General features: G+C 46.1%; 1 protein-coding gene across 2 annotated transcripts; it reads right to left on the bottom strand.

Annotated features, from left to right (window-relative positions):
• Nucleotides 1-46,757: 46,757 nt before the first annotated feature.
• MAP3K14 (mitogen-activated protein kinase kinase kinase 14) lies at nt 46,758-250,972 on the bottom strand. Of its 2 annotated transcripts, none has more exons than XM_069634217.1 (16): nt 250,841-250,972; nt 148,636-148,906; nt 147,230-147,302; nt 138,545-138,758; nt 137,503-138,117; nt 120,233-120,370; nt 117,276-117,405; nt 113,836-113,967; nt 86,585-86,689; nt 84,944-85,107; nt 84,269-84,419; nt 81,215-81,592; nt 80,029-80,135; nt 52,217-52,361; nt 50,868-50,968; nt 46,758-50,115 (listed from the first exon to the last, which is right to left on the bottom strand). In XM_069634217.1, exons 2-16 carry the CDS (start codon nt 148,880-148,882, stop codon nt 49,954-49,956), a joined length of 2,862 nt encoding a protein of 953 aa, XP_069490318.1. In that variant the 5' UTR covers nt 148,883-148,906; nt 250,841-250,972; the 3' UTR covers nt 46,758-49,953. The 2 variants fall into 2 exon arrangements, with proteins under 2 accessions (XP_069490318.1, XP_069490319.1); XM_069634218.1 differs by having other exon boundaries at nt 250,851-250,972.
• Nucleotides 250,973-277,912: the final 26,940 nt, after the last annotated feature.

Genomic DNA, 277,912 nt, shown 5'->3' with positions numbered 1-277,912 from the left:
CCATTCAAAGTCTCTCGTTTCTGAGGGCCTGATGCAACACGATACACATCAAAAGTTCCTTTCTCCTCCAGATTCTCATGTAAAACTTCTTGGGTGATTTTTGAAGGATGGCACCACGTTTGCTGGTGATTCTCCCCACCTTGATTATTGAAGCAGGAGGGCCCTGGGTTCTCCGACACACAATGCAGGATGTTTCAGCCTGGTTTCCTGGTCTTACGCTTTCTCTCAAGGTTTCGGGAAAGTAACAGTTCCTCGTCAAAAAGATCAAGGGAATTGCCGTCCTTGCGTTCTCCTTCGGTATTGCCTGCTCAGCTGTCATCTCGAACTGCTGTTTCCTCGTGTGCTTTGCCTCGCTCAGAGTGTGCTCTCGTGTTCCGCCTTTCATCCACGGAGGAAAGTGTAATGGAAGTCAGGTGTGAGTGATTGTCAATAATTGCCTGACCTCGCCTGACTATAGTATCGGGACATGTCAGGTACACAGCACGGGTGTTAGTCTGTTTTCCCTTAGAGCAGGCTGTCAGTGGGAAAGTGTTTGTGATGTAAAGGGGAGAGGGTAGAGTTCCTAAATATCCTACCAGGTAGGATGGTGGGGTAAAGGTGTTACAGGGAAGCGGATACTGCATCTCACCATCCGATGTCCCACTCCCACTCCCACTCCCCAAAGACCCCTCACCCAGGTGATCCTCCTTCACTGGTCCACCCCCAGGAACTGGATCCAAAAGCGATGGCCGTGCCCTGGCCACCTGGATGACAGATCCCCAGGGACTAGTGGACGGGACATCTTTTGGTTTCTCACACTTCCTGCTGAATAACATACAGCAATAGAGGGGGCCCACAGAAAGTCTGAGCGTGTCCAGTCCTAGCAGTAACTGATGACCCCGAAGAGGAACCCTAGGTGGAAGTGAAAATAGGACCAAGAGAGTTCTCGTTTCTCATGGATACAGGAGCAACCAAATCCTGCATCAGGCATCTAACAAAGTGATGGATACGCTGGGCTTTTCTGGGGCGGTGTTCATGGTTCCAGTAACAAAAGATTTACCATTAACCATAGGGACACAACACCTCGTAGCTCCCTTACTGTACTCCAAAGCCACACCCATAAATATCTTGGGGAGAGGCCTGCTCAGCAAATTGAATGCAACCATATCATTCACTGAGAAAGGGAGGATGAGCTCCATGCCCAGGATTTATTATGCCTGGGTAGCAGCTCTTCTCTTGGCAGCACACGCGCAAAGCACCTAGTGAGCACAGCCACTACACCACAGCATGTTCCTGTATGGAGTCGAAGTTCTGCTAGGATGGTTCCTGGAAATACAGGGGCAGGTGTTCCGACTGGCTTCGGAATTCCTATTCAGACCACAGTGTCAGTCAGAAGGCTGACTTACAGGGGAAAACAATGGTGTTTCAGCTGGAAGAAGCAGTTATGCGCAAAGATATGGTGATACAGTGTGGAACAGAAGATGACAACATGGAGTGCATTAACACCACCTTGACAATTACAGGAGTATCAGATGAACAGTTGTTCGCCAATGAAGAGGACGGAGAGATGGTGTCCCAGATACAGATACCTTGCTCAGTTCAGATATTGGAAACAATAGTGCCCATTCTGACACAATTATTGAAGAAGGAAAATAAATACACAGAGGGAGATCTCAAGAGGGTACCGGATGAGTGGTGGACCGAAGAACCTCACGATGTGGGGGTACTGACAGGGATTGGGGCAGTAAAAATAAAACTGAAACAAGGGGCCCTGCTGCCCCGGGAAAGACAATACCCATTGACCAGAGTGGCAGATGAAGGGATATATTCCACTTTGCACACATTGTGGCAGCAAGGGATAATTCAGACATCTACATCAACCTTTAACACAGGGATCTATTCAATAAAGAAATGAAAGGGCGGGTCATGGCGTTTCATCCAGGGTTTGTGCCCCCTAAATGAAGTGGTGAAAGCAGAATTTCCAGTGGTTCCAAACCATGCGACAATATTGTGCAATATCCCAGCGAAGGCAAATTACTTCACTGTTATTGACTTGAAAAATGCCTTCTTTTCTAACCTTTGCACCTAGACTAAAGATATCTGACTGCCTTCATGTATTGCGGAATTAGATTGGAACACACTTGTTTGCCCCAGAGGTACTGCGAAACACCTAGTATTTTCAATAGGATAATACAAATGGATCTATGCAATGTGAAAACATCAAGCACTGTGATTCAATATGTTGACAGCCTGCTCATATGCAGGGAGACAGAAGAAGAGTGTAGAACAGACTCAGCACACATTTTGTCACTACTTGCAGAGAAGGGATATAAGGTGGATGAGGCAAAGTTAGAGTATTGCCTAGAAGAGGTTGTCTACCTAGGGCAAATAATATCCATTGAATGGCATTGAATAACACCCGAAGGACACAGGCCATTCATTCCACCACCCACCCACGAACAGTAAAAGAGATGCAGAAGTTTCTAGGTCCATGCAATTACTGCAGAGCATGGGTATTTGATTATGTCACATTTACCAAACCCCTACTGCAGGGCCTTAAGGAAGCACAAAAAGAGAAGAGGGACATAAAATGGACATCTGAAATGAATGAACGTTCACAGAACTAAAAGACACACTCGCACATGCACCGGTGTTAGCTACCCCAAATTATAGCCGCTCACACAGAGAAACAAAATGGGAGACAGAGCGGCAAAAGCAGCAGCATATTTACAATAGGGAGGGGGAGTTCAGAGATACCCCATAAAAGGTGCCACTCAACGCAGCAGAAAGAAAGAAAACTGGCGAGGAAGAAAGGAAGGACAACTTTAACACGATCTCCATAGTACACGTAATAGAATTACAAGGAGGGCTAACAAAAGAGGGAAAAGAACTGTTGATATAAAGAGGATGTTCATTCTCACCAACGGACCTGATTTGGCGGCAGAATAGCACAGGAAAGCCTGTGATGCCCAGTTAATTGTTAAATGTAGCTTTAGGACAGCTGCATTTCCCCACCCATGCATCAAACAAAGCATAGCTTCAGAGCTGAGTGAGGGATTGTACATTCCAAACATGCATGAGCGAGTGAATGAGTTCATGGGAAATTGTATGGTTTGCAAACCATTTCTGTCTGGCCACACTTTAAAATCTTTGCGGGGAAAAATTCCTTGCCGTACTTGCATATCGATTATGCTGACATGCAAGAAAGATATGCCTCTTACAGTTACCTGATCATAGTAGTCCGTCTGTTTTCACGTTGGCCTGAGGCGGGGCCCTGTGCAAAGAATGATGCAAAATCTGCTGCAAAGTTCCTAGTGAGGGAAGTATTCCCAAGATGGCATGTATGTGTGGAGTTAAGGTCAGATAATGGCCAACACTTCGCCAACGATCTCTTTGAGGCGATAACACATCTATTCAGGATCAAACACAAACTTTGCACAGTTTACTGGATGCAGGTGTACGGGATTGTGGAGAGAATTAAAAGATTATTAAAAGAGCACTTGGCTAAGCTAACAACTACTTTGTGCCAAAATCAGCTTTTTTGCTTCCCTCTTGCACTTTTTGCCCTTTGAAATTCACCTTCTGTGGATCACCACCTGACTCTGCTTGAAATTCTAACAGGAAGGAGAATGCATGCACCTGTCCCTCCTTCACGTTCCATTTTGGACGCTAACCCTACCTCAGAAATCCTTGCCAAAGAAATGAAAGACTATTTAATTGAGATGACAAATGTGCTTCACCACATCTCCCGCCAGGTCCAGCAATCTACAAGTGGACAAGCCAACAAAGAATAGTGTGCACAAGAACATCAAGCATTTCCCCAAACACAGCCTCTTTATCGAGGGGGACAAAATACTTATTTGAAACATAGTGAGAAAGTGGAAGGAGCCTCGGTTTTGTGGTCCTTTTGAAGTGGTCTTCTCAACTCCCACAGCAGTGAAAATAAAGGAACGCCATGCATGAACCCATCACTCCGACGTTTGCCGAGATACCAGCAGCACATCGGCAAGAGGAGGAATTACTTAATGGGAAGTATTAGCCGAATTACATTACAATTTTGTACTATAATAAGATGTTACAGAAGACCCACAATAGAGATTGAAGATGGACAAGGAAAAATAAAAAGGGGTGGACTTAACAAGAAAAGTGGGGTAAATGTAACAAGTGTTATATTGTTCTGTATCTTTGTTTTCTGTCTCCTTCTTTTCTGGTATTTAGCACATAAGGATGAATTGGGACCATCAGCTGGTGGTGATAGAGAGACACAGTGAGAAACCTGAAGGTGTCTCACCCGCTAGTCCCTGGGGATCCGTCATCCAGGTGGCCAGGACGCAGCCATCCCTTTGGCATCCAGTTCCTCCTGGTGGACCAGTGTGGGAGGATCACCTGGATGAGTGGTCTTTGGGGAGTGGGACACTGGATGGTGAGACGTGGTATCCCCTTCCCTGTAACACCTTGCCCCAATCCTACCAGGTAAGATACTTAGGAACTCAACCCCCACCCCCTTTCCCGTCACAAACACTTTCTCACGGACAGCTCACCATGAGCGAAAACGGATGAACATCAGAGCCGTATACCTGACATGTCCCAATAAAATGGTCAGGCAAGGTCAAGCAATTACTGATCATTACACTCACCTGACTTCCATCACACTTCCCCACACGGATAAAAGGCAGAGAACGAAAGCACACTCTGAGCAAGGCAAAACACACAAGGGAGCAGCAGCTCCAAGGTGGCAGTTTAATACGAGAAGGAAGACGGTGAGACCGTAAAGAGTTGCAAGGAGAGAAGTGCCTTTGACCTTTTCAGACTGTTACTTTTGTGAACTTTGGAAAATAAGAAACTTAAGACCTGGGACTAAAGCTGAAGAGACCTGCATTATGTGTTAGAGGAACCCGGGGGTCTCCTGTGTCAATAACCAAGGCAGGGAGGAGAGTTTGCCACTGTGGTACTGTCCTTGGCTCCAACAACAAAGCTGAGCCAGTAAAGACAGCATAGCCGGTGAATCAGAGAGACTGATACCAGACCAGCCTGTGTTAAGAGCAAGGGGGCAAGCAGCAACAATGTATGAAGAAATCTAAAGAGAACAGTGTGTGAAAATGTATGTGACGAGCAACGCAAATATAATTGAAAACCAGAGTCGTGACTGAACTTTGGAGGCCAAGAAAGATACTGTAGACAGAGTGGTCCGGAGCCACGTGGGTGCTCATTTGAAAGTCTCCGTTTGGTATCCAACTGGTTGGCAACTGTAAAAAAGGTAATTTTGAGATTGAAGTGGTCCTGCAACGGGTCAAGCTAAAGTCTGTGCACATTTGAAAGTCTTTGAACATTTAGTGCGAACTGAAATTGGTCCGAGCCCAGCTGAGGGAGACTAATTGTGTAAGAGGGAGGATCTGAGCCCGGTTGAGGGGATCCAGGGTGAACGCGAGAAAGAATATTCTCTGAACATTGTAAAAAGGGGATCTGAGCCCAGAAGAGGGGGATCCAGCGTGAATCACCTGAAATGGATCCTTATAAGAGGAAAGGAACTTTGTGTTTTGTTTTGGTACATCAGGCCCTCTGAATAAAGAGACTGATATTAAAGAGACTTGGACACAGAAGGCCCTGATGCTGGTTGTCACAGTCCGTAGTACCTCCCCGTTCCCTCCCCTCACCGGAACCTTCTAAAGAGTTCTTCGATTCCTTGGATACCTTCTTCTTTCGTTTTTTCTTGGTTTCCTTGGATCTCCTTTCTTTTTTTTCGTGTAAATAATGGCAAACTCCCTCAGAGGCCACCGTGACCTGCAAGGGAACAGTATCAGAGTGAACCCCAAGGAGCAAGCTCCCAAAAATGTCCAGGGAAAAAGCCTGAATTGGCAGAAAAAAACCCTGGTTGAGATGAAAGTTCGAGCCTGTCAGAGATGTATGAGATTTGATGAAAAGATGTCCTTTTGTAGAATAGAAAGTCTTGTCCCAATAATGCACAGCGGTAGAAGTCCAATCCATGTAAGACTTTCTGTGTTGCCCAACACAGATATTTTATTTATTTATTATTTTATTTGTTTATTTGTATTGCGCCGACTGCCCGCAGGCATCGGTGCGCATACATGGGGACATGGACAGACGGATGGTAACACAACGTGGGACAGGACAGATCACAGTACAGATAGAGTTAGGACATTTACAAGACCAGGAAACGACAGGGTGGCTTACTTGAAGAGCACAGTTTTAAGCTTTTTTACGAAAGGAGTGATTAGTCTCTAACCTAAGACAGATTGGCAGTTTGTTCCAGCTGACTGCCGCTCGGTTGGGGAAAGCTCTACCCATACCGAGTTCTTTTTTATGTTTCAGGGTTGTTATGAGGCCCTTGGCTTCTGATCATAGTGCCCTGGTAGGGTTGTAGAAGGTGAGTTTGGACTTCAGATAGGCTGGTGCTTTGCCATAAAGACACTTGTGTGTTAGGCATAAGGACTTAAATAGTACACAGTGCTCCATTTTCAGCCAGTGGAGGTCCCGTCTGGCTTCACTGATGTGCTCATTTCTTGTTTTTTGTTTAAACGTTCTGATCACATTATTTTGGACCAGTTGGACTTTGTGCATGCTTTGCTTACTTGCACCTTTGAGGCGTGCGTTTCCATAATCCAGACACAACAAGATGGTAGCTCTGGATATAGTAGCACAATTCTTTTCACTGAGTAGGGGTCTGATTGCTTTAAGAAGTCTGATGTAATAATTACAATTTTTGCTAACATACATGGCTTGAGCATCTGCATTAAGGGAGGCTTCCAGGGTCATTCTGAGTGTTTTAACCTTGCCCACCACTTCAATACGGGATTCGTTGATTTGAAATGCCTGATAGTCAGAGACAAGTTTGGCTCATGCCTGGGTGGATCCAAAGACTATTAGCTCGGTCTTATTGCTGTTAAGGCACATCCAATTGTTGTCCATCAACTCTTCAATATTCTTATAAAGTGTGTTTAATGTCATACTGTCTTTCGTGTAGTCCCCACTCCGTTACAAGACCAGCTGGGAGTCGTCAGCATAGTTGGTAAAGAACACCTGGTGTTGTTCCAGTAGTTTGCACAGGAAGCGGATGTACAAGTTAAAGAGCAGTGGGGACAGACTAGCACCCTGTGGTACCCCCAGAGAAGATGTTGTATTCGGAGGAGAATTTGCCTCCCCAATGTACTCGAGAGATTCTGTTCTCAAGGAAGGTGGATAGCCAACTTATTGCTTCCTTGGAGCAGTTCGCGATTTTGTCAAGTGCTTGTTGTAGTAGCTGGTGGTCTAACAGGTCAAAGGCGGCACTAAGATCTAAAAGGACTAGTAAGCCGGTTTTTCCCTCCAGTTGACAATAGAGTTTGGCAAGATAGAGCTGTGTTATTCGTTTGAAGATGAGGAGGTTTCCAGAGAACCCAGTGACAATGATCACTGAAGAGACAGAGTTGGAATGGACAGACTGTAAGCACAAAAGAAAACAGCAGGAAACTAGAAAGAGCAAATATAGAAGATTACCCCGCAAATATGTAAAACATAGAAAAGGGACAACCGGAACAACCAAAATGTAAACACTGAGAGAGTGACCTCCACAACCAAGAAGGAAAGGAAAAAGCAGAGGTAGGCGATTGGGAAACAGCCACGAGGACAGATGCACACCGAAAAGGAAAAAGAAACTAGTATAAATCCGATACAGCTCGAGGACCAAAAGAATCACAGGTAAGAGAGGCAGAAAAGAAATTAAAAGGTAACCTTGGAGTCCAGGAAAAAAAAGCCAAAAGAATAACACCTTTTGTAGACACAAAGAGAAAAAGACTAACGTCCACGCGGCAAGCAGCACGGAAGCAATAAGGCAGAGTCGGGAAAAGGGGCACAATAAAATAGAATGAGAAGGAAGGTACAGATGGAAACAAGAATAGAATCAGGCAATGGAGAAATGTAACAGAGCGCTAGCACAAAGCAATCGTACTGCAGCGAGGGTCCAGACAGATACAACGTGAAGCGTATCCGGAAGTGACATCATTTATAACTACGGCGCCCATTTTAGGAGTATACTAGACCGCTGAAGTTGGCCGGGCGAATTATACTCCCCAATCTCCATCTGTGCCAGCGTTTCCAAGGTCGGAATGTGACACTGGAAATGAAACTGTATCCTTGTACCGAAGAAGCCAGAGTGTGTGCTTTGCTCGAGTGAACCGCCTTGTCCCGTGCTGAAAACATGGTGAAGGGAGGCCAACGGCCTGAACATCCTGACATATCATTTTGTGAACACTTATTTATTTATGTATTTGTATAGCGCACATCGGCCCGGGGGCATCGTGGCACTGTTACAGTATGCTCATTTACACTTAAGTACAGGAGAATGTTACAGAAGGAATGTAGGGCAGTAAAGGAAAAATTACAGCAGGAAGGTAAGGCAGGAAAGTACGTTAGTATACAGTAGGCTCATTTGGTACAGGAATACACTACAGCAGGAAAGTACAGCAAGGAAGTACAATTCTTACGTTGCCGAGCAGTCAATATGTGGAGGAAGGTGGCAGGCGGTTAGTTGAACAGAGTGGTTTTCAGCTTTTTGCGGAATGCAGTGTAGGATTTTTCATTTTTTAGGGCAGTGGGTAGAGCGTTCCAGTTTTTAGGTGCTAAGTGTTGAACACTGGACCCACCTGCTTTCTTCCTTTTGAAAGTGGGTACGTGAATCTGGTTGGTCAGATGGGATCTCGTGGGTCTAGTGGATGAGTTGAGGGTGATCTTTTTAGATAAGTATGGAGAGGCGTCAGCGGAGAGGCATCTATGTGTGATGGCCATTGTCTTGAAAAGGATGCAATCCTTTACAGGTAGCCAGTGGGCCTCTTTCCTGGCCTGGGAGATGTGTTCGCTTTTAGGAACTCTTGCTGCTCTTAGGGCATTATTTTGTGTGACTTACATTTTGTGTAGGTTTTTTGCAGAGGTGCCCAGAAATAGGGCATTGCAGTAGTCCAATTTGGTGCCTACTGTGGCTCTGGCTATTGATAGGCAATTTTAGTGGAGAGGAAGGGTTTAACTGCGTTGATTACCTTAGTGGTAAGTGTGGTGGAGGAGGCAATGGCATTGACCTGACGTGACATTGACAGAGTTGAGTCAAGGTATACTCCTAAGGTTTTGACTGCTGAGGAGACCGTGATGGTGGAGTTGTCAATGTTAAAGATTTTGTATTGAGATGGGAGTTTGTTTAGGGTTTCCTTAGTACCTACTATGAGGATCCCTGTCTTATCTCTGTTTAGACAGAGGCCGTTAGCTGCCATCCAGGTTGTGTATGGCTGTGTAGATCTTGGTTAGTGCTGCAGCGTCTTTTTCATAGATGCCTGTGAGGGGGGGGAGTAGGACTTGGGTGTCGTCGGCATAGTTGGTGTAGGCAATTTCACGATGATCCAGGTCATTGAAGAATGGAAGGGTGAATATGTTGTGCAGTGTGTCCAAAGACCCTACGAGAGGGGAGGACTGAAAGTCCCTAATTTCGAACTATATTACCTGGCAAGCCAGTTGAGGCACGTGACGCAATGGATGGCTGACGAAACCACCACTGATACCCGACTTCTCCAGCCTGCCCTGCCTCGACTGCTACTTCGGGATATACTATGGGTTGAGAAGGAGGCCCTACGGAATTGACCTTATCTGGCTAAGCTCGGGACCCAACTCTGGAGGCGAGCCTGTGGAAGAGTGGGGTCAACAGACCCACTCTCCCCGCAGATCCCTATCTCCGCAATCATGGCTAAATATCCATGGGGGCACACGGAAACATGCACCCAATGGGAGCCCTGGGGTGTGGCGGTGCTGGGGGACCTTACCCTTGAGCAGGAACTAATCTCATTCACCGACCCCTGCGAATCCACTGGTCTACCCACGGGCCAGTTTCTGCTCCACGGAGCAGTAATCCAGGCCATAAAGAAGAGATGGCCTGAAGCCACTGACCTGGTCATAGAAAATGAGATCATCGAGTCAATGCTCAACACTGCTGAAGGAGGCCACGAAATCTCCAGACTCTATGAGACCTTGCTGCAGGGCACTACCAAGAACGAACTCAAATGCAAGGGTAGGTGGGAGACCGAATTCGGAATAGAGTTCGATGATAAAGCATGGGAGAAGATAACCCATTACCACAAAAAAATCTCTAGGAACGCCCGCCTACAGCTCATCCAACTATACGTTACCAACAGAGCCTACTTTACACCTGAAGCCATATCTAGGCTCAAAGGAGCCACAGTCCAGACATGCCCCAAATGCAACATGCCAAAGGCTGGAATGACCCACATGTTCTGGGGTTGCCCTGTGGTTCAGAGGTTCTGGGCCCAGGTGAAGGAAAGGGTGGCAAATGCGGAGATAGTAGTCGAAATTCTCGACCCAGCAGCTTGCATATTGGGGAGCTACAGGCGGAGCAGCAAAAACAAGTCCCTCAATAAGCTCAAAGACTTAATATATATAACGGCGAAAAGACGCATAGCCATGGGTTGGAAAAGCGCAAAAGACCTAAGTGAAGCCCTCTGGTGGGCAGACCTCAAAAGATGGATATCTGCTGAGACTGCTGCCTGGGAAACAGCAATCCAAGTGCAGAGATTAGACTCCAGCGAAGAACTACTCCGTTGGGTGGCATTAACTGTGCCATTGCTCCACCCAGCGGCGCAAGACAGCGCCTCAGATAGCACAGACAGTCCAGGCCCGCATGGGGGCCAAAAAGAAGATTGAAGTTCCAACTGTGGTCTCGGAGGGAGTGGCCGGGGAGGGAGGGGGGGCATGTTATATGTTTCTTTCGAACCACTCATATGGTAATGATTAATCAATGATCTTCTGCGTATAACATTGTTGTAAAGTTAATAAAGAAATGAAAAAAAATGCAGTGTGGGGGCTGTGCATGAGCCTTGTGGGACTCCACAGTAGATGGTGGTAAGGGTGGCGCAGGCGGAGTCTGAGAAGACTTTCACAAGTCGACCCTTGAGGAAGGAGGAAACCCAGGCGATGGCTTGGGGGGGGGAAGTGGGCTTCATTTTTGAGTTGTGTGCCTAGGATGTCGTGGTTGACCAGGTCAAAGGCAGCGGACAGGTCAAGTAGGAGTAGGAGTTCCGGTTTACCTTTGTCCGTGATGTCGCCTAGTTGTATTTTGAGGTCGAGTAAAGCAGACTCATTTCCGTGTCCTGGACGGAAGGAAGCCTGATTGTCTTTTTCCTAACATGTGATTTTCTTCGAGGTATTGCTGGTTTTGTGTGTAAGGCACTTTGTCCAAGATTTTGAGCTGGAAGGGGACGGTGGTGATGGGTCTGTAGTTGTTAGCGTTTTCTGGGTCTAGGTTTGGTTTTTTGAGAAGTGGGTGCACCCAGGCTTCTTTAAGGCTCTCTGGGACTGAGTTGGAGTCGAAGGAGGCATTGATTAAAGATTTGAGAAACAGTGCAAGTGTTTCTATGCAGTCTTTGATTAATTTAGCGGGGCACGCATCGCCTTTGCAATTGGAAGGTTTGATTTTGTTCACAATTTCTATTACTTCGAATTCTGAGATTTTTCTGAATTTGAAAGGTGTGGTTGGGTCTTTTGTGACCTGTGTCTCTGTCTCGGCGTGGGAGGCTGATTGGATGTGCTGAGTGAGGTTTTTGTGGTGGTCCAGGATTTTCTTCTGCAGGAGCTCAATTTTGTTTAGAAGAGCGGGCTGTATGGTGTTGCACCATGTTTGATCTTTAATACCTCTTGGGTCTTAGTGATGGGTGTGGGTAGTTCCTTTAAAATGGCGAAGAGCTCTTTAAATTCAGAGCTAGCATTGGAGATTCTGTCATTATAGGATGTGGATTTGGCTATAATGATGGCTTTTTTATATTGGGTTGCCAGTGATTTGTATGAGGATAGTGAGGAGGCACTTCTTTCTTTTTCATGACCACTACCCCAGACTCTTTTTATTTAGAAGTAAGATGATCGAAGCTTGCTCCCATCTGTAGATTTAGGATTAAATAGGCGTTTATCACACCCTTGTTGAAGTTCAATAAACACCCTTGAACTGTGGTCACTTGTGTCTGTCTTAATGTTGATAACATGCCTCTCTTACAACACGCACTAAGCAAAGAATAACTAGCCCAATAGAATTCTACAAAATTGTCAGGGAGGGAGTGGGCCTGGCCTCAGAAAACTTATGGTATGGGGAAATGAAGGTGGGGTAGGAGAGCACCAACAGCACATGCTATGTGTGCTCACCCATCCCACACCTCACAGGAATGCCAAAGAAATTCTTGCCACAAGAAGTGACAGCAGAAGATGGAGGATGTTCTACTGGCATATAGTGGAAGTAAAGTGGATTGATGAGGGGGAGGAGGTGTACACAGACAACTTTATACAGCTAGAAAGTATGGCCCAGAAGGAGAAGAGTAAGCACATGGTTCTGGAATATGTAACAGAGGGGGCACAAAAGGGAAAACCGGTGCCCACTGTCCATAAAAGAATATACTTCAAGACCTCTACAGGGCACGATGTGCCATGGTGTCATACCAGACCCTTGATGCAAATCCAGAGCTTGGTGCTGCACAGTGGAAAGTGGGAAAGGGGAATGGCACAGTGCTGCACAGGCGGACTCGTGGGTTTTGAAGAAAGGGTAGTTAAGAAAATAAATGCAGGATGTAAGAACATTTGGAACAGTTATGTACATGCTTTAACATGGTTAAACGAAAACCCACATCCAGAAAACATAAAGCCGCTCACACAGAATACTTTGTGTTTCAGAGCAAATGGAACAACAATGCTGGGGATGAATAGCGGTTGCAGGCTTACGATGGACATCACAGCATTGCAAAAGGGTACTGAAGCTGTGATGGACACCTGGTGGGCATGTGGAACAAGAGCATATGCCCAGCTACCACCAGACTGGAAGGGAGTGTGGCCATTGGTAACCCTTCATAATCCTACCTTAGTTGTGCCCCACGCAGACATGATACCACTCAATGAGTTGTTTGCATAGAAAGAGAACGTACTAGCAGAACTTCAAACCAGCAAGGTAACAATGAAGAAGAGGAACAGCAGCAAATGCATCCTGGCGGAATCCACCAAGAGCCTAGGGCCTAGAGAACATTGCAACCCATCTGTAATTGTTCAGCTCAGCATCTGGGGTGTGTGGGTGAGGGTTGGAGGGATGTCTGAGCTAATTGTGGAGGCCAGGATTGAACATGAGTTTAGCGGTGCAAAGTGTGGGTCAGGGTGTTGGGATTTAAGATTTGGAGCGTGAGTGGGGGAGGGAGTGAAGTGGGCAGAAGGGGTGTATGCCTGGAGGGAGGAGGAGGGGAGGGATGGCAACCTGGATGGATGGGTAGGTTGTGGGTTCTAGTGAGTGGGAGGCTGGGTGGGAAGTGGTGGCATCTATGGGTGGTGTCTGACATAATGGGAGGGTGAGATATGAGTCTTTATGCCCACCACTAGTAAGCACTTTAGATAGAAAACTACAAGTGTTACAAACCCAACAGTGGCGATATTTGCAACACCAAAAACCCACCCTGGAAGCACAGTGGGAAGAGAAAATGTAAGTGTGGAAGAACATAGCACTGTCAAAATTCAAAACCGAGACCTACGGATGAGGGGGTTTCTTCGTGCTACAGCCTGTCACTTTGATACTAAAATGGAACTATGCCGAGGGACCAGGATGAGGGTAATCTGCTCACAATGGTGTCGGGGAGAACCCATAGCTAGCGGCCTTCCACTAAGGAGTTGCACGATCCCCTGTTGGAGTGGGGTGCTCCTGACATGCTGGGAACCAATGAGGTACTTTGCGACTTCCTTTACCATTGAGTTTTGTTACTGTCAGCACGAGCGCACACTGCAACAACAATTATTTGCTTTATTCAATGCTGTGTATCTTGATATTGCACATTGCATGGCACATTCACTAAGGACGTACTGAAATACCAACACGTGCAGTGGATTGTTATTTCACATTGGAAGTGAACTCATTAGAAAAACATAATTTGTGTTGGTACCTATTCCTGTCTAAATGCATTTTAGCATTAACCTACCGCAGCTACGAACAATGCAATAATCAAACCACATTGCAGAGCCTAAGGGTACCCAGTAGTCAAGATGCACAATGTAGACAAACTAAGGTACCATCACAAATTATGTATGTTTTTTTATATAGGTGGTGGGGGTTGGAGAGTAATCGGAGTAGAAAAGTTTCTTGTGTCAATTAGAGGATTGGGGGTTTTCGATACCTACTATACATCAACTTCACATTTATGCAAAAATATTTTAGTATGCTGTACTGAGGTTGGGTTGATATTGGTGTTACTGTCTGCGGGTAGGGTTTATAAGAGTATTTTGTGATTCTCTATGAAAGACCTTGTATGGGTTTGCAGTAATATCTGTTATTAGCTACACATTTGAAATGCTATTGATATATGGGGAGCAGTCGTATCTTGATCTGGGGTTGGGGTAGGGTGTTTTCTGGATTATTGTGAAACGTGTAACCCATCTTTCAATTATATTATTGTGATTTATTGTTAATTTGACATGCTAATGTTACTTCAAATGTCTATACAATGAAATATTATCTAATAGCGTAAGCCGTTACATTTGGGGGGGTGTTATGTAGTGATTATGGGGAATACTACAGTGTTGTTTGTGGGAGGGAGGGTACTCTATGGTGATAATTCAATGAAAGGTCACTGTTCACTGGGAGTTATGGTTCGAACGGATGTATACCTTGCATATTTAACTGCTCATATTCAGTCTGGGTCTTGCCAGTCTGTTTCATTGTTGATGCTTGAACTTTTTTCTTTATTTCCCTCTTCTTTTTGTCTTTTTTTAAAAATCTTTGTGTTGTTTTGTTATGTGGTGTGTGTGGGGAGCATTGTGTGCGTTGTGTATGTGAAGACCCATGTTATAGAATTGTGGACTGAGATGTTGCTGTGATTTTCAATTTTATTCTTTTGGTTTACAGGACAATCCTCTGAGTATCTACTATTATGGTAATTGTGAGATGACTGCAGTTTTCCTGTGGATGGGGGAGTTATCTTTTGTAGCTTGGAATGTAAAAGGGATGAATTGCCCATGAAAAAGGAGTAAAGTACTGGCAAGGATAAGAAGGGAAAAGGCTGATGTAGTTTTTCTGCAAGAAACACTTGCTTGATGAGTCTAGAAGTTTGATAATCAATTCAAGATATTGAAGTCTAGCTGCCATTCTTCAAAGTAAAGAGGAGTTTGTATTTTATTCTGAAGATGCATACATAGAGTAGCCATGGATGGAGAAGGGCGGACGATTTTTGCAGATGTGCTACATGGAAGTAGAGTGCTCTTGTTAGGATGTGTGCACAGTCCATGCTCACCAGGGAAACTTTTCTTTGATGAGATCACCCGTTCATTATGCGGTATACGTGAGGGGACCGTCATTTTGCGTGGGGATTTTAACTGTGTTATCGATCATAGACTTGATTGTCCGGCTAAATGCAGGTTTACAAATATGGGAGTAAGGAATGTAATCTTTTCCTTCTGAATTTGATCTAGTGGACATAGAGTGAGTTATGCATCCCGTTGGTAAGGAATTCACGTTTTACTCTTCTGTACATGACTCGTACTGGAGGATAGATTATATGCTGGTCTCTGACAGACTTATTGACAAGGTTCTTTGTGTAGATATCAGGGAACGCTAGATCTCAGATCATGCATTGGTGGATTTGCAGTTGGAGCTGTTTGGGGGAGATTCAACCTTTGTTAGGGGGTGCCTTAGCACAGGTCTTTTTTGGGATATTGAGGTGGTTGCAGGCCTCAGAACATTCATTGATATTTATTTTAAGGTAAATGTGGGTACAGCAGATATTTTGATGGTTTGGGTTAATTTTAAGGCTGCAATATGAGGGGAACCGATTGCTAGGACTTCTTACTGTAGGAAGGAAAGCTTAGTGGAACTGAAAATGTTGGAGTTGAAGCTTACTCGCTTTTATAGGAGATATGCCCTCAACGGGACTGTTGAAGACAAATTGAAGATGGTTTGAATGCGGGAGGAGTTGAGCAATAAGACTGAAATGTTGGCAGAGAAGGGTGTTTTATTGGAGTGTGGTGATAAGAGTGGTAGGTAATTGGCTAGTAGGTTGAAGGGGTTGGTTGAAAGGACATATTTTCAGGGTGTGGAGGATGAACATGGTTATGTATTTGTGAGAAATGCCGATATATGTGAGTGCTTTCGTACGTTTTATGAATCGCTGTATACTGAGGATACATTTCCTTTGAGATCCTACTTAGATGAGTTTTTTGATTCAATTAATATCCCTGTGTTGACATCAGAGGATATTGCTGTCTTGGAGACTTGCGTTGGGGTAGAGGCGGTTGCGACAGCAATAGATCAGCTTAACGTTGGAAAATCTTCTGGTTTAGATGGTTTGCCTGTGGAGTTTTATCGAACCTTTGAGTCTGAGTTGGCTCAGTTTTTATGTCAACTGTTTAATCATTTTGTGTAGGATGGGTTTTATGCCCAACAATGCCAGAGGCTTTGATTACATTGATAGCAAAACCGGGCAGAGATCTTAGAAGTGCGGGAACTATAGACCAATTTTGCTACTTAATGTGGATGTAAAGTTGTTTTAAGAAATGTTGACAGATTGGATAAGTGTTCAGGGGGTCTGATTTATACTTCCGAGATAGGATTAATGAGGGGTAGTTTACTTTAGTTTATTATTTAGCGCTGCCTGGCCCTGGGGCATCCAGGCGCTTGGCATGGTTACAGGTAGCCAATATATTACAAGCATGGTCAGTAGGTAAACAATACAGGTAGTCTAGACGTTATAAAACAGTTACTGATAATATAGACATTATAAAATATTTACAAGATTTGAAATTGTACAGATTATATAGGCAGTAAATACATTTGTGTAGTAATAAATTGGCGTTTTAGGCTTTTTTGGCCAGTAGCCAAGTTTTGGCACTGTCTGAATCGGCGGGGGATGGTTCGGATCTGAGATCAGCTGGTAGTGAGTTCCAGAGTTTTGCGGCAAGCACAAGGAAGCATGTGCCGCCTGCTTTTTGGAGCTTAAATCTGGGGATATTTAGGCAATGTGTTTGGGCTGATCTAGTTGGGCGAGATGGGGTGTGGTGCGTGAAGTTGTCCCAGAGATATATCTAGGTGCTTGGTTGGATAAACATTTGTGTGTGAGAGAGTGTTTTATATCAGATTCTCTGAGGTATAGATAGCCATTGACAGGATTGTCTGGCGTCAGAGATATGCTCGTTTTTGGGTATATTCATAGCTGCTCTTAGTGCGTTATTTTGGATAACTTGCATCTTGTTGATGTTCTTTTGGCTGGTACCCAGGTAGAGAGCATTGCAATAGTCGACTTTGGAGAGTACTACTGCTCTGGCTAAGGTGGTGCAGTTGGAGGTCGAGAGGTGAGGTCTACTGGCATTGATGAGCTTACATGTGTAAGCGGTGGCGGATGAGATGGCGTTGATTTGTCTTGTCAGTGTGAGGGAGGAGTCAAGGTAAATCCCAAGAGTTTTGACTTTGTTGGATACAGAAATGTTGTTGCCGTAAATGGTGAATGTCTGGTAAAGTTTGTCGAGTTTATTGAGTCTGGATTGGGAGCCTAGGAGAAGAAGCTCGGTCTTGTCGTTGAGGCAGAGGCCGTGTTTGGCCATCCATTCTTGGATAATGAAATACACGTTGTTGAGTACTGTGTTGTCGGTGGAGTAATCGCCTGTTAGTGGGATGAGTATTTGAGTGTCATCTGCGTAATTCGTGTAGATGACACCCAAATGGTCCAGAATGTTGGAGAGGTTTTGTGAACACATTGTATAGTGTGGGAGAAACACAGGAGCCCTGGGGGACACCACATGTAAGAGGGGCAGGTTCGGCAGAGGCTGTGGGGGCAAAGACCCTTATGGATCTGTTGTTCAGGAAGGACTGAATCCAGGCATTGTCCTTGTTGGAGAATTTGGCTGCTGAGGCTAGATGTTTGCAGAGAAGATCATGATTTACCAAGTCAAAGGCGGCAGACAAGTCGAGGAGGAGAAAAAGGGCTTGTTTGCCGTTGTCTTTGAGGTTGTCCATTTGTGTCTTGAGATCAATCAAGGCTGTCTCAGTGCCGTGTTTGGGGCGGAAGCCCCATTGTCTTAGTCCTAATAAGTTATTTTTCTCTAGGTGGTTCTGGATCTGCAGGTAGGCAGCTCTGTCAAGGATTTTTTAGGAGGAAGGGCACAGAAGTAATAGGTCTGTAATTCGTGTGGACACAGGGGTCTAGCTTGGGTTTCTTGAGTAGAGGTAAAAACCCAGGAATCCTTTAGGTTGTTAGATGCTATGCTGGATGTGAAGGATGAGTTTATGAGAGATGTGATAAAAGGGGCAAGATGTTTGGCTGCGTCTTTGGTAGATTTGGTTATGATAATTTCAGAACTATAATTGATGTGATGGGGTTTTGACAAGATATTCTTTCGGATACGATATTGGTATTTATGGATGCTGAGCAAGCGTTTGATAGACTCAATTGGGAATTCCTAAGACATACAATGCAGAAGATGGGGTTTGGTGCAGGATTTGTCAATACGGTGAGTTGTTTGCATTACGGAGTAACGGCAAAAATGTGGGTAAACAATTAACAAGAGGCATGAGGCAGGGGTGTTCTTTGTTGCCCTTTTTATTTAACATTGCTCTGGAGCCACTGCTAGCTTACATTTGTCAGGAACAGAGGATCCGAGGTCTAGATTTTGGTGGCAGAGAGATAAAGGTGCTATCTAATGTGGATGATGCAGCAGTGATTCTTTCTAATACAGAAGAGGGGAGTATGGCTTTGAAGGATACTTTTGGGTCATAAGATTAACTGGACTAAAACTGAGCTCTTTCCACTTTCTGTGGCTTGTGGGCGGGGTACTTTGCAAAATGGCATTGTAAATGGTCAGATTCATATGTAAAATATTTGGGGGTTTATATAATTAGAGACATCAAGAAAGTAGCGGAATATAACGTGGGTCGACTAATAGAGGTGTCAATGAAAGATGTGAGGAAATAGGAAAGACTACCATTGGGGGATCTGGGCTAAGATCAACACCATTAAAATGCCCCTTTTGGCGAAAGTTCTTTATGTCATTCAATCGCTGCCAATGAAATTCTTAAAAATATTGCTGAGGAAAATGTATACGATTTTTCAGAACTTCTTGTGGGGTGAGCAGAAGAAACAGAAGATTCCTAGGTTCACTCTGATGTGTAATGTTCGAGAGGGTAGTTTTGGCTACCCTGATCTTGTTAAATATCATATAGGATTTTTGTTGAAAAACGCGACCCATTACTTTGCACCAGAGAATGCACAGGAACCACTTTGGTAACCATAGAGAAAGATAGGTTTTCTCCGTTTGGGTTGGTTAACATTTATTCTATGGACAGAATGCAGAGTGTCGCTTATAAATTACATTCCACTGATGTGACTCGGGAGGCTCTTGCATCATGGTTCACTGCTACTGATGGGAATTTGTGGCTACACTACAGGGCTTCTCTTTGGCATAATCCAGTTCTTCAGATCGCAAATAAAACATTATGTTGAAGGAGCTGGATATCGCAAGGAGTATTGAAGTTAGGTGATGTGCTACGGGAGGGGCGGATGGTACTTTTTATGGAACTTAAACATGTTTTTGGTCTGGGGAGTAGGGAGGCAGGTAGGTTCAGAGCGTTAGAGTCGCTTTTAATGCAACGATTAGATATGTTATCCACTTCATTGAGCGCTGAGCCAAGTGGATGCGCTATATTTGCAACATCACCACGTATACTGTCCATATTTCTTGCTCTGATCCCTACGGATCCTTTATTTGTCGAATCCTGGGTCAAACTCTGGAGGGCCTGGGAGAGTGACATAGGATGTAGTATTTTGGGGAAAGAATGGTAAAAAGTACAGAAAGATGGTTTTAGGATTAAATGGATATGAATTTAATACCTGTCCAACAGAAGATTTTGGGTTGTTTATATTGGACCCCGGTATGTATGCACGGTTTAGGTTTTATGGACAATGATACATGCTGGGGCTGTAGAAAGGAGAGTGGCACTTTGTTGCATATGTTGTGTAGTTGTCCTAGGGTGCGTGACTTTTGATGGGATTTGTTAGACACAGTGGCTACAGTGTTATCCATACATTTTCCGAGATTACCTCTTCATATTCTTCTTTTATCTGGCATAGGAAGATGTGAGATTGCTAGACAGTATGGGCATTGGGCTGACAAAGCGTTGATGGTGGTAGAAAAACAGATTCTGAAGTTGTGGAAAACCAGGAAAAAACCATTGGTAGAGGATTGGCTAAATGATTTACAAGTGTTATCAGACTTTGAGAGAGTTTTAATTCGTAAGCAGGATCGAGAAGACCTTTACTCTGAACTCTGGATGCCATTTAATAATTTGTATTGTATGTAGGTATTAATTTTGTAATGTATGGTATTCCAATATTCAGATTTATGGTGAGGGTTTTGTGTGATTGTGTGTGTGCTTGGTTGTCTGTGTCTGTGTATGCGCTGTGTCATCTTGTCTTGTGTGTTTAGTTCGAGTCATTTCTGGGAAGCATCTGTTTAGGGATGGCATACATTGTATTCTTATCTTTGCTGCCAAACTATATTAGTAGTTCTTTAAGATTTGTTACATAGGTTAGCAGAAGACTTGTTGCCGGAGGGGATTTGATCCTAGTGTTACTCTGTACACTTAACATTTTGTTTGGTTTGTTTTCTTTTGTATTAAAATGTAAATGCCTATGAATAAAGAATTTTAAAAAATGTCCACCCCTGGAAAGACTGTGGGAAGAGAAAGTGCAAGTGTAGCAGAACAAAACAGTGGCAACGTTCAATAATTGTGAACCCACCCATGGAAGCACGGTGGGAAGAGAAAATACAAGTGTGGCAGAAAACAACAGTGGGAACATTTTAAACTGCAAACCCACTCCTGGAAACACTGTGGGAAGCGAAAGGGCAAGTGTGGCAGAACACAACAGCGATGAAATTCAAAAATTGCAAACCCACCCGTGCACGTACTGTGGGAAGAGAAAATGCAAGTGTGGCAGAACACAACAGCAGTGAAATGCAGTACAGCACACCTATATCATTGACAACGTATCTTACCTGCGAGTAGCTGCAGAAGGCTAGTATGGCGTACGCCCATTGCAGGACGAAAAGGCAAACAGGGATGGTAGGCGGCCTAGGGAAGGCGCCCTTTGCCTGTGCCCTTCGCCGGCTGCCCTCGAAGTCTCTCCTAAGAAGCCCTGGTTCTGGGGTCAGCTGACCCGTGGGAAACACCAATCCGGTGTTGTGGAGGGCAGGCAGGAGGCGGGATGAAGGAGGGGCCAAGAGTAGTGGAGTTGCAGTCCGACTCTGTTAGACTTAATGACGTGCACTATGGTTGTTTTAATTCAGTTGACAGCAGGTGTAAACTCAACTCTGTCACCAATGGATACAAATTAGTGGCACATGGTTACTTCAGGTTTACAGTGTCATATGGTATTAGGTATCAGGTGTATTATGAAATTGTTTACATTGCTAGCTCGCAAAAATTGCTGTGTTGCACTTTAAATCATGTTTTGTTCATGGATGGTTGTTGGTTTCCGTGTGTAAGTATGCTTGTTGAGATTGTGTGAGTGAGGTGAAGGTTTTTTTGATGTAGATAATGTCAAACAGATCTATTTTTTGTATGTATAAACCTTGTATTTTAATCAGATGTTCGGGACAATTTCCGATCAGTTCAATTGATGTTCCAATAAGCGGGGTGATTCATGGAATGATTGTGCGCCGAAATGTGTGGCACAAGCGTGAAAAATGCAGCGCACGCATGCACCCGTTTCCTGATTCTTGGAAGGCACTGCACCTGGCTTACCTGGGACCCGCACCGAATCCGCACGTGGCGTAGACGTCACTCCTACATCCCGAAAGCTGTACGTGAGTCGCCCAGTGAAGGCGCACAACGTTCAGCGCACACACCTAAAGAGGGGGCAGAACACGTGGAATGGGGAACAACACACGAAAATGTGGGCGTAACGGGGAAGTTCAGAAGCAAAATTCCCACAATGCCCACACGTGTGCTAACACGTATTCATGGAATTGAACAGGGCAAACCCGTGCACACGCCAAAAGACGCGCAAAGCCGGAAACATGTCCACCACACGAAAGCAGGGGGAAGTGTCCCCACGCAGCATAAAAGTGTGCGCAAACAAGCACATACAGCTACAATGAATATCCCATTTCCCGCAGCAGTGATCCTGGGACACTGCAGAAGGAGGATAGCTAGGCCCTGCAGTTTCTTCCCCAGGACCATCCTTTTTGGGATGCCTGATGACCAGGTCTAAGGCAGTTATAGGTTTCCAAATTTATTGATGACGGATAAATATAAGACAAGAGGATATCCAACTGAAATAGTCAAGCAGGCTAAAGATAAAGTGGATAAACTAGAAAGGAAAGATCTCCTCAAAACCAAGAGTAAATCAAAAGAAATTCCCTTTCTCTACACACTGAGATATTCAGCACAAAGTCACCACATTACAAGAATCATCAAAAGGAACTGGCGGATTATAAAAATGGATCCCCAATTGGACAGATTATTTCCAAATCCTCTGATTATTGCATATAAGAGAGGCAGAAATTTTAAAGACCAGTTGGTCAAAGCAGAACGGACACAAATTGATAAACAACGAACTCCGGGAAAGAGGAAAACAGGCACATACCCATGCCTTAACTGTTGTAATTGTAACAACGTTATGAAAGGTGGATATGTGAGACACCCGGACAATGGATACAAAATCAAACTTAAAGATTACACAACATGTGACACTAAGCCTGTGATATATGGTCTGAGCTGCCCTTGTGTCATTTTTTATGTGGGACAAACCAATAGAAAAGCTAAAGAACGATGGAATGAGCACAAGAGCAACATACGAACAAATACAAAATCACCAGTAGCACGACATTTTGCTCAAAATAAACACAACATTGCTCAACTCAAAGTGATTATTTTAGAAGTAGTCAAAAAATCTCAAAGAGGGGGCAATCATGATAAACGTATGAGCCAAAGGGAGCTATACTGATTGAGAAATTAAACAGCTTATCCCCGAATGGTATGAATGAAGAGTACAATCTGAGTTCCTTCATCTAAGATATTTACAGCTCTAGCCCTAACATACACCGATAGGCTAGTTTAAGACAATGAGTATTTGAGTCTGATGTTGCATTAATGTTTTACCGTACTGACCTAGAGACAATAGATTGTGAGCATGCAATAGATTATGTTGCATTAATGTTTTACCGTACTGACCTAGAGACAATAGATTATGAGCATGCTGTGTATTCTTACGATCACTGGATTTAGCCAAAAAGCTCATTTCACTAGAAATAAGGGCCTTGAACTAGGTACCCAATATCATGTATACAGCAAGAGAAGATTAGCCACCTTGCTTATTCGATTGAGTTTTTAGACTTCATAGGTATCTCATTGATACATAAGCTAAGTGGCATAAAAAATGTATCATCAGCCATTCTTCTAACATTCCATTATTGGAAGAATGGTCATGATAATAGGCAGTACCATCTCGCCAACAGAGCTACACTTTAGGGACGCATTGATCACGAGCATGAATAGAGCTACATGCTCTTGATACCCATTAAAAGCCACAATTCAGTACTCCAAAGTAATTTTGATAATAAAGAATATTGGCTATTCTAAAGTGATTATGACAATAAAGAATATTGGCTATTCTTTTAAGAACGGGTTCTCTCCCTCTTACGGATTTCGGCATAATGTAAACAAATGACGTCATCACGTAGCTAAGTGATGACGTCATCACGTTACATGTAATAAATAGACAGCCATTTTGAATCCCGCTGCTTTTTCTACATTTCGGAGCCCATGCAAGATTGTCTCCCTAGGCGAGTGAGTATGAATTTATAATACTGGATAACTTTGGCTATAGCAATTTAATGTGTCTTGACCATAGTGAGATCCCTAGGGAGGACCTTACAGTAAATGTCTATCTGAATTACATTTCAGTTTGTTGGGGAACCATCCCATTAATGTATTGGACACATTGAACACAAGAACTGTGGCAATTTTTTGAAAACGCCTCTTCGGGCTAATCACAGAGTCCATAGGATAATGTCCCCTTCCAGGTAAGCCAGCTTAATACCATATTTAAAGGAAAGCTCTTTGAAGCTTTGCAGCACACTGTTAACCCTGGCAGGAATACTATAGAATCCATTCTGTATATTCTTTCAGGATATCAATTGAGATATATACCCATGAGTGATGGAATACAGAGAATAGGATTTTTTTTATCAACATCCGCTGAATCACCATAATTGCATGGTAAGAATAACCAACTTTGAAAGACAGTTGCCAATGTAAATTAAATTACCTCTGTTCAGTTGAGTCAGGTAAGACATAGTGAATTCTATTTCTATTTTCAGGTGAGCCAAAACAGAGTGGTTAACCCAGGTTGATGGGTTCTATATACTCCCTTTACCAGACATGGACAGATAAACCCTAGGATTATCAAATCAAGGACAATAAAACCTGGATAAACAGGTAACTACCAGTACGATTTGTTATCTCTAATTAGAAAGTTTGATGACCGAGTTACAACTAGTTGAGACTGATATCAGTCTCTTTTTATTTCCTTTAGGATTGGCTCTATATGACCCATGATGATGACATAAGGAATTATCATAACCATAAGATAGAACCAAAGAATAATACATCCAGGTGATGATATATTTTGAAGTTACACAGACATGACAGAGGCAAATGAATTGATGTAAAAGAGTACTGAGACTATTTATTTACTATATCTTTTTGGATACACAGAGGAAGGAAATTACTGGTAAACATCTTCTGAAAAAGGGGCTTTGTTTCCCCGAAACGCGTCAAGTGCACCATATTTAAGAACAATGAGATCATGTATAACTAGGAACAAAGAACTGATACTTGTATTTTGATCCACAGTATGCAAATGTTTACCTGAAATGTGAAATGTTATGTTGGAATACCAATTACCAATTTACACCAGGAGGTGATGTTATTAATTTAAACTAAGTGGGTAAAGAATATATTTACATACAATTCCTTTGATTGTTTGCACAAACATTTTTTGCAAGTGTTTAGACACAAACATTTCTTATATAAATTGTATTTGCTTATTTATCAAAATTTGTGAGTTTTGGTTGTCTTTACAACATTAGGGTGTGCAGGGGACGGAGTGTTCCACAAAGTTGTGGTCACCTGCTGTCTGTACATTGTTTGATACAACCTAGTGTCAAGGTTGTTTTTCTCCCCCGTGCCCCACAAAGCACTTAAGAACTTTAATTCTATTCAAAATAGGTGTGCTCTAGGCCAATTAGTTAGCAGGTATAGGTTTCCACCTCATATCATCCTAGACCTGGTCACAGAGTGGATGACCTCACATCACCCACCATGTGCTCCCAAGCACTGAGCCCCTTGGAAAAGATGCTCAATGTCCTGCATTTTTTGGCAACTGGGTCATTTCGGCGGACAACTGTAGTTGGGGGCGTCTCACAGGCCACGCAGTCACGCTGCCTACACCAGGTGTTGGCAATTATGACTGCACGCCCCTCAGTCCGCAGGCACATACACATGCCCAGAACACCTGCAGAAAGGCAGGCCGTGGTCCAGGACTTTTACGGGGTGGCACACTTCCCCAAAGTGCTTCGTGTCATTGATTGAACCCGTGTGGCCCTACGTCCACCTAGGGCCACTGAGCACATCTATCGCAACCGCAAGCACTGGCATTCCATCAACGTGAAGGTTGTATTTGATGCCAAGGGAATCATCACCTCCGTCTATGCAAACTATCCCAGGTCCACCCATGAAAGTTTCATATTCAGAATGTCAGCCCTACACCGGGACCTGGAAGCTGGGAGGCATGGCAACACATGGCTCATTGGTGAGTAAAAATGCCTGTGCACATACATGCATGAATGTCACACACAGACAAATACACAAACCCAACTAATGACAACCATTATCACCTCCCCAGGGGACAGTGCCTACCCTCTGAGCACCTACATGATGACGCCAGTACGGAACTCCACCACACCACCCCAGGTAAGAAACAGTGCAGCCCATATTGCAACCAGGGGCATAGTGGAGCGCACATTCGGAGTGCTCAAGTCATGTTTCAGCTCCCTTGACCGCTCTGGTGGGCAGCTACTATATGCGCCCCAGTAATGTGCAGGATCATTGTGGCAGCATGTGTCCTGCACAACGTTGCAACCCGCGGGGCGTACCGATGGACATGGTGGTGCCCCCACATCCCCACCACACGCACGGCCGCTGCGCATGGGAGGGGAAAGGGCACGTGGCGAGGCAGCCCTTACCCAGCTAGTGGCTACTTTTTTCACCTAAACTCCCCCCTGCGGAGTGCACACAGGCATAGCACTTTCCAGGTGACAATCGATGATGACAAAGGAACAGTCAACTGTCACAACCTTAACACCATGAGAATGTGTCCTTGGAATAGCAGCATTGTGTGCATCCCTAGCCACTTGAACACAATACTGTGTGACCAAAAGGCACACATGCAAGCTACAGATTCCACCCCCCACACAAAATATCACATCCAAATGCTGGTATGTCACGTAAACCTCCCCCAACCCCATGTCACCCACCCCACACACCATGCCATCGCATGCAATGTGAAAATTATAATAAAAATATCAACACACATGACACAACTGTCACAAAGTGCACCATCAGAAATGGAAATAGGCCACAGACAATCCCCTCAGACACAGACTCTGAAGAAACGAGTGAGCAAAAATATCCAACCTATACTAAAAGTACGTAAATACATGCCAATAAAGGTGTGAACACCAAAACCTCGAACCTTCAGTGGGATGCATTTCAGGGAATACCAAAGAAGAAAAGAAAATGCAGGTGCTGTAGGGTTGTCCCCCGCAACATCCCGCTCACTACACAACACAGCACAGTGAGTGGTGTTTGCGGCCTCGAAACCCCTGCAGCTGCATAAAAAAACAAAGCAAAAAAATGAACCTGTGGCGCCAGTTCACAATCACAAAAGTCAATGTGAACTTGTGCAGCAGGGACACAGCATGTCTCAGAAGGCAAGTAGTGTGTGCCAGGGTGGATGATGGGGTGGTGATGGGGGTGAGGGTGTGTTTGCAGGGCTATTCAATGCATGTCAGCATGGGAAATGCATGAACCTTCAGTGTTGCGTACATTTCCCATGTGAACCACTCCATTGTGGACACATCTGCAACAGAAACATATTGCCGATCCCGTGACACATCATAAGCAAAACCAACACAGGACTACCAATTTACCAGCATAACATATCATGAACACAGGACCCAACAGTGACAATGTCAGACAGTGAGGAAACACCATAGCACAAGTGCCTCAATGTGACATTGCCATCACACATCCCCCTACCAGCATGAGAGTGACTTCGACAGCTAGAGGGGGCATGGGACTGCAAACTGCATTAAGTGCATCAACAATGTATACAGTCGAGGCAATACATGAATAAGGAAAAAGAAATCATGCACAGTCAACAATATATTCACCAAAATGCAGTCCAACCATGCACTGGAAAAACCATCATGAATCCCCACTAGGGGTGTATACATAAGTTGGGCTTCAGACTGGCCACAGATATGACAGAAGCCCAATGCCTCTGTGTAAGTTACTGTCACACGGTGCCATCCTTGCGAGCCCATGAAAAGGGGAAGCAGGAGTGGCATATGTGTCCGGACCCCAAGCCACAAACACAAGACAAGCCTGTATGGGCCCAGCCGAGTTGGGCTGTAGCCCTTAAATGCGGTGGTAACAGTATTACCGCCGCATTTAAGGGCTGGCCCTATCACGAGTTGGGCGCTAAATCGGCTGTTTTACCTCCAGCTTTTTTCTGGAGGTGAAAATCCCTGTTTTTGGCTGTATTACAACTGGCTGTATTAGCCCGCAGTAGTAGCACCGAAAATTCCCCATTGGATCCAATGCACCCATTCAGGAATGGGGATTTACCGTTAAGGCCCAACCCTTGATCCGGTGGTAATACCTCTGGACCGGTCGGCGCTAGGGCTATTACAGTCAGTGGTATTACAGCCGGGAATACAGCCCAACTCGTGATGAGGCCCAGTGTATGCCATTGTATTCCACATAGCACCACACTGTAACATAAATGCACAATAGACAAAAAATAAAAATGGCCAAAGTGGATTTGGGGGGGGGGGGGCACCCAGGATTGGGGAGGTGCAGGGTGCACCTCAACAGCCACATGCAATGATGTTGAGACTAAGAAAAAACTCCTCCATGGGCTCTTGGTCTTCACGGCCCGACCTGAGTGAGAGATACGTCGTCACCCCCTGGTTGTACATCAGGAGGTGCTCGTGGCACAGGTGCCTGACCACACATAGCCCCAGCAAGACCCTCGATGGCAGCAAGCATGCAGGCCTGATGAGCCTGGTTCTGCAGGAATATGGCACGGAGGTCGCCATGCAGCACCTCACGTGTAATACAGAGTTCCTCCTGCAAGGACCCACGTGTAACATAGAGCTCTGCCAGCGAGGCCTCACATGACAGACTGACCTCCTCCCGGCTTGCATGGAGTTCAGCCGAGATGGTGAGTTCCAGCTGCTCCATCCTCTGTTTTGCCTGTGTCCCCTGGCTCATAATGAGTGTAGCCAGAGTAGTTCTGAGGGAGGTGTTATCTTCACTCAGGACTTTCCTGCGGGCCTGTCCCTCAGCGGCAATAGCTGAGCGCAGAGCCACCAGTTCAGCCCGGTGGGCCCTGTTGGAGGCCATGGTACCAAGCCTGAGTGAGCGGCACGTGGACTGCGTTGCCTGCTGCTGGAGCTCCACCTGCCTCTCAGGGGGGAGAATGGAATCGGCCACACGTTCCACGCCTTGAGCCAACATCTCAATCACTCCCCCCATTGCTGTGCAATGGCATACATTGCATTCTCCCACCCCGGTGGTGCACGGCCACCGCATTGATGGACACCACACCTGTTGGGCCCAAGGAGATGTGGTCCTTGCTGTGCTGGCACTGCATGTAGCTGCAGGACTGCATTCCTCCGTCGATCTGCTGCCCCAGGAACAGGAGCAACTGGTGTGGAGCGTGACCCTGCACCTGTAACCACCACAGGTGGACATTCCAACACTGACTGGCTCCTTGAGGGCTCAACCCCCACTGCAGGTGTGGCGGACAGAACAGCATCCACTGCAGAATCACCCACCAGCGACGGCACATATTGATGAGCATCCGATTCAACATCAGAGTCAAATAGATCCTCAGAGCCATACCCAGAGCCAGGCCTGGACAGGATGGCCTGGAGCACCAATGGATGTTCGCAGCCTACCACCCCACGACCACCACTGGTGCATGGTTGTTGACCTGAACACTCGACCTGTCTGCCATCTCCTCCTCCTCCTCCTCCTCCTCCTCCTCCTCCTCCTCCTCCTCTGCTTCCGGTGCCTCATCACCTGTAACAAAATAAAAAAACACATGAGCACACATGTCAGCAGCACATACCACACACATAGACAACACAATACTGACAGCCAACACATGAAGCAGCCATGTCACACACGACACAAACTCTGGCATGCATGCAGTGGCAATGAACTGGAAGGGGACCCTGAAAGCAGACATAAATGCATATCAAATGTGAAACCCACACATGTACTGTATGTTATATATCACCTGCATTACACACAACCTTCTGGCAGGCATAGATCTTAGCTGAAAATGACAGTTGTCAACAAAGATGGCACGTAGCATAGCCAAGGCACAATTCCCAAATACCCACAGCATTAAGTCAAATAGAACTGTCTATTACACATGTAAAATGCCTGTCAACATGCACTACAAGAAATTAAATATCAACAAAGTACATGTGTCATAGGATGCAACAACGCCAGTGCATTGAAATACAGTGAAGGGAGGCACATGGATACATATATGCCAGGTCACATTGACATCACACAAGTGAATAGGCATGTTGAAGGGTGAAACATGAATCAGAAGTGCGTGGGTGCAGTGCAGCACATGTGTATGTCCTCAACTATCAACAGAACCAAAGAAATGTAGTGATGTCAATCACGTGACATGGCGGCACTGTAAGGGCAAGTGCAGTCATCATGTGCAAAGTGTTGGCACTGGGTTGTAGGGATGTAGTGAACCCCCCTATGCCCCAAGCTCCCGGGGAATGGCAGGAAGGCAGTGCATGGATCTGAATGGCTGACCAGAGTACTGTGAAGTTGCAGACAGTGTTGGCAGGTGTCAATTGCATCATCTCATTCAACTGAGACTACAGCAGATGAGGGGGATAGTAAGCAGGACACATGAGGAACCATCACAAGTACATCTATACATGCAGAAGCCACAACACCAGTAGCTTAGAGGCAGGGTGGCTGTAACAGAGGGAGGCCTGTGCTCGACACAGACAAGGACACCCTAAACATGCGCGTGATGGTGACCCTGAGTGAGCATGATATGGATGGCCAAATACCATGAGACGGATAAAATACAGTACAATTAGTAGCCTGCCACGGACCCATAGGGGCTTGCAGGGAAGGCACATGGTCCAGGAATGAACACTCAGGTCCACTCTGAGCCTGTGCCAGCTGCACGGTCCAAGTGAGATACCCTGCATCAAGGACAAAGGATGTGCCCCACAGTACAGGTTTGGCAGGGTTGAAGAGGGACGTGTGCATGTACACAGGAATGGGGAACAGGCCATTGCAGTAGACTAATCACCAGAAACATGGAGAAAGTGAGCTGCAGTGTGGTGAAGAGGCAAGGAAGCATGCCCGTGAGGAGGAGCAGCTTGCAGGGTGACCTCACATAGCCGTCAGTCATGTGACGACATAGGCCGAGTGTTGAGTGGAACTACACCACAGGCTATATGCTAACATGTCAGTAAGCTCGAACATTTTTAGGAGAGGCCGCAGAGTGACTTGTATGTAAGTAGGGTGCATGTGTGCTGATGAGGACTTCCCCCGGGTGCAGCACATGGCCTGCATGCAGACTGCATCACTACAAGCATGCATCAGTCAAGCATTGCATGTGTCACACATGGCACTCATGAATACATAGCCTGAATTGGCAGTCAATCACAGCACATCACACAAGCAACACACACATGGGCTGGACACATAAGCATCAACACTCACCAGACTTTGCATCATAATCTGGCAGCTCTCCCACTCCCTGGATAAGTCCCTGATCGATGAACTCTGCAGCGATTTCCTCGTGCAGAGTGAGTTCATCCTTCTATGGTGGTGGTCCACTGCCAGTCACGAGAGTCGGAGTAATTAGAGGCCCGCTTTTGTTTTGCACAGCGTCGGAGGTCAGTCCAACGCTTGTAGCAATCCTGAGCTGTGCGCCTCTAATATCCCATGGCACTGACACTTTCCGCAATGAACTGCCAGTGGACCTGACGCTGGGCAGGCGTAGTAGGCAACCTGAGCCCACCAGCATATCGCGGTTGTGTGCCGACATGTAGTCCACAAGGAAGTCCAGTAACTTTTTATTGAAAGGCTTCTTCCTTGCTGTGCCGGAGGCCAGAGCTGTGTCCGAGGTCCCAGCCTCTTGCGCAGAAACACACTACCTCCTCTTGGCCTGTTGTGTGGACCCTGAGTGACTAATGCAGCTCTGGTCAGTAGGGGCAGTGGTGATGGTGGACTGGCCAAAGGGAGTAGTAATAGGCATGAGGACGGAAGGCCTGGATTGTGTAATTGGATGCTGGGTGCTGTTGCCAGGACCCAGTGGCACAACTGCCTCAGTGCCAAGGGCTGTGACCAACACAGTCCTGGCTGGCAGACTCACTGCCGGGGTGGTTTTGGCTGCATCTGCCCCTGCAGTTCCCACCACCTGGGTGCTCGGGGCAGCAGATGTCACCACTGCTCCAGATATATGTGCCTTGGTCACAGCTACCTTAGGCACACATGGCTTGGCCTTCCTCACCTGAAAATCTACCTGGGAGTCCTCCTGTGCAAAGGCAGCCTGCGCTGGCTGACCATGAGCATGGGTGGTGGTGGTTGCCGCAGCTGCACCTGCAGCTTCCACTACCTGGTGGCCCATGACAGCAGAGGACAGTGGCTGTGGGGTCAGATGTGTGCTGGGGATTTCTGCAGCATCTCCCCCCCTGAGGCGCTGGGGTGGTGGCATGGCTGTCCCAGCATGTGGCTGGACATCCTGGCCCTGTGGAACAGCCTGGCAACATCTCCCTTGGCCTCCGAGGACTCCCTGGCCACATGCCCCACCACGCCCAGCCCTAGGAGGTCACCCAGCTTTGCCACCCTTCCCTTTTGGTGGCCTACCAACCATGGCACAGATGGACCATTGCAATGGGAGGCGCACACAGCAATTGTCCTGGGCAATTGGGGTGAAGCGGGCAGGATATGTGATGTTAGACGCACCCCTGGGATCCTGCGAGGCTGTATGTGATCCCTGGTGAATAAAGACGGGTCAGGCAATGCTCAGGCACCCCAAAAAATGATTATAAACGTGCACGCAACCCCTGGAATATAAACCTCCCGCAGTACGCCGTGGCACCCAGGGACACAAAGAAAGTGTACGTGTAGAACACGCAGGCTACTCTGACCTCGAAAACGGGGTACGCGATACACAGAGGGAACCACAGTGGGGAAAATAAGCATGCGTGACTCACCGTCTGCCTTGCGTGGAAAAGAAAAACACATGTGCGTGTGCATGTAGGCAACTCCCCCGCCAAAACAAGAAGTACAAACTTTAAGTGCTGTGAAGATGTCATGTGTGAACCCACAAGTAGTAGAAACACACGCGTCTCAACGAAAAGCATGTACAGCGAACTGCTGTTCCGCAGGGACCTTTAACCCGTGTTGAAGGCAACACCTGCGCGCATCACTTCGCTTACGCGCTAAGGGCCGTTCCTCAAATTTCACACTAACGCGCCGTTTGTCATGTGCGGGGTCACTCTGCATCAAGCTGGCCACGCGACTACACATGGACGACCACACTTCTGCCCACAAGGCCACTTACCTGCCCCCCCAAAGCCCTGAGCAGCCTCCTACGAGCCATCTGCTGCTGCCAGCCAGCCTGCTGCCAACGTGCCCTGCAATTAGGTGCCTGCACAGAATAGCCAGAGGTCCTGTTGCTGCCACCACCTCTGCTGGAACAGAAGACTCCTGACTGCTGTTCCATCGCTTACAGCCCAGCCCCAGGACCCAGTTGCCCACCCACACCTGCCTCAGGGGTTGCCATGTCAGACTAAGCAACATCTGGGGTAGTGGCAACCCCCATCAGAGAGGCAGAGGGCTGCCAGCTTCACTGCCAATGAAGTTGGCATCCTGGTGGAGCAAGTCCTGGGGCATTATGATACCCTCTTCTCGTCATCACGCCTCGACAAGGAAGGACGGAGGAGGATCTGGAAGGAGATTGTGGGTGCTATCAACGAGGAGGGGATGGCACCCCGTGACTACAAGCATGTTGTGAAGCACTGGGAGGACTTCATGTCCAGGACCCTATATAAGGCCCGGCGCCTCATCGAGGATGAGGATGGAGTGGGGCGCCGGGGCCAGTTGAGCAACATACAGATGAGGGTGCTGGAGCGCACACACCCAGCGCTTCACCACCAGGTCCTCGAGTTGCAGACCCATCCGGAGTCAAGTGGCAAGTGTCCATGTGTTCATGTCCAGCGTAGTGCATGTTGAGGTGTGGCAGGAGTGGGCACCTCGGCCTTATGACTAGCATACTAGCATGCCCATGTATGCATGGATGGATGTCTTTGTGCAGGGACATGATGGTGCTGCATGTGAGTCCAGTCAAGCGTGTTTCACATCAGTGGTGCAATGCATGATGTACACCAGCATGTGACAACGCACACATGTTTGCATGCCTGTGTCTGTCCTGGGCCATGTATGGGGTGTGAGACATGGATGCTTATGCCACCTTCATGGGCGTGCACAGTGTACATGTGCGTGTGTCTGAGTGGCGAGTGTGTGACTGGGAAACGCCAAGGATGCATGACACATGGCCATCTCTGTTCCTGATTGACTGGTGCAGCACAGTTGCCAATGTGTGCTCTGGGACAGGAGGTGGACATGGCCAGATGCATGACTGTCCGGTGGTGTGTGTGTGTGTATCCGATGTGCATGTCCCATGATGCATGCAAGGTTCAGCCCCCCTTCTGATGTTCCCACAGTGCCTTGGACATGGATGAAGATGTCTGTTGCACGTGCCATGCTTGTTTGTGGATGTGTGTTGCTTGCACTGACCCGTGTGTTGTGGAGAGTGATGATGGTAGTGACGTTTGACAGTGCCACACATGTGCAATGGCTTTGTGTCTTGCAGACTGTTGTTCGGTACCCTGATGGTTGTGTTCAATGTCTCTCTATCTACAGCATCGATGGAGGAAGAGGACGAAGATGGCAGATACGGCGCTGTGGAGCTAAGCCCAGTCAGCCTCCAATGTTGCAGCCCATCACACGTGACCATACCCCACAGGCAGCCCACACCACAGGGGACCACCCAACACCCCTGACTATGCCCCGCTGGCAGCCCATCACGCGTGTCCATGCCCTGCAGGCAGCCCACACCACTGGGGACCCCCCCTACACCCATGACCATGCCCCACAGGCAGCCCATCACCCGTGACCATGCTCTGCAGGCAGCCCACTCCACAGGGGACCCCCTACACCCATGGCCAAGCCCCACAGGCAGCCCATCACCCGTGACCATGCGCCGCAGGCAGCCCATCACACATGACCATGCCCCGCAGGCAACCCACACCACATGGGACCCCCCCTACACCCATGGCTAAGCCACGCAGGCAGCACATCACTCGTGGCCATGCACCACAGGCAGCCCATCACACGTGACCATGCCCCGCAGACAGCCCACACCACAGGGGACCACCCAACACCCCTGACCATGCCCCACTGGCAGCCCATCACACATGTCCATGCCCCGCAGGCAGCCCACACCACAGGGGACCACCCAACACCCATGGCCATGCCCCGCAGGCAGCCCACGCCACAGATGACCACCCAACATCCATGGCCATGCCCCGCAGGCAGCCCACACCATAGGGGGGGGACCCCCCAACACCTGTCACACACGCGCAACCCTTTCCACACGATTTGGCTGGCACGAGCAGGGTACATGTATTCGCGCGGTTACAGTAGGCCTATTTTTATGCGATTTGGCTGCCGCGAGCAGGGTACGTATATTCAAGGGGGTGCAAGAGTAGATTTTCACACATTTTGGCTGCCGTGAGCGGGGTACGTGCAGTTTTTCACGTAATCACGGTGTAGGGGGGCTGTATGCTGTTCCAGGGTTAGCGCGGCCCTTTGCGCCATATTGGGGATTACTATGCTTTTTCTGGCGCAAGGGGTGTTCTTAGGGGCGTTACTGGCGCTGCTGCATTTTCGCTGTGCCATGGTTGCAAATGGCTCGGAAATCCATGAATACACAGTGCGCCAAAATGCTGTTTTGCGCTGCGCCTGGCGCTCGCGTGGCGCACGCTCCCTCTCTACACCAGGCGCATGCGCTACTTCTGTGCTGAATTCCATGAATTGACCCAAAGGTGTTTTCAAATTATTGCAAAATGGTTATTGAATTGCATATTGTTTTGAATTGCATGGGATTTTTCATTTGTGTATTTTGTGATTCCCACTGATCCCATGCACAAGTCAAAATTGTGGGCAGACGTCAGGTATGTTTTTTTGTAAAAAAGATGTTGAGGGTAATAATGGCAGGCAAATGGCAGAGGGTGGCAAAAGGGCCACAAGGCCCTGACTGAGCAGAGCCCAAGTCTACTTACTGCTTCTTCTGAGGTGATGCGTCCTGCAACACACTGGATGCGAGGACAGGGGGAGTTCCTCGCAGAGTGAGAAGGTTGCTGGTTCCGGCTCAGCTGACACGTGGGAACCACCAATCCAGTGTCAGGGAGGATGGCCAGGGAGTGCATCGGAAGGAGGGCAGAGGGTGTGGAAGTGGGGCCTGGCTCACCGAACCCGGGCACCAAGCAAGAGAACTAAGGGCAGCCAGATGGCCAAAGGACCGAAAGCCCTGACCGAGAAAAGCCCAAGGCTACTTATTGCCTCTATTGAGGCGATGCATCCTCCTACACACTGGAGGCAAGAACAAGGCGAGTTCCCCGCCAAGTGAGAAGGTTGCTCTGTGTACATATAAATCACTTTTTTAGTCTCTCTGTTGTGTTACTTTGCACAGCCATTCGCCTGCAAGACAGAATTTACAACCTGAAAAGCTAATCAAGAGTCATGAATTTCTGCGTTTTACAAATAACTACTGAAAGGATTCGGAGCTATTTCCGTCTTCATTGATGTGTAAAAATCAACAAAAACTGAAAACTGGTCACCACACCTAGATTGTATGCAACTAGTGGACATGCTTTCACACGGTTAATAGGTATGCATTTATACATTATTTTTATGAGTACAAGCTTGATCGTGTGCTTAGCACAGCCACACAGACTATATCATCATCATAAACTTTATTTCGATCCCACAGATCATAAATGTCACATATAAAATTCATCAGAAACATGAACAACAATTAGTGACATATAAAAGAAGGGATAAGCAGATCTTTTAAAGCTCCATGTAAGTGGGGTGCATAGATTAGTTAATGCACTTTCTGGTTCCTTAGTTTATGATTGTTAAAAATGAACCTCTAACTGTTTGATGAATTGCTTCAATAGTGCCTTGAAAAAGCCAGAGGAAGGGCAATACACATGCACGTGCCTCCAGCGGAGTTATGTTGGCACCACTTTGAAATTATTAGACACCACTTTGAAATGAATAAGAAAAATTGTAAATCAATAGCAAAAATTGTAACTGAATATGTCTAAGGAATTGAATAAATTACTAAATTGTTAGTAACTAACAACTTTAAATCAACTCACTGAGGAGGCAACCCTGTAAGTTTAATTAAAGCGACAATAAAACAATTAATATAATCATAAAAAGGATGGTTTGTTGCGCAAAACTGGAGCATCATTCATCAAACAAGTAATACACTTTAGTCTTTTCCTCCAGGCTCGGTAAGGAACAAGTTACTTACCTGTAACTGTTGTTCTCCAGCATGGGTCTGGCATGGATTCACATGCTCATGAATATTCCCCGTCGTCAGGCTGGGAATCCTCGGTAAAGAAAAATCAGTATCAGTTTCGTTTCTGATCTGTCTTTCGTAGTAGTAACCAATCGCTGATCTCTGCGTCATACTGACCACAGCCAATGACTGCCATCTCCCTAAGCCCCGCCTCTGGCAGCCATCTTCAGATTTGGTAGCACGTGAAGTGGCAGTATGACCAAGTGAAGACCCGCAGAGGGGAAGGCGGGAGGGTTCGCATGTGAATCCATGCCAGACCCATGCTGGAGAACAACAGTTACAGATAAGTAACTTGTTCCTTCTCCAGCATGGGGTCTGGCATGGATTCACATGCTCATGAATAAAGAATACATAGCAGTACACACATGCACAACCACGGGAGGTGGCAACAGGCTCAACATTAAGCAATACAACAACTCAACATTAAGCATCTCTTACCTTCTCACCAGGCTCACCTTAGGCGAACAGGTTGTGCAGCACTGCTTGGCCGACCCTGGACTCCTCCCTGGAATCCCGGTCGACTCATTAGAATTTCGTGAAGGTGTGCGTCGACCTCCACGTAGCAGCCCTGCAGATGTCCAGCAGGGGCACAACAGATAGGAACGCCGTGGTAGCTGCGATCGCTCTGGTGGAATGGGCTCTCGGACGGCCGGGCAGTGGTCGGTTTGCCAACCGATGACAGCACATGATACAGCCGGAGACCCATCTGGAAATGGAAGCCTTTGAGAGAGCCTTCCCCTGATTGACAGGTCCAAAGTTCACAAAAAGTTGTGACGTCTTCCGAAAACTTTTCTTGCGGTCCACGTAGAACTTCAGCGCTCTAGCTACATCCAGCGAGTGCAAAGTCCTTTCAGCCGGCGATGAAGGCGACGGGAAGAAAACAGGCAACACCAAGGGTTCGTTGAGGTGGAAGTCCGACGGCACCTTGGGCATGAAAGAGGGGTGCGTCCTGAGCACTACCCTCGTGTCGTGAAAGGTCAAGTACGGGGGCTTGCAGGAAAGGGCCTGGATCTCTCCCACTCGTCGTGCAGAGGTGATGGCCACAAGAAACGCTGTTTTCCACGACAGGAACTTCAACGGAGCTGAGTGCAGAGGCTCGAACGGAGGTCCCATGAGCTTGGTCAGCACCACGTTGAGCTCCCACGCCGGGGCCGGAGCCTTCACCGGCGGGAACGATCTGAACAGTCCCTTCATGAATTCTTTCACCAGACGATGAGACCACAAAGACGTCCGTCCCGTGGTTCTGGTGTATCGGGAGATCGCAGCAAGATGAATCTTGATGGAAGCGTGCGCCAGTCCAGCCTTGGCCAGCGTCAGTAAGTACGGCAGTACTTAAGGAGCCGTAATCCATAGAGGGTTAATCTTCTGTGCATGGCACCAGACAGAGAACCTCTTCCATTTGTGTCCGTAGCATTTAATAGTTGAGGACGCCCTGGCCTTTGCAAGAACCTCTCTGCAGTCGGCCGGTATGTCGTAGCCTCCAAACTCTAACGCTGCAGGAGCCAGGCCTGCAAGTTCAGCGACTTCGGGTTGTGATGGAAGATGGCGCCTCCTTCCCTGGTGAGAAGATCTGCGTCCACTGGCAGCTTGATTGACGGGGACGCTGACAAGTCCAGAAGGTCGGGGAACCATATCTGCCTCTGCCACGCAGGTGCGACGAGGATCATCCTGCACCGTGACCTCTTGAGCTGGTTGATGAGCCGGATCAGCAACGGCAATGGAGGGAACGCGTAAAGAAACACGCCTCCCAGGGGGACGAGAAAGCATCGCCCATGCTCCTCGACTGGGGAAACCTGCTGGCGAACCTCCGGCACTTGGAGTTTGTCGCCGTCGCGAACAGATCGATCTGGGGAGTGCCCCACCGTCGGAAGAGGCGGTCCACTAGATCCTGTCGTAGCTCCTACTCGTGGCACGAGCGCAGCTCTCTGCTGAGCGAGTCGGCGATGGTGTTTTTTATTCCTGCCAGATGAAATGGCACCAGAAACATCCCTTGGGCGACGGCCCAATGCCACAGATTCTGCGCCTCCTTGGACAGGGCTGGGGATCTGGTACCGCCCTGCTTCCTGACGTAGAACATGGTGGTGGTGTTGTCAGTGAAGATCCTTACCTCCTTGCCCTTGAGGGATGGAAGAAAGGACCTGAGGGCCCAAAACACTGCCCGGAGCTCCAGGACGTTGATATGGAGGGACTTCTCCGTCGGGAGCCAAAGGCCTCTCACGTGCAGATTTTCGGTGTGTGCTCCCCACCCTTCCAGGGAGGCATCCGTGGTCACTGTCTTCTGGTGGCCCGGGGTCTGGAAGTCCATGCCCGACGTCAAATGCGCGCGGGTGCCCCACCACCGGATCGCTCGTCGGAAGCTCTCGTCGAGTGTGATCCTGTCCTCGAAGCTGCCCGTCGTCTGAATCCAGCGCGCGTCCAGGAACTCCTGTAACGGGCGCATCCGAAGCCTGCACAGGCGGATGAGATAAATGCAAGAAGACATCATTCCGAGGAGGGATTTGATGGACTTCACCCTGGCGGCGTCCGCAACCAGCATCCGCTGCACCTTGCCCAAGATGGCCCTCGTCCTTTCGTCCGACGGAGAGGCCAGAAGCGCCACTGTGTCGAGTTTCGCTCCCAGAAACAGCGCGTCTTGCGCGGGCACCAGGTGGGACTTGGCGTAGTTTATGGAGAATCCCAGGTCTGTGAGTAGTTGGACGGTCCTCGCCCTGTGCTCCGCGGCGAGTTCCCTTGTCTTTGCTCGGATGAGCCAGTCGTCCAGGTAGGGGTAGACGTGGATCCCCTCCAGGCGCAGCCGCGCCGCCACCTGTGCGAGGCACTTGGTGAACACCCTGGGTGCCGACCTCAATCCGAAGGGAAGGGCTCTGAACTGGTAGTGACGCCCTTGGACCACGAATCTGAGAAACTTTCGGTGTCCCTTTAGGATGGGGATATGGAAGTAAGCATCCTCCAAATCCAACGACGACAGGAAATCGCCCTCCTCCAGCTGACCCAGGACGTGCTGGAGGGTGACCATCCGGAACTTCTGTGCCTTGATGAATTTGATCAGTCGTCGTAGGTCCAGGATGGGACTCCATCCTCCCGTCTTCTGCTTCACGAGGAAGTATCTTGAGTAAACTCCGGAGCCCCGAAGCCTCTTTGGGACAAGCTCGATGGCGCCTTTCTTGAGCATCGCCTTTACCTCCAAGAGAAGCTGAGGGACGTGATGTTCCTTCCTGGCCACGGGGGGGGACGCGCGGGCACTTCTTTAGAAACTCGAGCGCGTGACCCTGGGCCAGGGCGTCCAGCACCCAACCGTCGGTGGAGATGGACTCCCACACGCTGATGAAGCTCGCCAGCCGGCCTCCCACCGGGGTGCTTCGGTGGGGGCCCGACCCGACGGCCGGTTCAGTCCTGCTTTGACGAGGCTTTGCCGCCTTGTCCTCCCTGGCGACGACGGCGGGGTCCGCCCGATTTGCCTCGTCCTCTGTATGCTTCCTGTTACGACGAACAGGCCGCTTGACGATAGGTGGAAAATCCGCCGCCGGAACCTTTGGAGGCACCCTGCTTGCCTCGCCGCTCCGAAAGGGCGGCCGTCGTTGCTAGAGAACACCAAGAGCCCGGGCCGTCTCCGTGTCCGTGTCCGTCTTGATGGCTTGTAGGGAATCGTCCACTGTTTTCCCAAACAGGTTGCTCCCCTCGAACGGCATGTCCAAGACTCTGGTCTGCACGTCCTGCCGGAAGTCCGTTGCCTTGAGCAATCCACGCCGTCTAAGGCACACGCCGTTGCCCAACTGGCGAAATCCAGTGTCAGCGATGTCCGTCGCTATCGTAATGGCGTGGTCTGACGCCACTTCTCCTTCCTGCAAGATCTCTAGGGCCTCCGCCCTCTTGTCGTCTGGTAGGAAGTCCAGCAGGGGGGCGATTTTGTACCACAACTCCCTGTCGTAGCGGGCTACGATAGTCAAGGCGTTGGCAGCCTTAATCGTCGTCGCTGCCGATGAGATGACTCTGCGTCCCATCGTGTCCAATTTCTTTCCCTCGCTGTCCGGCGGGGAGGTTGACGTAGAGGCCGAGGCCCCCCCCGCTTTCTTCCTGGCCGCCGCGGAGACGACCGAGTCCGGGGTCGGGTGTGCCCGAAGGCACAAGGGGGCCGCGTCCGGGACCCGGTGCTTCTTCTCGTACCGATCCCTTCTCGCAGGCGTTGTGGATGGATTCTTGAGGAGGGCGAGACCCTCATCCCAGATATCGTCCAGTAGAGGTACAGCGAGGACCGTCTTCCTCTTGGTCTCACGCCGTTGATAAAGGAAACCTTCCTTCTTCTCTTCCGGGCAGAGCGGGAAAAGCTCGGATGCCCTGGCGATCATGGCATGAAACGATCCAATCTCGTCGGGCGGGGAAGCCCGGGGAGGAGGTGACGACGGGAGATCCTCGTCGTAAACCTCGTCGTCTGTACCCGTCGCAGCCGTGTCCGTCCCCGTATCATCCCCACGGGTCGTGGACGGGGAGGAGGGCTGAGCAGGGCCCGATGGTTGAAAAGGAGGTGGAGGATGAATCCTTCTTCTCTTAGGAGGAGGGCTCCCAGAAGGGCCTGGCTCCGGGTCCCCCGTTGGGAGCGGTTCCTCTGTTGGTGGTAAGCACTGTATAGCCAACAAAATGGCCGCCGAGTTGTCTTGCGGCACTGGTTGAGGGGATTCCGACGGGCGGTCAGGAGCCCCGTCGGCACCCTTGACGTTATCGTTGTCTCCGACGTCGGGGTCCCTCCCGACGGGCTGGTCTTCTTCCACGCCAACGCCGTGGTTTAAGACTTCGATCAGCTCCTCTTCAGAGGTTGAGGCCGAATCCACGACGACCTCCTTCCCCCCTTTTTCTTCTCCGTCTGAGGTTTCATGGGGGTCCTGTCGATGGGCATGAAAGAGGACTCCCTCCGCGGTGGCAGGGAGACTCTGGGCCCCGAGGTCGCCACCACTGGTGTAGCCTCCACAGGCTGAGCCAGGGCCGCCGCGACTGTCTCGATAGAGGCCTTGGCCGGGTGGATCAAGGCTTTCACCACCTTAGGTGCGCTCACCGCCTTCTCCTTGGGGGGAGGGTCACCGCCTCGCTCCCCCTCCGATGGGGCCTTCGAGCTCGACCGGGGTCTCTCCAGGAGCTTCGCCGGGTGCTTGGCCTTCCTCTTACCCGAGCCAGAGCGTTGGCTCGTGGTTGATGGCACCGGAGAGGATGCGCCCTGCCTGGCACCCGTAGAGCCCAACCGTTCGGTGCTCCTGGTGCCAGCGGACTTGCGGTGCTTGGCCTTCTGTTGGGCCCCCGTCGCCGGGGCGCCCTCAAAGGTCTTAGAAGACCGCTCGGACTTCTTTTTCTCGCCCGACGGGCTCTTCCCTTCCAGCCAGTTGGCGAGACGCAGATGGCGGTCCTTCATGGTCCGCTCCGACATACTGCCGCAAAACGCACAGTCCTTCTCCACGTGCGTCTTGTCCTCATGCAGGCAGTAGAGGCAAAGGGAGTGTTCATCCTCCTTAAAGACATTCTGAAGCTGGCATCCAGGGCAGACCCTGAACAGCTTTCCGGGCATCGAGCTTCCCTTCTCCTGGGCCATGTCCGAGATGGGCCTGAGAAACTTCTGGAGTCCTCCAAAAGCGTGGCTCGACGAAATCTTCACCCTTGAGGGGCGTAGAAGAATCCGACACGGGTCCCCATTGATCGGATAAAGAAACGGTGGGGCTCGAGGCTCTTTTGACCGAAAAAGAGAACATTTTCCTATGAAAAAGCACGAAAAAAGCACTAAAGCTCGAGAGCAATAGCACGAGGATCCCAACACTTGAACGTGCGGTAAAAATCTGAAGATGGCTGCCAGAGGCGGGGCTTAGGGAGATGGCAGTCATTGGCTGTGGTCAGTATGACGCAGAGATCAGTGATTGGTTACTACTACGAAAGACAGATCAGAAACGAAACTGATACTGATTTTTCTTTACCGAGGATTCCCAGCCTGACGACGGGGAATATTCATGAGCATGTGAATCCATGCCAGACCCCATGCTGGAGAAAGAAAGTTTCCCATACAGTGGGTTGCTAATTCACAGTCCCCCGCCAAGCATAAGGAAAGAGCCTTATTCAACCTTCTTGTGTGGAATTGTTTGAACAATGGGATCACATATTTCTTTCTAACGTGGCAGTATTCTGAGCAAAATAAAATAAAATTGCGTTGTGCTTTCATCACAGTTCGGGCAAAAAGAGCACACTGCTGGTTAGAGCGGATTCCATTTTTGCTGCAGGCCAGCAAGTGGCAATATGCCAATGCAGAGCTTTGTGTAAAGGCTTCTCATCAAGGGCGGGTGCATTCGGTCTAAGTAGCCTTCGAAGCCTGGCTTAATCTTCCATAACATATATGAAGCCAGACTAGGCACATTTGCTATTTGTATGTAGGTTTCAGCCTCCCAGCTTTCTTAAGAATCTTTTAATGTGGGACTTGACGTTATTGCGAATTTACTCTGGTTAGGACCAGTAATTCCCCAGGCCCAAAGCAGAGAGCTCCTCCTTTATGGCCAAAAACCACAATACGTTTGCACATCCCGCCAGAGATAAGACATCCCCCCCTTACAGCACTTCTATACTTGTCCAGAAAACACAGGCTGCATCTTACAAATGAAGCCAACGCTCTGTAAATCCAATTCTGAATAAATCGGTGCATTCACAGACAAACCTAATATGTTTTTTTAGAAATGTATGTTCTGCTCTCTGTAACATGGTGATATTGCACATGCCCCAAAGTTCGGTCCCATACATGGCTGCCTTTCTTTTATAAATTTGCAGTGTAACAAGAGCACCGGCCCCATGATCCTGGGTGAATTGCGACACAGCCCCACTATGGGCAACTAGCTTGATTACTGCTCTGTTTGTCTGATCCCTCCATGAGCAATTGGTCATCATTCTTACCACTAGGTAATCATACTGAGTTACCTCTTCCATAGGGCCATCTGTAAGCCTAATATGAAGACAAGGGGCCCAATATGAAGACAAGGGGCCTCATTACGAGTCCGGCGGTAGCCGTGCCGGTAAAATCAGCAGGCTGCAGCCGGACTCGTGCATTTTTCTGGCGCTTGGCTCCACAGAAACACTGGGAGATTACGACCCCGGTGTTGCTGGAAGTCAGGCGCCGAAAAAAATAAGATCCCCATTCCCATTTGAGTCCTATAGGACTCTGAGGGAATGGGGATGAGGGAAGCACTGGCACCATTAATAACGGTGCTGGTGCTTCCCGGAAAGTCTGCGGCGGGTGCCGTCCTGCCTGCCTGGTCAGACTTGGTGGGCAGGACGGCAGCCGCCCGCAGATTCGGAGTGTGCCGGTCTGGTAACAACGGTGCTGGTAGGCTTACCAGCACTGTTGTTACCGGACCGGCATGCTCGTAATGAGGCCCAAGGTTTGCTCTTGGTCCTACATTGAGAGAATACCATTGAATGGGTTTTCTGCACATTTATTGCAAGGTCATTCTCCTTGCAGAAATTCTCGAAGATAACCAATTGCTTACGGAGACCCTGGGGAGTAAGAGACAACGGGACAGCGTCGTCGGCGAATAGGAGAATCGAATTCTCTCACTCGCTAATTGAGGTGCATCAGTGGACTTGGCAAGTAGGTCATTAAACCATTAATAAACAGAGAAAACAAGCTGACTATAAACACTGTACTACATGTATGATGTACTTAATTTAGGCATACAAAGAATGTGGAGTCTGCAGTGTTTTAGTACAGGTAGACACAAATACAAAGGAACATGATAGACCCGAGGACTCCGGATAGTGTGAAGTGATTTTTGAGGTTTCCTGTCCTTTGAGACCACACTAGGATGGGGAAAAGGCTGTGACTGGGAAACCTAGCGTGGTCTGATCAATCCTAAGTCATCTTAGGTTATGAAGGGAAAATGGCATCATGTGAATGACTACCTATGGCCAGACCTATCAAATGTAAATAACCATTGCAAAGTAAAAAACCCGGATTCCTCTCTGAAATTGGAAACAGCTGCTCCTTGCACGTATCAGTGGAGACTGTTAATGAAAACCAGACGTTGCACTTCCTGTTGACGAGGATGTTAACCACTGGGAGTAAAAGAACATGATCTATGTCTAGACAGACAACATAGAAAGGAAAGCATTGGTCAGCTGATTCACAGCATTGGCACATTCAGCAAGGTTCCCTGAAAGAAAATCCTCCATGTCTCGAAGTGTTTATCCAATATTTACTTCATCTGCTTTTTACTTCCATGCCCCCCTCCCCCCCTCCGCCGCCCCCCGAATCCGGTATATTAACTTTATGAAGTTACTACAACAGTGCTCCTGGGATGCATGCAAGCATGTTTAAAAAGCCACCAGTGATGAGGATGTGCCTTGCTGCTGTTTATGCACATCTATCTGCTTATGCAATCACTGAAGGAGAAGCAAACAAAAAAAAATACTTAATTGATGTCCATGACCCATGGATGCCTTAAGGCATTCGGTAACAACCTATGGTCTCGGTCAGTAGGAAGAGATGCATCTGCATAAATGAACACCAGTGGCGATTTAGGGTTATTGTCCCCTGTGGAATAATGGATCTGGCACATGCCATACTGTGCCAGTGTGGGCTCATTTAGGGTTCCGCCTGGCTGGGTTTCTGAAGTGAATATGCAGGTTGTCAGTGCTATTATAACATACTGTACTTTTCATAATCCAAAAAGGACCGATATGCAGATACCCGATAACAGACACGTTGCCCATTAATGGATATTTTAGAAATGAAAACAAAGCAGCCACACTTTCTCTAAGAGATCTGCGCGTACCACTCTGGCATCATTTACAAATATTTCAAGGAGACAGTCAAGGAGTCATGAAAAAAAGATACTAAGCAACATCACATAATACAAGATGTAATGTATGTACCAGTAGGTGGATCTTAAGTAGGGCATAGAAGGTAGATACAGTCATTCACTGCTGTTATAGTGTATAACACTAGCCAGAACAATGGCTATAGCATTAAAGTCAATGGGCCTCATTACACGGTAGGCGGTAAGGGTTTACCGGTACCGGTATTTTACCAGTAAACCCTTACCGCCTTACTTCGAGGTCCCTTTGCGGGTTGGGGAATTTAACGCCTGCTTTTTGCAGGCAGTAAAAACCAGCCCGCAAAGGGACCAGGGAGCTAATTACGGTACCGCAATTTGCGGTACCGTAATTAGCGCCTTCCCCATTCCCATAGAGCCCTATGGTGCAAAAATGGGAATGGGGAAAGGCAATGGTGGAAGGGGGAATTACCGCCCGCCAACCTTGGAATAGGGCGGTAATTCCCCTTTCCACCAAGGCGGTGCCGGTATTTTACCGGCATGAACCATGGCGCTAATAGCGCCATGGTTCACCGCCATCCGTGTTATGAGGCCCAATCAGTTGAGGGGTCAGTACAGAGTATAGTGAGGCCCTTATACAGAGGTTTACATTTGGAAAAACAGCACATTGTACAATGGGCAAGATGTCCAACGCTACTGGAACCCAGGCACGGGAGAAGGACATTTCATTTGCCAGTATCTGCAAGCATGAATGGCTGCCTTTGAAAAAAGTATAATGTAAAATGTTTGGCATCTATCGTGCCAATGGCTTGGAAAATACCAGAAAGGCAGTACAAAGACTGGCTAACGTGCTTGGATCGGAAATCTCCCCAAAGGATGCACGCCTTTATTCAGGTCGTACACAACGGCAGTTCTACTCATTGATTATTGTGCATTTGTTTTTGTTTTTTATTTATTTATTTACATTTTACAGACATAACATTAAACATTCATAAAATCAAGTGCACAGAGTCAAGTTACAGAAGTAATTGTACATGAAAGCAGGAAAATCAAAAACCTATAGAACTAACCCTATCAAAACCACCCACCCCCCCCCAAAAAATAATCTTTAGTAAAAATCAACACATTTTCCCCAGATCTTATCACAAGAGGTCAGTTTATTGTGCATTTGTAAGGTGCTTATACATCAGACATTGTGTTTCAAAGCGCCCACAGGGCAGAGAGGAAGGAACATGGGAACAAAGGCGATAAGAATAAGTAGGAGAATGGGGAAGGGCAGACCTACTAGGCCATGTGAGCATTCAGAACGTGCAAGTGCATGAAGAGAGTGAGGGACAGGGAAGGGTGGGGGCTAAGTGCTAGGAGTTCCAAAAAGTGCAGAGGAGTAAGTTGTGTGCAACAGTAAGTGCCTGGCAGAGGTCGCTTGGTAGAGTGATCTCCTGCCATTAATCAGGCTGGTCCGATAGCACAGCGAGTTGAGCGCTCGTTCTGACATCCGTGCATAGCCTGCAGACACAGGTTTGAGTCCCGGCAGGGTCAACTCAGCCTTTCATCCTTCTGAGGTCAATAAACTGAGTACCACAAAGATAATTATTGCAGCGATCAGCTACCTGCGGGTTTGTAGTGCTATATAACAAAAACTAGTTAGTTATAAGTGCAAACCTGTGAGAGCGTAAGCCAGTGCGTGCCTGAAGGCAAGTGCGGGGGTGGTGCGAAAGGCTGAAGGCAATTGGCCCGAAGGACAGGACCCAGAAGGAAAAATAAGGTCCCAAGCCACCAGTCTCAGCGACTGTGTGGTATTAGCATGGGAATGTGAGAGGGAACGAGGAGATGAAGAGGAAAGTCTTGAGGGGCTTCTGGAATTTGAGAAGAACCAGCTCAAGACGGAGAAGAGGCTGTTCCAGAGGGAGGAGCCAGTCGAGGGGAGAGATCTGCCACCATATTGCTGCTTAGAGAAGCTCCCGACACGCATAGAGTTGGAGCCGGAGGAGTGTATGGATCTGGAAGGAGAGTATTTGGTGAGCGGGCTAGTACATAGATTGGCCTTATGGATTATGCAGAGGGATTTGAATGTGATCCTAAGAGCCAGTGGAGGGATTTTAGGGCTGGAGAGATATAGTCCCGGGGCTTAAAGATAAATCTTGCAACCCTGTTCTAGACAAGCTGGAGGGGCGGAGGAGAAGGGTAGATTAAGGAAGAGACTGTTGCAATAGTCAAGCCTAGATAGTACCAGTGCTCTGGAGACGTTGAGCTTCTGGGGAAAAGTGAGCAAAGGAAGGATGCCTCGAAGGAAGTGGAGTTGAAAATGAGCCATCTTCAGATCCAAGATGTGAGGGATGAAAGAGAGAGAGAGGAGTTGAAGAGGATGCCAAGGTTTCTGGCTTGAAATGCAGGAGAAGGTGCAGAGCCCATAGAGGGTGGCCGGAGTGAAGGAAGGAAGGAGGGAGCCGGAGTCCCAATAGGAAGGATCTCGGTCATGCTGGCATTGAGGCAGAGATCATTGAAGGCACACCAGGACTGGATGGCAGATAGGCAGTCAGGAATGGTGGAGGAAGAAGGGGGAGCATCAGAGGGAAGTTTGAAGAAGAGTTGGGTGCCATCTGCATAACACTGGAAGTGGGGGGAGAAAGAGATAAAATGAGCAAGTGAGCGAGATAGACGTTAAAGAGCAAGGGTGAGAGGTTAGAGCACTGGGTAACGCCACAGGTGGAGCCAGAAGTAGGAGAGGAGCAAGTGCCCAGGATAACCTGGGAGGGACGGTCAGAGAGGAAGGAGGTCAGCCAGTCCAGTGCCCGCTCCGTGTTACCAAGGGTATCACAGAGCCATGTTATGAGGATGGGCGTTTCCACAATCCAATCACTTTGCTACAGAAGTGTGAGTCGCAAACTCCAACTTTTGATCCATACCAACTGGTTTTGATTGCTTGAATAGGGTTCTAAAAGCTTTATTTAGCCAAAGCTGTTTGGCGTCACCTGTCTTTACCATGCTGCAAATATAACGCAGGTCTTCACAGCGACACCCTTGTGAGGTGGCAAAGAACAGTGCCACAGGGAGTGGTGTGCCTCTTTACGTCGGTTGGTGGGCACGGAGTGGGCAGGGTGACGAAGGACGGTTTGGAAGTAGAGGATGCAGACCCACTGTCTAAAGCGGGTCTTCACAGCGGATCTTCACAGATCTGCGGATCTTCACAGCAATGCCAACAGTTTCGGCTTTTGTGTAGCCATGGGAAAGGCATTTGCCAGGGCCTGCCATAGTGGCCCTAACTAGCCATTGATTGTAACAGCTGCAAAATTGTGAGAGTACCTGGCCATATAATAGCATTGACTGGCAAATGCCTAAAATTCATGCACAAAAATTGTTGGCTTTGCCAATGCTTGTTTTCACAGAACTTCAGTGAAGGACACACATAGTGCTTATAAATACAGTGGCTGAAGTCAAACCTGGTTAAGACATTTTTATTACACCAGTAGCACATTTACAACTCCAATTAAGTTAATGGGCCATATTACAAGTTCTGTGGTATCCCAGCGGTAAATCCAGCAGGATACCACCAAACAGCAAAACTGTTACTGGCACCTACCTGGTCTGTCGGAATTACTGCCAGATTACATGTGCCAGTAAGGGTATGTTAATCCCCATTCCATGGAGTCCCATAGGACTCTATGGGGCGATTACCGCTATTGCCGGTAATACGGGCTGTTTTTTGCCAGTGGGGTGCCTGACTTACCTCCAGCACTTGGCTGGAGGTAAATCAGGCCTTCCCGCTGGCAAACTTGTAGTAGGCCATTCTGCAAACGTGCCAGTAAATGGAATTGCTTCGAAGCATCTGAAGGGACGGGGTGTCCATAGGGGTCTTTTAAGTATTCTTGGCATTGAAAGATTCCAGATCAGTTAAGTGCAATGGGAAGGGAGCAGGAGAAATGACAGTACACAAATGTACACAAATGTAAATACATAGAAAGGGAAAATGATATCAATATAGAGCCTAGGTGCATGGCCACCAAGCCCACACATTCTAAAACGGAGACAGGCAACATCCAGGCTACATAGGTCTTGGTGGATTTCCCAGGTAGCAAATCTGGAGAAACGTTTTTATGAACCTAAATGTGTTAAACTTTGTTTCGGTTCGTCTAGTGTCGTTCTAGCTTCCCGTTCTTGACCCTCCAGGTCCACCCTGAGGTGCAGTCTGATGCCAGAGTGCAGTGCAGCTCAATCCCAGAGTCAGGGACCTCCATGTCATACTCCACGTGCTGGTCATTCTTCATCACCAGGCTGAACGAGGGGGTTTTAATCTGTGGATCGAAACAAAGCAGAGTGTTAAGTGTAGCCTTTCACAGACACACTGCCCCTGGAATGCTGGAAAGTGCATTTCGAAGATTTGGATCTATAGACCACTCAGATTTGGTGAAGATCATCCCTGAAAATGACAAGCTCTGTGGAATATACCGGATATTAAACCGCCTGCCTGTATAAAAACAGCAAGTCCACGGATAACGTCTTCAAACGTAGAACAGTCCCAGTATGTGTGCATTTCCACTGATTTGTACATATACAAGAACGTTGAGAGAGAACTTCTCCTAAATTCCATTAGGCAACTTCTCAGAGAGAACGGAAGGCAATGACGTGCCACAGACCTACGGCTGCAGTCATGATGCCATAATTGGTGCAAGCCAGCCACATGGCAAACCAAACGTTCGTCTGACTCGTAAAGCTGGTTTCAAAGCAGTTTTTTGCCAGTTATTTGGATGCACAATTGTCCACTGTAGGCTTTTCTCTTACATATGGCATGCAGTGATTTTGGAGAGATTCCCTTTTAAAACCTGTTGCAAGTGGCATAGCACTTAATTGACACAGACTACATTCTAGCCAACCACAGGGCTCAGCAGGGGTACATATAATTCTCGAGTTTATCATTTACCTTGTAAGAATGCAAAAGAAAGCTAGCGACTGGGACATTGGCCCAGTTTATCCTGAAAGACAGTACCCTGTAGCGCACAGAATATAGTGCCAACTCGGATTCCTGTGCAGCTCCTCCACATCTCACCTGGCTACTGATCCCCACAGCAACGTCTCGTACCTTCACCTTGCGGAACTCTCGAATGTGCAAGCTGTCCCCGCTCAGCGAATGCACTTGGATCTTAACTCCTGCAAGGAAAAGGAAGCCACTGTAAACAATAAGACATTTTCCGTTGTGGGCTAGATGGCTGCCTTTCACACAGCTATAGTTGCTTTAAGGTTTATTGCACAACAGCTGTGCCCCGCACCTTTTGCATGATTTCATATGCCACCAGGACTGATTACTGTACGATCCCCAGTCCTTTTAACATGGGTGAGCCCATTCTAAACTCCGTGGCAGATTCCGCCAGTGCAAAAAGAAGTCCACCGTGCATGCATTATGAATAACTGTTTTTTTTAGCCCCCAGAACCACCAGGAAATCTTGAACACACCCCAAGGCCATTACACATCCACAACTAGATTTTAAATTGCTCTGCTAACTAACAAGATAAGTCAATTGTCCAATATGGACAGTTCTTGACACTTTTCATAACCTTTTCTTTCTCTAAACCCATATTACTATACATGCATCCCAGCAATCACTACCACACAACCTTATTTATGTATATAGTTGTAAAGCGCCCTTAGGTAACCAGGCGCTAATAACAAGTACACACAGTATACAAGGTGGAGTCAAAACTGAGTAAAACCAGATAAAACACATACAAACAGGATAAAACTGTGTCGAGGAGGAGCAGAATAAAATCACATAAAACAAAAGCGAAAGTCAAACCAATAAAACCAGGGAAATGCTAACAGTAGCAGCAAAAGACGACAGAGCATCTAAAACTATGCAGAAAAGGTGGTGTTCAGTTTTTTCTTTAAAACGTCGAGGGTGGTTTGCTACCTTTTCCTTTTTTGTTGAGGCTTATGTGGGTCTGTTTTGTTCTCTGACTTTCTCTTTCTTTGCCATTTCCCCCTTACCTTTTCCACAGATGCCTTTTCACCCCACAGACCATAGTGTGGTTTCCACCCTGAATGGGGTCACAGTTTGCCCAATTGGACGTTTTGGCACTTTAAGACCACTACGGTGGTGATATGCACATTATAAAAGCCAATTAATATAACATGACACGTTGTCACCAAAGTAGCCCTTTTACATTATTTAGGTGGCACATGTTTGGGGTATATACTGCAAAGGGTATTTTACAGCAGGTGTTCAAGATTCATCAGTAGAGAGTGCAAGCTTCCATTCATAAAGTCCACCACGAGAAGACGATGAGGAGACTACCCCAAGGGAGGGGGAACAAGAACAATCATATTTCTACAAAATGATGAACAAGAGGTATAGGGGACCCCTTGCATTCAGACCAGTGCAAGCCCAAGTGTGCTCCTACCATTAAAATAGCTTGGGGTGTCAGTCTGCCAACTACGACTGAGCAAACAGTGCCAGCTTGCATTTTGTCCATCTGCCTGACTATCCCAGGAGTGTATTCCAGAGCTCACTGTGTCCCGCTGACCCAGAGAGGTTTTGAAAGAGTCCTGAGGGAAGAGAACAAAAAAAGAAGAGTCCTTATTTACAGCCTTCTGAAAGGACACAGTCGCACAACATCACACAAATACATTGCAACAGTCAATCATTTAACAACTCTGGTCATTTGCCTTTTTTTTATTATCATCTATCATTTTTTTGTAAAAAAGTGATGAACATGAAAAGATACTCATCTCACATAACACATAATGTTGTCTTAAAATGAGAAAAAGCGTACATCAAACATCGTTTAACATCGCTTTTATGTGAATGCAAAGTTCCAATCCTGCCAAAACGATACCAGTATCCAATTGTCTTAAAAAGTGGATGCAAAATATTTCTGTTTTCAGATCCCTGCAATCTATGACGTGCTGATGCATACACTGAAAATGCTCCCGAATCACTGCTTACACGCGATAAAAAGATGTTTAAATGTTCCACAACTATATGGATCCTGCTTAGGCCTCCCATTCCCAGCCCCTATTCCATAATTGCTAGCTCATTGGTTTATTTTGAGTTTCACCACTACGCGCCACCACTTTACACAGAAAAGGTTGTCACAGGAAGTGAAGATGGGAGGGATGGAATGTGACGAGGGATACACAGCCTGAGGGTGTTGCTAGGTTATTTACCCGCCGATGGACTGCCCATGACCATGCTTGTCCCTATGACCAGTCCGACCCACTACCTGCCCTCCCCACCTTAAACACCCCTGCCAGGATCTCTTTGTGCTACCTTTGTTTGTGCTTTCTGAGCAGTCTTCTGAAAGGTAATTGTCTTATGTTCAGATGTAAACCAGCTCTGGGTGTAATAAAAATGTCATTACCAAGTGTGACTTGAGCCACTTCATTTATACGCAATGTAGCCCTTGCACTACATTTCAGTTAGACACAATGGCCTAATTACAAGTTTGTCGGTGCGGAACAACAAAGTGCTGTTAATTCTGTTACTGCCACTTTTCCTGCATGGCAAAAGCTTTGCCAGATTTACCGTCAGTGGAATTACTGTGCGGTTAACCTGCTGATTTTCAGATGAAAAGTGGCAGATTAACCTGCAGGCTGTTGCTGCAGGGAAATCCTCCACTTTACCTCCAGAAACCGGCAGATTTACTGCACAGTAATTCCGCCAAAAATCCCCATGGAGTCCTATGAACTCCAAAAATGGGGAGTTACCACCAAATGTAATCCTGTGGTAACTCCACGGGACCAAGTGTTGGCAACGTTAATTGAGTTAGTAAGTATTTTGACAGATTTACTGCAGAAATACCACCAAACTTGTAATGAGTCCGAATGACTGGTAAAACCAATATATTTTACTCACGCATAGGCATTTGCCAGGTATTGCCATAATATAATCAGGTACTTGCACAATTTACCAGCTGTAGCCGTTTTATGGCCACGCATTACCATCATGTCAGTGCCAGGAAAAGGTCTATTCCATACCAACACAATGTACAAAACTGTTAGCTTTTCCAATGCTTGTTAAGTATTCCCTAACTTGTCACGCCTTGGAATAGGAGACATGTTCAATTCTGTCATGAACTGCCAGGTTCCATTTTATATCTTTTTATAACTCAGCAAAACTTTGGTAACATCACTTTTATGTTTCAATCCTTCGGTAGATATTGTGCCAGTTGCATATAATTAGTCCTCAATCAGCTCCCTATTACATGCCTTTCCCGTTTAATTATCTCCAACAGTGTATTTGAGCTAGCTCTTTGAATTTCCCCTTGACCCCAAGATTTTACGTACTGCTGATTTGATTTTATTTATTGGTCATTTGTTAGGTGCTTATACAACTAGCAAAACTGTTTCAAAGTGCCCACGAGGCAACACGGTGGGAACAGGGGATGGTGGACAATGAATTAGAAAAAAGATTAATAATTAAAATAATAGTACAAACAAATAATGAGCATGACAGGGAGGGGAGACGAACCTACTATGCCTTTTGTTCAGAACGTGCAAGTGCATAGGGGAGGGGGTAAGGGATAGGTGCTGTGGTGCTAATGGATGCTAAAAGATGATGCTCTATTTATGTATTCGATTTGTATTGTGTTTTAACTCCTTTTATTGGATTGTATTTTATACTGCGTTTATGGCTCTGAGCCGAAACAAGATTAATTGAATTGATACATCATCACTCTTGATATTGCCCCGTTTATCAATGAAGTCAACACGTAATTCCAGATGTGTGTTCTTAGCCGCTTTAAGTGGCGAGTGACCATGCTACTGCGAAGGAGACACCATGAGCAACTGGCCAGTGATACGCACTTTGATGCTGCTTACGGTTTAGTTTTTGCTCAACTGTGATGCCAAATACATGATGTCTTTCAAAACTTAAAGTTTTGAATGTATTACTTTTGTGTTTTTATCTTAAAATCTACCTCCAAGTCCTGTTCTTGTGAAAATAACTAAGTCTCATTGAGCAAACACTTGGTGTAGAGTCAACAACTGGACCACTGTATAGGATGTCTGTCTAATTTGGTGGAAAGGCACACAATTTACTGAGGGACACCTCAGGGTCAGCTGCATACAGCAGCAGCATGAGTGCTAAGCATCCCTGCTTAAGACCTTTAGTTGAGTGCATCTTTTCAGTTGAAATGCCTTGTATAGCCTTTCGCCACTATAGTGGTAGTGTAGAGGGTGATAATCAGCTCAGGACAAGACGATCACCATCGCACAGCTTCAAACAAGGCCTCCTGATTGCGTAGCAACAGATATGGCGGCAATAACAGTACAAGAACTTGATTTTCAAGAGGCTACTTTGGAGGAAACAGACTCGTCATGTGATCGAACAACTGCAAACCAAAACCAAGTTCGAACCATCTGGCATACCAGGGATCTGCACCGAATAAACAAAACAAAAAATAACGGACTGGACCCCACTAATACAGAGACTGATTTGGAGCATATAGTGTCATGAAGTCAAGTGGGCCTCAGTATAGATCGGAGGGGTTGGGTGCATAAATAGCTCTTTTATCATTGGTCTAGAAGCTTTTTTTAGTGATCAAAAAGTATCCCCCTGATTTGTAGTAACATTTTGTAGATCCTCTGAAGTTCAGAGTTTAAGGGTAAATCACTGCTCAAGACGTTAATTACACAGAATTTCCATAGGAAGCTTTACACCAATAGAGCAAGACAACTTCTAAACCTGAGGGTGGTTCAAAATAGTCTTCTATTGGATTTGAAATCATTCTTGATGTAAAGTTGTGCCACATGTACCGAATAGTCAAAATATGGGGTGCAACATATCGGGACAGAAGAAGGGCAATGGCAAGCAGAATTCTATTGGGGCGAGTCAAACTGACCACAAAAAAAGCTAAACAGGGAATGGAAAACTAATAGCAGAATCGGAGTTGACCACAAATTGACTGGTCAACTGGGGACCTCAGACTGGTCCTGGCCCACAGCTTTCCTTAAAATCATAAGCATTACAACGACCCTGCGAGTAGTGCACAATCAGCGCACTCTCTTGGAACTCAAGCGGCTACAGCAGCTTTTTAAAGAGGGAGACCTTGCAGTTGTTTTATTATTGTCATGACTTTTTTTGCAAGCAGGATGGTTGAACCAGACCCCCTATTACTTTTTGCTGTATTAAGGTCCTCAAAAAGTTGTGGATTAGAGGTAATTGTTCGCTTGCGTAGAGAGTAGACATTTTGGTCACTTTGTTCTTGGTAGCCAAATGGCCTTTACAGTGGCATTTTGTTCTCGTATTGTTAGGAGACATCACATTTCTTTCATTTGAGCGGTGACTGACTTTCTAAAGAAACTAATAAGTAGGCTGCGTGGTATTTGTGTATTCAAACAGTGTTATCGAAGGTTGCCCATGACTTAGATTGAAGCTTCGCATTTGTTTTTTCATAGGTTTGTACTTGGTATTTTAACGAGGTGATACTGTTTTTACAGTTTGTATGTGTATTCATGTCCAACAGTTTTGATTTCTGTAAGTTTTGTTTTTTAACAAAATCATGTTTTAAACAAATATACTTTTATTGGTAAGAACATATTGTCACCATTCAGAAATCCAATTAGCCATCTCATCCTTAGAGCAACTGCGTGCAACCATCAGAAAAAGAAACCGAAAACCAAAAAAGAAACAACAAACATGGCATCAAAAAGTGCATATTGTGTAGACCCTTTTAAGAGACAGCAGCAGTGCACTATCATACAATCCTTACAGATAGGTGCAGGGGGGGTTGAGGCTGGGGTGGAAACCTGTAGGGCAGGATCTGGTGCCCCAACTACTATTTGGCGTGGCGCCAGATGCACCACAAGCCTGGTCCATGTATCAGAGGTAAGGGGCCCTCTGGCTTATCATCAGAGGTGTTGAACATTGCCAAGAGGAGTGCATTCCAGGCCGCTATATTCTCAGTGGGTTTGTGGATGCCTTTATTCATGGCCATATACCAGGTTGTGGTTTCCGCTTGGCTCCATATCTTAAGATCAGTCTGTCACCGATGAAACTGTGGATCCCCTCCCAATATCCAAGCCATGGCTATTCGTCTCTTGGCTAGAACACAAGCCAAGTCCATAAGCTTAATAACAGGCCTGTTATTATCCAGCCTAGAGTAGGAGCCCAGCAAACATGCCATCAGGGACCATTGGAATCTACGGACCTCTGCTGAGGTGCACATCAGCTCGATGCAGTGCCAAAAGGTCTGTACCTTTGGGAAGTTCCAAAACATATGTATGATGTCTGCATTATCATTCCCACACAATGGCAGTTGGGAAAAACCTCAGTATCAAACTTGGCAACCCTACAAGGGGCCATGTATATTTTGTGGAGAAAATTCAGTTGGCATTCCGGGAGGTCTTTTTCACAATGCATTGTCCCACTGCCCATCTTCAAGGGCTTGCCCCAGATCCGTTTCCCATCACATTCTCAGTTTTGTCCCTCTCTTGTACGCCCCAAGCAACAAACACACATACAACCTGGAAACAGGCTTCCAGCCATCCTCAAGTTCATCTAGTAGTGTTAGCAGTTTAGTAGACTCTGGTTACTCTGGCCAGTCAGGCCAGTTACGTTTGGCAATCTCAACCAGCCTCAGATATCTTAAAAACGGACCTTTGTGGAGCCCTTCTCCTTGCACCATGCTCTCAAAGTCGCTGCACACACCGTTCTCAAACATTTCACCCCATGTAGTGAGTCTCACCTCATCCCATCTCCTGGGACCCACTAGGTCTTCAACTTTTGAGCAAGAATCCACGATCATGGATACACGTGTAGAGTGCAAGGCCTGCAATATGAGCATTCTCGCTGTTCTGCCCCATATCTGTCTACCCAGTCTAATCAATTGCGGCATGTGTCCCAGACAGCGTTCTGTGATCCAAAGGGCTTCTTTAAGCACAGCGGGGTGGGTTGCACCCATCAGCACTTTTGACTCTCCGGTGGGAGCACCCGACATCCAGCTCGCATCATACTGTAGCTGAGCCGCTAAGTAGTAAAGCTCGAGCCATGGGAGCTGGGTCCCACCATCTTCGTAGGTCATACACAGGGTAGTCAGGGCTATTTTATGGCGTCTAGTCAAATGGTCGAATTTTTTTTTGTTTATATATATATTTTTTAGGTTTTCGTTTAGGGGAAAAAAAGGGTTTTTTTAGCAAAAAAAAAAAAAAGGGGGGGCTGGGGGGACCCCCCCCCCCAAAAAAAATAAAAACATGGAAAAAGAAAAATCGACCATTTCACCTGTCCACCTTTTGGTGTCGACCATTTGTCCTGTCGACCATTTATATTCGACCAAATGACCTAGAACCCTATTTTATGTCTACCTTATCCTCAGAGAATACCTCTAACTACGGAGTCCAGACCACCAAAGAATCCTGTTGTAACAAAATGGTGCACATTGGCGAAATGATAAAGCAGGCGAGGTAATACAATCATTTTCATCAGTGCTATGCGGCCCATTATTAACAAGGGTAACCTGGTCCATAATCGCATGGAGCGTTTCATCCCATACACCGCTTTAACCGTGTCCTGACATGAAAACTCTCTGGCGTATGTGCAATATGAATGCCCAAGTATCTAAATGTGTGACCCTCCCACTGTAATTCCACATCCGGTAAGTCAGAGGGGTCTAGCTGGTGCAGTCCCGCCAGGGGGAACAGGCATGATTCCTGTCTGCTAAAGAAAATGCCTGACAGCTTTTGCAAAGTTATCCAGCACCTCCAGAACCATAGGAAAGTTATGTTCCGGCTCACATTACATACAGAAGGACATCATCTGCATACAAAGTAATCACATGCCTAGTATCCCCAAGATCTACTCCTGCCTCCGAGAAATCGTTCCGTAAGAATACTGCCAGCAGCTCCAAGGCCAAGATGTAAAGCATTGGCGATAGTGGACAGCCCTGCCTATTGCCTCTCTGTATAGCCCAAGGCTCCGAGACATGCCTGTCAGTCCTGACCCTCGCTAAAGGCGCGGAATACAATGTTTTCACCCAACGAATAAAGGCGTCTCCGATCCCAAAACCCTGCAGTGTGGCATATATCCATTTCCAGTAGACCGAGTCAAATGCTTTGACTGCATCTAGAGATGCCACCACAACAGGGCATCACAGAAGTTGGGGTCTGATCAATAATGTGCTGTAAGCAACAGAGATTCATCAAGGTATTACGACCGGGTACATAACCAGTCAGATCCTCATGTATCAGGGTGCCAATGACGAGCTTAAGGGATCCCGCTAGAAGTGCTGTTAGGATTTTGACATCTTGATTTAACATTGCCATCGGTCTATAGGATTCGCATAAGTCTGCCTTTTCCCCTGGCTTCAGTATCAGGACAATCACTGCCTCCCTCATACTATTGTAACCGACATAGGTCCTAAGCTTCCTCAAAAACATTTAGCAGGACAGGGCTAAGGGTATCTCCAAATTCTTTGTATAACTCAGATGGGACCCAGTCTCCCCCCAGGATCTTCCTAGTCACCAGTGACGTGATCACTTCGCTCAGCTCTTCTGTAGTTAAGGGCGCATCTACGGCAGAGGCATGAGGATTAGTGGGTTGCGGCAATATCATTTGAGAGAGTGTAATGCTTATTGCGTCAGCATCGACAAACGGTTTGTGTTCATATAGATTATTTTAATAGGCACTGAAGGTGTATAGCTCCCTGGGATTGCCAGCTGGCCCCACATTCATCCCGCACCACGTAATTGCTTGCAGAGGCCTTTTGTTCCTGCACAACCACGCTAGCAACCTCCCTGATTTATCTCCTTCGCTGTGCAGTTTTGCAACCTGCACCACATTATCGAACCTCTGCAGCCTCTCCCATGCTGCAGTACACTGTGCCCTAAGTCGAAAAAGGTTACTCGGCCGTGGGTTCTAGGATCTCGTCTTTTTCCAAAATGTGGATGCTATGCTCTAATGCCTCCTAGTACATTTGCAGTGATCTCCGGAAACAACCCGCTTTAGCTATCGTCTCCCCTCTAACTAGCACCTTGAGCATCTCCCAAATTGTCTCCCATCTTTCCACGTGTCCCATGTTTATCTGAAAGTCCTCCATATGGTCCCTAAATATGTCATCTTGCAGGGCCCCAGCAGAAATAGGCCACGTGGGGATAGGAGGTTTATCACTGTGTCTGTTGCAGTGTATCACTAGCGAGGAGTAGTCAGAGATGGATCTGCCTGTGTATTCTGCCCCAGATGTTCAGTCCCTACGAAGACAAAATCAATTCTAGTGTAAACCTTGTGAGGGGCAGAGTACGAGTAGCCCTTTTTGTCAGCATGTAGCCCCTTCCACACCTCAGTCAGTGATAGGTCAGCTAATATGGCATTGACGGTACCTGAGCCAGGCAACACTCTTGCATGTCTTTGATCCGATCTACCTTGAACAGGATCTAGCATGCATTTAAAATTGCCCCTCCATAGGAACCACGTACCTCGCAGTCACGATAGTCTGCCACTTAAGGGAAGCTAGAATGCGGGTATAGCATGATTAGGGGATTAGGAGTTCACTATATGTATTTCCAGACTACCAATGTAACCATGTATTATGACGAGTGTGCCCTCTGTGTCCTAGTCGATATCCAGCAACCAGAAGGGTACAGCAGTGTCTATCCACACAAGAACCCCTCTGCGGACCCAAAACCCACTTCTCACCACCTCGCCACCAGCCTCTCCTGTTCTGTCGGCAGCAGGTGAGTCTCCTGCAAGAGTGCGAATAATATTGTCTTCCTCTGTAGATAGGACCTAACCCTGTTTCTTTTAAGGTACGAGCTCATCCCGCTGACATTCCATGTCAAAACCCTAAGCGTTGCCATCCCGCTAGTTTGTCTCCCCTGCTGCCAATCACACCACACACACACAAGGTCTTAGCCCCTCACCACCTGGCTGCTGTTGGCAATTGCCCGCGACTGGGGATCCCTGTCTAATGGGATGCGCCGCCGACTGTCTAGCCCCCCAATTCGTCCTCTCAGCGTATTCCTTACTACTGCAGTCAATGTCACAGATGTTAACGATTAAACTAAATTAAACAAACCAACCTATCAAGAACAAAATGTAAGCGCCTTCAACAGTAGGGGAAACAGGGCTCAACAGCTGTTCCCACAAGACGAAACGTTGCAATAGGGGCATCAGGCATTGGGTACCAGCAGGCGCCAGGTACCACCAATATATGTCTGCCTATGGGCTGTCAGATGTTCCACGGAGTGTGGGATCGTGCCATGTTCCAAGTGCAAGTGATACCCTCTGTTGGCAGTGGTGTATGCTTGCAAATCGCTCCACTGTCAGCAAGCAACCTTGTGAATCAAAGCACCTATAGGCACAAGAGCTCCGTCCTGGTTAGTTCCGGCTGTCAACTGCGGATTTGTCCTTCATGTCGTTGTGGTCCATTCAGGATTTGGCATCCTCCGGAGTCTCGAATATGATCGCCTTTCCCCGATAAAGCACTTTGAGTTTAGCTGGGTAGATGAGCTTATATTTGAGGCCCGACATGCAGAGCCTCTCTTTTGTCAGGACAAATAAGTTTCTCCTTTTCTGTAGTAGGGGAAGATAGCTAGTCTCGAGTCTCCTCGCTGTATGGAGCCTCCTTCCCTGGAATATTGCAGGATCACCTCCCTGTCCCTAAAGTTGAGTACTCGTGCAATGATGGGTCGCAGGTTGGTCCCCGGTGGCGGTTTCCTCTGGAGCAAACTGCGTGCTCTCTCTCCAATAAAGCCTTGGGACAACTTCCCTGGGCCCACTTCCTACAGGAGCAAGTTCTCTATGTAAGAGGTAGGGTCGTGAATGTTGTTCCTCTGTGATTTCCCTTCTGTGTCCTTAACTCGCAGCTCCAGGGTAGCAATTTTTGCTTCTAGATCTCGCACCTTACATTCCAAAACGGAAGTTTGTTGTATTCTCATTCAGCAGCGACTCCGTAGTGGTCACTCTTTCAGCCAAAGAGCAGAAGTCTTACCGTAGTACGTGCTGATCTACTTTGACCTCCTCTATCTTGCCCTCCAAAGGGGTAAGTGAAGCTGCGATTGCCTCTAGGATCTTGTTTTCATTGGTCGCCTCCTGGGCCACTGAGGCCCCGGGCTGCTCATCATCCCGCAACAGTGCTGGGTCTCGCTTCTTTCCCTTGGCGGCAAATGATTCCATGATGGAGCCCCTGTGACCTCCTTTCTGCTTGTTGGTCGACATACAAAGGGGTCCACGGCGAGTACACACAATGCTGCGCAACGTCGGTCAGAGTGGCAGGTCAGCGGACGCAGAGCAGCGTGGCATTTCAGTAGATAAGCATGATCATGCAATCCTGTATTTATCAACACAAAAATGTCCCGCCAGGAACACATTTATGTAAAGGAACATGCTGCAATGCTGTAAACCAACTGCTGTGTCTAAGGATGCCTTCTGCACAATGTTGCGACCCTCACTCCTCTAGTATGGTACAAATAAGGAACAAGTTACTTACCTGTAACTGTTGTTCTCCAGCATGGGTCTGGCATGGATTCACATGCTCATGAATATTCCCCATCGTCAGGCTGGGAATCCTCGGTAAAGAGAAAATCAGTTTCAGTTTCGTTTCTGAACTGTCTTTCTCCTAATACACAATCACTGGCCTCTGGGTCATACTGCCTCCAGCCAATGACTGCCCTCTACCTAAGCCACTCCTCTGGCAGCCATCTTCAGATTTGGTAGCACGTAAAGTGACAGTAGGACCAAGAGAAGAGCCGCAGAGGGGTAGGAGGGAGGGTTTGCATGCAAATCCATGCCAGACCCATGCTGGAGAACAACAGTTACAGGTAAGTAACGTGTTCCTTCCCCAGCATGGGGTCTGTCATGGATTCATATGCTCATGAATACAAGAATACATAGCAGTACACACATGCACGGGAGGTGGCAAGGCTCAACATTAAGCAATTACATCAACTCAACATTAAGCATCTCTTACCCCTTCTCCAGGCCCACCTTCAGGCGAACAGGTTGCGCAGCACTGCCTGGCCGACTCCGGACTCCTCCCTGGAATCCCAGTCGACGCCGTAGAATCTCTTGAAGGTGTGCGTCGACCTCCATGTAGCAGCCCTGCAGATGTCCAGCAGGGGCACACCAGATAGGAACGCCGTGGTAGCAGTGATCGCTCTGGTCGAATGGGCTTGGACGGCCGGGTAATGGTCGGTTTTCCAACTGGTGACAGTGCATGATGCAGCCGGAGAGCCATCTGGAAATCAAAGCCTTTGAGAGGGCCTTCCCTTGGTTCACAGGTCCAAAGTTCACAAACAGCTGTGATGTCTTCCGAAAACTCTTTGTGCGGTCCACATAGAACTTCAGCGCTCTAGCCACGTTCAGCGAGTGCAAAGTCCTCTTGGCCGGCGACGAAGGCGACGGGAAGAAAACAGGTAACACCAAGGGCTGTTGAGATGGAAGTCCGACGGCACCTTGGGCATGAAGGAGTGGTGCGTCCTCAGCACCACCCTCATCTTTTGGGATGAAGTCAGGTAGGGTGGTTTGCAGGAGAGGGCTTGGATCTCTCCCACTCGTCGTGTGGAGGTGATGGCCACAAGAAACGCTGTCTTCCACGATAGGAACTTCAACGGTGCCAAATGCAGAGGCTCAAATGGCAGCGCCATGAGCCTGCTCAGCACCACATTGAGCTACCACGCCGGGGCCGGAGCCTTCACCGGCGGGAATGATCAGAACAGTCCTTTCATAAACTCCTTCACCAGGCGATGAGACCACAGAGATGGTCGTCCCAGCGCTCCGGTGTAGCGGGAAATCGCTGCTAGATGTATCTTGTAGGCATGAGTTAGCCCCGCCTTGGCCAGCGACAGTAGGTACGGCAGCACTTGAGGGGCCATAATACGCAGAGGATTAATCTGTGCACAGCACCAGACAGAGAACCTCTTCCATTTGTGTCCATAGCACTTGAGAGTTGAGGACGCCCTGGCCTTTGCAAGCACCTCCTTGCAGTCCACCGGGATATTGTACCCTCCAAACTCTAGTGCTGCAGGAGCCAGGCCTGCAAGTTCAACAACCGCGGGTCGTGGTGGAGGATGGCGCCTCCTTCTCTGGCGAGGAGATCCGCGTCTGTCGGCAGTTTGACTGGGCGGGGGGGGGGGGGGGTGCTGACATGTCCAGAAGGTCCGGGAACCAGATCTGCCTCGGCCACGCCGGTGCGACGAGGATCATCCTGCACCGGGACCGTCTGAGTTGGTTGATGAGTCACAGCAGCAACAGCAACGGTGGGAACGCATAGAGGAACAGGCCGCCCCAGGGGAATGAGAAGGCATCGCCCATGCTCCCCGGCACTTGGTGCTTCTCGCGAATAATTTGATCTGGGGATTATTGCCCCATTGTTGGAAAAGTAGATCCACTTGATCCTGGCGCAGTTCCCACTCGTGGCACGAGCGCAGCTCCCTGCTGAGCGAGTCGGCGATGGTGTTCTTTATTCCTGCCAGATAGAAGGGTACCAGAAACATCCCTTGGGCGATGGCCCAGTGCCACAGATCCTGGGCTTCCTTGGATAGGGCTGGGGATCTAGTGCCTCCCTGATTCTGGATGTAGAACATCGTGGTGGTGTTGTCGGGGAAGATCCTTACCACCTTGCCTTTTAGGGATGGAAGGAACGACCTGAGGGCCCAGAACACAGCCCAGAGCTCCAGGACATTGATGTATAGTGACCTCTCCTCCGGCAGCCAAAGGCCTCTTGCATGGAGATCTCAGGTGTGCACTCCCCATCCCTCCAGGGAGGCGTCTGTCGTCACTGGCTCCTGATGTGCTGTGGTCTGGAAGTCCATACTCTCCGCCAGATGCGCGCGGGTGCCCCACCACCGGATCGCTTGGCGGAAGGTCTCGTTGTGCGAGATCCTGTCTTTGAAGCTGCCCGCCGCTTGCATCCAACAGGCGTCGAGGAACTCTTGCAGTGGACGCATCCGCAGCCTGCACAGGCGCACAAGGTAGATGCACAAGGACATCATGCCGAGCAGGGACTTGATGGACCTCACCCTGGCCACGTCCATGGTCGACAGCTGTTGCACCTTGCCCAGGATGGCCTTCGTCCTTTCCTCCGACAGAGAAGCCAATCGCGCCACTGTGCCGAGCTTGGCTCCCAGGAACAGGGCGACTTGCGACGGCACCAAATGGGATTTCGCAAAGTTGATCGAGAATCCCAGATCCATGAGCAGTTGGACGGTCTTCACTGTGTGCACGGCGGCGAGTTCTCTTGTCTTTGCTTGGATGAGCCAATCGTCCAGGTAGGGGTAGACGTGGAGTCCCTGCAGGCGCAGCTGCGCTGCCACTGGCGCTAGGCACTTGGTGAATACCCTACGCGCCGACTTCAATCCGAAGGGAAGGGCCTTGAACTGATAGTGTCACCCTTGGACTATGAATCTGAGGAACTTTCGATGCCCTTTTAGAATGGGGATGTGAAAGTAGGCATCCTCCAAGTCTAGCGACGATAGGAAGTCACCTTCCTCCAGCTGTCCCAGCACGTGCTGGAGGGTGACCATCCGGAACTTCTGGGACTTGATGTACTTGTTTGAACGACGAAGGTCCAGGATGGGTCGCCAGCCACCCGTCTTCTTTCTTACGAGGAAGTATCGTGAGTACACTCTGTAGCCCTGGAGCCTCTTTGGGACGAGCTTGATGGCTCCTTTCTTCATCATCGCCCTTACTTCCAGCAGCAGTTGAGGGACGTGGTTTTCCTTCCTGGCCATGGGTGAAATGCGGGGGCACTTCTTTAGAAACTCGAGAGTGCGCCCGCGGGCCAGGGCATCCAGCACCCATCGGTCGGTGGAGATGGACTCCCACACGCTGACGAACTTCGCCAGCCGGCCTCCCACCGGGGTGCTCAGGTGGGGGCCCGACGCTATGGCCGGTTCAGTCCTGCTGGGCAGCGGCCTTGCCGCCTTGGCCTCCTTGGCGACGACGACGAGATCCTTCTGACTTGCCGTGTCCTCTGTAGGCCTCCTGCGACGAGGAGCGTGCCGCCTGGTGGTACGTCGAGGAGCCGCTGCCGAATCCTCTGGAGGCACCTTGCTTGCATGGCCTGCAGTGACTCATCCACTGTCTTGCCAAAAAGTTTGTTCCTGTCCAAAGGCATGGCCAGAACTCTGGTCTGCACGTCTTGGCGGAAATCGGTTGCCTTAAGCCAACCACGCCGACGAAGGCAAACACTGTTGCCCATCTGGTGAAAACCGGTGTCAGCAATGTCCGTGGCTAGCGTTATGGTGTGGTCCGATGCCACCTCGCCTTCCTGTAGGATCTTCAGGGCCTCAGCCCTCTTGTCGTCCGGGAGGAAGTCCAGCAGGGGAGCGATCTTAAACCACAGCTCCCTGTCGTAGCGGGCCACAATCGCGAGGGCGTTGGCCGCTTTAATAGTCGTTGCCACCGACGAGATGACCCGGCGTCCCATGGCGTCCAGTTTCTTCCCCTCGCCGTCCGGCAGGGAGGTCGAAGTTGAAGCCGTCACCCCCGTCGCTTTCTTCTTGGCCGCCGCGGAGAGGACCGAATCCGGGGTCGGCTGTGCGCTAAGGCACATGGGGGCAGAATCCGGGACCCAGTACTTCTTCTCGTACCGGTCTCTCTTGGCAGGAGTCGTGGAAGGGTTCTTCAGGAGCGACAGCCCCTCGTCCCAGATGTCGTCAAGTAATGGAACCGAGAGGACCGTCTTCCTCTTGGCCTCACACCGTTGATAGAGGAAACCTCCCTTCTTCTGTTCCTCGGGGCAGAGCTGGAAGAGCATGGATGCCCTGGTGATCATGGTGTGGAAGGAGCCAATTTCGTCAGGTGGGGAGGCCTGAGGAGGTGGTGATGGAAGGCCCATCCCGTCGTCACCACTGTCGTCATCCGTCCCCATCGTGGCCGTCTCTGTTCCTGTGTCATCCCTCGGAATCAGGGGAAGGAGACGAGGGCTGCGAAGGCCATGAAGGCTGGAAGGGCGGGGGTGGGGAGTGAATTCTCCTCCGCTTGCTTGGAGGGCTTCTCAACGGTCCAGGCTCCGCTGGATCGTCCGCTGGGGGTAAGGGCAACCTTGTACTTATCTCCATACACAAGGCATGGATCCCCATGAAGATTGCTCCAGAGTTGTCCTGTGGCCCAGGTACCGGCTGCGACGGTTGGGGAGTGGAATCCTCCGTCTCCACGGGCTCCTTGTCGGCACCACCGTCGCTTTCTTCATCTGCCTCATTGGGATCCTTCCCGTGGGACCGGACCGCCTCGAACTTCTTGTTCAGGATCTTTGCGACTCCAGCCAGCTCCTCCTCAGAGGCTGTATCTGTGTCTGTGATGGCCGCCGGGCCCCCGCCCTCTTTTTCCACCAGGGTTTTCAGGGGGGTCTTATCGATGGGTTGAAAAGAGGATTCCCTCCGCGGTGGCAGGGAAATATTCATGAGCATGTGAATCCATGCCAGACCCCATGCTGGAGAAAGCTCTGGAATTCAGTTATAGTGCAGGGCAGGTGACGTCAAAAATCTTCATGCGCCAGTCAGAGGACCCACAGCCGCACCGGGCAGGCCTCTCCAAGCACTCGCAGGACACTTCTGGAACGGTTGAGTTATGTGCCGTAAGGAGCAATTCTTGTAGTTGGGGAATGTGCCGCGCATTCAGGCACAACTGACTGCCTGCAGCGCTGCTCCCTCAATTTCAGGCTTACCGATCCCTCTGGGAGGCCGCTAATCAAGTTGAAATAGGACTGTGTGTAGCATCGAGGGGGTTTTGGGGGAATTCTGACAAGTTTGCAGAAACCCCAGGTATGGCACGTTTTGGCAGTGCAGAGTTGAAATCAGATTGCTTTTGTTGGGGCATATTCGTGGACCCTGTGAATACATGTGTGTGTTTTAGTGTCATGCCAGAGACTAATCAAACCTATTTTGAGAAGCCAATTTGTCACCCTAGTCGTCTTACCCTAAAATGAATGGAAGGAGGGTGCTCGAAGCAAGTGCTCTCCTCTCGGTCGGTCAATGGCAGCAGAGGGACTGTCACTGCAAACGGGTCAGTGGAGGCAGAAAATGGTCCTGCTGTGATGTGTAGTCTATTGGTACCCCATGGTTGCCAGATGGGGGTTACCTACAGTAAGGGGACACAGTCAAAGAAAACAATAGTTTAAGGGAGTTGGAAAGTGCCTCCCTGAATATAAAGAACTAGTCATATTAAAGCGTGTGAGAGGTGGGACCAAGTATCCTCTTAGATGGAGCAAATGTAATCCCTCTCTGGTGTTAGGGCAACGAGGGGTCACAGAAAGCAGACATATTCACCTTTGTTGCCTTCTCCGTGAGATGGAAGTGAAGGAGAATAGCATGCACACACACATATTAGTGTGTTAGTTAGGGGGTTATTTAGTTGCGATTGTTAGCAAAGTCCATTTTAAGTATGATGGGCAATGCCCATATTCGTACCTGAATATGTATTGACATATATTAAGAGGAGCAAGCCACTGAAATTGATCCGTAGACCGTGCGCGCTTCAATATCCTCAGAGCCAAAACAATCTAAAGATGCAGGTAACAGAAATCAATGTGGTGCGCTTGGTGTGTTTCTCAAAAACTCAGAAGTAAAGTTAATAACGAGGAAGCAATTGAGGCAGAGCGGCGTTTGTACCTCTCTGCACATAGCAGAATGCCCATCTCTCTGTGACAAGTCGGGCTGCTGAGGACCTGAAGACAGCGCCTGCTGCCTTGTTATGGACACTGGTGGGTATGTCCCATTGGCCCAGCCGGTAGGGATATGCCTGCATCAGCATGTCATTGCCGGGGCAACCATTCTGTTTGAGGAAGCTGCGTCGTAAAAATTTAAACCCGTTTGGTGTTCATTGAATAGTGTCACTGTCACGGTGCCAGAGCATTGTTTCATCAAAAGTTTATAGTACGAACAAAAGAGTGTCTTCCATCCATGACTGATGTGGAATTAGGTACCCCTTTGACTACCTCCAGAAAGCACCAAAGTAAATAATTCGGAGAATGTTGATATTTGCTGTAATGGTTCACCATGTGTACCGTCACATTTTTGCTACAAATTTTAGATCTCTGCTCAGAAATCCTGATATGGATTGACTTCATAGTTTGACCCACGTATCGTAAGCCACATGGGCATTCAATGCAATAAACCACTTGGCTGGTTTTGCAATTGGTCATGTTTCAGAGTGTCCATGTCATTTCGCCTATAGTATAAGTTTGCATTTTTCTTGTGAATTTGCAAGCAACACAATTGCCACATGGAAAATGTCCAGGGACTACTTGAAGGTTCCATAGATCAGTGTGGGGTGCTACTTTGATGAACTGAGAATGCAACAGCTGGTCTCGTAGGTTTTTGTCTCTTTCCAAGGCGAATCATGGTACAATATTTGGATATTCATTTTTTAACTTGAAAAGTGTGTGAACCATGTGTGATGACGCATGTCATATGTTTATTGGGGTTATCTTCAGTTCCAATTTTTAGGAATCAGAAGTGCCTCTATGGCTGTAAATCTTGCCCGTTTCTTGGAACTAGACAATTTCCTGGAATACCTGGACGCTTTCAATCTTTTGTCCAGCTGTTGTGCATGTTTATAAGAATTCATCTAAGGATGTACAGTTTCACAGCATATTAAGTGTGGGTATTTTAATATGCATCTGTCTGGGCTCAGCTGTACCTTGATACCAGTGGACCCCCTCCTAAGAGTGAAGACTTAAATCTCTGCCACACTACCAATTTATGCAGTTTGCACTGACTTGAGAGGCACAATGTTTTGATACTACTCAGCTGGTCTACTGAAACACCTAGCTAGATGGTTTCTGAAAAATCCCCAACGCCATAGGCCTCTTGGGCCATAGTAATTCTTACTATTTTCACTTTCATCCACAGTCATGGTACCATCACTCGCTACCTGTGGTCTATTGCACTGCTCATACAAGTCCAATATTCTTTATACCACAATAAGAACTCACTATTTAACTATATTGATTCATTTTAACTACCTATTTCCATGAGATGGTTTTATCTCCTCCTCCTGGGTTCATTAAAATTAAGCTTCACTTAGTTGTATTAGTCATCCACATGGTACATACATTTTGAGCCCTCAAAATCCCTATTTTCAAATGGATCTTTTTATTTGCACTGATGTATTCTTAACCGTTATTCCATTCTCTTCCTCTAACTCCTCATTTCTATTTGAGAGGAATTCTGTACAAATAAACCTACCCTCTTCTGATAGTACCAACATATCCAACCTCTCTAATTAGAGCATTATTGTTTTCCACCTTTCTTTTGCTTTTTTCCTTTTTCTTTATAGCCGTTTATCACATCTACAAATTACACTAAGCATTCTTTCTCTCTCCGGTGATAAACCTATGTCTAATAAACTTTATTTTACCTGGTCCACTGGTGAGTTCTGAACAGTAAGCAGAGCGTTCTCATATGATCCATTTACTTCATTTACACCCTAACTTTCAAGGCTAATACCCCCGTTGATTCCTGTTCTAACATTACGTTTATCCCCCATCACCTTGCTCCTAAGCTGCATTACATTTCACTTGCAATTCTTTCACAGATTTTCTAAGATTTCAGTAGCTCCGTAACTCGCTCTGACTAATCGGTCACATTATTTTACTAATGATGTAATCATTTCATGTAACGCTTTCATTGAAGAAACAGGAGTTAATGCTCACATCTCTTGAAATCGAGTGCCAATTAAAGCCCTATCTTTTTTTTTTAAACTATTTTTTATCAAAATCAGTACTGATGGTTTATTCTGTTGTGGGCTGGGGAGTGCACTTGGCAGATGTACAAACAAAAGGCACTTGGTCCTCTCAAGAATCCCAACTGCACATCAATGTCCTGGAGCTTAGGGCGATACAGTGGTCACCAAAGGCTTTTCTACCGATACTTGCAGGGCAGGCGGTGACCGTCCAAATGGACAACACAACATTGATGCACTACACAAACAAACAAGGGGGAACGAGGTTGGAGTTGTTGTCTCAAGAAGCTCAAGAACTATGGACCTGAGCTTTACATCACAAGATCCACATCAAGGCAGAACACCTACCGGGAGTGGACAACGTTCTGGCAGACAAGTTAAGCAGAGACTATTCAGCATCCCACGAATGGGAGCTAGACGAAGCAGAAGTCAGACCAATTTTCCACAAGTGGGGGCATCCACAGATCGATCTTTTTGCCACCAAGGCCAACACAAAATGCTGCAGGTTCGCCTACAGTTATACAGAGCATCTCTTGATCGGGGACGCCTTTTCAGTGGACTGGACAGACAAGTTCCTTTATGCCTTCCCTCCGATCCCGCTCATAGCGAGTGCTACGCAGACTGAAGGAACAGACTTGCTTGATGATCCTGATAGCGCCGGATTGGGCTCGTCAGGTTTGGTACCCAACCCTGCATCACCTGGCTCTATGGCCCCCTATTTGCCTCAAAGTTCATTAGAGTCTCTTAACGCAACAGGATCGGACAGTGCTCCACCACGACCCAGCGACCTTGTCACTCGATGCGTGGTTCCTGAGCAGTGAAAATTAATTAACCTGAATCTTCCAGCAGAATGCTGGGACATAATCAAGGCCTCTAGGGCCCCTTCTACACGAACAACTTACATTAGGAAATGGACTTGTTTTACTAAGTGGTGTGAAACGTCCTCCGTGAACCCGCTCTCTGCTTCCATCGAACAGATACTGCCATACCTGTTGCACCTAGCTAAAGCAGGGCTCTCCCTTTCATCCATCAAGGTGCATTTGTCCACCATATCAGCATGCACAATTAACCCAGGTCAACAATCTTTGCTCACCAAACCGGCTGTCAAAATATTTTTGAAAGGTTTGATGCGTACTTTCCCGCCAACTCCTACACCGGTTCCTGCATGGAGCCTGAACACGGTCCTGGCAGCGCTCATGGAGCCACCATATGAACCGATTTGCAGGTGTGACGTAAAGTTATTATCCTGGAAAGCAGCTTTTTTAGTAGCGATCACGTCGGCCAGGAGGATTGTCTTCAGAACCTCCATTTGCCATGAAGGACCGCATCATAGTGAGGACACATCCGAAATTCTTACCCAAAGTACTGTCAGAAATAACGCTCACCGAGCGCATCGTACTTCCAACCTTCTTCATGAATCATTCATCTGATGTGGAGAGATCCCTGCAATCCCTAGATGTGGCTAGGGTTCTAAAGTTCTACATCCAAAAAACTAAGGAATTCCACTCCTTGACTAGACTTCATCCCATTTGCTGGCCGAACTAAAGGGCAGCACATTTCGAAGCAGAGTTTGGCGCATTGGGTTTCCTAATGTATCAGTCACTGCCACCAGTCTAAAGGCGGTCCACTCGCCAGACCTCCTTCAGCCCTCTCCACCAGAGGAAGGGCAGCTTCGGTTGCTTTTCACCCTGGAGTACCTTTGAAAGACATATGCAGAGCCACAACCTGGAGCACTCTGCATACGTTCGCCAAACATTATTGCCTGGCAGAAGATACCAGCAAAGAGTCAGCAGTGAGTGGGTCAAGCAGTTTTTTCACCATCTCTCTGCTTAAGGTATGAGCAGCCTTCTCTTTCCGCCTTCCCTGGTAATGTAACATGTTCAGTTGCTGTATAGTAAGGCGATCAGAAGGATCTGCAGAATGTACATAATGATGGGCGTGTCTAACTGCTTGGTATTCTATTCAAGCATCTGAATCTATGAAAGATCCAATGCTGGAGAAGTTTTAATTACTTACCTGTAACTGTATTTCTCCAGCATTGGTATCTTTCATAGATTCACATGCTCCCACCCGCCTCCCCTGAGAGGCTGCTCCCTCTCCCAGGTGCCATCTATTCATGTAGTCTTCTAAGGCTCAAAATCTGAAGATGGCTGCCTGGAGCGGAGCTTAAACACTGCCACCTCGTTGGTTGGGGCCATAAAGGACCAAAGTGAGGTGGAGGGACTACACAATTGAATGGCTCATATGCCATAATGGACCATCTATATTATTTTTCTATGGAAATAATGTATATATATTAAATTTTTTAATAATTATTTAAATCACAGAGGATTCCCAGTCTGACGACGGGGAATATTCAAACATCTGAATCTATGAATGATACCAATGCTGGAGAAGTACAGTTACAGGTAAGTAACTAAAACTTCTCAGGTACCTTCTGACATTCTCCCCTTGCTAGTCTGGTGCTTCCTTTGCACCTCTTGATGCTTGCTCTGCAACACACCCTTTCCTTCACCCTTTACAGAGTTGCCAATTTCAGGCTTAAGGTCCGCCTCTAGCCCCTCAACCACCTCTGTTTTGTAAAGTCTTGACAAGCACGCTCCTCCAACCTTCCAGAATATCAATTTCAACCACCTCTCAGTATCTGCTCCTTTAATATCACCTTCAGTCTCCTCCTTAACACACTCCTGCACCACTTTTCACATTCATCTTCACCATCCTTCTCTTCACTTGTGTCAGGTGTACCTACTTGTCACTCCGTTCACCCTCCTTTCCCTTACTGATCTCACTCCTGAACACCTCCATTTTCATCAACACCTCCAGCCTCCATTCCTGTCCCCTGGCCACCTTTCTTCTTTTCTTCAGCCTCCTTCCTCTGGCTCCAGTTCTTTCTGCTTTTGCCTCCCACTAAAAAGCTCTAAAACACTCTTTCGCTGCTGTGCTTGGAGCTGGCTCTTATACAGAAATGGGGATGAATGGCCATTTCCCGATTGGCTGAAGGGGCCACATGACAGGCCTGGCATGCTAGTGGGAAGGGGACTATGTAGCCCTGCCCCTCAAGAGAAATTCTTTAAACTCGCCAGCCACCAATTTGGAACACATTCTAGAAGGGATTCTCTGCTGGCAAGGCAGAATCCGCTTCTCTATCTCCATGTCGGTTGCTGGAAGGCTCTCTCTCTCCGGAACTTCATTTTGGTGCTCTCCTGTCTCCAGCTGTCAGTCTGTATTTTGGTAACACCTTCGAGATGTGAGGCTCTAATGTTGCTTACTTTTTATTGTTCTTAAAAAGGGGAGGGGGTTTTGTGTCCCTTTATTGGGAAAGGGGCTGCGTTCTGACAGGCTCTCTTCCTTGTGGGGTGGAAAGCACCGTAACGGGATGCTCAGATCTTACACAACGTCTTCCTGCCCCTGAAATGATAATTGTATCCCTTCAGTCCAGTCCAGGTTTTTCATCTGGAGAAGAATGGATTATGGGAGACTTAGTTCTAGTTAGTGGTTTGCCAGCCAGGTCTACACAAACCGTACTTGAGGCATCTTGTTAATGTTCAAACTGGATATATGGTGCTGGACTGGATTTCTCTGTAAAGTAGACCTTTTTTTTAATTTTTTCATCTCCGGTCCAACTAATCTATTTGAACGGGGGGAGGAGGTTTATGGGCGAGGAGGGTGGGGAAACTGGGTCATAGCACCTGACTGCTGGACTCTGCAAAACGGGTGGAATTACTTGATCTGGGCATATAGCTGCTCTCGTCGTCCTGCAGATGTCCAGGTCTACGTGACTACGAAGGCAAGGCCGCTACCTCACACCATATTTTCTGCTCTAGCAACGCAAATTCACTGAAGGCCACTTTACATGACTTTGCAAGCCTGCCCACAAGCATATGGCACTCCGCCCATATCATTTCCATTCTAATCCAGCTGCACTGTACATCAAACAAAACCTTAATATTCATCAACAAGGCAATGGTTTATTACAAAGCAACATACCATCATCAAACCATACACATGACAGGAAGATATGCTTCACGAGAAATAAGGACATTCTTTGGCATAAAATACCCACCACCCAGATGAGAAACACTTGCCTCCAACCCACTCTGTAAACTCCTTCCAACATCTGGAAAAGATCTTCAAGTCCGCAGACAACTGAACTAATTTCTTCCAGACATTCAACATGTAATAATCACCAACTACCATTCCTTTTAGGTGCCTCTCTCTCTGGATCAGCAGACCCTAAAATGGGTCTAAGGATACGCCCTTCTTAATACCCCCCCCACACCTCACGGGGTGGAGGGAATTTGAAAGAAACTATAGCAGCCTCCAGTCCATGGTTGATTTAAGAGCCCAAACTCTATCCGACAGGCTTATCCTTGCTGGACCATAGGGAATGGAGTGGGGAAGGGGTACAGAGTGTGCCTGAAATCCAGAACAATGTGGAAAGGTGGTGAAGACATGGACCCCTGAAAACAACTGGCACGGGCAATGCTTACCAACTGTACATTAGATCAAAAGGATTGCAAAATTGGGTATTTTCACTGATTTTTATTTTACAGAGGATCAGCTTTCAAACGGTAAAAATTCAGAACATCAACAAACACCAAAAACTGATTTCCCCTCTCTCTGTCCAAAATTGCGAATATTGGTACTTCAAATATTTTTATATCCTAAAGATCACCGTCATGAAACATAACATAAAGCAAGTGCTTTTCCTCATAAAATAAAATTTTATTCAAACACATAAAAAATGTTAGAAGAACAAGGAGGAAGAGGTAGAAGGAAAGTAGAAGGGGGTGGCAGAATAAAATGGAACAGAGTTGGGAGGTGGGAGTGGGTAGAAATGACAATTGCAGACGAGAACTGAAAGAGGGAAGGAAGGAAAATAGCGGGGAAGAGTTTGACACCAGGGACAGAAAAACGAAAATTAACTGTGATAAAAGTGTGAAATAAGTACCAAAGACGTTCTATATATCTTAGGAAGATAGGTGAAAGACCTTGACAATAGCAATTTTCTGCCCCATTTTCTTTGTGCTACCCCATTTATTGGTCTTTTTATCCCCTTTTGTTGTGTTAATTTGTTACCTTTTATCAAAGGTGTGTTTTGCCTTTTTAATGATTGTTAATTTACATCACAAATGCTGTGTTGAAAAAGAAAAAAATGTTATGTATTTGAATAAAATTAAATTTTATGAAGAAAAGCACTTGCTTTATGTTATGTTTCATGGCGGTGATCTTTAGGATATAAAAATATTTCAAGTACCAATATTCGCAATTTTGGACAGAGAGGGGAAATCAGTTTTTGTGTTTTGTTGACATTAGATCAAAAGCCACAGTCGGAGGTTGGTACTGGCGCTTTGGTGATGTGCACATAGGAAGAGGATCATACACTTACTCGAAGAACATGCTGAGAAAAAATGGAAAGAGATACACTCCAGAGGAGAGCATCAAAGGCCCAGTACCCGAGACATAGCAGAAGGCCAGACAGCAACAAGGTAGGGATGGGTGCTAATCGGTACATGTTGCTGACTGCCCATCCCAAAATGCCCAGTTCGCAAGATGAAAATTCAAGTCGCAGCTCTAAGGTCAAGCTATTTTCCACACAGAACTCAATGGAGGAGTAGCCAGGCCTAAAACCATCGACCCAAGAGCATGCTCCTGTGGCCAAAGTGCACAGTTGGGGAAAAGTGCGTTTTCATCCCCGAATCAGGAGGGATCAAAAAGGACATGAACCAGAGCACTGCTGTTGCCTGGGGATGGAGTGGAAGAGAGGTGATGAATGGATGAGAACAGAGTTTGTAAGAGAAGGAGTGGCGAGGGAAGCAAGAAAGGTGAGGAGAGCAAAGAAGGCAGCCAAGCAGAGGAGAAGACAGTGATCAGAGTAGTTAGAGTTGGAGAAGAGAAAATAAACACAGAACGGTGGTACAGAAAGAGTGTTAACTAGGAGAATGGCAGGAGAACAGTTATTCAGAGTAGAGCAGGGTGGCCAGGTGGAGACAAAGGAAGGGGAAAGAGAGATAGACAAACAGAAGTGTGGAGGTTGGTGAGAGGAGAGGAGATGGAGATGGAGATAGAAGAGCTGAGGTGAAAGAAGAAGGTGGAGAAGGAGAAATAGAAAAGCAGAAACTATGGGGAAGAGGTGAACAGCCAAAAGAAGCTATAGAAAGAGCAGAGCTCACACGAGAAGCAAGAGGAATCAAGACAAGCGTGAAGGAGGCATACAAGGAGGGGCAGGAAGGAAAAAAGGAGGCAATGGTCAGAAGGTGCAGGAGGGATGACTAGTCATGTTTTGGCTACTGGTGAGAAGAACAAGGAGGAAGAGGTAGAAGGAAAGTAGAAGGGGGTGGCAGAATAAAATGGAACAGAGTTGGGAGGTGGGAGTGGGTAGAAATGACAATTGCAGACGAGAACTGAAAGAGGGAAGGAAGGAAAATAGCATGAAGAGTTTGACAACATCAGGGACAGAAAAACGAAAATAACGGAAAAACAGAACTATTTTTCATCACGGTGAGGAGGCCCAGAAAAGCATAGACATGGAGACCAGAAAGAGAGGAGGGGTAAAAGGAGAGGAAATTAATCCAGGAACGCAGAAGGTGTGGGAGGAAGATACCTAAAGTACACAAGGGAAGCAGAAAATAAAGGGAAGGTGTGTTAAAAGTAGAGGAGTATGGACCCCAAAACCCCTGAGAAAAGGGAAGACATTGATGAAAGGAAAAAAACAAAACAATAAAAGGAAAAGAAAATAGAACCATCAGTGGGAAAATGAAGAAGGAGAAGGCAACAATGAAAGGAAAGTGGCCCAGCATGAAGGAAGGGATAACCTAAAGAGAATGGGATAGACCCCCTTTTGAGAAACCAGAAGGTGTCTCACCCGCTAGTCCCCAGGGATCTCTCTCTCAGATGGCCAGGGCACCGCCATTGCCTTTGGATCCAGACGCTCAGGGGTAGACCAGTGCAACACGGACAGCCCGCACTGGGAGAAAATTCACACCTGAGCAGTGTACCGGACATGTCATGCTACTATGGTCAGGCAATTACTGACAATCACTCACACCTGACTTCCATTAAACTTTCCCACATGGATAAAAGGCAGAGCACAAGAGCACACTCTGAGCGAGGCAAAGCACAGGAAGGAACAGCCGCTTCGAGTCGCCAGCTGAATGCGGGGAGAAAGACGGGAAACCAAAAAGGGTTTCCAAGGAGGGAAATACCCTTGACCTTTTCAGCAGGAAACCGTTACTTTCAAGAAACCTTCAAAACAGACAGCATAAGGCCAGGAGACCAGACTTAAGACTTTTGCATTGTGTGTTGGAGATACCAAAGGCCCACCCGTGTAACCAACCAAGGTGGCAAGGTGCGACAGCCGCTGGGGTATCTTCCTTGGCTCCAAGAACAAAAAAGAATTTGAAAGAGCAACACAGCTGGTGAGTTGGGGAGACCTATGCAAGACCGGTCTGTTTTGAAGTCAAGGTGGCAAGCTGCAACATTGTATAATGAGCTTTGGAATGAACATTGTTAAACGCACAAGATGAAAAACGGCACAAGATGAAAAACGCGAGTAAAGCTGTACTGCTGATGAATGTTTGAACTTTAGTAGGAAAGATTACAATACCGTTAATATAGTGGTCCGCACCGTGAGTGTGGTCAATCGAATGTCTCTGTAAGGTATCCCGCCAAGAGAAACAAAAGCCAAAAGATTGGTGAGAATATTGTATGAAGTGAATCGAAGTGGTCCTGCGACAGTTCAAGCAAAACCCATTGCACATTTGAAAGTCGTCGATTTTGATAGCAAGAGGATCTGAGCCCAAACGATGTAGATCCGTGGTCCGAGCCCGAATGAGGGAGACCAAGACTAAACATTGTGGTAGAAAGGGGCGAAGCCTGAAGGAAGGAGACCCATGATAAATACTGGAAGCGAGAACTTGTGCATGCAAAGATCTTAATAGAAATGGAACTTTGATATTTGTTTGTTACGACAGGCCCTCTGCAGTAAGAGACTGTTATTGGCAAAGAGACTTTGGCAGAAGGCCCTGATGTCTATGCTTTGAACTGCGTCCTCATGGCAGAGAAGCTAGAGTGTGTGCGAAGCTCGAACGTGCCAACTTGCCCCGTACTGAAAACGTGGTGAAGGGAAGCCAACTGCTCATCCGTCCTTACATATTATTTCTTCAACACTTTTCTTTCTTGCATACATTTTTGCCCCACACCCTTTTGTATTTAGAAGTAATGACTGGCAATAGGTTTACTAGTAGAGGCCCTTTTATTTCGACTGAGACCCGACTAGGACTGCGTTATTGTTTGATGGTCGTAGCTTGCTCCCATCCTTAGATTTAGGGTAGATCAGCGTTCAACCGACCCATTGAAGTTCAATAAACACCCTTGAAATGAGATCACTTGTGTCTGTCTTCACTGTTTGATACTATGCCTTCCTTAAACCCCACAGTGAGAAGATACAGGACAACATGGGTGCCCAACAGCAGGTCAGGGTTCTGAAATTTAAACCAGACACAGACCAAAGGAATGCTCTCTACCAAAGCCAACAGAGCATATTCCCACACTTCATTACACTACTGAGTTCAAGTGTCTGGGGGAAATAGGGAATTGAATCATTCAGATATGTGAGCAGTCTCCGTCAAGGCAACCTGTGGAACCAAGGGTTGTGTTTCCCAACCAAGGTTTAACATCCAAGTGTGCCACTTGAAACTGGACCCAACATTTGTTTTCATGTCAAGCATATCCCAATGAGGACTGCAGCAGACTGTTTGAGTGACAATAAGCCACAAAAGCCAAGATCCTAGAGAAGGGCAAACAGTGGCTTCCAGCCTGCAATCAGGAAACCCCAAGGTGGAAAACCTCCTTAACCCCATCACCTGTCATTCTAATCCTCACCTTCACTACTGTTTGTGTAGTGTTCCCTGGTTAGCTAGCCGAACAGAGACAAATCAATGCTTTTTCTCAACTCCTACGCTGATAAAACCAAAAATCAACAAGAATTCCAGAAGCAAACTATGTGTTTTGTGATTTTAACAGCTTAACATCTCTGAACTTTTATTGTTTTTTTCTACCATCTGGATCAGACTGATTTCCCTTGCAAACATCCAGCAACCAGACCTTTGCCATGCCAACAACTCTTCACAACAGAGAGACAACACAAACTCCCAGTGGCTAAGAAGTAAATAGACTTCTCCCCTCCCCAACGCGACCATTGTTGGCTCAATACGCTGGCAAGTTGCCAGGTGTTACTGCCATAAAAACCACCTTTAGTCCACAGCAAATATTACTGATAGTATAAAACCCTCAATTGTACAACACAGCACATATCATTAATCAATCGTGCGAGCCCAGCTGCATCTCTGTGTTCACTCCTAGAAACTTCCAATACCCCCCAAAAGGGTAAAGTTTGGTCTCATGACATGGGTCTATTTTCTTAGGGTTATCCATCTATGTAACTTACTCCTGCCCAAGTTTTAACTTACAGTTTGGTTTGTTATTCGAGCTCAAGACGCAGCTTGAGGATGAAATGCAATTGACATTTTGTAAGTAACATTGTTCCCAAGTAATGTGAAGACCTCTAACAGCATACAAGTGTAAAAGCCATTTTACCTTCTCATTGCAATTATACTCGGATAGGCTGTCGATGCTGAGGCACGAAAGCATCTGTTCCTGCTCCTCCAAAGAACATGGCTGCGAGAGGCTGTTAAGAAAAAATTCTACCAAGAAAGGAAAACATGAATAAACACAAATGTTTTAATATGAAGGGACACACACAAAAGAACAGCAATTTCTGCAAACCAAACAGCTCTAGAGAAGTGTTGTATACTTTTGAGTAAACTCACCAATGATAATGCGACACTGAACATTTACTGCAAAATCAAAAAGACGTAGAGCCAATCGGTGTCCAGTGATAAAGTCGCCTGGGAAATGGCCGCCAGTGGGGGAGACGTTTCCAAAAAAATGTACCCTCAATAAAATCAAACATTTTCAACAAATATTCTAGGATGGGAGTAATTATACCTCTCCTACAAAATTTGGGGAAAGTATTTCAGGGGCCAGGGAAAAAAAGTCACCTAACGGGCGACTTTTTCCAGGCGACATTATCACATGGAACTGAGAAATCAAGTCAGCAATACTTCGGGGAAAATGTTGCTCTATAAATGGGGATGTGGGGGAGGCTGGGTGGTCGAAGCCAAATCCATAGAATTATTTTGGCTGAATTTGGCCACAAATATGTGGGGAGTAGGTAAGGGTAATAACGAAGGTGGGGTCCGAGAGTAAAGGAGGGTCTCCCCCCCCGTATATATTTGCGGCCAAATGGTTTAAAAGAAGAAACAAAATGGATGGATTTGGGTTCGACCAAATCTCCTCAATGAAATCACATAGAACCTAAATGGGGCGCTACAAAGAGCTTTTTTCATTATTCAATTAATTTTTTTATGAGGGTTTAGACAAACTGGCCTGGTTAGTGTACTCAATCGCTGTTGCACACTGCTTACTCTGTTCACCGAACAATTTAACGAAAGGGTCTTAATAGGTACATCTTTTTTAACTATTCAAACAGTCCTTTGCTCTCTCAATACTATGACTCATTTACATTCTTATTGGGTATAAACTTTTTATACTCTGCTCATATCACTGTTTCCACCACTTTGCAGACCAGCCAAGCCTGTCTTTCCAGAAAGTATTTCTGTTGGTTGAGCCTCCCAGATGCTTCTTGAAGCATGCTCGCGGTTAAATAGCCTTCCCACAAGATCCAAGCGACAGCACACTTCCAAAGCCCAGTAGCAGTTACCTATCTCCAGCTGCTGAAGCTCCTGCTCTGAGCACATCTTCCTTCTCTCTGTGCTGCTGGTGCTCTTCAAGGTTCCCAAGGACCACAAGGGGCGATGAGGTGGTTCATCACTCACAGAGTTCTCTTTGCACCAGCTGGTGTTGTGTGACCCAGTGTGTTCCTGCTCGAGCGAGGACCGCTGTTGGCTTGATGCCTGGTATGGAGGCCCTGTGTCAGGCTGCAGCCTGGTGACAGGTTGAGGCCCTGTGTCTGGAATCTTTAGGATAGGACTGACTGGCAAGGATGTAGGCGGTTTAACATTCAAGGAGGTCTCTGCGAAAGAAGGCATACGCCTTGGTTCTTTATATTCTCCTTTCCAGGGGCTTCTCAAACCTCCGACTAGAAGGAGAAAAAAATAACATAACATTAAATGCCACAGACCGAAGACCTACCAAAATGTCCACAGTACCAAAAGAGCATTGAGAAGAAGTGCTGTGCTAAACATCATGGATCAATATATTGCTAACCTTTCTCCGTCACTGACACTTGTCTAACTGTGTTTTCCAGGCATAATAAACTAGGTGAAATAATTCAATTGAATGTTTGAATTTCCATTTTCTGGGCAAGTCATTTCTTGGACTGTGACCATAACATTAATATTGCTATCCAACTCCAGAAAGTTATTTTGTTATGTTAAATTTTAGACTCCGAGGCCTTTTCTTTTTTATGAGATTACAAGAGGAAAAAATTTAGGAAAATGTTGGAACACCTTGCGTTGTTATGGATTGGCAGACTTCTACCCTTGCCCCCCACCCCCTCCGAACCACACTAAGGGGCCATTGTGCCCTAGCTTACACAATATAATCCCATCATAACAAATGTGAGCTCGCTCCCTGACCCGTTCAGAGTTTCCAAACTGGCCTGACATAGCCAACTAGCAGTTTTGTTCACTACCTTAGACTTACTTGGCAATTCCATAATTAGTCCATAATAACTCCATAAAATGTCCCTTGGTCACCTTCACTTAATTCCCCTAGTCACCCTAACAGCCTCTGCTGCACGCTACATTTCATCGGTATACACGCATTTCGCCGAACGAAATTTCATCGTGGGACATTTCATCGCCAAAAACCCTTTTTTTGTAAAAAAAAAGTTTGGGGGGTGTTTTGTAGGGGTTGGGGTATGATTATTAAAGTAGAGGGGGGATCGGGGGGGGGGAAGCCCCCCCACCAGAAATAAAAGAAAAAAAAACCAGGGTTTTTGGCGATGAGTGTTCTGGCGATGAAATGTCCCACAATGAAATTTTGTTCGGCGAAATAACGTAGAACCATTTCATCTATACTCTGTCACATCTATGTGCAGGTAACGCCAACGCTCTTTTTAGCAATGCTGTATCATGACAGTAGGCACACATTTGTGCGGCAGGCTATCTCTGTGACACAGTGGTTTCAACAATCTGTGTGTCTATTTGGCCCCTTTATATTATCCCCAATCTACCCGTAAGGAATTTATGTGGGTGGATCCTGTGGTTAGGGCAGAAATGTGTGGTAGTGTTTGGTGTGCTGTGGTGTATAGTTTTTATAAAGCCAGGTAAACAGACTGTCCCTCTGCAGTCCTCCCTTCTCTACCACTCAGTAGCGGCCTGGTGAATGTGACAACTGTTGGAAGAGAGGATGTCACCAAGACAGAAAGTTGCCTTGGGACAGAAGCAGAGGCAAATTGACCAGGAGTTTGGGCTCTAGCCCCAAACGCTATTCAATTGCATGTCACAATACCTGAAAGGCTTACATAATTTTCAGCCTAAAGGGGCACAGTACCTGGGGCAAAGTAAGGCGATGCCACAGATGGAGCCGTCCCACAGCCATGGTAGCTAAATAGAAGTGAAGTGCCTATTTCTGCACACTGGGGTGTTTTCTCCAACAATGCCCCAAGTGTCACTGTTCAGAAAATACCCAATTGGAAACGATACTCGCAGAATTTCCCAGAGTCATAAAGTTGCTTGCTCTGCTGCAGAGTGTACAATTATTTGAGAGAAAGGGGGAAAGTGAGAACCTGAGCTGGAGAGTAAACAGAGTGATCTACAGAGGCTTTGGGAAAAGAAAGACAGGGTATGAAGTTTTTGAACAATGTCATTGCTGGGCACATTGGCGACTATCCCCTTTTTTAATTGAAATCTCCAGAAGACATACAACAGATTGGGTCACACAAGAAGGGTTCCAGTGGGAGGGAAAACGTGATCTGTTAGTGCTGTAGAATCTAAAATAATAGTATGCATTAGAGGAGGCCTGGGTGGCTTTGAAATAAGGTGACAATTATATGGTTAGAAGGCGTTAGGAGGACTGTGGAATGAGGAAGCGATTACATGAACAGCCAGAAGGGGCAACAAAGTATCCTACAGTGAGGATGTGATTAGAGACACCACCAGAATGAATTAAGGTCAACAGAAAGTGATCAGCAGTTTAAACTGTGTGACATGATCAGAAAATAATAGAAATGTGGATACTGATCACTAACTACTGCACAGCATGTCGTATAGGGCATGAAAGGAAATCCAAATGTATAAAACCTTGTATTACTAAATCAAACTAAAATTACAATGTAGTGTTATGGAATTTAAATATCCAATAAATACTATTTTATGTTTAAAAAAATGAAAATTGTAACAATTCTAGATTAGAGCAAAAGAAAACTCAAGATAAACCCGCCTTCCCCAATAGTGTGCCACATTGTCTTGCAACCCAGTCTAAGTGAAAAAGCGTATGGTTATTCATCTAGGGTCCACTCCAAACCTCACACTGTGCCGTCAATTTCTTCTAGTTGGTAATGTCGATCAGAAAAGCAGTATCAGTTGTAGGCCAATCATTAGACCCAATACCAAAAATTCACTATATGTAAGCTTAAAACAATATATGAACCCTTTTGTTGTTTAAATACTTTTTTTCTCATAGCTGTTCATTGTTCTGCCTTGAAAAATGTGGTGGGTTTTCGAAAAGAGCCGTGTGTGTGCAATCTGATTCAGTGGGGCTACACAAGATTCAGATCTCCACAAGGTATGCAATAATCATCCATTCTTACCCTTTTGCAGGGCCAATTTAAACTTTGCCCTGAGTTCAGTGGATGAAGCCCTTCTCACTGGATCCTTCTCCAGTCCTGCAGCGATGGCCTCAGCAGTGAAGGGGTTAGAGCAAGTTGGGATTTCCCTCAAAGGAGGCGGTTCTTTTGCAATCTGTTAAGAAGTTAAGAAATCAATAAGGAGCAAAACAATTTCTACATCAGCCAGCTAAACTAAACACATCCAGTCTACAATTGCATGATTTGTTGTTTGCCTTTTTGTGACGTAGTCTAGAAGTAGTCTAGAGATAACCATGCTAGGGTAAAGCACACTCAATAGCTAGTAAACTTCAAACATACACAGCTCGGAGAATGCATTCCCCGTCGTCCATTGCAACAATTTCTACTTACTTTGTACTTTCCCATCAAGCACCAACACTGCAGATAAATACAGGTTTGCACCACTACCAGATACTTCAAGCTGTCAATCCTATTCAGAAGCATGGTATTCTTCTGATAGAAACCTTTTATTCGAAGGTAAGCCCCCAACATTTCAACTGACATAGGTCTGCATCTACATATCTGAAGACAAGGCCATCAGTGCTTATGCTGAGCTACAGGAGAGTTATCAGGGCTGATGAATGGTGCACTACATGTTGGCACAAGCCTTGAGATTATATTGCTACTTCTTACACTCACCTTGAGACATAGAGGGTGGGAATGATATCGTGTCCATGGATGGCATCCATTCACCATGTGCAGCATCATACAGCAACTGCTCCAGAGGTCCACCTTCGAGTCGCAGTGCTTAGCCATCACTATCTCAGGAGCCAAATGAGTCTCTGTACCAGGAACGTAGTCACCTGCATAACAGAACCCAAACACAGAAGTTACTATGAACCATGCCATACGCTGATCAGTAGCAAGCCAGTAGGCCTGGGCATCAAAAGGGAACATGACTTAATGCCTTTAAACTGCTGCTCGGAATACCTCCTCTGACTTACTCAAGTAGCGACTGAACAAATACGTTTTTGAGAAGAAAGCATTTGTAAGATAAAATGACAGCACTTAACCCACAATTGTACCATGAGTGGAAACTGTGAACATTTGTCACATGATGAGATGGCAGTGATGAGCCAATGACTGTATGATGACATGGAAATCGAGACAAATGCAAGAGTAAAACTGAAACCTATAATTATGATATTTTAGGAGAAGATGGAAACAATATAATGCGAGAGAATGCTCTGCTCTCAACATCCAATCACCTCAACTTATATTTCATCGTAAAATCACTGGCTCATGGCTCCAATGCCATCCTACAATCAAAAGCTAATTTTCCCATTTTATTGCATTAGAATCTTATAATTTCAATCTCACTGACTTTCTCGAATCTCATAATGTACTCATTGGCGCATTGTTTGCATCTATTCTGTACAATCAGTATATCTCATAGTTGTCATCCTGCTTCACACTTGTTAGTCGACTCATTGGTTCTTGTTCATCATACAACCAGATGTTTGTTGTCTCCATTTCATACTGTGGCATTAACAACCGATCCGGCGAAGGAAAATCCTTTACCAACTTGGCCATAGAAAGGGAAGGTGGGGCTTCCCCGTGGAAAGGGAAGGCAAGTGCCGCAATAAGGTAAATTGGGGAAGAGGGATTAAAAATGTAAAAAAGGGAGCCGAGGTGAGTATGCGGGAGGGGGTTTGGCGGCAGCCGTCAGGTGACTGGGAACGCTGGCTTACATCGGAGGTTTAAGGCCGCGTTCCTAGCCACCTGATTGTCTAGCTCCCCCCGCCCGGTTGCTAATGCATTTATTAGCTGATTGTATATACCACATTTTTTTTGGTCACAATATTTCTACGTGATTAAACATTTACTGGCTCAGTGAGTCCTTCATTCATTATTTCCATACCATGAAAGTATCTCATGTTTCAACTTCTCGATGCAGTTTGGTTCCATCTCACTGTATGATAGGTAGCTCATGGTCTCCATCACAATACACAATCATTAGCTTATTTCTGATATAGTATACATTCATTTGCTTGCTTTTGAAATGCCATTGGCTCATTGTTTGCATATATTAACATGGTCAGACCACAACCTATCTACAATAGTTTCCAGAATGAGTGCTTGCAAATTTGTTAAAATAAGTACCCATGACAGTGGCACACTGCAGGCTCACTACTTACTAGGTTATTGAATAATATACTGCAGCACCAACGTTCCTTTACAATACAGTCCCAGTCCAACAGTAACAACTGTAATTTGCAAAAGGAGCATAGGGAGGAAATTGTAAATAGAACAAGGATTTAGCACTTTCAAATTTCCTACCGTTGACCAAAGATTTCCCCATTCCATCTGAAGAGAGATGAGCGGAGTGTCCGAAGTCACAGAGCAGTGCCTCATTTCTGTTCTCGGACAGCAAGACGTTGTCAGCTGCAGAAGAAGAAACACAAGAGAAGACATAAATCATGCCTTCTGCTACCAAATGTCATGCTGCATATTATTTGTTCCCATAAATCCCTCCTTTGCAGCTGCCATAGAAAAGTCCTTATCCAGGAGTCAAAGTAAAATAGCAAGACTAGTCAGTATCTCTAGGTAAAGCAAATGCATAAGTATAATCTCCTAGGCGTGAAACAAGTTTGTTTATTTGTTTTATTATTTATAATGCGCATCATACCCAGGGGTATCAGGGCGCAACAGTTACGTATATGCAAGGCTTAGTTACAACAGAGCAAGGTATAAAATCTACATTCAAGTTATTAATTACAAGGAGGTATATACAGATGGTATCTATTTACAGTCGTAGGGTAAAAAGATGGTATAAACAAATGATACAGATATCTTACAGAAGCAATATACAAGGTTTAAGGTGTTTAAAGATATAAATGGGGGGGCAAAGAAAGTACAAGTATACAGGCAATGAGTAGGGCAGTTTGTAGTTACTGCAAGGGTAGCAAGGCGAGAGAAGCCAGGAGGGATACACTCCATGCAGGCATAAGGTACTGTAGCAGCGAGTCCTAGCTGCTTGGTGAGCAGGAGTTATAATTTACTGGTCATTAGAGTGCAGCCACATAATGATGTTGGAACAAAAGTTTTGGTAGGATTGGTCTATTCTCAGTGTGGGAGGCAGGGAGTTCCACAATTTGTCTGCTTTCACAGGGAATCTGTTGCCTCCGATTGTGGATCGTTTGAAACTAGATATGGAGAGGCGATCTCGGTTATCTGATCTAGGTGGTCTCAGGGAGGTCTGTTTATGGAATCTCTCTGCCAGCTAGATGGGGGCAGCATTGTTGAGAGATTTGTGGGTGAGCGACAAGGTTTATAGAAGGATTTTGTCATTGGTAGGGAGCCAGTTTTTCTGTCGGCTGCTCTCTGAGATGTGATCTCTTCTGGAGCTGCCTAATGCCACTCTAAGGGCATTGTTTTGTAGTGTTTGGATTCTTCTGATAGTGGCTTTAGTCGAACCTAAGTAGAGGGCATTGCACTAGTCCAGTCGGGACAGGATGAGGGCTCTGGCCAGGATGGTGCAGCTACTGTCAGAGAGAAATGGCTTGCCGGTGCGAGTAAGTTTGTACGTGTAAGCCGTAGAGGATGCTAAAGAATTGACCTGTTTGGCAAATGAGAGGTTTGAGTCAAGATAAAAGCCTAGTGTTTTTACCTCGTGTTCTACTTTATTGCTATTGCCATCAATTATGAATGAGGAATAGTCAGATTCTAGTTTTTTTAGGTTAGAGCGGGTGCCCAGGATGATGAAGTTTTATCATCATTCAGGCATAGACCATGCGTGGCCAACCATGCCTGGATGATGATGTACACTCTATTCACCAACTGAAGGTACAGTACCAGTAAGGTAATGTCAGGTGTGTGGAGGAAAAGCCTCACCTGCACAAACAATTCCCATGACTACAAGATGACCAGTCATATAGACATTACTTCTGTGACGATTCATTAGATGCTGTTACTTCTCCCGAGGGGGAGCCCTTTCCCATGAGGCCAGGGAGGTGAGGTCGCAACCCGATAGTACCCCTGGGGTTGGTATAATGCGGGAGGATCTCATCGGAAGGGAATTTCTGTCTAAGGCGAAGGACGACCATCAAGGGTACCGCCCTTATGAGAACATCACACCCCCACACACTCTAGCCTCTCCTTCCTCTCCTAACCTCTTTGTAGACAGTAGACAGTAGACTTATGTATTGTTATAATACTGAGACAAAGGAACCTAGGTAATCCAAGTACTGGCACGAGTTGGCCACGCGGGGCAATGAAGATGAAACCTGTGAAAGAGAAAAATGACTTATAAAATGGGCCCAGACACTGTTGGCAACATTGTATGAAAATCCACAATGCACTAAACACAGTCTCGGGCAACCGCACAAGACTGCAGGTGTGCTGAGCACTGAACACAGGAGATACAAGCCTGTTGCTGATCCGGAGGCAGAGCTACAAGGACGCTGGCAGTCTGCAGCGTCTGATGATCGGAAGGTCTGCAGGAGCAGGCGGGTGTGCAGCAGTGTCAAGATGAGGTCGGGACACGGACGACACCCGGCAACTCTGTCGCACAGCCGCAGGGAAAGCTAGACACCAGAAAAGCCGAACCGATCGCCCACCATGCCAGGAAGACCTGCCGACTTGCCAAAAACCCCAACAAGGTAAAGGGTGGCATGGGAAAACCAGAGGGGGAGGCTTACCAAGAGGGCGCATGCAGTTGTCCCTAGGCCCCTTTGCAACCATAACGCTTGTGTGGCACAGCAGGGGCAGAAAGCATACAAACCTTCTCCACCTCATTGCAGTGGTGGAACATAGCCTGTTGTCCACCAGGGAAGGGCCAAGGACCCTTAGCACCATAAAGCGAACTTGAGAGAGAGAGAGTCCCTCACAACAGAGGTGGGGATAAACCCACTGACACAGAAACCAGGGCAGGGGACTAAAAGCAAGAAAGTAATACAAGTCGTCATGTTCATGGCTGTACTTGGCAGGGAAGTGAACCAAGTGGGCTAGCTCAAAGAAGAAGAGAAACCAGGGTCTGGGACCCTGGTAATGCTCAGAATTGGGTGTTGTAGGTGTCATGCCTAATGAAAAGAAGACCAGGGGAAGGGAGTCATTCCCCCTGGTTGTAAGGAACTGATAATAAGATGCCAGGAGAAGGAGTCATTCTCCGGGTAACCCAGACCGTCACAAAGGCCAAAAAGGCCTGGGCAAGGGAGTCATTACCCAGGCTATATAAGACTGGGTGTCAGGAGAAAGGAGACATTCTCCTGGCCCACCAAGAAAGTATTGTTTGGAACTTTACTATCAGAGGAAGAAGCCATCAACAGAATATTTTACTTAAAGCACACAAACACAGGCACCTTTTCACACCCAGGTAGGAGTCCATGTGTTGGTATCCATATGTTCAGTCATGCTCAATATATGAAAGCCCAAAGTAGGGAAGCTGTTACAACCATTTAAAGGAAAAAAGAGTAAGTAAGCAAGCATTTCTTTGGCACTTTCATAGCAAGTTACTGCCTTCATTGCTTGCTAGGATGACAGCCTCCATAAACTCTTCATAAGTGCTGAACCTGTAGATATCTTTATAGTCACATCCAGTACTTTATCTTAATTGGTCATATGCCTGTAAGCAGCAGTATCTGCTAATGGGGTTATGGGTTAATACTCTCCCCAGTGCAACGCAGGAACTAAGAACATGAACTGGCACATATCTTGCATTTAAGTTAAAGCGTACAGCTTGAAGTGAATTGGTGTGGCAGTTAATGTGCATAAATACAAATGATAGATCTGGAATTTCAAATAAACACCTTTTTTTGTTCAGCAATCGTAAAATAAATGCCAGTGGTAACAATTTACAACTAGCATCTCAATTTTCTTACTGATCAATCTGATGTTATTTGATTCTTTATGGGGCCTCAAATAAATGAGGTTGCTTTTCTACTTTGCTCCTTTGCTGTGGGACCAAGGAGATGTAATAGGTGGTCATCAATGGAAAGGGCAGACCCTGAACATAATACTGGCTCCACCACGGCTCTCTTAATAGTCCTATCCCAGCTGCAGTAAGAGGTCGCAAAATTGCCTAGAGTTGATTGCAAAGCTGAATCAACTGGAGACAGGGAAACAACAATCCAGCTTTGTATAGTGCATGCTACAGGTGTCAGCCTGCTGCATCATTTAACATATTTTCTTGAGTTTCTAGCCATAGGAATATAATGGGATATGCCCTTGCTTTTCTAAGAAAATCAACAGAAATACCTTGCCTCTAACACAGAGTTATAGCAGGTTTAGAACAGTGATATAACATGGCAAAAGGATACAATTGTGTTGCTGCTAATATAAACAGACAGGGAAGAGCAGTGCGAATCCCAGTTACTGCTGTGTGGGAGGGAAGAGGAAGATACAGGGACAATTAGTGTATTCCATGCAACCTTGTGTGGGAGAAAGGGAAGGAAAGTAGAACCATATTTCTCAATTTGAAGGAAGACAAGAGAGCTAGGAAGGGGTAGTGGCATTAATGAGTGGATCAGTGGTGGGTGGGGGAAAACAAAAAGGTACATCTGTAACGGAATGCCAAAGCTAGTCCTGGGCGATGAATGAGAAGAGTAGATGTGGAAAAGTTGCACGTTTATCCTGGGCGACACAGTAGGTTTTTAGATATATTTGCTGGTAATCTTTATTACCCCATGTCCAACTTTTTCTCGTTGCAGTACTTGTATGCGAGGTACTAACCCATTCTTTTTTCTTTCCAATGTATGTCTCCTGCCCATCTCCACAGAGAGTATAATAACTCCAAGTATACCATAATGCCTCAGTTAATGTCTTAGCAAGTCCTTGCGCATGTCATCCCTCCTTGGGGGTCGGGAGGCAGGTCCTAAATACTGTGACAAGGAAGAGTTGGACTAGGAGTAATGAAGAATAACGGTAAATAATCAAAACATCACATCCCTCTTCTTTGTCCAGGTACTTAAATGTGAGGACCACTAAACACAAAAGATGAATAGGCCTATGACAAAAGGAAACAGACCATCAAGAAAGCTGTTTGCACACCCAAGCACCGTTTTATTTCTATCATGCACAAGGTTCACCCTTATCCTTTTGTGGCAACATTCAATACACCAGTATCAAAAGATTTTGACCCTGGTGAGTTCGCATTCAAGTGGTAATGCCTTGTCAATGTATTCAGATCCACCCAAGTTGTCGCTCTACAGATCTCCTGAATCAGGATCCCTTGTGTTTCTGCCCCTGATGGCACGACTTGGCCATCCCCCTAGTCAATCGTTTTTGGACAGATTCTCGTATGGGAACATATGCCAATTTACACGCTGTAGTTATGGTATGCCTAATCCATCTACTTATTGTGGGAACCAAATCTTTTCTCCCCAGCCCGACTCCCCCGAAAACACCCAAAACAAACTGCGTGCTTGTTTTGTCAAGGTAAGGCAATAGAGTTTGCTTGACATTCAACTTGTTACAACTTCTTCTGGTGAGGAATGGTTTTGGAAAAGTCCAGGAAGGTCAATGCCTTTAGCCTGATGAAACTTGGAAACCACTTTTTGTAAGATAGGATGAAAATCGAGAATCAGAGCATATGCCTGAACCTGGAGGAAGTGAGCGAAGCATAACAACTCATCAATTTCCCCAAACCTGCAAGCTGATGGAATTGCACCAAAAATGAAGCTTTGAATGCTAGTAGTTTTAGGTCAAAGGGTTCTATAGGTTCAAAGCGATGGCCATGGTAGGTCTTTCATACCAATGGAGATGCCACAGAGGTATTCTTGTATAGACCATCGGTTTTGCGAGCAAAAGACTCAAATTATCTGGTACCCAATTCCTCAGCATCCGTTCCTAGAGGCGAAGGTTCCCGAAATTTCCCAATGCCCATCCAAGTGACCCCCCCCCCCCAAATCAAAACTGCCAATCCCATACGGAATCCGTCCTGCAGTATGCTAACTGGGATAGAACACTGGAGGACATGACAAATTGTTTCACACCGTAGTGAAATATTCTTCCAATGCCTATCATATGCCTTTAGAGTTTCAGGCATCCTAGAATGTTGACTGTTTTCAGTCTGCTGTATGGGTAATCCTTGCTTTTGTAAGACCTACCTCTCAATTTCCAAGTACTCCACGCACCGTGGAATGATAGATCTCTGTGCCACCAGCAGTTTGTTTTAGAGGGCCAGGAATAAGTGAAAGCCTGATCATAGGTAATATTTCTTATTCCACATAGAGAGAACATTCACCTCCCCGTCCATGCTGGGATTATCAGGATGACTTATGAAGATGAAGCCCTTATTACATTTCTTTTAATCACTCTGGGCAGCAGGGACGGGAAGGTATAAATGGGCCCTCTGGCCAATGTACTGCCATGGCATCCACCCTGCCCACCAATATGGGAATCTGGAGCAATACCCATGGTGGCAGTCCCCAAGATGAGGTAGGAAATACTCTGCTCAGGCAATCTGTCCTCACGTTGTCTGCCCCCTGATGTGAACTGCCTTGAGATATATTTATGTTAATCGTCCCAATGACCCGGTCTCTCCCTGTCTGTTCACATATGCTATTGCTGTTGTGTTGTCTATTCTCATCACTACTGCTCTGTTCTTGAACCTAGGAGCAAAGACCTGAAAAGCCGTGTAAATTCCAACTCTTTTCAAATGGAGAAACGATCTGCCTTTAGCAAACCCCTTTCTCCTGATGTCGCCAATCTAGTAGGATTTCCCCCATCCCAGACTACTGGGCATCTGTAGTAATTCGAGTTGCTGAAGGTTGAGTAACTGAAATCCCATCAATCAGTTTCCCCTGACCAACCACCACTGCATTTTGGAATATGAGCTTTGAAGTCGTAGGAATCCAGTTTCCGAGATCTGTGAAGATGTTAGATCAGAGGGTGCATGTGCAACCTTGTCCACGGGACAACAAAGACACAGCTGCCATGTTTTCCTGAACTTGTAGCATCTCTCGGGCAGACACAGAAAGATGTCAGCATCTTCTGTAATGAGTTTGGAAAACTTTCTGCTTGATCTTCGGGCAGAACCAGAACCTTAAAGGTTCAAAATCGTGACCGTGGGAAATGGAGATTCTGGGAGGTTACTGGCTGAGATTGTTCACAGTTCACTATGAGCAACAAGGAACTTAAGGCCCTGCATGTTACCTTCACCTGGTCCCCCAGCCGTGCCTTTGTGGATGCTCTGATTAACCAGTTTTTGTAGAGTAATTCTGTAAGCCCTTTTTCGTGCAGAAAAAGGACCCTGAACCTAGCAGCTTGTAAATACCCTGGGGGCTATCCCGAGAATTAATGGTATAGCTTATCATTGAATATGCATCTATGTTATGAGGAACCTCATATTTTGGATCTGTCCGACTGCTAGCCACATGAAAGTAGGTATCAAACAGATCCAGGGATGCTGCTTCTTTGATCATTACAATTATTTTATGAAGGCTTTTCATTCTGAAATGTGTGAGGACATCCTCTTAAACCTTTTCAGATCAACACTAATCTGAACTTGCCATTTGAATTTGGAGCTAGAAAGGTGATTGAGTAAAACCCTTGACGTGGTTTCTTCTACGTAACCTCAGATTGCCTTCTTCATCCATTTTCCTTCAGACGCTTGTATAATTGCCCATGCCTTATCACTACTGCCAGGTAGAAGGTTATGGAGTACTCTTGGTGGAGATTTGGATGCCAGTCGATCTTTTATCCACATTAGAAGATTCTGTTCACCAAGGAATCCAATGAGATCTTTTTCCACTTCCCTAAGAACCATTGGAGTTTGGGGTTCATTTACCATTCATCAGAATTTCTGTGTCTTGGCTGGTGAGTGGGGTTTTTGGGAAAACAAAGAGTTCCCTTTAGAGCTTATCTATTTGCGTTCTCGTTCCCCTGCACTACTTCTGCAGGAACCTGGGGGCATAACATAGGCATTTTAAATGTTCTCCTATGGCAAACAGATCTATGCCTGGATGACCCCAAAGTGAAAAAATGTCTACAATGTCTGAATGTAGCTCCGACTCCTGTTCTGAGGGTTGGTATGTGTTCCTACTTAGTTGTCTGCTAGGCAGTTGTCTTCCCCTGGAAAATGTTGAGATAAGGCTCAATTTCCAGATTTTCTGAGCTAGTCTTGACAGATTTAGGGAGTGTGTCTAGCCCTGCAGTCTGGAGAAGCTTGTAGTGCTTTGTAGACTGCTAGCAATCCTCTGACATTGATGTGTTTCTTGGCTACTGTCTGTGTCCACATGCCTTAAGGTGGAGGCAATGGGCTCCCCAACCTGAGAGAGATGCATTTGTTGTGATTGTGTGTTGGTGGGCTGAGAAAGGGGTTTCCCTTTAACAAGCTCTTCTTTGTCCACCATTGAAGCATCAATACCACTGGCTGAAAAATCACCACTAGATCGTTCCAATTGCCTTGTGTCTGCAACCATTGTTTCGCTAACCATTCTTGCACTAGATGCATGTGTAGCCTTGCATGTGGCACAATGTATATGCATGATGCCATCATGCTGAGAAGACACATTACTTTCCTGACTGGTATCTGTCGACCAACTGTATAACAAGTGATTTGTTTTAGCATGTTTTGTACCCTTTCATTGGAAGGGAAGACTAATGAGTCTTCTATTTGAATTATAGCCCCAAGGAACTATCTTTTCACCCGAATGGGGGCACAGCTTGACTTCTTTTCATTGATTAAAAGGCCTAGTTGATGCAAATGATTTATTGCCTTGTGTGTATTTTGCAGACATATTTGCGATGTTTCACCTATTATTAGCCAGTCAACTCGATAAGGGTACACTGGGGTGCTGTTTCTGCGTGAGATTGTTGCAACTACTACTGCTAGAACCTTTGTGAATACTCTGGGGGTTTGGGGGGAAGGGGGGCTGATGCGATTACGAAGTGAAGTTCCTTCAATTGGTAGTGCACTGAGCCTAGCTTGAACCGTAGGTATTTTCGATGTGCTGGCAGCATTGAAATATAAAAGTATGCATCGTTCAGATCCAGTGTTGTCATGTAGTATCCCTTTTTGAGCAAAGGGATGATTGCCTGCAATGTTGGCATCCTGAACTTTTGAGGTTTGACATATGTGTTTGGTGGTCTAAGATCGAGTACTGGGAGTTTTTTTTGTCTTTCTTGGGAACAAATGAAGTACACAGAAGAAATACCTTTGTTTACCTCTGACGGTGGAACAAGTTCTATGGCTCTCCTCTGTATAAGTGCTTCCACCTCTCCCTGCAGAATACGTTGGTGTTCTAATGGTATTCTTTTGACTATTAGTGGATGATCGCGCGGTAGATCCTTGAATTCCACGCAATATCCGTTCTTTACAGTTGACGACTACTTTCTGACATGATCCCCTTCCATGCATGGGCAAATAGTGTAATGCGACCCCCTACTGGAGTGATATAAGAGGGGACCTGAAACAGAGAGTCATTGTTTCGAGGTATGAGCTGAATTTTTAGTGGTATGGCTTCTACCTTTGCTACGCCCTCTTCTAAATTGTCTAGGAAAGGACGATTGTGATGTGTGCAATTGTCCTTGATTGGTATACAACAAGCTGGAGCCTGCCACTGAGGCATAGCCTGACTGGACTGAGGATCTTGTGTAGCCTGACCACAAATGTATGGCGGTTTCCACATGTACAGCTTTGTTGATAAGACCATGGGGTAGATTACAAATATATCCGTCTTGTGTTCTTTCTTTGCGGTTTCAAGAGCATCAACTCCATTACCAAACAGGACATTATCTTGCAATGCCGTGTTAAGTAGCGTGGCCTGTGTTTGTAGTCTAAAACCTGAGATTCTAAGCCATGCATGTCTTTTTATTAGCGCACCTTCTGCCTCTATTCTACCACCTCTATCTGCAGTATCAAGGGCATTCTTTATAAGGATGTTACCTGCTTGCTTGCCTTAAGATAATGTTGTGAGTATCTCAGACTTGAGATGTTCATGGACACCACTAATTAGGTCCTCTACATGGCCACAATGGCCCCAGTGAGCTCTGTTAAACTGTCCACAAGGGTAGTATTTGCAATACGCATTTGGAAATCAGCTGATGTAGCTACTTTCTACCCTAGTGCTTATATCTTTTCAATCTCTTTATCTGGCTGAGAATCAGAAGCAGTTAAAGGGGTCCCTGCTCGATTGCAGGTGGTAGTAACCACCAGAGGATCTGGTTTAATGTGACCCTTGGCTTAAAAAATAATTCTATATGAGGATTGACAGCCCTTGTCTGGGCTGGAGTTGAAGGGGACGGTAATAATCTCCTTTTAACTGATTACAATAGTGGGATATACTGCCTACAATAGTGGGATATACTGCCCTGTTTCTTTTCATTTAGACTACCCTCAACAAAATCAGTGTCCTCCTCGGACTCATGCCATCAATCTTAAAATAATCAGCAGCCTTTTTTAGAAGATCATTGTATAAAATGTGATCATGAATTGGTGATGATGATATTAGATCATCCTTGATATCTGGAGATGGGACAGTATGATCAACTGGCTCAGCGCCACGGTCGTCATCCAGAAAAACCTCATCTTCCACATCAGCATCCAGTTTGATTATGGACACCTCCTAAGCATCAGTCGGATCTACTCTACTTGTTTAAAATGGAGGTTGCTCCTCCTCCTCAACTACATGCTTATGCTCGATAGGGTGCGTTTCTAAAAATTCCATGAAAGAAGCCATTTTCTTTAGTGTCTACTCAATCCTATCTTTACTCCAAGCCCCACTTGAAGAAGCGGTGTCCTGGACTGGAAAAACACATTCTTCTTCCCAACTTTCTTGGACCTGTATTTTGTTCTTTAGTGTATCCACTAATGGGGAGGTGCCCCCTGTGTCCCCTGAAGTTGGTGTCTTTACAATTGTCAAAACGGTCTGTTTTGGCACCTGTGGTGCTTGTTTTGTTGTCTGTCTGTTGCTGAGGGGACGTCTTCCGTTGACATTTTGGCCCTTTTTTTGACGTGGACGACAAAATGCGTGGCTTGGGAAGAGTATATATCTGTTTCCGTGAAACAGTATGCTCTTGTTTACTTGGTGTCGATGCACTATGCGCCGGGCCAGAGCCCTGTGTGTGCTTTATATGTTTACCTGATGATACATTGCAGAGAAGTACACCAGGGGATCTGTAGGACCCGAAAGAAGGATTCCTGGCAAGGCAGTATACCAGGCAATCCAACAAAAGCAAAAGATTATAAAACATTGGGGCAAGATACCTGAAAGGGAGTATACATGGGGATTACCCTCTGGATCCTAGGGAATCTCCTTGGAAAAGACTTATTTTCTGTTGGGATTTATCCATTTACTTTGATTATGAACACTTTTTGCCAACCATAAATCAGAGACATTTCCTTGCACCGTTAGCTGTTCATTTCTCGTGTGAGGGCCAGATTAGAATGTTTTGGACATAAGGACAGTGTTAAGACGGATTTCTGAACTCTGTCCTGGTGGCGCAGAAGTTCAGAAGGCCAACCTAATTACTTGGAACAGGGTAACCTCTGGACAAGCCAGACCAATCAAGGTAGCGATCGCGGCGGTCAAGACTAGGTCTCAAGAGGGGTGAGGGTGACTGAAAGCCCGCAATGAGCACACAAAGCAAGAGCGCTTACAAACTACTCCAAACAGTTGTTATATCAAAAATATAAACACATTTATTTTAAGGCCTTTAAAACAATGACCGTAGCGAGAAAATCACAATATTAAACCAACACATACCATATCAACACAATATATATATACAAATACACAGTCGCAAGCGTTTAAAGCACGAAATATGTAGTCCACCTGAAAGGAAAGGAAAACAGGCAGTGCGATAACGCTTTAGACTCAGTTCGCCTTCAGAGGCACCTAACTAGATGGAAGTCCGAGCCCTGCGAAGAGTGGAGCCTTGTGCTCAAAGTACCTGCCACGCCGGTGCCAACGGGCAAAAGGGGAAGCTCTTCGGAGGAAGTCAGGCAGTTCGGGTTAGTGCACAGCAGAAGGAGAACAGGTTCCGCAACTCAAGCGCAGCCTCCACAGCGGGCAGAAGCAGAGCGCGAGTACGGCCAAAAGGGTGCTGTTTTTACACAGCAGGGAAAAGCAATGGGATACTGCAGGAGGGCGACCAGATCCTAGCTAAACTACTCACCGGTCCCCGAAGCAAGCAGACCCAGGCTTCTCCACGTTAGTTTCAGCAGCTGGCAGGTTCAGAAGAGCAGGGAACGCCTCGTAGTCGTGTAGAGCAAAAAGACGTCCCAATCGACGAAACCAGCACAGTTTTGTTGCCGCAGCAGGACAACGGAGCGGCCGTGTGTATTCAAGCCAAATGTACACTCCTCCCTTCAGACTTGGGAACGCCAAGTGTACGAAGCGTGGGAGAGTGACCAGGACTCGAAATACAACACAACCTGGCGGCAGTTACAGAGCAGGACTCCCTTGTAAGCTGGTCAGTCAACTGGATGGCCCAGAGACACTTCCGAAGGCTTACTTGGCAGGAGAGGATGAAGTCGCCGGGAATAGCTGTTCCTGCTATTCCAAAGGTCGAAGCACCAGTACAGGCCTTCTGGTTCGATCCAAGGAGGAAAGGGTTTCACAGGACGACAGCAGTGCAAAGGAGGATTCCTTCAGCGGGTCACCAGCGATTCCTCGGTCCAGCCTCGTGGTTGCAGGATACTTGGCTCCTGTATTCCTTCGTTCGTGAGAACTCAGGAGATCGACATGGTAGTGGTGTTTCCAGCCCCCTCTTATCCACGGTTCCCTTCGCGCCAAAACGGAGGGGAGCCAATGGGAGATCCGCTCATCAACACACATACCATACGTGGACCAATCACGGACCACGGTGGTCCCAGGCATTCACACCACCCTAGACTCTCTGGCACCCAGGATGTGTATTGGGACCAGACATCCCAGCCCACACCCTGGAGGCACACAAACGACATGTAGAAGCCCGCGAAAGCAACCACGTTTCGCGGGAAAGTACATGCCCAAATAAGGAAGGCCCCGGGTCTCTCGACCTGGGGAAGGTGAAGGGAGCAAGACGGTCAGTGGACAAGACAAAGGAGCCTCGTGGTCTGGCCATTTTGGGAGCCAGGCCACCATTTTGGGTTCAGTGCGAAAAACGTGCTCAGAACGCCAAAAGGAGCTCAAAATAAACAAAACGATCGCTGCCACCATTCGAGTCCCTGAATGACTTGCACCGATCAAATACCATCCTAAAAGAGTATCTAGGGCCTGTAGAAGGCTAGAGACCCAAGAGAGCTGTAACTTAGCTTACAGTGCCCTCTTGTGTCATGTTGCACTAAAGCCGCAACATGATAAAGGAAACTACGGGAAACAGCGTTCCCCGGTACTGACTGTCTTAAGGGCATGTCAGTTTCCCCGTAAGAAAAGAGCGAAAGCCCAGAGGAGTGCGGCAGAAGGCTGCACTTCTCTGGCAAAGTCAAGAACAAGGTGAAAACAACAGCAAAAAGTTTAGGGGTTGCCACATGGAAGGAAAATTACCTACAATTACGAAATCTTTCCTAACAGACAGTTTATAAGTTTAATGACTTGACACAGACTGATCTTTAGTTTGAGTTTCCCCAGGTAGGAAAAATCCTTAGGCTAGGGATGAAGAGGCGTTTATCCAAACCATTTCGTTTTAATAAAGATGTCTGATAATGAGAAAATTACAACTGTGTGTCTGCCTCTCAGTTCTGACACTTCACAGTTCTCTTAATAAATATTATATTTCTTCTACATCTATGAGAGTGAGACTCAATAGAGCAGGCCTTCTATCCAGGGAGATTCCAATGGCACGAGTTAAGCAGGGGTGCCCATTAGCCCCGCCCCTGTATAATTCATATATAATGGATTTCATATACTCACAGGCAAAGATCAGAGCCTTCTCGCCCACGCTTGGAAATTCAAAAATTCCTAGATTACTTTATGCGGATGACAGCTGAATAATTTTACCACCTATTTGAAAGATAACAATCTGCAGCTGAAAAAAGTGAAAACAAAAGGTTATGTCATTTGCCAAGAATGGGACTGAAAAGAAAACCTTGAAACTCTTTGCTGCTGGGAGTCAGTTAGAAATGATGAAGAGTTTTAAATACCGTGGAATTATCTCAAACAGTAAAATTGAGCATCCTATGCAAGAGCACCTAGATGATAAGATCAGATCTCTGATAGCTCAAAAAAAGGTGGTCAACAGGAAGTATGGCCCCTTTTCCTTACAACCCATATCGGACTTTTTCAGAGAAAAAGTTGTACCCACTTTAACCTACGGAGCTGAGGCTATCCCGGCGTTACCAACTTCAGTGTGGAAGAAACTGGAAGGTCGTTTTTGGAGGAGAGTTCTTCTCCTGCCACAGTCAACTCCGATTGCTCTAATTCGTCGTGAATTTTGTGCTACGTCTGGCAAAGCAATAGTGGAGCGAAATGGCCTAATGCTTTACAGAAAAATCATTGCACCCTCTTCAAAGGCCCTCTTTGAAATCACCAGAAATTAAATGTAGGGAGAGCAAAATGTAATGTAAACTACCTGGCGCAATAAAAACAGACTGCTCCTGGATAGAATAGGAAGCTCAGAGGAAGAACTGATACAAAATCCTTTAAAAGCCAACAAAAAGTTACTCATATTCGAATCGATCGAAACACAGGAGGAAGCCGCCAATTACATTCTTAATAAAGACTTGCAGGCAAGACAAAAAACTGAACGAGATTCCATCATATTTAGCTACATTTCCAGATCATCGAACTCATCACAGCTTTTTAAGGATCCGACTAAACCTGATGAACACAAACGAAATTCGAGCCATAAGAGGCTTAAGGACTTCAAACAAGTGTTGCTTTTGCAAAAATGAAAATCGTGTGGATAAAATGAAACATCTTCGCCTATTCTGCTTAGGAGTGTCTGAAGTACGAAGTACTTGGCTGGGACACCTCTTCAAGGTTCTTCAAGCTTATTGCAAGCAGGAGTGGTGGGCTCGTCTCATCAGTGGTGAAAAAACCCAATGGGTAATAGCAGTAGTGGGTTTTTTCAGACAAATCGGTTTGGAAGGTTCAACCAAGAAGGATTCCACACAGAATAGTGATGCTGAGGAAGTCTGACAAAGAGCCATCATCTGCCAGAGTCTCTAGTGATCTAAGAGACAGATTCTGAATTTGAAACACAGTTGACTAATGAGCATTTTGATGAAGTTAATTGCGGAGCTAATGGTTAGACTCAGCAACCAGAAAGAAGTCCCTTTTTTTTTTTAGGAACCCATTGTTTTTTTGTAAAAATTATTTTGTGCAATTAAATAAAATAAAAAATATATCAAATTCAAATTCTTTAATGTGATATAGGTTGAAAATAAATTCAAACTTTACACATATTTCATTTTCAAACATAAAATAAAATCACAAATATCCACATCAAATATTAAATCCATTTCAAAGATCAGAAAATTCATCAGTATACAATACATATTAAATTTAAAATATAATAAACAAATGACTAGGCAGTTATAATTCAAATCTAATTAAAGACCTAAGCCTAATTCAATCTGTTGCCAGACATTATAAAGTGCTATGAATAGGTGCATGTTGCAAGTGTTGGTACAGTAATGCCAGAAGAACAAGTTACTTTCTTACCTGGTAACGTTCTTTCGATGGGATGGTCCGACGACGTATTCCATATCTATGACATGTAATCACCACAGCTGTGCTGCTTCGGAAACTTTTTCGGCGTCTGCGTCCTGCGTCGATGACGTCGATGCGCCGTCGTCGAGGACCTCCTCCGACGTCCGACGTCATCCGATGTGATAAGTAGGACGCACGACGCCCATAGCCTCAGTTGTAGTTTTTTCCCCCAGAACGTGTGACATAAGTCAACTGCCAGGCAGACACAAAGCCTTGCGGAACGTAAGCTGCAATCGCAAAAGAAATTCTGCAGCGGGGAAGGCCGGGCGGGAGCGATATGGAATACGTCGTCGGACCATCCCATCGAAAGAACGTTACCAGGTAAGAAAGTAACTTGTTCTTCGAGGGGATTGGGTCCTCCGACGTATTCCATATCTATGACAGACTCCCAAAGCAGTACCAAAGCAAGGAGGAGGGAAAGAATTTAGAATCAAAATGAAGAATAGCCAATCAAATAGCAGAGCAAAGGACCGCCTTGCCAAAGGCCAGATCCTGTGCTCGGATGGAATCAAGGGAATAGTGACGTACAAATGTATGTACTGAAGCCCAGGTGGCTGCATCACAGATGTTGCGAATAGGAACACCCCTCTGCAGGGCAGTAGACGCAGCCATACCCCTGGTAGAATGGGCCCGCAAGCCAGCCGGTGGGTCCTTACCCGCCAAACGGTAGCACTCCGAGATGGCCAAAATAATCCAGCGAGACAAAGTCTGTTTCGTCACAGCTTGCCCCAAACGCTTACCAGCGTAACCAATAAAGAGTTGATCATCCACTCTGACCCGGGACATGCGTGAAACATAAAAGCTTAAAGCTCTCCTAGGATCAAGCCTATGGAGCCTCTCCTCTTCCTTACCAGGATGCGGAGGAGGATAGAATGCCGGAAGAACAACCTTCTGGGCCAAATGAAATTCCGTCACTACCTTCGGAAGAAAAGAAGGACGAACTCTAAGGACAACCCTGTCCTTGTGAAATACAGTGAAGGGAGGCTTAACTGAAAGTGCCTGTAACTCACTCACTCTGCGAGCGGAAGTAACCGCAACTAAAAACACAGTTTTCAGAGTCAACAGCCTCAAAGGGCAAGAATGTAAAGGCTCAAACGGAGCACCCATAAGAAACTTAAGAACCAGGTTTAAATCCCAACCGGGCACCAGGAAAGGTGACGGAGGGAACACATTAGTGAGCCCTTTCAGGAACTGTGAAATCAAAGGGATTTTAAAGTAAGAACACTCTTCAGACGAGCGCTTAAAGATGGACAGCGCCGCCAGGTAACCCTTAACGGTACCCACTTGCAAGCCCCTGTGGGCCAAAGAAAGTAAAAAGGACAGAACCATGGGGATGTCACATGCAAAAGGATCCACATTCTGAACTCTGCACCAGTCGCAGAACTTACGCCAACGGCAACGGTACAGAGACTTTGTTGCCGGCCTTCGGGCCGAAAGCAACACCTCCATCACGTCCTCAGGGAGGTCCCAATCCTTATACCTCAACCTTTCAGAAACCAAGCGTGAAGGTTGAGGGATCTGACCTCTGGATGGAGAACCTGACCCCCCTCCCGTGAGAGCAGATCGTCTCGGTAGGGAAGACGACGTGGAGGGGAGATGGATAAGTCGAGAAGGTCCGGGTACCACGTCCTCCGAGCCCACGCCGGGGCAATGAGGATCATCCGGGAACCGAACTTCCGTAACCTCCGCAGCACTTGCGGGATGACGGGGACTGGAGGAAACGCGTACAGCAGCGGGAATGACCACTCCACCACGAACGCGTCTCCTAAGGCTCCTTCCGGAGGAAATTCCCGCGAGCAAAACCTTTCGCACTTCCGGTTGACACTGCAGGCGAAGAGATCCACTTGAGGGGTCCCCCAAAGGGCGAAGATCTCCAGGAGAATCTCCTGAGCCAACTCCCACTCGTGAGAGATCGCGCTCTGCCTGCTCAGAGCGTCCGCCGTCACGTTTTCGGCACCGGCCAGATGAACTGCCGAGATCGAAACTTCCTGCTGGATGGCCCAGAACTCGAGCTGCATCGCCTCTCTGCACAGAGGAAGTGACCCTGCCCCCCCCTTTTTGTTGAGGTAGTGCATGGCCACTGTGTTGTCCGTCAGGATCAGGACATTCTTCCCTCGCACAGACGGCAGAAAAGCCTTCAGGGCTAGCCTGACGGCCCTCAGCTCCAACAGATTGATATGGAGTCTGGACTCCGACGGAGACCAACGACCGCTGACTGTCAGCCCGTTGGCATGAGCTCCCCATCCCGTGAGGGATGCATCCGTCACGATCGTCACCTCCGGCCAGGGAAGCCAAAATGGAGCCCCCTTCATCAAGTTGCCTTCGACGGCCCACCACAGAAGGTCCCGGGCGACCGAGGACGGCACCTGAATCGAGTCCGACATCCTGCCGGAGGACTGCGACCATTGCGTCTTGAGTGCCCACTGCAAAGATCTCATCCGCAGGCGAGCCTCTGGCACCAGAAGAATGCAGGATGCCATGAGGCCGAGCAACCTCAAGAACTCGAACGCTGGGAGCGTCTGGGCATGCTGAAACTAGACGCTCCCATCTGCTGAATGTGAAGAGCCCTCACCTGGGGAGGAAAACACTGCCCCAGGGAAGTGTCGAGCACCGCTCCGATGTACTGGAGCCGCTGCGTTGGCGTCAAATGGGACTTCTTTAAATTGAGGGAGAAGCCCAGCCTGTGAAGGGAGCGACAGGTGACCGATAGATGATCCAGGACTTGCTCGGGAGAGCTCCCCCTGATCAACCAATCGTCCAGGTAGGGGTAGACGTGAATCCCCCCTTGCCTGAGATGCGCTGCCACCACCACCATGAGCTTGGTGAAAACCCTCGGGGCGGAGGTCAATCCGAACGGCAGGACCCGAAACTGAAAGTGCGAGTCGTCAACCGCGAACCTCAGGTACTTCTTGTGCTTGGGATGGATCGGCACATGGAAGTAAGCATCCTTGAGGTCGAGTGACACCAACCAGTCCTGAAGCTGAAGGGCCTGGAGGACTTGAGAGAGAGTAACCATCTTGAACTTGTCCTTCCTGAGGAATTTGTTCAAATCGCGCAAGTCCATGATGGGTCTCAATCCCCCGTCTTTCTTCGAAACCAAAAAATAAGGGGAATACCATCCCTTGTTCCTCTCCGCTACAGGCACCAGTTCTATGGCGCCTTTCTCCAGCAGGGCTTGAATTTCCTGCGCAAGGAGCGGATCCGGACTCTGCAAAGAGAGGTTCCCCGGTGGATTGTCGCGAGGCCTGTGCCGAAAAGGAAGACAGTAGCCGTGGGTTATGATCTCCAGAACCCACACATCTGAAGTAATGGCTTGCCACTCTACAAGATGCTGCGCCAGCCTTCCCCCAACCGGCGAACCATGGGACATGGCCTCACGACTGAATGGGAGCGGCTGCGGCGTTACCTGAGGGCAAAGAGGCAACTGCCCGAGCGGCCTTGGCACCACGGGTACCCTGTCGTCCACCTCTGGTACCCCTGCGTTGGCCTCTTTGACTGCCAGCTCCTCTCGCTTTACTGAAGGATGAGTAATAGCGAAAGGAACCACCCCTCCACTGCTGTCCCTTAGGACGAAAAGGCGGAGGTTGGCGAACTGCAGCGCCCAACGACTTCGCTGCAGCTTTTGAGGTCTGCAACCTCTCAAGGCTCTCGTCAGCCTTGCTGCCAAAAAGGTGTTCACCATCAAAGGGCATGTTGAGGAGCCGGGACTGCACATCAGGAGCAAACCCCGACTTCCGCAACCACGCAAACCTGCGTATCACGGTGCTCGCCGCCATGGACCTACTGACGCATTCAGCCAAGTCCAGACCCGACTGAACGGACTCACACATGGCATCCTTACCATCCTGGACCATAGCAAGGAAACCATCCCGTTCAACCCCTTCGGGAATATGTTCAGCCGCTAACGCAACACAGTTCCACAGAGTGTGCGTGAAACGTGACAAGGCACAAATGGAGTTGGCCGCCTGAAGCGCCATACCACCAGAAGAAAACACTTTCTTCGCCCAGCCATCAAAACGTTTGTCGTCCCTATCAGGAGGGATGGTAGGGTACGACGCCTGCTTTGCCGGGGCCGTGGCCGCCTGCACCACCAAACTTTCCGGAGTGGGGTGCCTGGTCAAGTAGCAGGGGTCGCTACTGGCTGGACGGTATTTACGCGACAAGGATCTGCCCACCGCCGGGAGACTCTCCGGAGCAGTCCAAGCCGCCGCCACCCTTCTCTGTAAAGCCATATGGAACGGCAGTACCGGGTCAGTTGGGGGACCAACATCAAGGATGTCCGTCAGATCATCCTGCACAAACTCCCCTGGGGGAGCAGACCATCCCAGATACTCAGACACCCTAGCCATAAGGCGCCGGTACGAGGAATCGGCATGGGAGCCAGGCTCAGGCCTACAAAATTCCACCTCCGGAGAGGTGTCCAGTCCACTGGCATCATGCAGTGACTGCCTCAAATCGTCAAACTGACTATGGCCCGAGACAATTTCATCTGGCACCCGACTAGGAACCAGGCCATCAGAATCCTCATCCGCCTCCGAAATATATTCCAGGTGGCGAAAAGGCACCCGAGAGTGCTTGCTCTTAACCAGAGCCTTCCTAGGGGGTACACCCGTGACACGGGGCACCTCCGACACGAAAGGCGTCGATGGCGTCGAGCGAATCGGCGCCGACGCCGAGAAAACCGGCAACGGCGCCGAGAGGATCGGCGTCGACGTCGAGGAAATCGGCGTCGACGTCAGATGCAGCGCCTCCAGTATCGGCGGCGTCGACACAGCCCTCGAAGCCGGAGCCCCGAGCGTGTCCCTCGACGACCTGATCGTCGATGGCTACGACGAGGCCCTCGAAGCCGGAGCCTCGAGAAAGCCTGTCGACGCCCTCGACGCCTCAGACGTCGATGTCTTCCTCGAAGACTTCACAGGAGCACACGGTCTCGAACGCGTCGAGGACCGGGACCTGGAACGGGTACGGCGAGAACGAGCCTCCTTGTCCGAACGGGACCGCTCCCGTGACTCGTGCCGACCACTCTTGCGAGCGGCGTCTCTCGACCTCACACGGCCGACCCCACTCGGGGGCGCGGACGGCTGAGTACCCTGCGACTCAAGAATCGCCAACATTTTCTTCCCGAAGGAAGCCCATTCTTCCGGCGTCGCACGGCTGGTGGGGTAACCGACGTGCCGTGCAGAATCCTCGGAAGAGGACCTGGAAGGCGACCGGTGACGGCGCTTCCGAGAATGCCTCGAAGAGGCCGAGGAGTGGCGAGACCCACTCCTAGAAGAAGACCGACGAGACTTCCGACGATGACGCGGAGAGTCACCCCTCGAATCATCCGTCGAAAGCCCCGCCGACTTCGACTTCCGGGGCTTGGACACCCGACCTACCGACAACTTCTTCTTACGTTCGCGTAAGGCTTTGGACGTGAGCGACTGGCAGTCGACACAGTCATCCGTGTCGTGGGCCTCCCCGAGGCACCAGAGGCAGGCGTTGTGCGAGTCAGTCACCGACATCTTGGACCCACACTCCCCGCACTTCTTAAAGCCCGGACGCGGGGTTGAAGACGAAGTGGAAGACATCGCCCAAGGAAATTCACAAACGAACAGGTTCGAAGAACCAGAAAGAACAGAACTCCAAAGAGTCGAGGCTTAGAACCGAGAAACACGAAGCAACACGTTCGCGGAAAAAACGGAACTGAGGCTATGGGCGTTGTGCGTCCTACTTATCACATCGGATGACGTCGGACGTCGGAGGAGGTCCTCGACGACGGCGCATCGACGTCATCGACGCAGGACGCAGACGCCGAAAAAGTTTCCGAAGCAGCACAGCTGTGGTGATTACATGTCATAGATATGGAATACGTCGGAGGACCCAATCCCCTCGAACAACAGTTAATGGATAGCTAATAGATCATGCACAAATTCACCCAAGAAGTTTATAATCGGCTCCTTCATAGCCTGGCATTGCGTCAAAAGATGCGTAGCTGTTTCTGGACACGATAAAGATTTACAAAGCTGACATGTCCGCTCATTAGGAGGGATATTTTTCCAAGCTCCTCTATTGGTTAGAGTAGGTAATTGTTCTAGCCGAAACAGAATGATAAATCGTCAAAGTCTTCTGGTAGGACAGAGATATAAATAGGCCTGTGGTTTCATAAACTGATATATTCGGTATTTCACAAAATTATATGACTTGAGACTACTCAGATGGGAGAAATTTTCTAACCAATCCCAAAGTTCTACTTTTTTCTCGAGTGCATTTAAAATTTCATTAGATACATAAGCCCCTCTATGAGTCCAGCCAATGTCGGCAAAGAATTTACTCATATATTTATAAAAAGGTGAGGTAGTATGTTTTTTAGTCAGTTCCTGCTGAATTACCGACAATACTGGATTAGAGGAGCCACTTCTCTTCAGATAAAACCCAGCTCTTTTTTTCAATATCAACGCTTTCAATGAAGGAAGGCCCAATTCCAATCTTATCACAGCCATCGGCACACCGGGGGGAAGACCCAACATACGTCTCCAAAACTTGCCCTCGATCACTTGAAGCCACTCTAAGTCAACTGTTAACAGCGACTCGAGGCCATATATAACCATAGGGACAAAGACTTGCATATAGAGATGGCGGGTCCCCCATAGAGTGAAACCGCCCTGCTTGTTAGTGAAAGATGAGACTAATGAAATTACTTGTAATGCACGAATGGTCCGCCCCTGTTTGCATAATGTATAATCACCTAGTGGTTCTATTTCCACTCCTAAATAACAGTAAGAAGGGGCATAGAGGATAAGATTTTTATGTACCACCAAGTTCACACGGGCTACCCTTTTCCTGGTAAATCTAAGTACTTTAGTTTTATCCAGGTTAATGGACAAACCATTGGTCCTAGCATTGTCCCAAAGAATATGTGCTGAGCACCTAAGGCCACCTATGGTGTTATCTAGGACTACCAGATCATCAGCATAGGCCAGAACGACACACAGTACATCCCCCAATTTTGGTGGGCAATTGTCCACATCTGTAAGTGCCGCGGGGATGTCATAAACATATAAGTTATAAATAAGAGGTGCTGTAACACAGCCCTGCTTAACCCCCCTATTTTGAGGCACATTTCTAGTCGTATTGCCCTCTTGGTTAAGTCTAAGGCACACCGAGGTATCATGATGGAGTAATCTAACATAGTATAATAATCCTGATGGGCATCCCATTGTTTCCAACTTGGCCCAAAGCCGCTGACGAGGGATGGAATCAAAGGCGGCCTTGAAGTCAATATAGAGGGCATACAACGGGGGCTGTCCTTTACTAAGCGCTCTAGTGCGTAATATATCCATTACCACTAGATTATGTGATGTAGAGAAATCCCGTCTAAAACCGCATTGAAATCTGCTAAGTATATTAGTGTTATCTACCCATTTTTGCAGCTCAGTTAGCAGTAAAGAGGCGAAAAGTTTCCCTGTGATATCTAACATAGATAGAAGCCTATAATTGTTGGGGTCTGAGCGCCTACCTTTTTTGAATACTGGAATAAGAATGGCAGTTTGCCAGGAACTGGGGATAGTTCTCTGGGCTAAGATTTTGTTAAAGAGTAAGGAGAATAACTCCGCCCAGAATACAGAATTATTTTTGATCACAATATTCGCTAGCCCATTTGGGCCAGGAGCTCTCGAGGACTTAAGGGAGGCAATTTTATTAAGGATTGCCTCCGAAGAGACATCAAAAGGGGGAAGAATCGGGGCCTTCTCAATAGATATACTCCAGGACTCTTCTTTCGTATTATGATTTAATACCCAAGTATTCTCGTCAATTGGGTTGACCATAGGGCCTTTAACTTTCCCTCTATTCTCATTGAGAAGTGCCCAAATGCTGCGTGAATTCCTAGCACAAATCGTAGTTATGAGTCGTTGATCCCTATTATTTCGCTCTATTCTCTTGATATTTTTAATCTCAGCTCTATATAGAGTTTTAGCAGTTCTTAATTTCTCGCGGTACTGGGTTTCAGAAAGATTCAAAGATTTTAAACCACGGATCACTCTTCTGAGCCCTCTCTTGGCATCTCTGATTTCTCTGTTAAAAGGGGGTAGAGTGCCACCCGTTTTTAACATGTGGCCCTTTTTGGCTGAAGCATGTTGACCTGAAAATCCCAATATCCAGTTTTCAATTTCGTTTATCGTCATATCATGAAAATCATAAAGGCCCTGTATGGTGGTAGGTTTGAGAGCTTCAGATGCCGCTCTGATGTTTTTCTCTGACTATATAATTCTAGTTCCTGAACAATTAGATTGAATATCACCAATATGCGCTAGGGGAGTGAGGAGGATCGGTATAAATATTGAGCAATGCAGCGCAGCATGGTCACTCCATCCATTAGGCTTAACCCACATATCCCTTACTTTGGACTGCATCTCGGGGCTCATAAATATATAGTCTAATGTACTAAGTGATGATCCATTTGCCCAAGTATTCTTCCCTGGTCTGTCCCCAAAAGTGCGGCCATTAATCATTGCCAAGTCCCAGGTTTCGAACAATTGTAACCACCCAAGTCCTTCATTCTCCCTCTTGGTATGGGTCATCAAACACTTCGCACTGAGACCTGAATTGGTGGGTATAAGAGTATCGTCAGACATATGGCAATTAAAATCCCCCACAACAGTGATAGCAACATTACTAGTTCTTAATGTCCAGGTAGACAGTAAATCCTGTATGGCCTCTTGTAAGGTGTCCCTTGCTACTGCTCCAGGAGGGTTATACAGATTAATTAATAGAAACCTGCTACAGCCACTTTCAGTAGGATATTCTACTTCCACCCCCAATAACTGGTCTTCAGCTTTACACTGTATTTTCCGGGACTTGATAGTATTGGTAACCCCCGTCAGTAGGCCACCAAAAGGGCGACCCTTACAACCTCGTTTCGCAGGTGATTGATGTATAACAAAACCATCTAACACTAAGGAGTCCAATGACCATGTCTCCTGCAGACAAATATAGCTATGTTGCGATAGGAAGGCAGAAGAACCATTTGTCCTCAAAAGATGTGAGAAACCTCTGCAGTTCCATGACAGTAATGATAGATATCAAAGACTTTGTAACAGCTTGGGTAAGGAATCTAACAAGGACTTGAGTGCTAGTTGTACTTCTACCAATAGTGGACTATCTCCTGCTCCTGTATTGCACTCATTTCCAGAAGATGATATCCCAACTGATTCCTCAGAGATAACTGAGAGATCCTTCTCCTGCGGGTCCACATCAATATCAATATCCACCGCTCTCAGTTCTTCTTTATATTTTCTCAATAATTGCACAATATTTGAAAAAGTACAATGTAGGGCAGATACATTAGGGTTAGGACCCGACAGAGGTTCAATGAAAAGAAAGTCATCAGATTTTAAAATACGGAGTTGCGGAATGTGGTGTAGCCGAGTTAATAGCTCAGAGCGTGCCAACCAAGAGTTCTTGTTCCTGGGGTACAGATTCTTGATGAAGCATAAGCGATTATTCTTGATTTCAGGCACTTGCTTCTGCTGTTCCAAGAGAACATGCTCAGTCGGGTCCTCCGAGGACCGTGTCTCCGGAGCAGGCTCAAGGTGGGAGGGCGTGCTTACTTCACAAACAAGCACCGAGTCCTCCAATGCAGTTTCCTCTAGGTCCATGGCCTGGGACTTATCTTCAGGTATTAACCAATCTGTAAGCGGACCTTTTTTTGTTGCTGCTCGCAAGGCGGCTCTCGTCAGTCTTTTTCTGGCTTTTTTTGAGCGAGTTTCGAATATAGGTCCTGCCCCTGCCGTAGGAGATGGGGCTTGTATTATAGCCGACTTGTTTTTGAGGGCCTTTCTGGCCAATCTACGTTGTTTACGCGTGAGGGGGGCTTGGGGACGATGTTCCAAATCTTGTTCCTCTGTCTCTGTGGGAGTATCTTCAATTAAGATGTTGCTATGAGGTGACCCTTGCACCGTTTCCTTCACCTTCTCGTCTGCTTGTTCTTCCATCTCCTCGGCTATTTGGAGAGCGTCCGATAAATTAACTTCAGCTTCTTCTCGCAGAATATCCTTCGAGTTTAATATCGTGGAAATAGAATTGGTGTTAGATAAGATACGTCCCGTCATCTGTAGCAGTATCTTCAAAGCAAATTGGAGGGAAGCTACAGTCGTTTGGAGCTCAGCTAGCTGTGTAGCATTGGATTGGGAACCAGTGCTCTCCACCATCTCGTGGTCTGGCTCGTCCTCCATTGAGGCCATTGCAAGGTTCGGGGAGAGGGATAGACGTTCCCCACTTCCAGCTATATTATGTCCCCCTAAATCAATATTCATGTTATTTTCTTTCTGGGGCGAAAAGACTTTGGATATTATCTGTGGCGTGTGTGTCTGCATCCCTCTCTGTATCGTCAAACACAGATCCAAAAGAGAATTATTATCAATGTCATCAAAGTTGGAAGAATTTAGAGAGGTGCCTCCTGTGTTTGCCGGTTCAGTCGTCTCCTCAATTGTAGTTGAATTGGTCTCTGGAGGGGGGGTTCACAGGGAAGAACTCCGTAATAGCTCCCTGTGCTACAGGTAGAGCATATTTCGAGTTTTTCTTAGCTTTACCTCCCTTTCTATGGGTCTCCTTTGGCTCTTTTATAGCAGGGGTCCTGTTTTTCCGTAGGTTATAGATCGAATGCTGCGCTCTTTTTCCCCGCTGCATCTCTGCGTTGTCTCACTCTTTCGAACGGCTAATTACTAAGCCGACTGAAAAGCAAAAAAGGGGGGAAAGAACTGCTATCACCCGGTCCAACCCTGCAGTACGGAGGGGGAGGATTTGTCCAACGTTACCGCCAACCCTCCAATAAGGGGGAGACCGTTAGCAGTAAATACCGGGTCAAAGGCCGTAGCCCGCAGTCCCCGGCTTATATACCCCTTTTCGCTTCTTAGTCAGGGCGTAGAGAAGGGGACTTATGGATCTGCGCACCAAATATCAATCCCCCAGCGCACCCCAACAGGCTCATACACGGAGGATTCCGTCGTACAGACACCTCCGGAGCCCAACTCGGAGGCAGAACGGGAGGGAACAATTGTCCTCCACCCCCGCCCTCCACTCACCCCTCCTTACTTCTGTATCACCCACAAGAGCAAAATGAGGCAGGTCGATCCCTGCACTCACTAGGCGGGGACACCAACAGGGTAAAAAAGGGGGGGGAGGGGTCACCCACAAAAATACAGTGAGGCAGGTCAATCCCTGCACTCACTCGGTAGAAACACCAACAGGGCAAAAAAGGGAGGTGCCGCACCCACACCAGGCACCTCCAAGGCCCCTTCTGGCTGTAAGACCTCCTCACCTAATAGGTGCACAGAGCAACTCTATCCAGCTCTGCCCAGCTCGTCGCGGCCCTTCCCCTGCACCGCACACTCAGAGGACCGCTCCTTCCTCGCGTCGTCCTTCTAGGAGCCGGCAGCGCCCAGAATGGGATGCACCCGCACAGCACAAGGCTCCCTGTACGCTGTGCCACTGAGCTCGACTCCATCTGCTCCTTCGCGTCTTTCGGCTCCGCACGTTCAGTTAGAGGAGAGGACCCTCGCTCCTGCTCCGTACGTCGCACATCACATACGTGTCAAGCCGCACCTCTGCTCGTCAACGGCAATACGCTTCAGAGGCCGCTTCCGACACACTAAGTATCTATAATATATGTATATTTTCATATACAGTTGTGGGGAAATTCCAATGCTTACCAAGCTCTCTCTGTCAATTGTACCCGACACCAACCCCCGGATCCCATAAGATTTGGCCTGTCTGCTCAGCTGTGTGACCAAGTGAGCTACTGAGCTGACCCTTGGTGTAAACAACAGTTCCAAGTACACTGGCGTGGCTTCCGAGAACCCCACACCACTGCTGGTTCTGAGAAAACCAAGAAATAGGAAGCAAGGGTGCCCCAACGTTCTTTGCATCAATTGCTTTATTTACACCACTTTAATTTTTCTCTGAATTTAACTGTACCTTTCACATCTCCATGTAGGATGTGGCGAGCATGGAGGTACTCCAATCCCGCCAGCACCTGTTCCATGTAATGCAATGCCCGGTCTTCTGGTAGATAGCCTCGCTCCTGGATTAGCTGACCAACAGAACCACCTAAAAAGAAATAAATCGTTATAGCCAAACATTCAAAAACTAACATTACACAAACGCAAAAGATGCAAATTCCACAACTTAACCTTTTTCTCGGTTCCACCTGAAACTTCTTACTGCACTGTCCTCGTGCTTTTGGTTGCCATGTGATGTATGCGGGAAAAGCACTGTCATATTAGACGGTAATATGCTCCTGGCCCCAACTGCGCAGTAAGAGAAATGGAAACCAGCCTGCTTGAGTGATGCTACACTTAAAACCAAAATGGGCTAAATAAGGATGTTAAAGAAGATTGCCAAGAGAAATGCCATGGTTATGATTGATCGAAACCCTGCCATCTATGACTTTTAAAATGCAAAAATTGCCATGGTAAAGTTGAATTGTTTGCATAGATATAAATTACCCTCTAGAGATTCAGCGCTACCTCATACCTTTCTACAGGAAACTGGTTCCTTTTTGGGACTACCACACTTTAACACTTACAACTGAGTTCATGCGGTTGGAGAGAAGTTATGGGTACTGTTAGGAAGCATTCTTCTTTCTGTTGCTTTCACTCCATAGACATCAATGAGACACCCTTCCTATACTATTCTTTTGAACCATGCCATACTTTGGGAGATAAGTGAAGGCTTTTTGCTCCACTTACATTGCTATGCTCATCTGTTTTGGGGCCCTGATCAGTCCCTATGGCTATCACTGCAGAATAAATCTGTTCCCCATAGTAGTTCTTTGTTTTGTTTTTCCCTACACACCTTAAGTGAAGTGTGTAAGGGACACTGTGTCCATGTAACTTTATTTTTTTGCAACTTTGTGGTTACTTGCATATGCATGATGTGTCCAGTATGGGCTGGTGGCAGCGGATGCTTCTATTGTGCTTTCTTTTTAATAGTGCTGTGCACTTTTGCATTTTAACGCTTAATATCAATTAGAGTACTACATACTGTAAAATGTCAGTGCCTGCCCTTTGGCCATCTTGTAGGTTGACATTTTTCCTGCTGTGAAGTGGCTTGGTTGTCCATGTACGTCAAGCCCTTTCCCACAGAAGGTGCCAGCTTTCATGGGAAAAGTGGCGGTCTGTGTGTGTGGCCCTATGTCCACATTTGTACCATAATGTGCCTGTTGCTGGGCACATGTAGTGGCCAGAGGCTGTCCTTATTAGACACTCCCTGGCAAGTTTGAATGGTGCAAATGCTGGCCATTGGTTTGCTGGGTCAACTCCAGCCCGGATTCTGGATAAGAGGGGGACAATAGCAGCAAATAGACAGATCATTGTTGGAGTCAAGGCCCCGATGAACGAGAGCAGCCCGCGGTAGACCAGGAATTTGTTGCTGGAAGATCACCAGCAGTGTTTTCTTCACTTAACCAGCGTAACCCTATTTCCCTTCAGATCTCAAGACCACCTTCATTAGTGCTTCAAACCCCTGCACTGGTGGAACAACCAGCTCCGACTGCTGCATGAAGATCCAGCTGCAGAACAGTCCGGGCACTGTCCTGTGGGCTAGCCAGATGTCCTCTTGGGCTCCTTTGTTGCAACGGTCGCCATCCTGAGTTGCACCTTGGGACTCTGCAGATTCTCAGCTTATGCAACACGAAGCATTTCCCCGAAGTTACAGCTGTCCACCACGAAGAGGGGCCTTGCAGGACCAGTTTCTTTGTTTCCACTACGAGGATCGTCTTCTGTCATTTCCGTCAAGTGGCCATCGCTTTCTGACACCTGCATTGTATCCTGGGGGTCCGCAGAAGTAGTCAATGGAATGCTGCTCCCAAAGTTGGTGTGTCCTGAGTGTCCGGATGTCCAGAACCGGTCCAATGGAGCCTGGAACCACAAACTAGCTGGCTCCAAAAACCTGATGCCTGAAGTGACCTCTGCACCAGAGACCCCTGGACTTCCTCCAACAGAACCAAGGAGTACATCTAGAAGGTCTAGAGATTGCAGAAACTCTTATGTGGTCCCTGAATGAATCTGAGACCAGAGAGTGAGTAAACATACTGTTTCGCACCTACCCCATCTCCATAGGGTTCTATGGATGTAAAGTCCTAACCCTATTTCTTCCTTGCTTAGCCCTGAACAGTGGGGTTCTGGTGTGGTAATCCTTCCCTGGGTCTACCCTTAAGTGGTTAGATTGGGAGAGGGTCTGTTGAAGACTTTCCTCTAACTTGTATTAACTTTTGGAACATTTACAACTACTTGTTGGCATAAGCCAACACATATGTAACTTCCTAATAGAGACTACTAACCTCCAGAAATACTTTTATTGGGACATTTGACCCCAAGGACACTAGCACCCTGCTATTCTAGCTAGGCAAGTACCTTACTTATAAGGTGTTGTATGGCGTTTGCTACTCCTTTGTTCTAAACCTATTAGTTCTCAAAGCATTGATGAATTACCTGGTTCTATCTTCTTTATTCACTTGCTTTGCTACACTTAGAGTTAGACATAGATTGCAAGATACTGTATTTAAAAGAGAAGTGTCAGTACTCACAGCTGAGTACACCAAGGTGAATGTGTACATAATAATCGTGAATGTTTTAGTGTGTTACATTTCGGCAGTTTTTCATTGATAAAGAGCCTTCACCACTATCATGCCCGCCTATGACTAAGTCTTGCTGCTCATCCACACTACCCAGATAGTTTGGCTAAACATTAGTTTGTCTCTGTTCATCAGAATAGGATGGCAGCTCAGAATCTGTCCACATGGGCGATTCTGAATATCCATCTGAACAGGTACAAACCCAAATCAGTTGCCAGGTCAGTATTTCTCATACAGACAAATGCTATGCTGTGTCGGCACCCTGCTTCTATCTGCAAAGTTGTGCTCATATGCCAAGATTAACTGCACTATTAGCACCCTTCTACAAAGGGTAGCTCTACTACTGCCGCCCGATCAGATTTAAAAATAAAATCCATTTACATGGCAACAAAAACACCCTTTTTAATTCAAATATAATACACCCTAAAAACGTTAATCCCCACTTCCACTGGCAGTAATTATAATTCTTGTGCTGAAATCCTATCCTATTCTTTCATTTTTAGCTTCTAGTACTGTGCCTATAGGGAGAAAGGGGCAATTCACCTCTTACAATTCCCAGATTTATTTCCATTTTATAATACGAAAGATGCTTTTATTCTTTATAACCCATAGTTATGGCTGCATTTCACACGTGTTATGTATTATTGTGCTTTAAAAAAAAAAAACGATCTAAGCCCATTCCCCTGTGCCCACCAGACCTCTGCACCCACAAGGGAATGCTGCCAAGACACGCAGTCCTTTTAATGAGTCCCCTATTAAGTGTACTCTGGTGTTCTCTCACCCTCTTGTATCTTCATAAAGATGGTGACCCAGGCACCTTCCTTCACGGCTCCATACACTGGGACCACATGTGGCGCATCTAATCCTGCGCATGTCAACAACTCCTCTGCACGAAAACGAGTGACATGCATCTGAAAAAAGAAAATATCAAAAATGTGGGCAGCTCTCCAAAAACAAATGACAAAACGAAGGAATGCATTTGGCGAAAAGATGCAAAAGCTTTGGACAAGGAAAAATTAAATCTCTGAATCGTTGGTATGTACATAATGTAACGGGAACCTTCAGCATGTGATCTTTTAATTCCCTTGCTGACACTATTGTTTTGCTGGGGGCAGGCGGAGCTCTTTGCACACTACAGTTGGAATATTTAATTATCTGCCAGGGGCAGACATTTTCTCAAGCTTTAATGATTAAGAAATACTAGCAAACGACCCAGCAAGGTAAGATTAGTATTTCGCAATAACATGCCTTTGAAGTGTTCCTGAGATTGACCTCTTTAGGATTCTTCATGCACCGTCGTTTTTTTTCCATAATCCTCTATTTACGGGTAGTTTCTTTTCAGACAAAAACTGAATCAATTTCCAAATGTTGCTTTTGTTGCTTCAGTAAAATACTGTCTAACAAATTACTTCTATAAGGCAGGTGCTGTCCACCATCAGATCCGTTATACTAGACCTAGCAAGCTACTCAAGTCAAAACTTGAACATGTTTAACTTAACATCAGGCAGCAACAGTTAGGCAATGTTGACGTGCATATAAATAATCTTTTTTTTTTAATCCTCAGACATGGAGGTGGAACAAAGGAGATTCCTCATTCAGACGAGATGTTAATTAAGCAAGAAACTCCGAGCTGGGGGGCCATTACCGTGCGCTGTAATGACCCAGGACTTTCGTTAAGGCCCTCAGCTTCGCTCTGGCCTGCAGCTATGGCCCTGCCTGGATTGCAAGCAGTGTTCACAATCAAAAGTAAACACTGGCTGGCATGCTGGCACGTCTGGATTCCCCATGTAACTTAGGGTGAGACCCAAAGTTACTTAAGTATGCAAATTAACAAGGGTGGTACTGGGAGTCCCTCTGCCAGACATTAGTCCTGGTTACAAGAGACTTACCCAGAGTCTTAAGCTCACTATCTTTCACAGAGAAGAAATATCCATATTTAAGTAACTTTGGGTCTCACCCTAAGTTACTAGGGGAATCCAGACGTGGACCCCTTGCTCACTATTCTTAGAGAGGCACAGCTCCTCCCTACTGATGAGGTCCAACCAGATTGAAACACATGTCTGGAGATGCTGTTGGTACTCTTGTTCAGACGAGAATTGCTTAGCATTTTGGTGCTGGACTGCACCAGGGCAGGACAAAAACCGATAATGTTTGGATATTTCTTCTCTGGAAAAGATAGTGAGCTAAAGACTCTGGGTAAGTCTCTTATAACCAGGACTAATGTCTGGCAGAGGAACTCCCAGACCCCCCTTGTTAATTTAAATATCAGTGAGACAGAACCTCTGAAAATTCTAATTTGATTAGTTGTGTAGGAGTTTTATTTACTCTTCTCTTTCCTCCTCTTATTAACAAACTGAGCAACAAGTTAAGGATTTCCAACAAAGAAACAATTTGCATCCAAAGTTGCGTGAGGTTATAACCGGATTCATGAGCATTCCATTCCCATTTATTTTGCTAGGACACAAACTCCTATAGGAATGGATAGGTTTGATTTGATGCGTTGGTTAACGGAGCATAGACATTTTATCTACAGCAGACCGACAACAAAACTGGCCTTACAGTCATTTGTAGCTGTAATTTCTTCGGCCCTTCCTTAACCCAATGACTAGTGACTTGGTTGCTACATTTTAAAAACTGATGGTATTTGTATCTTTGAACAAATGTTCGGTTCAGAACAAGGGAAATGCCATAGCACTTATGACAATCATGCCACCACCCTTCTTTCATGCTAAGAGTCGGTGCTAAAATGAGTGTGTAGTATACGTTTGTTCTACTTGGCTCCTGGCACTAGAAAGCAGTATATTAAATAATTAACCCTTAAAGAATGCCCATTAAAGAAAGACAAGTCATTACAATAGATCCTCTGAGCTCAATACTGCCACCTAGGTTTAATCTTACATTAAATATACTGTGCAAAAATCTAACCCTGTGCAGAGTTGCAGAAGATCCACCTTATGGCTTTTAGTAGCAGGCAGATAGAATAATTGTGTTGTGGCCGGTTAATCTTTGTAAAGGTAACCACACTATATTGCGCTTTATGCAGGATTCCAGCCTCCAAGCATGGAACCGGCTTTCAAAACCGTGCTGCTCAGTGCTTTCTTGTTTCCAAAACAAGCATGTTGCCCCTTCGCTATCAGATCTAGAACGTCCTGAAGATATCCAACAGGACGGCATAATACTTTCTTACTCTCAGCATCCCTGTGGGTGTTGCTCTTGTCGTGCATTCAATCCATTTGAATTTGAGGCCAAGAAGAAGTAAAACATACTCTACTGTGAAGCCATTTTAGACAGTATCCTTTTGGAATTGTAGAGGGCAGAAGGGCAATGGCTGAATCACAAATAAAGGTAGAGATATTTTTACTGCTGACAAAAGACTGAATTCGTTTAATGAAATGGCTGCCTCCTACAGAAACTGAACGTTGTAGGAACCCCATTTTAATCACATTTTTTAGTAAGCAATGGTCTTCATTTTGTCAATTGTATAGTTTCATTCATTTTGTATTCGGATATTACATATTGTGTTGGAGTGTGTAAACTGGTCAGTGTTTTACTAATACTATGGTTCGATTTCTAGCATGCATCTTGCAAAGAGATAGCCACACCAGTTTTTCCTTGTGCCAGATAGTAATCGGGGAGACAAATTAACTGCTGTTAAGACTGTACGGGTTCTATATTCTGCATTAATTACTATTTGCCCTCTGGATCTGTCCATTCACCTTGGTGGTTGTATGCGCTTACCTTTTTTGCAGCACACTGGAAGCCTGTGGTTTTGTCCTTCACGGTGTACACTTCACCAAACGAACCAGACCCCAAGACCTTTGGGAACTTGGTCCACTGGACCTCTTCACGGTATTCATAATCTACAGGTTTCAGCTTCTGTGAATTAAGAAAGGTAAATTAAGAAGAAAATGACAACCAAACCTGGGTATCATGTGAAAGACAGCTGGTCAGGTCACGTGACATAATAATCAGCATTTTTGGGAAGCATGACAGACAACCAATAGCATGGGAGGTCAAGTGGGCAACTAGAAGTGGGAGGAAAGCCTGTGGGAGGCCCGGAATCACGGAGTGGAAGCACAAAAGATAATTCTTGTTTGGGGTAGCCGTTTACAGCCAGAAGCATGGGGGAAGCAGCTGAAAAGGCAACCAGAGCCATGTTGTGAAGGAAAGCCTCAACACCACAGTTACTTATGGCAGGGGTCATCGGACAGTAGGATGCATGTGGTCAAGCATGGGAAACAATCAGACGTGTAGGAAATCGCAAGAGAATCTGGATTGCAGCCACAACACAACAAAAAACACTATTCTGCTGTGCGCAAATACTTGCCTCAAGCATAGGCCAAAAGGTTGCCAAAAGCGGGCATATTTCTGTACAGGTCACCAGCCGTTCATACAACAAGCTATGGAATTCTATCAAAATCTGCAGCCAGCAGCTTTAGGCTAGGTAGCAAAGTTTTGTCATGGCTCAAATAATTTAATTCCACAAACGATCAGAGCAGGTACATGTGGGATCCATTACGTCCTCCATATATACCTTGACCTGCTGTATTCCGCCAAGCTCCTCCTTCTTACCATATTTACGCAATATGGCTATTTGACCTGTGGAACAACAATCTACGGCTCAAACTTTGGATACTAATTATACACATACAATAAGTGGTATGGAAAGGAAGGAATTACATAACGGAATAGAAAACAGGCATTTATAAATTCATAATTCTCCAGGCTTCACTAAGCAATTTCACCCCACAAAGGCGCTCGATGGAGACAATTATAAGTTTGCAAAACGCTGCAAATGCCCTTAAACCTCCTTAGTTTGTCGTTAGTGCAAAGACTTCACTTTAGATCATTCTGCCTAACCCACACAGGGAAGTCGAAGATAGTTTCTGATGTTTGCCAACAAGTATTCAACAAAACATTCCTTAAGGCCATATGCATAAATGTCACTGTGCCCAGATCTATGAAGAAAAAAGCTGTGGGCAAACTCTAGCAGCAATGAGTGCGCAAGTGTAATAACCTACCCTACCAACTGTGTGAACACGCAGTAAACGAATGAATTATAACAATCACTAAAACCATATGATGAATGCAAGGGAAGCTGTTGAGGAAAGCAAGCATTTGTAGATAACAAAAGCACCTATTTTTGTATCAAGACATACTATAGACTAGAATAACCCCTATACAAACCAACATTACCGTATGGACAGGTGGCACCAAGCCAATCAGCGTGCTAAGAACACAGCTTCATTCAGCATTTATTTATTTTTGGCTGTGCCAGGCATCTAATCTCATGCCTGTGACTTAACGTTTTAGGATGGGCAGGTCCCTTAATGGCTTGCTAGTTAATATGTGGCTTCCCTGCTACCCCACTGGACAGTGAGGGATAAGCCTTAAAGGGAACGTTTTATAACACTCCTAGGCTAAAGGTCGTATGCGTGTGCTCCTCTGTGGCCATCTCTTCTGACTTGGCAATCTTGGTTCAATTCCCCCCAGTCTCCTCAAAAAAACTCGATTTATTTTGTTAAGGCAAACAATAGGTTCTGCTCCATAACAGCAATTAATGCCATTTGGAATTATGCCAAGTTAGAAAAGCGTGTGAGCCAGTGAAGCAGTGAATAGGAAAACAACCTCCACGCGTTTATTTAATGGCACTATTTTTGCATGCTATTTATTGTTAGACCACGTGGACAACCAGTGTGCGCTTGCATTGGTGTAGTATGATTTTTGCTGGCGGTAATAGTATGTAAAACCTAAAAGGAACTGAAAGCAACAACACATCACCAAGTCGAGGGAGGTCCAGGCTTTTAGGCTTTGCAGTTTTTGGTACCACAAGAATCCTTCCATCCCGACTTCAGCTCTAAAGAGTGACCTGCATGTTCTGCACTGAAAGGTTACAAAGAAATGGCAATTGCTACCCCTATGCAGTTTATAACTGGTACTTCCATGCACATGTGGTTCTCAATTGTTTCCGGAAGATAGGTGCTTTTTGCCGTGACCATAGGATGATTTGGTGATTTACGTGCATGCTAATGCAAGTTCAAAACTGCAAAATCTGTTACTCAATGGTTAAGGGCCCGATTCAAGGAAATATGCGCAGTACCGCGCGCCGAGAAGGACACTGCGTGAGCCTGCACGCAAAATAAAAAACGTGCGCCTCACGTGGCCAGAACGCCCCATACACGCCCACATGCAAAGCATAAACAGGCAGAAAAGCTACCTTTGCGTGCTCACCCGGGCGCGAATACACACACCCTTCAAACAGTGCCTGTGGTCCCCTGCAAGCAGGCCTGCATTTCAGGGACCCTGCACAGGGCCCCCGTAACTGTATCTGGCACTCCGACAACATGCGTATGGAAAATCGTAACTCGGTTGAAATCTTGAAAAATCTGCGTGCGCGCCCCCATAAACTGTTCCTGCACCCTGCTACACTGCATACATGAACCCCTAGGTTGGATCGGAACCCCAGTTACGTAAACGCAACCTGAAATCCAACATGCAAACCCATCTCTGCGCTGCAATTACTATGTGCAAGTGTACTTAAGCCTGCCTTCGGGTGGCGGATAGTAGGAGGGTCATGCGTGGCCATTTCTCAGTCGAGAGGTTGCGCGATCGAATCCATGTATATGTGTCGTGCCACACAATTGTGGGCATGCGAGAGACTACTTGCAGGTCGTCCCTCGGAGCTCCCAATTTTCACATGTTCTTCACCATTTTTGGTGTTCTGCCCCCTTCCCAGCCCTCTGCGCAAGCCACGCTCACACTCTGCGCGGTGACTCGCGCAAGGCGCGCAGCGGCTTGCAGAGATGTGCCAAGCCTGGGCGAATTCCACGCAAGTCCAGGAGTAGTGCCGCGCATTTGATTCCATGAATCTCCGAAATGGGTTTTCCCCCACAAATAATTCCATGAATCGGGCCCTTAAGGTGCACATGCTAATTTTGTACGCAGTGCTAAATGGTTTACCAGCCATGGATAAGATTTCACTCGCATTTGTTTTTGATATGGGCAGAGAGGTTAGAGACCCCTATAGATTCCACATGTTTTTCATCCGGCACAAAAATCAGGTCTAGTCCATTTACTGGTTGTCCGTGGTCCCGCAGCTTTATCCACATAGGGCAGATAAGGGCAGGCAAATGGCTGGGATTTCTGTGCCATTTTCTGCACCAGGGGGGAAAAAAGGCAAAAACATGCCAGAGGAGACTGCAAGAACAGAAGCAGATGAGATCTGTGTCTGCTTTTGCATCAAATACGCTCACATCAAAATGAGGCCATAAGGAACAAGTTACTTAACTGTAACTATTGTTCTCCAGGAGGGGTCTGACACAGATTCACATGCTCACAAATATTCCCTGTCGCCAGGCTAGGAATCCTCGGTAAAAAGAAAAACAGTTTCACTTTCACTTGCAAACTGCATTTCTCCTCTAAACCAATCACTGTCCTCTGGGTCATACTGTCCCCATCCAATGACGGCCCTCTCCCTCAGACCCTCCTCTCGCAGCCATCTTCAGATTTGGTAAGCACGTAAAGTGGCAGTATAACCAAGAAGAGCCGCAGAGGGGACGGAGAAAGGGTTTGCATGGGAATCCATGCCAGACTCATGCTGGAGAACAATAGGCATGGATAGTCTGGCATGGATTCACATGAATAACGAATACACAGCAGTACAACATAACACAACCACAGGAGGTGGCAAGGCACAACAGAAGCAATCAACTCTTACGTCTGGTACAGACTCACCACAAGCCAACAGGTTGCATAGCACTGATTGGCCGGCTCTGGACTCCTCCCTTGAATGCCTGTCAATGCAGTAGAACTTTGTGAAGCTGTGCATGGACCTCTACGTAGCAGCCCTGCAGATGTCCTGCAGGGGCACACCAGCTAGGAACGCAGTCGTCGCAGCGATCACTCTGGTGGAGTGGCCTCTCGGCGACCGGGCAGTGGTCAGTTCGCCAACCGATGACACTGCATGATTCAGCCAGAGAGCCACCTTGAGATGGAAGCCTTAAACAAGGACTTCCCATGGTTCACAGGACCAAAGTTCACAAACAGCTGTGAAGTCTTTCAAAAACTCTTTGTGCATGCCACATAGCACTTCAGGGCACGAGCAAAGTCCAGCGACCGCAAGGCCCTCTCAGCTGGTGAAAAAGGTTTTGGGAAAAAAACAGGTAACATTGTGCTTCCATAGCACCACCCTTGAATCGTGGTAACTCAGCAGGATAGGGCCTGTATCTCACCCACCATCCTGGCCAAGGTGATGGGCACAAAGAAAGCCATTTTCCACAAGAGGAACTTGAGAGGGGCCTGATTCATCGGCCCAAAGGAGGCCCCAATGAGCTTTGTCAGAATCACATTGAGTTCCCATTCCAGGGCAGGAGCCTTCACTGGCAGGAAAGAAACGAAAACATCATTTGAGGAATTCCTTGACAAGTCGATGAGGCCAAAGTGAAGACCTTCCTGGAGACCTCATGTAACGGGAGATAGCCGCCAGATGTACCTTGATCTAGGCGCGCGCCAGTCTGGCCTTGGCCAAGGATAGCAAATATGGAAGAATCTGCGGGGCTGTGACCCTCAGAGGGGTAATCTTCTGTGACCGGCACCACGTAGCGAAAGGCTTCCACCTGTGACCATAGCACATCAAAGTCGATGACGCCCTGGCGAGGAACTTCTTGAGTCCGCAGGCAACTCATATTCTACATACTCTATGGATGCAGGAGCAAAGGCCTCAGGTTGAGTGATCTTGGGTCCTGATGCAGGATTGCGCCTCCTTCTATGGCGAGAAGATCCATGACCGCTGGTAGCTTGATCGGAGGTGACGCTGACAGGCTGAGAAGGTCCGGATATGAAATCTGCGTCGGCCACGCTGGGGCGACGAGTATCATCCGGCACCGACACCGAGTGTGTTGATAGCTCATAGCCGGAGAGGCAACGGAGGAAACGCGTAATGAAACATCCCTTCCCACGGGAAGGAGAACGCATCTCCCAGGCTCCTCGGTTGGTGGAATCTGCTGGCAAACCTCTGGCATTTGGAGATCGCTGCAGTTGTAAACAGATCGATCTGGGTCCTGCCCCACTTGGCTAAGATGTGGTCCACCTGGTCCTGTCGAAGTTCCCACTCGTGGCAGGAGCACAATTCCCTACTGAGGGAATATGCAATGGTGTTCTTGACTCCCGCTAGGTGAAGAGGGAGGAGGAACATTTCTTGTACGACAGCCCAGTGCCATAATTCCTGTGCTTCTCTGGAGAGAGCACCGGGGATCGGGTGCTCCCTCGTTTCTTGATATAGAACATCATGGTGGTTTTGTCTGTGAAGATCCTCACCACCCTGTCCTTCAAAGACGGAAGGAATGACTTGAGGGCTCAGAACACTGCCCGTAGAGCCAGGATGTTGATACTTCTCCTTCGGTAGCCAAAGGCCTCTGGCGTGCAGACGTCCGGTTTGAGCTTCCCAGCCTTCCATAGACGCGTCCGTCGTGACCGTTTCCTGGAATGGGAGGTTCTGAAACCCCATGCCCGGGGCAATGTAGGAGCAGACGCCCCACCACCTTATCGCCCGATGGAACTCATTGTCCAGAGTAATCTTGTCTGCGAAGTTTCCAGACACTTGTACCCAGCAAGCATCCAGGAACTCCTGAAGAGGTTGCATCTGTAACTTGCAGAGCCAGATGAGGTAGATACAGGACGACATCATGCTAAGCAATGACTTGATGGTCCCCACTGTGGCTGCCTTCATCAACAGCCGCTGCACCTTCCCCTGAATGGCCACTACCCTCTCCTCCTAGAGTGATGCTAGGCAGGACACTGCATTGAGTCTGGCCCCCAGGAACAGCGCGTTATGCAATGGTGTCAAACAGGACTTTGGATAATTGATGGAGAATCCCAGATCCGTCAGCAGCTTGACAGTCGCCTCTGTGTGTCTGACGGCCAACACTCACGAGCTGGCCCAGATGAGCCAGTCGTCGAAGTACATGTATACGTGAATTCCTCGAAGACGCAGATGTGCCGCCACCAGTGCCAGGCACTTCGGGAACACTCTGGGGGCCAACTTCAGGCCAAAGGGTAGGGCCCTGAACTGGTAGTGCTGTCCCTGCACTACGAAGCGTAGAAACTTGCGGCATTTCCTGTGAATGGGGACGTGGAAGTAGGCATCCTCCAGATCCAGAGACGTCAAGAAATCCCCTCTTTCCAGTTGGCCGAGCACGTACTACAATGGGACTATCCTGAATTTCTGAGACTTGAGGTACTTGTTCAGACGTCGCAGGTCTAGAATGGCCCTCCAGCCCCCCAGCTTCTTTCTTACCAAGATGTATCTGGAATAGACTCTGGAGCCCCGGAGTCGATGGGGAACCAGCTCTATCGCCCCTTTTCATAGCATGGCCCGTACTTCCTCCAAGAGCTGAGGGATATGCTGCTCCTGACGGGCCACCGCAAGGATCCACGGACAGCTGTGCTGAAATTCCAGGGTATGTCCTTGGGCGAGAGCGTCCAGCACCCATCTGTTTGTGGTGATCTTTTCCCACTCGCTGATGAACCTTGTCAGCCGGCCTCCTACTGGGGTGCACATGTGGGGGCCCGACATATTGGCCGGTTCAGGCTTGCTTCGGCGACCTGTCCTGCTGGCGACGGCAACGCTGTCCTCCTCCCCTGCAGGCCTGGGAATGGCCTCTGTGTGCTTCCTGAGTCATGGATCTGGAAGGCTGATGGTATGAGGAGGAGAAACCTTTCAAAAGACCTGCCCAATTTTTCTCTGGAGGAGTGAAAGGAAGAACAGTGCTGCCGGAGGGTGCCCAGGGCACGGGCTATATCTGTATGTGCCTTGATGGCCTGCAGGGACTCGTCAACGACCTTCTCGAAAAGGTCATCTCCATTCAAAGACATGTCCAGTACCTTTGTTTGGACCTCCATCTGCTGGAACCCTGTGTCGGCAACGTCCAGCGCCACTGTGATAGGATGATCTGAAGCTACCTCTCCCTTCTTGAAGAGGGCGATCACCTAATCCTCTTCTCGTCAGGGAGGAATTCTAGAAATTGGGCCCAGCTTGTACCACACCTTCCTGTCATACCTGGCTAATATTGCCAGTGCAGGACACCACAGTGTAAATCACTTTCCTCCCATGGCGTCCATCTTATTACTCTCGCTGTCCGTATGGACCGAAGATGACGAGAACAGGTTAGATTACTGCTTCCTTGCGGTCGCCGATACCACCAAATCCGGCAATCTTTGCGACCTCTGTCCCGTGGGTGAGGATTACGGTGCCCAGTACTTCTTCTCCAGCTTATCACGCTTGGCTGGAGCTGTGCAAGTGTTCTTCAAGAGGGCCAGGTCCTCCTCCCGCACTTCGTCCAGGAGGGGCACCACCATCATTGTCTTCCTCTTGGCCTAGCACCTCTGGTACAGGAAACCCCCCCTTTCCCGGTTTCTACGGGCACAAGCTCGAGCAGCTCAGAGGCTCTGGTGATCATGGAATGGAACAACGCCACCTCGTCTGGTGGGGACACCCTGGGCTGCGGGGAACCGCTGTCTGCTCCGATGATATTGTCGTTGTGGTCCTTCGTAGCCGTATCCGTCCCCATCCCCATGTCTGGGTCTGCTAGGGGAGAGGGGACCTGATGCGGATGTGGAGACTGAAATGGGGGCCTCTGATGGCGCTTCCTTTTCTTCATCGGCGGTTGGTCAGGGTTTGGGGGATCATTGGAAAGGCCCTTGTTGGAACAGGCCCATGTGGCATCCTCTTCTGGATCTCCGACACCAAGGTGTGGAGGGTTGATAAGATGTCCAGAGACACATTCCTCAGCGGAACTGGTGTAATTGGAACACTAGGCCCTGCGCCGTCATCGTCCTCCTCTTCCACGTCTTCACAGACCGTGTGTAGGGACTCAAAGTCCTCATCACCCGTGGTTGGAATTTCTATGGCTTGGGCTGATCCAGGGCCTCTTTGCCCCCCCCTTTTCCCCATGACGGTCTGGAACAGGGATCTGAGGCGGTGCCCCCTTCTCTGGCGTGCCAGCAGACCTTGGCAAAGTCACCGCAGTGGCTTCGGGGCGAGGGATACATTCAGCGCTGTAGGGGCTACCTTCTCAGAGTCAGCCCTTTTAGCTTTCGAGAGAGCAGCCGCCACCAGCTCTATTTTCAATGAAGACTTATCCTGTGCCACCTGGGCCTTCTTGGGCAGCTCAGCCTTCTTCTCCGTGACTTCTCAGGCGTCTCCCACAGCTTAGCCCGGTTGGACGACTTTTTCTTCGAGTAGAAGCTTGATTGTCAGCTGGCAATGGAGGCGGACGGGGATGTCGATCGCACCCTGTCTGCCATGAGACCCGCTTCTGCAGTGCCCCCATTGGACCCGCTCTTGCAGTGCTTGGCCTCATCTTGGGCCCCCACGGATGAGGCACCCTCACAGGACTTAGAAGACCCTCCTCAGAGTGACTGGCCTTGGGTGAGGCATGCCCCTGCTCAGAGCACGGGGCCGAGGCCGTGGCGTTCAGCCACACAGCCAGTCTACTGTGCCTGTCGTCTTCTTGGAGAAGCTGCTGCATATCTCGTAATCTCCTTCCTTGTGATCGGGATGCAAGCAGTAGAGGCATTACAGGTGCTTGTTCTCCACAAACACATTTAGAAGCCCGCACTTGGTACAGGACTTGAAGAGGGACCTTCCTTCTTTCTTCTCCTCCATCATGGTCGGAGGGCGCGAAGCAGGCCCGATGGCCTTCTGGAAACTTCGACGATCTTCGCCCTTGAGGGGCGCTGAACTTCACCAACAACGTATCCCCGCTGTCGGCAGATGGAGAGAAGAGCACACAGGCTCTTTTGGAACAAAAATAGAACCTTTTTCCACGAAAAACCTGACAAAACGTAGAAGTAGCTCGCAGAGCAAACTCAAGGACACCCAACACTGAAGCGTGCAGTAAAAATCAGAAGATGGTTGCCAGAGGAGGGGCTTAGGGAGAGGGCTGTCATTGGATGGGGGCAGCATGACCCAGAGGACAGTGATTGGTTTAGAGGAGCAATACAGTTTGTAAGAGTAAGTAAAACTGTTTTTTCTTTTTTACTGAGGATTCCCAGCCTGACGACAGGGAACATTCATGAGTATGTGAATCCATGCCAGACCCCATGCTGGAGAAGAGTGAGTTTTGCATTACAGCTAATTAATGATATTGAAAACTAGTGCCCCAGTATCAACAAAAGTAGTGTGGTCCTCCAAATAGCTTAGTATTTGTAAATGATTATACCTGCAAAGAAGAGTTTTTATGATGGCTGTTAAGATACACTATATAATAAAGTATTCACATTTTGAGAAGTCGCAAGATGTGATACATTAGAATGGAATGGTTATTTTATTGCTAAACATATACAGATTGACTTTGTACAATGTGTGTCATCTCTTTCACTCATGACTATTCCACTGAACTAAATACTTCTTACAGCCACTACAAAGTAATAGAGTTAACGGAGTGAAGGAAATGCTTTAAATGCAGCTTTGATGGACCATTGGAAAGAATGTACCTGGTTGCAGATTCACCACAGAAATAATAAGCATTCGATAAAGTTGCAGTTTTATTTAATTGAACATATAACGAATGTCACTATGTCGTGTGACTAAAGGGAAGAGAACGCATAGACTGGCGGCCTTGTAGTACTGCATTGTTCTTTGAAATGGGCGTGAAATGGGCGTGACAGATTCTGGAATGTTGGTGGACAGAGCAGCAGCTTAAGCCAACTGCTCCTGCTCCCTCCCAGCCTATTGATTATTGAAAATTGCAGAAATGAATCACAATCCTATACCATACTATATATAAGAAGAAGATTGAGGTTCCTGACAACCCTAATTCAAAAAAAGCTAAGCAAGGAGAAAGCATGGATGAGATTTCAGGGAATGGAGATATGCATGCACTACTTCTGCAGATTGCTCAGGATGTGAAAGATATGAAGGTTACCCTGGGTGAATTGTCCTCTCAAGTGGGCCATCTGGAAACCAGAGTTACCAAAGTGGAAGCAGAAAATACAACTTTGGCCACGGAGGTTGCAGGAAGTTACAGAGCCTACAAGGAGTTAAGATATGAATTCTCTGATGTGAGGAAGAGAAATTTGCGGTTGGAGGCTGATCAGAGGAATTTGAACCTGCGCTTACTAGGTGTGAGTGAAAATCCTATTTTGGATCAAGATCTTGATTGAGGATTAAAGGAGTGCTGGATGTGACTCTGGGGAAAAACATCCTGAAGGATATGGACTTAGACTATTCCTACAGAGCAGGTAAAAGTGCAAAAGCGGGAAAACCCAGACAGATCATGATGGTGATGACCAAAGTAAGTGCAAAGGAGAGAATATTAAAGGCTGCAAGGGAAAAAGGAAAACTTTTGCTGGATGGAGACCAGGTGGCCATTTATCCGGATTTTCCAAAGGAAATAGTGCAAATGAGAAAAGCTTTTAAAAGTGCTCAAGCTCTGGCACAGGAAAAAGGGATTCAAACTATGTTGGTCAAACCTGCAACACTGAAGATCTTTTTTGAAACTGGTATTAAAACCAGAGAGGATCCGGCTGAGGCAGAAAGCTGGCTGAGGGATGGGAATCCGAGTTTTAATAATATTGCCAACTAATATTATGATTTTGATTGTGGTTGTGAATGAGGGTAGAAGTTAAAGTTTTCATTATTAATGTGTTTATTTTTCATAATATAACACGTTTTTTTACATGTTTTTATTAAATCCTTGTTTTGTTTGTATTTAAAATTGACTGTTGTGATAACGGCTACTAGCTCAGCTCGAGCGTTCATTAGGCTTGTGTACTTATGGTAGGTGCTTTCCTCTGATGTTTACAATGAAAGCATGGAAGCCCCGTATCATTGCCGGCATTCGCTGGTTTAGCTTGATTTCTGGGGATTATAGGGCGTGTTTTGTTGACGGAGTGCTGTGGGGGGGGGGGGGGGTCAGATATCATTGGACTAGTAAGGCTATTATACATGGCTTCCGGATGGATTACGGGCCGTGCTGTAGCCGATGTTGTTCTGATCTGTGACGGTCTACAGCAATGGGTATGGAGGGACGGTAAGTGTAATGTGTTGCTGTTTATGGCGTGTGTGTGTGTGCCCGTGTCCTGAGACCGCCATGTCGGTGTCCGTGTGGTGTCGTGCCTTTGTGGTGTCGTGCCTTTGTGGCCACGGCGCGCCTCTGCTCCGGGGCTGTGCATTACGCTGCATGCTCTGGAGTTGTGAGTGTGCAGTGGGGTGTGTAGTCTAGGGGTGCGGGCGTGTTGCGGGTCGTGGGGGTGATGCTCCTCTCCTGTGCGGGGAGGTGCAGGGTGGTTTTGGGACATGGGGGCACATTTACACGGCCCTATTTCCAGACACATGATTGCACCTTATAGGGATAACAAAACCAATTCTACAGGGAGTGGACCGTTATTTATCTTTATTGCGAGTTCATTGTTACTTGTTACGTCAGCATCAAAAAGGGAAGCCTCATGCGGGTTCATACTATCTGTGTTTCCCATATCAGCTGTCGTCAGGGAGAGTTTTGTTGGGTATTAATGCTTATCTATAGCGGTTATGTTCCAACATATAGAGGGTACTTTGCACTAGATTAGGCACGATTGGTGGGCCGAGGAGGGATGTGTGATAGATTATCTATATGGTTCCACTAAGGTGTTGCAGAGGTGCCACTATTGAGGGATCTCCTAGATAGGTGAGGTCTGCAGAATTGGATTGTCTCTTAATATGCCTTTGAAAACTGTCATGGATGGAATGCCAGCTCTCATCAGTTTGTTGAGTGGCGTGCTAGGTTAGGTGCTGTATGAATCATGATGGATGAGGGGACACTGGTGTACGGATGTGGATGTGTGGGTCCTATTGGGATTTACGGGACAGCAGTGGTTTGATTTTATTCTAGGTGTGCCACATCTAAGTGCAAAGTTGATGTCTATATATACAAGTATTTGGGAGGGGGGTCTCACATTTGGTGCACTCTTCGTTTCTTGGTATTGCGGTGGATGATGAATGTTGATGTCTTATAGGATGTACTTCTCGGTTGATATTAGCGTAATCTCTGACAGTTGGTGTAGGGAGACAGGTAATGAGAATGGTGGTATAGGTTATTCATTTGTTAATGAACTAGGGTAGTTTGGGTGAAGGATGGTGTTGAGCTATCTTGGCCATGAGATAATGCGCATGATACTGGATTTGTTCCATTCATTTTTTCCTTCCGTGGAGGGATGTGATGTGGCGGAGGTTTTGGGTTTTGCCACAGATCAGACCAGACTGAATACTGGGCTTTGTTTTGACGGATGGTGGCTTTCTGAAGTACACCTTTTTTGGGGTTCCTCTTTCCCGACCCTAGGGAGGGGGTGGGGTAGTCCCTTTCTGCGTGTAAGTGGAAGGGAAGTTCTGGAGGGTTGGGTGGTTCAAACCCAAGAGAGTTTTTATATTTTCAGTTTTGTTTTTTATAGTAGTTGTAGGTTTAAGTTTTGTTGTGTTATTTGAATTCATCACAAGGGTTGTGAAGCGGGATCCACTCAGGTCTTACACACTTATCAGAGGAATTTGAGGGTGGTATCCTGGAATGTAAATGGAGCTAATTGTGCTACCAAGAGGAAAGTGATTTTGATCAAACTGGAGGAAATGGGAGAAGATGTTGCACTGCTTCAGCAGACTCATCTGCTGGATACAGATATAGATAAATGGAAAAGGGGCTGGGTCAGTGATGCTTATTTCTTGTCTTTCACTACTAATTCTAGAGGCATGTGTATTCTGTTTAAAAGGAACTTGTCGATTACTGAGATGAAATGTGAGAAGGATGCTGAGGGGAGAATTGTCTGTGTCACTGCAAATATTGAGAATGTTCCACATTGTTTCCGCAACATATATGCTCCGAATGGGGGAGATGGTAGTTTGTTCGTCTCTCTAGCACAGTTTTTACAGAATATGCATGTAAGCAATATCATTATGGGAGGGGACTTTAATGTTGTTCTGGAACCTGAATTTGATAAAAGTATGGGGGGAGTGGACAGTGCAAATAATCTGAAAAGGACAGCATTGAAAAGACTAATGGGTGAATGGAACCTCTCGGGTGTATGGAGATTGCAGAACCCGTCAACGAGACAATTTACTTTCTTCTCTGCCAGACATAATGTATATTCAAGGATTGACCTCCTTCTGACTTCTGGTCTCTGCACGCAATCATTCTAAAGGGGAGACATTAAAGCATTATTGATTTCAGATCATGCTCCGATCTCAATTGATTTGCAATTGGCCTTTCCTGTTCCTAAGTCTAATAAATGGCGGATGAATGTCACACTTTTGGAGGACGATGAAATTGTGGATAAAATAGTTCAAGAGGCAAGATTCTTTGAAGCTGAAAATTGGACTGGAGAAGTCAGAGTGGAGTTTGTGTGGGAAGCCTTCAAGTCATACATGAGAGGTATGCTGATTGGATTGTCAAGCAGGAAAAAGAAATTGAGGGTTGCTGAAGTGAAAAAGATCAATGAAGAAATTCAGGGTCTTGAAAGAGGTAATATGCAAAACTTTTCAAGTGATACTTTGAGAATTATGAGACTGAAGAGAAAAATTGGAGGATTTGTATTCTACAAAGGCTGAGTGGTTACTTTTTAGAACCAAGAGCAATTACTATGAAAAGGGAGAAAAATGTGATCGGCTTCTTGCTCATCGCTTGAGAGTCATGGATAACGAAAGGACTGTTAATGCAATTGAGAAGCTAGATGGGGTGGTGACATTTGATCCTATGGAAATGAATGCAATGTTTGAGTCACATTACAAAAGCCTATATTCTTCAGAAGCCAAATTATCTGCAAGTGAGATATGTCAATTCATTGATGACTGTCATTTGAATAAAATAAGTTCAGAATCTTTGGAGTGCATGGAAAGAGAGTTATGTGTGGAGAATCTCAGGACAGCCGCTTGTGCATTGAACTCTGGGAAATGTCCGGGTCCGGATGGATTGCCAGCGGAACTTTATAAAATATTTGAAGATGAGGTTTTTGTACTTCTGTTGGAAATGTTGCGTGTATCTCTAAGGGATGGATGTCTTCCAGTTTCAACAAGGCACGCATCGATCTCTGTTTTTCTGAAGGATGGGAAACCACCAGTTAAAACGGGCAGTTTTCGGCCAATCAGCTTGCTGAACATTGACAACAAAATTTTTGCCAAAGCATTGGCCTTGAGGATTGAGACTTCTCTGATGGATATTATAGATCAAGGTCAGTCAGTGTTCGTGAAAGGAAGACATGCATCAGATAATATGAGACGACTTTTGCTGACTCTATTTGAAAGTAGGGAACATCAAAATGATGTGGTGACGTTATCAATGGACGCGGAAAATCATTCGATCGTATTGAGTGGAAATATCTTTTGAGTGCCTTGGAGGGATTTGTATTTGGGGGAAAACATGATCGGATGGATAAGACTGCTGTACACACACCCTACTGCATGTGTTCAAACTAATGACATGAGCTCTGACATTTTTTAACTTGAAAGAGGCATGAGACAGGGATGTCCATTGTCACCAATCCCGTTTGTAATTGCTATGGAACTACTGGCTGTGAGGATAAGAGAAGAGGTGAGAATTGAAGGTATTCATTATGGTGAAGCCAGTCAAAAGGTTTGGCTGTATGCGGGTGATATGTTGCTGGTAGTTCAGAATTTTGAGAACTCCATTCCTGTGCTGATTGAGCTGATTGATGTGTTTCACAGTGTATCTGGATACAAGTTCAATTGCTCCAAATCGGAATGCTACCAGCGTCAAATTCATGCACTATTTTGAAAATGAGGAACTTTGCCTTCAATTGGTATCCGAGCAAGATGAGATATCTTGGAATTTGGTTGACCAGTGATGTCTCAAAAATTATGGATGACAACCTTACTAATGTGGTTCAGTCCTTGGAGCTTGATCTGAAGAAATGGAGTGAGCTTAAGTTGAGTCTATGGGGGAGAGTACATGCAGTCAAAATGACATCAACACTGCATGTCAATAATGTGCTTAGTATGCTCCCCTTGAGCATTACAAAGAGCTTTTTGAAGAAAATTGAGAGTCTAATCCAGTCATTTCTCTGGGAGAATAAAAAGCCCCGCCTTAAATTGTGGAAAATGCAGTTGCCCCATGACTGTGGAGGTTTAGGGGTTCCAGATTCTGAAAATTACCATTTGGCTTTTGGAGCCAGACATCTGGTTCCATTTGTAGAAAATTCAAATTATGTCTGTACGTTGGCGGAGTCAAGCCATTCATCTCCATTGCCGCCTAGGGCTATGCTGTCCACGGTGGATGGATCTGGATATCAGTCATTTCCGCCAATACCATTTCCATTTCTAAGAACATGTTGGAAGGAGCTTTGGAAGAAGAGTAAAAGAAAGGTCTGTGATAATGATTTTATCCCAATCTGGTTGAATCCAGGAATACTGTTGAATGGGAGGCCGCTACTTTGGTTGAACTGGTTCCTAAATGGAGTAATGTGGCTGAGCGATCTGATTGAAGATGGTAAATGGATCAGTTACAAAAAACGTGCACGAGTTAAAGATCTCAGAGACTGCATGATGGGAGAATATAGGAAATTGAGGAAAATACTGCGGAATGAAGGTGCAGTTGACGGCAATCGATGGCAGATTTGGTTGTCTGAATATAAGGCAGAAGGTGGTATGGCGTCTAAGGTGTACAAAAATCTGGGCCAACGTCATGAACCAGATGAAGGATTGTTGTCAAAGTGGTCTGAGATAATTGGCTCAGATATGTCTGAGGACAGATGGAAGTATATTTGTAAAAATGTGGTTTTGACTTCTATTAATCTGGGAGAGCAAAGCCGACAAAGCAAAATTCTAAACAGGGTATTTTGGACTCCCCAAAGACTACATGCGAGAGGAATGATCGAGTCAGAGGCTTGTTGGAGGTGTAAACATGCAGTTGGCTCTTTTGAACACATGATCTGGGACTGTTACGAACTGAGGACATTTAGGAGGAACGTCACTGAGAGGATGAATGAGGCTCTATTGTTGCAGGAAGATTTTGACTACAATACTGAACTCACCCACAAAAATGCTGGTTTTTCAGGGCTTCAAGCTCGGCAAAGAAAATCATTTTGAGGAAATGGAAATGTGATGAGACCGACCTTTTCAGAATGGGTGGAGGACTTAAGGCAGGTTTCCAGAATTGAGAAGATTGTTCTTCGCAAGAACAAAAAAGTGAATTTGTTTGATCAAATGTGGGTTAGATCTTTGGATGAGTTATAATATTGTTTTTAGATTGATTTCTATTGCTTTCTGTTAAGGTAGTGGGTGGTGGTACTTGAGACTAATTGTGATGAATTCACTAGTTCAAATTTCAATAAACTTAATAATAATGAAAAAAAAAAAGAAATGGGCGCGACATGTGGCGCTCACACTTTAGGGATTGGAGAGTTATTTTTGTTTTAATCCCATTGTGGATGAACAAACATTGCAGCACTGAGAGAAGCATTCAACACAGGCTAATCAAACATCATTGTATTCAGTCAAAACATATGCCAACTTGCCATCTCATTATCGAATGTCCTTCAGCAAAAGCGCATTCTTCTGCGTGTTGTGTACACAAATATCTCTAATACTAGTTGTCATCATCTGCTACCATCCTTACTGTGATTGGATATCTGCATTAGTTAATCTTTTCTCATGAGGCATTTTGCAGACTCAAGTATGGCCCTCATCCTTAAAGAAATTAGCTCTGTACAGGATGACCAGATGAGTGTCATCGGGGTCATTGGCTTTCTAGTCCTGGACTTTCATTTTACAAATCAATGGCTTTGGGCACTAAGTTGCATTGTGTTCAATTAAGGTTAAATAAAACTACAACTATCAGAATGCATTAGTTCATCAACCAAAAGAAAGGATTAGTTCATCAAACATAAGCCCTTGACTGCAAAGGAGATGACAAGGAGACCACTTGTCAAGATAGTTCTGTGCCTTTAGCGGGATACAAGTGGAATAATGTCTCCTTTTTCTTGTACACTCGCAGTAACTGACCACTAGTGCAAGGAAAATACCTTACCTCTAACAGGAGGACCCCTTCATTCACAGTATTGTTGTAACAACATTCCTCCTCATCAGACTTGCTCTCACTCCAAGTCTTGGCCAGACCGGTCAAGTTCCTGACTTCCCCGAGGCTAACACTCCCCTTCAGGGCATCGACTGTGCATTCTTCCACAGAGAGATTATCAGAGGTGTTGTTGATGGAGGGGATGCCACATTTTGTGATATTGTGCTCCAAGCCCAGCCCAGAGAGGTAATACTCGCCATAGGAACTCTGCAGGTCATCCAGGAATAACTTCTGGGATGTGTCACTCTGGGGTAAGTTATGCAGGAAATCTGGAAAGTAAGGGTGTTGTAAGGCGTAGGGATGAGGACAACTGGTCTCTGGTTGTGGAAGGACATCTCCACAATGGTAGAGCTTTCCAATGCCATTTACGTGGCAACGATACTGATTTGGGCTTATCAACTTGTGCAGATTTGTTCTTCCATTCCCTGGTGAAGTAGGTAGCATGTCGGTTGGTTGAATCTTTCCATCTTTTTCAGCATTATCCTGAATATTAGACGATTCTGTCAGTGAACCGGTCAGCCATAAGGTTCTGCTATTGTAAAAGGTGCTATTCCATCCCTCATCCTCCTGCAAGCACAAAACAATAACAATATTTAACGACCATTGGCCCAAGCGGCTGCATGGACTTTACCAAAGAGTTATAAAGCATGATCACTTAAACAAGACCACCCTCCCCTGCCACAAAGATTAGTCTTGTAAGGCACTAGAGCAACTCTTGATCCCATTTAACTCTTTAGACTGCATCCTGATTGAGCCCCAAACACTCTCAAAATGTACAAAGATTATACTGCACAAATGGATGACACCTGCCATTAAACTAAAATAGTTGTATACAGGGCATCAAGATTTGCGTGTCCCCATTTCTGCCGCCCTTCAAGTTTTCATTAAAACGGTCTAAGCTATTTTTATTTGGTTTTAGGTGTTGCACCATGGTCACGCTCAGAAGCAGTGGTTATCCACTGTGTTTAGAGGTGCAAAGTAAACCACCCTCTACCTGGACTGGCATTGGTGGGCAGCTCTCCTGCTCCGGAGTTTTGGACCTTTGGGTTGCAGGCTGTGCACCCACTTGCACAGGAACCTTTGATGCTTTTTTACGCCGCTTCTTCTTGGTTTTGTTGTGGCTCTTAGCCTTCCATGCTGCAGGCGACATTTTTCCCTCGGTTGAGTTTGCCACATTGTTGGGAATGTGTTCAAAACTTTCAGACAAGCTGCATAGAAATAAATAAGAATTGTAATGAAGAAACAAACCAGCAGTCAAAGAACAAAGGGGTCTGTAAAACAGCAGGATTTGTATTAGCAATACCAACCAAATGCACATAAAATGTTGGATATGTTGCCTATGTGTCTACAGGAAATTTGATAGCTGTAAATTGTATTATTCGGAGAACAAACAATGTGATAGAAAAGCTTGAGCCATCCTTTTTAAACCACTGGGAATACGTGGGATTTCTGGGAATTATTTATTTTTGCCAAAACAGGAGTTGACAACTCTGACAAAGATACCAAAAAGAGTAGTCTGGTCTACACCTGTGCGCCAGATCTTATCTGCACATGACAACAAGAGGGTGGCCTAACATAAAGTGGACCGCTTTTGTAATGGCATATGTGAGGTAAGGAATGATAAAAAAAGCTACCTAAGAAATCCCAGTAGTTAGCATTTGGATCACGTGTTTGATGTCATATGGTTCTACTCCCCTCGTAAAGATGTATGAGCAGTCATGCACCCAAAATGACTGCAGATGCAGTGCAACCCTTCTTAATAATATTAAAATCATGTACATGCAAAGCACTTTTCTTTCATGACAACGCTCCTTCATATGCCAGAATTTACCAACAAAAAAATATTAAACAGCCTACCAGCCACTGCAATATTTGTTAAAGAAAATATTGTTAATTAACCTGAATGCAGGTTTCTGACTTTTAAAAGGGAGTGTCGTCCTTTGCTATTCTTAGCTTGAGAACATATTGACAATAAGCCTGCATGCAGCAGGATTCTTGTATGTCATATGATATGATAGTTTATTTATATAGCGCCTATATACAATGTGTTTCAAGGTCCCAGGAGGATAGCTCAGCGGCAGCGTGCTCGACTTGGAAACAAGACGACACGGAGCAACACAGGTTCGATCCCTGGGTCCGCGCTTAGAAACCTCTGGGCATTAAGCGTGTTATAAATAACCTATCATATCAAATCAAAGCGCTTTAAGGCCAGGGAGGGAACAAGGGAAAATATAATGACATTCTTACAGGCCATGAACAGTAAGGATGTGAAATTAACTATCGTACTCAGCCTGATGACATTTCAGATAGTGCAAGAGCTAAGACATTTCTGGTAGAGCCGGAGAAAAACAAAAGGCGAGGGAGAGGAGTGCGGAAAGGGAGGGGAGGAACAAAACAAGCGACTATCGTACTAGGTCTGAAGACATTTCAGATAGTGATAAGGGTGAGGCAAGTAAAGGGGGGGATACAGATAAGGTTGCTATCATACTAGGTTCAGGGACAATTCTGTAAGTGCATAGAGGGGAGGAGATAGGAAAAGGGAGAAACAGAGAGGCGGAGAGAACAGAGAGTAAGCAGTCAAAAAGAGTGGAGAAGCAAGAGGGGAGAGTGAATACAATTGCAGAAGTCAGTAGTAACACAATGTTGCAAGCCAGGATACTAGATGAAGATAGGAACAGCATGATTCAGGGCCACCATGAGTACAAGATGCAAAGGAAGTCCAGCATGAGAGTTGTGAAAACATTGTCATTAAATTAGCATGCAGTGTGATTACTAGGTAATTCACTATAATCCACAGAGGGGATTCAAGAATATATTTTAGTTAAAGTAACTGATGCTAAGCACCTACTGCACTGTTCATAATCTAACTGTAGTGTTCATAATCTAAGAATTCTTGCTGAACATGTGGATGCATTTCCTAACATGAGCCAACTGCCAGTTAATGCCCCTCCAATCTGCAGCCTTTCTCGCAGAATTATCCCACTCATTAATTCTATTTTGCAATCTGCCCAGCCTCGGAAAAGTACAGTAGTGTTTAAAATAGCACTGCAATTATTGCCTTGTGAATTTCTCTACTATTGCTACTGCTTGGGTTAATCAGAGCAGTAAACTACACTAGCTATCTTAATTTCCATAGGTGTACACCTATGGATGGATTTAGGAAATATTCACACAAACATTGCCAATATATGTCGGAGAGAACAAGGTACATAAAAACAAAGTAATTGGCAGTATTCCTGCCCCAGGATCTTTCAAGGTCCACTTTTTAAGATAGAGGTTGCAGCTACTTCCCTTTCTTTAGGCTCTGTGATCGGCATGTATGATAATTATCTCTATAAGGCCCTGCAAGGAAATTTAAGATTTTACATTTAATCCAGGAAGCCATCTTTACAGGAGCCAAAATAACTCTACAGAACGATGCTTGGCGAGCAGAGCTTCCTTTCAGGCCAAAAACAACTGTTCTGAATTTTTGGCGATGGTAATTACTTTGTCCGTAATCAGAGATGGAAAGACAGGTAAACTTGGTAGACTGACTGGGCTTTAAAAACAGAGCATCTTTGTAGCTGCTTATACACCTTTATCTTATACTTTGGGTAGAATTTATCAGGAACGTGTCCACCTGCAAAAGACAAATCACTCCAAAGGAAGAGCGTGAGCGAGACAGGATGCAAGGCAAACAAATAGTGCTTAAAGTGTAACTGGTTTTCAGTGAATTATGTTCTCTCTGTCCAGCAATTTAAGTTTCATGGATATAGTCTCTTGCTCCGTTTATTCCTCTTTTTGAGGTGTCGTTGTTCCTCCCTTTGTGATCTCTTCCACACTTTTGTTCTCATTCAGACTTCTTCACTTAAGCTCAATGTTTCTACTTTTGTGCACTTTGACACGCTATGTAGTCAGTTTTGTGTAGTTTTGCGTTCTCCTTTTCATGGAGTTCTTTGCATCTGTTCAAGTTTGGCACAGCTTCAACATTCCAGGGATTTCAATATAAATACTACATACCATGCAATCGTCTTTCTGTAGCTTGCATCTGCTTAGAGTCGCATGCTATGCCTAAACTGACATTCAGTTGTGAAGTATTACATTTTGTGTTTTGAAATTCAAAAAGGTCATCGACAGGGGCGTTCCTGTAACACTTTCCCTGACCAATGTGAACAGTTACCCATGCTCCTTCATGCATGAATGTCCTAAGAACGTTGTTTTTCTGTCGTGGGGGATGTGAGCCAGAGTACCCTGTTCCTTTTTTTTTTTAAATACTGTGCCCTTTGCTTTCTTGCGAGGAGGATGGGTGGGAGCATGTGACTCTTAGCAGATACGAGCCACAGAAAACGATTACATGGTAAGTAATAGTTTTCTTCTGGGGCTTCTGAATCTACATAAAGTCACATGTGATGAATAGATTAGCAAGCAGTACTTGAAGAACGTGGTGGGAGAGCCGAGGGTACAGTTGCAAATAAATGCCTTAACACTGCTCATACCACTTGTGAATCTAATCGTGCCTGAGTATCGGCACAGTAGTGCTGTGTGAATGTGTGCACTTAACTCCAGTTTGTTGCCTTACAGATTGCTTCCAGTATAATATTTGCTAGGAAAGTGAGAGTAGCACTTGTACTATGTGTTAAATGTGCCTTATGTTTGTTGCGGGGAAGTGACTTTTTGGAAACTATGTAACACAGTTCTATACATTTGACGATCCATCTAGCAATGTTTGCTTTAGTGTCTAGATCTCCTTCCCTTCTTGTTGCCACTGAAAGAAATAATTGATCAGTGTTTGATGTGCTTTGTTGCGTTAGTACAGTAATGCTCTTCGCACATCAAGTGTTTGAAGTGCTCTTTCCCCCTGCTTTGAGGGCTCTGGAAGAAAGCTGGAAGTTTTAATGACTAATTGACATGATATTTAGATATGTCATTTGGTGAAAACCTGGGATGAATTCTTAACACCACTTGACTTTTGAGTATGGACACTAAGGTTCTGGCACGGCTAATGCCTGTAATTCACTTATCCTTTGTATGGATGTGATTGCAACTAGAAAAGCCACCTAATAAGTCTGGTCCTTTATAGAAGCTTTATTTATAGGTTCAAAAGGTGGACCCATGAGTTTGCTTACCACAATGTTAAGATCCCATCCTAGTCATGGATGTGCGTTTGGCACGTAAATACGTTTAACCCCTTCCATAAAAGCCTTCACAGCTGCAATTTTCAAACAAGAAATTTTGTGTTGGGATGTAATGTATGCTAATAAAGCAGCTAAGTGGATATTCAGTTAATTAAATACTAGGCCTGAATCTAGTAGAGAAAGGAGGTAAGTTAGTATGTTTGTTGGAGTCCAATCAATGGCACTGATACTATTTTCTAAACACCAAATGACAAACCTTTTTCATTTATTCAAACAACGTTTGGTGTTGGGTTTACGTGCCTCCTTTAGTATTTCCATAAACCTTGCAGATAGATTGAAGCAGCCAAAGTATTGCACTTCAGAAGCCAAGCTGCTAAGTTTGTTGCATGGGTGTTGGGTGTGTGATCTGTTGAGACGGTTGTGTCAACAGGTCTACAGTTGTTGACAGCATGTGTGGCAAACACCGTGAAACTTTTAGCAGATGGCAGTAACATGGCTGACTCGCCCACATTGGGGCAATTAGTATAATTGTTGCATGTTCCTGATGCAACTTGTAAACCAGCTTTGTTAACAGAGGTGTTTGGGAGGTGGGAAGCATTAGCACATATCCCTAACCAGCTCCTCCAGAGTGCATTGCCTAGTGACCCCTTTTGTGGGTATCTGGATGCAAAGTTTTGGTATTTGGTATTCACTGCAGTTGCAAAGAGATCTCCCTCTGATTGCCCCCACTGTGCAAAGATGTGTTCCCACTCGTGTTCTTGTACTCTCTGCTTGCTTAAGCTGTCTGCTAGCAAGTTGTGTACCCTGGAACATATTGAGCTTCTAATAGAATCTGGGTTCTGAGAACCACTTACAAATTCTCTGTGCGAACATGGATAACTCTAGCGTCCCCCCTTTTTGGTTGATGTCAAACTTGACGGACATATTCGTCTGCATTGATGAGAACACTTTTTTATTAGGTTTGCCTGAAAAGAGTGTAGTGCCATTGCCATCACTAGAAGCTCTACAGCGTTTATGAGTTTTTGGCTTGTAGCACCTTCCTTGTGTTGAGCTGCTGGCAATACGGCCCCCAAACTGTCATGGATGCGTCTGTTGGATAGTTGTTTGAAAAGGTTTGTTGATAAATTCCTGTCCTCTGAACATATTCTCTTTTAACGAGTGCCAGTACTATTTTTTGAGACACGACTATTTGATCGCCCCACTCGTCATTTGCTTGAGACCACTGGACTGCTAGCATTGTTGCAACAGGAATATATAGAGTCGTGCATGAAGGATTATGTAGAGGCAGGATGCCATCATGCCCACCAGTTTCATGACCTTTCTGACTTAACTGAAGGCTGGCAGAATAACCTTTGATTTGTGCCAGTAGTGCTTGTACCTTTCTTGCGATGGGTAAGCGATGGCCCAATTTGTGTCTAAAATAGCTCCCAAGAACATCTTTAAGGCTTGATTTCTTTTCATTTATTGAAAAATCCCAGTTTGTGTAGGAGACAGTCGTCTATATAGGAATACACTGGGATTCCCTTGCGACAGAGGCGGGCAGCTACCACTGTGAGCACCTTGGTAAATACACAAGGTTCAAAGGCAATTCCAAAAGGAAGAACCTTGAGTTGGAAATCTTCGATCTGTTTCGAAACACATATTTTAGTCGGCCTGGGAACATTGAAATATGAAATTATGCCTGTTTCATATCCAATTTTGCCTTTAATCCCCTTTTTGAGAAGAGGAAACCCCCTGCAGTGTGGCCATTCTGAATTTTTGAGGTCTGACCACTTGAACTATATTCATCATATTTGTTTGCTGATCTTATGTCTAGAAGGTGTTTTACTCTTTCTTTCTTGTGAGCTATTTGTTGGTAAGGCCTGTTAGATAATTGTCATAGACTTTTAATAGTCTTGTGTTCTTTTTGGGATTTTTCTAAAGTTTAGTCTACCGCAGTGCCATAAAGCTTAGCTTCCTCGGCAGGCATGTCTAGTAGTGTTGATAGGGTCTATGGTTTAAACCCTCAGTCTTGTAACCAGGCATGGCTTTTAATAACAGTGGCTTCTGCAATTAGTCTGCCAGCTATGTTCGCTGCGTCTAGGGCATTCTTTATGACTGCATTTGAGGACTGTTTTCCCTCGCTTATCACCTTGCCTATAGCTTGCTGCTCTGTACTCATATGTGTCGATGTCCCGATCATAAATGGTTACCTAACCCTCTGAGTATTCATCTTGTTGTGTAAGGTCAACCTAACTTTCTGTCTCTTGTAACTTTGGTCTCTTTAGACAAACACCCTATGCTGGTATATCATGCTTTCAGTTTATGGGGCGTTTCTCAATAGATTCCATGAAGGAAGTCAATTTGCCGTGGTTTCCTGAAACTTTTGTTTAGTCCATGTGTCTATTGTGGTAACATATACATGTTGCATACTAGCTAACCCTATTTTCTGCATTGCTTTTGATAAAGCGTTTTTCTCTACCATACCTGCCAGGTGTGAAGGGGTAGAAATATGCTTTAGCGTTGTTTTTGCAGATTTTGAGCTGGATGCCAAAGATTTCAAATTCTATTGTCCTTGTGAGTCTTAAGACATTTGTTTGTGCGCAGTTTTCACATGTTATGACTCGTGTTTGCTTTTCAGCATCGAATGAGGGATGTATTTCGTGGGCGCGTCAACCAATTTTGTTTTAATAGCCGAAGTGTGTATGCTCGACTTTAGACATGCATCCTGGTGTTTGTATTTTATGGCCAGCCTTAATGCCGTCAGGTGCTGCCTCCACAGCAAGACTCAAAGCCCGCCCTTCGGAGCTGGGGACAGGCTGTGAGGAAATATTGGTTTCCTCTGTATTTGGCTCCTCTGCATCGCTTTCAAAGCTGATACTACCCTCCTTGGCTTGTAAGTCTTCCACTTTGGTGGGGGACTGTGGCTCCTTTTGCGATTGCATCACATAAATGACCCAGTGCTTAGTATGGCACTCTTGGAATGTTTTAAGCTTAAAGTGTTTACAAGACTCACACTTTTCCTCCTTATGATCCCTCTGGATACAACTATTGCACGTGTGATGCGAGTCTACCCGTGGGAATTTACTGTTATAGGGCGGCAAAATTTAAAAAGAGTGATCTCTGTTAGGCCACAATCAAGTGTGGGTGCCAATAAAAGTGTAGGATTGTGGGATTAAAGGCATTCTAGTATGCCTCTTAATGTATTAAACTAAATCCACCCCACTCTCCCCCTATTGTTTGCCTTTTCAGCCTGAACTCGATGGCGTCAAGGCATTTCTTTTTCAGAATCGATCCTCGCTGAGATGTTTTCTGGTTGTGTGAAGCAATCGGCACCGAAGATGGGTAACTAATTTGTGAAGTATTTTGCTGGGTGTCGGGCGATACTGAAAATCTATTTATTAGTACCTCTGTGTGATTGCTTCCAACCCAATGGCAGAAAAGAAAAACAATCTGAGGACATTAACACGTGATGGAGCATGGACAACTGTACACTTACGTCAGGGATTGTGTTACAGGAACCCCCCTGTAGACACCCTTTTCAAATTCAAAAACAATGCAAAGTGTAGTACTCCGCAAATATCACTGTTTTTCTGTTTATGGCATAGCATGTGAATCTGAGCAGATTCACAAGACCCAGAAATATATATATCTTAAATCCTATCCCACAATCCGATGTCTCACTTTCCTTGTTCATAGAACAATTTCCATCTCCTATCATGAAAGCTTCATCATGCTCTGTCCACTTACCTAATTCTAGGTAGCTCTTTCATGGTCATGTCCTTGTACCCCTTTCAAGCCCATATCTGCGCACCCACCTTCATGGCTGCACTTTGGGTCATCTTTTGCCTCTAGGTTTCCGTTCTCTGGAATGGTGAAGCCTTTATATCTGGCTTCATGGCTCTATCTTTGTGTCCTTCATGACTCTAACATGTGCCCCTTCCTTGCTGTCTTTTTTCAATTGTTTATGTGTCCTGTTAAGGATTTGAGCTTATGGTTTATGCCCCTCCCTCTAAGTCTCTTTTTGGGTATTAATCTAATTTTCTTTTTCCACTTCCAATCTCCCCACCCCAGTCAAGATTTTCTGTTCTCCTCTTCTGTGGCTCAGTCTCTACCTACTTCTTTCTCTTTAAAGCTTCCTCTCTTTGAAGTGCATGTAAGGTGATCACAGGAAGTCACATAGCCTCTTCTCTTGGGGGAAAACTGAACTTCTTGATGCTCCACTGGGGTGCATCAACGTCCCCCGATTCCTGCTGCTGCATTAGCACATACTTGTCAATAGAGGACGTCCTCCTCAGTAACAGAGTATATCATTGTGCTGAGGTGGTGTAGAGGTTCCCTTATCTGGAGAAAAACATCAAAGCAGAGCAAATGGAAGCAGGGAGCAGAATATGGAATGTATGCAACATTCAATGATGCCATTTATTGTTTTGATAGAACGGTCTGGCTTATACAGAGCATTTCAGACCGGCATACCCTTAACTCAAGCCTTGCTGAGAATACTACGGAATTTAGACTCTTCAAGAGGCAAAGTGGTAAAAGTGATCCTCAGCTAAGTAGACAATCGCTTAAGACAAGGGTTTTACCTGTATTGTTTGGAGCCGGTACTGTAAAGCAACCTCTCAGACGAGCTGGGGCAGATCTGCTGATTATTCTCACCTGTATAAAAGAGAATATTAAAGAAAACTTTGCATGCTTCTGATAACGACAACCTATAAAAGACAGCACAAGTCACAGTTTCACCAAACACAGCACACAATTTCACAAAACTAGGGCAGTTGGTTTGAGGGAGACACCAGTAATGTGTCTCCCTGGCCCTACACTTTATTTTTTATTTGTTGCACTAAACAAGACAGAGTACAAAGGTCTTTGACAAAGTATGCTAATGCATGTTAACGGAAGATTCTGCTGCTGATTCAAGCAAATGCCTACACAGCCAAATGGTTAATAAACTACCAAGAAGGAAAACGACCCCAAGACCTACAAAATCTTTTTTCACACCAAAACGTGATCCATGCAGCCACCTGCTCCTAAATCGGACTCTGGTGAACATGCACTGCAAACAACCAAAAATCGAATGGAGGTCAATCAGCGGACGTTAGTAGCCGGATCTATGCGATCACTGCGCCGCCCGTAACTGCGATGCCAAAAATGCTGACGGCAGTTACAGCGCAGTGCAGTGATCATATGGATCACTGTGCCCACTTCCCCTGGCCTGCATTACCCTTCCCAACCCTCCACCCCACTTACCATTAGGGCGGCACACTTCTGCGTGTGCCGCCCACAATCTGTGATCCCTGCGGTGTCATCTCTTCCCACTAACGTGGGTTGGAGCTGACGCCGCAGGGTGCTTTTTTTTTTCTTTGTTCTTTACGTGTCCCCCTCTTTCCGAAATGGTAAGCGGGGGACATCCCCGCAACCCCTGATCTCCATTACTGCGCCCAGGAAGAGCGGGGGACACCCCGCAACTCCTGCTCTGCTTCGGCGCAGTAAATGTCACCCTCATTTTGTGTGCCTCCAAAGTCGCAGTGACTGTGGAGGCGCACAAATGAGGGCGACATTTTTGTATGATTCCCTTAGCAGCCCCCAACCACACACATAACAATCCAAACAGAGCTTCATTATCACAAAGTAGGACTGCTTGGGATCCCGAGATCGCTTAGTCAAATGGATTCCAAGCTGGTGGCGATGGCTAAAAATACTGCCATCATACGAGTCAAACGAGTTTATGATGAATCCCCCCCAAAAAAGGGATGATAGATAGCACAATTGTCTCAACCACTTCCAAATGACACAAACAAAATAGCAGTAGAGCAATGGCCTTTTGCCGATCTAAACATCACCTCATAATGAATATCATGGTGCTGAAACACTGGCCAATCAAGGTGGAGAAGAGGCTTAATAAAAGCATAATATTAAAATGATCTTCTCACTGTGTCCTGCTATTTTCTTGCCCCCCAAATGAATGTCCAATACTTTGTATGGCTCTTACATTCTGGACTGGTGATGATAGAAACGCTGGTGGCATTTCCTTCTGTTTCTTCTTTGGCTGTTCCTTTGCAGATCACAGTATAGAGGTTTGGCCAGGACACTTGAAAAGCCTTCTGTTCCTCAAGTTTGCCTGCCGTGCTCTGTTGCTTCCCGACCACAGTGCTTGCACCCTTGGCAATTGAGAGATCCTTTTGATGCCCTGTGCTTGGGTAAGGGGCCCCTTCGCACTCCGAGCCAAGCACAGCCATTTTTCAGTCACCCTAGATACAGTTCTGTAAAAGAGAAAAAACACATTGAGCATTCACAGGTACTACTGTAGCCAAGCGGCTGAATATCCAACAGCATAAGGATGTGCATTGGCTAGGGCAAATTCATTTTGGTTATGGAATATTTTTATAAAAAAAAGAACACAAATACCCCTTCAATGCTTGAATGAGTAGACGCCGTCATGGCTGAGGGATCGACGGACAGCTAAAAGCCAAGGAATATAGTTGAAGTGGTATAATGCAAACAACCATAGAGGGATACACAAATTAAAACTCCAACCTACCACGCTTTTTTCCATCTTTTCTTTTATGAACAATGGTTCTCAATCCTTCCCCCTCTCACCTAAAGGATTCGGCTTCCCTGGCAGGAAAAGTCACTCACAGACTTTGGTGGATTAAATGTTAAGGAAATCGTTCATAGTCTTGTGTAAATTCTTTCATGGTGCTTGCATTGAGGGTTGATGGTTCGCCCTGCTTTGTGGAATACCTGGCACGAGCATCACAGGTGAACTGCGTTATCTGTTTGTGAATGAAGCATCAAACTCTTATGGATGTATGAGACCATCTGGTTCTCAAGCTTAAATCCTCTTCTTGAGGCTGTCCAGGCCTAGCCTGTGCATACTCCCCCACCACTCTAGAAGCATTTCAAGGCTCTTAGCCATTGGCCAGCCAGCTTCGTTTTTCCTTCTACCTTGGGATCCTCTTGGTTAATTCTTTCTTCCTCCTAACTTCCACCTCCTTGCTGCTCTCCTTGCCCACTCTCCCCTTTCTTCCTTTGTTTAATATTTTTGTTTCCTCCTCACTGCTCTAGCACGCTCTAGGCTTCTTCACGCCTCTTTCTCTTCTTGTTTCCTCTTGACTCTGCCTCCTCTGATCTCACTGTTCCATCCTCTGCTTTCCTCCATCTCTTTCACTGTACTCCTGACTCCCATACTATCTCCGGCTTCATGTACACTTCTATTCTCTTGACTTATTTACTGTGGGGTGTAGACTTGGGAAAAGGGTCTTGGGATGTGTTCTGTGCGATTCGAAGTGGGGCTATAATTGATATCCAACAACTAATTGGCAGATGGGCCAGGCTGTGGTTCCACCAGGTGAGACAGTTTCCGGATACTTCGCTATTTTGTTACCAGTGTCTGGACTGCGGTGACTGTCGCACCAAGGGGCAACATTTATTTTATCTTGTATCAATGTAATGATTCCGTTTATGAGACATGCATAGGTCTGAAAAGTTACAGGCGCTTGGCCCGCCAATCTCTGCACAAGTGAGAGTTGCAGGCTAGCTTTTCTCAATAAATCAATTCTCTAGACAAGTATTGCGTGGGAACATGATATCTGCGGTTGCTTCTCAACTAACAGTTCGATCTCTACCTATCATTCAATTAGATTTATCACAAAGTGAAACCACCTTGCTGTCTGGCCAACATTGGTCACGAGTAGATTTAGGAGAGCTAGAGCGGAAGCTAAGGATGTACTAGGGATTCCGGGGGATCCTCTGCACACCCCTCCGAGGCCGACATCATGTAGCAGGTGGCGCGCCCCATCTCCACGTTCACCCCAGACCCATCACCCCGGTCCCATCTGCTAGCCTCTAGCATGGGAATTTGTCACAGCCCAGAACAGCTTTTTTCCTAGTATAAAGCGTTTCTTCCCAATTTCGCTTGCAGGGGGCACACTATTGGAATTAGAAGAATGTAATCATTCCTTACTAGATGAGCAAAATGGGTAGCAGATGGATGAGCCTGACAGTCAAATCTGCCTTTAAGTGGGTGACAGAAGACAAAAAAAAAAAAAAACAGTTTTCCACCAAAAACTGGATTACATGCATGTATATGTACTACAGGTCAGATATTTTCAAACCCCCAAACCTGCACACAACCTTAACTATTTCAATCAGGGCTTTTTTAACCTTTGTTTTTAAAGGGGGGTGGGGGGCGGCGGTAGGAGGGGGTAGTCATGGATATAGCCAAATACCTGCTGTGTTTGCTCTATATGACGGTGCTGCCATTTATTTTTAATTACTTTTCATCGCAGAGACACCAACGAGAGACTTCTACAGGTTCTGCTGATTCTGGCAATAGCTAACGGATGCAATGATACAGTTGTATTTCACAGATGACAAAGGGTTAAGGAAAAAATGAGAATGAGACCTTGTAAGGCTTCGGAAGTCACACTTTATAGCATGACTCACCAGACCCTGGCAGGTATGCAAAGCTGTGGGAACAATAAGCACAGTCAAACTAACAGGAAAAAGAAATCGAAGGATGTGCAACGGCGCTGCGGACACGGGCCTGGCACACATCCCGGGTCTATATTAAAACGCTCCATGTGCTCTCTCCCGCCACTCGCCCACTGTAACTTAATCTACATCACAGAGTGTAAAACTATCTCCTGGCGATGAAAGAATCCCAGCCAGAAGGCTGACTCAGACCCACCAGCCCTGCTCCAGATACACCACGTGTATGGAATGAAACCTCACCTTGTATCCCAGCTACTGTTCAGTTCAAGTATTCTCTAGATTGGAAGAAGCAGCATGCACACTTTATAAACCTGCACAGAGCGTCTGTATTGTATTAGCAAAATGTGATGCCATGGCTACGATGAGGTCCTTCACCTGAGCAGAAAACAGCTCCCACAACTCTATCCTCCCGATGCCTCCGAAATATAAAATACAGAAGTCCATCATTAGGAGCGGGGCGCTAATGTTAAAACATACAGTACTTCCAAACACTGCCTTTACCACTCCGCCCGATTCTGGGTTTAGAAACCCACAGAGCATGAAAAGTGCATGCTTGTGAGTAGAGCCATCACCCAATCTCACAATGGCAGTAATGGGGCATGCAGTATTCCCACATTCAGTAACACTGCAAAAATACCTCCCACTTCAGTACTTACCTCATTTACAGGTATGGAGAATACGGCTGGAGATACATTTTCCCACATTAGTTATGAGAGTGAAAATGGATAATCAAAAAATAACAAACACTGTTTTAGATCGTTTTAAAAATGTGCAGACTAGAATATAAATTGCAGGTGTTTTTTTAGGAGGACTTGGGAAGGCCAGACTAAGGGTGTGCCTATTATAACCTACTTCCCCACAAGGAAATCTAGACACGAAAAGTCTAATGACAAGTAACTCCTCCTGTCTACATCTATTCTAGTCTCAAAGGAGGGCCTGAAGGCCAGGACTTTACGATCTAACTTCCTCTGGGTATTTCTAAGGGTTCCTAACTCTAATGTCCTGACAATGCATGTTCCTGTAATGTCTTTTAATTAATTATTCTCTCTCTCGCTCTCTCCGTTCTCTCGTCTCCTATATCCATGGGCCTCATTAGGAGTCTGGAGGTAACCATGGCGCTATTAGCGCCATGGCTGCCTCCAAATCCTTACCGACTCCGCCGTGGTGAATGGAGCTATTACCGCCCCATTCCAAGGTTGGCGGGGCGGTAATTCCCCATTCACCAGGGCCCTTCCCCATTCCCATTTGAGCCCCCATAGGGCTCAATGGGAATGGGGAAGGCGCTAATAACGGCACCGCAAATTGCGGTACCGTTATTAGCACCAAAGTCCCTTTGCGGGTCCGTCCTTAACGCCAGGCGTTAAGGGAGGACCCGCAAAGGGAACTCATAATAAGGTGGTAAGGGATTACCGGTACCGGTGCCCTTACCGGTAATCCCTTACCGCCCACCTCGTAATGAGGCCCTATGTTTCTTCTCCCTCTCCCCTCCCACTTCTGATCGTCTAGGGTCCTCTGTCTCTCTCCCCCTCCCTTACACATTCTCTTCTCTGCCTTCTCGCTCTACTTCCTCCCTTCCCTCTCCCTACACCTTCAGTTCTTCTCACAGACCTCCCTCTCTCCGTTCTCTCTTCCACCCTCCTCCTCCTTCTTCTTCCTGTTCTCCAACCTCTCCTACTACCTCCATTCCCCTGCCACGCCTGTCTCTCCTTCACTCCTTCGCTATCTCTCTTGCTCTGTAACACGACCTTTCACTATCTGACTTCTTCTTCCCTTTCTGCTCCTGCACCCCCTCTCTTTCCCTATCACTCACTCACTCACTCACTCACTCGATTGGTACCACTCTCTCAGGCAGTGTTTTCCAAGACTGCCACAATGTCCTGAGTACGCCTTTTCACGTTCCACTCTCTGCCGGCTGGTCTCTTGGTCTTCCCACTCTCCACTTGACCTCACCCGAACTCCTCTCAGCCACCCGTGTGTGTTTTGGGTTTTTAAACACCTCCTTCTGACAACTCTGATTGGTACAGATGGTAGTCTATTTTTCTCCAAAAGGATTTTCTGCAGGGAATACCTCAGAAGCTTTGTTAGGTCAGAAATCCATTTGTTAGTGGTAGGGGATCTGCTGCCCCATTATATGGGGCCCCTATGTCAAACTCTGAAAAATCCTCCCTCCTTTCCTCCTCACCTGAGTCTTCCTTAGTCCTCTCTTCTAGTTCATTCTTCCTTGGATTGAAGACTCTTTGTCAGGGTTCTTTCTTCTTCTTATCCTTCTTCTGATGTAAGTAAGGTCTCTCTCCGCGGGATGCCATACTGTCGGTTGGGCAAGACCCCAACAGTGTGTTCTCCCTGGGAGTTATCCCCAAATACAGGGAAAAGCCTCCTGGCTGAAAACTCGTTCGTAGCAAGAGGGAGGATTGATCTGATGTGATTGAGCAGTGGATCGGTGAGCAAATGAGGACTGGCCCAATGGCAATGGAGCAGAGGAAAGCCTTGAATCACAAAGATGGAGATAGCTCAAGAAGCGGTCATTGTAGCAGGATATCTCTGAGATGAGCAGCAACAAGCAGGAGTCAGAATCATAGAAGAAAGAACTCAATAATAAAGTCCGGAAATAGGCAGAAACTGGCCAAATCCAACCGGGAAGAGAAAAAGATGCAAAGAAAGCCGCTCAGGGCGAGCGCGAGAAGCAGGGCGAACAGAAGGTATGTCAGGAAATGGAATTCTCAAGAACGGGAGATAGCCATGCAGGAGCACAGGAAAAGGTAAGAAAAAGTAGGAAATACAGGGTCCGAGGTACCGAGCAGAGCAAAAATGAGTCAGAACAGAAAGCGAGAGAAAAATTACACTCGGGAAAACTGAGCAAAGCAAAAAAGCACCTACCCACCCACCCACCCACCCCCCTCCTCCGAAAAAGGAAAGGGCTAGCGAGCAAGCAAACTGCGGAATACAAGCAGCATAACGCACAGGGAATCCAGGTGCAACGCACCGCAGCTGTGTGTGTGTGCGTGATCGTATATCCATGGTGGCGGCCATCTTGAATAAAAACTAGACCGCAACTGTCGGATCTATGAAAAGACATGGTGGCAACTAGAGACGCCGCCATCGATCCCATGTCTTCCAAGAAGGCATGACACCCTAACAGGTTGCTTTTTTCCTGTTGGTATTTCTAGCTCTCAGGCCCTAATTCTGTGGTCAGAGGACTTCAAGTGAAACCCCCCTGCCACTGCAACCATTTTTTTGATGTGCTGTCGTGGTGGCAAGGTAATTTCATCACCCCATCATTGTATTGTGGAGTAGGCTGGTGGCAGATATAATTTAGCTTCTGGCTTCATCAGGGGTGCATCGAGTTTAAGTGCATTACTAGCCCAATGTACCAAACATGGTAATTATTGGGGTACTAATGCATTTTTTACCCCCAACTGCTGGACATTTCGTTTCTGGCTATACCTTTGTCTGTGGTGTGAGGGAAAATGAGAGACGGACACAAGGGTTTTATGTTCTTAAGTAAAGACATTTTAACTAAACAAAAATGGGTTGGAAAAACGTGTCTCTAGCCCTATTTTTAAAGAGGCACTGCCCTACCTAAAAACTAAAACTAATTTTCAGTCTGTGTCAGGATGTCAGTAACTGACAAGTCATCCTTATGTCCAAGACAACCTATCTTGACCCTCACACTTATAAACAAACAACAAAAGCTGCAAGGTGATGTATTTTACTTGATGTTAGAAAAAGTGTTCTAAACAAAAAGTATCAGAATGACTCAAATGAAAAAAAAAATCCACGGTAAATACCCTTGGATACAGAAGGTGGTTCCCTTGCCCTGGATTCTTAAACATGATGGCAAAATGTCTCTTTAGCTAACAGTTTCTTGGGGTCTTTAATGGACTCACAAAGTTCTTGTTTAACTAAAAAGTTCTGTTCAAGCAAAACGTTATGTAATAAAATTTTACAAAAAGTTTTTGTATCTTGGTAGATTACCTGATATACTCTCCTGTCAGGAATCTTTGTACAATCTTCAGCTGCCTGGTGCATTCGCCTACCAGGACTTTTCTTTAGGATTCTCAGTTTACCTGATATACTCTCCTGCCAGGAATCTTTACACAACTTGAATTGCCTGGTATACTCAGCCTGCCATGACTTCTGGTATATGTCACAGTTCCTTGATATTCCACAATAGCATATCATGTAGTGCTTGGTATATCCATTTGTGGTGATATTTTATTCAAATATATTTGCTAAGTCTTCTTCTTTTCTTTGGCATTTCATGAATTTGTACATTCACTTTTAATATTTGAACTTGCCATCATTTAAACATTCTACTTAATTCATCTTGCCTTTAAATTTGGCCTTGGCTGTATTTAAACAAAACTTTACCTTTGTGCATTTTCTGCATCAAATATTCTTCTGATTGGATGTTGAGTCTGTACTTTGCTCTTGACTGCATTTTAACAAACTTTGCCTTTGTATATTTTCTGCATTAGCAATATTGTACCATTAAATCACTCTTTGGCTCTGTTGTCGGAACGCCGCGGAGGTCCCCAGTGGCTTTGGGTGGACTCACCAGTCTTTCTCAGGGTCTCTGACGGTGCTTGCGCATTGTGGGCTCTTCCTCTGCCTTCTAGTTCGGGGTATGCGGACACCTCTCCTGTATCCAGCAGTCACCTGCCAGCTTTCCCTTGTGGCCCGGAGTGAAGACTGCTGTTTGGTTGAGCGGTTCGGCTTCAAAGAGGTTCTGCACTGCTCCCAGCTTCTCCACAGCCTTCCTCGCTCACACCTGGCGTCTCCCGCTCTTCTCCGGTAGCCTTCTCTGCTTCGCCAGCCTTCTTGGTGAGCCCCGCTTTCAAAAGCCTTCACATGGATAACAGCGTTCCCTTCTGTGCCACTTGCCGCACTTCCCCCTTCTCTGCATTTCAATTGGGTTGCCATTTCTAAGGTCCCGCTCATGACATGTGTGGGGAAAACTACTAGTATGCATGTTGCAGTTCAAGTTCTCGTCATCTTGCATAAACTAATTTGTCCTCTTCCTCGTCCCAGTACCTAAGTGGTTATGGGAGTTGAAGTCCATAACTTTCTTTGGGCTTTTTACTCCTGGGTGTTTCTCCTTACGGATTTCACAAAAAGGTACTTCATGATCAAAAGATGTTATGTGTGCGTTCTGAGTGAGTGTTTGGGTGAAAGGTGGAAACCTGACTAACATAGCAATAGGCCATTAAGAACCTGGGTATGAACGGATTTTCCTCATGGGAAAGGGGGAACAATGTGACTCCACCAATGAAATCATGACATAACCCCCGGTAGTCGTCTTCTCACATGTGATCCTCCCTCATAATACCGCCCCCAGGGTCAGGATCAGGTAGCGGCTTCCGTCCCCTGCCCTGGCCACATGCGAGGAGGTCACTGCCGTGGAATCTGTGATAACTCTATTGGATTCATCACAGTGGGGACCATGCAAAAGGCCTAAAAGAGCACATGTGCAACATGGGCTCACTCTGAGCCGAGCCATGCACCCTCCATTGTGGTTTAAACTGGCCTAGGCTGGTTTCCCATCCCAGACAGCCCCAGTGCATATCCGGATTGGATTAGTAGCCAAAATCTGTCTGGTGTGTAATTAGAGTGCATATATGTGCATACCTATGGGAGACCCTGTGCATATCTCATATCAGTAGATTTTTACTTAAACTGCTGGAGGATTTACCATGAAGAAAGAATACCGATTTTCTAGGAGTAAGGTCTCCCATAATGGCTGAACTCTGGGTACTTTCCTTTATCTTCACTTCGGTCTCTCCTTTTGGATGCTGGATGTTTTCCTGGTCCTCGTTGCTATTTGGACTGATGTCTTGTGCTGCAAATACTTCTAGGCCTCCCTGTGTTAAAACTCAAAAATGTCTGTCCAAAATCTAATCTATCTGACCCTACCACTAATACTAATAGCTAAAGTTTGGCAACATAATATCTCTCTCCTAGCTGCTTCCATTCAGCCATCTGTCTCGAGGCTTTACTTCAGGGTTCTCTTAGTTCATATATATCAGACATGAAAATGTCATCTTCTGGAAACAAGTTCCTTCCGATGGTCTCCTCTGGTTATCAGTGTCTTTTTTTTTTTTTATGAGCTCCTGCTGCTCCTGACAACTATTCATAGGTCTGGTCAACCCGGACGGTGTAATGCTTATCAGCATTCTCAGTACTTTCCTAAATGGTTTTCTTAAGATAGTCTCTTACAGTCCTTCCTCCGAGTTTGAGTATTTCACTATCTTTCCACTCAACCCTTCTGGGGTTTGCTTTATCTTTATCATGTGTGAGGCACTACCACTCATGGGGTCTTTCTACTAGGCTCTTTCTCTGAGCTCTTGGCACAACATGTCATCTTCACTCTTAGTACTTTTCAAAGTCCCTCATTAAGGGATTCCCCCACTCTTCAACAGTTAACTTTGGTAACTTCTTCCATCCTTCACAGGATACTCTTTCCGGCTTTCTGAAAGCCTCATGCTTACTATCTCCACTCACCTTCTTTGGTTTCTCATGATATATGCACTTGGGCTTTTTCAATGTCCCAACATCAATGTCGTAGTTTTCACAACTTCCTTCACTTAAGGTTTGTTCCACTGGAGGCCTCCTCCTTCATTCCACCCCGTTACCTTTGTTCATTGTGGAATGGCGTTTCAGGTTTGATGCTCGCACGGATCTGATTCTTTGGTTACTTGTCTCCCGGCTCCGAGCGTCGCAACAGCACCGCTCTTGGCGTCTCCGTTGGTTGCCCCCCCCTGACAAATGCCTGCTGACGGGAGGTTTCCGGTCTCCTGCCTGCACTGGCGTCTGCGTGATTAGACGGGGCCCAGGCCCACCACAGTGACGGTGGACGGTCCTCCAAGCTCCATCTTGACATCAGGTCCCAAGGTGATAAAGATAGTTCAGGGGCAATGCGTTTGTCTTGGAAGCAAGACAACGCGATGCAAAAAAAGTTTGAATCCCACACCTAGAAAGCACACGCTTAGAAACCTCATTCCTGGAGCTAAACAAAAGAAGGGCATGTTGCTCATTACAAGAGGCAGTCCCATACATGCAGATAAGGTGGCTTGCATGGGGAGTTCCTTGTGGGAATGAGAGTCCTTGTCCCATAAGCAGAAGTCACTCCCAGTGAGGTCCCACTTGACTAGACCCCTAGTAGGAGGGTCTTGCGGAACAGGCTAACCTCCCTAGCCGCAAAGGGGGTGGCTCCCCCCTGGCGAGAGGGGGTGAATACCCTTGATTCATCACAGTCATCACCACACTGCTTCTGCTCCTGCTTTGGCCATCCTAGGTCACATCCACTGTTACCCCCACAATGCCACCATTTTCTGCTGGCTGTCAGGGTTTGCCCCTTCAGCCGTTGAGATCAGCTTTGCCGGGTTCCTTTGCCTTCCAGGTCCCTTTCTCTTCATTGGGGCTGCCTTTGGCTAGTTAGTCGTCCACCTGGGAAGGGACATTATCATTATTTTGGGTTGTCGCTGGCATGGGTTGCAAACCCCCGACTGACGGGTCTGGATTCTTGCCCTGTTTTGGAAATTCTTATACTGCCTGGGTTGCTTTGCTATTCATGAGACATCTCCTCTTTATCTGGGACTGAGTTCCCTGCCCCCCAGTTCCGGTATAGTAGCTGGATTTCTCATGAGTTGCCCGCCGAGTCCTGGAGTGGTGTAGTGCTGTAGGCTTCCCATCTACCGCAGTTCGCCATTGGAATCCATTTGTCTGAGCACTGCTATGCTTCCTTCCCTTTCTGCCTCACTGTGCAACTCTTCAAGGGGGTCTCCACTGGCATCCTGTGGACTTTGTGTCTTTGCAAGCACTAGTTCAGTAGAACATGCCTTTTTCCTATGAGTGCGACTCAACCAATGGACTTTGTTCCATTATTTCCTATGGACGGGGGATCTTTTCAACACCTCCAAATGACTTAAATCAGATACTTACCTGGAAGTAGACATTTTTCCCTGGAATCCTTGTGTGTCCCTGCAGTTTTCACCAAAGTTTGGGATTGCTAGTGGATACTGGTGATTTACCATGGATTTTAATACAGTGCATCACTGCAGGTCATTCCTGCCATTGACTAACACTGGACACGTCCAGTGTAGCTACATTGTTTCTAGGAGTGGACTTGGGGCTACATAGGTCTGGTGGGCTAAATCTATTTAACTGACTTATGGTTGGCCCTCTGGGTCCGGTTTCTAATGGTGTTTAACCCTCTCCTCTCCCTCTTCACTACACTGTAGGTTAGAGGATAATCCAGTAGGGATTTATCTGCTAATACTTAGTGTTTGGAAATGGTGGGAATCTGTTACAACCCCCCCCGTGCCATTTGTTGATCCTCATAAAGACTGTGCAAATGTACTTTACTGATCTCTACGGTCCCCTTATTCTTCCCACCCATAGCCTAATATGCATTTGAGTTTACCACCAGGTGTAGGTCATATATTTAGCTACAGGCGTGGGAATGGTCTGCCTATGGCCCTTAATATTTTTACATATTCTGATTTAGTGTAATACACTCAAATATTTTCTTAAACTACATGTGTTTTTAGGTGCACTGGGGTAGATTGGAATCAGAAGACGGACAAGGTGGCATTGTGCTCGAACCTTTATTAGCGATCAAAGAAAGAAACCTATGCTGTCCCTAAATCCAGAGATCTTGGTCGTACTCTATACGAAAAAGTATAAAAGGGCGCTTTTCAGGATGTCTCCTACAGCACAAAAGTCCTCTATCCAAAACCCTACATTACCTATGTTCTGACCATATCACTATAAAAACAAACAGGCAATCTTAGGAAAAAGTACACTTGGGCCTTTGCACTAACTTAATGAATGGTGGTTGGCTTCTGACCCCACACCCTGGTGAGACTTGTTCAATTGGATTCCCCATCCTGGTGCACAGTCTATGCCCGTGGGCTCAATGGGCCCCATTACGAGTATGGTGATAAGTGGTAAAATCGGCAGTATCTCTGTTACCGTCAACTTTGCCACTATGCCAAATTATGCGAAGGCACAAAATTAGTGGTAGTTCCACAGGCGGAATTACCCCCAGCAGTAACTCCGCCAAGATTCTGCGGAATCAGTGCTGGGGCTAATTCTGCCGATGGAATCACTGACAGAAAATGCCCAGAAAAACACACAAAAAAACATTACCTCCACATTACAGGTCAAAAATCGGAGGAAATTATGCCAAAAACACAGCACAGTTACCTCCACCAAAAAGGTGGAGATAAATGCGTACAGGGGTCACAAATCAAGGCCCAGGTGCACCAGCACCACGTAAGAGGAGTATAAAAGGATCACAATCACACCCACTACCCAACACACATCCAAGCAGCATGCAGCCACAAGCAGAGGTAAATAACGGGCTCCACAACCCGGTACTCTACATCCAGCTACAGCAGCATGCTGGACCACAGCAGGGAAGGAGACAGGCGCAACAAAGGCGCAGGAGACACATGCTGTGGAGGACACGCATATCACATGTCCGCCCATCCCCATGGACACTCACGGACAGCCAATTAGTCACCCTGTACCGGACCATCCAACCATTGCCAAACTACTCAACCTGACACAGGCAGAACTGCAGAGGGCCATTGCCATCAGATCAGCCACCCCCTCTCCCTGTTGAAGCTTGTGGCAGTCCTACATTTCTGTGGCACAGGTGCATTTCAACACACAGTTGGGACACTGCATGGAATGTCACAGCCCACCTTCTCCGACATGCTGAACCAAGTCCTGGATCCCCTAATGAGGCATGCACATCTGCACATCTCCATGCTCATCGCCTATGCTACAACATTGCCCATTTCCCCAACACCAATGCGGCATTGGATTGCACCCATGTGGTGTTCGTACCATCTAGGCAACAGAAGAGGCATACCACAGCCGGAACCAATACCATTCAATGACTGTGCAGATGAATCTGCAATGCCGACCTCAGCACCAGCCAATGCTGTGCCCGATATCCTGGGGCCACACATGACGCAATGATTCTGCACAACAACACCCTACCTGCGTACATGCAGAGGCATAGAGGACAGCACAAATGGCTTGTGGGTAAGTAGCACTCAGACCTCACAGCCAAAAGCACTGAAACACACCTGGGGTACGTAAGCAGTAGTAAAGTGAATGATCTACAAGTCCCTTGATGCAACAACACGAATGCACACAACAGGCCAAGCACCCTGACTGACCCACCCCAGGACACAGACTTGAGCCATGTGACAAGACATGGCATCCAGTCATGCAAGGCAGCACCACGCAACCAGGGCTACGAACAACCCATTGAAGTATTGCCATGGACTCTACATGGTGCACTGCAACACCATAGTTGACCAGTGCAATGCCAATGTCACAGTAGTGACAGATACCACATGACTGCCGACTCTCACAACGTGACTGACTGACGGTGAACCATGTAGCTCAAGTTCCATCAACCTTGATGCACACAAGGTGCACTGTTCTTAACCACTACGTTGTTCCCCGGCCCACACACCACCATGTCTCACACCGTTCATTCGTGTTTTGCAGGTGACGCTGGTTACCCGCAGTTGCCATGGCTAATGCCCCCAGTGAGAAACCCTGCTACACCACAGGGGATAGGCTATAAATGAGGTGCAGAGGGGAACCAGGTCAAACATCGAGCAGACATTTGGCCTATCAAGATTCAGGTGCCTACATCACACAGGCGATGCACTCATGTACAGCCCTGAAAAAGTTGGTAAAATCGTAGTGGTCTGCGCCATGCTGCATAACATGTGCATACGTAGGAATATTGAAATGCCTGCAGACAACGGCAATGACCACCCCCTAGCTCTGATGAGGAAGACGATCGAGCAGTGAACAGGGCACCACAGGACATACGTGGGGAAGTAAGGGAAGGTCAGATGGTCCACCAGGAGCTTATGGACAGTTATTTTTACTCTGGAAACATGCTGCCCATGCATGCAATTAATGCATATGTCTAAATTGCATTGAATGAAACCCCTCAAACTAACCGCGATTCAAGTGTATTTATTACTGGCAACAAGGAAACCCCAGCCCCAAAACCAACTGACAACCCCCACCCCCAACATCAACACCAACACCAACTCCCGCCCCCAACGCGAACACCAACTCCCACCCCCAGTAACTACTCCCAGTAGTGATTGTGCTTCTCTCCCTTGTCCGCAGGTTTAGCAGCATTCGATGCAAGCTGTTGTGAATGCCTGGGCGGGGGGTGCTCGCCAATGAGCCCTCAGTAGGGGCAGCAGACTGTGAGCTGCCCTGCACGATTCCCCATCGGCGGTCCATGCTTAGGTGTATGGCTCTGGTCATGGTCTCATGTGATGCGGACAATTGTTCGGCTAGCTCCCACACCCTATGGCTTGTCAGGCACAGGCTTGCATTGCAAGTCACTGTGCTCCTGCAATGATGGTTAGTGAACCTACTCAACCGCCTAGAGTCTCCCTGGATGCATTGATGCATGTACTCAGAATGCCCCAACTGTTCCTGGGACATGGCATGCATCTCTGCCTGCCTTCCATCCGATCCAGACGTTCCTGGATGGCCTGCAATGTGGGTGCTTGTACAGGCTCCGGGGAATGTGCATGGCCTTGTGGTGCATCCCGTGTTGGAGTATGGTTATGATGGTACTGTTCATCTGAGGACGTGTCCTGTTGGTACACAAGTACGGCGGGATGAGCGTGATGATGGAGTTGTGTGGAATGGCAACAGGCTGCGCAAAGTTGAGGACCTAGGGGAGAACTGGCAGACAGGTTAAAAAGCCTGGACTGATGGACTGTGTGTGACCTCCATCTGTGCTTCTGATGCGGCAGCCGTGGCCTGTTGGTCCTGCAGGCTGTCGCCAGCATCCATGCCCATGCCAGCGTCTGCAGACTCCACAGCTGTGGTGGTTTGCACAGTTGCTGGTGTGTCTGCCTGCACTTTTGGGGCCAGTTGAGTCCTTTGCTGGAGCAGACGAGGCTGTTGGCATTACACTGGCAGGGTGCCTTTTTTTGGGGTAGCATGCTGCTGCTCTGTGCCCTATCCTGTCCAGGTTTGGCAGAGCCATCTGATGGTGCTGGTGTGGTTGACAGTCCAGGCTGATCGGATGCCTCCTGGGTGTCCCCAGTGCCTGTTGGGAGACATCAAAATGTGCACGAGTACATTGGATAGGTTGTGCATGGCAAGTCAACATTCACACTGCCACTTGTACTTTGCCCTCACAGTGTATTGCGCCGGCAGAGGGTGTTGAGTAATTTGACTGGCAGTGTTGGGGTAGCAGGCATTGTATCAGGGCATCAACGTGGTTGCCGTGGGGTGATTTGCATGTGCACTCACTCCAGATTAGGGCCCGATTGTCACAATGGGCACCTGTGCACATGGCCATCGGGTCCTGTCGATGCATTCTATGCATGTGGTGCTGTCAGCTGATTGGTTGATATTGGGTACTGTGTGGGTTGTGTCAACTTGATGTCATTCATCGTGTTGATGTGTGGTACGTTGACGTTGCTGGGCTCGTGGGGCTGGCACACATGTCCATTGGTGTTCAAGGTTGGTCATGGACGTGATTAATGCAGTGTTGACTGTGCATGGGAGGCCGGTGTGCGGTCAAGGGGTAAGTTGTGCGTTGCGTTGTGGCTGTTCATTTTTCCTCCCATCTTGTACTGCCATGGTGGTGCTTGCCCGTCTCATCCCCTCCCCATCCTGCTTCGTTGACATGTGCGGGGTGTCATGGCTGCAGTGACTCATGTAGTTGTGGCCTGCTGTCTTACATGGATGCTTCATGCATAGTTGCAGTTGCTGTTGTATGCATGCATGGCAGTCACAGCATGTGTGTATGCCTACATGGTTCTACACGTATGGGGCCCTCATACACTCAGGTATTCACCCTGGCTGCTGGCTCCGATTTCTGCAGTGCCCACACCATTTATGCCAGCCATGTGTAATATGCCGCTCACCATCTCCTCCCAGGGTGCAAGCTGGAGGGCTTCCATGCTGCCGCCACCAGTGGCTGCCGTCTCCCTTCGGTGGATGGAGATCAGACTCCTCACCTTGGCCTTCAGGTCGTTCCACTGTTTCTTCATTTCTTCTGCCTCCCGTTGCACGTACCCCAAGGACACCACATTGTCTGTGATTTCACACCATATGGCGTTCTTCCTCTGCTGGCTGGTTTTCCGACCGGTAAAACTCCTCACAGTGGGCCACCACCTGCTCTGCGAGAACAGTCACTTAGTTCTTGGTGAACTTGGGCTTCCTCAGCCTCATATAAGGGACCCTGCTCTTCCCCTTTCCTCCAGACATGTTTTTGGTGTTTGGATGGCACTCCTGTGTCGTGATATCCAACAGATTCTGATTTCCAAAATGGGCGCCCACTACCCTAAGTGGCAGGAACAGAAATTCTGCCGAGTTCAGGGATCTTGGAGGCAATTCCACAGGGAGGAATTACCGTTACCAACAATGCTGTGTGCGCGCAGCTGCTGTGTTGGAATATGGTGGAAATTCCGATGCGGGGCAAGACGGTAATGGCAATTCCGCAGTAGCGGAATTACAGCTGATTCCTGGGCCAACTCGTCATAAGGCCCAATGTCTCTCCAAGCTCCTCTTGTTCTATAGAGTTACACTCAGTTCAATCAGTGTCTCTTAATGTTGGGACATCTGGCTTTTCCCCCCTACGCTCCCTCCAGTTGCTCTCATTGTATTCTTTCCCCAAGAAAGTTCAAGGGATTTTCCCGTTGTAGGCCGTTCTTGGTCTTTATCCCACCTTTCACCCTGCTTTGGGGGCTGGTCTCTCTTACCCCGCCTAGGGCTCTGCGCTCACTTACCCCACTGTGGTCTCTGGCTTTCACCACTTCCTGGGGAGTTTGGTTTCTCTTAATCTACCTAGGGGTCTGCGTCCTGTACCCCCACCTTGGGGTCTCTGGTTTCTCTTAGCCCTCTTTGTGTTTTCAGGTTTCCTACCCCGCCCTGGGATTTGGCTTCTCTCAGCCCGCCTTGAGCTTTCAGAGTTTGGATTCTCTTGGCCTCGCCTCTCCCTATTTCTTGGAGTCACAGCTTAACTGTTTTCCATGGGTGGTGCTCCTCAGGAGACTTGGGGAGGTCACCGACTGTGGCGCCACTTCTTCAGTTCTCTTCTGGCGTTGTGCGTCGTGCGGTGCTCACCTGGTCATACCTTAGGCTCCTGCAGGGTTCGATGTACCGGAGTCTTGGTAGGTGTTCCGACTCATGTGGTGGCTGCCCGTCGTCGTTCCACGAGGCTGGGCACTTCTGGCTCCTGCTTCGTCAGGGCTGTGAGTGCTCCTCTGGCTCCAATGCGGTTTCCTGTGCCATGCCTGGTTTATGCTCTTGTGCTTCCTGTCAACCCTCCCAAGAGGAGGTCCTTTCCTCTCTGGCTCTACGGACTCCTCTACTCTACATCTCCAATGTTGCTTAGTCTTTTATCTTTCTTTCTGAAACGATATCAACCATCATTAGAGGAAGCTTTAAGCCATTACACAAGTTAAGTACCATATAGCTAACAAAGATATTGGGGTCCTGGGAATAGGGAGGATTACTGATATCCCCTTCAGCGGATCTCCTGTCCTCAAAGGGGTGGTCATCCCCAGTGGGATCCTGCTTGCCCTGTGGCCTACGGGTTGTTAAGCTTAGCTCCCTAGTCCCAAAGGGGGCAGCTTCCCCTGCGGAGAGGTGACAAATTCCCTGTATTTGTCACAGCATAATAAAACATGTTTTATACCTTTATTTATTAACTTACTACAGTTTATATCAGGTAAACAAGGTCAGAAACAGTGACCCATGTTTATTTTGTGCAGTAAGTCCAGATCGGATAAGGGACAGTACACAAAACCATCAACACCTCTTGAATGAGGGTATTGCCCCATGGACTTTTAAGAGTTATTCTTGATCTCCATCGGCAAGTTCTTGGATGAATTGTCCGAAAGGTGGCGTAATGTCTTTCGAGTGATTCTCTGGGATCACAAAGTCTTGATAGGCTGACTGCATGTCACAGCTCCACGTTAAGTCTTTCAGCTAGGTCCGGGTAGTTGGAGATAATGTATTTGACTATGTTTGCAACATTTAGCAATTATCAAACACATTGACAACAATCTGTGCAGGACTCTAGCTGGTCCCCTCATTCACCCAAAGAGATAACAGAGTGGATCTTGAGGGATAACAGTATTTAGTATTTTCATCATCATTGGTAATATGGATTTTGTGAGAAACCGGAAGGTGTCTCACCCGCTGGTCCCCACGGATCTGTCATCCAGGTGGCCAGGACACAGCCATCGCTTTTGGATCCAGTTACTGGGGATGGACCAGTATGGAAGGATCACCTAGATGGCGGGGTGAGGGGGGGGGTCTTCGGGGAGTGGAAGTGGGAGACTGGATGGCAAGACGCGGTATACCCTTTCCTGTAACACCTTTACCCCGTCCTACCAGGTAGGATACACAGGAACTCAACCCTCCCACCCCTTTTCTGACACAAACACTTTCTCACAGACAACTCACTATGAGGGGAAAACAGACTAACACCCGAGCCGTATACCTGACATGCCCCACTACAATGGTCAGGCAGGGTCAGGCAATTACTGATCATTACATACCTGACTTCAATCACACTTGCCCACATGGATAAAAGACGGAGCACTAAAGCACACTCTGAGCAAGGCAAAGCACACGAGGAAACAGCAGTTCCAAAATGGCAGTTTAATATGAGACGGAAGACGGCGAGACCAAAGAGGATTGCAAGGAGGGAAGTGCCCTTGACATTTTCACTGAAAGACCCTATCTTTCATGAGCCTTTGAGAATAGGAAGCGTAAGGCCTAGAATTAAAGCTGAAGAATCCTGCAGTGTGTGTCGCCTCTCACATCGATATTCAAGGCAGGGAGATGCGTTTGCTGCTGTGGTACTGTCATTGGCTCCTACAACAAAGAAGCACCAGTCAAGTCAGCACAGACGATGAGTTGGGGAGACTGATACCAGACCGGTCTGTGTGGAAAACAAGGTTGCAAGCAGCAATATTGTATAGAGAAAATTGAAGGGAATAGCGTATGAAGCATATGTGGCAAGCATTGCAAACATATTTCAAACAGCAGAAGAGTGACTGAACTTTGAAGCTAAGATACTATACCGTAGACAGAGTGGTCCAGCATCATGTGGGTGCTCATTAGAAAGTCTCTGTTAGGTATCCAACTGAAAGGTAACGAACGTTATAAGAAAAGAATTGTGAAATAGAAGTGGTACTGTAGCAGGTCAAGCCAAACCCTGCCATTACCCATTCAAGCACCGGAGTGTAAGCGATATTCAATCAACACTACAGCTAAGTCAATGCCTAGTCTGGGATGCTGAGGAAAACCCTTATTGATGTATTTTTATGTCCAGTTCAGTACTCTGGATGACAACCCTTGTATAACACCCCCCTCTTAGAATCCCCCTGACCCCACTGAGCCAATAAGTAGGTTTGTTTTGCAAATTAAAAGGTTTATTTGAAAAATTAAATATATATGTGTCACACTTTTATGACAAATTAAAATCTGATAGTACACTTAGACATATGATGTGGATCCACAATGGGTAATGTTACAGTGGTACACTTGATTACTTAGGAGTAGTATAGAGGATGAGGTAGCTGAAATGCTTTATGGTTTCAAGGAAATGCAAGGTTGAATGAATACAGTACAGAAAATAAACTGATATGGTTTCACAAGAGATAATATGTTCACTTTTCCCCTGGTGGCAATTCACCCCCCCTATATGCAATGCAAGGAGATGGAAGTAACACACACAGTCTTCAGAAATACAATCAAATACAATACGGAACTCAGTTCCCCCCCAGCAAGCTTAGAGGAAACAGGTAGAAGTTTGAAACACAGGCCCAAAATGCTTTTAAATGTGATGGCAATGGATGGGAAAATGTGCTAACTGATTTTAATTCCCTCTAGAGATTCAGGGTGAGTGAGAGATGCTAGTTGGTATTAGTTCAGGCTCACTTTAGCAATGCTCTATGAGTTATTACCAGGTTGCAAACAGATTTTAACAAAGGAAGGAATGGAGCTGCTATTTTGACAAGTGGAGAAATTGAGCCAAATCGTAAATCGCGGTAAATTTCGCGAGTGCGTAAATCGCGATTGCGGAAAAAGTATAGGGAGTAGGAAGTCGGTTCTAGGTTCGTTCGAAAGCCTAGAATCACAGCTTTAAAAGTTTGAAAGTTAAACCACGTTCCTAGCCCGAACGGTTCTGCTCTTGGGTCCTGTAGAGCAGATGCTGGGGAAGCACCATCTTGCGTCTGGTCATCAACTCAAATGGTGACATTTTAGTTGCAGATGAAGGGGTAGATCTGATGGCCATTAGGACCGGAGGTAGTCGGATATCCCAACTTGGCCCAGAATCTGCCACAAACTTTTTTAAGATGCTCACAATGGTTCGGTTGTATCTCTCCACTGCTCCAGAAGAAGCTGGTCGGTAAGCAATGTGTAGCTTTCTTTTAACCCCCAGTATCTCCCACACCTTTGTCATTACTTCACTGGTGAGGTGGCTACCCCTGTCTGACTCGATCCTTTGAGGTAGACCAAAACGGGAAAAGATGTGGTTAATCATCAGGACAGCTGCTGTTTCTGCCTTGCAGTTTGGGGCTGGGAGACATTCCACCCACTTGGTAAACAAGCATGTAACGGTCAACATGTACTTGTTTCCTCTAGACGAGCGAATTACAGCGCCTACAAAGTCGATTTGCAAATCTGACCATGGCAGTGTCATCCCTCTCTTTTGGAGAGGCGCACGGTGTGTGAGGGATGATGGCTGAAATTGTGCACACACAAGACACCCCTTCAAGTATTGGTCGAGGTCTTGCCCCATGTGTGGCCAGTATGCAACCTCTCTTAAGATTTCCAGTGTTGTGTGAAACCCCCTATGACCGGCGGTGGCCGCATCATGGGCGTGACTTAACATCAGGCTTTGGAATGAGGTAGGGACCACCCACTGATCATGGCCAGCTTGGGATTTCCTTACCAACAAACTGTCTTGGATTCGGAACATCTTTGGACATTTCATCAACACTCTTAGGTCCTCTTTCCCAATGTAATTGGTATCCGTCAGGGGACAGTTCTCAGGGTCCTCAATGTGTTGGTAAAACTTACCAATTATTGGATCCCCCTTCTGAGCTGTAATAAAATCAGCATCAGGGGTCTCCTTACTCCATTGTGCAGTTGAAAGATCATTGTGAGCATTGGTCTGGGACCTAGTGATGGCAGTGACCTGGATTTCCCCCAACAGGGACTCTATTTCTATTAGATCCCCTTGGATGGCCCCGGTTTTGGCCAGCTGATCAGCTAAGTCATTTCCAGTTTTGTCTGGTCCCTCTACTTTGGAATGACCCTTGATCTTTTTCCAGTAGATGGTCATCCCATTCGATGTGACCAGATCATCAATATTTTGAATTAACTTCCCATGTTTCAAGGGTTTGTTATTAGCACATAACATGCCTCTGGTTTTCCAATTAACCAGGTGCTCCACAAACCCGTTCCGTACATAATCCGAATCTGTGATTATGACCAGTTTGTGGAGTTGATGTTGGACAGCAGTGAGGATGGCCTGATGCACAGCCATCAATTCTGCCACCCGACTACTTCGGGGACCAATTTTGTATCCAGCAGAGGGTTCTGGAAACTCCTTCACCCATGCATTCCCTACGCCGGCCACCAGTTCTTTCTCCCCGTTGTTGTCAACATGGTACGAGCATCCATCCACATAGACAGTGGGCATTCCCTCACACTTGTCTTCTTCAAAGACTTTGTGTGGGGAATTAAGGTATGCCTCCATGTTGTCCTTGATTTTTAGACTTTCGTCCTCGAGACAGTTTTCTCTGGCACAATCATGCAAGTCAGCCAGACCTTGCGCGAGGGGACTCTTCTTGTTTTGGCCATATCTGACCTCCACAGGAAAGCCTTGCATTGACAGAATCCAGGAAGTAATTCGGGAATTACTCACATTTCCGGCCCAGATTCTGTCACTTTGGAGATATTGCAGAGGCTGGTGTGGAGTCTCCACTATGATGTGTTCCCCCTGGATAAACGGGCGGTAATTCTTCAATGCCCACACCGTTGCCAGGAGTGCCTTCTCACAATCGTTGAATTTTTCCTCCACAGAGGATAACGTTTTGCTCGCATAGGAGATTACTTTATTAACCTTGTCATGCTTTTGGTATAATACTGCCGTCAAGCACGTATTAGAGAACCCTGTCTCCAGGAAGAACTCCTTGTTTCTGACAGGGTAAGCTAGGCAAGGCGCTTGTGAGAGGCTTCTTTTGAGTCGTCTTACTGCCTCAGATTGTTCTGGACCCCATTCCCACTTGACCCCCCCCTTCAAGAGATGAATCAGGGGTCTAGTGATCTCTGCGTAGCCTTCAATGAACTTTCTGCTGTAATTAGTCAGTCCAAGGAGGCTCCTTAGTTCCCGCAGAGTCGTGGGGTCCTTCAGTTTCTGGAATGCTTCCACTTTCCTTTCTTGGGGACAGAGACCCTGAGGAGTAATCTCATGCCCCAAGAAATTAACACGGGTTCTACACCACTGTGCCTTCTGAAAGGAAAGTTTTGCTCCGGCGGCCCTCAACTTTGTCAGAACATAACGGATCTCCGCTATGTGTTCCTCCACAGATGAACTTTTGATGAGGACATCATCTACATAAGCCAGGTTACCCCTCGCACCCAGGTCGGGCATGGCCTTATGTAGGAAAATGGTGAATTCATTGCCGGAGTTGAGGTATCCGAAGGGAGTCCGGGTCCACGTGTACTGCTGGCCCCCAAAGGTAAAAGCCAGTTTGTATTGGTCCTCCCTACTGACAGGCACGGTCCAGTACCCATTGGTCAGGTCTATTGCAGTGAATACCTGTGACCCCTGGATCTGGGCCAGCCCTTGGTCAATGTAGGGCAGAGGCCATCGGGAAGTATGGACCCGTTTGTTGAGCTCCCTAAGGTCGGCGCAGAGTCTCCACTGGCCGTTTGGCTTCAATATTCCCAGCACCGGATTATTGAAAATGCTGTGGACTGGACGGATTATTTCCTGGGACTCAAGGTTCTTAATTATTTCCGTAAGGGACTCCATGGATGCGAGCGGCAAACGATATTGCTTCACAAACACTGGAGTCATGCCAGGGTCCGTGGGAATTGTTGTTTTGTGGATGTCGGTGCGACCACAGTCATATGAGTCTACTGCAAAGAGATCTTGAAAATCCAAGAAAACTTGTTTCAACTTTTGCTTCTGTTCCAGAGTCACACAGGCATCAGCTAGGTTGACTCTCTCTTCCACCATCTGCCTGAAGCCTGGAAAGACTTCTGGTTTTGCTATCTCAGCGGCCTCCTCCAGCTGGGTGGAGAAGTCCCTGGTCAGAGTGCTGATTTGGACCGGAGGCTTCAGGTGGGAAAGGCAGCCCTCATGGACCTGGAAAATCACCTCATCCCTCCTGAAGTCACAAGTCACATCTTCCTTACCATAAGGGAAGGGCAAGAAGTGTACACCAGGAACTCCCCCCCCCCCCCCATGCCGGGTGAAAATCCTGTCTTGTGTTGTGTTGTCATCACTGTCGCTGTCAAAACAGTCCTTGGGGATTGGTCCTAACAGTTCCTTTCCTAAATCAATGGAGAAATGTCGGTCATCAACCGCCATTCCAATAATGGTGCCTGCGGCTAGAGTAATACTCTTTAAGTCGCTGTTATCCACCTCTATTGGAATGGTGTCATGTTCTATGTCGACTAATGGTGTTGGGTTTACCCCTAACCCTTGCTGTTGGAGAGAAGCATTTAGATGAATACAAGCATCAGGGTTTTTCAATTTCTGTCCTCTTTTAACTTTCACTTCCAGGGAGAATTGTCGGGTCCTTTCTGGGATGGTGACTTCCTCTGTAATCTGAATTTCAACTGCATAAGGTAGCAATTGAGCTGACCTAAATGCTTTTTCTGGATCATCAAAGCCCATGGGATTATCCGCTAATCGGGACCAAGCTTTGAAGTTTATTAGGTCCAAACTAATGGCAAAGTGATTGAGAATGTCACTGCCTAAGTAAAAGGCGGCAGTGATGTCTCGCACGACCCAACAATTATGGACTATGCTCTTGTTGCCAATGGAGATTTTGAGCATACACCTGCTTGGCAGGAGATGTTTGGAATTAGGTGCTTCCAGGTCAATTTCCCATTTGTATATCAGTTTGAATGTGGGAATGGCTGGATCTTTTGGGAGTTGGCGAAACATGGCTTCGCTGATGAAGCTCTTACCGTTGTTCACGCACACTCGGGCGAGAACAGAGTCCTTCCCCTCATTTAACTGAACAGGGATGAACAACTGATCTCCAATTTGCTGAATATCAGCCAGGCTCTGAGCTGATTTCACATCTTTCTGGACTATAGGAACGGGAGTGTCTGATTGTGGATTGGTAAAGAATTTCAAAGTGTTTCCTTCCAGTGTGGAATACCACCTTAAACTGGAAGGAAGGTTGATTTTCAGAAATAGAGAGGACCCCCCCCCCACCACCAGTCTGTTGTCCTACTGCTATTACTGTCACGTCTGAAATTTGGTTGTTCTGGAAGTGAAATTCTACTTGGTCAGATTTTTGTTCAACCATGTGGCAGGTGCCGTTTAAACTAACATGGTTGACACTCTGTTTTAATTTTATTGGTCGGCTAGTCTGGGTCCAGAGGACCTTGTTTACGCAATCTATTAGGGATGACAACCTTCTCAAGAGGTCGTTCCCTAGTAAACAAGGGGTGCCCTCTGGAGTCACTACTATGACCTGGTGTTTCACCTTGTGTCGCCCAATTTTGATGTCCAAATCTGCAGTCCCCTCGCCAGGAATTTCCTTCCCGTCAAAGTTCTGCAGTTGTCCAGAAAGAGAGGTGAGAGGAATACGGTAATTCTCCCCCCTTCCTGCATTTAGTTCATCAAAGGCCCTTTTGGACAGAAGGGTAGCTTGGGATCCAGTGTCCACCAGTGCCGAAATTGTACCCTGCCCCTGTACTTGTACCGGGGCATAATATCTTCCCTCCTTCTCCTCAAGGGGGCACAGATAATGCACATTTTTGGACAACTGGTGGGCTAACTTTCTGGTTTTGGACATTGCTAGCGAACAGATTTGGGCAGAATTCTGTGGAGAGCCTGGGGAATCTGAAAGAAAAAGCTGGCAACTGGAAATGGTTTCGGGTTCTGGGCCGCCCCCCCCCCTTTTTGGAGGCAGTCATCAGGATGGGTTTGACCCATGGGATTTTGGTATTGTTGGTTCTGGGATGAGATGATGGGCGGCGGTAGCTCAGTCTCCACATCACCCCAGTCTGAATTGGCATCCATTGGGACCCATTTTTCCTTGGGAGGAGTTCCCCCATCTCTGAAGGAGAAGATCCTTTTCCCAGGATCTTCTGAGGATCCCTCTCCCTCAAATTGGAAGACCTGTACCTCCTCCACAAAATGGGTCTGCTTGAGTCCTTTGTTTCTCCTACCTCCTCTCTGCTCCTTGGGAGGCAGGCTTTCAGGGGCAGGAGATTTTGTTTCCGGTTCCTGGTTTTCCAGGGGCTGTTTACAAGTTGGGAAGGAAGCTTCCTCCAAGGCTTTACACCCCCTTCCCCTTGTGCCTCCTCCCTGGGAACCGGTGGGTTATCGGGGTGCTGCCCCCGTCATTGTTCTGGAGCACCAGGTCCAGAGTTTGGGGCATTCTGCGGTGGCATGCTCATCTGAGGGTTCTGTTGAGCCCTCAGTATGTGACCCAGATCCCGTGCCATATTTTGGACCTGGCGCTCAAGTTGGGAAACCCGCTCAGGTTGATACGGGGTTCTGTTTTCTCCCCTGGGCTGATCCCGGGAAGGGTAGCTATCCCTTCTCTGTTGTACCCCTGGTTGGGAAGATCTGGGTACCCCTCCACCCTTGGCCTCCCCTCTCCCGGATTAGGTTGTCTGGGCTCAGGGAATTGGGGAAAGAAGGATGGATGATTTTGGGGCTGGAAGTTGGGTGGATACCTGGGAAAAAGATTCTGCCCAGGGTTTTGTGAATTTCTGCCCTCCTAGGGGAAGTTAGGAGGGAAGTTCCCTGGGTCAGGTGCTTGGCTGGATCCCCCCCCTTGGGCTGGAGGAGTCCACACATAACCCAGGATGGGTCGGTTTTCCTTGTAGCGGGGACTGACATAATCAGAGGAGTGAGTGACCCCATTTGTGGGACTACCTCCTTGGCTCCCTGTCTGTGACTGGCCCGAGGGCCTTCTGGGCTTGGCATGATTAGGTGCAGGTAGGTTTTTAGCCCCCCCCATCTCCAAATCCAAAACGGGGGTGACCTTTACCTCTGCCACCTTGGCAGCAGCAGGGGTGCTGTTGGTTTTGGGGTTTTTCTGCGCATTATTTTTATTTTCGGTGGGCTTCTGCACCTCATAGATCCGGGTAGCCTGTTCAATGACCCAGTCTAAAGATCTTTTCTCATGAAAATCTCTCACGAGCTGGGTCATTATGTATTTGGGAAAGGCATGGAAAAACGTATTGATAAATTCTCTGCTATCCGTGCGCACCCTTCTGGTGGTCTGCGCAAAAGCACGTTTTAATTCTTGCACAAACTCTCGTGGGGTCTGATCCTCCCCACATTGCAAATTGTAGGCTGCCTTGCGAGCCTCTTGAGGATTTCTGTGCACAGAAAAATGTTTCAAGATGGCCGCCCTATATGCGGACCATCTTGAATGGTTTTGGTCCTCCAGCCCTGCAAAGAAACTGGAGTATTCTGGTGAGAAGGTCCATTTGACGTACTGGATGCAGCTACTGCTGTCCTTCAAATGGAAAGTCTCCATCATTTGTTCATAGAGCTCCAAGTGTTGCCAAACAGAATACTTGGCGCTCTTATGATAAGGCGTGATGACACTCCTTATTGCCTTTATTTGTTTCAATGGGTCCCTATTGGCCTGCTCCTTTCTTGCCAGAGCATCCTCCACCCTCCTGGTGTGCTCTAACAGGTTCTGGTGTTCTTTTTGGAGGTCACCCAGTCCCTGGAGGGCCAGGTGATTTTCTTCCATTTTCCTTTTTAAGTGGCAGACTTCCTGGCCTAAGGTATCCCTTTCCTGACTAAGAGCCTGCATCTGTGCCGCCAGGTCGTCCGTTTGCCTTTGGAAGGCACCAGCCTTCTGGCGCTCCTGGTCAAACTCTGCCTGGGTATCCAGGTCTTTCAAAATCAGTTTATTGCTCTCTGCCTTCTCCCTATCTAGGTGGCTTTGCAGGGTGACTACCTGCTCAGCACATGCCCTATTGAAGTCTAACTGTTGCTCCAGCTTTTTCTGGCTCTGCAGTAGGGAGTCCAAACCTTCTTGGTACTCCTTCTGCAAGGCCAGAAATCTGGTATCCTGGTCAGCCTTTTCCTGTTGCAGCACATCCATATCCTCCTTTATTTTAGTGATGTACTGTCTGCTGTCCTTTTCTGACTCCTGGCTCCTCAGCAGCCTCTGCTCAGAAGAGTCCAGATCAGATTGGGCCTTCTCTAACGCCATCTGTTGCCTATTTGCCAGATCTTGGCCTTCAGCACATTTGTCCTGCATGGCTCCCATATATAGGTACAAATATGCCGCTATCCTGGCAATCTTATTATGTTCATCTTTGACTTTAGGGGCCATATATAGTTCACTCAGGGCCACATGTAGGGGACCCTGATCTCTCCATATATCTGACCCTGTTTCAGAGACCTGTTGCACGATTGCCTGCAACCAGACCGTTTGGTCCTGATGAGTCCACTCACCTCTCACAAATAGCTTATGTAAGAGGTGCTCTCTGGCTATTTTGATGTCTACCAGTGTCGTCATTCTGGAATTTGAGTTCCTTCCTGACTTACAGAAGTTTGTATTTTATTTTTGCAAAACAGACCGTTTCCTTAGAGCGTTCCTTTGAGGAGTGCTTTACAGCGTAACGCAGCGTGGTGATCCGACCGGATGTATGTCTCCTGTCAGTTAGCACACTGTATTAATCTGCACAAGTGATAGATCTAACCCAGAATCTCCGGCTACGAGCCCCCACTTTTGTAAGCGATATTCAATCAACACTACAGCTAAGTCAATGCCTAGTCTGGGATGCTGAGGAAAACCCTTATTGATGTATTTTTATGTCCAGTTCAGTACTCTGGATGACAACCCTTGTAGAACACCCCCCTCTTAGAATCCCTCTGACCCCACTGAGCCAAGGTTTGTTTTGCAAATTAAAAGGTTTATTTGAAAAATTAAACAATATATATGTGTCACACTTATGACAAATTAATATCTGATAGTACACTTAGACATATGATGTGGATCCACAATGGGTAATGTTACTGGTACACTTGATTACTTAGGAGTAGTATAGAGGATGAGGTAGCTGAAATGCTTTATGGTTTCAAGGAAATGCAAGGTGGAATAAATACAGTACCGAAAATAAACTGATATGGTTTCACAAGAGATAATATGTTCACTTTTCCCCTGGTGGCAATTCACCCCCCCCTATATGCAATGCAAGGAGATGGAAGTAACACACAGTCTTCAGGAATACAATCAAATACAATACGGAACTCAGTTCCCCCCCAGCAAGCTTAGAGGAAACAGGTAGAAGTTTGAAACACAGGCCCAAAATGCTTTTAAATGTGATGGCAATGGATGGGAAAATGTGCTAACTGATTTTAATTCCCGCTAGAGATTCAGGGTGAGTGAGAGATGCTTGTTGGTATTAGTTCAGGCTCACTTTAGCAATGCTCTATGAGTTATTACCAGGTTGCAAACGGATTTTAACAAAGGAAGGAATGGAGCTGCTATTTTGACAAGTGGAGAAATTGAGCCAAATCGCGGTAAATTTCGCGAGTGCGTAAATCGCGATTGCAGAAAAAGTATAGGGAGTAGGAAGTTCTAGGTTCGTTGGAAAGCCTAGAATCACAGCTTTAAAATAAATGAAAGTTAAACCAAGTTCCTAGCCCAAACAGTTCAAGAGATACAGACGATTTAATAAAGGTAGATTTTCGGATTTAAAGTAAAACTCAAAATGACAGGTGACAGTTTGCAGCTTTAGAATGACAGATGACAGCTCGCAGCTTTAGAATGACAGATGACAGGATTACTAGGAGGCAGTTCTACTTAGGTTAAAATAGTTTGGATTAGATTATTTTAACTAAGAGATTGGTTGTGCACAGTTCTGCTAGGTACTCACATATAAATTTGAAATAGGCCTCGTCACGGATCTGGTCAACACGTCCAGCGGCGGTTCTCTCTGCTCGGCGGGTCAATCAGGCACCGGTTCTGCTCACAGCAATCCGGATCTCTGGTTCTGCTCACAGCGGTCTGGGTCTGGTCTGCGGTTCCGGCAAAAGTTCTTGGCACAGAATTCAAACAGCTTGCCCGGCTGTGGAATAGTTTGCAGATGATTTTAAGGATGCTGAGGACTGCTGAGAAGAGTTCTCAGTTTGTGGGTTTAGGTCCTTGCTTTAAGTTCTGAAGTAAAGTTCTGGTCTTTGGAGATTGATGGATGTGAAGTCTGGAGTCTCCCGGCAGAGCGTCCCGCAGAAAATGCAGGTCCCAGCAGTCTCTTCTTATGTGTTTTGGAAGTGGGTGTGTGCGTGGCATAACTGAGCCTGCCCCTCTCTACTTATCATTGGCCAAATTCTCCCCTCTCCCATGATTGGGGGAAGGAAATGGATTGTCATCATGATGAGGTCTGTTTATGGGTCAGAGGATCCTCCCCTGGTCAATTTGCCCATAAATCTATATTTGATTCAAATACATATTTCCCAGATACACAATTTGTTGAAATTACATGTACACATTATATATTCCTTATGGTCCATGCTTGTCCGCCTCTGATCTTCCTGGGGGCTTGCATTCAAAAATGACAACATTTTGCGCTTTTTGACTGGTTTACCAATATCGGACATTTACCAAAAATTACACACATGTGCGCAAGGAGTATGGACATTAATTGATGAAGTGTCAGATTTTTAACATGCAGACATTTGGAGTAAGACCCTATTTTCCGCTAGCAACCCCCCAGCATACACCACAGGGTCCCAACACCTCTTAAAACGTGCACAGAAAAATCACAAGAATACTGATATTACTTATATAATTCTGACAAGTCTGCACTATGAGTTATCTATCTTTTTAAAATTATGCTCTGGCCCAGATGGGTGTGGTTTAGGTTCCAAAGCACATAGGGGAAGCTTCTGTCTTCCCCCGCCTCCAGCTCGGGTGGCTCCCAGAGGCACTTCTCCTCCCACTTCTCCCAAGAGGAAGCCACTTTACGGCCCCCCCAATATAACATTTGCCTGAGGCTTTGTGCAACCTCCTGCAGGTGCCCCTCCCCTAATCTAATCAGAGAGGTGTCAACTCCTTTTGGTGGAGAAGCAGGATACAGCTAGGCCTGGGAAGAGTGGCTGAGCAGGTTTCTCCTGTCGGGGGTAGTTGTCAGGCAGAATTCAGCTAAATGTCACTTTAGTTCCCAGTTTAAATCAAACTTACAATTTTTACATATACATTAAATAATTACTTCCTTCAAGTCATTTCAGAATATAGTTTTACATTGTATCCACCTCTTAGCAAGTCTTTCCTTGGCCTGGTTTGGGTTCCTCTGTTCAGTTTTACACAAAAGTATGGTGGTTTTAAAATGCCGGCTTTCTGATAGTGGTGAGTACCGGTATTGCATCCATTTTTGGGCTCTGTCTTGAATTACTGCATTTCAATAGAGTGGTCTTTTGCTTGATAGTATAGGACCCTTGCTTAACATTGTTTTGATGGCATCCTTACAGTAGAGTGGTGATGTGGAACCCCCCCACAAGAAGGTTGTATCTTTGGAGTGGTCTTGTGCCAACTGCGCAGTTCTCCTGGATTCTGGCGTGAATGTGGGCGGCGATAGCTCATCCCCACATCCACCCAGTCTATTGATTTAGTTTGTTCTGGGATAGAATAATGGGCGGCGACAACTCAGCCCCACATGTACCCAGTCTAAGGATTCAACATGGGTCAAAACCCTTGACAGGAGAAAACATTTTCTTAAAAGACTATGCTACCTGTGAAACATCAAATGTGATATATGCAATAAAATGCCCATGTGGTCTCACATATTGTGGACAAACCAGTCGTAAAGCACGTATACGCTGGAATGAACATACATCCAACATAAGAACAAATAATCGTCACTCTCCTTTGGCAAGGCATTTCCAAGCGCATCAACATCAGGAAACACAGATGAGATTTCAAATTTTGGAGGTTATCAGGACGAAAGACCTCCGTATGAACATTAACAAGAGACTCGAACAACGGGAAGCATTCTGGATCGACAGGCTTGGGCCTGTTGCTCCCACAGGTTTGAATGAAGAACTAGACTTATTCTGTTTTTTGTGATCTTGGTACAATTGTACATATGCCATATTAACAGGGAGGAACGCAAAGCATGTTATCTTTGGATAAAAGACTGAAAATGCTGACAAAAAGCTGCATGATTTTCTCTGCAAGTAGTTCCTAAATTGTATGGGTAAAAAAAGTTTGAGCGATCATGTGATATAAGCTACAACATATGCAATGAATAACCATACCGTGCCATAACAATTGCATGCTTAGAAATGTACAAAGTGAATTAAATGTATGATACACGGTAATATGAGCCAAAGAGCAACTAAGTCAGGACGGTTTAACTATGTGTACAAGTCACAAGGAGTATTTGGGGTAGAAACATAGGGACCGAGACGAGTCCTTTTACATCACAACTACTGTTAATACATAATAATACCATTCTGCCATTTTAGGCAAGTACAATACGTACATAGGCAATCTGTCAAATTAGTGAATGAAATAGATAAGTAATGTTGATGCGTCTCATTTTCGGAAATAAGCATTGAAGTAATCCGACCCTTTTATCTCCAACAATTATCAGTATTCAGGTAGAGAGTGCAAAATATGTATACATATATGTATGGGTCATGCTTAGACAGTCCAATAGACCATGCGATTGGAATTTACTCTCTTGCACTAAATAGAATACGCTTTGAGTTATCGCCACACTGTTAACAATTTTTTCAGTGTATTAGGTTATAGATGCCTGTATATACATTACATTACCACTATGAACCAATTGGCTTAATTTAGCCATCCGGACTGTGGACGGGACTTCACGAGTCCACGAACACTGTTCAGAAAGAACAACATTTCCCAATGTCGTTTGAACTACAATTCTGCGTCATCACGTATCCTACGTGATGACGCGGTACTCTTAAACACGCATTATGACGCGCAGCGCTCTGTTGCCAGCGGAAACATTCGTTGCCCCAGACACCACAGCGCTGCGCGCGACCGCGTAAAGAAGAAGAAACAGGTAAACTTGTGAATCATGCCCGTATAGACATACGTGGTCTCAGTGGAAACGAACGCATTACTAACTAAATCGCGTGTCGTTCGTCTGGATAGAACAAGTTGGGCGGAATATACAGCCCTGAGACTTGTTAGAGGGATCAAATCAACGGTATACCTCACCGGAAGCCGGAGGAGGTAAGAACACTAGTGCATCCTCAGATCTTTTCACACATGTTAGTGTGTAAATGCATTTATGTTTTCATGCCAATAAGAGTAGCCTTTTTAGGCATTAGTCAAGCGCATCATTGCTTATTTCATTCCAGAATCTCTAAGAATGCTTCCACAACAATGAGCAACCACTCAAACGGCTCCTCGGTTTAACATACTTTGGCTGATATATACGTGACACGACACAGAAGCTCTCTTTAAGAATATCTTACGGCTACCGCAGCGTGTGAATTACTGATATAGACTACAGAGAAAAATGCATAGAAATTGGGCAGGTATGTGTTGTTTTGTTGGCATGTCATTTCGCATTATTATCATGAACGTTGATATTATATAGATTTGATTGTTTTGTTTAAATTGACTGTATCTGGGGTGAGGTTAACCCCAAATTGTTAATGTCTCTTTTTTTAGAAACTCGCCCTGAGGAAGGACTTTGTCCGAAATGCATCAGCAAGGGCTTCTGCCACAATAAATACAATAAAGAAAAATTGCAAAACAACAATGCATAAGTGATTTAATAGCAAGCATACAACAGGGGTCCTCACATGGATGATTGACCACCAAAGAAGTATTATATACCTAAAATCAAATCTAAAACTATAATACAAGTGAAGTAGTGTTTACTACATAAACAGGCGTCTCCAAAGCTCAGTGGAAGTGCCACTGAGCTGTTTTCTCTCAAGCCAAACCCTGTGCACATTCGAAAGTCTTCGATGCTTATGTAAAATGGACATTGGTCTGAGCCCAGCTGAGGGGGGGGGGGGTTCAGGGTTAACCATGAGTCACCCAAAAAAGGAATATACTACAAACATTGTATAGAAGGGATCTGAGCCAGGATGAGGGGGATCCAAAGTGACGAACATTGTGCTAAAGGGATCTGAGCCCGGCTGAGGGGGATCCAGGGTGAATAGTGAATGGATCTAAAGTGAATACTTGTGAGAATTTAAGGAGGAAAGGAACTTGTTCTTTATTTGGTTACATCAGGCCCTCGAGGTGAAGAGACTTTGAGAACAAGGAGGCCCTGATGCAACTGCTTGATCTGTATCCTCGTGATAAAGAAGCCATAGATTGTACTACGCTTGATTGAACCGCTTTATCCCACGCTGAAAACGTGGGGAAGGGAGGCCAATGGCCTGAACATCCTGACATATAATTTTGAACACTTTTTTTTCCATAACCTTGCTTCCCACACTATTTGTATTTAGAGGCAAGGATTGTTTTTTTGTATAGGCCCTTTTATTTTGACGACTAGGACTGAGTTATTTATTATTTGATGGTTGTAGCGTGCGCCCATCTGTAGATTTAGGATTAGATCGGCGTTTATCACACCCTTATTTGTGTCCGTCTTACTGTTGATGCCATGCCTTCCTTACAATGTCCAGAAATTAACCACCTATGGACAACACCATATTAGTGGATGAAATCTGCATTATCAAAGAGCATTTGGGGGGGGGTCACACCGCTTCTGGCAGGTCAGGGAAATATAGGCTTGATGAAGGATTTCATATTATGTTAATTTATTTTTGGTGTTGAGTGGTACTTTACAGGTATATTCATATATGATTTTCCATGTCTGGGTTCCAAATGCTGTCCTAGAGGTCTTTCTCCAATCTTGCCCTACTTCTGGGCTTGAAGGAGTGACAGGTATTTCACAATTCTATATAGCGTGGAGATGATTCAGTAGTATCTAGGGGATATTGCTGTATATATTTGAGAATACAGGATTGAGATGGCTCCTAGGGGTAAATTAGGACTCCAGGCCTTAAATTCTATACGCATGAGGTGGTATTGGAAAATCGTACTAAAATGATTTCTGGCTTTTCCTACAAATTGTTCCATAGAAACAAATGTGTCTTCTGGGTACACGTTGTACGTGAAATATATGCCTAATCTGGACCAAGTTTTTAATATCCCCTCAAGGCACATAGGGTCCAGCTCCTGGTTTCCCTACAGGGTTAGCTCCAGTGTGTAATGGAAGGGAACGTTCATAATTTTGTGCAATTTCCCTCAGGCTTTTATATTGCAGTTGAATTTGCATGTATCATTTGGGTTGGGAGAAAGTAAGGCTGCCGGAAGTGAGTATGGGCAGAGAGATAGCTTTTCAATTTTGACGTGAAGAAAGTACTGAGGACCTGGTATTCAAAAGAACAAGAATTGGGCTTGAAATACTAGCAAGTAGAATTCCATGTCTACTGCTGCCATCCCCCCTGATCTATAGGGTCTGCCATTGTTTCCCATTTTATCCTAGGATACCAAACTAGTTGTATTAGTAATGAGTGTAATTGTTACACAGAAATAAAATTCATCCAGGCCATATCGGAATGCTTTGGAAAAGGTGAGAAAGTTTAGGGACTATAGCATTTTGTCGACAGACATTCTTCCATACGTAGATATGGACAGCTTAGACCAAATGCGAGATTTGATAATGAAGGGATTGGAGATAGGTTTGGTGATTCCAGATAGAAATGGCTTAGCGGTCTTATTTGTTTAAGGAACCAATAATGATTTAGACCAGCCTATATGGAGACCAGAGAATTGGCCAAATATCTCCAGGTTAAGACTGACTCGCAGGGTTGTTAACATAATGTAGACTGTGGTCTGCATAGATAGAGAGGATCTCTTTTCAACCTCCCATCACTGGTGCCCACTCGATATGTCCTGATTCTGGCTGCTAGTGGTTCCACAGTAATAGCAAAAATGAGGGTCACAAAGGGCAGCCTTGTATAGTTCCCCAACCTAACGTGATGGTCAATTCGATTAATCCCTGCAGTGGGGTTTGAATATAGCAATTGCACACATCTTAGAAAATAACCTGAAATCCCCATCCTCTCCAGGGTTGTAAACAGGATTTTCCAGGACAACTAATCAAATGCCTTTTCAGTGTGAATAGCACTGATACCGCTTGGACGTTGGAGACAAGCTGAGCGATAATCACCAACAATTGGCGTAAATTCTGGGCTATGGATCTGTATGCAAGGAAACTAGCTTGGTCAGGATCACTTAGTGGGCCTACCTCGGACATTAGGCTGTTTGATACAATTTTTGCAAAGATTTTGTTGTCTAGATTTATCAATTATATAGGCCTATATGAGGCACAGGTGGAAGGGTCTTTATTAGGTTTTAAAATCACTGTAATGATTGCCTCTCGCATAGTGGATGGAAGAGTACCTTCATGTAATGCTTCTTTCCATACTTTCAGAAAGTATAGAGATCATTTTGGGGAATACTCTTTATACAACTCGGGTTGTCAGGCCATCTGCTCCATGGGCTTTAGATGAGGCGAGTGTAGAAATGGCATGTAGAATGTCTAACACAGTTATTTGAGAGTTTAAAAAGTTCTGGGCTCTTTGATTTTATTTTTGAAGGGGAGTGCCTTCCAGGTATTCCAGCTCGTCTTGTAGGGATTGTTTTTCTGTGGCAGTAGACAGTGTTTTGTAAAAGTTACAAAATTAAACCTCTGCCTTTCATTCCTGATGCCTGGGATATCCGTCAACACGCGTTAGTTTCTTGCAGTGTGCGCCAAGAGGCGGCATCTTCGCCATATCTCCATGCTTGAACGGGGGTGGTAATATATCTGATTTCCCAGTCTGAGAGTGACTGAAATTGGTCAAACTTAATCTTCATGGGGAGGAGCAAATCTTTGTTGTTGAATTGCTTCAATTCCTTTTCCATTGTTTTTTAATCTCCTTTTCTAATTTAGACATGTCCTGTCTGATAGTTTTAAGGACCTGTTCTCAATTCAGAGGCACAAACCCATCAGGTAGACTTTGAATGATTCTCAGATCATTGACATTTGGTGGACCCAACCAACAGTGTAAAAATGAATGCTGAGATGGCCTTCTCTGTGTTAGAGCCTGGGATTTAAACTGCCATGGGGGACCTCTGACTACATCCTGATCTATGCAGAATGTCCATATGAGCAACAAACGGACTGACAGTATTCTGGGCAAGAGATCTCAGCCTCTGTTTTTGTGCACTATCGTTACACCAGCGAATAAGTAGTCTACCCTAGAATACATATCGTGGCCTGTGGAATAGTATAAAAATTTGTGGGAAGTCTGGTCGAGTGATTACCATTAAGTCAGTCATATAAATGTATTTAGATTTAGATATAAATCATCAACATATAAACATGTAAGATAAAACATACAACAATGTAGACCAAATCAGTAAAATATTACAGATAAAAACAGTGAGATAAAAAAGATCATAAAACAATTACTACATTCATTAAAGATTTCCTTAGAGTCAATGCACATTGCAAGTATTGCCATAAGTGTACCATACCTCTATGAATTTCTTACGCCAACATAGAAAGTGGTCTGGGCATCTTGTTGAATCTACATATATAGCCAGGATAGTACTAAAATCTGCGGCCCAGGGTATTGATGTATGTGGAGAGTTTTTCAAGGAGGCAATTGTAGAATTGGGGGGTCATCAATATTGGTGACATAGGTGTTCATTAGGATCAACTTAAGGTGGGCTAGGATGCCGAAGACTATTACATAGCAGACAATGGGGTCACTGTCGTGGTTGTTTGTTTTTGAACGGGAGGGATTTGTGGAAGGACGCATCAGGAATTTTAGAAGTATTATGAATTGTCCCATACCTTTGCAAAGATTTCATTAGCCTGGCCGATGAGATGTGATTCTTGTATTAGCATAATGTTAGCACCTTGCTCATCACAGTATGCCTGTACTTTTCAAGCCTTAAATGGTGTGTATGGCCATCACATTCCAAATTAATAGAGTACAAGTGTTGGAGCCTCGGTTGTGGGGACACAGATGGTTGGAGTCTCTAATGGCCGTCATAGATCTTGATGAATGTATCTTAAAAACATATATGCACTGTTTTGAAAATCTCATTGTTTTTGACTTTCATTAACTGTAGGCGAATAATGAAACACCCCTTCCCCAGCCGCACCCACACTACCATTTCCCAACTTGCAGTGAAAACTTCCCACCCTATTGGAACACAAAAAACTTAGAACCTAGGTTTACCGCCTTGGGAATTGAGCCTCACCTTAAGCCTTTAAGAAGCTTTTGAGGATCTCAATTCTCACAGCTCACGGTATCGTCTCAGGATCCTGTCCCTACAATTGAAAAGTCGGACGAATATGGGATGAGGATCGTGTCCAGGACGTGGGTTCGGCCCTGCTACCTTGTGTGGTCTTTCCACAATTCCACAAAATAATTGCGAGAATAGTGTAGGATTTTGTATTATCTCTTTTCGAAAGGACTCCATAAAGGTTTCCATGTCACTTGTAGAGACAGTATTCAGAATGCCAACTACCCTTACATTATTTCTCCTTTATATTGCCTCCAGGTCCTCATTTTTTGCTTGCAATTCATTTTGCAATGTACAAATGAGCTGGCTACTCTCCGATCAGTTGGGTTCAAGAAGCTCCATGCGGTGTTCAGCTTCAGAAATTTTACTACTTTATTTTTCTATTCTCTGTTACATCCGGTCAACCTTCAAGACTAGGTTGTCTAGGTTATAGATGACAGATTGAAATCCTGCTTTCATCTGGGTTCGTATGATAGAGAGCTCCAAAGGGGAATCTAGTTGCACAGTTTCTGGTGTCTTTGTCGTCAGGGGAATCGATGTAAATCTGTTTGGCACTCTTTGCAGTCAGCTTGCGGAGGAGGATTTGGGTCTGGGCATAGGTGGGGTGGTACTGTATACAAAGATCAGTTGGGCCTGCTTCTTATTGCCCTTTCTCATATGAGCGATTGGCTTAGTATTATTGTAGCAAAACAAAAGAGGTGATGGATGGAAGGTATAGAATTCATTTTAACCTCTGCCACTGCTCTGGGCAACCCTCCAGACCATCATTCTTCACCTGCCAAGCCATTACAAAAGAGGGAAACCCATTTGCAAATCTTGTTTGTTCCCACCCCAAAAGTGGCAGTCCAGCCTGACCTGCTTGGTCACATTCCTCCTGTACAAGACCACAAGTATCCCCAAACATGTTTTTTGGCCTTGTTGGGCCTCATCAGTGAGGAATAGCTTGGGTCTCCAGGCCCAGCAGGCACAGGACCCACGTCTGGGCATATCCGTCCCAGGCATGGTGACTATAGCAAAACATACAAGGTGATCTTCCTTCTCGAGCCCTTCGCTCATCCACCTCCAATTCTCTGAGGGTCAGATGCTTCTCCAGGCAGAGAGTGGGAGGGGGGGTAGATCTATGTCTTTGGCTGTGGCCTCTCTCTGGAACAACCTCCCTGCCTCTCTCAAACTTGAGCAGAACCATCTAAGGTTCCGGAAGCAACTCAAGACCTTCCTTTTCGCTTCTGCTTTCTCTCTTCCTCCCCCTTGCTGATGTCCATGTCTGCGGTGCAAACTGGTTACCTGGTGTAAGGAACTCATGGTGGCAACAGTAAAGACAGACATAAGTGATCACAGTTCAAGGGCGTTTATTAAACTGAAAATGCAGGGTGGAAAAACGCCTAATCTAAACCTAAATCTAAGATGGGAGCAAGCTTCGACCATCAAATGAAAAGGAAGGCAGTCCTTGTGGTGTTGTGTCAAAATAAAAGGGCCTATACTAAAGAAAAACCTATTGCCAATTCCTTACAACTAATTAGAGAAAGAGTGAAGGATAGGGTTTCAATAAAGACATGAGTGTTCACAAATAATAAGTCAGGATGGGATTGCCAGGGGTCTCCCTTCCCCATGTTTTCAGCAAGGGACAAGGTGGGACCTTGGAGCACAACACACACAACACACACTCGAGCTTTCTCAGCACGAGCTGACAGTTCCGTTCCAGCTATTAGGTTTTCGATGGTTAAGTCTCTTTTCTATAAAAAAGTCCATTGCCTTCGAGGGCCTGATCTATTCAGTGACAAACAAACAAACAAAGAGTTGCTTTCCAAATGGACTTTGGGTGAGGACCTTTCGCCCCTGGCTCTCCCTCGACCGGCTCGGACTCACTTGACAAGAGGGACAATTCACTTCTCCTGGTCTTCCAATGATTCCTACTTTCACGAGTCTTAATGTCTTTTTAAACAGTTCTTCAGGCTTTGCCCCTTTTTGTCGGCTTCTTTCTGCCCGGTTCACTCTTGCCAATTTTTACCAAACAGTTCACTATGGGACTTCACCCCTTCGCCGGGTTCACTTTTGCCAACTTCTACCAAACACACTGTTCATATACTGATTTCACCATGTGGGATTCACTTCCCTTAGCTTCACAATCTTCTGTCGGTCAAAGACTTTTGACGGTACAGAGGGTTTTACAAGACCCGGGTATGACCACTTGGACCTCTCTTCGCCTGTTCCAAACGCTTCCTGGTTACGGTAGTCTCTACCGTTGGGTAATCGCACAGAGTTTTCTGCGTGAGCACCCATGCGGTGCCGGACGCCTCTGTTGCTGGTTTTCCCCGTCTTTTCTCAATAGTTCCTTTAAACCTTTCAAAGTTCAAATTAGCTGCTTGCTACTTTTCGTTCAACACAGTTTGGTTTCTTATAGACTCTCCCCTCGACTCACCAGCTGTTGTGAACCGCTTGGCTTTCTTCTCCTTCGAATCAAAGTTGGTACCACGGAGACCAGCGTCTCTCCCCGGCGTGGTTATCGGTGGAGTAGGGTCTTGTGTACCGTAGACATCTGCTGCACCATTCTCTAGCTATTGTTTGTGGTTTTATGATTTCTTCTGTGGAGTATTCACGAGCCTTGATTGGAAAGGGCAAGGTGGCTTCTCTTCTTGTCACCCCCTCGGTATGAGCCGTCTTTCTTCTCTTGAACTGCCGTGCTGAGTTAGCTATCACGTTGTGCGGTATGCCTTCCTCGTCCTGTGCACTTCTGCTCCACCTTTTATCCCTGTGGGGAAGGGAAAGTGCCGTCAGGTGTGTGTGATTCTGGTCAATTGCCTGACTTTTCCTGACCCTTGTATTGGGACATGTCAGTTAAATAGCTCTGGTGTTAGTCTGTTGTCTTTCATGTTGTGCGAAAGTGTTTGTGTCGGAAAATGGGGGGCAGTGTTTTGGAATATCCTACGTGGTAGGATGGGGAAAAGGTGTTGAAAGAAGGTGGATACTGCGTCTCACCCATCGTTGTCCGACTCCCACTCCCCAAGGACCCCCCATCCAGGTAATCCACCCCCAGGAACTGGATACAATAGCAATGGCTGTGTCCTGGCCACCTGGATGACAGATCTCCGGGGACCAGCTAGGGAGACACCTTCATGTTTCTCACACTGGCCACCCACTGAACGTACGTGACCAGGCTACTGCACGACTGGTGGCTCTTGCACTGCCTCCAGGCCTCCCATACACATAATGGACTGTATACTGTATCTGTAACTCTCTAGTCCCCTGACTCTCTGCACTTACGAGCCACCTCCTGGCTGCACTTACTAGTTACTTGAACTCCCCCCACCCCTTCTCCCCCCCGCACTTGTGCGATTTGAATAAGACATGGACTAGTAAGATCATTGTTTTGTCCTCCCTCTGTCCTCCGTTCCTTGTCTTGTCGCACCTAGAAACACTTGTGTACAGGCGCGTTATAAATGACTTATCATATCATATCATAAGGGTGAATCCAGCATGTATAAAAAAGCACTATGCTTTAAGACAGACATTCTTCTGGGGCTAAAGGTTTGCATTTGGGTTCATTTGCATACTCACAATACTTTACTCATGTGGCTCTGAACAGGAGAGGAAGATCCTGCGAGGGCTATTGTGTGGTGCTGTGGCATGTATAACTTGGCTCAAATGGCATATTAAACTTGTATTTTCAAATTTAAACCAGAGATACCAAATTATTTATATGTGGATGAGAACATTAAATCCTTTTTCAAACCTCCCCAAGTAGAGTTTTTTATGCTGCCAAGCTGCAAGGCATTGGTGCAGTATGTTTGCCAGAAAAAGCAGAGAAAGGTATACAAATCAGCATCACATCCACCTGTTGTGCCAGCTAAACATTTTAGCTTTCTCAATAATGCCTAGATTAGTTACCAGCAATCTTTATCACTCCTAGTCCTACTCTTCCTCGACACAACACTTACCTCACAGGCCCCAACTCCACTTCAAGAACCCTTTTTTAATTGTTTTCCTTGGAGGTATAATACACTTGCTCACAATCCAGCAGTTACTAATTTCCCAAGCGGGATCGTGGGACCTTCCCCGCCCAGGGAGGGAGAGGAGGGTTGACAGTATTGTGACAAGGAAGATTAGGACTAGGAGTAAAGAAGTTTACTGGTAAGGAATTGTGGCATTACCTACACGTCCCTCTTCCTCGTCCCAGTACTTACTTCTGAGGCGTACCAAAGCGTAGCAACGGGGAGAGGTCCCAATGAGAGACACACAGACCAAACTGTTGATGCATCCCAACACCAACTCACATCCCCATAATGCAAAGCAACCTGTGCCTACGGACAGCACACCAACCCCAAAAGACCCAAACCTGGGGCCATCCACGGGCAGTCCACAGAGCCCAACCAAAACGGCCAGAGCAGCCCAAGTGACAGCCACACAGAACCCCAGCCAAGTTAATCCCAGACTGTCTTCCCAGGAGGCTGCCAACCCCCAAACAGGAAGACCTACAGGCACGTGGATGGGTCGCATAAAACTGCAGATCAAACGGAAGAAAGGAGGGTCACAACGCATGGCAACTGCCAACGGGAGCCTGCGCAGAACGACAAATGAATACCCCTGCCAATCCAACCCTGGGGCTGAGGCAACAAGGGACAACGGCACAAAGAGCATCCCACAGGAGCAGGGGCACACAGAAGCAAGAACACACAGAATCCTCCCCACATGGTCCTGAATGTCACAAATAAGAGCCCAAAAAATCAGCTCAGCTGAAACCGCCAGCCCTGTCACAAACGGCTCCAGGAACACAGATCACAAAGGAGAGGAGACACAGCAGACATCGCACAGGAAATGCCCATAATGCCACACACAGGGACCCAAGGGGAACCAGCACCCGGCTAGGAGGACAGCAAAATACTACCAAAAAAAAAATAATTCATTGGACATAACTGGAAAAAAATCTATGACCCACGGGCAGAGGGCAAGGCCACCACAGAATCTCTGATGTTCCCAGACACACCAAATAAAAGAACACCCGCCCTACCCACCCACCCCCCGCCACCCCCTGCCCTCCAAGCTCAAAGGGGAACATCAAATGGCCAGTCGTCCCACTCCACCAAAACTAACCCACCAGCCAGCAGTAGAGGGAAATGAAGGGAAATCCCACAGCAGACTCCGGGACCATTCCAAAGTGAGGCATCTACCCCGCAGGCACCCATTGCCCAGAACCCAGAACAAAACAGTGTGGACCAGTGCCGAGGATGGGGAGGCAAATAGATCCAACACAAGATACCCAAGCCAGTGACATATGTCTGAGAAGGGCCAAGCGGTGAGAACTCCCTGCCGAGGAGAACCACCTCAATCTCTCTTCCCCACAGACACGGACCATGTCCAGAGAGAACAGAAGATCCATCGCCCAGGCCCCCACATATCTAGCCAAGGCAGGCAGGGACATAGACCACAAACCCCCCAGACGGTACACAAAAGCCAAGGCAGCAGCACATCCGTCCTGACCAAGACGGCCTTGCCTGCGAACGACCCAGAGAAGGGTAGAGCAGGAAAGTCTGAACAAGCAAAAGAACAGAACAGTCCACCCGACACCGCATGCTGTGCACAGTCACCAGAGTGCCCCCCCCTTCCACGTGAGACCACAAGCAACGAGCTGCAGCCCGAATGAAGCGTACGCGGTGCTCCAACTCAAACCTCCACCGAGGGCCCAGCAGAACAACCACCACTGCATAACCCAATGGAATTCCAGGGCCAATGGGATCCAGGCCTTCGAGGCATCCAGCAAGTCAGGAGACGCAAGACCAGGGACCTCCAACAATGACGAACCCAGGGAACAAGGAAAGGTAAAGAGGCCATGCGACCCTTAACCACCAGCAACAGTCTTCCATAGACCCATATACTCTGAAAACAATGGCCAGGAAACTGTGAGATGCAGCACCCTGTACAAGAGAAGAGTTTCCCAAGCCCGGAACAGAACTGGGCCCCATGAAGATATGTTGTGAGAAATAGACAACTGGGAATATCGACAGGTTACCAGGAACCCCGAATCCAGAAGAGACTGACAAGCAGAAGACAATGGTTTCAAACCCCACCCCTGAGATCCGGAGGGAAGTGCCAATCATCGTGGCAAGGAAGCCCAGCAAAGGAAGAGGAGCCACCGTCTGTGCAAACAGCCCAGGTGGTGCCTGCAATCCAGAGGGAGAACCGTGCCTGCAATCCAGAGGGAGAACCGGGAATCGAAAACGACCGTCCTCCGCTGCAACACAGACAGAGCCGTTGAGAGGGGTGCATGGCTACAAGGTGATAGGCATCTCAGAACCCCCCGAATGAGGGAGAATCACCAGTAGCACTCCCACCTGGAACCCCTCCCTACTCCTCCTCACCACAACCAGAAATGTGCCAGGGCTTCCAAGTCCAGGAGCAGACCCAACTTCCCGAGGGACAAGAAACACTTGGAAGTAGAACCCCAGACACTGTATAACCTGAGGCACCCTCCCAAGTGCCCTCACAATCAGCAACTTCCAAAAGCATCGCCCAAGGCTGCCGGTCGACCATAAGGTATGCAATAGGAGACAATACCATGGCCTGATTGCACAGGAGGGCCCATCCGAAAACTCTCACCCCTTGACACACAGGCATCTGCAGGGGGAGAAAGAAGAGCCAGAGACTACCACCCCAAAACGTGTCCTGAAGGATAGGGCTTCCGTGAGTGACCAGTAGGCTTTGTAGCACGCGGGTGGGAGAAAAGCCCCTGTGACCTTAGAAAGACCTGAATCCGAACACCCAGTTGGAGACCGTGGATCAGACAAGGGGGACCACAGCGATGCAAACAAGGAGGAAGCATGTCAAAGCCAATCTGCCTAAAAATCTGCACGGAAAACCCTGTGTACCGGAAAACCCTGTGCACCCCAATACCGCGTACCCCCGGCGAATGCAACAACTCCAAAACCTAGTCACAGCAGTTGCTTGCACACCAACAGCCAAATCCTGAGCACAATCGGCTCCGGACACCAGACCTATCCCAATGAATGTCTCACCACGGGCACAGCCATGTAAAACACACCCACCATGGCCCAGAGAAACAACTGCGCCCCCAAATGGATCATCCACGGGTAAAGGCAGTCTTGCGGCCTACCGGACCCCAGACCACCGTCTCCGCAGCTGACGTAGACAGAGTGGCCAAGAAGCCACCAATCCTGACAGCATCTGGACTGAAGAACCTTGCAACGCTAAAGACACAGTAAAGCCAGAAAGGCAACATGTGCTAGATCCATGCCCAAATGAATAAATGATGATAGGGATGTGTTTAGAAGCAGCCCCACCTCAAGAGTAAGGGGACAACACCTACCGCCAGAGTCAACCAATCCCCCCACGCCAAAGAAAACCCACGCCATCCCAAGACCGGGAAAGTACAGACACCACACCCACAGCACCCAGCCCGTCCCAGTGATGAAAAGCTATGAAGAGGAGGAAGGAACCGACCAGATGGAGAAAGAAGAACTGGAGGAAGCACTGACTCCCTTACATGGCCTTCATTCCACACAGCCCATTCCAAGGGCTGCAGTCCACACTGGAAGAGACCCCAGCATCTTCCACATGCATCACCACCTCCTCACGCCTGCACAAACCGCAACAAGAAGCTGAAACATCATCCCAGAGGACCACTGAGGACGTGACAACCGGCAACCAAACCAAACGGGCAGAAGCCCCTAAGCAGCAGCGGATATACTGGAGAACCAAGCCCAGTCACCGGCACAGCCCTGTGAGCAAGGAACCACAGCCACACCGGCCGGATGGCGCTCCTGGGCCCGGGCAATCATGCCACCCAAACCAGCAAGCCGGGAAAAGACGCTACCAGGGACGGCAGATGTGGTACCTCGATAACCAGGCGCCACCCTTTAAGCCTGGGAAGGGACCCACGCCTGAAGAGCCACCCTCTCCCCACTTATTTGCCAGCCCAAGGCCCAATGACTCAGTCTATCCAGGCCATGTCCTCAATCGGTTCCCATCGCATCGCATGGGGGACCGAGTGGGGCCTACCGGGCCAAGCGCCCAACACTCAACTGAATACCAAGTCCCACAGGGAATCCAGGAGTGCGCTCTTCCTGGAACAAATCCGCTGTCCTGCCGGGCCGGGGGAGCCATCCAGGGGGGCCACAATTGAGCTTTCTGGTGCCCGCACCTGAAAGTCAAGGATTCCTGGCTGCAGGACATGACATTTTTTTAACTGCTACATTGTGGGTAAGTGTGAGGTATTATACCGCCAATGAAAATAAATAAACAAACGGTTCCTGGAGGGGAGGCGGGCCTCAGACGTGAGTACCAAGACGACGAAGAGGGGCGTGGAGGTAATGCACATGTTCTTCTTGACAGTCTCTAAGCGTCGTCAAAATATTGTACTGTTTTACTGTAAAGAGGTGCTTTTTTTTCACAGGAGACCGAACAAGTCGGCTCAGGGGTTTCTATTTTCCTACGCCATGAGTGAAGTCGAGTTAAGGGAACGTGACGGTTGGCTCGGTCATTCACAGAGATTGTCTATTTAGGAGGAACAGAGAAGAAGGAAGTGCCCAAGTGGTGAGAGATGATACCAACGAGTTGGAACAAAACTGCTCGTAAAACGCCCACAGAAATATGCGAACTCAGTTTCAGATTCCTGTTCCGCGTTTGGAGAATGGGATCACTTACAGCAGCAGTATGGCCGGAAGATGCGTTCAAAGCATAGACCAGTCCAAAAGGCTGATAAAGAAGTAATCGGAATACCACTGTCGTGTTCAGATGAGCAAGCAAGGCAATTAGGCAACATCTGGACAACTGCACGATTTCTCTTTCCACAACGGTATGCCCAAATAAGCCCTCAACCCCTTCGGGACAACCACTGCTCTGAAAGTTTACGGTAAAAACATGTACATTACCTATAGCGAGCATGAAAAAGCGCAGGCAACACAAGCACATCCACTTTCAGAGTAACAGATCATAGGTGAAGCACAATGACAAACACCACAGTGCAACAGGACTGCACCAAGGCCCAAAGCCCCCGCTCACTGATAGGCCCTGGAACACGATGCCGTTTGCACACGGACGCCAACACACTAGCTCACTTAAACCCCTTACGAACCTCGCCACTCTCCAGCATCCATAAACGGACATTCCGCTAAACCCAAAAGTCTCATCCCCTTCTCCACACTGACACTTACGCATCAAGCCTCCCGTTTGCATTGATACTCCCTCCCTCTACTCCCAAAGCACCCTTTTAGTAGTGACACAAAGTAGCTCCAAAAGACCCTCCTCCCCTAACAGACACCAGCGTAAAACCCAAGCCTCTCCCAAAATCCGACTCTCAAAAATGTTTCAATCATTCCAACAATAACAATCCAAACCGTGGGGCCCCATCGGCGCTCGCGTCAATTTAAACTTTGAACACGCAAATGAAAGGCAACATCCATTAACAGACTGGACATGCTCAGTATGGGGTTTCTTTTGCTGGCATTCAGATTAGATGCAAGTTTTACTACGTGGTTGATCGCCTAAATACTTATGTACGTTATCGAAGTGTCGCATACGAACTAACTGGTGGGCGATAGCCACCATTTCTTAAGTAGTAGAGCAGCCTATACGTATGCTAGCTATGGTGGAGCCCCTCTTATAACCCCAGGCCAACAACAACACTATGCAATACTATTTTGGTGTATTTGGGACCATGAATTAAGAGCGCATTAGGACTACCTACAAGAGATTAAAATCGGAACGGGTCATCTATAATGGTAACAAACGTGTAGTTCTATTGTGGCCGAGCTTTGTAGCTTTGTTGCCCACATGCAGCTCCCGTTTACTGTGCTATTACTGAAAAGAGCGCCCCATTTTTCAAATGCAACAGCTTCAATAAACATTCTATGACAAATACTCTGCCGCTATTTTAAATTCACGATGGGTCAAACACTGACAATAATATTTGATGTGGAAGTCCCCTGTCTCATAAGTACATTTTGCCCCCCTAGCCGCAAGACAGGCCCGATTGTCATGCAAGCAGCCACCACCCCTTCTCTGAAAAGCCGATTTATGTTCTGCCTGCACCTCCAGTAGAAAAATGTTCGCTCACGCTGCCTTGGTTACAAGAACACCTACACTGCAATACGCGCCCAGTATGTTCAACCCTGGGGTATTTAAGGCTGTTTTCAGTGCTCAAAATGTGCTCATGCCATTAGCTAGTGACTTGGCGAGTAATAAATGGTGTGTTATGTCAGTGGCGTAACCCAAAATGTGCCCCCCATCCCTGCGAGCATTACATGGCCAGCCCCCGACCCCAAGCCTGCAACAAAACAAGGGCTCCACCACACTCTATGCCAGCCTAGAAACATGCACATGATGATCATGCTGGTGCATGGGCACGCCACGCACTGTACTAGGTGAAATATGTCAGTATGTGTTTTAATCAAACCGTATATCTTTTAACCAGCATAGAAACAAGGGGGTGATCCCTGTCTCCTGAGTCCTGACACCCAAATTTACCAGTCAACACAGTGTGTGGCCAGTAACATTACGCACAGTAATAATACTATAAGAAAACTTGTGCATGCCCACTCAGCCAGTATATGTCAGTATCCCAACATGCCCTTAATGTCAGTAAAAATCTTCCGCCACTGGAAGAAAACATGTCCTTACTGCTGCGCAAATGTTTGTCAAACCCCTGCACCACCATGAAATGATACTCTTTGAATTGACTTTGACCCCAACACCAGTAAAACATGCAATGCTACAGAAAGGAGCCATTTCTTTGTCTGCACAAATGCCTCCTCCCACAATGCACCATGTAGGAATACTCCTCTCCTTGTTGACTTTGCATGTGACACTAGTAAAACATGTAATGCCACAGTAAGAAAACGTGCACTTGCTGATTGCACAAGTGCACACACCCTACCCAAGTTAGAACGTGAGAACACATATATTTGCCTTGCCTCTTATGTGAGTAGAGAACAAAAGTCCAGTCTGCCTGCCACATTGTGCTATAAAGCCCCCACCCCAAACCCTCTTCCATGTAATAACATTCATCAAGTTGGCTTTGCCCAATAACACCAGTAAAACATGTAAGAAAATGTCCATGCTCCAATGCCCCTTGTCTGGGTCCCAGCCTTGCAAGCACAAATTCATTCATACCCAGTCACCCATCAGCCACTCACCCAATGGCTGCACCAATATATGCCAGTATTACCATATACGAACATACTCATGTTAGCTTTGTGCATAATGCAAAACATGTCCAGACTGGCTCTGCCAATATATGGCAGTATATCATGTAAGGACACACTGCTATTGGCTTTGCCATTAAAAGCGCCATGCCACAATAAGAAAACCTGTTCAAACTGGCTGCACCAAAATTCCAGTCTAGCCACATAACACATATCATGCTTACTTTATTGGGCCGGGAGTAAAGCTCAAGGGCAACGTGTGTCTTGGAAGCAAGACAATGCAGAGCAACACAGGTTGGAATCCTGATTCCACACTTAGAGATTGTTCTCTGGTTTGAAGCCTGTTATCAAAGATTAATTATTAGATGCTGAGAAAAAAATGCTATGCCACTGTAAGAAATAGCTAGACTGGCTCCATTAAAATGCTTGCCTAGCCACACAATAACACATATCATGCTTGCTTTATCATAGATGCCCACTAAAATATGCCATGGCACAGGAAGACTGGCAGAACCAAAATGCCAGTCTAGCCTTGTAATAGCATTATCATGCTTGGTTTGTCATGGTTGGATGCCCATTAAAAATATCATGCCATAGTAAGAAATAGCTAGACTGACTGTGCGAAGATGCCAGTCTAGCCACATAATACTTTGTATGCCTGCTTTAACATGGATGGAAAATGAAATTCCACAGCAAGGCTCCCCTTCATACTCCCTACCTCACCCCTGACCCACCAAAATCAGCTTTTCAGCAGGCCCAGCTCAGCACAAAACATGCACACACATTTACACATTCACTCATGGCATCCACAACATTTTTTTTTTATTGGGTATTTATAATGCGCCTATACACAATGTGTTTTTTTCGAGGCGCAACTAGCGAGGGTGGGGGAACAGGGAGGACAAAACAGAAAGAATCCTACTAGTCCTTTTGACATTTGGATCGTGCAAGTGCAATAAGAGAAGTGAAGGGGAGAGGGGACGTGCTGGTCAGGGTGGAAGGGCCAGTGAGAAAAGTAAGTGCCAGGGGATGCCTGGTGGACAGAGACAGGGGAAAGCAGAGAGTTTAGGGGGAGGTAAGGGGCTGCAAGGGATAGAAGGGTGCAGGCCCAGCCTGGCTAGTGCGGAGGGAGCGGCCCGGAAGACCAAGTGCAGGGGTAGATTGGAGTAGGGGGGCTGGTGCTCTGTAAGTCTCTGAAGGAACCAGGCAGCCAGTCAAGAAGCAGACTGGGACATTAGCAGGGGAGGGGGAGAGGGAAGGAGAGGGACAACCATAAACCATAAACTTGCTCTTTCAAACATGCACTGAGCATTCATACACCATAAACTCACATTACAGAATACATAACACACCGATGCATGCATGCACAGATATACCAACATACATCTCACACACACACACACACACACACACACACACACACACACACACACACACACACACACACACACACACACACACTTTCAGTCCTGATTCCCAATCAGTCTTCCTCGAGGGACTGCAGGCTTCCGGTTCCCACGCTCCACCACGCTAGAAAAGAACAGGAAGCAGGGAGAGCTTCCTGGTTCCTGACTAGCATGGTGGAGTGAAGGGATCCAGAGGGCATGCATCCCGTGGCGTCAGAACCGCAGCATTTCTTTCTGAAGTCGGAGTGTATGGACTCCGACTACAGAAAGAAATACTCTGACTTTAGAAATAAATTATATTTTTCTGAAGCTGGGTGGGCTCGTCCAGGACTGGTGCGGTGGGGCCCTGGCACTGTGAGGGTTGCGGGAACCCCCACTATGCCAGTGTATTATGTGTATGTGGAGAGTTTCTCGACATCTTACGTTTTTGAGTTTGCACAGCAAGAGTGTCTTTTTTTTTTTTTAAATATATTTATTGTTTTTTCAAATACAATACAACCAGTATCATCAATTTAATAATCAGTTATGTGACAGTAATAACCCCCCCCCGTCCGTACCCCCCAATATAAACCAAGACCAGGACCAGGACGTTGTGCTGTCGACCGCTTGCGCTAGGGTGAGCCTGGGCTGTCCAGGTCCTCGCCGGAGGAGCTGTCTTCTTTGGTGCGGAACAGAGCTGCTGTGAGGGCTATCCATTGTAGGAGGTCCTCAGAGTCACCTATTTTTTGTTGTCGCTGCGCCAGCTCCCAGGCCCCGGTTTCGGCCACAGTCCATCTACGGAGGTCTTCCCACCACGTTGTGACGCTAGGGGCTCTGGGGCATTTCCAGGCCATGGCGATACGTCTTTTTGCCAGGATGTACATTAAATCCTTAAGTCTGTTAAGAGGCTTGTTCTTTTTGCCTCTCGGGTATGACCCTAAAATGCAAGCCCTAGGGGACTGCACGTCCAGTGTTATGTCCGCTTCTGCTACCTTAGCTTGAACTTGGGACCAGAAGGTCTGTATGGCCGGGCAGGCCCAGAACATGTGGGTCAATGTGGCTGAGGGTTCTTGGCACTTGGGGCACGTCTCCGCACCAGTGCCATTAAATTTCGAGATGTTGTCTGGGGTAAGGTAGGCTCTGTGGATAATGTAGAAGTGAATAAGCTGAAATCGGGCATTCCTGGATACTTTTTTATGGTAATGTGTTATGGTCTCCCATTCCGTGTCTCCAAACTGCGTATTTAGTTCAGATTCCCATTTACCTTTACACTTGAGTTCGTTTTGTGTAGTGCTATCAAGTAGGATCTCGCAGAGCCTCGAAGTTTCGTGCCCCCCCTCTGCGACGCTCAGCAAGTTTTCGATGACCTCGTGCCCGGCGTAGTGGGTCTCTGTATCTGGCCATCGCTTCTTGAGCTTTTCCAACACCGCCCCGTGTAGGAGGAACTGACCCAGCGGGATCCCTGTCATCTCGTGCAGCTCAGAGAATGTGTGGATACCCTGGTCATCCACCAGGTCACCCAGGGTGGCGATACCGGAGGGTTCCCATATGTTCCAGATCACCTTTTGGTCCTCTGGTCTGGTAGACATGATAGCGGCTATTGGGATTTGCGGGGTGTAAGGGTCAGACAGTTTGGCTATTTTACAGGCTCGATTCCAGATCTAGGTGCCTAGGCGGATTAGATATGCATTTTGTGTTTTCGGCTCCGGTTTAATCCAGAGTAAGTCCCTGAGCAACCAGGGTGCGTCTGTGGGCTGTAACAGGCGAGTGTCCATTGAGGCGTCGTCAGCAATCCACTGGATCACGTGCTTGAGCTGGGCTGCTATGTAGTAGAGCTCGAAGTTAGGGTTTTTTAGGCCTCCTTTGTCATACGGTCTCTGCGTTATGTCTAGGGCGACTCTGTGCCTTCCTTCCTGCCATAGAAGTTTCCTACAAAGTTTATGCAGGTCTCTGAAGAATTGTTGTGGGATGTTGTACGGGACATTGTTAAAGAAGTGTAGGAGGCGCGGGAGTGCCACCATTTTAAGGAGGCCCGCCCTACCAGCCACCGAGAGAGGTAGCTTGCACCAAAAGTCAATTGATTTAGCCAGGCCCTCCTTTGCCTTTCCTGTGTTTAGCGCGTGTTCGGCTACGGGGTCGCGGTGAATCATGACGCCCAGGTATTTGAATGTGGTGGGTTCCCATTTGAGGGCTAGAGGGGGAGGTGTTCTTTCTTGGTCTTGCTGAGGGCAGCCAGGGGAAATAAACAAGACTTGCCGTGATTGATCTGGATCCCGGTGCATCTATGGAACCCATCTAGGGTTTCAAGAATGTAGGGGAGGATGTGTTCGGGGTCTTTTAAGTAGAGGAGCATATCGTCCTCGTACATGGAGACAAGATGGTTCACCCCATTTATCATTATACCCGCGTCTCCGTACTCCTGCCCGAGGTATGCCGCCACTGATTCGATCGCTAAGATGTAAAGTAAAGGGAATAGGGGGCATCCCTGCCGGGTGCCTCTGGTCAGGCTCCATTTTTCTGAGAAGGTGTTATTAGTACGCACTCTGGCGGTGGGATTGGTGTAGACGAGTTTGACCCAATTCAAGAAGGCCGGTCCGATCCCCATCTTGGATAGGGCGGCATAGAGCCATTTCCATCGGACCGAATCAAAGGCCTTAGAAGCGTCGAGGGACGCTACTGCGTATTTACCATGTTCACTGTTTGTGCTGTGTATAACGTGGTGCAGCCTGCGCAGGTTCTCTGTGATGGAACGGCCCTGCACGTAACCGGTTTGATCTTGGTGAATGAGATGTGGGATAGCTGCTTGCAGCCTTCTGGCCAATAGTGCTGTAAGGATTTTATTGTCTACGTTTAGCATGGACAAGGGCCGGTACGAGCCGCAGTCAGTGCTGTCCATGTCGGGTTTAAGTAAAGGGATGATGATGGCCTCGGCCATGGAGTCGGGGAGGTGGCCTTTTTCGTACGCCTCATTATATACTTTGGACAATAGAGGGGCAAGTATGTCCTCGTAGGCTTTATAAAACTCGCCTGGGAGTCCGTCTGGTCCTGGCGTTTTCCCAGAGGGTAGAGATCTGATAGTGGCCGTGACCTCGTCTGGGGTGACGGGGCTTCCAAGGGGATCTGCCAGGTGATCGTCTAGGCGTGGGAGCCTGATGATGTCCAGGACATCTTCAATTGCAGAGTCTGGGGGGGGGGTGCGGGGTCGGAATAAAGGGTTTGGTAATATTCTTTGAACGCTGCATTAATCCCTGCTTGCGTGTGAGAGGTCAGGCCGTCTTTGTTACGGGTAGAGCAGATGGGGTTCCTGGGAGTTTCTCGCTTGTATAGCCACGCAAGTAGTTTCCCGGGTTTATCGCCTAGGGCATGGTTCCTTTCGGTGTATTTAGCGTAGCTTAGTTTCCCCAGTGTCTCCCAGTGTGTCAGGCACGTTTGTTTGAGTTCAATCAGTTTGTGCGTGTGGGCTGGGTCAAGGGATGGTGTTGCTTCGAGCGCTTGCAGTTCGGCTTCGGTGTGCGCTAGTTGGGACGTGATGAGTTTTTGGGCCCCACCAGCGGCGGCTATCATTTCCCCCCTTGTTACCACTTTATAGGCTTCCCATACTGTACTTATGTGTTGGACACTATCAATGTTAGTTTGCCAGTAGTGTGTGGTGCCCTCTCTGATTTGTTCATTAAAGGCTTTGTCTAGTAATGCTTCGCTTCTCAGTTTCCATGTCGGGATGGGGGGGGGTCTAGGGACTGTAACCGCCCACGAGGTCATCAGGGGGGGAGTGGTCCGATAGCACTCTGGCCAGGTACTGCGTGTCCTCAAATCTGGCAGCATGCTCTTCACTAACGAATAAACAATCTATTCTGGTGTGAACCTTGTGTGGGGGAGAGTAAAAGGAGTAGCCTCTGGTCTCGGGGTGTTGTGCTCTCCACAGGTCTTTCAGGGCGTATTGTTGCATGAGGGCGTTCAGTATTCTGGTGGGTGGGGAGGGGTCGACATGCTTACTGTCCGATCTGTCCATGCGGGGATCTAAGGTGCAGTTATGGTCGCCTCCCCATATTGTTATGCATTCGTTACTCGGGGACAGCCAGGTGTACAGTGAGCGGAAGAAGACGGTTGCGTCATGATTTGGGGCATAGGTGCAGATCAAGCGTATATCGCACCCTTCTATGGTGCCCTGTACCAGGGCCATTCTGCCTTCGTTGTCCATTTTGGTGTGGGTCAGCGAGACGGGGACAAAAGGGGCAATCCATATCAAGACTCCTCGAGTATGTGGAGTACGAGGAGCCCACCAAGGTTCCCCTCCAGACTTTGGCCAGCGCTGCTAGCTTGGGGGCGCTTAGGTGGGTCACCTGAAGGAGAGCGATTCCAACTCTGTGGCGTTTAATGTAGGCGTGAATACGGTGCTGTTTGATGTAACTATTTAGTCCCCTGACGTTCCAGGACATGACTCTGATCTTGTCAGCCATAGTCTAAATGTGGTCGTGGGGCTGTGGGCAGCCTGAGGTCAAGGTTTCTGGCGGGCTTGGTCGGTCTGGCGGCGATTCCGCTGCACGTGGTCCTGGTCTGGCGTGTAGAAAACTTTAACTGAAATCCCAACTTGGGGTTCCGACCCCCATGAATAGTAACGTCTAACTTAACTTTAAACACAACACGTCTAGCGAGGTTTCCCTTGCTCCGACTTTCCCGTTTCTGCTCCATCGGACCTAGGTCCCCTGGTGCCCTACGGGCAGGTGAACTCACCCAAACTAGTCTGGGGGTAGGGGAGGGATTGCCTCAGGGGATGTTATCGAGAGGTACGCCGTGTCTGGCGCCGCTCCGATACCATCGGTGTCGCCGCCTTCGCTGGCGTGTTGCTTTGTGTTTAATAGGTGCTGCCCAAGAGGAGTGAGGAAGGATCCAACGCTGCAGGCGGCTAGAGCCTGCGTTGCTTCAGTTCGATGTGCGGGATCTGTTCTCTGTCCATCCATTCGCAGGCCTCCGCAGGGGTATCAAATAAGTGTGCCTTGTTGTTGCGTAGGACTTTCAGTCTGGCCGGGTAGAGGAGTAAATAGTGCAGGCCTGCGTTCTTGAGTCTGGCTTTGGTGTGGTTGAACTGAGCCCTACTCCTTTGAACCTGTAGGGTGTAGTCGGGGTATATGGCGATCCTCGCAGAGTCCCTCTGTATAGAGCCGCCCATTCTGGAGAAGGCCAGGATGGTTTCTCTGTCCTTGTAGTTGAGGACTTTGGCTATTATAGGTCTGGGTGGGTTCCCCGGAGGGGGTCGCCTGGCTAGGGAGCGATGGGCTCTTTCTATGGTGAAGCCCTGTGACAATTTTCCGGCTCCGATTCCGTGTATGAGGAGGTCCTCGATGTAATTAGTAGGGTCGTTGCCCTCGGGCAGGCCGATGATTCTAATGTTATTTCTGCGAGCCCGTCCTTCGGCCTCATCAGCCCTATCTTCCAGATTCTTCACCTTTTGTGCCAAAATATCCACTTCCTTTAAAAGCTGTGTTTTGGCTTCGGTGTTGTCCCGAACTTGGATCTCCAGGGCGTCCGTTCTGCTAGCGATGGAGCGCACATCCTGCCGCAGTAAGTTCAGGTCGATGGCTACCTCGTCTATTTTATTCTCCATGGTCTTCTGAAGTGTCATGATAGCCTCTAGTAGCTGGGAGTTGGCCGGCTCAGGCGTCTCGGCGCTTGGCGCCTCTCCGGAGGCGGGAACCGCATCGGGCCCAGTCGCTCCGGCGGCCGCGAAGGACTCCATGGTGGTTTGACGGTGTTTGCTTCGGGCGCCCTTGGTGGTCATGTCCCCGTCGCTAGGCCCCCTAGTCCACGGCAGGCGCTGCGCGGTCTGTAGCCTCTGGTTGTGCCGGTGCTTTGCAGTCGTGCGAGGAATGCTCAGAATGGATGATCCGGTGTGTGTCGTCAGGGCAGGCTCCACGGGGGTTAGTGTGGGGGGAAACCTTTGCGCTCCGAGGGGGCTTGTCTCCAGGTGGACGTGTACAAGCCGCGGGAGGTGTCCCCCAGGCGGGGAGGATTGGTCGCCGGCACCAGCAGTGCACAGGTTGTCCTCAGGCTTCGCTCAGGGTTCTGTTGGAGTGTGGGTCATCGGCCCATCGGGTAATGTCAGCGGAGTGTGGGTGCCTCAGCTGCCTGGCAAGGTACGCTGATTGCGGCTGGGTGCAGTTCGGCTCCGAGGCCCTGCCCCGGGTCCAGTGGGAGTGTGGCAAAGGTCACGCCAGGCGCCCCCCCCCCCCTTACCGCTTTCCTTCGTAGCTCTGCGGAATCCTCTAGCCGCGGGGGAGACTGTGTGCTGGCGGGGCCTCCAGGTGTGTGGATCTTGACAGGGGAAGCAGCGTTGTCTGCGCGGCCTCAGTGGCGCGCGGGGAAGCGGTGAACACAGGCCACAGCAGCTGCTTCCGTCCGATTCCCTCCGGTGTCCGAGACCGCTCCGACTCCCCCTCCTCCAATGGCCCAGAGCTCGGCCGTGCAGGTCCGGGCCCCGTAGATGCAGGTCGCCTCCTTCGGGACACCGCTAGTTGGGCGCCCAGGGCCTCGGCGGGCACCCGCAGGATCAGAAGCAGTGCTCTGCTTACAGCGCAGGGCCGGGACTCACGATGGCCGCCATTTTCAGAGCCCGCGTAGCGTTCTTTTCTCCCGTTGCAGCGGGCCAACGGAGGGACGCAGGGCTTCAAGAATTCAACAGCGGGCAGTCCAGGCTTTCGCACAGAGTATGTGCGATTTTCAGGTGTATGTAGTCGGAAGAAAGCAGTAGTTAGCGGCGGATCGTTAAACTTATCACACAGAGCTGCACCAAGCACGTCTCTCCTACATGGCAGTTAGCCACGCCCCCTCAGCAAGAGTATCTTTGTGTTTGTTTATTTATTTATTGATTGATTTATAAAGCACTCCGAACCCGTAGGTATCTGGGCGCATAGTGTGTGAAAAATAATACTAACACGTGTTTACCTACTTTTTATATTCACCCTCTTTGTGGACACTAGTCTGCTAATTACACAAGCTCACATTGGAGGCCACTGTAAAGCTGCTTAACATGTTTTTGACTCCTCTGTGGGGTACAGTGTCCAAAAGGTTGCTAAATGCAACCTGGACGTATTAATTGCACTTTCTAGATGCAATTCTCAAATAACATTACGTTTCTTTAGTTTGCTCCACCTTTCTTCATCCTCTGATGTTATTTATTCTCTCTCTGAACCTTCATTTTACTTCTTGGCGCTCCAAAGCCTCAATGGATGCATGTAAGTGTTACAAAACGTCAAATAAATAACCCTTCTCGTGAATCCTCAATGCTTTGACATCAAGATAACCATATTTCTCTTATGCGTCAGAGCACTAAGCCCGCCCACGAATATAAAATAAAAAAAATAGGGGAAAAGAAGGACTGGCCTTTCTTTGCCATCCACTTCAAGTTATGGTACCTTTGAGATCTGCCTGCAATAGGCGATTCTTCAGCAGGCGATAAAACAAGGATGACTAGGTTACCCATCCCTTGCCAAGATTCCTCTGTATCTCTCATCAGACACTAGTGCCCTATCCACTACCTTTGGCAATCCGAATAGTGGTGCTCTCAAAGACTATTTCCAATTTGAGAACATAGCTAGCAAATGGTCCAATGTGACGTTCAGAACAGGCGAGAGGCGTTAATCTACCATTGGATCCACGTTCCATTAGTGGGCCAATAAAGAAGAAATGTTTTTTTTTTCAAATCATTGGTGTTGGGACTGAGGGGAAAACAGTCAGGAAAGACCTGCAACGTTTGCCTTTGGGCCCATGCTACCTCTTGAAACGTATGGTAACAAGCGACACCATCAATCGTCATTCCTACATTTTCACCCAACATCACTTTACATTTCAGGGCGTGTAGATTTCTACACGCCCTGGGACATTTAGCTGTGTGTGTGCCCCTCACTCCCAAAGTAACAGGCCCTTTTAGTGTCAAAATTCAATTGCAGGGCGCTGGGCGCTTTTTGCAACGGCACAGACAGCCTACAAACTGAATGTCATGCAGGCACATTCCGCATCTCATTTTCAAAATTGGGAGGAGGGGGCGACACCCTTACACATTTCATTATTTCCATTTTTGAGATTGGACACATTTAAAAAGATGTGCTAACGCATGTGCTACTCAAGAAAGAAAAAAGCCAAGCACAGACTTTCGTTCAGAAACATAAGACCTCCCGATATTTTTAAGCAGCACGCACGCCTCGGAAGCCTTCTGTGAACAATATAACTTGGCTCACATTCAACACATTCCGGCACATTCAGCACCAGCTGCAGCACAACTTCCCAAACATGCGCGACCTTCCGCCCACGCGGATGCGGCGCTCACAGCAAGGCAACACAAGTTTCGACTCTGTGTCTCGACGTTTGTCGTCTGTAACTAAATTCAATGAGAGGGCTAAAACTAAACCCAGTAATTTATTTTGACCTAAAGGAAATGTAAACAAAAAAAATAAGAGTGAGTGTTCTCATACATTACTGGACCTTGAGATCCACTTTTCTTCAGCCCAACCCTTAATTGGCAACAGTAGTTGAATACACAGAACTAAAGCCTTCCTTCTGGGTTATAAATGAGTATAAAGAGCTGGAAGGCATTATTGCATCAGACTTTAGCAGCCTTGGCTTGAAACGCACGCTGAATCTCTCGATGTAATCCCACATTCCAATGCACCTGATGGCCGCCTCCCCGCCATCGTTGCCAGTCCACCCCCGGATCCCTTTTTAATAGACCCCCCTCACCCTCTTAACCATTGTGGCGGCAGCGTCACTCACCGCTGCTTCCTTCTTCCTTGCCTTATAAGCAAGGCCACCATGGAAAGGGAAAAGGGGCTCTGTACAGAGCCCCGCCTTCCCTTTCCATGGCCTTTTCGTTCCGTGAATGGGACGCCGCAAACATACTTTAATTTGGTCCCATTTTACCCTATGGCACAGGTGCTAATGGCATTAAGCACCCGTTCCAACGGCTGGAACGGGTGGTAACAGCACAGGGCCCTCAATAAAAGCCCTTGCTTCATTTGGGCCTTTAACTTGGGCAGCCACTGTATGGACTTCAATCCTGCACTTCCTGCCCTTCTCCATCTGGAACTGGATCTCCTTAAATTCTGGAGGCTTCTCAAGCCATTCTCTTTATCCTCCTCCTTCGCCCTCCCCCTCCCCTGCTAGTTCCACCTGCCTCTATGTCTGTTGGCCTGTATCCCTCATTAGCCGTACTGGGGCAGGCCCTCCTTCGACCAGTCTCCCCCTCACCCCTTACAAGCACTTGCCCTGGACCACCCCTATCCCTTTGCCTGAGCACTTGCCCTCATTGGCCTCCCTTAGCACTTGCCCAGCCCCTTGTCTCCCTGCATTTCTCCCTCTTCCCCATCCCTTGCACTTCCTGTTTTTGCATTTGCACAATCCTTATGTCACAAGACCTAGTAGGACCGTTACGGTTATTTTCTCCTACGTACCCCGCCTTGTCTTCTGGCGGCTGGAAACATTTTTTGAGATATAGGTGCCATTCAAATGCTCAATAAATTAGCTGGGTTAACCGTTGGTGGCAAATGCGTTTGACACCTTCCATGAAAGCCTTTACTACTGGCACTTCCCACCAAGAAACCTCGCGTTTGCAGCTACTGTAAACAGCTTGAAGCGGACTATGAGTGAACTGAAGAGTAAATCGGGGTCCAAAAGGTAAAACGAGTATGCACTATATTAGCAGGTCAACACCCCATAGGGTTAACCTATCAAGTTCTAGTATTAGGCTTTTTTTGCTTCTCAGAGTATATCCATACACAGCTGTGACAATTGTAAATGACCAGTTCTACTACTACAGGTTTGTGGGTTGGGATGTGTTACCTGTTGTTTCGGCTGTGTTAACAGGTTGTGTACAGGTTGTGTACAGGACTCCAGGTTGATGGGTGTTTGCACCAAACCATGCAGTAGGTAAGGGTACAACACCCAGTGGGCGCATTTGGGTGCGGTTAAGATGATACATTTTAATACCGCTCAAAGCAAAAGGGGTGTGGAGAGAAGCATACCCAAGTATCCTTGACCGACTCACCCAGAGAACATTGCCTCTGGATACAGGTTGTGGGTACCTGGATTCAAAGCTGTGGCCTTTTGCATTTGTACTTATTGCAGGCAAGCCTATCTCTGGAGATCTGTTCCAGTATGTTTGTGTTCAGTTCCAGCTGGTGTTCTTCGGCTAGGCAATGATCAACTCCTGAAACATGTTGTGCCTGCATCCAGAGATTTCTTTTGACACAGCACTGCCAGATTTGTTGGGCGATCTTTGATTGTGTCAGGAAGCATGTTCGTTCCCCAGTTTGTGTAAAACACAGCATGTTCGTTCCCCAGTTTGTGTAAAACACAGCGGCAGTATTGTCCATTTTGATCACATTTGTGGACCTATGATTAAAGTTTGGAAGCTGCGCAAATCACATTATACATGGCTAGAAGTTTTAGCACATCGATATGAAGGTGTCTCCTGAGGTGTCCATTTCCCTTGGACTGTGAAGGTCTGCCAATGTGAGCCCCACTCCGGCACGGACATTTGTGTTGCGATGGTCACTTGCATGGATGGGTTGACAAAACGGCAGCCACGTAACATATTTGGTTGCATTCACCATTGCAGAAGTTGGACCACCCTTTGTGATAGGACTACTAGATCTTCCCGTACAACTATAACTATAACGTACAACTATAGCTTGGGACCATTGTGCAGTGAACCATTCCTGAACTGGCGCATGTAAAGGAGTGCATGATCTATAAGGAAGCAGCAAGATGCACGAATGCCTAGCATTGGAAATTATTTCGTTTACACATAGTAGTTGTTGTGTGCCCTAGCTAATAAAGAGAAATTGGCACCAAAACAGACATGTATTCTTTCTATGGAGGGAAACCATTCATGGTATTTAGCCCAGAGCAAAGGAATTTCCGCACCTGGTTTGGAGCGTGATTCGACTTTTGGACGTTTATAGAGAACCCTAACTGATGTAGGAGGGTGATTGTCATTTGAGTGTTCTGTGAACACTGAAAGGCACTGTTTGCAGTTATGATCCAGTCGTCCAAGTATGGGACAACCTGGATTGTTTGTCTGTGCAGAGTTGCATCCTGGTAAGCAGAAGGGGACTGGGTAAACAGAGACCCAGAATGCATCCAACGATATGCAAGAAAGATTAGATCTGAGAATTAGGCCAAATATACATGGTATATTTTTCCTCGGGAGGAACAAAGACTTGCAGCGTCCGCAGAACTTTCACCACAGATCTCACAATGTTACCTGGAAAGACCTGAGAGTTATGAGCTTCAGCAGATGCACTACACAAGGCAACCCAAGGGCAGACCATTATTTAACTCCCGAGCTGATTGAGAGCAATCGGGCAGAACCACCAGGTAACCAATCAAAAAGCCAGCAAAATAGCAAACCAACAGGAAGGGATAATTTGAATATGAAAAATTACCAAATAAATCCCATAGTTTACCAAAATGCCCCTCTGTGAAAACTATAAAGCCGGTAGTAAAAAGAAGCCCAGTCAGGGAGAAGAGAGGAGAGAGGAGAGGATCCCGGGGCATACAGACGGTATCTCTATGGCTTCATTGATACCAGGGAAGAGTAGACCGGGACAGAAGCCTGCAAGATGAAACACAGGAGAAGCTGCGTGCCCTGAAACCATTGCTGCAAGGGGAGAGTATTTGAGGAAGTAACTGGGAAGAAGCTCACCTGGTGGAACCCTAGGGTCCAACAGAAAAGCATAAATTGCTAGCCAACAACCTAGGTTGGGAAGACCCAGGAAGAAAGAAATGTCCACAAAGAATAAAGCAACACTTGCCATCTCGAGGGAACAGGAAGTCCACCAGACTAACCCTCCACAAGGGTATGGAAGAAGAACTGACAAGTGGCAGTAGGGGGTGAAACATACCAGCTGCCTGAAAACGAGCTGGATGAGGGTGGGAGAAATACCGATTGTTCTGTAAAGAGACCTTTGCTGCAACCTGAAACCCAAGTCTGAGAAAAGACCTGTGCTGCAACTTGAAGCCCAAAATCTAGGAAGAGACATGTGGCGCAACCTGAAACCCAAGGTCTGGGAAGAGGTCTCTTGAAGGCCTAGAAAGAGACGTTTGCATCAACCTGAACCCAACATCCAGGATGAGAACTGTGCTGCAGGATGAACCAAAGATATAGCAACAGGACTTTTCTACATCCTGAAACCCATGGTCTGGGAAGAGACCTATGGTACAACCTGAAACGCAAGGTCTGGAAATGGACACGTTCTTTCTACATCCTGAAACTTAAGGTCTAGCAGGAGACCTGCTATGCGTCCTGAAACCAGAGGTCTGGGAAGAAGCCTGCAATGCAACCTAAAAACCCAAGGCATAGGAAGAGATCTATGTTGCACTCTGAATACCAAGGACTGGGAAGAGATCTAATGCGAATCTGGACTCCCTCGGTGTAGGATGAAACCTGCTGGGGAGAACTGAATGCCAAGGTCCAGGTGGGACATGTTGGGACCTATCCAGAATCCTGTGACCCCCAACAGTCCTTGAGGGTCCAGACATCCTGGCAAAACTCTACAGGAGAGCTACCACAAACGGACAGAAATTAAGGTCTAGAAGAGGCTGAAATTATGGCAATCACACTTGAGGAAGTCTGAAAAGAAAAGCACAGTGGTCCAGAGGAAGACCAGACTGAGTAAAAATAGAAAACCTTAGCTCAAGAGCTATGTTTGCAGATACTATTAGAGTAGGGAAGGACTTACTAAAAGAATAGGTTTTGGACTATTGCTTTGGCCAAACCTTTGAAAATTCCAATTTTGGAGTACGGTTGTCAGAAGGCTAAACACTTGGTAAGACTAGCATTGCATTTTATGGTGGCCACCTCTCACAGCTTCCTTTATTAGAAGCCGGGCATCCCTGTAGGGGCAAGGACTAATTACACTAGGTTTGAACTTTTATGTTTTGTAATGTGGGTGCCTTTGGGAGTATTGAGGAACCACAATTTAGTTTCACCCATTCTTTGAAGACTTTCCCCATGTCCCTTTAGGAGCTTATCAACTCTGAACCTGCAAAGATACAATTTGAATGAGTATTAAGGGTCTACATTGTAGGCATGCCTCAAGGTCCCCACAAAACCTATTAAGGTGTTACCACCAAATGCAAAACTAGATGTTTTCTTGAATGCTAAAAACGAACTTGTGTGAAACCAGCAGTTTGTAGCTGGAAATCAACAATATATCACAATCAAGCGGAGAGCCTTCAGCTAGTGAAGAATTGGAATCTGAACACCAGAGTCTCAATCCTTGGTCCCCAAATTCATGAGAAATAAAGCACATCACCAAATAAGTTAACGGTTCTTGTAAGTGATAAGGTAACAACAACTGTAGAGTAAAAAACTCAAATGTTTTAAGATTTTGCACGCTTGCAGTATGTTTTTATTTTGTGGTAATGTCTGCATGCCTTACGAAGTTACCCTGTCTGAGACGATCGCAGACTATTGTCTTCAAAACTAACATCAATGAATGTCGAGTCCCCCTGCTGCCATACTATTGCAGAAGCAAGCTACTGTGGCAATTTATTGGAAAGATTGTTCCCACCTCAGAATTGTGTTCATTTGCTGGTCTGCTTATCCAGCAGCTCGTTAGGGTACATCTTTTGTTTCACAAGCGTCTAGTTAGCAGGTCATGTATTTAATCTGTTATGCTGATTTTCACATTGAAAATGTTTGCTTAGAAGCATTATAATTGTGTGCATAAATATGCCCCACTAAAGACAAGGAGTACAGATAGCGTGGGAAAGTCTGCCAGCACATGCCTTCTGGGACAACAAATTCACCAGGCTGCCTTTACTGAACATCCTATCATCAAAGTATTCCACTTTTCCAAAGTGGCACCCCAATCTTGTGGGGGCATTTACATAGTGTGGACCACCTTATGAATAGAAAGCAGCTTCTGAAGGATATGGTTAGGGAACTGATGTTTGGGAGAGTTTGTGGACTCAGCAAATAGAAGTCATGTATGCTTATAGCATGCACAAATGTAAAAAAACAACATTTTCCTTAGGTTCAAATGTCATGGGTGCGTGAGCACAGCTTATTCACGGTTGATGGAGCCACAGCCTATAAAAGCAAGCTTTCATTCGGGAACCACCAAGTCATCAAAAGCAATATGAAAATGCATAAAACAACCCTTTGGCTCGCCAATGCTTATAAAATCCTACTGCTGGTTGTGCTCAGGGCTGCAGACATTGCAGTGGACCCTCCAATTCTAGCATTAGATTTGATATTTGACTTTAGGGCAGAACCAGGTTCATCAGAACACAGTGAGTCGCAATGACATAGCTGTCAACGTATCAATTAAAATTGGGAACAACTATGTTGTCCTCCCCTACCAAAACCGATCTTAAAAAGTTCTATGGTGGCCTCCACAATACAACAGTATCTGCTTTGAAGAAATACATGTACATGCTCCAAATGCATTGAGAACATCTCAGGGAAATGAACAATCTACAAAATGTCTCTTTGAATGGGCTAAAGAATGTATCCTTCTGATTGTTAAGCGTGAACAGAGCCAGATACAGCATCCTCGTTTCCAAACGTTTCAACATCGGAATAACCTAATTAACGAATATAGCAGTTACTGAAGCCAGTCATGGGTGCATGCGGTTCATGGGCAGATTAGTATAAAGGAGCCAAAGAATCAAAAGCCACCAATCTGAATACTGATATCAAGGCATACATTGGTTTTCAGGAATTGGTAAGCAGAGTTTGATAATTAATGTTCTTGATTAGCAAACAAACGTATTTGATTAGCAACCTTGTGCGAATATTTTTTATGTCACCAGAAGCTATTTGTACCCTAGACCTAGCACCAATCATGCATTTTTGTGTACCTCTGAAGAGAGAGATTAGTGAGGTATGTGTCTGCAAAATGTAAAGGTTAGCAGCACGAATAGACTAAAATAAATAGATATTTTGAAAAGAATCTTCAAAGGTTTTCAGTTTAAGGCTCTGCGCAACTGTGTGCAGCCGGTGTTGCACAGGGCAGTGTCCTGTCTACACTGTATGATTGCCTCAGAGCTTGCAGTGGAGAAGTTCGGAATTTTCATAAATCAAGAAGTTCATCATGTCATAGCTCGAGTTGAAGTACGTAGTATGGTGTTGCTGCATATAGGGTAATTGTCAACTTCAGGTGGACAAGATGACCCTTGACAGTAATTGATATCAACTGTTTTCAATATAGCATTACTAACACTGTCCTCCCTGAATGTAATGTGTAACAGCCACCAAGCTCAATCCAGGAACCTCCAAGTGCAGCATTCCAGCTTTGCACGTTGCCATGTATTTATCTCTATTAGCACTTGGTGCTGCTATCTGTGGTGCTGACACTTTGTTTGTTTTTAAGGGAACTGGGTTTTGCACAATTAATGCTTTCCTTAAAAAGAAATAACGTACCCTGATTGGCAAAAACTTGCATTCTCAGCCTCTCTATTGGCCAGCACTCTTCCACAGGTGCTAGTATATAATGCAATCATACTCCTAGAGCAAAGCGAACTCTGGATGCCAGCTACAGCGCATGGTATTGCAGTAGGTCTGTAGATGTACATATTGGCTGGAACTATTAATCACTGCTTAGCATAAACATCTAGTTAGCTTTGTATATTCATTATGTAGGAGGAAAAAAAGTAAGCGACTAAGCAGAGTGGATGGTGTAGCAGGCAGAGAGTTGCGCAAACTAGGTGGACTATTGTAGTTTGTGGCCACGCCACCTCCCTTTTAGCAACAGGATCTATGTGATCACTGCGCTGCCCGCAACTGCGACACCGAAAATGCTGATGGCAGTTACGGTGCGGCACAGTGATCATATGGATCACTGTGCCCGCTTCCCCTGGCCTGCATTACCCCTCCCACCCCGCCACCCCACTTACCTTTAGGGCGACACTTCTGCATGTGCCGCCCGCACTCTGTGATCCCTGCGGTGTCAGTTCTTCCCACTAACGTGGGTTGGAGCTGACGCCGCAAGGTGCTTTTTTTTTTATATATATTTTTTTTACATGTCCCCCCCACTTTCCGAAATGGTAAGCGGGGGACACCCCCGCAACCTCCGACCCCCATTACTGCACCCAGGAAGAGCTGGGGACACCCCCGCAACCCCCGCTCTGCTTGGGCGCAGTAAATGTCACCCTCATTTTGTGCGCCTCCAAAGTCGCAGTGACTGTGGGGGTGCACAAATGAAGGCGACATTTTTGTATGATACCTCAGCAACATGGTAATAAGATAGAATGTCAAGGATGTTTGGGATCAGATCATGGGTTGAGCACCAGATGCACAGATCAATGAAACCAGCAGGTTACAGAACTAGGTTTTCCATCAAAAGCATACAGTCATGTGATCATGTACATTTTTAAAAGTGTTCACTTGTCAATATGATGCACCTTCCCCTACAAAATGAAATTTAGTTGACACAGATTTAGATACAATAAGCTTAAATGAAAAGCATGAAGACAAAGCAGTGTTTTACAGTAAAAATACTGAAATTATGTATTATGTTACAACATAAATATTTAGGAATGGAATGGAATTGCTTGACAGTCTTTTATTTTTTAAGTTAATACATACTGGCCTTTGCCAAACAGAAAATAGTTAATTTTATAAAAGTATCATCCCAATATACTTTTGATTTGCAAATATTTGAAAAAGAAAGAACCTGTCCTGGTTAGCACTCCCACACAGGCAGTTGGCTCAACAGTGGAGTAGATGATTACTGCTGCACTCTCTCTCCTTTTGCCCCTTTGAACATGCAGTGAACAGAGAGGAGAGGGCAGTGAGAGCTCAGAGTAAGAGAGAAAGCAGGGTGTGCTGCGTTTTCAGTGAACAGGGTAATTTTAAATAGCTAAACTGTGCTACGCAAGTGTCATTTTAATTAGAAAACCTACAGAATTACATAGCAAATTGCTCTGCGACACTGCTCATTTTATGCTTTGTGGTACAGCAAATTGACTGGCAATATTGACTTTGTTAATTTACGCTCTGCTAACAGGAACTACAGCTCCCAGGAGCACTTGCTGCCTATATTCTGAAACGTCAGGCGCTTCAGAGCCAAGCTGGTCTGTGCCGGTCCTCACCGCTATTGGCATTGATGCCCAGTTACTCTGTCCCTTTCATCCTGACGCAGCAGTGGTGTGCTACAGAAGTAAGTAATGGGCTATTTAAAAATGTGAAACTTGTAATGGATATAGAAAGGCTAACATGCCTGAGCAAAATACAACACTATGTCCAATCCGTACAACTTCAAAGGGGTGAGTTAGTATCAATTAACAAATTAAGTTCTATAACGCCCCACTCAATTGAGCAAGTACTGTTTAAGGTAGAGGGGGATCAAACTGACCAGCTGGAGAAAAATGCAGCAGGTTGCAAATGATATGTGGAACTAAGAACTAATAAATTAAAATCAAACCACAAGAAAAGGCCACAAGAAATAAGGAGCAGTTAAATGAAGGAAAAGATGAAATGACAAAAAACGGAGCACCCAATAACCTAGAGATCAAATTGAGTCTGCTTAACACAAGGTCGCTAAATAAACACGCAAAATGCATTCATGACTACATCATCGAGGAAAACCTCAATATTTTTTGCCTAACAGAAACATGGCTACAGGAACCATGACCCACTATAGCCCTAGCAGTCCCAGAGGGATTTACAATTTATTGTAAAAACAGAGACCAAGGGATTGGAGGGGGTTGCTATTATTGCAAGAGAGACCATCCATCTGTTTCCTTCTACAATGGTATCCCAAGGATGTGAAATATTGCATCTTAAACATTCTCCAACCAATAATACCTGCATTAATATCATCGTAGTATATAGACCCCCCATCATTAGTATCAGACTTCAATGAGGAAATCATTGAACTGGTCAATAACCTTAAGGGCCCCAATACAGGAAAAATTCTCCTGGGTGACTTTAATAGATGCCGTGGAAATAGCAAGGACAAAGATGCTCTTATGCTAGAAAAGGGTCTAAATGTTATTGATTACACAGTTGTAAATAAGGAACCTACCACTGAAAAAGGCAACCAATTGGATTGGGTGATATCCTATAATGTAGACATAACACTACAAAACACTTCACCTTGTATATGGTCAGACCACTAAAAAGTGGCATTGTTAATAACCACGAAAAAATGAATGCCTACAAAGAAAAGAGAACACAAAAGGATAATCATTAGGAATTTAAAATAAAGTGACACCAGAACTTTTAGAACAATGTGTAGGTCATATCATATCAATTACGCCAGAGAGCGACTCTTGAAAAAACCTAATATGAATTTATAACACGCACATACAATAGCTGGTTGACAAGAACACACCTACAAGGGACAAACGGGTAAGAACCAATATAAAACCATCAGAAATTGGTTATTTCAGAGACTAAAAGGAGAGAAGAGAAGACTGGAGAATAGGTGGATCAAACGTCCCTCAGAAGTCAATAAGATGAAATGGAAGGAGCTAGAGAAACAATATGAAGAAAACATCAATGAATCAAAGAAAAATTACTGAGGAGCAGATATCATCATCCACCACCTCTACCAATAAATTATTTCAGATTCTGAAGTCTATAGAAAAGCCAAAAACCATGTCCCCCCTCCCCCATTTCAACCAACCCAAAAAGACTGCAAAGCGGTGCAGGTGGCTTTCAGTAACAAAATTCGGAAAGCCAGAGAGACAATAAGAGCGACCCAAGTGATTCGGTCTGACCAACAAAATGTAACTAATATTCAACAAACACAGAAAGAGAGACAAATTCACTCTTAGCCCTATCACCATAGACAACATGAAAACTCCCTTACTTAGCATGAAGCAGACATCTGGCGCTGAAAACATCTTACCATCCAAATTGATCCTGGAAAATAAGGCAATTTTTTGCTCGTTCCTCACAAGGATGATGAACGCATCCTTTAGAGACAATAGAATTCCAGAGACTATCAAGACGGTCACGCTCACAACGCTGGTTAAAAACCAAGGTTTGGACCAGAAAGACCCAGGCAATTTCCGCTCGATTACAAATTGTAACTTTCTATTGAAAGTTATGGATAAGGTGGCAACTCAACAGCTGCAATCCTTTGTAGAAACCAATGACCTGCTCCATAAACAACAATCAGGGTTTAGAAGGGCACATAGTACTGAGATGGCATTGCTAGACCTCCAATCACACATGCTCAGCATCACGGACAAGGGTAAAATGGGAATGTTGATGTTGTTGAATCCTTCAGCCGCGTTCGATCTGCTTGACCACCAACAGCTCCAACAGGCACTAGACCACTCAGGCAATTGCTCTAAAAAGAGGCCATCAGTTGGGTGATTTCCTTCTTATCGGATCGTAGATCTAAAATCCACTGGGGGGGATCAATTCTCAGACTCAATCCCCATTATTTGTAGGGTACCACATGGGGCTAGACTATCCCCTATGTTGTTCAACCTGTACTTGAGGTGTCTTTGCACATTGCTTGAGGAATTGAGAGCTTACTTTACCAATATTGAAGATGACAGTCAGCTAGTGGTAGAGCTGAGTGGGTGCTATGACACTGATAACAGCAGGGTGTCAAACCTGTACAACATCATCGATGCCTGGATAAAGGATAGTTAGTTGTGTCTAAATGGATGCAAATCCGAACTGATGATCTTTGTAGCATGTCAGACATGGGCTAAGCTAAACCAAGAATAAACTGCACTTAAGATCAAAACACCCCCATCCAGGTATTGGGTAAGGTCAAAACACTGGGGATATACATGGAGGCTTCACTTGGTGCAGATGCGCACGATAACAATCTAAACTGAAATTGCCAGTATTACCTGAGGCTGTTAAGATGCATCAGAACGTACCTGAAAGAAAAGAATAGCGCTACCATCGCGAGGACCACCATTCTATCCAGACTAGATTATGGGAACGCCCTCTTACTAATAGCAGGCAAAGGTTGCATAAGCAGATTTCAATCTAGCCAAAACAATGCTGTAATAATTGTCAGACAAAAAGATAGAAGAGATCACATTACAGCCGACAGGAAAGCCCTGCATATTAGAAGACAGGATCATCTTCAAAACTATGACCGTAGTCTATCGTTGCCTATTTGGACAGGCACCCGCCTACTTGAAGGAACACATTGTTCACTATACCCAGAGTTGGACTCTAAGATCGGATACACAAGGACAAATCACATGCCGCACAGCTAAAAGAGCGAATGGACTACAAGGCATACATTAGTTTTCAAAAATTGATTAGCAGAGTTTACTAATTACATTTATCTTGATTAGCAAACAAATCCATTTGATTAGCAATTTTGTACTAATGTTTTTAATGTCACCAGAAGATACTTGTACCCAAGATATAAAATGAGTAACAATACAGCAGTTTTGTATACCGCTGAAGTAGGACATTAGTGAAATAAGTTGGGCATTGCAAATTCTTTCTGTAAAATGGTGCATGTCATCACAAACCCACTTTACTTTGACACACTGCTGCCACCCAGAGGCCAGCCATGCAGAGTGAAACCATATTTGACATTTACTGCAAACAAAGTAAAGTTTAAATAAAGGTTTCCAACATCCCCTGCAAATAGTACTGGCCCTTTTTTAAATCTACTCGACTATGCGAGTGGACAAAAATGCTTTGCGAGCCCTGGATGAGTGTCTGTAAAAAGGTTAGCTGCATGAATGGACACAAATATATATGATAAAAAGGCTCTAAAAACAAGTTGACCAGCTTGCTCTACTGTAGGTGCAAATATATAATGCAATCATAATCATAGAGCAAAGTGAGCTCTTGAGGCCCACTACAGTGTACAGATTTGCAGTAAGTCTGTAGATGTACAGACTGGATGAAACTATTGATCGCTACTTTAAGTAAATATCAAGTTAGCTTTGTGTATTCATTATGTAAAAGACTAAGCAGAATGGATGGCATAGCAGGCAGAGAACTGGGCAAACTAAGCAGAATATTATAGTTTGCGACCATCTCACTTTCAGGGTAACGGCTATAAACCAACATGGTAAGATAGAAGGTCAAAGAGTATGGGATCAGCTCATGGGTTGAGCACCAGTTGCAAGCTGTATATAACCAGCAGGCCACAGGACTAGGTTTGCTATCAAAGCATTTTACTGCGTGGTCATGTACATTTTCACAAGTGTCCACTCACCGATATGATGCATCTTTCCCAACTAAATGAAATCTAGATTTACACTTCACTGTAAAGCATGGAGACAATGCAGTGTTTTACAGTAGCAATACTGTAATTATGCATTATATAACCTATTGCATTTTTAGAAAAGGAATTGAAAGCCTTTTGTAAAAAAAAAAAAAAAGAAAACACAACACATACTGATTTTTGGCAAACAGGTTACAGTTAGCTTAATCACAGCATTATCCCAATTATTTCTGGTTTGCAATTATTGGAAAAATAAAATGTGCGTAGCACTCCCACACAGGCCATTTGGCACATGAGTGAAGGGTATGATTACTGCTGCACTCTCTCAATTGGCCCCTTTGAACTTGCAGTGAACAGAGAAAAGAGGGAGGAGAGGGCTCTGAAGGCAAGAGAGGAATGCAAGGTGAGCTGTGCTTTCATTGAACAGGGTAACTTAAATAGCTAACTTGGCTACACAAGTGCCAATTTAATTGGCAAACCTACAGAATTGCATGGCAAATTGCTCCGCGACACTGCTTATTTTATGCCTTGGAAGATCCTTCCCTGTGAGAGCAGCCCAGACATGGAACGGTCTGCTGATCAAACTCAGAGTAGAGGAAAACTACACGAGTTTCAGAAAAGCGCTAAAAACCACCATTTTAAAATAAAGTTAGATAGGAGAATCAAATGCTAGCAATCAGATGGTCCCATTGAAATATCTATGTCTAGGTCTAAATGTATGGGCCCGATGCCTGCGGGCTGCTCGGCGCGATATAAATATATAAATAAAATACCATCTTCATTCAGTTGAGTCAAAATCCATGCAAGAACGTTCAACATAGGCATTGTGTATTAATTTTCCTTTATTCTTTAATCACTGGTAATGAGCACATATAGGCGTATCGTACTACGCTACCATCTAACAGAGTATTACTTTAAACATAGCAAGAGACAATGGGAGTCACTTGAATGAACCCCAAGGTCGAATTGAGCACTAGAAAAAGAAATGTTGCATTTAGTGTGGCCTTGACTGAGTCAGTTAAAAATGCGGGAGTGGGTGGAGCCTACCATGATTGCTTATGGGAATTCCGGACGAACATGCACGCCCTTTGCAGCTTCAGTCTTCTCTAATCTTCAGTGCACTCGCTGCTTGGATATCTACAACCAACCTTTTGAAAATAATATTTAATAATAGCAGTTTGCTTTCACATGGCACTTGATATACGTTTTTGCCATTCTGTAGTTTTGTAAATAAGGAAATAATGGCTAGGGTGGTAGGCTGTTCCTGCCAATAATGTCCTTCCAACCCCAATTAACATGGAAGGTCCAATAACGTGGGTTGGCAGTGCCTTTACCAGCAGAACAGCCCATGGCTGTGGCTATTATTGCCAATAGCATCTTGGAAAGTGGCCCAAGGTGATAATGTTGACGGGGTAACCTAATTTCAGATTAAATGCTTTGTGAAACATTCTTTCAAAATAAAAATAAAATGTGGAACTCCATGAAAAAGCCCTCTCTCCATCTCATCCCAGAGCGGATGCTGCTATGGAGGGGCGGATCATTTAGGATCAATATAAGGGAAAACATTAGCTGCAGGCAAGTACATTTTTGTGGAAAATGACAGGAGGGTCTAGTGGTTGTTAGGTATTGGTGGGAGTAGTGCTCCAGATAAGATTAGGAAGCTGGAGTATTTTACGCCCTATTTTTTAAAGTTGGGAGTAAAATGATTATTTAGGTAAGTCCAATTCCCAATGAGAGTATTTTTATAAGAAAGTCAAAATATGTTTTAACAGAAAAACGGAAAAGTTTTTGTAATATTTATTTCTTTGCACCGAGTTATTCATGCACATTAAATGATACATGTTTGCTTCTTCCAATCAGGCACTTACTATAATAGTTTCTTCCTGTGGTACAATGTGCACTACTGGTCCAAACAAATCCATGGAGCTGTGAGGGGGAAAGCAGTTGCACAAGATTCTACATGTCTTTTTCCTATTTTTGGTTGGAAGTATTTTGACTCCCTATTTAGATTTTTTGGGAGTATTTGCCAATTTTTAGGGAGTAAAAGTGGCTACACCCCTTATCTGTAGGGCTGGGTGGGAGTGTCAAAATGCAGGCTTGTACCATAACATAAAATCCAAATTCTAAGCACTCTGATTGGCTGCATACAGCTAAGCTTGTGCCAAGTAGAAATACACATATTTATTTATTTAATTGGATATTTGTATGGCGCATATACACAAGTGTTTCCAGGCACCGCAAGACAATTGGGGTGAGGAGTGGGCGGGGGAAAGAAGTAGAACAACAAAAATGGTTATATTGGCCTTGTGACAACCGTAATCCAGTGATTATACTGAATAAAAAAAATAGAGAATGAAATGTAAACGAATAAAAAATAATTGAAAAATACAAAAAATGTTTGAAAAATGATGTGTGGGGGTAAGGGGTTAGATCTGGGGGGAGAGAGGGCTGGGTGGGGTTTTAAACATGAGCAAACAGAGGGCTTGGGAAGGGGGCAAAACAAAAAAACATTAAAAAAATAATCACACATACAATTCCATATTTTTTTCATTGTTTGTGTTTTGTTCAAATGTCATTCTCTATTTTTTCATTCAGTAAAATCAAATAGAACTGTGCCAATCCGACTGTGCAAGTGTAAGACAAAGTGGTAAATGCAGCGGGGGGGGGGGGGTTGAGGGAGAAGTGCAGTATGGGGTTGGGCAAATGCTGGGGGTCCAAGGCGGGAAGTGCCAGGGGAAATAGAGGGGGGAGGGAGAATGAGTGCAGTGGACAGCAGTGCTGGCAAGGGATGCTGGGAGGACTGGTAGGACTGGTAGGAGGGGTAGTCTGGCTCCTGTATGACTCTGAAGGGACCAGGTCCGATTCGCAGTGTCAGAGGAAACGTTAGCACGGGAGGGGGAAGAGGGAAGGAAGAGGAGAAAAGGAAAGTATTGAGAAGTTTCCAGAACTTAAGGAGATCCGGCTCAAGTCTGATGGGGTCAAGGGGGCCGTTCCAGAGGGAGGAACCGGCCGAGGAAAGGGATCTACCACCCACTACCTGCTTAGAGAAACGTTTGACCTGCGGAGAGTTTGAGCCAGAGGGCCGAAGGACTTTGGCAGGGAGGTATTTAGGGAGGGAAAGCTGGATGTAGAGAGGTCCCAGGCCCCAGACAGCTCTGTGGATGATACAAAGGGTCTGAATTTGATACTTGCAGTCACCGGGAGCCAGTGGAGGGATTTTAGGGCTGGAGGGATGCGGTCCCTGGGCTTGAGGTCAAGGATAATTCTTGCAGTCATATTCTGGATTAGTTGAAGGGGGCAGAGGGAGGAGAGAGCCAGACTGAGGTAGAGGCGGTTGCAGTAGTCCACCCTAATGAGAACCAGGGCTCTAGAGACATTGAGCTTCTGGGGGAAGGTGAGGAAGGGTAGAATACCTCTGAGGAGGTGGAGCTGGAAGTTGGACTTCTGGGCAAGTTTCGTGATGTGTGGAGAGAAAGTGAGGGAGGAGTCAAAAATGATCCCATGGTTTTTTGCTTCACAAATGGAGAGGGGGCCAAGGAGGTTGGCCAGAGAGTTGGGGGGTGGGGGACAAGGAGCAGGCGTTCCAATGAGAAGGATATCCATTTTACTGGCATTAAGGAAGAGATCATTGGCAGAGTACCATGGCTAAATAGTAGTCAGCTATGGGGAAGGAGGAGGTAGAGGAAGACAGTTTGAAGGAGAGCTGTGTGTCGTCTTCATAACACTGGAAATGAGGGGAGAAGATGAAGAGCAAGTGGGCCAGAGGGGCCAGGTAGATGTTTGAGAGCCATGGCGATAGGATGGAGCTTTGGGGGATGCCACAGGTAGAGAGTGAGGTGGAGGAGAGAAAATGAAAGTAATGTTTGAAAGGAAGGAGGTCAGCCACGGTGTGATGCCTAGGGTATCATGGAGACGGTTTATGGGGATAGAGTGGTTCACTGTGTCAAAGGCAGAAGAAAGATTGAGGAGGATCAGAACAGAGAGAGTGTTTGAGTCTAGGTTGAAGAGCAGGTTTTCGCATGTGTTCAGGAGAGCAGTTTCTGTGACTCTGGATGCCCTGAAACCGGACTGGTGGGCATGGAGGCAGCCAGCCATGTCGGTGTGGAGAGTCAGTTGGGAATGACCAGCTCCTCCATGCGTTTGCCCAAAAAAGGGCTGATAGAGATAGGGCGATAGTTAGCCGGGCAAGAAGGATCAGCGGATGGCTTCTTCAGGAGAGGGTGCACAAGAGAGTGCTTAAGGAGTTGTGGCAAAGGAGTGGTTGCAGAGGTCAGCCAAGGCTGGAGTGAGAGCCAATGTTGTCGTTGATGGTTCTGGAGCAGCAGGGGAGCACCTGTTTAGAGGAGATTTTCATAGAGCGGACAACTCTAGAGATCTCCATGCAATGGGAGAGAGAGAGGAGAGTATGGGAGAGGGAGAGGTTGGTCATGGGGCGCAAGAGAAGAGGGGTGGGATTGGGAGCAGTAGAAAGAAAGGCCAGAGTTTTGGAGGAGAAGTTTTCGGCCAGAGCAGTGCAGATGGCCAGTGAAGCAGGAGGAGAGGAGGAGACTGCAGTAGAATTGGCAAGTTCCTTGCAGATTTTAAAGAGCTCAGCCGTGTTATTGGTGGCTCCAGAGATGCGGATGGGACATGAGCCCTCTTCTTGGAGCAGATGGTGAGACGATATTGCCTTTGGAGTAAGCGACAGGCAGTTTGTCAGAGGATGAGTTAGATGCCTGCCCCGTCCGCTCTGCAGTTTTGCACTTGCGTTTCAAAGCTGCCAAGTCGGAATCATACCAAGAGTTGCATTTGGAGGCAGGCTTCATGCGGATCCTCATGACAAGGGCAAGGGTCTCCAAGGTGTTAGGGATAAAGAGATGGAGGTTACCAATAGTCAGAAAGAGACTCCAATGAATGGGGCGGAGAAGGGATGAAGGAAGGGGCAAATGCAGGGACTGACACAAGCTTCATTGGTCAAATGATGGAGGAGACTGGCAGTGCGGGTGGAGGCATCATCAGGGTACCGGGGAGGTCAAGGTGGGAAGACATGAGATAGTGGTCAGACCAGGAGAGAGAGGTAGTCAGAGGGTTGGAGAGTGGGATGTCTATTTAGATGAGAGTATCCAAGGTGTGTCCTGCAGAGTGGGTTGGGCCAGAGGGAAGGATGGTGAGGGGAAGGGTGTTTCAGAGTTAGCGAAAGGGTACAGTAGACACATTCGGAGAGTCGAGATGGATGTTAAAATCGCCAAGGAAGATAAGTTTGGGGGAGGGGGCAAGAAGAGAGGAGGACAGGTCCGCCCATTCTGAGAGGAAGAGGGAGGCCGGGCTGGGGGACCTGTAGATGGTAGCAAAGAGTAAAAGAGAAGGTAAGCGTGACAGAAAGCCTGCAGACTACCCTTTGAAACGTTGAGTAGGTTTGAGTGGGGATAATGGAGGCAGGAACCCACTCTGGGAAGATCAGAACCGCTCCGCCACCAGGCCGCAAGGGCCTGGGATTGGACACGATCTTTTAGCCCTCAGGGAGAAGTGTCAAAAGCTGTGACGGAGCTGGCCTTGAACCACGTCCCAGATAGAGCAAGAACGTCAATGTCTTCAAGGAGGAGACCGATGTGAGAGGAGTGTTTGATAGCAGAGCGAGAGTTGAGGGTAGCTAAGTGAAGTTGGTTGCCCCCTTTAAATGATTTCCGGGGGGGGCACAGGGGTGGGGTGCCACCACTGTGGGGGGGTGAGGGGGATGAGGGATGGAGGGGTGGCAAGAGAGGGTCAGAAGTTGAAGAGAGAAGGAAGACACCTGTCAAGAAGGAGGAGGTTGGGCTGAGAGCACTGGGCCATGATAGTGCCATTGTGATAGACATTAATGGTGCATTTGGAAGATGCAAAGTGAGCCAAGAGCAGTTCCCATCTGTTGCCACCAGTAACTGGTGAGAAAGAGAAAGGGGAGAGGACAGAAACATAGGGGGAGTCCATAGGTCAGAGGAAGGAACAGCAAAGAGAATGTCAGTGATAGTCTGCCTGGAGGAAGCATTGGTGTAGGTGTCTGCAATGGGCAGACCAGGGTTGGAACTCAGGGGTGCCTTTTTAAAATGTCTTCCTTCCAGACTTCGTGAGAGAGGGAGGATAGGAGATGGAGAAGCAATTAGAATAGATAAGAGAGATGGAAGCACCAAGGGGGGAAGAGATAAAAAAAAAGAGGGGGTGGTCGGAGGATAGCAGGGGAGAGGGTTAGAAGCACCAAGTAACAGTAGAATCTCACCAGGTGGCCGGGCAGACAAAGCCAGTGAGCACACTGGAAATGTCCAGATTCAAGGATCATTAACAATTTGGAAAGCGCACCTAAATGTGAATTTGCCAGAAAGCACTAAAATGCAGTACAAAATGGAGGATGCACAGTTGGAAAGCACACTGGAGAGTCTTTTCTTTAAAGCAGGGCATTAAGAGAACAGCACAGAGCATAAAGTAGATACACAACACACTGTATGTTACATATTGGTGCAGAGATTGGAGGTTTTAGTTAGGCAGGTGGGGAAAGGAGCAGGAAACAACCAAAAGCGAACATTGTCCCCCAGGGGACACTGGTGTCCCCCCCCCCCCAACAGGGCCAGACAGGGTATTCCAAGGTGCCTTAGGAGAGGGCTTTGTTATGGGGCTGGCTACCGCCTGGCGGCTCTCTCGATAGGCCAAAAGACTACTGCCCCAACCAATCGGGCAGCGGGAGGCGGGCCACTGAGTACCAGCAGGTGCCTGGCTGGTGGTGAACGACCCGATGGCCATCTTTGGAGGGCTGCGAGGAGGCTAAAAGGCATCAGGGACCAACTAGGCAATAAACATATAAACAAGAAAATGCCACACCCGGTATGAAATGAGGCACTACAGTGCTATCAGCCCAAATGGGATGAATTCACAAATCAAATAGATATTTTTCGTTACGTTTCTTCGTTAATGCAGTGAAGTCGCAATAATGCCCAGAGAGTGCCCAGATAAATGGTAGATATCTCGGTGATGATGTATTGAGCATGAAGTCCCGCGAGGCAGCAGCGGAAGGAGTCCTGCCAACTCCTAAATTCCAAGGGAAGAACGACTTACTCACTGGTACTCTTTTCACCAGCTTCAGAGATGCAAGATCATGTTGAATTTGCCTGGATTTGAACATGTGGCTTGCACTTTATTCACAATAATGAGCACTTCATTCACTCAGCTATCTTATGGGATAGATCCCAATGACCCCAATAAAGTCACTAAATCACTTATAAACTGAAATCATTTGCCTTTCTCACTCATTCACAATTTCACATTAAAAGAAATACAAACGTCTTCAAAAACGGCAGTGCTAGTTCATAAACACCAATGCTCGGTGAAGTCACTTTTCAAACAGATGATGGAGCTGGCATTGAACGTGAGGCAGAAAATAGGTTTAAGAACTAGTTAAGCAACACGAGTGTGCTGGTCACCGGGTTCTCTCTTTGTGAGCGGATGGAGGTGGTCGGTTACCATCATTATTTGTCTTTCGGCCCACCCTTTTAAATAGCATTTGGAACAACAATTCATCTTGTAAACATAGAAATTACAAGGCATCTGGGGCGCCTTACAAAAGACATGGGAAGTATTTTTCGACTTCCTCGCCTCAGCGACTGGGCTAAGTAACTTTGAAGGATCACCTGGAGCAGGTAGAAAGGAAGTAGAATGGAGGCCTAGAAGGCGTATGCATGCTTTCTCATATACACACCATGCCACGCAATATTATTTTTGTATCTTTTTTAGAAGTGTCTTAAGTCTGGTGTAGCAAATGTATTCAAAAGAAGAAAAAAAAATAGAAAGAGAAACTGGCATGCCAAAGGTCTCACATTATGCAAGCAGGAGGTGCACCAGTTTTCATTAGTTGCTCAATGTATTTCCTTCCATGATAGAGTCCCTCTGGCAAGGCAGAATAAGGAAGTCAACCATTGCCCTGGCCAGTGGCTGGCCACCTCCGCCTGATTTCCTTTTAAAAGTCGCCTCTTTGCGACATTCCCACTCATTGCGACATTGGGCCCGCACCCTAATCCTCAACTAGTGGGAGGGTAGGTGGGCACACGGGTAGGACACATAGGTCTGCACAGTTTCTTTCATCTGTGGTTCATCGGCCTCCCCTCTGAGCCAGTTGCCTTAAGGGACATGTATGTTCAATAGCTACTGAGACAGTAAATTCTTGGAAAAGCAGGCATGTGTCCCAGGAGCTTTGTCTGTAGTCAGCAGAAGGTGAATTAATTTAGCAATTGGTGCCTTTAAATTCAAGGTATATTCTCCACAGCACTAATTATTTTGTAATTTGACATGCCCACAATAAAACATCTCCCAAAATCCCCCCACACTCCTCACCCACACTGCACTGTCCTGATCTAATGGAAGACCTGGAAGCAGCTTTGCATGAACCAAATTGCACTGCTGCTCTCCTGGAATGCCTGGGCCTGAAATATACACCAACACTACATTTACCACACAGTGCCAGTCTTCTAAAAGACATGTAATAGTCATATGAACCTTTTAGAACTACATCCCTTCACAAACGGTAACCTGGAACCTGTATATATTGTTTCAAATCTTCCCAATATTCTGATACTGGATATAATGCAGCCAAAACGCTGGTCACTCACGCTGAATTGTATGGATCCATTGGAAAACCCAAACCGCAAAATGCAGCACCTTCTTACCCAGGTCATGTGGCAACCATTCAACCAGAAACTACTTCTCCCATGATGCCACATCCTGGGTTACTGTGGAGTATGGAGACAATGGAGGTAGTACCTAATTAAATTATTAGATCCACGAGGATGCCACTCCTGCACAGATGCTCTCATCATGCTGCAGGGTATCCGCTCTGGTTGAGCTGGCCCTTAACAAGCCAGTTTTGGCACTCCTTTCCTGCAGTTCACTGTGCCTTTAATTCCTGGCAAAAGACGCTTTTGCATTTTTGTATTTGTGAAAATGCTTGAGGCAGTATTCTCTTCAGAACTCTGTAATTGCATGCTTATGCCTTCTAAAACGGGTTTTAAAGCTGCACATACATTCTGAAGGCTCTCGTGCATTTTATTTTTATCGCCAAAGAATCTTGCTCCCCTGTGCGGTGAAGGAACCCTGTCTACCTTTGTTTTGCCTTCCAAAAACGACATCATTTGATATCCTGGGAAGATTAAGCCTCAAAAGTGCTTGAGGTTCTTTGGCAGCTGCTAGTACTCATCATGTCCTTGGGGAACAAAAGTACAGTTAGTAGTAGTTGTCATTTATATATCGTCTTTTCCCATTTCATGGCCTCAACGCGCTTTCTGTTAGGAACACCCTCTGCGACTGAAGTCCAGGTATGGGAACATTCGCAGAAAAGGCTTAAAATGCATGTGTGCGTTTGGCCAAGATTAGGAATTATGTGGGCTGGCTAGGCTCAAGTAAGCAACCCAAGAGATCAGGCATAAGGATGGGTGCTGAGGGAGGTCACAACGGAGCGCTAGTGCAAGACGCTCAATAGGTGATAAGCTAGACCGCAAATTGTCGTTGGTTGTCGCCATGTTCTAGTGGCAGAGATGTTGCAGCAAGTCAGATATAAGGGTAAATCTGTTACGTGTCCAGCTAGACTGACTTTATCCTAGTCGTAGCCGCATTCTAAAGTGTGTGTCGATGGATAGTGAAGACTATTCTAGGCACTATGTACAGACTACCCTCAAGTCTACTAAATGCAATAGACTGGCTGTCCTATAAAATCTTCTAAGCGAGACAGACAGGCTACCATAGGTTCTAGGATAATAAGATTCTCTAAACGCAATAGACGGTCACCTTTACAGTCTTACTAAATATCTTCCAAGTTCTATAAACGCTACCAACAGTAATCTACTAAATGCGATATCAAGGATTCCTGCATATAACCACTGTGCGTTACTATGGCTAACTTAAGTAGCAACACGTTCAATGGAGGGTTACCAACATATAGCTTCAAGTGTAATGGCAGACCAACATTGTAGCATGCAACAGAAGATATCTACTCTCAGATCCATCTAATGCCACACACTGCCCATTTCCGATCCATCCAACTAATACAGTTTTTCTAAGTGCAATACTAGTGCCAGCCTTCAAGGTTTTTCAAGTGCAATAGGTGTGCTAAATTTACATAAGCTCTTCTAAATGCAGTGCATGTGCTGACCTTCACAATTATTTAAGAGCAGTACAAGTGTTAGCTTTCACAGTTCTTTGTGTGCAATACATGTGACAACCTACCCAATTCCTTGTAAGTGCAATGCTGCCACAGTTCTTCAGGTACAAAACAAGTGCTAGACATACACAAACTCTTCTAAGTGGAATGCATGTGCTAACCACACAACTGGCCCCAAGTGTAAAACAAGAGCTAACATGCAGTGTTTCTAAGCACAATACGTGTGCTGACCTACAAATATCTACCAATTACAGTGCACGTGCTAATCTTCACAGTTATTCCATGGGCAGTACACGTGCTAATCTTCACAGTTATTCCATGTGTAGTACATGTGTTAACTTACACAAAATGCTCAAGTACAACACGTGTGTTAACCTACACATGCTTGTCTTGTAAGTGCAATACCAGGCTACCCGCATATCTAAGTGCAAGCCCATGGCTGTTCTCACTGGTATTGTAAGACTAAAGGTGGGATAACCTCAAGAATCTGCTCAGTCCAATACCAAGGCTGGGTGCTTTGGTAAGATATCCTGACAAAAGGGGCAATTCTAATACATCTTCTAGGTGCAATAAGCAGTCTGTCCTCAAAGGACTTCAGGCGCATTGGGCCGGTTCTCCCCATGATCTTCTGAGTGCTAAGGACAGGATGCCATCATAAACATCAGTGTAAATGGACAGGCTAACAAAAGAGTGCAACACAATTCCTACCCCCAACAATCCATTTAAGTGCAATACACCCCCTACCCCCAAAATCCAAAATCCATCTAAGTGCAACACATTTGTTATGTTATGTTATGTTATGTGGTCTTTTCCATGACAACACCCAGCTTCCAAGGGCAGTGAGTAAAATAGTCGAGCTTCAAAAGCCGACCTGACCACATTGATAAAATATACATAAATGTACTTTAAGCTATGCTCCTTTTGTCTAGGGGCCACAAGAGTTTATAACAAGCTCTCTTTATTATAATCAGCCTTCAATTTAGCTACAAAGGATGTGCCAACATGGAGCCGCCAAAGCAACGATTAGGGCCTGAGGTCATTTTGAATTATACATTCAGCAACTGAAAGCATTGCCATGGCAGAAACCCTGTCTTTGGGGCCAGAAACCGCAAACACGCTTTTACACAGTTTAGAAAGTTCTTGGACAAAATGTGCAATAGGCTTACATGATATGTTAGAATTTCTATACTGAATAGTCATTTCTTGACAATCTAACAAATACCATAATTTCAGAGGGACATCTAGTGCATAAGCAAACAGTGTCAGTGTGGGAAATCACAACATCTTCTAGTAAGCAGTTCAGCAATCAAAAGACCTGTGGCAGGTTTGGAGCAAAGAAGTCAACTTTCTCAAAATAGTAATGTCAAAGTCTACCATGCTCTTTATTGGGTCGCAAAAGGGGCCAAGCAAATATACCGTGGGATCCAGTTTATAACAGGTTTCTAATAAGCAAAATATTTTCCCCGGGTTCACTCAAAGGATGTATCCCTAGCAGCAACATTCAAATCAATAATGATTTCCTCTGCACAACACTGCAACAAAGGGTGAACATTTTAGATTGCACACTACTAGCGATTCGTAAAAAGTCACTTGCCCTTTCAATTCACCACATAAACAATGGACACCGTTTCTTTTTACTCACCAAGTGAATTATCATTGGCCAATGGCTAGTGTTGAGTGCCATTCTGAAGCATGCTGTAAGTTACCCTTACAAAAAAAGGCAGAATTTAACATATACCTCAGTGAATACCTCAGTGAAGCAGCCTTGGGGATTGTGTTGCAGCTCACTTACTTGGTCCTATATATTTGAGTCCTACAGCATTAACAGGAGCCACAACACCTAGCAACAAGTTTAGAATGCTAAAATGTTAAGAGGCATCAGCACAGAACTTGCATGTGGCAAAATGCATAGGGTCCGAGATAAAGATCATAGGATATTATTATTTAAAGGTATTTTTTTTAAGTACTGCACTCCCGCTAACCGATAGTGGTGAGATACCTTTGGCTGATTGTTGCACTTTATAAAAAAAACAATACAAAACAATATAAATGAAGGGCTATGCTGGCTCAGTGATTACATTCTCTAATAAAGGGATCTGTAACCTTTGGCTCCCCAGATGTTTTGGACTACAACTTCCATCAAACATAGCCATCAGTCAATGGTGAGTGATCATGAGAGTTGTAGTCCAAAACATAAGGGGAGTTGCTGGCTCCAGGCACTTGTGCAAACGTAACACCTTTCCAAGGACACAAACCTGCTCTATTGACAACTCAAATCTCAATCAACATAGCTTCACAGTGTCAAACTCTATGCCCTTCCAAAATCTTATTTTTTGAGAAAAAAGTTTTGCTCAAAAAGGATCTACACAGGATGACATGTGTATACCAAAAGCTGCAGACTTTACTGTGACATGTAGGTGTAACAGGAGTACTCAAAATACGAATACTCCAGTCCTTAATAACGTGCTTATGACAACCAACAAACAAACATGTTAAGGTGGCAGAACCAATACATTTTTCAAATCTAAGGTACATAGGACTAGTTTTGCTTTACACCATTTTAGCACAAACGTTTCATTGTTTAAATGCAAAAGTGGTGTAGTGCATGAACTTTCAGAGTCCATTACACTTAATCATTTCAAACATAAATGACTTTACAAACACAGTACCACCTTAGTATAGTATGTGTGTGTTATTCTAATAAAAGATAAGTAATGCCGCAAACCTATCTTTGGAGCAAACAAAGCTATAGATATATTAGACATCTTCAACATCAATTCAAAATGACACACGAAAGCTGGCCATCACACGCCATAGTAAAGCTGACTGTAGGATTTACACTCATTTCTGCTTACAGGAAAACTCAAAAACAAAGATAGAGCAAAGTATTAAATAAGCACAACCAAGATACACTGAACTATAAACAGGTTTGGCCCTAAGCTCCATGGGATTCCGTGGGCTGACAAACTTGTGGGCCATTAACTAAAAGAGCTTCCTCATTCCGGAGAACCAGGCAAAGCCATTCACACTCGTTAATTAGTAAATACACCCTGCTTTGTTGAGAAGCTTTCTTCTAATCTGTGGGAAGTTAGACTTTTACATTGTTTATATAAGGAATTACAAACAAATGATTAAACAAAGAAATCTCAAAGAAAGAATTGTCAAAGCTAGTATACCTTCCTTTAGTTAAAATCAAAAATGAACTGAGATTAAACCGCACACGAATTAACAGACTTAATTATAGCTTCAGCTCCTGAGCAAACCACAAGCATGCCTATAATAAGTAGGGGTATATCTATTGTTTTAAGAATTAGATAAGTGAATTATTAAAGCGTTCACATTCGTTTTGGCAGATGTTATGTACTAATAATGAGAACATTCTTGCATATAATGTTTATTAAAATCACTTAATTTGCAACTTTGGTAAATTGAATTTCAGTGCACAATTGACACATTTCTTGGAATTGAAACCAGAATGAGTAATAGTTCCAAATTAATAAGCAACTGATATCAAACAGGAAACAAAGATCAAACATATTGCTATTTGAACACATTTCACAAAGCAAACTGCATCAATGTTGTGTTCACCTTCCCTCGGTTTCTCCACCCACCTCGATACTTTTCTTTCCATTCTTCTCTTCACCCTGAATGCTTTGAAACATCCTTTCATAAGGGCGTAATGCGTTGTTCAAGCTCCCCGTGTAACCAAACAGAATTAAAAATGATGTATACAGATAAAGCGTTCAAACTGCGGGTGGGACGGAGAGGCTGTGAGCTATGTAGCTCCCGATTGTAGCCTAGCGAAGCTTGGTTAGCTTTACAGCACCAGCTACGAGAACCTACGTTTGACACGCCAGGCAAAGCAGTGCCCTACAAACAAGTATCCGAGACAAAAACGTTGCATTTTTAGGAAGGTTTCCAAAATAGCATTAGGGCACACCTACAAAATACTTGAAGCATAAGGGTTCTTTACATAAACGGGTACAAAGTTGTAGTCTGCATATCGTGTTAGTTATATATGCAAGTTAGATTTGCAGAATGCTTTATACTAGCGCCTGGTTCCCAAGACAAAGCTCTGGTCTACTTTGCGATGCTTGAAGCCCAGGGGCTGCCTTTAGAACCCCGTTATCAATTCCTTACTTTGATGCCTGCAAAAAAAAAAATGCAAGAACCTGGGGGTCATTTTCTATCACTAAAAACTAGCATTTCCATACCAAAAAGAGCTATGAAAGCGAACTGATCTCTTTGCTGCTCCTTTTTCTGTTGTGCTACGTAAATATTTGATTTTGTAGCATGTTAAGAAGCTGCACTCTCAAGCTTCATAAAACGGTGACTGTGATTGTATGTCTACCTTTGCAGAGCACCAAACGTTACAGTAAAATACACATACCAAAACCCTGTTGACACCTTCACTTTCAAGAAGACAATACAAGTATTTGTTTGAGTGGGTTCTTAGGACAATGTTACATCAATAAGCTAAGAGGCTTTCAGTTACACAGACATTATGCTTCTGTCCGAGGAAGAGGCCTGGAGATCACGAGTCCAGTCGGTTCCATGTGTTAATATCCCCGCAAAAATATCGCAATACTAAAATATCGCCATATTTTTGCGGAGATATTAACCATGGAACCTGCGGGGGCCACCCCTGCAACGCCTATATTTTTTTTAAGCAAGCGGGGGCCACCCCTGCAACCCCAGTCCCATTTACGCCATAAATTATCCCCACCAATAATATCGCCTATGGCCTTACCCCAGGACCATATATATGGTGATATTATTGGTGGAGATAATATTACCTGATACCGTTCAGTCGTCACAAGAGGGCAGGTAAATTATGCTTTTCTAATGTCCTTATTGATAAGATCATTTAGGTGTGATCCCTAGAAAATGGATATACACATCAGCAAACGGCTCACTGAAAATAATGCTGTAGTTTAATAGTGCTCTATAAAAACTGTAGGGGGAGTCAACAAAAAACAAATACTACGCTCCGTTCTTGCTAGTTAGGTTATTGTTTCAGTAAAGCTTGGAATTACAATAAATGGCATTTTATGTAACTTGCATTTTCATTCCAAGTCTGAAGAAACTAGACACTTTTATGCCAACGTGTCTTCCGCACGAATCACTTGTCAAAATAAACATACAGTCAATGGGTCCTAAGCACAGCCAATTGCTAGAAAAAGCGGGCCCCTTTGTAGTGTTGCTGTGCAACAGGAATCACCAGAAAAATAACAATACTGCAGAAAGCCATCACTGTGAGAATGGCAATACTACCATGGGATACTGTGCACAAGTCACTGACGTGAAAATACCAGTACTGCAGGGAATCCTACTCACGCGTTATCACTATAAAAAGTGAGATATTGGCAAGGTCCTATGTACAAGCCCTTGCTAGAAAAGAAGCAGTACTGTCTATGTGGGCCTTATACACACGACAGAGCTAGGAAAACAGCAACACTGCAAATGGGTTCGCACAAGCATTGGCTTAAAAAAAAAAAACAGTAATACTGCTGAGGTACTGTGCCAAGCTATCAAAGTGAAAATAGCAGTACTTCCGGGAAGTACTATGCGCAAGCCTTTGGAGTAACAATACTGGTGATGGCCCGAAGCAAAAGCAATGTGCACCTGCTATCGCGTGAAAAAAAAGCAACTCTGTCAGGGAGGTCCTTCACACGAGCAAGAGCTGCGTGCTCTACCCAAAACGACAGTCCTTGAAAGACGGACATTTGCTCTCCTACTTTTGAAATCACGTGCATGCGAGTTCAGAGCACTTACTAGCTGCGGTTTTGGATCCAGCTGCATCCACGAAACGAAACACAGCACAATCGCGGCAGAAAATGAGGGACCTCGCGTGAACCCAACCCCCAGAGCAGCGTGCAATGACTTACAATGTACCCACGTGAGAAACAGTGTTTGCCAAGAACCGTGGGCGCAACTGAAAGTAACCAGTCCGTGCGGCTGGCTCTCAACTCACAACTAGTGCGACAACTAAACGACGCTTCATTTCGAGAAGCGCTAACGAAAGGCAGAACGTGATGCGCTCCGCTTCCAGACATTCAGTATTAAAGCTCTGGGTCCGTGTTTACTGAAATGACGTCAGATTCTCTGTTTTCATAAGAACCGTATTTGCACTCGCCATTTCTCGGTATGAAGGGGTGTACACACGTAGCCCTTCTCTTCTAACCTTATGTTTACCACGTTTCACCTCCTCTCTGAAATTAGACTTCTGAATGACACTGACTGCACCAGATTCAGGCTCAAGTGCCAACATTGCCATCTAAATTATCTACAAATCTATCGAATGCAGACCAACTGCCAACAAACTGTAATCTGTATTGCGTTAAAAAACATTTGTTAACCTTGATCACAGTGTTGCAATTCCCGACTCCAGTCCTCCCATATATTGTGAATATAGATTTTCATTCAAAATGAGACCATAATATTTATGGATTAAATAGGTGCATATATCTTGGATAAGAGTGGATTTAAAATTGTGTCACCGCTAAATAACGTGTTTTCCAATTAACCACTATGGCTGCATCATTACAATATGTTGTAGCCACCCTGTTGTAGACCTTCTGCTACATGGCTATCGGTCAGTGCTTCTAAGCGCTTTGAAATGACAGCTCTGGGGCACAAGTAGCACAAGACAGCACACTCTAAATGGGCTGAAACGAAATTCCAAAACTATACTTGATCACCAAAAGGCCCCAAGAACAACTGGAAGCGTTCAAATGATCTTAAATCTGCTTCAAACGACGAATGCACCTTCCCCCCACCCCTCACCACCTGCAACACAACCGACGGTCAACCATGGTCGAAGGCAAAGCACCCTCCTACGTGGGGGCGACTTTCTCAGGATGTATATGATTCACAGAGGACAAGTAGTGTGAAACTCCAATGTGACTCAGCGCCTCTTCCTCAGGAAATGCCCGTTTTTCGCTTGCTTTTACAGTTAAGCGGTTGTATAGCTGACACCAGATCCAGCCACAAAGTGTCAATATTTCCAACTTGGAAACCCATGCAACACACCACCCCTATCTACTTAGGTAAGATTTCTGCACAGGCAGAGAGCTCCCTCCTCACCCCTGGAAGCCAGGGAGACAGGAGCGCGGGTAGTACAGACCACAGACTGGGGAGCAGTGCGTCACTGAACATGCAACATTCATACCACAATGTGTACAAAACAGAACTGAAAAACTACTGTGGCAGGGCAGCTGAAATCTAAACGCCAATGACAGATACCACTTCGATGTGCAATGGGCCTGGTGTGCGCCCCCTACTGACAACTTCTGAAATAACACATCCAGGCATTTCGAGATCATTCTTTGGGCCTGCAATGAACGTATTCTGTCTAATTAACTAGCGCATTAGCCCACCCAGCCACAGCCTCGTTAGGGGGGTGGGCTGAGGAGGGGCAGGGTTGGAGTTCTCTTCCTGCCGTCCCACAAGGAACCTGTCATGGCAGGAAGATACATTCGATGAAATCAATCAAAACGGGTGCACCTTCTGCTGGCTACATGCGACTGCTTTTTGGCAAGTGAGTTTTTATCAATGTTTTCCCTCTTTTTTTCCAGTACAACGGCTGCGGCTAAAGCCAGTCCTAAAAAGGAAATGAAATAAAATAATAATTGGTTGATGGAGCTAGTGAAAAATCGAAGCAATATAAGAGGAGCTGAAAAAGTGCAACAGGGTGCACCAAAAGTACACCACCGCTGAGCTCTGCACCCAGGCATCTTTCACGAGAACACGGGACCTCCCCCCCCCCCCCCCCCCGAGTTGAGTTGGCGTACCCTGGTTTACATCGCTGAAGACGCACAGGGCATGATTCAGTGTTTTTCAATAGGATTATTGTATTGAAACACAATTTTGTAAATCAGGCTCTCTCTCTCTCTCTCTCTCTCTCTCTCTCTCTCACACACACACACACACACCCACCCCCCCCAACACTCCCCCGCCCCCCGAAGCTCTTCTCTATCACTACACCCGACCATTGCTTGCCCCCCACCCCCTTCTTAAATTTGGTGCAGCTTTTCTCCCCTTAATCACACATCACAACTTCGGACCCAAACGTTTCGGTATCCCTTGAAGGCATGTTTCGTCAGAGGGAAGAATGTGAGCCTGGGGGTGGAGGGGGTGGTGGCGATGTAGGGCCGAAGGACCGGTTGGGAAACAGATGATTTCTCTGAGGGCAATAGTTGCATTCAGATGTTTATGTCATCTCGTTAGTTCTCATGGGCTTACTCTTCTCGACTACACAATTGTCTACTGTGGCTGCTGGCTGAGCCCAATCATCAACTTACTGCAGACCCAGAAAATGGTGGCCAGAAATGACCAGGTTGTTCTGAAAAGGCATTCCTGCATCCTGTGACTTGTATAACTCCCAAAAACTATAAACCGATTAATTTGGATTCTCGGTGATATTGTTGACATTTTTTATTTGAAAAGCAAAACATTTGAAAGTATTAGTATTGCTTTCAATGAAAAGCACACACAATTGGTTCACCTTTTTTGGCTCAGTCCAGTTTGAGGTTCACCCGAATAATTAAACGGTTAGCATTCTGCCTTTCCAAAAACAAAACCAACTTTAAAAACATTTAAATAGGGCATTTGGGGTTCTTACAAACACTTGTCAGAGTTGTTTTCGGGGTTTGCACTCAGGTACTTTATAGTTCTAAAATTGACCTTGTTAGAGTAGCACTCATACATACGTTTATTTGGCCATAGACCATCAAAGGTCTATAGCATCTCCATTTTCTGCTCACATTTACAGTGTTATGCTGATGACACCCAGCTCATTTTTAGGCTTCCTTCAGCCTCCTCCTCTCCTTCCCCAATTTCTGATTGTCTAAGCGCCATTCAAAATTGGTGTGCCACCAATGATCTAGGTCTAAATGCCAATAAAACCGAGATCCTCCTTATTGGTACACCATCTCCATCCTTTCCTCTCACTCTCTGGCCAGCCTCCGTTGGTCCCCCTCGTTCCCCTACCTGTAAGGCCAAGAACCTCAGGGTTACACTCTCCTTCTCCGCACACATCTCTGAAGTCTCCAAAAAGTCAAACTTTTTATTTCACCTCCTTAAAGGTACTCTGCCTTTTCTCTCCTTCCCTCAAAAGCTCACTGTCTCCCAAGCGCTGGCTCTCTCCAGACTGGATTACTGTAACAGCCTCTTCATAAATCTTCCTGCCTCCACTCTCTGCCCTTTACAACTAATCCAGAACAGGACTGCAAGTCTGGTCCTTGGCCTCAAGCTCTGGGATTGTATCTCTCCAGCCTTGAAATCCCTTCATTGGCTCCCGGTGGATGCAAGGATTACATTTAAAACCATATGCATCATCCACAAGGCTTTCTGGGGCCTGGGTCCAAAATACCTTCCACTATCCCTCGGTAAATACCTCCCCTCTCAAGCCCTTTGCTCCTCTACTTCTAATTCCCTCAGGGTTAGTCGTTTTGCAAAGAAACGAGCTGGGGGTAGATCTTTGTGTTCTGCTTGTGCCTCCCTTTGGAACAGCCCCCCGGCCATCCTGAAACTTGAAGAAAACCATTTCCGGTTCTGGAAACATCTCAAGACGTTCCTCTTTGCCTATGCCTTCCCCCCCCCCCCCTTCTCCCCTGCTGATCTGCTTTCTTCTCTGGGTATCGTGCACCTGGCCATCCTCTGTCATTCGGGCCCAGGTACCTGCTCACCCTGCCACCCTCCTGCACTGCCTCCAGGCCGTCCTCTGCACTAGGGTTCTGTATCTGTACCATACAGTCCCCCTCCCACTTTTCTTCTGCACTTATCAGATATACCTTATCTGACCAATCTTCACCTGCCACTTGCTGGCGGCACTACAGGTACTTATTTATTTATTTTATTTAATATTTATTCTGTTTTTCCTCTTATCTGCTCCGCACTTTCCACTCCCCCTCTTACATGCACTTTCCCCTTTGTTTCCCATTTCCATGCACTTGCGCTTTCTTAGATGTCACTGGGCCTAGTAAGATCGCTGTTAATTTTTTATTTTTTTTGCTTTCTCCCTTGTTCCCCTCCCTTTTGCCTGGTCGCGCTCTGAAACACTTGTGTACGAGTGCGATATTAATAAAATATCATTATCATTATCAAAGCACATCCTGTCAATACATTTCAACCAGGGGAAAGACAAAAACATCAACCACCATTCAAATCTACAGATGCTTGGGGCCAGATTGATTCCCAAGCAGCCTCGTTCCCAAGGGGGTGAGGTTTGCACCACATAAATCATTAGTACTTGGGACAGTTTCAAAGGGGACAATTAGTTCCGCATAGGGGGGTGTACTCATTACAAACCCACTGCTAGGTACCCATTCATGGCAACCAGATCTTCCCAAGACATACTTGGCCATTTGCTTGTCCCTAAAAAACAGTTTAACAGAGTCAAAAAGGTCATCACCGTCCCTTGGGCATTCTAGAACACTCCACCATGGCTTCTTTGGTCACAGATTAACAAGGGGGGTTATGGGAGTCCCTCTGCCAGACATTAGTCCTGGTTATAAGAGACTTACCCAGAGTCTTTAGCTCACTATCTTTCACAGAGAAGAAATATCCCAAACATATCAGTCTTTGTCCTGCTCTGGGGCAGTCCAGCACCTAAATGCTAGGCAATTCTCCTCTGAACAAAAGTACCAACAGAAACCCCAGACACGTGTTTCAGTCTGGTTGGACCTCATCAGTAGGGTGGATCTGTGCCTCTCTAAGAATAGTGAGCAAGGGGTCCACGTCTGGATTTCCCTAGGAACTTAGGGTGAGACCCAAAGTTACTTAAATATGCAAATTAACAAGGGGAGTCCTGGGAGTCCCTCTGCCAGACATTAGTCCTGGTTATGAGAGACTTACCCAGAGTCTTTAGCTCACTATCTTTCACAGAGAAGAAATATCCCAAACATATCAGTGCTGGACTGCCCCAGGGCAGGACAAAGACTGATATGTTTGGGATATTTCTTCTCTGTGAAAGATAGTGAGCTAAAGACTCTGGGTAAGTCTCTCGTAACCAGGACTAATGTCTGGCAGAGGGACTCCCAGGACCCCCCTTGTTAATTTTCTTTGGTCACAGAGACACATTTCCCAGCAGAGTGGAGGCAATTAAGAAATTTATTTGCGAGGGCATCCCTTGGTTCTCGGCAGGCATGGGACAGCTTCGGTACCCCATGAAGGTATCAGTAGTTTCTTGCCCCCACCCATGTGGATGGCGCTTCGGCAGAGATACCATTGGTCGAAAACTATCCGTGCTACTTCCACTCATCCCTGGGCAGACATATTTCTGAGGATTTGGGGCACAACCCACCAGCGTTGTTCGGCTAATGCACAAGATAGAAAGACCTCCTGCTTTCTTGGGTTGTAACGACTCATCAGCCTGAGGCTGTCTCACTGGTTTAGGAGTGCAGGTTTCACTAGGTGCAGTGTCCAAGGATTTGGCACATGGGGTGGGGCCCCATGGCCACAGTCAAGGCACTGGCGAACTCCCCCTGCAAATCCTCTCCTCCATTCCCCTCCGATCCCATGGGCCTCAGTCAAGACCAAAAGCCTTTTTTTTTTATAACTGCTAGTTCGGAAAGCACTTGTGCACAGGAGCAACCTTGGACAGGAACCTCCTTGTCTGGTGGTACGGCATAGAGGTGACATCCATGGGCCAGGGTTTACGGGCCCTAAGGGGAGTTGCTCGAAGGAAAGAGCTGGCACCTGAGAGTGATTTTAACAAGTTCTCACTCTGGGTGCCTGCCAATAGAGCTAGGGGAAGACTTTTCCTCAGTAATTCCAGTCGCTCCATCTGTCTCTATGTCCATTAGATCCGAAGCTAGGAGTGCGGTAGCTGGCAAAAAATGATTAGGAATAGGAACCAGTACAGGCAAAAACTCAAGGGTTGTGGACAGATTCACAAGAGGTGGCCTGGGTGTGGGGCAGACGGGCACTTCAGGGGCCAAAACCATTAAGTCTGCAACAGGGGGAGCATAGATTGACGGGAAGTAGACATCGTTAATGCCCAGGGCCATCCCCAAGTCAAGAGCCAGGCAGGTAGTTCCACAAGCAGGCCGTGATGGCAGACCAGAGGGGGCAAGAGCATCCAGGTGAATATCTAACAAATCGCAGCCCCTGGTGAGTTTGTCTGTGCCCATAGATGGTTTCTCAACTCTGCTGCCCAAAGCAGCAGAGAGAACTGGAGCAGCCATGAGATCTGGGTCCCCTGCAGTGAAGGGCGGATTTGCATAATGCACCGGTGCATCTTATTCCGTGCTACGGTTTCCCCCCTAGGGCGTATTAGAGGGGGGTCAAAGTCATGACATTGAACAGCCCCGAGTGGGGAAGGACCCCCCCCTTTTGGCTAGCGGGGCTACCAGGTTTCTCGCAAGTGGTCTCCCTCGTTCCTCTCTCCAAGATACATAAGATGTCAGGCCCCCTTCCAAAGTCAATGGCTGCAGCCTGGTCGCCTCCTCCTCCCTGTGACCGACGAGGGTCCCCCACCCTCCTTCGGATCGTCATAACTCTCCTATTTGGTTTTGGGACCGTATCAACTTGTAATTTAGAAAAAAGGGCAGACTTACAAAGAAAAAAGGGGGGAAAAGGTGATAAAAGGTCCCCCATTGCACTAACGTCAACCCAAAGGTATTAGCATAATTGAGCTAAAAAAAGTGACCTAAAACATTTGATTGATTTTTTTTAACCTTTTTTTCTGTAAAATGTAATATATATATATATATGTGGGTAAGGGTATAGATTAGGTAAAGGGGAAGAGGGTGGTTGTGGGTGGTTGTGGGGGTCGAACCCCGCATTTTAGACTGAAATAAAGGTCAAATAAATTTGATCAAATGTGTTAGGTCAAATAGACCCAAACCAACCCAATCTCACAAGCGCGAGAGCACAGGAGCGCGAGAGCACAGGACTCAGGGCAGCGTTCTCACCTTGGGTCAATTATTGGGGGCCTTCCCCTCCACCACCAACTTTCGCCGAACACCCAGTGGGAGTGCAACACCCTCACGCCCTTTCTCCCTTGCGGGCTTCAGCCCTGGTGGGCCTCACGGCAGCATTTACAGTAGGGGGGTGTGGCCAAGAGGTATGGTGTCCCTCCAGGGACCGGCAGGACCAGTGGGAGCGCAACACCCTTGCGCCCTTTCTGCCTTGCAGGCTTCCTTTGTTAGAGTATATGTTCCGCTATCCTCCATTCTGACTTGATTTGTTCTCTTTTTCTTTTTCCAAACCAAATGTTTTTCAGCCGAACACTGTCAACAAAAGCATTTTGTTTTTTTTCTTCCAAATTATCTCAAACCATACATTTGAAGCAAATACGTGGCTCCTAGGTAGCTCGATATTAAAATTCATAAATGGTGCCCCCTATACTATCTTCCTTCCATGACCTTTAACATGTGCAGAGACTTCTTTGTGTATGAACAGCATTTGGGAATTGGCATAGGACTACACGTGGTTGGCCCAAGAATACAAACTACAAGGCACAAAGCGATCAGGAGAAACCCCTGAAGACATTTGCTTCTCTTTTCATGCATCTTGTTTTAAATCTTTTCCAACGAATCTTCACTCTTACTTCGGCATCACAGGCCTAAATTCAAATGTGTTAGATTGGTATGCCCTGAAAGCGGTTTCCCTTCATGCAACTTTGCAGTCCTTAGAAATGGCCTCCATTTCGCAGTATACTAAAGAAAAGCTAGGTCAATCAACTATAATGTCAGCTGCTTCTCGTGCCACTGCTCGGAACATATCCATGAAGCACTGTGGGTACACGCTTAGGGATGACTGCTATATGTATCTTGCTTTCTGTTTTTTGATGAGAGTAGTTTACTCCCCATTATTAATTTGTTGGAGTATTTGCATGTTTTTGGGGAGCAAAACTGACTGGTAGTCTGTTTATGTGTAGAGTGGGCTAGCTAACCTTTAAAAAAATAAGTGTTAAATCTAAAAAATCGGGCAATTGCTCGCACCAAATATTGGGCATATGACAGCTACTGCGGTTTTACAACCCCCATCAATTCACCATGATTCTTACAGAAGGTACAGTTTGCCGTGCTGCTGACGATTTTTGGAGAGCATTCCTTGGAGCCCTCCATCACCATCTAACTTGCCTTCTTTTACTACCAATATTACGGGTGGGATGTTTGCTGGATGGAGACATTGGCGAATGCTCAGCAAAATTCAGCCTGGTTGGCGCATTTTCCCATCGAACAAAATCGACCATTTCAGGGTTTTTTTTCACAGCCTGAAACTTTATTTCTTGGGTGGCTTTTGCCTGAAACGTCAACAAATTAGAGTGCTTCAAAACGTTGCATCCCCTTAATTGGCAGCAATTTCATGTGAAACTGCTCAAAACAGGAAATCGTGCACGAAAAAAATGCGGACAAAAGTGGCAGATCAGAAGAAAAAAAAATATGCATTTTGATTTGCCAAGTAATTTCATCCATCCCTACTCACAGCTAAGGGCATAACGGACAGACACCCTGGCAGCCGCTGCCATGCAGACGAAGCCAAAGTCTATGTAGGTTACGGGTGGCAAAAATCTCAGGGGTTCTCCCACCACATTTTAAAGGCCAGGATGAGGACATCCTTCTTTTTGTGCTACACAACTGAGAGGGCAGTGGCAAACTCCTAGGTTAGTCAAGGTCATAAAAAGTGCAAACTAAACAAGAAACTGCCCCAATTTATAAAATAGCTAAAAGAAAATTGATACAATATGAAGTGAATCACAAGATGCCGACACATGGCGTCTGAAGCAGAGTATACAAATGCTGTTTATTCGTTTATAACTTCGAAAGTACAATGAGCTCTTAAAATAACCAGTTCCTCAAATTGCAAGCAAAAGGCACTTACTTACACAGAAAAAGATTGCCCACTACTAGGCCAGGAAGGAGGCTATGTATTTCAGAGAATGTGGGAACAGTCACAACATGGCAGCTGGTCTGGCATCGAAGTACACGTCAAATAACATTGGGAGATATAATCATACAAATAATCCCTTTTTTAAATATAAGCTTCACGCTCTGCAGAATGGTAAATAAAAGGTGTTTATTACTATTACCCAACTCAAGGAGACTTATTTCACGGATCACTTTAGGTTTCACCTGTGAAATGCATGCGTCAGTACAGTAGTAGCATTCAGTCCCATTTAGAAGGGGCATCCCAGACACGCCAACTTCATCAAAACAGCTAAAATTTAGGAACCAATGGGCACAGAAATATGTCTGCTTCCACCTATGCAGCTCCATTGACATGTTCATCAGTGGTGCCAGGGGAGCACTGCCACAGGAAGAAGCTCTCGTGCGGCATATACAAGTGAACCTTAAGGTTAAAATAAACCTTTCAATTTGCATGAATAGCTTGTTGCAAAGTAGTATGGATTGCAAATGAGAGTTAAAATATATATTTTACTTGCCTAAAATATAGTACAATTGGGAAATGGAGTTACTTTTTTTTACTCCCAAAAATGTTTTTATAAAAAGGGAGTAAAATAAAATCGTATCTGTGGTCCTGAAAGTATTAAACCACTGAGCCGTCTAGGTGGCAAACACTGGAAATTAATATGCAGAGGTATTGGGGGGTAACTCATGGGGGTAACTCGTGGACACAGAGTGCCCTCCAATAAAATGGGACATGGCAAAAGGTCTCATTGGGTGGTGTACGGTACGATAGCTTCCATGGAATATGTGGGGCGAACACCAGCAGGTGGGGGTTGAGGATCCCACTGAAGGTCCGGAGCAATCGCGAATGGAGGAACAGAAGCAGCAAAATTTGAACCCCCCAACACAGAAGCTCACGTTTCCCTAATATTGCAAGGGCAGGAAACTGGCTACTTTACAGCGAAAACCTGTGTATCCTAGTTGTGCACTTAGGGCCCGATTCATGGAATTATTTGCATGGTTTAAAGTGACTTTTCACTGCCGATACAAACCCTGATTAATGGAACTGTGCAAAGTGTATTTTTGCAGTGCAAAGTCAGTACGCTTTGCACAGTTCCATTAAACAGGGTTGGTGTCGGCAGTGCAAAGTCACTTTCAGGAGAGCAAATATCACTTTGAACCATGCAAAAAAACTCCAGGAATCGAGCCCTCAGTATCCCACGGCTGCCACCAGTCACAGCATTTACTGCGAGCCTGTGGATCCTCACTGTTTCCTTCTACCACGGCTGCCACAGACCTGCCAAAAGGAGGAAAGGACAACGGTAGGAGGGCGTCTGGTTTAACTGTACTGAATCGACTAATTCAAAAAATGTACAACTTTAAAGCATAAATGCATCCATGGCGTTGTGGCACAATAAACACGAAATTTAAAAGGCAAACCGCGTGTTTTAGAACTGTTCCGATAATTACTTAGCTGTAGGTCGCAAGCACACTTATGTGGACGTGTATACTGATTACCTCAGAAAAAGTGTCAGTCAGACATTGTCAATTGAAGTATTTATATATTCTTTAATATATATCAGTGAAGTGGGCCTGGAGAGCAGTTGATCATTTTCTTAGTTTTATGTACTTAGTGTAGTGCTACGTTTGGTTGAAAACCTCTTAAAATGCCTAGTTGAGAGGCAAACATAGCTTCACAGGTAACACATTTATGTTTTACTTCAGCTGGTGGGAGTGTGGGTGAGGATGGGCTGCATCGTTTTTAAGGACATTCAATGCTCCGGTTATTTAACAGTAATATGCATTACACCTAGTCCATCTCTTCCTCGTCACAGTCCATGGATGGGAAGGCAGTCGGCTGCCACTCCTCTCTCAAGAGATTTTCCACAAAGGATTCCCTCAAAAAATGTACTTGTTAAAGAGAGAGACTCCAAGTGCCCCCATCGCTGAAGCCCTGCCGTTTAAATGACCCCGCCACCCAAACCCATATGTTGGTCTGCCCCCGGAAACTCAAGAAGTGAACCAGAGCAGAGCAGGGGTTCTGGGAAGAACAAGCGGAGGAGCCATAGCCAACTGCAGTAACCCCAAAACAAGACCTTCTGTTCCAATAAGGGGTTACAACGATGACCCTGGAGCTGCTCATTCCGATCCGTCTCAAGACCTTGGAAACTTGGGGTAAGCCGGCGTAGGGAAGGCCTTCCAGTTCCACCCAAGTCTTGATGGAGGAGCCTATGTGGGCCAACTGGTGAGGCGTGAGTGCCCCTTTTGCTTTACATTAGCCAATGTTGTGGTGATTTCTGACTGGATATCAACTGGTCCGCCCAGGATCGGTGGGAGAACAACAGTAGGGCTTGCCTTACCACATCCAATTCCCGCCAATTGGATGAACTGAGGGATCCTTAAGAGGACCTCTGCCCCTGTGTAATTGTGTTCTCTCAGAACACTCCCCAGCCCATGGTGCTTGCATCCATGACGATAATTACAGAAATGGGGGGAAAAAGGGAACCCCTTCAGTAGATTTTCTGGGTAGAGCCACCATTACAGAGCAGATCTGAGCATTGACAGGAACTACCTACCCATAGTTCATCAATGCAGGTGCCAGTGAAGATGATATAGGAGGCGGCCCCGGTGAAGATGGGCCAATGGGATGACAAACACAGATGCCACCATCAGAACCTTGAACCCTCAACGACTCGCATGCAGTGGCACTCTGAATCTGACAAGCCCGGAACCACCTTAACGAGGAACAGGCTCCTCTAGTCAGTCAGTAGGACCAACCTTGCCTCTCACAAGCTAACTCTGATAAGCTGAAGATCCTGAGAGTCAGCTGAGGGGCTGGATGTTGATCAGAAAAGCATGAATAGTTAAGAACCTGTGAGTCCCACAAACTCCATCATCCATGTAGGGCAGGAATGCACAACCTGAGGCTCTACAAATGTTTTAGAATATGATTTACATGACACCTCGCAACTGGCAATACTGGCTTTGGCTGGTGAGTGTTGCAGTCCAGAACATCTAGAAAGCCAAAGGTTAATGACCCCTGAGGTAGGGGAAAATGACCACCAAGGTGCCAGGTAAGATTTTGAAGTCGAATTATGTTACTCCTTATTTTTTGAAGTTATGAGTACAATTATTTTTACAGAGTAAACAACGTAAAATTCCTAATGGTGGTATTTTTTAGGCAAGCAAAAATATAGGTCAACTCACTTGGGTAACTCATGTAGTTGTAATAAATGCACCAGCTTTTTCACAGCATAAACTACAACAGGAATTTAAAAATATTATGTATGGCAACTTCTTGGTGTGTCTCCCTAGAAATGTCATATTGGGATGAATGATCTTTCCAATATTAACTTAACTCCAAACATTAGTACAATTTATAACAAACACATTTGTTATTCCGGTTTCATCTAACTACTTTCACACACAATTCAGGGTGAATTGTACAAGAGCCCCCCCTTTAGTTTGAGCTGGGAAATTTGGAGCTCCATTGCCACACATTTTGTGGCATTAGAATTACACCCGTCCCCTAGTTTTCACTTAGATCGTATATCCTCATTTAGGGGGACCATAGACCTCTTTGTAGCGCTGGGGAATTCAGTTTCTATGTTTGTCCATATGGTTAGAAAAAATAAGCACAATAAAAATATGAACCTATGCTAAAAGCTATTGAAACATCTGTGTCATCAATTAAACAAAAATTATTAAAACAAAAATGTATAAAAAGTAAGAATTTTAAAAGAAACTCAAGTTTAAACGTGGTGGGGTTAATCTTCTTAGAGTGAAAAATGGAACGGGTGTCAAGCCAAAAAAAGGCCCCAGGTCACCTACACCTCCAGTAGTTCAATCCTATGTAAGGATATTAGGTCTATATGAAAACGATTACAGCTGATAATACCATATATTTAATCAACCTCACAGTCCTTCCAATGTAACATGGTGTAGAAGTCAATGAAATAGGCCCCTGTCATCTGATTATTTAATGACTAAAGTCTACAAAGGTCTCATATAGCTAATAATATTACAGAGACCATTGAGTTCACAATTAGTCATAAGTGATGAGGCACAGATTTCAAGCTATAAAAAATCCTCGTCACCTGCACCTTCAGTAATTGAAGCCTAAATAGATCCTGATAGAAAAGTACGATCAAACGCTCAGAGGTCCTAAGCCACATAAGCTTTTGTCAAATGGCTCTTCAATGATCATTCACCATCACCACTCCAGTGTTAAACCGCACACCTAAGATGCTCAGTTTGCTGCAACCGGTTATTTAGTTGAGGCAAATAACGAGTAAAAAGAAAGGCTCTCAGCAAAGTAAATTTTGGTGCAATGCAATTCAGGGGTAAAAATTCAATTTGCAAGCTACTAGCCAAGCATCTATATTAATATGCAGACAGTACAACACTTCTTACTCGCCAAGAATCACTTGCCATTTTACTAGAGGCGAATTAAAATTTAGCGGTCTGATCTAGTGTAAGGTAAAGTCTATTGCGGCACAGGACAAGTGCATTCGCTAGGCAGTGGTTAAGGTACCTACTACAAAACTGCTTGAGTGTCCGCTGACGCGGCTTTTGGGCATTTTCATAGCCTCAAGATGTCTGCCTTTACTGTAGGTTCACTGAAGCCTCATTTGGAAGACTGCTGCCAGGCTGCCCCCTTTAGCTTAGCTTCATGGGATTTCAGGGCTCGAGGGCACATCCTGGCTAGGGTCCACAAAGTGAGAGACATGCACCCCGTAGGAATGGGATGCCAAGCTGCTACAACTAACTTCAGGGCATGTGCTGCTGGCAGTCTGTCCCACTTAGGAACTCAAGAAAACAGGGGTAATTCACCCACTTCTCCATCCATACGTTCAGCCATCCAACCATATTTATCATCTCATACAACCAAATTCTCACACTCATCCATCCACCTATACAAGGTCACTCACTAATCTAACCATATGCCTCCACTCACCAACCGCCACACAAGGTTATTTACGCACCCACCATTCAGCATTTTTCCAAACACACATTCATGTTACCACTCAACAAAATTCATCCAATCATCCATCCAACTTACATTCGGCTATGCACTCATCTACCCAGTCATTTATGCCTATGTTCGCCCATCCAACCATATTGATCCACCCAGCCAACCATATTCAACCACTTATCCACCTACCAATACACACAACACCCACTAATCTGACCCACTAATCCAACCATATGAACTCACTCACCTTTCATTCACTGTCATCCATCCATACGTCCGTCCACCCAACCAACCAACCAAATGCTTCCATCCTTATACTCCCACTCATTCAACAACTCATCAATATTCACCTACGGATCTAAGCACGTTCATCCACTCATCTATCAATCTATTCACCAACTCATTCATCCACCCATAAATGCAAACACAGTCCCTCACTCGCCATCCATCCATCCAGTCATCCATCCAAATTCACCCGCTCAACAATCCATACGACACTTACCAACACATCCATCTTTATGTCCACCCATCCAGCCATATTCATTTAACCATATCCACCCACTTATCGATCCACCAATAAAACCATATTTGCCCACTCATCAACCACCAAAACAACCAGGTTTAACCACTCCTACGTATATTAAAAAAAATCGAATTGCTTTGCCAAAGTTTCTTTTTAGTCTGTATACACAGAATAGTCTGTGATGTGCAGCTAGAAAAAAGCCAAAAGGTAAACTGATTTAAAAAAAAGCCGATCTAATCAAAGAGATATTTCTAACACCTACCGAGCCAATCAGCACGGATAACAAACTGTAAACTTAGTATCAACTAGTTTTCCGTTTATAAAAGCAATTTCCGTTTATAAAAGCAACAATAAGGATTAATTGATGTGATAACTGAACCTAGGCATGTACGGACATTGCATATGCAATTACAGCATGGCCATAAGGGTCCTCTCTATCCAGAAACATAATCATGTAGTGCACGTTCCTTATGCCGTTATGGTCAAAGCTTTCGGAAGGAGGTATGTTTTGCATTTCAATGCAGATCACACGTGTCATTTTTGGAATAGTCGAAATATAAATCTAAAATTAAACGTGAATGTAAAAGAAGGATCGTGCTGCAACTAAGTGTCTTTTCACATCTACGTACAAGTCTGTGCGGACAATGGCATTGCAGACTGAAAATAGTTTCAGTTTCACTGAAAGTGACATCTTCCGCGAGCCACACATATCCAGCAGCGGGTCTTCAGGAACAATCATGCTTTCTCGGATTTGAAATCAACGATCACTGCAACTTAAACAATTAGTTGTAATCACCCTATTACATCTTTTTGAGAAATAAACCAGTACGAAACCCTCCCCTGCGGTTCACGGAAATCAGAAGTACGCAACGTAAACTCTTAAGACGTGTCAATTACCATTAAAGTAACGCACCTGGATTTACGTTTTCTTGGCCTTGTCGCAGCTGTATGTAATCCTTAAGCAATTTGCGGATTTTAATGACCAACGGGGGTAGAGGTCCCAGAGCCTTTCTGCCAGGACTCCAGAAGGGGAGAGGCTACTTCCCATCCGAGAAACGGACCCTAGACGCGCTCCATCCCTCCTCCCCAGCACGTTACGTTCAGGGCACGCTCGCCTAAGCTAAGTCATGGGCGTCCACCTACGCCTTTCAGCACCTCGTGATCAGCGCAAGAGCGGGAAGGCAGACTGTGTAGTGAGCCGCGCGGCGGAGGCATGCAGGACAAGGGCGTTGCGACTCCTGGATGGAGAACGGGGACGTGCAACCGCCTCCAACGACGCAGGCCGTTCCGACGCGAATTTGCTGTATGAATTTGGGATTTGTGGCCCTTTGAACTATGGCGGAATATTTGTTTTATTGTCTATAGGTGCGATTTGCTTTCTGCACAGAGGGTATTTGCAGGGCACTAGGATTTTGTGGGGGCCCGATTGGCAGCCTCCCCCTTATTTGCATAATAGTGACATCAGTGATATTACACAAAATGATATGATAGAATGAGTCTTCAATACACAATGGTACTTTTGCCATGAATAAGGCAGAAGAATAATAAACAAATCCTCAGTATAGTAACTGCCACTGTTAATATTTACCAATGTTATAATATATCAGGAGTGAGGCGTCTTTTGAAGTAGAAGACAGCCTTATTTCAAGTTGGTGTGATAAAAATGCAGCTGTAATTCTATTAATACTGCATTGCCCAGCAACGAGTTTGGCAGAGAGGATGAGAACTCCGCTTCAACTAAGAGCCGGAGGCAAATCCATCACCATTCCGACAAAACCACCCAAAATCGGTGGAATGACCGCCAGCGGTAATTCCGCCGAAATCTTCATGGAGTCCTATGGCCTTCAATTAATGGGGACTAACAACACCTAACACTTTTAATCCGGCGGTAATGGTCATTCCATTTGGTGGTAGATACCACCAAACCTGTAACGATCTCCAGTGTGAGCTGAATACCTTAAACAGACTTTTAATTTTGGCAGACAAGGCATAGTGAGATAAAAGGATTTGGCAGGGAGCACACTCTTTGGTTAAGTGGAGAAACTGGGTTTTGAGAGCAGTCTGCAATTCAGGAACTTGAACACATCTCTTTCCAGATGTAATTGGTAAACATAATGTTTATAAAACGTCTTTTTGAAACTTTTGTTTGAAAACACCATCTGACTGGAAGGCATTGCAAAAATATGGTGCTTGTGTTTTGCTAACCCAAGCTAACTGCTGTTTTTGCAGGCATTTCCCAATTGTTTTTTTTTAACTGTATATATATTTGGCCATTTTGTCCAAATTAGCAATACATTTTTATTTCAGAGGCTACAGATAAGGATTATTTTGACAGTCAAAAGAAAAACTCCAAGAATTTCATGTCAGGGCAGGCATAGGGCCTTGGGCAGTTAGGGCAGGTTGCGTCTACAACAGGAATGACTTATAGTGCGATAGACCCTATTTACCTGGGAGGTCTTGGGTCAGGAAAGTAAGCAGTTTTCAGGTCTTCAAATGTTAACAAAATGACAGGGCTCAAGTCCTAAAAAGAAAGTGTGGAGGGGGCTCAATAATAAATGCATAGGCACTGAGTGCATGGAGGCAGAGGAAATAGTTGCACCCCTTCTACTTGCCATGTTAATCTAAATCACTAGTTGTGACAGGGCTTCTGTCTCGTCCCCTGCTGGGCTTGGTGATGTGTTAGTATGCATCTTGCCAAATTAGCAATTGCTGCTCACTTCAGTATGGGAAGGGACCCTCATAAATGGACCACCTGACCCTTGGAGGAGGTGGGCAGGCTATCTGTTTTGCGTGAGTAGCAGGGGATCCTACAGCAGCATGCTGCAAAGGCACTTAGTAAGGTAGGTGACTGTTGCTGATATGTTATATGTTTAGACCTTTCTGTAAATGATATGGCTTTTTTCCTATTCCTGATGCACAATGTGCTGTAAAATGTGTTGTTTTGGTCTGGAGATGTACAGCTCCCGCGCGTCGCTCAGTGTGGGAATCTCTGCCCCGTAGCAGAAATCAAAAGCTGGCAACAATTTAATATATGTATAGTAAGCAACATATCTTAAAGTGAAATATACAAATTTAGTTCCATTGACCTTTTTTCCCCTTAGAATAAAGTGCACATGACAAATGAGCATTTGCCTTTCAAAAAATTAATCAATCTGGAAAATAATCAGAAAGAAGAGATTTTCCAATAAATATGCTGGCAAAGTATAAAAGGTGTTTTAAACCCAACAATTTATAGTAAAATAATCCAAGGAAAACAAAATTCAAACAGGAGACGCATGCTTTAATTACACTTTTTATGTGGTCTTGTGGGCAAACATCTGCACTGGAAACATGGCCACCTGATGTTAAATCTTAGTTTTATTTCAATGCTGGCCTCAAAAACACCCAACAGGGGTTGCTTCCGCCCTCTGAAAAAGGTGGGCAGACGCTGTCCACACACATGCATCCTCAACTTGTGCCCTGAAAATCAGGACAGGGCCACAAGCAGAGAAAACAACCCCTCCTGTCTCCAGGACCGGAACCCCTCTAACCACATCCTAGACAAATTTCATGGCTCACTTGCCCCCTGCATCCTTTCTCCTCTCACTCCCAAGTTTGGCTTTCAACAATAGTCCGTTTTATAAAGATAACTTAAAGAGTACACAAACCATAGTAAAGTACTCACACAAATCTATACTCCTTACAGAAATATGTTAGGCAAAAAGTGTGCAATTGTGACATTATTTCCCTCACCTTGAATGGAAGACTACAAATACCAGAATGCAATTCAGCAGAAGGCAAAAAATGGCCTTTGGGTTTTGAAAATGTACTTTCAAGCCTTAAAGATTCATACCAAAAGGTAATTTGTGAAATGGTCACCTGTTTCTGTTTCAATGTTTGACAAAGGAATGCTTCATATATAATGTGAGGGAAATGTTACATTCTACCTAAAATAAACAGTACCCAGTCATTTAACCACATTTTTTGTACTGTGGTAACTTTTACCAAAAAAAGACCAAAATTCAATTACATATGGAGGGGGGTAAGGGATTAAAAGGGGTGGGGTTCAAAACATAAGTGAATTGAGGGCTTGCGGGGGTAACTCCCCAAATAAAAAACAAAAAAAAGCAGTCATTTTTTCCAGTAAAATTTACCTCGGTAAAAAAGGCTTCAGTAAAATGACAGTAAACCAAATAAACGCTTTTTGGTGTGTTAAATATGAACATGTAAACATAAGGCAGAAAGTTTAAAACGGCTTTGTGTGACATGTTCAATTGTCCTGGAGGAGGGCACAGATTTTAGGCAGCTAACTGGTGCTTTGCCTGTGCTTTCAAAATAAAAATGAGTCTTTGCAATTCTTAACACGGAAACGTTAAGAACGTCTTGTCAAAAAAATCGTCTCTTAAATGGGCCTTCGCTTATAAAGAGCTCCCCCTTTAAATGCTCAGCTTTAAGAAAGAAGTGCTTAAGGGTCTCTCAGCATCTGATGGGCTGCTGGGAGTTGGGGTAATTGTCTCGAGAGTGTCGCAGCAGGAGGTTGAGATGTGATACGTTGCCTTACTAGGACAAACAAAAAGGGAGCCTCGTACACTGAGGCAGCACAGCCACTTTTGAAAACATTCCTATATATTATGGAGGTAGGCAGCTGGTGCCTGCGGGGCCCCAAGGCTGCAGGGCCCTGGTCAGCTGCACAGACTGCCCATGCCTCAGGCTGGCCCTGGGTATTTGGTTATATGTGCTGTGTAAGATTGTGGGGGGATTATCTCCTGACAGAGGGGTGGATTTGGGCATATATCCGGTGCAGATGGGCAGATCGGGAGTTGTGAGGCTTACGTGGACTGTGTGGAAGAGTAATTTCTTCCTCTGCAGATGGGTATATTGACAAAAACATCTGGTTACCCCCCTATTGTCTCATGACTTTTCTGTTTGGTTTAAAGTGAAGAGTTTGCACTGATGAAGGACCTAATGGTCCGAATTGCATGGCCAAGAGGCATCGTCTAATTGTTTGGAAACATTATCTTCACTGAGTATCTGTGAAGTATACAGTTAAAATCAAAAACTAACATATATTATGATCTAACCATTTAATGGTCTTTAGTGTGTGCAGCCCTCACCGACGATTATCCAGCCTTGGTCCCTTTTCTCTTGTTATGTTTGTGAAAAAGTAATTGGCAACAAAGCAGGATGGGATGATGTGCCCTTTGTAGAGGGGCTCGGGTGGGTGTTTGCCCTGTGCATATAGTGAGCAAGTTTGTTTTCCTGCACGGGGGGGGAATTCAAGGATTTGAGCTGGGCTGGCAGGGTAGAGGGGTAGGTTGTCCTTTGCAGAGGTGCACAGTTGGGGTTTTGTCCTATACAGAAAGTAGGGTGGTATTGTCCTGCCCAGAGGGTGGAGGAGGGGGTTGAGGATTTGCATTGGGCAGTTTAAGTGTGGGGCGAGGTTTGTCCTGTGCGGGGGACGTGTTTGGGTATTTGTCTTATCCAGGGGGCAAGGTTTCTTGTGGTAATTTTCCAGTCGGGTGTTCGGTGTCCTGTGCAGATGGCAGATTTCTTTTGGTCCTTTGCAGAGAAAGCACATAGATTGAACATTGTTGAATGTGATATAGATAGAGCTTTGAAGAGGGGGCGGGGGGGGTTTATTTCATGCACAGTTGCCATTTGCATGATCTCCAGGGGCTCCAGTGTATCTGAAAGAGAAGGGGTGGTGGTTTAAATTATTGGAGAACATACACGGTTGTTTTGCTGTTGTGTTGATGTGTGCAGACCGAAAGTTCTTTGAGCACTACTTGCATGTCTGTTTCTATGTGTCCTTTGTCGAGAGCATACAGGCATTTGTGCCGAGACCGGAGCCTTGCGCATGTACCATGGTTTCATTGAAATAAATTGCTATGTGGGGTTAAAATAGATAGGCATATTTAGGGTAGTTGGTAATATAGAGGGCTAGGAAAGCTTGTGGGGGCGATGGCGAGCATGGGGGACACCCCATTAAAAGAAAAAAAAGAAGTACATTACCACAAAGAAATGTTTAATAGTTTTAATATATTCATATTTTCAATGAAACCACCTTGCAGGCCTATGCTGCTAGAATGCATTGGGCAAGACTAGTTAGCATGCATTGGCCAGGACTGTGATGTAAGTTGATTGTAGAAAAGTTGTGTAGAACTCTCTGCTCCAAGTAGGGAGATCAAATAATTGTTGAACCCTTTGAACTGTTGGTTAAATTCAGTTGAGAAACTTAATGGAACTATATCGGAACTTTGCTGAAAGACAGGATTTCCTTATTCTTTTGAACTGTCGGTTGAAATCCTGATTGAACCTGGGAAGGGAGATTCACCCAGGTTACAAGGAGGAATAGTTACCTGGACTCGAATATAACTGTTCATTCTTTTGTATGTAAATTGCCATATGTAACCTTATTGAGTTTGTTATATGTACAAGTGTGAGGGACAGAATCCTTTTGTGAGAGTGTTTCCTTTAGTTTAATTTAGGCAGGGAAATCGTTGTCAGGGTAAGGATAATACAATGCCATCTTTCGAAAAACCTTCACAAATTTGTCTGCCTTACATTTCTGATCCCTCACAGGTGCCTTTAGGTTAAGGTAATTGTGAGGAGGTGTCATGCAGAACACTGGGTTGGACTGGCATTTCTGACACTGGACAGTGTTGTACTAGTCCATGATGTTATGTTATGTTAGTCGCATTTATATCACGCACATTCACCCGAAGGCATCTTGGCGCGAGAATTCCAAGGTATTAACCAAGCAGCTAAACAACTTAAACAACAGGGTTTTCAGGGAGTGCCTGAATTCGAGATGATTCTCAGTACCTCTAAAGGCAGGTGGGTAGGCCATTCCACAGCTTCCCCTCTGCGAAGGAGAAAGCACGTCCTCCAACATAGGATAACTGAATCTTCGGACTTGCAACCAGGTTAGTGCTACCAGAGCGGAGAGACCGTCCTGGAACATATAGGCAAACATTTTCTTGGAGGTAATCAGCCACTTGACGATAGAATTGCAGGTAAACCAGACACAGGGATTTAAACTTGATCCTCTGGGCCACAAGGAGCTAATGAAAAGCACAAAGTGCCTGGCTGATTTCGGCTCCATTGGGGGAGAATTGGTGGCCACACAAGCTGCCAAAGTTTGCAGCAATAGCAGGCAATGTATAGAGCCCGTGGGCTGAGCCAAGTAAAGGCCATTGCAATAGTCAATACGACTAGTAACCAACAATGCGACAACCAATGGTCGCAGGTTGCTAGGGAGACATGTAAGTACTTTACGGAGCACTTTGAGAAGAAAGTGCCCTGCTTTGCAAACCACTCTCACTTGGGGGTTCATCAAGAGAGAAGACGATAAAATAATCCCCAATTCCATAACCACCGTCACTGAAGTAGGAAGATCACCAAAAGTGAGTGGCCAGAATGAGGATGTCCAAAGAGCAGAACCAGAAGGGGGACGTACCACCAATACCTCCGTCTTGTCCCCATTCAGCTCAAGCCAGTTCACACTCATCCACCCTCCCCACTGCCAACAGATACTCACCCAAACCAGAGGACACACTGGCCTGACCCAGATTTAACCGGATCTGGATCTGGGTGTCGTCAGACATAGGAGTAACATCAGACACCGTGGGAGCGGATGAGATGAACCAGCGGTTGAACATAGATATTAAAAAGCATGGGGACAAGGCAGAGCCCCGAGGGACACCACAGGACTGTGCACAAGATGAAGAAAGAGACGGAGGAAGAGACTGCGGGACAACAGGATGGAGTGATTGACAGTGTCGAAAGCCACAGACAGATCTTAAAGTATGAGGGCACACACTCCACCTCGGTCAACCTACATGGTCAGGTCGTCGATCACAGACACCACGACACTCTCCATGCCCGTGTCATGAACCATCGGACACGCCCCTTCTGGGCCTCCTGATCCCTGACACGTCGGGGCTTACGCTCTGTTATACTACCAACATGGCCGCAAGAACAGACCGCTGCCTACCAGCCTTCACGTCCAATGCAGCACGTTCTATAAATTAGCCACACCCCCGCGGCCCCGCGCCTCTCAACGCTACTGTTAGCTGTGGCTAGACGTGTGCTCCATAGTTCGCCTTCGTGGAACTCTGTTGTTTCCTGGTTCCTGGATCTTCTGCTTTCCTACTATTCTTACTCCTTCTTATTCAGCCTTCTCCCTGATTCCATGCACCCGCCTCTGAGTGCTCGTTTCCCCTTTCCTGGACTTCCTGGAGTTTCGTAGCGATCCCAGACTTGAAGCTGAATGAACACTGGAAGCCGAAGACGGCCGAGCGGGCTTGTACAAGACCCGAACCATACGAAAGAAAACTCCTCTTAAGGATTTCATCATGCAGCGAAAACAGGTGAGAAAAGGGGAAACCTGTGACAGATTGAGACGCCATCTGACCGAAGTCGATACAGACATGGAGACGGCCATTCAAGATCTTATGCGCGGCATGCAAGAACTAACGACCGAGGTACAAAACCTAAAGGCAGAGAATGGCGCGTTAAAACAATTAGTCTTATCCCGCGACTCTGCCACGAAGGAGAGCGTACTATTGGGCGGCATTGTAGACAAATACGATGGGTCAGCAAAAAACCTTCGTGGATTCCTTGATTCCTGTTTGGTCCACTTTACTTTTAAGCCCTATTATTTCTCTACTCCCAGGGCTAAGGTGGGCTTTATTATTTCACACCTTTCCGGGAATGCATTAACCTGGGCCACCCCATTAGTTAATGCCGGAGATGCCCTCCTGGATGATTATGACGGATTCATTCAAGCTCTCAAGACCATGTTTGACCGCCCAGAACAGGTCTATAGTGCTCAGGAACGTCTACTTGATTTCCAGCAGGGCTCCCAGGACATGCTCACGTATGTAACACGATTCAAGCAATTGGCTAAAGAAGCAGACTGGTCCTCTGAAGCTTGCTTCACTCTCTTTCGAAGAGGGCTAAACGAAGACATCAAGGATGAACTAGCCAGGGTGGCACGTCCAAGTTCATACCAGGCCCTTATGGATCTCACTCTACAGATTGATTTTCGCATCCAGGAAAGGAAGGCAGAGAAAAAGACCAAGTTACCCTTCCAGAAGAACCCCATAGAGACTTCCTCGAAATCCAAAGGTGGTTCTGTCCCTACTAACAAATCCCGAACCCATGCAAATAGGGGCCTTCTGTGGACCCATATCCCCCCAAGAAAGGTTACGAAGGATCCATACCGGCTTATGCATGTTGCGCCTCAGACAAACATTTAGTGAGAGAGTGTCCTATAGCCCCTCCACGGCGTTCGGGAAATGTCAACTCCCGATCCTAGGTGGAGCACAGTTTCGGGAGAGAGATGTTGGCTCCACATCTATACCATCCTTGAACTCTCCTGGACAAAACAATTTGATAATTTTACAGGCCTTTCTATCGCCATCCAAGAAGGAAACCTACCCCATTCTGGCATTAGTGGACTGTGGGGCCATGGGAATATTCATAGATCAAGAATGGGTCCTTAAACACCATATTCCTTACGAATCCCTGAATATCATGCAACCTGTAGAAGCAATTGATTGGAGACCTCTTTCTTCAGGACCTATAACCCTTCAGACCAAGGAAATTGAGCTTGCAATAAACCACCATCGAGAGAAGATAAAGTTTGATATCATAAGGTCCGCCCATTACCCAATGGTTTTGGGAATGCCATGGTTACAAAAACACAATCCATACATCAATTGGGCAGCAGGTTCCTTGTTCCTGGGTTCCGAGCATTGCATGTCTCATTGCCTACTCCTGGATCCTGCTCCGACACCATCGGAAGGGCATTCAGCAGACCTTCTAGCTCCACTCATGGACTCAAACATCATCCGGGTTCTTAAAATCTATCAGGAATACTCTGATGTGTTCTCTTCAGCTATTGTTCAAGCCTTACCTCCTAATAGACCTGAAGATTGTGCTATTGAAACCAAACCCTTAGCTGTGGTTCCAGTTGGAAGGATGTTCATTTTATCCGAACCTGAGAAAAAGGCCCTCCGTGAGTACCTAGATACTAACCTTGAAAATGGCACAATACGACCATCTAAATCTCCAGCTGGGGCTTCTCTGTTTTTTGTTCCAAAGAAAGACACCAATGAGCTCAGACCTTGTCTTGATTTGTCGAGGTCTAAATCAGTGCACCCTTAAGGATCACTATCCGTTGCCCTTGATCTCAGATATCCTGGTGGCAGTAAGAGGAGCCCTAATATTCACCAAGTTGGATCTCAGAGGTGCCTACCATCTGATCCGTATTAGAAAAGGAGACAAATGGAAGACAGCCTTTAGAACACCCTTTGGTCATTATGAATACTTGGTCATGCCCTTTGGACTCACTAATGCCCCGGCGGTCTTCCAACGCTTCATGGATCGGGTGTTTTCGGATATGCTATTTCTCTTTGTCATCGTGTATCTGGACGACATCTTAATATTCTCTAAGGACCCTCTCAAGCATGTAGAACATGTTAAGACAGTGTTACAACGGCCACGTGAACACAAGCTCCTGGCAAAACCCAAGAAGTGCCTTTTTCATGTCTCTACTGTTCACTATCTAGGATTTGTCCTTAGCCCAGAAGGTATTGGAATGGATCAATCCAAAGTAAAAGCCATTCTATCCTGGCCAAGTCCGACCACCGTGAACCAGATCCAGTCTTTCCTGGACTTAGCTAATTTCTATAGGAAATTCATACCTTCCTTTTCCGAAATAGTCCGACCGATTATTGCCTTGTTGAAGAAAGACGCTCCCTATCATTGGACAACAGCTCAGGAGGAAGCCTTCCAATGGTTGAAAACAGAGTTTACACAAGCCCCCATCCTGGCTCAACCTGATATCAACCGGCCCTTCCTAGTGGAAACAGACGCCTCTAACTATGCCATTAGAGCAGTTCTGAAACAGGAATTCGACGACAGACTGGAACATCCTATTGCCTATCTTTCACGGATGTTAACTCCCAGTGAAACCCATTACTCTGTATTAGAAAAGGAACTTAGAAAAGGAATTCACTGCTTCTGTGACCCATGGGGTCATGCCTGGCATACTAGCTTTAGGAGTAGCCAGAGGAATGGGATTTGAGGGGGCAGCAGACATAAGTCGATAAACCGGCCGCAGAACCTCATCCGTAGAGAATTCGGCTATCTGAGCACAGACATGGGTTACTGTGCCCACTCGTTGCAAAGGGAGAAGGTTGACTCTACTCTGACCACCAGAGTGGATATTCGTCTGAATTTCAGCAACCTTGGTGATAACATTTTTTTTAGAGTTTGGGTAGATAAAAACTACTGGAAAAAAAACATGTGGTACATGAAAATTATTTGACCCCCGAAAACAGCTCTTTGGACTGGTTAAGAGCCGGCTCTAACTTCTGAGTGAAAAAGGTTTGTTTAGCAGTCCGGATATCTAGCTGATATTCTCTGTTGAGCTGCCGAAATACTGTTTTCTCTGTGGGGCTATATGAGCGACGTCAATTACGCTCCACCTGTCTAAGTTGCATGCATGCTGCTTTAAGTTGATCAGTGAACGAAGGCTGGGAGGGGCGTCTTCAAGCTTGCATAGGTTTGAGTGGGGCCACCTGGTTAGTCACCTCACATAATGCCTGTGAGAGAAAAGATAGATTAATTGCTGAGGAACCCCTAGATTTATCCGAAATCATGGACAGAAGCAAATTATGATCCACAGGGTGCCAATTGCGCCTCCAAAAGGCTGCCGGAGCAGATTTGGCAGATACTACAGACCCCAATTCCCGGATGGGTATGAGGCAGTGATCTGGCCACAGCACCTGCCTCCCAGAGGAGACACGAATGCTAGCTTTAAGTTAAAAAATATGATCAAGTATGTCCCCTTGAACATGGTTAGTTTCACACACTGACTGATGGAACCCCAGATCCATCATTGCATCAACAAACTGAGCCAACACTGGAATCTGTGGGGTATTAAACCTCATATTAAAGGCCTCCAGCACCACCAAATTGGTAAACATTATTTGGAGAGCTGCTACAAGGTCCAGCAAAGGATTAAAAAGCACCAAATAAGCACCAGGTGGACGATATACAATAAAAAAAATGCCACCTGGTGCACCCACTCCTCTTTCCCATCTGGGAAGCAGGTGAGTGTGCCCCCCATCCGCGACCCCTTTAACTTGTTTTCTGATGTTTGATTGCTGCCCCAGGCCCTGCGTTGCCCCGGGCTTCCCGGCCTCCTCTTCCTGGTTATCCCTCGCCCGCCTGCCTCCCAGATCGCCCCCACCCCTGATTGGCTACTGGCAAGCGGTCGCCTGGGTCTAGCGACCCGTTCGGTGCACCCACTCCTCTTTCCCGTCTGAGGAGCAGGTGAGTGTGCCCCCCATCCGCGACCCCTTTTCCTTGTTTTTGGTGTTTGATTGCCGCCCCAGGCACCGCGTTGCCCCGTGCTTCCCGGCCTCCTCTCCCTGGTTATCCATCGCCTGCCCGCCTCCCAGCTCGCCCCACCACCCCATCCTGGTCCCGCTTCCACCCGCCTCCCGACCCGCCCATCCCGCCCTTCATCACTGGTCCTCCCAGGGCAGCCCCGTGCCCGGCAGCCTCCAGCGGTTAAGGGCACCAAGGCCAAGGGCGGCTCCAACAGAGGCGGCTCCAGGAAGTGTCAGCAGGTGTCCGCAGGGGAAGCCAAGGAAGCCACCAGACACCGACAAAACTGTAAGTGTTGGCTTGGGTGAGGGGTAGAGCAATTACTCTACTCCAGAAAGCTCCAGCCACTCTAACCTACCTTTAAATGGCCTGCAGCCTAATGTTAACCAGTGATTGTTAGCATATGCCACACTTAGATGGAATCTCTAATAGCCTCTTTGAGAAAGCTGAATTTAGAAGTGTACCCAATTGCATTTAGAAGTTGCGCCCAATAGCCTCTCTGAGAAAGTTGATTTTAGAAGTGCACCCAATTGCATTTAGAAGTGTATCCAACTGCATTTAGAAGTTGCGCCCAATAGCCTCTCTGAGAAAGCTGAATTTAGAAGTGTACCTAATTGCATTTAGAAGTGTACCCAATTGCATTTAGAAGTTGCGCCGAATTGCATTTAGAACTGTACCCAATTGCATTTAGAAGTTACGCCCAATTGCCTTTGAGAAAGCTGAATTTAGAAGTGTGCCCAATTGCATTTAGAAGTGTACCCAATTGCATTTAGAAGTTGCGCCCAATAGCCTCTTTGAGAAAAGTTGAATTTAGAAGTGTACCCAATTGCATTTAGAAGTTGTGGCAAATAGCCTCTCTGAGAAAAGCTAAATTTAGAAGTGTACCCGATTTTGAAATGAACTAAAAAAGCATAGAACTGACCTGTCCGCACGGAATTGCGTGACGTACATAATATGCTTTGGAATGCAGGGAATACTTCATACCACACCCCACGCTTACTCTCTCCCTTACACCACCACTCAATTAGAACACAGAGATACTATGACACCATTCGGTATAACTGTTCTCATATCAACATCTCCCGCTCACTCCCCATCACTCTAAGTAAACATTGCTGGTTTCGCACCCCCCAGCCAGGCGTTCTCCTCAGGCCTAACACAGCCACACTCGATTTGGATAAAGCCGTCCAGAGCGAACACATACTCCTGATCTCTCAACCACCACACTTACCGCTAAGAAGCAGCTACCACTTGAATTCCGCACCAGCTGCACACATACCTGGTGCGCACACGCACTTTTTGGACTCTCTCTACTCTCTCTACTGACCCGAACTTCGGTTCCCAAGGGCGTTCAACCTACCAGCGCCTTCAGACCATACCAATGGAATATAAGGCGCTATATAAATGCAAAATAACATAACATAACAAAACAGATGCCGATAGCGTATAGTGGACTAGGAGTGCTTCCATCTTATACACATGAAGTAAGAGAATCATAGGAAACTGATGGGTCATTTTAAAAATGACAGCTAATCTTCCACCAGGATGGGGAGAGGAGCGATTCAGATGGATACTGCTATAACCATCATGGAGTACCTGAGACAGAACAGGAGTGGATGTGTTGTGAGCCACGTCTCAGTCACAAAAAACACATCAGGTATACTTTCTGCCAGGACCTCATAAATGAATGTAGTAAGGGGCACCAATGAACGTGATTTTGTTTTAAAGGCAGTAAGTAAACAGTCCTCATCATGTACAGGGACATCACCAACAGAGGCAATAGTAATAAAATTAATAGGCAGCACTGCACCTGAAGGAGATAAATCAAGTAAAGCTTTCCTTGAATACCGTAATATATTCATATACCCATGCCCGCCTGACCAGTCCGTAGCCCGGACGTGCCCAGACGGGCTTAACTTTGGTGCAACCTCAGCGCGACGGATTCGCCTCTGCTGCACATGACTGCTGCGCTGTCTGTCAGCAACCCTATTAAGCACCAGCATTGTATTACCAGAGACAATCCGGTCCCACTGCCTATCGACAATGAGGACAGACTGCCCCCAGGCTATGCGTGCAGGCAAGAAAGGAATGAAAGACCTGTGCAACCCGAGCGCTGGCCTCCGTGTACTCTTGAGGCCAGGCATCCTTTGCCAGCTACTGGCATACAAGGAGAATAAAAGCAGGCAATTAAAAAGGAGAGTGAAGTTAAAAATAAATAATTAAAGGAATTAGCTATGGGGTTGCGTGAGTGGATGTAAGTGGTGTACAGTCATGTGCTGCAACCCAGGTTGTAACACAGTGCCGAAAAGGAGCGTAACACCCACATTATTTATAACAGTAAAGCAAAGGATAAAAATGCACAGCGGTGGGGCTGGATGAGAAATGGGGGGCATGGGGAGGATTGGAAGACGTAGCATGCAGTGGTGGGTATCAAAAAGACAGTGGGGGAAAATAGTTCCATAGCAGAGTTCAGAGTAGGGATTCCAGAGAGGGCACAGGTCTTGTGAGGTCTATAGGAACAACTGAGCATCTTACCAGGATGGGGTATTATGGATTAGGATATGGATGGCTCTGTATTAATGTTTGTATGCAACCACTACAGAGGCATGTCAGTGGGGCTTTGCAAAGGGTCAGTGTGCTAGTGGCTATACAGTTTGTCTCTAGTTGAGGGCTGTGCAGAGTGTAGACTCCATACTCACCAGAATTTATTTTTAGCAGGCATTCCTTGTAAGTGGTTGACTGGGATTGGTCCAAAATTTCAAGCCATTTTGTGAAGAATTTCATAGCAATCCATGCTATATATATTTCCACCAACCTTGCTGTTATCGCACACTCATGGATGGCTTCCATACGTATGCTATGTTGAAGTGGTTGGCCATTTGAATGTATTTTATTGCAAGCTTTTTGATCTTCTATCCTCTTGTTTTGGTTTTAGCATTGATATTTGTTTAGTTCTCTGCATGTGATCTTCCTCTACCTGTTTTTGGACTCGTGTTTAGTACCAACATTTATAAAATTAAATAGCACGGTACTAACAAAATATATTCTGAATGTGGGTACATTTATATTGATAAATCCAATAGTCCTGTCCTTTTTACTAACATACAGATTTGTTTGTATTTCTAAAGGATACAGTTGAATTTGGTTTTACTAGCACTAAAAAGTGTTGATACATCAATTTCTTTAAAAAATGTTATGATACAAACTATTTATAAAACTAGAAACCTCTGAAAATGCCAGCCAGTCCCGGTCACAATTAGATCTTTTTTTTTTTTGATTTTTTTTTAAAAACTTTTTTTTTGTGAGATTTTCATAACTTCAAATTACAGGTGTGCCATTCAGGCGTACCTGCATGACAGTGAGTCAAGGTAGGAAAGGGATTAAAGTCAGCTGAAGAGGGGGTGGGGAGAGGAGGAAGAAAGAACAGAAAGGAACTCAACATTACCCCTAAACAGGTTCGACCACAATTCCCCTCCCCCCGCCCCAGTGTCCGCATCCCCGGGCCTCAAAATGTTCCCGAATGGCACCGCATACAAAAAAAAAAAAAAAAAAGTGCATAGTGGCTCCACTCCCGCCCCAGCAGCCCGCATCAGATTTAGGTTTCCTCCGGGTCAGACGGGACTGTACAGTTCAGCAGATAAGTGATGTAAGGCCCCCAGATGTCAGGAGGGCGCGTATGTAGCGGGAGGGTTCTGATGAAGTCACTCTCTATGTCTTGACAGAAGGTTACGTCCCTTTTCCACTCTTCGAACCTGGGTAGGGGCCCCCTGCTCCAGGCCATGGCGACTCGCCTCCGGGCCAGTGTCAACAGGAGAGCTGCCAGCTTGCGTGACGCCGGTTGCAAATATTTGGTGAGGCCGAGCAGAGGTGCTAATGGTTGCGGGGCTATCTGTTCGCCAATTATGTCAGCAATCATTTGTAACGTTGAAACCCAGAAGCGCCGAACACCCAGGCAATCCCAGGCTAGGTGAAAGAAATCGGCTCGTCTTGCTGAACAGCGTTCGCACTGGGCTGAGGCCTCCGGGTGATGACGGTTCTTTTTAACAGGGGTGTAATACGTTTGGTGGACAAAGTTAAAATGTATTAATTTGAAGCGTGTGTTCACTGCGACCTTCTGAGTTTGACGCAGTATGTATTTGATCTTTGATTCAACAAAAAGAAATGGAAGGTTAATCATCACAAGTCGAACAACAGGCATCTGGCCTAAAAAGAAAAATGTTATTCTTCTTACACTAATACTGTGAGAGCCACCTTTCTGGGGATGAAAGAAAGGGACTGGCAAACTCTGGGGGCTAGGGGATATCACCAGCTACATGACGTGACTCATGGAAGTGGTACATGGAGAATCCCTCCCAAGCTCCCCAGTCAACCCTTAGGCACCCAACCTGACTCTGCAGTACCCCCTTCCTTGAGGTTTCCCTAATATGGCCCACCAGCAATGTATCCTTTAGAGGCGAGGAAAAGTCTCCTATAGTAGTACAGCGGACTAGTTGTATGTCAGCATGGGTTGTTGGGGTGTCCTCCCACCGCCCCCTGGTTAGGGAAGATTAAGTCGTGGTCATGGACTAATCATTTGGATTCTTGTTTCCTCATCGGGTGCATACTTCCTAGTAATATTATTCTGGGTCTGGGGCAAAGAGACAAGATTTGAGTTGTTTCCTGAATTCCAAATGATCCCTTGTGTTGCGTATGTTTATTTGTGTTTATTTGTAGTTTGTTCCATGTTATTGCTGCTAGGTGAGAGAATGTTGACATAACACCCCCCCCCCCCCCGAGTTTCCTTTTTTGTATGGTTTTGGTACTAAGCGAATGTCGTTGGTTGATCTCAGTGTTCTTTTCAGGTTGGTTGACGGTTGACAGTCATTTTCTCTTTTAGGAACGCTGCTCCTTGACCGTGGATTGTTCTGTGTGTTATGCACATTGTTTTGAACTTTATTCGCTGTTCTATTGGTAGCCAGTGTAGCATTTCCAGCACTGGTGTAATGTGTTATCGATGTGGAAGTTTGAGCAGGAGTCTGGCCGCAGGGTTTTGGATGCGCTGAAGTTTCTTTAATAGTCGTTACGGCATTCCTAGGTATAGGCTGTTCGCTTAGTCTTTTCTGGACATGATGAGTGCAATGATGGTGAGTGTTTTGTGGGTGAAGAAGAGGAATAGTAGGATCCTTTTTACCGCCTGTAGGAGGAAGAATCATTTCTTGAATATGGCGTTTAATTGTGGCTCAAGTGCTAGTTGTCCATCAAGACTCCCAGGTTTTTTACTATCGTCGATGGAATCGGTGCTGTTCCGAGTTCCGTCGACCATGGGATGTAGTGATTATTTTGACTGCTTTTGGATAGGATCATTATTTCTGTTTTGCTGGGGTGAGTTTGAGGTTGTTGGTGTTCATCCAGCCGTAGAGTTCTTGGAGGCAGTCTTCCAGCGTTGTCCTCCCTTCCTGTGTATAATGTAATTTGTAGAGGATCTGTGTGTCATCAACATAGTTGTAGCATGTGAGGACATGTTATTAAATGTTCTTGATTAGTTGCGACAGGTATATGTTGAAGAGCAATGGTGATAAAAAGGATCCTTGCGGTACTCCACAGGGGGATTCTCTCGAAGTTGTGAAAGGTTTTATCCATACAGTTTCTGTTCTGTTTGTTAGGAAGGATTTGATACATAGTAGGGCTAGGTCAGTGATTCCTATTTCTTCCAATCTTGTGATAAGGATGTCATGGTTGACTGTGTCAAATGCTGCAGAGATGTCCAGTAGTATTAGGGCTGTGTTTTTGTACGAGACAGTGTTTGAGCCAACGCGAGGGACTTTATCTGTTTTGGAAACATGGAACATGGGACTAAGCCCATTTGAATTAGCTAATACTGATGCTTAGAGGAGTAAGCCAACAAGCTTAATCGGAAATTGCCCTGATTGAAAAAGGCACAGTTGAGGCGAAACACGTGTAATCTCTACGAATGGATACTTATATGAAATAATTGTGAATAAAACACAGAGTCTTCATTAGAGATACGGGCGCAGAGTTGTGGAGTCAATCTTTTCTTTGATGCGTGTTTTTGTCTGAGTCTGCGTTGGTCTTCAGATCATCCCAGATTGATAGCAGTGCCATTTCTATTCCTCTCATCGGTCTGAAGCCTACTTGAGCTTGATCCAGCAGTAGGAGTTCTTCTACGCATTATTGTGTTATTCTATAGGCGTATGTTTCGAGTAGTTTTGTGAGTAAAGGATGTTTGAGATGGGTCTGTAGTTGGAAAGGCCCGCTACGTTTCCTGCGGCGAGGCAAGTAACAGGAGGTAGCCAAGCCACTCTGTTAGTTGAGACTTGCAGGAGATAATAGAACAAGGAGTCTACTGGGGTCCTTGATCCAGAAAATGGCAAAAGCCAGAGGATACTAAAGAGAAGTAGAAGTAGAAGCAGAATAACTTGCTGAAGGCTCTTGCCCAGATCCTTGTGATAGCGTCAAAGCTGCCAGAGGTGAGAGGAAGTTTTGTAACCATGCCAAGTTAACACGAGTCTGTGGACCAAGCCCAGGAGGGGCATCTTTGGCTGGGGGACTTCTGTAGCATGCTGTAAGGCCTTGCGACTGAAGTAACCCTCATGGGGATAGACCTTCCCAACTGCGCTGAAATGTGAATATGCAAATACACTACTGGCATGATTAGGTGAAAAGGCAGGGAGGCATACTGCCTGGTTCTCTCCCTGCTGAAAGGGAAAGTACCATTGGTTAACACAATACCAAATACGAAGGCACGGGCCCCGTCTATTCCCCTGAAGTTCTTCTCTGAAAGGCAGGATAGCTAACGGATCTGGGAGCGATCAGTGATACAAATGGGGGAGCTTCAGGAAAACAGGGTAAGCCAATCAGGTGCAGCAATCCAGTAATCCAGGAAACTAAAAGTAGTCCAGAGCAAAGATCAGGGTCGACACCAAAGGAACAATTTCAGTTTACCAATCCGTAGGGTAATCCAAAAGGCAATCCAAGTACACAGGTCCAAATGTTCAGTCCCAAGAAATGATTCCAGTTCCACAATCCAAACAGTAACCCAAAAAAAACAATCCAGGTGCACAGTTCCAGTATCCACTCCAAAGTACCAGTTACAAAGGAGTCGCGAAAATCCTCACTACACATCCAGAATTTCCAGAAATTCACAGGATGAGCAGAAACAGGTCCAGTGTAAGCCGAAGTCGAAAGTAGGACTCTACCGAATAGCATATTTAGTATTCGGCCGAATACTGAATAGTTTGTCAACTATTCGGCCGAAGCCCAATATGAAGCCGAATAGTTGCTTTATTTAATAAATCATGTTCCAAACTTCAAAAAACACACTCATTAAGAAAACAAATAAAGCACCATTTTAAATGCTTTCTATACTTTTATTTCTCTTCATTGTAATAATGTAGCATCTTTATTTAAAGTATAAAAGCCAGAAATAAAGCAGATTTAACCAAAATGAAGGGACCAAATGTACAGAAGAGTGTTGCATATTCAGTGCCAGTTAAATTAGAAGACTTCACAAATGCAAAAGGACTGCCTTTGTGAATCAGGTGCATTGCATTCCTATCCAGTTGCAAAGTCGATGTGGTTTAGTTTGGAAACTTCTTTGCAGCTCACATAGAAATGTATAAAATGGTTCATGTCGTCTCATGCAGGACACAAGTTAAGAGGAAATCTGAAATGCATGAACTCCATCTCACAACAATTCACCTCACCCAAACAAATGCTGCTCACTTTTCACTTATCCTAGCCACTCTTTCTCGCCAATACACAAACATATGCAACTTATAATTTCCTGATAAAATATCACATAATGTTAAACTCAGGACTCAAGTCCTTCAGAAAAGAAAAGGAGGGACTATGATGTACAAAATGGGAAGTGACATGACAGGAACTGAAAATATCTATGCACATTTCTTTCAGTTTGTTTTTTCCAACTGAAAAAGTGCACATTGGATATAAACATTTGCCAAAAGAAAAGATGTTCCTGTATTGTTGCAGGCTAAGTATAAAAGATGCGAGAAACTGAAGAAATGTCCAGAGAGCAAGACTATGTTGCTTACAAAAGTATCAAATTATTTTTATTTACCATGATACAAAAACAATCGAAAAAGTCAATTAATGACATATTACTTTGATGAACATCAATTAATCACATAACACGACAGCATGGGTGAACAAAATGCTTGGCTAAAATAAATCCATCTCAACAGACATTCATGGTGCAGCATCCAAACCATACATCATACAAAGTGACATTCAACGAACCAACAATGGCTAAAAATGACTGAATTGATTAACATTGATTGCCAATTGGGAGTGGGACAAACATTCATCACATCCCATAAACTCAAGTTTACTCTTTAGGGATGTGATCTACATAACATTCTTTTTCTCAGATCCACCCTTGTGATAGATTGTTTTTAATGAGTTCTATTGCTGTATGTTAAATACATTTTAAACAGTAAAATAATTAAATGGGATGTGATGAATGTTTGTCCCACTCCCAATTGGCAATAAATGTTAATCAATTCAGTCATTTTTAGCTATTGTTGGTTCGTTGAATGTCACTTTGTATGATGTATGGTTTGGATGCTGCACCATGAATGTCTGTTGAGATGGATTTATTTTAGCCAAGTATTTTGTTCACCCATGCTGTCATGTTATGTGATTAATTGATGTTCATCAAAGTAACATGTCATTAATTGACTTTTTCGAATTTTTTGTATCATGGTAAATAAAAATAATTTGATACTTTTGTAAGCAACATAGTCTTGCTCTCTGGACATTTCTTCAGTTTCTCGCTTTATGATAATGCTCTGGTCCAGGGGATAGAGTTTTCCTGCGTCTTTCCGCTCTTTTAAGTATAAAAGATGAGCACCTTTTTTGTCTAAGCATCTGTAACTAAACATGCCCTAAAGAGCAGATTACAATATAACATATTTTTCATCTGTGTGATAGGAATTTGTCTGGTCTAATTCTATTCAATTTTGCAAACTGAAATCTATATTTGCCTTTCTGAGTTCAAGTTGCATTGTATTCAAATGAGAATGTGAAAGTATTCGGCAAGAGCCGAATAGCAAGAAACTATTCGGCTACAGCCGAATAGCTTTTTTCAGCTGGAATTCGGCCGAATACTTACTTGAAGCCGAAGTTCTGTACACCCCTAGTCAAAAGCCAAGGAAACAAACCGTAACACAAAAAAAACACCAGGATTTGAACTGCAGCGAAAAAAGCGAAGCCGAAGCCAGGTGAGAAACACTGAGCCGCGGTTCAGAATTACTTTTAATTCCTGGTCATGCTATGCATCCTGTGATTGGATGCCTGATGTGGTCATGTAGCCTGCAGCACTGCTGCATGGAATCATGGGAATTGTAGTATCCATTGCGCCAGCGAGTGCTGAGTTTCCATTCTGGTGCATGGAGCCGGCGGCAGACTGGGATTGCAGCGGGCAGTGCTGGCCCACCCTGACACATGGGAAATCATATCCAAGGATACCCATAGGGCAAGTGAGAAAAGCTGCATGGCCATGCCCTGTTAGCAGTGTATTACATCGCTAAAAAGAGTCCTGGAGGGTGGTTTCGCTTCTGGATTATCTGGCACGGCCAAGAAAAGAAGTGTGTTTGGGCACTTAAAACACTCCGAGACTGGGCACATTGATGGACACTTTCTTGAGAGCAAACAATTAGACTCAGGTAATTAGGTCCTTTTAGTTTAGGACCTGCCATGAAGCCCCTGCCTGGTTCTGGGTGCTACCAATGCGGTTACTATGATGGTCGGATGCCTCTCTGGGGCAGTATCGAGAGGAACCTCTGGTCACCCACCCTGCCCCTTGTTATTTGTGAGGGGATCATCATTTGCAGACACTGCAGAACAATCCAACCCATGGGGGCCCTCCTCAGGAACACAGCAGTACTCAGGCCCACAGTAAAGCAGAGGCCCAAATTCTCCTTGACACCTTCCAGTGTCAGGGAGAGAAACTGCAGTGAATGTGGAAGTCACACAGATGTAGTTTTGGAAGTCTGTGGTGTTCTGATTTTAGAGCTTGCACTAATGGAAATACATTTTCAAGAGCATTATTCCTCGGCAGGATGTTTATACACTGGGGATACCATTTTCTACTGTGTGCTCAATAATCTGGAGAAAGAAAGAGTTTGAATTCCATACCCAACGATTTGCTAGCTTGTATCTCAGGCACTGGGAAAACGGGGTATCTGAGCTCAACAGGCAATACCACGCTGGGTCATACAAAATGACCGGCAGGCAAGTTATAGCCTGGGTCCAGCCCCCTAAAAAAGGCCAGATCGGTGCAAGAATGACAACCTATTACAACTACCACCCAATGACAAGTAAAAACACATGCAGCACAGTCTAGGAGAGTGGGTTGTTGGTTTGAACACTGACCCTGTTTCAGAAAACTATAATGAAGCAGAATTATGTCATTATCGTGAGGTGCCTGGGTGTGGGGTGACTGGCAGGGGTGATTTTCAAATTTCTTTTCTATGTAGTTTTTTTTCTCCTCTTCTTGGTTGCCTCCACTGCTCCCATATGTTGCAAGCCCTAGTGTTTATTATTTTTCTGTAAATCGCAGCAGACTTTGTGGAGGGTTTTCCTATTTTGCTTAATGGAGGCAATGCTCGTTTGTGATAAGAACTGAGTATGTGTGCCTCAGAAGTCCCTGAGTGCAGGATCTTTCCATATGCTCGAGGTTACTGGGTGAAGGTCATCAGCCCGTAATTTTTTGTAATGAACCGGTTCGCACTAGAAAAGACAATGACCCTGATATAGAACACTGGATGTGCCTAAAGGGGTGATGGACCTACACCCCTCGCCTGGGGAGGACGAAACGGGAACTCGTCATCGTGACCAAAAGTTGACTACCATGTGATACTCTGGTCCTTTGGAAATAGACAACAGACTCTTGCGATAATACAATGGGTTCTTTTGTTATACATGAGGCAGGACCTGAGTGCCGGAAAGGCCTACATATATCAGTTGAAGATATGGGGTTGAGCGTCTACAGGGATAAAAGGGGAGCAGATCTGGGGCGGAGCCGGTTAGTTGGGTTTTAGGGGTTAGGATGGGATGCTGTCTGATTTCTTGAATAAACCTCTGCTAATAAGCCTTTGCCTTTTCATCTACTGAGGACTAAAACTGCTGTTCCTTTGGCCACTCTTACGTTGGCCAGGCCGTTGTGGCAGATGTTTGAAGAGTACTGGTAGGTGTTAAAAGAGTGTTTGTTTTTGAATTGTTGGACGCCTGATAGGTAGCAGGATCAGGAGGAGTTGGTAACATCAGTAGTAGGTGGTAGTCCATGGCGGAAATGGTATTCACATGGAGGAGGTAGTCGCATTAGGAGGGAATTATAGTCCAGTGAAGTGGCTGTAACATCAAGATAAAAGAAGGAGTTGCGGGACACCTTTCTAGTAAGCCAGAACAGAAAGGGCTGGCAGCACAAATCCAGAAGGAGGGTGAAGTAGCATGACTCAGGTAAGGAGGTCAGAATAGGCTCTGTCACGGTTCCTGATGGTGGGAAGCTGTGAGTTGCAAGGAAGTAGAGAGGAAGGTATGGAGTAACAGCAAGGAGGCAGAGGAGTACGACACAGGACTACAACTCCTGCCCAGGGTGAATCTACTTTTGTACCACAAACTGGTGGAGGATATTATGTGACTAAACCTTTGGACCATTGAAGATAGTCTTAGGTTACGGGTTCTAGAAATTGTGCACCTACTGTATCAAACCTGAGGGTATTCCTACTCCTATTCCCCATGGATGCTCTGCGAAGGTGGCCTGGGAAAGGCCATCGCTCTTGGATCACGACCCTGGGGCTGGACAAACGAGGGAGGATCACCTGGGTGGAGGGTCTTTGTGAACTGGGAGTGGGATAACCTTGGGAGAGACATGCTATCCACCTTTTCCTACTAATGACCAACCCAACCCTTCCCCCGCCTTCATGGGGTATTATGAGTAAACTCCCCTGACTTCCTCATATATGACTACTAACAGTACTAGGACAAAGAAGAGGCAATCAGGAGTAATGAAGACTAGGTGCTTTTACCACTCTGGTACTGGGACGAGGAAGAGGCCCGTTGAGAGTGGTAGAGGTCAGGCACATCCCCTTAATGATGGTCAGGTAGGGCTAATTGTACATTCGCATCTGCAGCCTGTTAAAGGGCTACAGGTGTATAAAACGCCCAGACAAGTGATGTCAAAGAGAGAAGCAGAGGCAGTGAAAGTGGGCGGTGAAAGTGGAGAAGCAGCAGAGATGCCAAGAGAAGCAGCAGGGAGCTGTACATGTGGAGCATGCCAACGGTTCAGATGACAGCGGCCCGGGAGCTGGGCCTCTGTGTAACCGAATGAACATTGAAAAAGGAGCCGTGCAGAGAGGCTGCCTTTTTTCTGGTGTCAAAAGTGCTTGTTTTCCTGGGGACAGAAGCCGATCCAGGAGTGCCGGAGGGGCAGGAGGTGAAGCCCTGAGGTAGAGACCAGAAGGCCGAGAGATCTACACTGCAGGAACTCGCAGCAAAGCAATCAGTGAGTTTCTATGAAAGAGGTAATCCGGTATGCAAGTGTTTGATATTACGCGCAAAGATAATTATGTATCAGAGTGGTCACGTCAATGATGAGACATCTTTTCAGAGGTCTTTGATCTGAATCCTTGCTAACCAGCAAACAATGGAACTTGTTAACCATTGACCAGTTGAGAATACTTTGTCATGGAGTCGTTGTGTGTACATAGAAGCACGCTTTCGAAAGTCTCTGAGTGCTGGGCATGTTTAAAGGCAAACTACAAAGGCATATTACAACAAAATGAACTGAATATAGCAACAAAGTGATTTAAATGAAAAACCTTTGACACTTATTGAATTCTGAACCGATTACAAAGCTTAACAAATATATCTTCATACTTATTGAATACTGCACTGAAAGAAAACTGTTTCCTATGAAGATTATAAAGGAATTAAGCTTTACCATTTAAATAAATCCACTGTGGGCCAACATCAAAAGTGAAATTAAAACTTAAATGCAAACAAAGTTCATATATGTTGAATCTACAAATAAATAAAACATTGAATTAGAGAAACCAATACATATTGAACCTTAAATTGAATAGAACGTTAACATTGCAAGTGAACCCATTGTATGTTGGACTCTAAAGTGAATGGAACTTTGGAGATGTACTTCAACAAATGAACCAAAACGAACTGCACTCTTCAGCCAAGACATTGTTGTGCACACATACTAACCATATGCAGAGGGCGCAGTGCGGCGCAGAACGTTACAAAAACTGGAAACTATCAGCATACCATTGAAAATGAATCTTGGGGAAGGGAACCCTGCAGTTTATTTCACGTATGAACTTGAGGGTGGAGCCTCAATGTATTTTGTGTTTTGAACTGTGTTTTGGAACTTGGGGAACGGAACCCAGATCACTGGTTAATTCTATATCATTCTGAACTTAAGGCAATCCTGCAACTTTTGTTGAAACTGCTTTATACTTGGGGAAGGGAGCTGCAAGAAAGCTACCAGGTGGGAAGAGCTCCAAACTTTGTTTGAAGACTGTTTTGTTGGTTGCTGACATCCCTACACTTTGGATAGATTAGTTGTGAGGGGAAGTATAGTTTTTGGACACAGACAGATTCCTAAATTGAACTCTTGTACTTTGACTTTCCTTAGTTTTGGTATGGAGATCCCACCATAGTATAAGACAAGATGGGCCTTTTTCCATCCTGACTTTTAAGTTAATAAAGATTTATTGTTAATTATGACTCTGTTGTCTGTATTTTACTTCAAGATGCCTTCACACTACATAGCTGACAGAACAAGGGTGCGGGACACCCAATAGTCTTGGGTTATGGGTCAACCAACAGCAGTTTCCCATGTTTTAAGAGACTTAATTATGGTTCTTTGCTTTTGGATTGCCCTCGATTTATCATAGGTACACATTTCAAGTTACAAGCTGCTAGCCAGCCTTAAGAAGAAACTTGCCATCTCATTACTAAACATACACAAAGCGCACCATTTCTCACTCGCCACTTGTCCATTATCACTAACCGATGATTAGAGGCAAGTGCACATTTTGAGCCCCAAATGTATTGTTAGACTTTTCTTTGGTACTGAATAAATCCTTTTAATTATACCTTCCATTCCTGGTCTGTGTGCATTCCGTTTGGCCTATATCACCACCATTAAAGAAATGTCCCCCAAATGGTGAGACTATGAGGTGGTCTTGCGTAATGGAAACTAGCTTCTTCCCAGTGAAGGAACTATCTCTCATTGAAGAAATATACCTGTAAGCACACCAGACTGAGAGATCCTCTTGTCTAATGGGAACTAGCCTGCTTACATTGAAAGGGCTATTTTCCCGTTGAGAAATGAACTCAACCCTGGCAGATCAAGAGGCCACCTTCTCTAATGGGAGCTAGCATGCTTGCATTACAAGAACGATTGCCCATTAGAGGAATAGACCCTCAAAAGTAGTGACCAAGATATCCTCTTAAACACTGAGAACTGGCCTGTTCTAAAAAAGCAAATTGGCTACATTGAAGACACAGGCAATGGTCCTTGCCTAAAGAAAGATGTGGTCCACATTTGCAAAAGCAGGCATTTCCATTTTAAACAAAATGTCCTGGCAAGAAAATAATTCCTATTAGAGACAAGGACTTGACAGGGTCTGATGAGGGCAAAAGGACAAATGTCCCTTTCCTGTAATGAGAGGTCATTCTTTCGGCCAGGTTACCCATTTTCTATTAGAAAATGGTAATTGGCAACACATTTGTCTTTTCTGTTACCGGACTTGGCAAACTCAGTGAGAATTATGTAAATACCCATGGTTATGCAGGACCTGTCCCTTATCCGAACAAAGTGAGCCTTTTTTTGTAATGGTAACTTCCATTCTCAGTGAGAATAAGCTTAAACCACTTAGAATAGGACCTGATCAATGGGTGGCCAGAAGGGCGTTTTCTCTAAGGGGACTCGATTCTTAATGTAATAAAAGCTATTTCCCACTCGGAAAGTTGCCCTAGCATCCAATGTTCTATATTTCAGATGGGAACTATTATTAGCCCAATTAGATCAAATTGTGACTGGGGCTGGCTAACATTTTCAGATTCCTCTATTTCATAAACAGTTTGTATCATTAAAAAATGCTAAGAAATGCATGTATCAAAACCTTTAGTATGAGTAAAACCAAATTCTACCATATCCTGTAGAAATTCGAACAGATCTTCATGTTAGTAAAAAGGATACAACTATTGTCTGTATCAATATAAAGTGCAGAACGCCAGCCCCTGCAGCCAAGTAACACCACTTTTTGTTTTGTAGGATGGCGGGGATGGACGCTGCACCTAGTGCTGCAGCTGTTGGTGCCGTGGCAGTATGTGTCACTGCAAGTGATGACAATTATGACCATAAGCAGCACTTGCACCGACACCACACCCACCAATAGGTATTATATTGGCTGTGGATGCACCATGCCATGCACATTGCTGACCGATCTTGGCACTCCCCCAGTGGCACACCAACAACACTGCGGCTACCACTTGAAACAAAGTTGTGAGGAGGGAATGCCAGCAATAGATGCTTCAGTAAGTATGTAAAGGATTTAGAAAT

The sequence above is a fragment of the Ambystoma mexicanum genome, chromosome 13 (genome assembly GCF_040938575.1).
Source record: "Ambystoma mexicanum isolate Mex_15411 chromosome 13, UKY_AmexF1_1, whole genome shotgun sequence".
In the NCBI taxonomy this organism is placed as follows: domain Eukaryota; kingdom Metazoa; phylum Chordata; class Amphibia; order Caudata; family Ambystomatidae; genus Ambystoma; species Ambystoma mexicanum.
Note: the sequence above shows the minus strand (reverse complement) of the source record. Positions and strands in the feature narration are given on the sequence as shown.

What these genes read in the sequence shown, in the direction of transcription:
- MAP3K14 (XM_069634217.1), bottom strand. Translation starts at nt 148,882, where the DNA reads ATGGCTGTGCTTGGCTCGGAGTGCGAAGGGGCCCCTTACCCAAGCACA. An exon ending in ACCGGCTCCAAACAATACAG is followed by an intron (nt 138,759 to 147,229) that starts GTAAAACCCTTG and finishes ATTTCTATGCAG; the next exon opens with CTTGTCTGAAAGTTTTGAAC. An exon ending in TCCAGTGTGCTGCAAAAAAG is followed by an intron (nt 117,406 to 120,232) that starts GTAAGCGCATAC and finishes TTCTTTTTTCAG; the next exon opens with ATGCATGTCACTCGTTTTCG.